The sequence below is a fragment of the Caenorhabditis remanei genome, chromosome V (assembly GCF_010183535.1).
Source record: "Caenorhabditis remanei strain PX506 chromosome V, whole genome shotgun sequence".
Classification (NCBI taxonomy): domain Eukaryota; kingdom Metazoa; phylum Nematoda; class Chromadorea; order Rhabditida; family Rhabditidae; genus Caenorhabditis; species Caenorhabditis remanei.
In genome coordinates this window covers 12,506,021-12,784,900 of record NC_071332.1, presented here as the reverse complement: position 1 = coordinate 12,784,900, position 278,880 = coordinate 12,506,021, and the positions used below count along the sequence as shown (strand labels likewise).

The following is a 278,880-nucleotide window of genomic DNA, read 5'->3' as shown; positions in this document are numbered from 1 at the left end:
TTATCTATTTCTCACGACCTATGAAAATGAAAACTAATATAATGGAATCAAAAATTCAAACAAATGTGCCTGAAAGTGTCGTTTCTTGTCACCCAAAGAGTCGAGTTGAGTCCATCAACAATGCGCCCCGTTTCAATTAAAAACAACAGAACTGAATATTTTAGTTGTTACATGATCATCATAATTCGATAAAGTTGAAATTTCAGAAAATGAAGTCAAAATCATAAACCTGATTCAAAGCATAAAGTCTCGAAACGATTGTCCATTCTTTCGCTTGTATTGCTTGTTGCCAAGCATTATTACAACGTTTCCAATGCTTTGCGGCACAACTTTTTGTTGGAATATAAATATGAATTTGGAAAGATGTTCTCAGAAAAAAGATGCCGAAAGACTGCCTCTTTTAAGTCATCCACCGAATGAGTGAGTTAGACGCGTTTAGGTCCTTCCGTTTTATTAGGAGAAGGTGTGGTCACCTATTTTATACTGTGATTTTATAACGAAAGGTATGAAAAAAGACAACAAGGAAAACAAACAGTAATGAAAAAAAAGTAGAAGAAGGATATAAAAGAGAAGGTTAATGGCGGTGGTTATGAGGGTAAAGATCATCGGAGCATCAACATAATAAAACTGATGATGAGGTGAGAGGACTGTGCTTCTGATCATTGAAAGGGGCTCATTTATGACTCTTTTTTACGGCGGAAGACTTGTTCGGGGAAATATTAATAACTATGAAAGTGATCCCTTGTAAAACTCTTATATTTCGCACTGACTGTCGCTTTCCGTTTTCTTGTTTTTATTGGAATCAGGGATGTAATGCTCGTTCGCATTTACGACAGACCGTATAATTAAGTTACTGTTTTTCCCCATCGCTCGAACCTTTCAAAAATTATGGATTACGGTATTTCTATAAGAAACAGAATAACAACAACACATCAAGCAAAAATATACGAAATGTTCTGACTCGACAGAAATGGAAAAAGTGGAATAAGAGGGAGCGACAGAAGGAAATATTGATGGGAAGAATGCAGGCTCGTTTGTTTACTTTTTTTTTCTACAGAAAAATTTTTCTACAGTATTTCGGTGAGAGAAAATGGAAATTTTGGGAGTTTGGAGGTGGTTTGGTAGATGGGGAAGCTGAATCGGGAACAGGTAACCTTTTTCATACGATGGTTGAGAATTCGCTGACACTTGGCACACATATACTATCAAGTGCGCTCAATTAAATGACGTTGTCAGAGTTTGTTAGTCGAAAAATGATTTTGAAAAAGAATCCACCAGAGGATAGCTCATTCAATGCTGAATGGTCTGTATTCTCAACCAAATATACAAAATAATCTAAAAAACTAGAAATACCTTCATTTCTGAAAATTCTAATTATATTTTGATGGATCTTGACTTCTTCTTCTCGTCCAATTGTCAGTCCCTCTCCCAGTGCAAAAAGAACAATTTTCTGTGCCATTGTCTTATTTCAATAGTACATCTTCTTCAATTTCTTTCCTACATCTTTGAATACGAATACATCAAAAATGTACACCAAAAACGAACCTATCTCGTTTTAATTTTGACCTACCCCTCCGTTTGATTGATGAGAAAACCCGATCAACCAACACGAAAAAACGAAGAAGAGACGAACGAAGAAACGGAAATTGAGGATATGGAAATGGATGTGACAAAGGGTTTGATTAATCGAAGATTTAAGGAAAAAAATGGAAATGAGCAAGAAAAGAAACGATGTAAAATATGGATGACAGGATGAGTTTGGTCCCTCTTTCTCTCAATCTAAATTGAGCAGATGTTCGAAATCTCAGATGAAAAAACATTTTTTTTTTCTAACAAAAGAGTATTCAAAAATTAAGGAAAAATTGAGGGAAGCAAGTGGTGATTCCAACGAGGAGGTCCATTTTTGTTGTTTAAACATGTGTGCAAATCAAGTGGGAAGTACCGGAAAAAAGAGTGACAGGTGTTACTTTCTACTTTTTTTTTGAGTCGGTTCGGTTGTTTTGAGAACTGTTGGAATATTTATTAAAGATTTTCGATCCGCAAAAGAGGAAATCATGGTTTTGGGACAACATTGTTTAATTGCATTGTTGATGTTTTTTGAAAAGTCCTAAAAGTTGGTATCCTCTGTTCGTTTTTCCATGTATATCAACTACCATGTTTTAAGAATTCAGACTAAACTTTCTTATTGAAAATTGGCATGTCCCTCCATGTTATTCCCGGTATTCTATAATAAGTTTCTCTCCATTCCTTTCGCATTTCGACAGAGCATTTACGACCGTTTTATTGGTTTCGTTCACGAAGAATTATATGAAGGAGAAAAAACACGGATACACTTTTGGTTTTTGACATTAACAAGAAAAATCATTCGAAAACCTCTATACGATATGACAAAAAGACAAATAAAGAAATGATTACTGACTTACGATCTGAGGAAATTACTGGAGGCCTTGACTGGTAGACTTGCTGAAACATGATAATAGGAACAGAAGTTAGGATGAAATAGACAGGGATATGTTAGTACACAGTCTCCCAGACTCCGAGTAAGAACTGCAAGAAAATTTTTGATCTACCCTCATGAAACGAAAAATTTGAGAAATTAGTAGGTCTACAAATTTATTTCTTTGATTTTTAGCGTAAAGCTCAAGGTTAGAAGTAAGAACATTTCAGTTTTAGAATTATTCTGAGAGCATTATCCACCCATTCAATCCAAAAAATCCTGGTTTCAGATATTATTTCAGGTCGAAATGGCAATTTTTCATTTTGATTTCGGAAAAATCTACGGGATCAGTTCATTTCTCAACATTATTCAACGAATGATAGCTCAAATCGTGCTCCTGAGATTTGTACACATTTCTGTAGGACGGTTTTTCAATTTGCTCATTAGTTTTCGAGAAATCGATCAAATTCCGAATTTTTTTCAATTTTTTGTTATTTTCTCGAAAACTAATGAGCAAATTGAAAAACCGTCCTACAGAAATGTGTAAAAATCTAAGGCGAACGTTTTGAGCTATCATTCGTTGGATAATGTTGAGAAATGAACTGATCCCGTAGATTTTTCCGAAATCAAAATGAAAAATAGCCTTTTCGACTTGAAAAAGTATCTGAAACCAGGATTTTTTGGATTGAATGGGTGGATAATGCTCTCAGAATAATTCTAAAACTGAAATGTTCTTACTTCTAACCTTGAGCTTTACGCTAAAAATCAAAGAAATAAATTTGTAGACCTACTAATTTCTCAAATTTTTCGTTTCATGAGGGTAGATCAAAAATTTTCTTGCAGTTCTTACTCGGAGTCTGGGAGACTGTGTAGTAAGAGAAAATACCCAGAGACAAACAGAATACATGTTAATATTGTCGTGATTTTCAAAACATTATTTTTTTTTAAAACTTGGTTCAAAGAGACGAAGCGATATCTTATTTGGAAATCGGGAATGTTGCAAAGCAGAAAAATACAGCGTTATCAAGAATTGGTGGAGAGAGTAGAAATAGTGAGTTTTAAAAATATTTGAAACAACAGCAATGTAAAAATTTTGAGTGAGAGTAGTGGAAGTTGGGACATTTACAGAATCGGTTGGGAGGGTATTGGGCGAAATTTGGTTTTTCGAATCTAGTAGTTTTACAGGAATGAAGAAGCAAAGTGAGGATTTGAGAACAAAATTTAAGAACCGAGAGGAAACATTGGTGGATCGAACCAATTTATAGCTAGAGTTTACAGGTAAATGAAAATGTAGGAAACAAAGAGTTGGGAAAAGAAAGAAGATTAGAATTTTAACAGGAAGGGGAATTTCATAGAATCTGGTTGATATGGTTCGGAAAACAAATATGTACAGAAACGATAATTAGACGAGCTTGTCGGAATGGAAAATATAATGCAGTTTATACGATCGATGACAGGCAATACTGGAGGCTGATCTATGCGGAAAATCAGATAAAAGAAGAAGTTGTACTGAAAAAATCAGGGGAATGCAAAGAAAAAAAGCAATTTGAAATCAACTAATTCAGGAGAGAAGGATGACATCAATGAAAATAAGACGTGCACAACGATAAGCTCAATTATTACGAACAAATCCATATCTGCTTCCACATTTATAAGTCGGGATTTTTTCTGAAATGAATTTCAATCTGTATTTAAAAAAACTTTTAACCAAAAGAAACAAGCTTATAGAAATTGTTTCCAGCTTCAAGAACTAATTTGATCTTTGTTAATTGAACATCACATAATCCTCAATTCCTTCTCTAGATCATAATTCAATATCTCCCTCATATTGTCTCACCTTCCTTCTTGTAACTTCTTTTTCTTCCTTGTTCTCTCCTTATTCCCACAGCATTGTACTCTCTTCTTTCCCGGCGGCGGTGTCCATTTTGTTCACGATAATGCTCTGGAATATACTTATTTTAGAAAAAGAAACTAGTTGAATCGCTCACTGTTTCGCTTCCATGGACCACGATGGTCAATGACACGGAAAGGGACTGGAGAATAAGAGCGGGAAGACGCTGGAAAATAGAAGTTATATTATATACTTTTCATAGGAGACCTAAAAATTTACCGTCAGTCTTAATGTGACGATTCGAGTGTCGATTACGGCGTTTCGAAGGAGGCGTACGTGGAGGAAGAATGATGCTTGGTTTCTTTTCAGGTAGTGGACTTGGCAAGAAGTGAGTTTTGTCTTCTTCTGGAGATGTTGGAACAATTGCAGACTTCTCTTGTGGGTTTAGTGGCAAGATTGAATTGAATTCTATGGTAGATCTCATCTCATCAATGTGGAAACTAACCGACATTGGAGTGCTTTCAGATTCAGATTGAGTTTCTCCTTCATCCGTCTTCGGATCCAGGATACTCTCAATCTTCACATTATTCACATGAACTTGCGGTGATGGTGTCTGCTCATCAGTGGTATCAGCTGCATCCTCGGCCATCATTATGTCTTCTCCTTCTTCTTCATCAACTGTTCCGTCTGACTCTTGCTCGATGTTTTCATCTCTTACGTTTTCCATTGAGTTGATTTCCATTGGAGGTTCCTGAGCACCCATCAAAGCATTGAAATGATAAGGGGATTTTTCTTTCAAAAGTTCAGCTAATTGAGTGATTCCAAGAGAAGTAGAAATATCGAATAATCCTGATACTGTTTTTCCATTCTCAATATAAACCAAGTGCTTTGATCCTTCAGTTGCCACGGTTTCCAAATCAACCAGAACTTTCTTTTCTTCAACAGTGTGGTCGGAAATATCTTTTTCAGCCATGTTTTCTGAAAGAGTGAATGTATAACTGGAAGAACATGGAACAGTAGGTAAATAATTTGAACTTGAATCTGTGATTTTCTCATTAGTACCAAACACATTCTACAGCAGAAGAAACAAGGAAGACTAATGCTCCAAATAAAAATATTACCTTCAATTTCTGCAGCATGCTCTTTCTCAGCTGGTTCCGAATCGATCACTTCCCCTGAAGATCATTTAGGATTGATCAGTCTCAAATGTTTCAACACAAACTTTTCGGAAGGGTTTGCTCTCCTTTTAAGACAAAACTTATCATATCATCCAATTCGAAGCTGTCGTCCAGTTTCTCAAAATCTGGAATATCATCATCTATTACGATTACTTCAGGAACATCTCCCAGAAGTTGCGAACGAGTATCACCGTATGCATAGATAACTTTCATTCTGAAAATAACATATTAGGAAATCAGAGTTCAGAGACATAGCGATGAGAAGAAATTATTTTACAAAACGAAAGAAAAAGAAAAAAGACAGATAAAAGAAAGCAAGTTTGCCTTTATTTTCAAAGTAATTCAAACAGATTTATGTTTCGACGGGACAAAAAAATAATAAAAGATGACGAAACATTCAACTTAAGATTTCGAAGAGACACCAAATATAAAAAATGTGTTGACAATTGAGGAGGAAGCTGGCAGTCTGAATGACAAATTAGAAGAGGGAAACGAAAGAACGACTAGTCTCATTATAATAGGTCATCCAATTTATTTTGTGAAAATGAGTCAGTTATGTTGTAAAACAAGCAAGGCAAATACGAATGATGTTTAGCTGATTTTCTGCTAAGGGATTATGTTTTGAGACATCGCGAGACAGGTACTACCAGGCACAATTAATGTCGCCCGAGCTCACCAAAGGGTTTGACTTCAAAAAGGATCAAGCTATATGCAAATGTTACACAGAGAAAGCAAATTGTAATCACATTCATGAATTTCCAGAAAAGATCTTGACCTGGAGAAGGATAAAAATCTCAGATTCTAACTGGGGAGAATACTGGAGACAAGTGAAAATGGGCGGAGACTTTCCTCTTGTTGTCTCTCTGTTCAGACCGATTTTTGAATCACTATTTGCTCCTGTCAGACTTGGTTCAAAGTTGTAAATCTTGATGGGAGATATAAATTTGTATTTTGATTTGTAATTTTGTTTTGTACTTGATATAAAAACAAAGAACTTTAGAAAATAGAAGAAATCAAGTGAGATTCTATTCCGACTGCTCAATGAATGTCATGAACTTAGATCCAATCTTAGGATGGTCCGCCCATTCTCTAAAAACTCTCAGAGAGGCGGTACCTCCCTCTCTTCTATTTTTAAACACTACAACTTTAGTCAAAAAGCCACAAAAAAGATAGAGTGTTACACTGATTATTATTTGCAAACTGAGTAGGTGACACGAAGAAGACGACAAAAAAAGTGTGCCTGTGAGGGGAGTGAATGTGTTCCCTGAATTCATACACACTTGGTCTCGCTGCTCGGCGAGAGGAAACGAAAAGGCAAGAAGACTGGAGAAAGAAGGAAAAGAAGAGAAAAGACGGGCGGCACAAGAACAATCTAATGTATCAAAAAAAATTATTGGACAGAAGAAAAAGGATGAAATTTGGGGAAAGTGTGAAAGAGAAATGGGGGGTAAGCAGTGAAAATGATAGAAAGGGATTTGGATATACATACAGTAATACATATAATTGGAACAAAAATAGAATCTGCTCCGTCTGTCAAAAGGATTAGTGAAATGGGAAAAACAGAAATGACGACATGAATGGACCGTTTTGAAATTTCAGATAGTTAAACAACGTTGGACACCTAGAAAAAACACATTGGTTTTAGCTTATACCTATATTCTTGATCAGATAGCTTGATGATCACAAAATCATTATAGGCTTTGCTGGAAGGTTCCTATGACTCAAGTATAAGGTAGAGCGTGATTGCGCGCTCTGACTCACGTTCGACTTGAGCAATAAAAAGGTTTTCAAACTTTCTAATGGAAAACTGAGGACACTAACAGAAATTCTGCACAGGAGCAGTTCTAATTGGCTGAAATAAGAATTGCAGTGAAATCAGAGAATGAGATGATTTTTGATCGTTCGCATGTTTTGTAGAATTCTGTAAGAGCCAATAAATGAAACGCAACTAATTGTTTTCTGAACACACTTAACAAAACTGTCCCCTCAAAATTGTTGCACAGAAAGGATTTCTTATCAAGTGAGCATGTGACAACGAAGAAATCCAATTTTTCCGTTTGCTCTCATAGTTCTACAGAAGATAAAATGTATTGTAACATCACACGAAATGGGAAAGATAGAGAGTTAACCTTTTGAAACATCTGGTTCGATGTGTATCACACATCTGATTAGTTTTCAATTTTTAAGATCTGCCTTAAGATATGAAAGCGAATGACCTCGAATAGCTAGACATATCCATATCAACACACTGCTACTGTGTATCTGACTGCTACTCTTGTGACTTAGTGCCATATGTTTTCTCTCCGAGGTTAGAGTATCTAGTCTGTTGTGCCGCACAAAACTTATGTTATATCCCAATTGACCTTTCAAAGCACGTGATTCCAATCCACTTTTATCCAACGAACAAAATGTATCTGTTCATACTAGTAACTTGATGCCTATCATAATTTCTGTTTGATGACATCATTAGCAGGTGGCGAGGATGTCTCTTCGATGTTGACCTCTCCATTCGGTAGCAGCAGACGGCAGAATTCAGTGTTACTTAGGTGTTACTTACACTGTTGCGCAACAAATGGTTGCTCGACATACTCACCAATCTGAGAACAGTCACATGAACAGAAATATATATATATATATAGATCAGAACGACTGGTCCCCTCAACTCTAGATTTCGCAATACTTCAAGAGAAGAGATGTTCGTCTAAAATTGTAAATATGTATGTGGGGGTGGACGAAGAGAACATTTACATAAAATAAAAATGTATACATGCAATCAATGTAAGGATATAAATGAGAATACGTTTTTTAATGAGCTCCGGATGTAGTTTTCAGATTTCCGAAAAAAAAACGAAATTGGAAGGGTTTTCGGATGAAATGAAAACAAAGATGGATAGGTGACAGATGGTTGGCTCAGGGCAGAGCTGAGCATCTTTTCTGTCGAAGATTTATTTTGTTTTGGACTCTGGGAAAATAAAGAAATCTTGAATAACGTTGTAAATGAACGAAACAAAACGAATTTTTGCAAAAAGAGGGAAAAATGTTGGACCAGCCAATACACGTTTCCCTGGACACAGAACACATTAACATATTGCAAACTGACATTTATTACACTACATAATATTGAAACGAAGCAAATACAAAAAGGGAAGAAAATAAATACAAAAAATAGAAGATTATATTCTGACTCCTATTGCAGTAAACTTGCAGAGACGGCTCAGAACATGATGACTGAAATATTTATAGTTATTATTGTTTTCCTTATAAGTTAGATCTGAATACCTTCTTCTGTCCATGTTTGACCGTCTCCAACACAAGAACCACGACGGGCGTTTCGACGAACGAGACGAGGGAAAGGCTCTGTTTCGTCAATAGATTTCTTCTTTTTATTTCCTTCTTTTTTCATTTTCTTCGCCACCGACTCATCTGTCTTCTTTTCTGTTTCGACTGTTGGACTGTCGTTTTCTTTGTTGATTCCTCTTTTTCTTTGCTTCAGATCTCTTTCAACCTCTTCTTTTGCCTTCAGAAGGTCTTCGAAATTTTTGATTCCTCGAAGTTCAACAAGTTTCTGAAGTTTTCGAAGCATCGGAAGACGAGGAGAGTCACGTGCCCGCTCTTCCGCATTCTGGTGTGCCGAGTTCGGGACGATGCCTGCAACCTCCAGTTTATGTTTCGTCACTTTGAACTTGATTCGGATAATTTCTGCGGTTTATTTTTAAATTTTGAGTGACGGAGAAATGTTTTTAAAACACGAAACTAACCGATATCCGTTGCTATGCGAGACGCTCGGCCGGAATCGTTGTTTGCCAACATTTTTACCTAAAGAAAAAGGGCGATAATTCAACGTAACATTGTTCCGGGATAAACTCGATTCACATTATTAGGATGGTTCTGTTTTAAACTGTTTTTGAGCCCTCTTTTTTTCTAAACCAGCGCTCGAAGAATAGAACAAACCAGTACTCTCGACAGAGCGCACCTGCCTATAGCAATGTTCCTAGTGTTCAATGGAAAAAGAGATGGAAGACGGAAAATTTTTTTTTTGTTTCTGCAACAAAACAGAAAAATAAGAGAGAAGAGGTCAATGGAACGTCGCGTTTATTGAGTAAAATAAAAGTTATTTGTTTTGTAATCAGAAAAAAGAAATGAAGGAGAGGAGAGTGCATCTGGGGGAACGACTCAAGAGTTGGGTCCTTTTTTGTTACATTCGAAATGAAAAAGAGAGGGAACAGATGTTCAAAAAAGAGAAAAGGTGGCCAGTTGAAATCATCGGATCACAAAAAATGAAATTGAGTTCAGAGACTCTTGAACAAGACAAGAGTATTATCAGAAAAAGGATATTCAGTAATTTGGTTAATTTTGAAAATTGATCAAAACTGTTGATATAGTATCAGCGAATCAAAAGCATTTGTCACACGTACTATTTTGTTTACATTACACAAAAACAGCGAGTCGGTTTGACCACTGTCCGTTTGTTTCCTTTTCTAATATCCAATTGTTTCTCAAATGTCATCGGCGTTTGCTAATTAATCATGTTTGCATATGTATATACCTCTCGAGAATTAATAGCAAACTGACAGAGAAACCGAAATGTTCATCTTAAATTGAAATACATTTGATTATTATTTCAGTCTCGCGCATTCAAATTCAGGAATCAATTCAATGCCTTTTTCTCCCTTATCCTCTTCATTTACTGAGTTCATAGCACCGGAAGATGGGATCGGAAAAGGAGAGTAACTGATATCAACGTCCGAAGCAGTTGTGGTGCCGGATGAAGTTTGCGAAAACGGCGAAACAGAAGCAGAAGGAAACTTTGATTCGGGGCTCGTCAACTGGTTGACGCCTAGTACCTCCAGGATATTGACGACATCATTCGATGTTTGGGAAGAAATCGGCATGCTCGGTTCTTGAGCAACATTCAAGTTGTAGATGGGGCTGTTTCCTGAAATATTTTTCATTTTGTTGTTGTTATTGTTAGAATGTATCCTCTCATTTAGGAATTATCTTTCCTCTATCTATTCAATTAATGTACATAATTAATCCATTAACCGTACCGTAATAATTCCATAGTTGATATTCGTGTCCGAGTACTGGAGCAAACAACGGCGCCAAAGGAAATGATGGTGCATAAAATGATAATGAGAACATTGATACATTGTATTCAATTGGGGCAATTGATGGAGAGGTCTATTAGAATAACTACGTAGTATTAGATTTTAAAACTGACAAACTTACAGTTTTGGGTTCATACAAATGCTGAAGATCCGGGCCAACCTCCGAGTGATGACTATTCGCTTGACCGACGATCAGAAGATTCTTGAGTTTATTGTTGTGACCAACCGGCTCGTTTCCCATTTGTGCATCATTCTTGCTCTTTTTTCCAATAGACGGAGGACGCAATGGTGATCCAAAGGGCTGAGATGGAGTTGGCCGAGCACCACTCTGCAGAGAAAAAGATCAACTAGTGTGCGTGAACATGTAATACCTTACCGAGGAGCATTGACTCGAAGACAGAGGTTCAGCATCAACCACCAATCAGGTTGGTCGGAGTTTCCATCTCTCTGCTGACCTCGCAAATCTACTGATTTTTGATACGCTACGATTGGTTAAGCTTGCGATTTCCTTATAACTAAAGCCTTCAATTAGTTTTAGGTTAATGAAAACCTTGTCTTCGTCTGAGAATTGTACGCGTTTTTAGCCTTCATGGTTTCATCTGAAATTTGGTTGCCGATATTCAAGAAACAAGCTTTTATTGTGGAAGTTGCTTTTTTTTTGAAAACTATGAAGGGGAAGAAAAACGGAGAAATAGAAGGAGGAATAGAAATTTACCGAGAAAAGGATTTCACTCAAAGTGATTTCAGGGGGATGGGAAGAAATGAAAAGGAAGTAGGAGGATGAGTTTTTAGAAGGAATTGTTTAAAGATTTTAATCTTCAGTTCATAACTCAGTTATTCTTGTTTTCACAGAAAGCAAGGTTATTCTAAAATTTTAACGTAGCACGTCTGAGGCTATCAAGAGTTGTGAATGTGCCCTTGTAAACTAAAACAAGTAGAGTCTATCCAGACACATTCAATCATACTTGAAACAAGAGACACAAATAGTGCGAAAGATGGGGATTTCGGGAAAAATTAGAATGAAAAAATAAAATAAAAGCAAAGATCTAATTATTTCAACTCATCCTTGTTTATTTGCGGCCATTTTTGCTCTTCTTCTTGTTCTTCTTCTTGCTTTTAGATTTGTGTTCACCGGGCACCACCTTGATGACTTCGATCTGAAACAATAATCAATCGTATACCATCAAATTAGAAAGAGTATTAAATTACCACTGTCCTCTTCCTCTTTGTATCCGCAATGAGCCACTTTCGTCTTTGCCGATCTTCCGGGATTTAACCGGAAATCGTTGGTGAAGGCCCTTTCATGGAATTGTTGAATTGCCTTTCTTTTTTGAGCTAATAACATTTGCTTGTATTCTGAAATTTGAAAACTCATCAAGTTTCAATACGTGAAATGACAATGTTCTTAGCTTCCCCTAAATAGACCATTCGTTTTCGTCATGAGTCACATCTTCCCCTCTCTCTTTTGAAACATGTTTACAAATTACTCACAGTCTCAATACTCATCTGCCCCTTTACCACCTTTAGGTAACAACATTTTTAGCGGATTAAATAGACGGTAGACGTCTATTAGCATGAGACTCTCCAACGTTTGGATGAGTTAATTCATAAACGTCTTTCGTGCTAGACGGAGTATTTGAGTGATTGATTTCGAATTAAATTTTGAAATTGTTTGAGAATGTGCGAGTGTTTGAGCTAAATGTTAATGTATGTACATAGTTATCATTCACACAATTATGTACTTTTCGAATGACGATGCTCTTTAAAAACAACTACATTGATCTACTAACACAATGAAATCAAAACTAACTGGTGGTTTCCTTCGCTGCCTTGTTCCTTGTCCATGGATTGTTAGCATGGACTTGAGACACGTTCCTCACTGCTTGGCCGTTGATCCATGTCTCAGCATCCGTTCCATAGTTTTCTGAAAACCCATAGACAGAAAATGAAACAACAAATAGAGAAGAACTCACTGATTGTTTCTTCCAAATCATCCATATCCACATTCAAATCTTTCATTACATCTTCATAATAACGAAGAGCTTGAGCCGATGAACCTTCGCTATCGGATTCTTCTTCTTCTACTTCCTCTTCATCTCCTTCTTCGTATTCCAACACCTCTTTTTTCACCTTTTTTGGGTCATAGGAAGCAGAGCAGTCATCCATATTGTACAGGAGTAGAATGTATACTGAGCACTCAGGGCGAACGATGGCGCCCACAGGGGCGGAGTCGAAATGAATGTGCATGGACGTATACGCGCAGTCGTTTTGTCTTTGTGGCAGGCACTCTTTCGAGTACAAAAAAGAATGCCAAGATGTGATACATATACAAAGATTTATTAGTATGCTATCGAGGAGAGAACAAAAACGGATCGAAATAGAAATTGCACTTTTTCGTTAAAGGAATTATTAGTTAGACATTCAGTCATAATGTTCTCTAAGAAGATTGCTTGAAAGCGAAGCAAGTGGTTCCGTCCTTCTCAGTTTCACAATACAATTCAGTGTTCACAATGTACGAGAATGTTCCCTTCGAGCAGATGACGTCAACACGTCCACCGATGGCATCGGCAGCTGCAGATTGAATCTGACGCTTGGCGACGGCGGTGCTTTCGTTGATGTTCTGAAAATTAATGGAGGTGGGTTTTGAAGTGAAATGGGGAAAGAAGGGAAGAAGAATGATGAGTTCGTATACATTGTGAATGATGAGTCTTTGCAGAAGTGTTTTTGCGGAATGAAATAAGAATCTTCTCATTAAAACTTACAGCGATAATGATGGCCTTCAAATCTTCGGAGTTGCATTTTGGATCGAAAACAGCTTCTTCATCTCTCTTCACACGAGCCACATATCCTTCGGTTTGATCTACACCAGTGTCTTCCATATCATTGATGATATTTCTCTTGTGTGGAGCCGCGTATCCTTGTGGTGGAGCAACAATTGGTTGTGGTGGAGCTGGTTGGCTAGCGAAGTATTGTGGCTGGGCTGCGAATGGAGCTGGAGCGGCGTAAGAAGATCCGAAGGAGGCTGGAGCTGCTGCTTGGTAGGATGGGAGTGCTGAAATTTAGATTTGTTTAAAAGATAAAAACTTGCGAAGATCTCACGTTGCTGGAGTGGTTGTTGTGGATATCCAGCGGCGAAAGTTGGTGCAGAGTATGCTCTAGCATATCCACCACCTCCACCTCCACATGGTGATGGTGGAGGTGGTGGTGGACAAGCAGGTGGAGCAGAACAACCACATGATGATCCTCCACCGAAGAAGAAGGCCTGGAATAACAGATTTGTTGAGAAAGAAAATGAGCTGGAATATGTTTAGTTGGGAAACAAGAGTAGGAGGAAGACTGTAGTTCGAAAATTTGCAGACTCCAATGAATAATCTTTTTTTTTTCGTTTTAAAAGTTCATTTTTTCAGAAGATCAAATTCTAAGTTTTGCTCGGTAAGCGAATCTTCAAGATGCTAAACAAAACAAGAAAAGTTGTAACAAACCTGAGATGTAGCAAAACCGATAGCTAATAGCAAAGCAGTTCTCATCATGACTCCTCTCGTTTTCTCAATGAATCCTAACCGAGGGAATGAATATATATGGCAATTTATAGCAGAGGTGTGTGAGGGATCCTCTCGGTATCATCACAACCGCCCGCCTTGTTGCGACGTTAAAACAGGTCTTTCGTTGTCCACAAGAAGGCATCAGATGGTAGAAAAAGAAGGAAGAAGAAGACGGGATATCTTGGATTTTTTGACCATTTATTGTAAAGAGGGTACAGAGATAGAAACATGCTAAACTTCTCCTCAATCGGGAGAAACATTTGCATGTCACACCTTGAGGGACACAAAACAGGGAATAGAACAAGGAACTACTACAATAGCTGGGATTCGATTCATTCGGTTTTCAATTAAAGGTCCAATTAAATTTATATTCCAATCGGAGACTTTTTGCATTCGAAACACTTCATTATCACTGTTTCCTCTCCCGATTAATCAAAAGAATCGAATAGATATTGTATTGCGTAAGGCTTTTTGCTGCGGTCTTGGGGGGAGATTGGATTGCGACAACGGGAAAAAGAATAACGAGATTTCATTCTGCGAAAACGCAATGCCATAAGCAGTTCGTCGGATGATGGCATTTGGACTTGGATCGAGGGAAAATGATCTTGAGAACTGTTGAATGGTCAAGAATCCAATGGCATCTGTCACCGAGGGAAGTGAAGAGAATCATCTGAATAAGTAAATGCGTTATGAGGATCTGCTGGAAAAATTTGGATCTGAATGCGACTAGCGGAGTCTTGAAGTACTACAACTTTTGTATTTTGTTATTTTTTCCATACTGAAGTTAGTACGACTTTTTGAAACCGATGGTTTTTTTTGGAATGAATCCACTCAAACGTTTTACCATCAAAGCTTTCTTTTCTCATGAAAAGTGTGAAGTTTGATGCCGATACATTCGATGTTACATTATTTTATCATTCGAAACGTCTGATAAAAGGGAAAAAAATTGAATTGATCCGGAAGGTGTTTTGCAACAATCCATCGTTTGCTTCTTTGCAGGGCTTTTTCGGAAGCAAACAGCTTTTTAAAAAGAAAAATAACTTTCTTACTCTAAACGAATCAAACCGTCCCATACACATTTGTTCAAAAGCTCAAGTGTACTTCATCCTTATTACCCACTAAAACAATACTGTTTAGTGTAATACTACTCTTTAGAAAGTTCATTAGGACCACTCTTCTGGAAAACATACACTCCCATTCCTTTTTTATCTCTTCCCATTTGCTTTTACCGAAAAAAGAAAGAGATGGAAAGTCGTTGAGGACACGACATCATACGACTTTATTCATTTTCGACTGCCATGTGCAATTTCGTAAAGGGGATAGCAATAAACCGAGAAAAGGCGAATGTGATTTTTTTCTTTTTCTTCGAGCCGAGACATGTAATTAAACGAATCAGATTTTGTTCTCTTCATTTTTGGTTGACGAGGCATGACGGAGGATCAAAGGGTAAAGGATTTATTTTCGAAAAAGGGATCAGGGGAAAACATCAAATATGGAGGAGAAAAGGAATATCTACTGTTTTTTCTGCTGGAATCTTCTGATTGGCATAAGAGCACGACGTTGAAACTGGCGGTTGTGGGCGGTACGGGCCTTGGCACGTTGACGGACTGAAATTCAAATCTTCATAGAAATCTACGATTGACAGTAACTCACAAGTTCCAGCAGAATTGTAGTCGACAGCGGATCCAGAGTATGTGGTAGCAGCTGGAGAGTAGCTTGGTTCAGATGCTACAACTTCACTGTCACTGGAAGTGTATCCAGAAGGAGCTGGTGGTGGAGGAGCAGAGTAAGATGGCTTCTGAGCATAATCAGTTGGTGGAGATGGGTATGATGGTTTGGTTGGGTATGTTGGAGCAGTTGGATACTTCTTTGGAACTGGATACGATGGAGTTGTTGGATATGTTTGTGGTGTTGGATAAGTTGGTGGTGGAGTCTGATAGCTGGGAGTTGTTGGGTAAGTATCCTCAGCAACTGGATATCCGCAATGGACGAGAATGACCAAGAGGGCAGAAGAGATGATGAGAGAACGCATTGCTAAGCAGTGGATGGTTTCTTCTGGGATCGTGTATCTCTTTTATAGCAGAAATTGTTCAACTTTGACCAAAATTACAGAGAAGAAATAGTATGAAATGGGAGGTCATCAAACTAAATTGGCTATTCTTTTGAACTTTATGTTGTAGTTTGGTACGTTTTGATGCAGCCGTTGTAATGTTTTCTCGTAACTTTCAATGGTTGCAACAGAGTATCGAAGTTCAAAGACTTCCTATGAGATGTTTTTTACTGCCAGACAGTTCTTTTTGATCAATCCAAATCAATATTTGCCATTGTTGTTTCAATTTTCCTCGTATTTGGTGCTCCAAATGGATTGTCGGATTAGTAGATACAATCTGAGGAGGTGAAGAAGGAATCGGATTAATTACTGGTGGGGAAAATGGAGGACGGACTGGAACTATAGGTAGTCTTCTCGGAGAAAATAACGATGTTCTTGGAAGTGTTTTGAATATTGAAATCCAGGTGATTTGGGATTATCATGAACTGCAAAGCATACTCAACTCTCTTCATTATTGATTAATTCCTCTGATAAAGTACCTGAGGAAATTCGGCGTATTCAAGGAACGTTGCTTTCAAATTGGGCCATATACAGCACCGTTCAAAGTATATTAAGTTTTGCTTTTTTCAGTTGAAAAGGTCCAACTTTGAGAGTGTATCATGGTAATACTGATTGTTTCATCAAGTAGATTTTCAATGGACCGTACAGATCAAAAGTAGATCTCCATTTTTGTGGTTGAACATTTTTTCGCACAAACACTCCCTAGAGAGCACTATTTTGCACTGAGATGGGTCAATTTGGAGGAGAAATTACTTTGACGAAATGTAACTTGATAGGAAGTGTCCATACAAAAAAGTTGTTAACTACAAAAATAGAGCTCTACTTTTGGTCTGTTTGATTCCATAAAAAGTTATTTTGTGGGACAGTTAGTTTTACTATGACACACTCTCAAAGTTGAGCGTTTTCAACTGAAAAAGGCAAAACTTAATATACTTTTGAGCTGTACTATAGCCCTCAAAATCGGCTTGGTAATTCACACAAGGCGGGCCACTATGCCTTTTGATGATACATCCCGTTTACTCCAGAGCGGTTAACCTCAGATGCATATATTATGTATGTTGGTAAGCTTTTGTTTTCTTTCTTCGACGATACTTGTGATCGTATTCAATAAATAAATAAATAAGCGTCAGTCTCCTAACTCGATTTCACACTGTGTTTTGTGCTATATCTTGTCAAAGGAATATCGAATTACCGTGAGACGACTTCTTGGAAAATCAAATGCAAAATTCTTGTCTTGATAAAATTTTTTCGTTTTTACTGAATGAAGATTTCATAACCATTTTTTTCCATTTTTATTAATATCATGTTGTTGTTATTAATTTCCCCGAGATTGGAATCCGGTACGATTTTGAGTCCCCTTCTGAGTTCGCAGCCGAGTTACCAGAATAAGTCCAGCATACTTGTTCAACAGGATTTTCTAGTCATCAATAAGATGTTAATCTCATTTAAACTCAAAAAAACCGTGTGAGAATCTTTCAACCAATAATTGCAGCAACTTGGTTAGGAAAAGCAAAATAAAAACTGTTAAAATATTGATTTTTAGAGTAGATATAGTATAAGTGACATAATGTGGAAAAACTAGAAATGTTTCGATATTCACTGTGACCTCTGGATGTTCTACTTTGAGAATATATAAGAACCATTTCCATTTCGTTTTTTTCTCATTTCGAAAATTTGTCAAATATAATATAGATGATCCTCTCACTGGAGTTCTTCGTTTTCCGGGTAACTGCTAATAAAGAACCAGGTCAGTGAGAATGGAACGAGAAAAATGATTAAGAAAATTATTTCTCTCAAAAAGCTTTTGTACTTTCTTTCGCTTGAGTTTTTTGAAACTTTTCTCCTTTAAGTTTTTTTGAAACTATCAATGTTTGAAAAGAAAACAAACTGCAAAATTGACTCCTCACCTGCCGGGATTGAGAAAATTGATTTTTTCGACAAATAAAAATTCTTATTCATTTCAGTTTCACAACTCACCGTGAAAGACATTTCTGCCATTCTGTCTTTATTCTTCTCTCTTTGTTTTCAACGGCACAATGAGAGTTTTTCTGACTTCGAAACAATTGCAAATCTATTAATAATTTAGATCAGCAGTTAACGAGTAGTTGATGGACCAGAAGTGGGATGGGTGAATTGATGAATCAAACTTGCAACACAAGTGGGAACGAACTGCGTCAAGACGAGCGATCAGGTAAATCTAACTGGCAGCAAGCCAAGGTCGAAAGGCCGAAGCAAGCAGGTCAGCCCATTGGCAGCAAGCCTAGGCCGGAAGGCCGAAGCAAGCAGGTCGATGTAATTGGCAGCAAGCCTAGGTCGGAAGGCCGAAGCAAGCAGGTCGATGTAATTGGCAGCAAGCCTAGGCCGGAAGGCCGAAGCAAGCAGGTCGATGTAATTGGCAGCAAGCCTAGGTCGAAAGGCCGAAGCAAGCAGGTCGATGTAATTGGCAGCAAGCCTAGGCCGGAAGGCCGAAGCAAGCAGGTCGATGTAATTGGCAGCAAGCCTAGGTCGAAAGGCCGAAGCAAGCAGGTCGATGTAATTGGCAGCAAGCCTAGGCCGGAAGGCCGAAGCAAGCAGGTCAGCCCATTGGCAGCAAGATTAGGCCGGAAGGCCGAAGCAAGCAGGTCGATGTAATTGGCAGCAAGCCTAGGTCGGAAGGCCGAAGCAAGCAGGTCGATGTAATTGGCAGCAAGCCTAGGCCGGAAGGCCGAAGCAAGCAGGTCAGCCCATTGGCAGCAAGCCTAGGCCGGAAGGCCGAAGCAAGCAGGTCGATGTAATTGGCAGCAAGCCTAGGTCGGAAGGCCGAAGCAAGCAGGTCGATGTAATTGGCAGCAAGCCTAGGCCGGAAGGCCGAAGCAAGCAGGTCAGCCCATTGGCAGCAAGCCTAGGCCGGAAGGCCGAAGCAAGCAGGTCGATGTAATTGGCAGCAAGCCTAGGCCGGAAGGCCGAAGCAAGCAGCTCGATGTAATTGGCAGCAAGCCTAGGTCGAAAGGCCGAAGCAAGCAGGTCAGCCCATTGGCAGCAAGCCTAGGCCGGAAGGCCGAAGCAAGCAGGTCGATGTAATTGGCAGCAAGCCTAGGTCGAAAGGCCGAAGCAAGCAGGTCGATGTAATTGGCAGCAAGCCTAGGCCGGAAGGCCGAAGCAAGCAGGTCAGCCCATTGGCAGCAAGCCTAGGCCGGAAGGCCGAAGCAAGCAGGTCGATGTAATTGGCAGCAAGCCTAGGCCGGAAGGCCGAAGCAAGCAGCTCGATGTAATTGGCAGCAAGCCTAGGCCGGAAGGCCGAAGCAAGCAGGTAAATCTAACTGGCAGCAAGCCAAGGTCGAAAGGCCGAAGCAAGCAGGTCAGCCCATTGGCAGCAAGCCTAGGCCGGAAGGCCGAAGCAAGCAGGTCGATGTAATTGGCAGCAAGCCTAGGCCGGAAGGCCGAAGCAAGCAGGTCAGCCCATTGGCAGCAAGCCTAGGCCGGAAGGCCGAAGCAAGCAGGTCGATGTAATTGGCAGCAAGCCTAGGCCGGAAGGCCGAAGCAAGCAGCTCGATGTAATTGGCAGCAAGCCTAGGCCGAAAGGCCGAAGCAAGCAGGTCGATGTAATTGGCAGCAAGCCTAGGTCGAAAGGCCGAAGCAAGCAGATCAGCCCATTGGCAGCAAGCCTAGGCCGGAAGGCCGAAGCAAGCAGGTCGATGTAATTGGCAGCAAGCCTAGGCCGGAAGGCCGAAGCAAGCAGCTCGATGTAATTGGCAGCAAGCCTAGGCCGGAAGGCCGAAGCAAGCAGGTCGATGTAATTGGCAGCAAGCCTAGGCCGGAAGGCCGAAGCAAGCAGGTCGATGTAATTGGCAGCAAGCCTAGGCCGAAAGGCCGAAGCAAGCAGGTCGATGTAATTGGCAGCAAGCCTAGGTCGAAAGGCCGAAGCAAGCAGATCAGCCCATTGGCAGCAAGCCTAGGCCGGAAGGCCGAAGCAAGCAGGTCGATGTAATTGGCAGCAAGCCTAGGCCGGAAGGCCGAAGCAAGCAGCTCGATGTAATTGGCAGCAAGCCTAGGTCGAAAGGCCGAAGCAAGCAGGTCGATGTAATTGACAGCAAGCCTAGGCCGGAAGGCCGAAGCAAGCAGGTCGATGTAATTGGCAGCAAGCCTAGGCCGAAAGGCCGAAGCAAGCAGGTCAGCCCATTGGCAGCAAGCCTAGGCCGGAAGGCCGAAGCAAGCAGGTCGATGTAATTGGCAGCAAGCCTAGGCCGGAAGGCCGAAGCAAGCAGGTCGATGTAATTGGCAGCAAGCCTAGGCCGGAAAGCCGAAGCAAGCAGGTCAGCCCATTGGCAGCAAGCCTAGGCCGGAAGGCCGAAGCAAGCAGCTCGATGTAATTGGCAGCAAGCCTAGGCCGAAAGGCCGAAGCAAGCAGGTCGATGTAATTGGCAGCAAGCCTAGGTCGAAAAGCCGAAGCAAGCAGGTCAGCCCATTGGCAGCAAGCCTAGGCCGGAAGGCCGAAGCAAGCAGGTCGATGTAATTGGCAGCAAGCCTAGGCCGGAAGGCCGAAGCAAGCAGGTCGATGTAATTGGCAGCAAGCCTAGGCCGGAAGGCCGAAGCAAGCAGGTCAGCCCATTGGCAGCAAGCCTAGGCCGGAAGGCCGAAGCAAGCAGCTCGATGTAATTGGCAGCAAGCCTAGGCCGAAAGGCCGAAGCAAGCAGGTCGATGTAATTGGCAGCAAGCCTAGGTCGAAAGGCCGAAGCAAGCAGGTCAGCCCATTGGCAGCAAGCCTAGGCCGGAAGGCCGAAGCAAGCAGGTCGATGTAATTGGCAGCAAGCCTAGGCCGGAAGGCCGAAGCAAGCAGCTCGATGTAATTGGCAGCAAGCCTAGGTCGAAAGGCCGAAGCAAGCAGATCAGCCCATTGGCAGCAAGCCTAGGCCGGAAGGCCGAAGCAAGCAGGTCGATGTAATTGGCAGCAAGCCTAGGCCGGAAGACCGAAGCAAGCAGCTCGATGTAATTGGCAGCAAGCCTAGGTCGAAAGGCCGAAGCAAGCAGGTCAGCCCATTGGCAGCAAGCCTAGGCCGGAAGGCCGAAGCAAGCAGGTCAGCCCATTGGCAGCAAGCCTAGGCCGGAAGGCCGAAGCAAGCAGCTCGATGTAATTGGCAGCAAGCCTAGGCCGAAAGGCCGAAGCAAGCAGGTCGATGTAATTGGCAGCAAGCCTAGGCCGGAAGGCCGAAGCAAGCAGCTCGATGTAATTGGCAGCAAGCCTAGGCCGAAAGGCCGAAGCAAGCAGGTCGATGTAATTGGCAGCAAGCCTAGGTCGAAAGGCCGAAGCAAGCAGGTCAGCCCATTGGCAGCAAGCCTAGGCCGGAAGGCCGAAGCAAGCAGGTCGATGTAATTGGCAGCAAGCCTAGGCCGGAAGGCCGAAGCAAGCAGGTCGATGTAATTGGCAGCAAGCCTAGGTCGAAAGGCCGAAGCAAGCAGGTCAGCCCATTGGCAGCAAGCCTAGGCCGGAAGGCCGAAGCAAGCAGCTCGATGTAATTGGCAGCAAGCCTAGGCCGGAAGGCCGAAGCAAGCAGCTCGATGTAATTGGCAGCAAGCCTAGGCCGGAATGGCCGAAGCAAGCAGCTCGATGTAATTGGCAGCAAGCCTAGGCCGAAAGGCCGAAGCAAGCAGGTCAGCCCATTGGCAGCAAGCCTAGGCCGGATGGCCGAAGCAAGCAGCTCGATGTAATTGGCAGCAAGCCAAACAATGACACACTAAAATTCTCAACAATCAAAACCAAACTCTCGAAGAATAAAATGAAGGGAATCGAAAATTTGAGAAAACAATCACCAATCGTAAGATTTGAGTGTATTTCTAATATGGGAATAAATTATTTTCAGGAAGTTTGTGTCCTTTTCCTCATTTGATTGTCAAGTTGCCAAAGATTTTCAAGGAGAAGAAAGAGTCGTTCCAGAACTTGCAGTTTCAATTCCACAAACTAAATAATTATTATTCTTGAATTACTAACTCTCTCTCACGTATTATAAAAAATTATCGAGCATTTCGAATTTTCTCGATGAAAAGATTTATTCGTCAAGACTTCATCAAATTGGCCGTATCATATTGGTCATTGAATGAGAATTTCAATTCGAAAAAATGCACAAATTATCTACTGCTTTTTCTGTTGGAATCTTCTGATCGGTTGAAGTGCACGACGTTGGAATTGACGGTTGTGGGCAGTACGGGCCTTTGCTCGTTTACGATCTGAAACAAATCATCTATAGTTGTATCGTAGTCATGGTTCTTACATTCAGAATTAGATGATGACTCCGTATCAACGGCATTGTCTTCTTCATTGAAGAAGCTAGATACGTCGGATGATGAAGATGTTGATGAAGCAGCGGCGGAATATGTTGGAGGGGATGGATAAGTTGGAGCAACTGGATACTTCTTTGGAACTGGATACGATGGTGGTGGAGTTGGATAACTTGGAGTTGTTGGATAACTGTTCTCGACAACTGGATATCCGCATTGGACGAGAATGACCAAGAGGGCAGAAGAGATGATGAATGAGCGCATTTTTGAAAAAATGATGATTTCTATTCCTTTTCACCGTTTCTTATATACTGCTTAGTTTCAACTTTGACCAGTTATTGAGTAGTAAAATGAAGAAATTGGTAGTAAAATTTATTGGCTAATTTGTTCTAGCATTGGAAGAAGGTAACCGCCCTTTACCTGCAAGGATAGCGAAATATAGAAGTATCAAAGATTGTGAACTACTTGTAGTCCAATGGACGTAGATCATTTCAACTTTAGACATGATCGAGGAAATGGAATAGTGAAAAAATTGATGTTTTCTCCGAGTGAGATCATGAGTGGATGGGAAAAATTGGAATATTTTGAATGCTTGTCACACAGCACCGTGTTTATTTTAAAGAATAAGAATCTACATCGACAAATTCTCCGAACGCGTTCAGCTGAATAACAGCAATCAAATCAGAATTTCCCACTGTTGTTTTTCTATAATTTTTTTATGTAGAGAGAGAGCAACCTCTTCACTCTTAAATTGTGTTGTTTCGTTTCTTTCAACCCTTTGTTCTTCGTCTGTTTCAAGTCTCCCCCATATGCATTATCCGTTGCTTTCCTCCAGATCTCTGAATGAAAGCAGAATTCTTGTAGATTTATGATTTCTTCTAGTTTTTCACGTAGAAAATTTCTTTTAGTTTTTCACGACAAATTGAATATGGATTTCTAAATATTTTGATTGGGATTGTGTAGTTAGAACTTTCCAGTAAAACTTTTCAGTTAATCTCTTCCGTAATTTCCATAAATATCTGACAACATCATTGTTTTTGAATGAGTCATAACTCGATTCCAAAGTAATCAGTTGAAAAACATAGAAATGTAGAGATGTTCTATGTCTTTTCATCACAAGAAACGTCGAATTTAGAAATCGAATGTTTTTATTTTCAATGCAATAAATGAATGTACTCGAAAAAATGCACAAATTATCTACTGCTTTTTCTGTTGGAATCTTCTGATTGGTTGAAGTGCACGACGTTGGAATTGGCGGTTGTGGGCGGTACGGGCCTTTGCTCGTTTACGGTCTGAAATAAAAATAATTTATATTTATTCAACTTTTCAAACTTACATTCAGAAGTTGGAGCATAAGTAGTGTATTCAGAATCCGAAGTAGCATCACTATCAGTGAATGAGCTGGATGAGTATGTGGATGGTGCTGGAGGGGCAGAGTAAGATGGCTTCTGAGCATAATCAGTTGGTGGAGATGGGTATGATGGTTTATTTGGGTATGTTGGAGCAGTTGGATACTTCTTTGGAACTGGATACGATGGTGGTGGAGTTGGATAACTTGGAGTTGTTGGATAACTGTTCTCGACAACTGGATATCCGCATTGGACAAGAATAACCAAGAGGGCAGAAGAGATGATGAGAGAACGCATTGCTGAGAAATGAGTGATTCCTACCGAGTCGGGGCACGCCTTTTATACTATTTTAGTTCAACTTTGAACATTTAAATTGAGAAGAAATATCGTAGTACTAGGGGCAATACCATTTGAAAACTTTAATGAGGTTCCCGCTACACATTCTTCCAGTATTATGTTGGTGATGTGACCGGTCTCTGTAGTTGGAACAGTCATGAATAGTAAATGTGTTTTGATCACTACGGTCACGTTCAAAGGTGTGTCCGATTTTGAGTTTGCAGAAGTTAGCAGTGGAAATTGGATTTTTGAACTATGTGATAGCCATGCATTTTTAGGGAATTCTGTTTCTCCTGTCTTTACAAACAGGAATTTTTTCTGACTAATGTTCATTGTGTAAAAGTTTCTCACTCTTGCAAACGGAAAACGTGCTTAACATTACTCGAATTCAAAGAGTTTTCAATTATTTCTGTTTTAGATTTCATGATACGCAAAGAACAAAGAAAAGTATACTATATGCGTAACCATAAACGACTCGATATTCGTCTAGACCATTATACTGATTCTTTGATCTTTTAAACGAGCTGGTTCCTCCAATGTTTAATACGTCCACCTGGGTAATCTGTTTGTGTTGTGGATTACAAGAAAAATGATATGATTCATTACTGAAAATACTATAATCATGTGATTTACGAAAAACAACATATTTATTAGACATGGGTTCTGTAAGATGTGCAAAATCTGAATTCCAGAGAGTGTAATGATTCGAAGAAAGTTAATTCCAGATGGAGCCATATAGAAAAAAGTATATATTGCAAATAATAATTCAATCCTTGAAATTCGCTTCGTCATCTCTTCTCTCCGAGCTTTTTGAGAAACTTGGGTAGGTGAAACAACTTGTTTTCTGCTCCCGAGTTCAGTGAAATTCTGGTGATTCAGATAAAATAGCCAAAATATAACTGAAGAAACATTTTATTCATAAAATACTATAGCGAAAAACAATTATCTATTGCTTTTTCTGTTGGAATCTTCTGATTGGCTGAAGTGCACGACGTTGGAACTGACGGTTGTGGGCAGTACGGGCCTTTGCTCGTTTATGGTCTGAAATTTTAAAAATTCATGTTTGAATTTTTTTTTCAATTTTTCAAACTGACATTCAGAAGTTGGAGCATAAGTAGTGTATTCAGAATCCGAAGTAGAATCACTATCAGTGAATGAGCTGGATGAGTATGTGGATGGTGCTGGAGGTGGTGGAGGAGCAGAGTAAGATGGCTTCTGAGCATAATCAGCTGGTGGAGATGGGTATGATGGTTTAGTTGGATAAGATGGAGCAACTGGATACTTCTTTGGAACTGGATACGATGGTGGTGGAGTTGGATAACTTGGAGTTGTTGGATAACTGTTCTCGACAACTGGATATCCGCATTGGACGAGAATGACCAAGAGGGCAGAAGAGATGATGAAAGAACGCATTGTTGAGAAATGAGTGATTTCTACCGAGTCAGGGCATTTCTTTTATACTATTTTTGAGAATGACTTCTGACCAGTGAAAACTGGAACTGGGTTGGGTACTACTATTTGGTCATTAGTTTGACATAGTTAAGAACAGTTTGATGGGTTTCTGCTAGGAAATAGTAATGACTATGCTAGTAGAAAATGTACATTGACTTCTTGGTTTCTGAGAAAAATAGAAAAATTATGTTCTACTAAAATTACATGTGATCACAGTTGGGAAACACGAAACAGAAAGAAACTAAATATTACAAAGTTTTTCCAGAAATGTATTCTTAACTGAGTGATGCATGGGAAACATTTAATTTTTCAAACCATACCTTGTTGATCTTTAATATCTGGTCTTATGGCTTCTGAGAATGATACAAAATGGACAACGACAGTTATCGCGTGCTATGTACAAACCAACAAAAGGCAAAAATTCATTCAGAGCAAAGAAAAAACATCAAAAGTTGGCAGTTTAGTGTTTGGCTTTCTTGTGGAATCGTCTAATTGGAGTCAAATGACGACGTTGTTTGAAACGACGGTTAACGACGGTACGGGCACGAGCACGAGCACGAGCCTTGGCCTTGGCACGGCGACGGTCTGAAATGATTGAAGTTGATGACTCATATTTGATTGTGAAATGAAAACTCACATCCAGACGAAGCTCCTCCTCCAGTGACAGATTCAGATGCAGATGGCGAGGAGACAGCAGAGTTGTAGGTTCCATAATTAAGAGAGTTTCCCCCAACGATTCCTCCAGAAGACATGGTTCCTCCGTATGTTGGGGAGGAGCCTCCATAATTGGAACTGGAGGAAGAAGAGCCAACAACTTGAGCATCAGTCGGTGGAGCAGGTGGAGCAGGGGCCGAATTGACAGTTATTGACTCATCATCAGAAGTGTATCCACTGGATACTTGACCTCCACCACCTACTGGTGGAGGTGGTGGAGGTGGAGCAACTGGCGATCGGTGTCCATAAGAGTGTTTCGTGGCATAAGATCCTGGAGCAGTTGGATAGGATTGTTTAGGGACTACATACGAATCCGGAGGAGTTGGATAACTATTCGGAGCAACTGGATATCCACATTGAATTCCAATGATCAAAAGGGCAGTGGGAAGAATGAAGAATTTCATGGTGGGAAATGATTGATGAGATGACAGAACTCATGCACTTTTATACCCGTTCCTGTCACCTCTGACCACTTGGAAAAAACCGGAAGACATTGGAAAAGGGGGAGGGTACTATTCAACAATTACTCTTTTCACACCTCGTTTTCTATGAAGGTACCGCCTTGAAACGACCTCCAGTTGTCAAAGCATGCAATTTGAAATTGGCAATTGAAGATGAATGAAACAAAAATTATAGAGGAGGGGGTACAGTTCAAAAAGTTATTGGTTGCAGAATGTTTGAAATTTTCAGGAAACAGTTGTATTAGAGCATCAAAGATTGAACCATCGAAAGTGAAATTTAACTTATGGATTGTTCTTCATAATGTGACTCCAGATTTCCTATTAATTTTTGCTCTGACCTAACAAAGGTCATTCTTAGGCAAAATTGAGTGAAACTAGACAATTTTTTTCTTGTTTCGGTGTAAAATTTCGTATTGTGAATCGATGAAGATTCCGAAATTATTAGACATCCCTCCACAGTTTTTTTTGCTCAGATTCAGTTAAAAACATTCAAAAAACTAGTCGACGTCGGATCAAATTTGTTTATTAGCCATATTATCCATCACAAGGAACTTATTATTTCGAACCGATTAGTCATTCAACGAAAAAAGTTGAAAGTTCTCGAAATTGAAAAGAGTGCACTTGAGAAAAAAAAAACCGATTGCAAGAACTTTTTTTCAGTTTTTCTCAAGAACGCAACAAACAGAACACACCATGTAGTAGAATTTCTTGATGTCGATGTGTATAGTCTGAACTGGAAAGAATTCGTTTTCATTTTACAGTTATTAAATATCAAGCCAAGATAACCTTAACTTTTGCGACGTTCGGAGCATACATTCCAGTTCTTCTTTGATTATTTTCCTATCTTTTAAAAGGAACAGTAAGAAATCGTGTGTGAAAACACAATAAAAACTAACGTTCCCTTTAGAAAATAGTGGTAATTTGAAGTCTTAAAGATAAAAATTGTACATTTTATACCATTTCTCTATCTTTCACATATGGTCCACGTTTCCAAGTTCCGATGAATATTGATCTCTGGTTCGATCAGTAGAACCTTTCGATCACTTCTTCTGCAAATTTTCCGAGATAAATCTGATTTTTGAAATGCCATTCACATTCCTTCACGTGTCCTCCACTTGAATAACTCTCTGTCCACTTATCGGAGACTTCCGGAGGTTGATCATCGGTTTCTAAACGAAATGACCTTAAACCATTCCCTCCACGTGTCCCCTAACCTTTTTCCCCACTTGTCGTTTGTATTTTGAGTTGTTTGTATACTTGTGAACATTTCAAAAGGACCTTGAAATATTTCATTTTTCAAAAAAAACTAATAGAAAGACTATGAATTGAGTGGGTCAAATCAAGAATGAGAATGAGAGAAAAAGTAGAGAGAGCTGTCGAGATGAGAAAAGAAGAAAGACATTGTACAGACAGAATGATGGCTGACTGGGACTTAAATGCGTAATTTAAGCCTTGGAAAGGTGCTTGCGGTATCCGCTTGAAGAAGATGCTGAGGTCTCAACGACTTGTTCAGTGGCTTGGGATCCGTACTCCTGAAATTATTTTGTTTAAAATTCAAACTACTATTTATTCTTACCTGAGTTTGAGCTGGTGCTGACTCAAAAGTTTGTTGTTGGACAGTCTCTTGTTGGACTGGAGCTTGCTCTTGGTATTGAGCTGGAGCAGCCACGGCAACTGGAGCAGAGATAACAGAGGTTTGTTGTTGTTGGTATTGTTGTTGTCCTCCGGAGATAACAGCAGATGGTCCCTGGTTGTATCCTCCTGATCCTCCTTGTCCTCCTCCAATAGATTGTGCGACTGCGCCTCCGTATCCGACGGATCCTCCTTGGGAAGCTCCAGCGTATCCTCCTTGTCCTCCTTGAGCTCCTCCAAATCCTCCAGCTCCTCCTTGTCCTGCTCCGGCGTATCCTCCGGATCCTCCTTGAGCTCCTCCGAATCCTCCTTGTCCAGCTCCAGCGTATCCTCCTTGGGAAGCACCTCCGAATCCTCCTTGTCCTCCTTGTCCAGCTCCGGCATATCCTCCTTGTCCTCCTTGGGATCCTCCGAACCCTCCGGCTCCTCCTTGTCCAGCTCCTGCATATCCTCCCTGGGAAGCTCCTCCGAATCCTCCTTGTCCAGCTCCAGCGTATCCTCCTTGTCCTCCTTGAGCTCCTCCGAATCCTCCAGCACCTCCTTGACCGGCTCCGGCGTATCCTCCGGATCCTCCTTGAGATCCTCCGAATCCTCCTTGTCCAGCTCCAGCGTATCCTCCGGATCCTCCTTGAGCTCCTCCGAATCCTCCCTGTCCGGCTCCGGCGTATCCTCCGAATCCTCCAGCTCCTCCTTGTCCAGCTCCAGCATATCCTCCTTGTCCTCCGAAGCCACCACCTCCGATAGCTGGTGCGGCTTGGTAGCCTCCTCCGGCTCCACCGGCTCCTCCGTAGCCTCCGACACCACCTCCGTATCCTCCAGACGAAGCGTATCCTCCGCCGATTGGAGCTGGTGGTGGTGGTGGGGGTGGTGGAGCATAAGCAGCTGGAGCAGCTGGAGCAACAGCGTAACCTCCGCCACCGCCACCTCCACCGCATCCTCCTCCACATGCTGGTGGTGGTGGAGCACATCCACCTCCACATCCGCCGCCACCGCCACCTCCTCCGAGACCGAGAAGGGAGAAGAGGAAAGCGTTAGAGCATCCGAAAAGAGCAAGAAGGACTACGGTCTTCATCATTGTGATGGAGGGAATTACTGAAATCAATCATACTAATCATGGCGAATGAAAAAGAGATATTGCAATACAAAATCAACACTAATTAGCTATGAGATGTCTCTGTAAAAGAGAGAAATTTAAACTTGAGAAGCTGAAACTGATGCCTTCCCTCTCAACATATCCATTCCTTATATACACTCTACTTTTTTTGAACCCACCTTTCAGATGATTTGTGTAAAACTGACATCGTCTTCTTCGTTTTTTTCCTCCCCGTCTGCTGCGGCCTTCATTCCGTATCCACTCCGATTTGTGGACATGATAAGTCTTCTTCCTTCTGCTTCTTCATAATGATCATTAACCTAAGCGTTGTTGCGTATTGAATAATGTGAATAGAGAAAAAGAACAGGATTACATCAACAGATCAACCCGAAAGAAATATTCTCTCTTTTTCTGTTACCAGGTGCCTTCTGCCTTGTTGCCCTCACTGCAAAAATCGTTCAACGTAACATGTTTTATCGACTGTTTATTGTACATGAATGCATAGAAAGGAGGTGTGTAAACCTGGAAAAAAGAAAAAATGTAACAGAAAAATGGTTGATGAAAGAAAAGATGATAAGAAGCAAAACGATTGGTTTTCAAAGAATATTCGACCTTCGAATCAACTTTATAAAGTGACATTTGCAGGTGCAAAAGGACAATTTTGTGTAGGAGAAGTAGGTGAGAAGAAAAGCCAACTAATTTATATTAATCTCCTCAATTTTTCACGGTTTCTACACTATATATTTAGCTTTAGTTTCAAATAGTATCGAAGATTTGAAGATTATAAAGTGAATCTCTATATATCACAGACGGCAAAATTATTCCTACTATTAACCCTTCCTTCCTGATATATTCTTCTCAATTTCCCAGAATGCGGAAGCTAATTAACCATTATTTTGTTTCCTTTTCTTTTTTTTTCCCAGTGATCATCCATCTTCAAAACAAAAACTGACCGCTATTACGCAATGCTTACATGATATTCGGAAGCCAATCAAGTGAAAGTTTTGCGGAAGAAATGAAAAGGGGGAGTAGGTTCTTTCGATGGTCAAGAACAAGACATAGATACTGACAGAGGAAGAAAACATGTCCTTGTAGAACTTATATTTTATGAATTTATTATTCTGAGAGCTTCTTCAACATTTTTTTATCATGAAAAATAGAATAATTTTTGTATTTTCCAGATTAGAACACTGGTAGACGAGAAGGAACATTCCAAATAATTCTTCAAGTCATCCTGACACTGACGTGAGTGGAAAATGCATTGCTTCCAGTGTAAACTTGTTTGTTTCTGCTCACCAATTCTAGAAAAAATAGTTTATCTATCTCTTGAGTTTACTTCTTAACTTACTGCTCAATGCATTCCGATAGTCCGATACAATGTACATCAACAGAAAACTGTCGATTGGGGGATATAGACTGAAGAAACTATAGATAATTCCAGACTGAATACTTATCTTCAAATTGAAAAATGGGGCAGATAACACTGGGACAATTGGCATATGGAACAAGACAGTTGGTACTGTAATCTGACAGACAAGAGTTTTGAAAAATTGCTTTTGAAGTCGTTGATGAGTCAATGAGAAGTGTTTCAACTTCTCAACCATCTGGAAATGCATTGATGTTCCACAAAACACCATGACGATGTATTGTGCGAGCTGAAATCAAAAATTGCATCGAGAGCTCATAGTGATACTTACCAGAATTGAAACAGTGCCACACCAGAATATCGCACTGCTTTTTCTCAATTGAATCTGACTGGGGTCCAGCTCACTTGGTTCCTGAAATTCAACTGTATTAAGTCTTCTTTCTGAGAACTTCAATTCACATAAGCCACAATAATCATTCCAGCAGTTTCCGTGATATTCATGTTATAGACGTTCAACATTTCTTCTCTGAAATTTAATGTATTAGAAAATCATTTATCTTCTTTTCTTTTCTCACTCACCTAGTATAATCCATCGAATATTCATCAAACTTTCCACAAAAAAAGCATAAAAATATCCAAAGCGCTCCAAAGAACAATGCGTAGCTCACCCATAATGCCATCTTCCATCCCTTGAATAACATTGTAGCCATGTCTTGGCTGAAAGTTTCAGATTTCATACAAACTGAACTTTCAGGGAACTTACTTGTTGAGAATGCAATACCGAAAGATAAACTGAACAGCCACAAATGAAATTAATGCAGCGTACAATCCAGCATATAAAGCCAATAGGAAAGTAACAATACCCTGCATTCCAGATATTTCTTTTGCCAGACTAAAATAAACGAATGCTCCATTGTAACTGTGCACAAACGGTCTCGCTAGCATCTCAACAACTGAAAATGATAATCCGAGACATGCGAAAATGATAATCATTCGTTTATAAGGTCCTTGAATCTGTTTCGTCATCCAGCCAGTCAAGTATATCAAAACCGAATTTCCACACATTGTCGTGAGAAATCCGAATTCTGCAATGTTTCGAGAGAAGTCTTGAATATACGGCATGGAGACCACACGAGAGTTGAATATGTGACAAATGAATATCTTATTGTTTTCTAGCCCTCTATCTATGTGCACCGGAAATTAGAATTGATGAAAGTGATGAAAACTTCTGTCTTTTTAGTTTTCAGAATCAGAAACATACGATAAACAGTCTAGACCGATCAAAAAACCAAAAGGGCAGTACATCAGGAAGACTCGGAAAACTGTTCTATGATGTTCTTACAGGTTTACGATAACGTTCTCTTCTGACAAGGTTTAATATGTATATGGTGATTAGAAGTACAGAACCGTTTAAAATTTAGTTTTGATATTGATTGGTCCGGATTACGTTGAATTTTCAGAGACGGTTCCGGGTATGTTTTTGCGGGATTTCACACAAAAATTCTGATCGGAATGTGTGCCGATTCGCAGGGAATCGTATCGAACTTTTTTTGAGGTCTCTCTTTTTTGAAAAAGTTATTTCGAGGTTTACGTATCGAACATCTTTTCACGGATATATTTTTGTTCAGGTTCCACAAAAATATTGATGTGACAGATCATTCTGATTAGCCTGAAGAATATCCGACTGATTGAACATTCCATCCTCGAATCCATCAATCCACCTGCAAAATAGCTCTTTTCTCGTTTTTTGTTTAGGGATCCTGCATTTCTGATCAATATCTCCGGATTACCATTTTTTCAGATCAACATGATTGAGATATCAGCCATGTTTTTTCTTCCAACCAAGACTGGAAGTCATTTGGAAATCCCAAACACGCAATAAGACGTACGTAGTGGATGAAGAAGATGAATTAGGATGAGTTTGTTTATATTTTCCAAGACTTTTTTCCAAACATCGTTCTCTATTTTTTCGTCTTTCTACCAACTCTCACAATGAATGACACAAATCCAATTGGCTCTCCGAGACTCGAACTCTTCCATTTCTTCTTCCTCTTCCTTCTTTTCCCCAGTTCGACCTACTTTTAGAATTAAATAACTTGAAGATGGATATGGGAGAGCTCATAAACTTTTGACCCTTCACAACTGCAATAACCTTCTTCTCGTTATTCTTCTTCTTCACTTTTTCTTTTGTCATTCAACTTTTTTCTTCTCAAGCGTGTATTCCCTCCTTTTGTGGAACACTACTCACTAGACATGAGAATTCTAATTGAATATTCAACGGGACACGGGACACTCTTGCTATTCACTTAAGATACGCACATATGGGCACACCTGATTAAGTTTTGGGAAGGAAAAAAGAGCAAAAAGTCGTTTTTTTTTGTGTTATGTCATTTTTGTTATTCCACTGAACAAGTTTTTTTTGAAAAGTGTCTTGCAAAATACAGTCATTTTTCTGAGTAAGAAAAAAAGCAGACTTTAAAGAGTTTGGAGTTGAGGGTGGCCAAAATGAACTAAAGTAACAATCGAAGCTTCCAAAAATTCTGAAATTTTTTTTCAAAATAGAAGAAATATGTGTAGCGATATTTCAGAATGCGTATCTTGCTTCCCTTTCCTTTACATCAACCGAATGGTTAGAATTTCAATTCTGATGTTTTCAAATTATTGGTGATCTGTATGACTGATTTACCGAAGTCGAGCAAAAGAACACCAGTTGCTGTAGCTAGGTTTGTTCTGAGGTAGTTTTTTAACTGTGAAGGTATGTAGATTTTAAAAAAAAATATTTTGTAAGACTCGAGTAAACTTACGAAACATTTCATGTCCGAACCGGACTAATTCGAATTTATTGATAATTTTTCTTTGTTGAAAGATTACTAGAAAATCTATCTCAAATTGTTCTTCTACCGATAAGATTTTTCATGCAACAGCTCCCCAGTATTTTAAGATAGCCTCTCTTACACCTCATCTCACTTCCATCGTGCAATCCCTGTAATCTGGCTTCCCAATCAAGTAAAAAGTACACTCTGTTCCCTTTTCAAAGCCTCCACTTGATTTATTTTTTCTCTTTTTTTAATTTCAAAGATGACATGAAAACAATCTTTCTTTCTCCCCTTTATTTCCGTTTCATTCGATTCTTCTTATTCTCTTTCTTATTACGTAAATTGTCTGTTTCTTCCACATCAACGCTCCTTTTCGGGATTAAAAAAGAAATACATTCAAGAGAAGAAACGAAGGTTTTGTTTTTGTGTAATAGGTGTGAAAAAGAAAAAAAAATTAAATGAAAGAATTAAAACTTGTTCGCTTCTTCTATCTTCTCTCTCGGTGAAATGTTGAGTCACAAAACGTTCCATTATTCATTTTTTGAGTCACACAGGGAAGTTTTTTTTATATCTAATTGTAGGTTGGGGATAGAGAAAAATGGAGGTCTAGATATGGAGAATGTCTTCAATCAAGACGAAAGTATAGTATTTGAATCTGAGATTCTTTTTAGCTCCGTGAAGTCTGAAAAAACAACAATTTCGAAAAGAATCAGAATGTCTAGACCAAAAATTACAGTGTGTGTTTGTTTCGAGAAAGTTGCGACATGGTGATGACAACATTTCACAAGTGAGAAGCTCAAAAAATGTTTCATGCTCTAAAAACCATGAGGTGTAAACAAGTTTTCAAACATTTTCTACTGGAAAAAAGCTCTCCGATATTATTTCTATGAAACATTTTCAAATTCAATGCTCCCGAATTTCAATTTTCTCTCATCTCACTCATCCGTTCCTGTCCGTCCAACTGTTCCCCCTCCTCCAGCATCCCTTTTTATATACTTTTTCCTTTGTCCTTCATCACATCAATCCCTCTTCCTTTTCCTACTCCCCCAACATCTTCTTCTTAGAAAATCGGTGCTCCGTGCAATTTGTTCTTTCTTCCCTTTCCTGACTTCTTCTTTTTTCTATTAATCTTGTGAGCATCTTGCTCTCAGAAAGCTCATGTAGAGTATCGTTGTTCCGGTGGCATTCAAATTGTTGTGTTCCGAGAGCAGATTGTTGGGAAACTATTCCGAGAAAGTGGTGTGATGGTGGGATAGAGCGAAGATTCGGTATTCTGTATGGGAAATTTTGAAATAAGAAGAAATAATAATAAGCAAGAAAGAAAAGAAAATTTTCAGATTTTCAGAAGATTCCGGAAAACTCCTTTTTGTGAATTTTTTTTTTGAAATTTGTAATTTTGAACACTCCAATTTTGTATTTTGCTCGTAAAATTCTCAGAACCTGTTTCAAAACACCACATGGTTTCAAAAAATTTGTTTTTGGGATAAATAATGAGCTTTTCTGCGAAAAAACCCCAAAATATATAAAAACATTTTTTCTCAGTCAGCAAGAAAGAAATCTCTATTTTTAGTCCCTTCTTATGCTCATCCAAATCAAATCATATTTTTCAAATGCGAAGCGAATATGTGTTCACTTGATTTTTGAGATCTGTTTAGATTCAGTCGGTAGATGTTCTGCTTACTCATTTTATGAATAGAGAAATGATGAACCGGAACCGGATGAATCAGAGTCAGAATACCTGACAACTTACTTTTTGAAACATGATGATATCCGAACAACCGGAAGCATGTCTGGATAAACAAAAGGCAACTTCTGGAACTACTCATCACGTTCTGCACTCCATTCATAATTCATCATACCTAAACCTTCGAAAGTCCCCTTGAGGCAATTCTCATGACCTACAACCTTATGCTCATCCATCCGTCTCAAAGAGAAAAAAGAGTCAAAAGTCATTTTGTTTCAAATGGAACATAAAATAGATTCAAGTCTTTTTCTATTTACTCTACATTTTTTCATCCATTTTCCCATTTTTCAATGAGCTAGATTGACTGAAGATTGTGCATCTTTTCTATGTACATCCCCACATTTAATTGTATTTTCAGACACTTTCTTTTCAATACACTACGAGGAGTCATCCAGAAAATACTTATTTATTTGGCAGTCCCCCACTCAAAAAGCACTTTTTCATTTTGCAGAAAATATTTTTTGAACTTTTCCATAAGTTCTCCTCCAGAAGCCAACTCACCCGATGTCCTTCACATGAGAATTAGATTTGTATTTTTTATTCGTTTTCCGCCCAAATATGTTTACCAATCGCATCTTCCTTCTTTTTATGTTTTCTCAGGTTTTTTCACACTTTTTTCGAAACTTCAAAGTACAAATGTGGGTGTCTCGTAGGTAGATAATAATATGTTTCACTTGAACATTGATCAGTCTCAATAAAAAACATATTCTAGTTTCCTATTTTGAGAAAAAATAATTGGAGCGGAAGAAAGTTTCAATGACTTTTTTGGGGAGAATTATGTCTAAAGATTGAAAAAAAGTCCATTTCGAATATTGGACTTTTTTGGAAAAGGTCGCATTCTTTTATTGAGATTCCATTCAGCCGGAAAGAATGTCTCTCGTCTTGAGAACTGATATAATGTCGTTGTACTAGAACTCTCTACTGAAAAATCTTACAGTTATAAGAGGACCGGGTTCAGAATTGAATTAATATACTTGAGGTCACACCGTGTAAATCTGTACTTTTCAAAAAATGCTTCTCATCTTCAGCACGATATCTCCGGGTTTTCTATTCTCGATCCATCCCTCGTGCTTCAATTTATCTAGATTCCTGAGAAGTCCCTTCCTCCAGACGACATGACCTCATCTCCATTTCTGTGCTATGCTCAATGATCCCAATAAAAATGAAAAGTTCATCGAACCCTTTCTCTCTTTCATTTCTTGTCGTGTTTAATTGCTCCTTGTCTTCACTTTTTCTCCTCGAGGACACCCTCTATTAGCTGGTCTTTGTCATTCACAAATTGCCAACTCTCTTCATCATAGTCACTTTGAATATGAACTGTGTTCTGCCCACATCCCGTTTCAGATATTGGTATTTTGGTGTTGACCTCTTAAATAGATGAGTTCTGTCCTGATTATTTAGCATACTAAACATCAGTTGAGAACATGTGATCCTTTAGATTCCTTACTGAATAATTCTCTGTCAGTAGTCGAATAAATTGAAATTTCGTCCGTAATTTCCGGAGAGTTCACTGAGCATCTAATGGATTATCTATTAGAAAGGAAACGAGAATTGAATATGTGTCCGTGAGACAAATATAAGGAAGCAGATGAACGGACGACTGAGAAAGATTCTGATTTCAATGTTGTTTTTTCTTGTGTGGGAGCGACTAAAATAGGTTAGTGTCGTATGTCGTTGGGGGGGGGGGGGGGGGCTCTGGACGGGCTAGTGAATAGTCTGAATAGGGCGACGTATATTTTTAGGCCGTACGTCCCGGTACCAAAGATCCGACTCGTTCATAAGCAAACGATATTATTTGATTTAAATTCACACGTTTGAGAATTTGAAACAAGTAGTAACATTTATAAAAATTCCACCATGCTCAAGATTAGAAGCAAATTTACCTCCAACTATTTTGTTTTATCTTGATTGTGTTTTCATTTGTCAAAATCAAAAATTAATACCACCTCCACCAGAAATTTTGTAAACTAATGACCCTAGTCCCCTTCGATTACTTGATTCGTTTCACTGTGTTTTCATGGCCTTCCAGAATCTACTTTTATCGTGAAACATTGATGTCATGTAAGTCTATCCTCCTCCTCCATCTCCGAAGGTGTCATTTGCAACAACTCTTTCTCTCTCTCTCTCTTCAAACTTTTTTCTAATGCATAAACTCAAAAATAAACAGAAGACAAAAGTCAAGTTAAAACTCACTTTTCTTTCTTTTTTCATTTCTTGTTCCCTTCAAATCTCTCATGTTTGTAATATGAGCTTGTCATCCTCTTGTTCCGTTTCTTTTCTGCTTTAGACTGAAGATTAGCCTAAGCTTCGGGTACTTGGGAACTCAAAACTCAGAACAAAAAACTTAGAAAAAGATGGTTTTGTCATAAAGATAAACTGACGAAAAACTGAACGCCTTCTTCTAATTTTTCACTTTTCATCCTCGTCACTAATCCGCTAGTTGTTCGATTTCCGGTACAGATTATCCAGATTTGGTGGGAGAAGAAATTTCATGTAGTGACTGAGCATATTATCATATTAATCTAGACAAAAATTTACATTAGCCATCCAGTTTTCGACTGAACTTTTTTCAGTTCTTTGTTTGAGTTAACATTCCAAAATTTACTTATTCCTGTTCCATCGCCATTTTTATCGTTTGAAAAATTACGAAGCCGTATTCAATATACATCATTTCTCAAGGTTTCATCTGAACTTGCATTGAAATGTTCTAGAATTCTTGTCTAGAAGCCTTACTAATAAATTTATGATTTTTCTGAAAAAATTGTCTGAAAATATTCTAGGAACATCAATGAGTTTTTCATAAACGTTCTGTTTTCCTCTGTTTTCAGTTTTAACTACGAATTATTTATGTGGGAAGCTATAATTTCAGCAGGAATATTGAGAATTTGAGCAAGACAGATGACTAGTTAATTTTCTGCAGAATCTGAGAATTTTAGATTTTATGAGCTGTACATGACACGTGTTTTTTCATGAATTTAAACTTCGAGCTCTCACTCTTCGACATTTTTTTGATCCCTCAAACTTCGCTCCGTTCTCAATACTCGTTCCACTTTTCCCGTTCCACTCATTTTTGTATTCTAAACATCTAAACCCCCTCCCACTAACAAACAAAACACGTAAGTCTCGCCTTGAAATGCCCTTCCAAATCAGTCTCTCATTGTGACAAAACGTCTACAATTCCGTCTCTATTTCAATATACTGTCTACCTCTACCCCCTCTGTGAATCCAAAAATTCAACAACTAAAGATGTAGGTGTTCCTGGTCATTTAGTCATCTCTCCTACTAAAATCTTCCCTTTTTTCTGACTAGACCATCAGCATGTCTGGAAGAGTTAGAGATAAGTTGAAGTGTAGGCTCAAATTATTCGTAAATTCTGTTCAAATTAAAGAGTTCTGGCAAATTAAATTGTGACTTATTATCCTTGACCTGTTCATTCAATTACCAGTCATAAAATGAACTCAAAAGTCTCTAAAATATATAATTGAATCCTAGAAGGAACACGTTCTTTCATGTTCCCGAGAGCACAAAAACACGCGGAGAACAAGGAAATTGGATGCATTTGTATTAGCCACTGGACACTCTTAAGAAGCAAACGAACAGCCTGAAAAAGAAAAGAAAATGGGAAAAGGAAGGGAAATGTGCACTCTGCATTTGGTTTTTATTCCGGTTCTTTTTGGAAATTTGCATGGGAAACGAGCGAAAAACATTCTGCAGTATTTGTGTTCGTGACTTTTAAAATATTTATTTCTTCTGGGACCGAATAAGTATCTTACAGTAATCTAGAAAACACGCTCCAGTATTTTCATCATCCCTAAGACAGTCACATTATAGCAGAACCAAATACACTTGTCATGTTCATTTTCCCCCTCTACTCCATCCCATTTATTCTCCGCAAAATGGACGCCTTGGCTACCCGGACATTTACATCAGAAGGACAAAACATACGTAGTACGTTTTTTTTTTCTTCTCGCCGACGATTTATATATGCAAGTGTCATTTACATTTTAGTTCCAGGAGAAAGTGTATTTTAAATTTTAAAGTACGAAGGAAGTTTCTGAAAAAACACGGTGATGAATGTATACGTGTTTTGAACTTTGCACATAGAGGGAGAGAGAAAGAGGTGAATTCAATTTCCAGCTAAAAGTCAAAACAATATATTTATTCTCGATGATTCTCCATCCCTGAATGTTCCGAGAACTAACTCATAACAGAGTGCATACCATTAGATGACTCGTTTTACCGAGAAAACGTGTCTTCTGAAATGAAGTGAAAGGGACCCTCGCGCGATTGTTGTTTTTATTTTTATTTTCATAGCCGGCGACGTCTCTCATTAAGCTTTCCTTTCTATTCTCCCCTTATTTCTCCTTATTTTACCCACAAAACACTACGTAGATATCTGAAATGAGGAGCTCGTGACTCTGAAAATGTCACGTAGAAGGAGAGGTGTGACCTAGGTAATTCTAGTCCCCATACTCCTTCTGTATAAAAATATCACATATAAACGAAATTCTAGATCACTTGACAGTGTTGTTCCAGTTATCAGCTGTATTCTCAAAACTCGACACGCCGTTTTCCAGTCAATTAATATTATGTGTAGTTTACTCAGATCTTAAACTCAATTATCTGCACCCACATTTTTTTCGGAAGAATGTATTTTTATGTTGGTTGATTAATTCAATTAACTAGTATTTAGAATGCTCCCTGGGTCCGGGTTCATATGAATCATAATGAATGGTCCCATCCCACAGTTTCTTGGAGAATTCACTTTCCCAAACTTCAAAAGAAACCAGCACCAATGACATCAGGAAATCATTACTTATGCAGAGTACATTCTTCTCGAAAGTACTAAAACCCAGCAATAATCCTACTGGAGAATTCTAGAACTTGAACAAAAAACTCATGTTTTTCTGCAGCTTCCTAGAGTTTTTTTTTCCTCTTCTGCAAAAACAGTCATTCTCTGTAATCCCATTTTCGTCAAGACGTCGAAGATTACTCCCACACGAAAATTCGAAAATTGTTTAGAGTCTGTCTCTTGTTTTACGTTTTTCTAGTTTTGTTTTTCTGTTTTTCGAAAACAAAAATTATCATTTAGGTGGAAAATATGTATTTCCGCTCCTGGTTTCTTGTATTTTTGGATATTTTTCTCTTTTTCCAAGGTTCCTACGATAGCGATCCACCGAAATCCTTTTGAAAGGTATCTATATTTTTGTGATGAATCATTTCTTTAGATTACGGTACTTGTAAAACCGTAAAAGATAAACTCTTGGAGTTCACAAAGATTCGAAACCATGTCACATTAGGTATCAACATGAAATCGTATCTAGTTTTTTGATCTAGTTCTCCCACTAAATGCCTTCACTAAATCTAAATCAGAGCACGTAGATCCTTGTTCTCCAAATAAAAAACCTTCATCCCACTCGGATTCAAGATTCCATTTCTCCTCTAAGCCCATCAATTATGTATTCCGAGTCTCGTTCACTCGGCGCAACGATAACAATGATGATGCAAGCGAAACGAAAATTTATTCGATGTTTGATTATTATTTTCGTTTTTTATGTTTTCTTTCCGCTACGGAATAAAATAACAAAGTTGGTTATTCATTTAGAATTGGAGGAAGTTTTTTATTTGAAGATCATACAGAGAATTCTCACCTGTCCCCGGTATAATGGGGGGCTCTTTGGCCAACTAATATGTGACCTAATCTAGCTGAGTGCGTTAAAAACAGAGAAAAAGTGGAGAACAATGTGCATTAGATGAGTCAGTTGGTGAGAGAGACAAACAGAGAATATTTGAGTTCTTGATTTCTTTTAAGATGTTTCTCCGCCACGTCATCTTGTCAGAGTGTAATCTTTTGAGCTTTCTGTCTCCAGCATTGTCATAGTTTCAGAAAGATGTTCTGAGAGAAGTATGAAATCATTATGACTTATTTTTGACACTCATCGCGAAATCCTTGAAAAGCTGAAAGCTGAAATTTAAAGTCAAAATCTTTATAAGAGGATTTCAAAGCCATTAAACACATTTGTCTGACCCATACAAGCGATCTCTATTCTCAGTGTGCCCTTTTGAATGAATCCATCTTTTCTCTTCTGGATTCTTGTTTTTTCGTACTTTCAATCCCACCTCTGTCCCTATCACTTCCTTATTTTTCTATATTTGTCTTGGTTTTCCTTTAATCTTTATTCTCCCAATTTTCCCGTACCCTTTCCCCAGCAGAATCTCGTGAGAGTGATACCCTTTTTCATAATTTCCCTCTGAAATCACCTGCTGATCCAAACGTGACAATTATCAAAACGAAATTATCCGTTTCCATGTTCCCACCACATTGACATCATCGTGTGATTTTCAGTTTAAAGGTTCTGACTAGTTGAGTTTCGGTTGGAATGAAGACGTTTTGTAAACGAAGAAATGTGTTATCTTACAGTTTTAGGCAGAAACTTATCTCAGTTCCCAAATGTCCCTAACTCATATAGGTCGTTTCAAGATTTGCAGTCTTCAGCGTACACCAAAAACACCAAAAAACGGAAATCGTCATTTCTCAAATTTGCCGAAAAAGTGTCGTTGTTCCCATGTCAACTGACAAATAGAAAAGAACTCATTGAAAGTCTCAAGTGGTTTTCCTAATGTGTGCTGTCCGCGTTTCGGACCATCGGTTTCAATTCGTTTTCGTCGTATTTCGGTTTCCTTGATCATGTTCTGGTTGACCCGAAAAATAACGAATTCTGACAAAAGGTCCCCTAATTATTTACTCTCCTTCATGACCTAATTTTCTCGTTTTTTCGTCTAAAATATATAAATAGCCCATTTTATATTGTTTTTTTCTCGTCACTTCTAAATTCCTTATTCACGATTTGTGATCAAGTAAAGTAACAGGAATTCCCACTCATTCGATGAAATATTCAAGAATATACAGGAAATGTACTGAGAAACTTTACTCGTTTTTTGTTGTTTCTAATTAGGTTGTAAGCAACTGAAAAGTAGAAAAAAGCACGTAGAATGAGAACAAAGGATAACTTTTTTGGAAGAAAGAAAACCACTAAAAACTAGTAAAAATTGCAGAATATTTGAGAGAGCGAGAGCAGAAAACATTACACTTCAGACTTCGGAATCGAAACACAAAGAGTTTCTTTTTTGGGAAAGTTGACATAGAAACAGAAGCACTTTTCAAATGTGTATGAAATATTAGCATACTCCGTGAGAATGAATCTTGAATTTTGATGTCGGAAACGAACTATTCCGTCGAACGAATATCGGCTTCTTTTTATGAAAATCTTGAGACGCGATTCAAGTTTTCCCATTTTCAATTGAACCGAAATCCAGATTTTCTGGTTCCAGGTAAGTTCCATAGATTTTTGATTTCCCCTTCAAAAATTAATTTTTATGTTTTGTTTTGATTGAAAGAACAAAAGTTAATCATATTTGAATCAAGTTCTTTCTTTTTTATTCTGTCTTTTTCATCCTGATTCCAACAACTTTTTAGTCAAATTTGATTGATGAATACCGTATTCTTTCAGCCACTTTCTCTCTAATTCTTTGATCTATTAAACATTGTGGAGTTCCTTAAACCACTAGTTTCTGTCTACCGAGTACACCTGTCCGTCATCAGTCCTAGACTCCGCCCCTTTCTTACTCCTAAGACCCCGCCCATTTTGCGATTTGCATACTCTTCTCTCCTCACTTCCCGTATTCTTTTTCTACCAACACCAACATCATCAATTTCTTCTTGCACACAAGAAAAGAGAACTTTTCTTCCTTGCCTCTCTATTCTTATTCTGAAGATGTGTGACGCAATTTAGAATAGAATAGACTGAAGAAGAAGTAGTGAGAGAAGAGTCTTTTCGCACACTCGTTAAGTTGATTACACCCAACAATTCTACTCCCCCACACACCTATCCCATTGTCTTTTTTGTGGAATAATTTGTATTCTTTGGACTCTCGATTAGAGGGACTGGGTTTACCGTTCAGAAGTTTCCTAGTTCAGCTTCCGAAAAGTTAGACCAGCCTCCCCTCTCTCTTGTCTGAACGTCGTCGTAAATTCTCTTTTTCATTTTCTATATCTTCAATACCTTCCGAATTTTCAGTTTGATGAGCTATTCCAATGAAAACCTGACGCTACAAGAGCTCCAAGAAGCAAATGCCCTCAAAGAAGCCGAAGAAATTTCCGAAATTCTGAGGATAAAGGTGAGTTATTTTGGAAGCAAGGAAATCTGAAAACCTAAAATTATATGTCTTAAGATATTGAGTTTCGATATTCAGAGAAGCCATTTTTGTGCTGTCTGGCGCGTCTTACCCGCTTTTTTCGAACGGATTTCCCTTATTAGCTCAGAGTCTTAATCATGTTTTCTCGAAATATGAGTAGGCGGATCTTGAAAATTGTTCAGTTTTTTCGAGGATAATTCATTCCGGAAAGAAGAGAACTCTTACTATTAGATGAAAACAACAAAGTGTTACGTGTCATTCGAGAGACGAGAATTCAGGAAAATTATAGAAATCGTGAATTTCTGATGAACTCAGAGTTCAGAAATGGAATTCGTAAAATATGAATGTGTTTCTCATTTGTAATCCCGGATTTCCGGAGTTTTCTAAACGGTTGAGTGACGTTTCGTGAAACTTTTTTTTGGACTGATTGGTCTAGATGAAGTCGTTCAGATTTCTAAGGGACAAATGGGTATCAGCCTGATTTCTCCGACCTCTGGAATTCAATTTGAGATTTTGATGTTCTTGAGAGAAAAAACAAGCCGTCTAGCCAAAATTAAATTCAGATCAGACCACAAGATATCCAACCTTGTTAATCCAATTTCCTGACCTCTTTCTTTCTGATTAAGAACTTTTTCTCAAAAACAAAAGAAAAAAGTAGATTTTTTTCTCTTTACCCAGTCGTCACGAATGAACAAAAAAACAGATTTTCATATTCCGTTACCGTAAATTGGCTTGATTTGATGTTATTTGAGTAGATTCTATCTGACGCAAGGGGATGGAGAGGTAGGCGGAGGAGGAAGAAGCGAGGACCGCCTATTATTTTCGGCAGCAGCAATTTTTTATTTATCGGATCATTTTTGTTTATTCTAGTCATACTCGTTTTCGCGTTCCCTATGATTCCAGTGGGAAATTATGAAGCGGAGATAACTGCTTCCACTGTGGTAAGTTTTGAGGAAATATAGGCGGTCCCGTTGAGTTTTACAGTATCAGACCTACTTTAAAAGTGCCTGAAAGTGTCAAAAATCCATCCAAATTTTTGAATAATCTCTCATTTTCAGATCGAAGTATGCATCTACGTGATAGTCTTCTTCATCGGTGGACCCCTAAACCTGATGGCCCTCTCAAAGTCTCTTCGTGCCTTCTCCAGAACACATAAAGCAAAAAGTCAAATACTCCTTCTTCGGATAACTCTGAATCTAGCAGATCTGATGACTCTATTCCTCTATGTACCTAAACAAATCATTTGGCTGATCACATATCAATGGTACGGTGGAGAATTCCTGTGCAGAGCGTGCGCTTTCTTCTCCACATTCTCATTTTATCTCAATTCATTTGTCATTGCTTGCATTGCAATTGACCGAGTATTCGGTGCGTACAACATCAGTTCACTCAACGCCCATCGAAAAGCATACATCAGATGTCGGAACCTATTGGGATGTGGATGGATTCTCGCATTTTTGTTGTCTCTTCCGCAGGCTGTGGTGTTCACGACGACGAGTCCATATGAGAAAATTGATTTCAAGTGAGTTATTTCTTGTCTAGTGTTGGCTGGATTCCTTCAAAAAATAATTAGTTTGGGAATCAGTAATATGGAATTATGTGGCTAATGAACTTATTTCAAATATATTCTAGTTCAAATGAACTTATTTCAAATATATTCTAGTTCAACATTCTTATTTTCAGGCAATGTGCGACAATCTTCATGATTTTCCTTCACGAGAAACGTATCGAATACCAAGACCCAATGACAACAGATGCTCGTCGTGAAGAGATAGACGCAGAGGCATCAACAATGGAACGATGGGAAAAGATGTATGCAATCAATCATTTTCTATTTGTCTTCTGGATTCCATGTATCGTTATTGTCGGAAGCTACATAGTAGTGTTACTCATTCTTCAAGGGCATCTCAAGCAAGGTTAGTTCTACTTTGAGAAACATAAATTGGCTAAATCAGCATAAGAATTTTCCAGACAAATCCTCCACGTCTTGCTTCAATTTTCGAGTAAAGTCATCTGATTTGACACTGGATGATACTCAATCAACTACAACGAGATCTCCAACTAGGTCAACATATTTACTCACTCAAGAAGAATCATTTGCACTTCGATCCTCTTCATCCTATGATTTTGAGTCTCATCAGTCTCATCCAACTCGTCAAGGATCGTTCAGATCAAGATGTTCAAATGGAGGAGGAACAAAGTTCGGAGCAATGGCAGTTACCACTATTCATAGAGCAAAACAACATGCAAAACGACAAGCTGCTCTCATCATTGTCGCCTATTTATGTATTTGGAGTCCTTATAATCTGTTCACTGTCCTCAATCTATTTGGAATGCCAATTATGGAAGAATTACGACATTTCTTGAGTTTTCTGAATGCTGCAATTTGTGTGAATACAGTAGTCAATCCGATTATTTATGGAGTCTTTGCGTTGCCTGGAAGGAAATAAGATCTACAAATTTCCAAGTCATCGTTATTCTGAAACACCTTTTTATACCATCTTCTTACCGGTTCAACTTCTTTTTCAGCCAAAATGTACTTATTTCGACATTTCTTATTCTTGTCTGAACTACATGTATTACTAATACGAGTCATCCTTTTTCTGAGCAAGGAGAATTCTATTTTATTATTAATTCTTCTTGCTAAATTAATTTTTTCAATTTAATCTCAATTTTCTTCCTGTCTTTTCCTCTTCATGGGTTCGCGTGCCATGTGATTGCCTCAATACTTCATGTTCTTTTTTTCTCAATGCAATAAAAAATTCAAATTCTTATTCTCTTCTTCAAAGGGACCTTGATGTATTGGAAATCAATCTGAAACTGATAAGAGTCTGTTATCAGTTATGACTGTATTGATGGGTTGAAAACTCCTTCACCGGCAACGTTTACAAAATAAATATACGTCACACTCTTTTTCAACAGTATTTTTCTCGATCTAGATGGATTTTTTAGTAGTTTTGACAATGAAAACTGATAGAATTAGTCAAGACGTCTCCAGCAGTCTATATAGAGATACCTACTTTTGTAGCGATACTCCAATTCAAACGCCCTCTAAAAAGTCGGGGAGCGCGATGGGGCGCGCTTGCATTATTTTTCAATTATATTTATTTTCCGAAGTTTATCTTTTTCAATGCAAAGCTCAAGTCAACAAATGACGTAAGATTATCATTTCATAACATTCGCGATTTATTTCTCTTCAAGTCAATACCAGAACGACTAGTTTTCATCAACAATCACAAATTTTACAGGCAAAACATGGGATGCTCGGCAACCACATTTATTCTGGTTGCTCTTTTCGGGTCAAGTTCATGGATGGGAACGAATAGTGTGTGGATGCAGTTACCGCTGTTAACTTCGGAACTTCCGGAACACTGGAATTTGCCAAGTTATTTAGCTGGAGTAGTGCAGGTGCGATTTTGATGATGAAAAAGTGATGTAAAAATGGAAAATCAATGAAAATATCCATGAAAAATTGGTATTTCAAAAAATCATATCGCATCAGAACCTTATTAGAATTGAAAATCGAACTACATGTACCGTTTTCTCTCTAAATTTTCCGAATTTCTAACATTTTATCGCAAAATATGAACAATTTTTCTTAATAAATAGTTTTAATTGGTCAAGTTGTAGATAAAATAAAATAATGTTGATTTTTCCAGATCGCGTGTATCGTTCCCCTCATCTACACAATTCTCCACAAAGGAGTAAAATCGTTCACAATCCCAACACCTCCTCTCATTATTGCTCTTTTATCACTTGCCTGTTGTTGCCAACTTGGACTCGCTTTCTTCTGGAACAACTATTCGGAAGTGTTCGGTGCTTCGAGATCATGGCCACTGTATTCTCTACTTTTCGGATTGGCAATTGTCAATGCAATGTCGAATGTGCTATTCATGCCATTCATGGCACAGTTCCATCCCGCTTATCTGAACGCCTATTTCGTTGGAATGGGATTGAGCTCACTGATGCCAAGTTTACTTTCATTGGCTCAAGGAACATCGAACTTCAAGTGTGATGATAATGGAGTAGCAGAGAGATTTCCACCGAATTTCTCTGTTTCAATCTTCTTCTTTATCATTTTCACGTTCACTTGTGTCGCTCTCATTGCCTTTATCATCCTCTATCGTTCCGGTGCACACAATCATTCGGCTAACTCGAACAGAAGAACAACAAAGGAACCAAACGAAGGAACTCCACTGAAGAAGAAGCTTGTGACGACATCAAGTGCTCCAGATGAAAATGACGATGATGAAACACCGATCGATATTCATGAAACAGGAGCACCGGCCATCGATGGGATTGTTTCAGAATTGGATGAAACGTATAGAGAGGTTTGTTGTGTCTAGACAATTGAAGAACACAAAAAACAACAGAAAAAGAGGAAGAGAGAAACGGCTAGACCAATTCAATTCTAAATTAGAATGATGTTCTTTGGAATCCTCAAAAAATCGTAAGAACTGGGGGACCAGAAAGCCAGACAATAATCTGAAAATACATGTTTTTTAATTTAGGCAAATACTCATTGACTACGGTACTCATTGCCTACGGTTACTCATTGACTACGCTGTCTAACATCGCCATCAAACATCTGCATTGAGAGTTGACCTTCAGGATATTAGTATCAGTTTCTAAATTGCGTACTCCTCATTGTTATTGCAAACTTTCATGAAACGTTCCTTGGGCTCGTGTAGGTATTCACCAATTACCAGTTCCAGAATCTCTGCTATAAAGTAAAAAAAAGGGAGTCAATGAGCCGAGCGTAGGCAATGAGCAAGAGTAGGCAATGAGCCAAGCGTAGTCAATGAGCTGACCGTAGGCAATGAGTATGAGTAGGCAATGAGACAGCGTAGTCAATGAGTAACCGTAGGCAATGAGTACCGTAGTCAATGAGTATTTGCCTTTAATTTAAAAGTTAATGAATGGCTTTCGTTATAAGAAATTTTCAGACTGATCGTATCGAATTCCGAGAAGCGTGGAATAGTGAGGTAAAACTTGAAGCCATATTTAATTCCAACTTTATTTCATTTTGTTCGAGTTTCTGTTATATAATCAATCAGCTTTTATAATTTTCAGTTCTGTATGCCAATATAGTAAAATCTATAATTTTTTGTTCTAGCGCTCCTCGATTTGCCACGATTCGAAACCACACTCGGTTGACTACATCACCGGCGTCAAATTCACATTTCTTCTCTTCACAACAGCTCTTGTCAATGCTCAAATGAATGGAATCATCACGAGTGTGCAGAGTTATGCGGCATTGCCATATTCACAGGTGAGCATTTTATTTGAAGTTCGGAAACAATATCTATATATTTCAGGCCACGTATCACTTCGCTGTGACTCTATCCAACGTAGTCTCTCCATTATCATCGTTTCTTCCATTCTTCGTCAGTGTCCGAAGTATTCCTGTGCTCGCCGTGCTCACCGCTTGCTCTTCAGCTGTGACAGCGTTCATTGTGTATTTAGCCGCGTTGTCTCCGAATTTGATATTCAATTCGGTTACTGCTGGAAGTGCACTTTCGGTGAGTGAATTGAAATTAGAACAAAAATTATGAGTTTGAGTGTTTCGTCATCTTTGCCTTTTTCAGATAGGAGGCTCGTTGGTAGCTGCTGGACTACATTCATATCTTCGAGTAGTCTTCGCTTCATTACTTCGAGAAGGACATCAGAGTGAATCAAGATTGTTCTGGTGTGGAGTCTTCATTCAGGTGTAGTACGAAACTGAGTTCGAGAATGTTATATTAACGATCAACTGATAATTTCCTATTAAGAGGCGTTGTCTGTAAGATGAGGATTCCTCTTGGCACAGTTGCAAAAAGTTGTTTCAACCCGAACTCTTTTCACAGCATACATACTCCTATGGTAGTGATTTACAAAAAATATGTCACCAGTTCCATATGACGTCATCATAGGAAAATATGCCCAATAATCGACTTTTCACCCAAAAATTCATAAAAATTTCAATTTTTTAGATGACATCGGGAAACTTTCGCAACATGTTAGAATTGTTTTTGGCTACCTCCACACAAATTTTCGGCACCCCAGGCAGCCCAGAAACCGTTCAGATAAATTTCATTTCCATGTTTTTTTCAACTTTTCTCAAAAAATCCCTCTAGAAATCCTCAAATTTCAATTCGTATTCGAATTCCCCGCAAAAAGTTCTACTAGGTCCAATAAAAATCATTAAAAAACAGGAGAACCTTTTTGAGATATTTCGATTTTTTCAAAAATCACATAAGGGTCCCCCCTTACGAAATTTTTTTTTTGGCAAAAAAATCTCAAAAAAAATTAGCTCCGAAAATAATTGGAATATTGATAAAACCCTTGGAATAAGTCACTCACAAAATATTAGATCTCAAAAATGTGTCTGAACGGATTCAGTTTTTTTTGTTCATCCAATTTTTTTCATTTTTTTCCGTTTTCATCAATAATTTGTACAGAAGTCCTTAAATTTCAAAGCATATTCCAACTCCTTGCAAAATTTAACATATGATTCACTTAAAATCATTAAAAAACAGGAGAACCTTTTTGAGATTTTTCCATTTATTTCGAAAATCACATAAGGGTCCCCCCTTATGAAAGAAAATTTTTATCGAAAAAATATTTAAACTCTTTTTTGATGCAAAAGCGTTGAAAACAATTATAAAATACCAAAAACTCTTTTTTAAATATTTTGAACGTTTTTGCATCAAAAAAGAGTTTAAATATTTTTTCGATAAAAATTTTCTTTCATAAGGGGGGACCCTTATGTGATTTTCGAAATAAATGGAAAAATCTCAAAAAGGTTCTCCTGTTTTTTAATGATTTTAAGTGAATCATATGTTAAATTTTGCAAGGAGTTGGAATATGCTTTGAAATTTAAGGACTTCTGTACAAATTATTGATGAAAACGGAAAAAAATGAAAAAAATTGGATGAACAAAAAAAACTGAATCCGTTCAGACACATTTTTGAGATCTAATATTTTGTGAGTGACTTATTCCAAGGGTTTTATCAATATTCCAATTATTTTCGGAGCTAATTTTTTTTGAGATTTTTTTGCCAAAAAAAAAATTTCGTAAGGGGGGACCCTTATGTGATTTTTGAAAAAATCGAAATATCTCAAAAAGGTTCTCCTGTTTTTTAATGATTTTTATTGGACCAAGTAGAACTTTTTGCGGGGAATTCGAATACGAATTGAAATTTGAGGATTTCTAGAGGGATTTTTTGAGAAAAGTTGAAAAAAACATGGAAATGAAATTTATCTGAACGGTTTCTGGGCTGCCTGGGGTGCCGAAAATTTGTGTGGAGGTAGCCAAAAACAATTCTAACATGTTGCGAAAGTTTCCCGATGTTATCTAAAAAATTGAAATTTTTATGAATTTTTGGGTGAAAAGTCGATTATTGGGCATATTTTCCTATGAAGACGTCATATGGAACTGGTGACATATTTTTTATAAATCACTACCATAGGGGTACATTTGTTGTAAAAAGCAGACTTGCAAGATTCCGGGCCGGCCCGCCGGCCCGGCCCGGCCCGGCCCGGTTTTGGCCCGGCCCGGCCCGGCCCGATCGGGCCGGATTTGAATTTTTGAACTTTTTTCACTACAATTTTTTGTCCAAAAATTTATTTTCTGAAAATTTTTCATATTTTTCCTCAAGTATATTTTTCAAAAACCTTCGAAGCCTACAAAAAATTGTTTTTAAAAAATATTTTTCAAAAAAAATCGGGAAATTTTCGAAAAAAAAATTTGAATTTTTTTCAGTACTGAACTTCCGGGCCGACCGGGCCGGGCCGGGCCGGGCCGGGCCGGGCCACGGGCCGGGCCGGGCCGGGCCCTGGAAATTTTCATTCCGGCCCGGCCCGGCCCGGCCCGGCCCGGCCCGTTGCAAGTCTGGTAAAAAGAGTTCGGATTGAAACATCTTTTTGCAACTGTGCCAAGGCCCAACACAAACATTCTCACTCTTACAGATAGTGCCTCTTAAAAAAACAGAAAATCGGAGGTTTTTTCCATTTCTCAGTTTCGTTAAATAAACCAAATATTCAATAGAAACCGTGAATATCCCACAGAAGTTCTAGACGATTGGTTTCGCACACATTCCCATGGAAATGATCAAGTTGATCTCCGAGTTTTCCTTGTTCCTCTCAATTTCTTATTCCAGATTGGTTCATTCGTTGGCTCAGCAGTCATGTTCCCTCTTGTCAACATTGCACATTTGTTCACTTCTGCTCCACAGTGCAGATCTATATCTACATAATTTTCATTCTTCTGTAAAATTAGAACAATCTAGTCACTGATTCTGTTTCGAATTCCTGTGTTGTATTATAATGATGTTGTAGGTTGTTGTTTCCTCTAGAGCTTCCATGTCTTCATTCTCAAGCCATGCCTCTTGTTTTTTTTCTGTGATTTCTTTTCTAATTTAATATCCAAAACTTTAATAATTGTTACCAGATGTACTATATCAAATTTCAAAAAACCTGTCACATATAAATTTATAATCCATAATCTGTTTTGTTGGCACTCGTCACCCCTTTTTTGCATCACATAGTTTCCTGTTTCCAAATTTTTAGTTCAATATATTTTCCTTTTTCTCTTATCAATACATTCGTAGGCAATACTTATCAATTTTCGATTAGTCTACGTCTTTCTATTCTTTTCTCTCTAATTTTGAAATTTCCTTCTCATTCGACACCTGAAAACTGAAAAAGTATGCAAATCTCACTGGTCACTTTTTGCCTCGTGGCAATATTCGGATCCAGTTCTTGGATCGGAACGAACAGTGTATGGATGGAATTGTCTCTTTTAACTGCAAAACTTCCCGAAGGATGGAATCTTCCCAGTTATCTCTCTGCCATTGTTCAGGTACAGTAACCCACGAGTTGTAAAATTTCTTTATCATTTTCTTACTTATTTTTTTAAGATCGCCTGTTTGGGTCCATTGATTTATTCAATTATTCATAAAGGAATCAAAGTGACGATACCTACAGTACCTCTGATTTTTGTATTCATGATATTGGCTTGTTGTTGTCAGTTAGGTGAGTTCTTTATAAGTTTTTCATTGAATCATTTGATTATTTATTTCCAGGACTCTGTTTCTTCTGGGATGACACCGGTTATATATTCGGAGTCATCCGTTCGTGGCCTCTCTATCTTCTTCTCTTCGGACTAGCCATCGTCGATGCCATCTCTAGTGTCCTATTTCTCCCCTTTATGGCTCAATTCCATCCGGCATTTCTGAATGCATACTTTGTGGGAATGGGACTTAGTGCATTGATTCCAAGTATATTTTCTCTGATTCAAGGAACTTCCAATTATTGGTGTGATGATAATAAGGAACCCCACTACTACCCTCCTCGATTCTCTGTCGCTGTGTTCTTCCTCATCAATTTCTTCTTCACTTGTGCCGCAGTGATTGCTTTTGTGATACTTTACAAGACAGGTGCACATAATCATTCGTACGTTAAATTATCTCAATTTATCTATCATTTCGATATTTAGTAACCAAGTAATACCAGAAGTCGTCAAAGAATCCGACGGAAGTGAGGCTGACCATGAGAACAGGTAACTGAGAAATATTGTTCGTCAAACGGAAAATTTTCAGTTTTCAGGAGTCAACGCCTTCTGTGGAGAGTGCATCTGGTGCCCGATTAGCATTTTTGTTGATTGCGACAGCATTGGTGAATGCTCAGATGAATGGAATAGTGACCAGTGTACAGAGTTATGCAACACTAGTGTATTCACAGGTATGGGCACTTTCCAATGCTCTCCGAATAAGTTTGAAATATTCTAGGACACTTACCACTACGCAGTGACCCTGTCCAATGTGGTATCTCCTCTTGCTTCTTATCTTCAATTCTTTGTGAAAATTCGGAGTATTCCTATCTTGGCTATTCTCACGCTTTGCTCCACTATATCAACTGGAATAATTGTCTATCTGGCTGCACTGTCACCGAATTGGATATTCGGATCACAGGCGGCGGGGACTGCAATTTCAGTAAGTTTCTCCATTTTCAGCCGCAGAAATCTGCAAGTTGATTTAGATAGCAAGTTCTTTGATAGCTGCAGGACTACATTCATATCTTCGTGTCATGTTTGCCGCATTACTCCGAGAAGGAAATCATAAAGAATCGAGATTATTCTGGTGTGGAGCTTTTATTCAGGTAAAATTAGGCTAGATCTTAATCAAAATCACTTCTCGGTTTTCTCTGTTTCAGATAGGTTCCTTCACTGGTTCAGCTATAATGTTCCCACTGGTCAATGTCTGGAAGCTGTTTCATTCTGCTCCATCTTGTCGTTAATTTCCCTTTCTCACTGGTCTTTTCCCCAATCGATTCTCATCCTTTCACCCTCATTTATTCCCTCATCTTCTACCTATTTAACCCCAATCAGTCTCACTTTCGTCGCTTAATTTATTGGATGATTGTAATGTTTTCCCTTATTTTTTTGTTCATTCCATCTCATTTTTCTATAGACATGTAAATAAGTCGACATGGAGGAAACACACCTTTTTTGGCGTTGCCCTCTGGCCTTGGGTTTCTTAGCAAGTTTTTGGTCATACCTATGGGAATCCTTCTTTGTTTCTCACATTTTTGGTATGGGAACCGGGTATTGGGTGCGTGGATTCTGCTGATATTCAGTGAATATGCTAGCATGAGGGTTCTAGAGAAAAGGATAAACGTGAAACGTTGCCAATATCCAAATAGGTAACTTTGATAATAAAGAGCAATCTAAGCTGGGCGTACAGGAAACCCCATTTATCATAAGTGAAATTCAAAGTTATTCAATATTTGTTGCAAGTTAAAGCGAATTTCAGAACAAACATCTCCGTCCAACCACTAACAGTCTCTCAATGTCATTTCTTGATTCAAGAATTCATTTAACTTTTAGAGATCACTTACCAACCAAACGATCTGATAATAAAGAACAATCAAAAAACTTGATATGTTTGCAGGTAAACCTCATATTCAGCTAACACCTTTCTTATAGTAAAACTGAAAACATTCTCTCCCCTTTGTCTTTTTTCATTCATTTGCGCGTGGAGGTCAAGCATCAAAGAAGCATAGAGGGGAGTGGAGGAATAAATGACGTTGACTAGTCATTTGAATCAACGATTCGGAGGGGCAATATTATATTAGAGATCATATCGGGTGGGCATCTTTGGGAATTGGGAAATTAGTTGGATGATCAAAACAAAAAATTTGTTTAAAAAAAGATAGCAGCTCCAAGTATGACAAAACTGGTCCAACTAGTATTGATAGTCTGTTATACAGCCTTCTAAATATCTTCTGTCAGGAAGTTATTGCCTCCGCTTCGCCGTTAGCTAGTTTTTCAACTGTAGATGCACATCCCATAAATTTGGTTAAATGTTTCGAGGAGGATTTCCACCAATTTTATTTATATATTTATTGAGTATGAGCTCAAGTATCGTGAAAAATAGAGAAATGAGCCTATGCATTGTTCCTAGTCTTCTGGGTGCAAAACAAAACGTTTGACATTTTGATTTCCATGAAACCCCGTCACTATTTATCCGGTTATACGAAACAGCAACCCATTGAGTATGTTGTTTTATGGACGAAAAAATCATAAATGTGTAGAAGACAGAATCAGATTCATATCCACCTCCCACTGTTTTCATTTTTTATCGCTTATTTGAATAAAGGACAAGGAACAACAAACACCGGTCATTTCTTACAAAAAAGAAGAAGATATGGATCATGTTATGCCCGGAAAGAGGGGGATTTCCTTCTCTATTTTTCAACGCAATGGCAAATGAAAGGAACAGGATTTTTTCAAGAAGCGGAAGGATTTTTTAGGTTGGAAGATTGAGGAAAAGAGGAGAAAAAGAGGGAGAAGAGGTGAACACGGCGACGAAAAATAGAAGATAACGGCAGGTTTTATTGGAGGAAAAAAAGAAGAAAACGAAAGAAAAATGAGAGGAGAGAGTTACGTAATGTTGGAGTGAAAAACTGCGTAAAAATGATTATATAACATACTTTCACTTATAACAGAACATATTACGTTATGGGAAAAAGGAGGAAAGAGATTGAAAGAACAGAATATTTTGAAACATTCCGGAAATATTATATAGAAGCTAAAACTAATAACATTTGAAATTTCTACTTCTAGAAGAATTCTATTGAAGGCTTTTTAGATTTGTATAACTTTACAATCCCACTCATTATTTCCATTTCGTCAAATACCACAGAAAGCAAATTACTTTCCTCATTACAAAAAACTATCTGAGGATCACACCTTCTTTACACACTGCTTTTTCTTATGCAATACATGATAAAAGTTGCATAAAATTTCATTGGGCCACTTTTCAGCTAACAGAAATTTTCGTGTCAAGTATTTCGAGTGCGGGTAGTTTATATTCCTAGATTTGATAATGTATTTGAACAAGTATGGTAATTGTGAAAACAAAAAGTCGCCGGACACAGAATGCCAATGGTCATTATTCATTCAAAGTTATAACGGATAGTCAGAATTCCTTGAATAGTCTCAAAGAATGATTTATGACTATATTGGTTCCAGCAGATGACGAATGAAATTGGTAGCTGCCATAAGACGATTCCGGAAAGTTGGCTCACAAAGAGGTTATGCGGTGGGGGAAATTTCAGAGCGTACAGATTCTTTCGGATATGCTTTCCGAAGTTCCAAATTTCTCTGCGAAACTACACTGAAAGTTCAATATTTTCATCCAGCAACTTGAAGTTTTCATAAGTTGTCACCTCTTGAGACAATAGCCTACACCCACTTTAACACCTTCCTTTCTTTTCATTTACAATATGTTTTTACACCTCCATTCAACAATTAAAAGTGTTTTACACTTGACTTGAAAACCTCTATCTCGAATTATTCCAACCCAAATGAGAAAACGAAGAAGCTGTGTACATAGTTTTTCAGTAGGAGAACAATTACCAAATTGTGGCCGCCAAAAACCGGTAAGGGTTATCTCCACCCTACCTTATCCAAAAAAGGAAGTGCCGCCTTTTCTTCTGAATGAAGAAGAAAGAAGAAGCTAAAGTCTAGGTGAATGGGCGGGGCTTATGTCTCTAGACACTCTCAATTCACTGTAATCTCTCGATAGATGAGCGTTACGCAAGGTTTGATGATCCGTTGGCACCATATATAAAGCCGATCGGTTTTCGATTTAAGGGTATTCAATTCAATTGGCTTCTTACTTCAAAGGAATTTTGATCCTTTCTTTTGTATTCTAGGTGGCCGGCTGGTTTTTATTAGTTTGTACTTTTAATTCTTCCATTTGCAAATAGCCGTATCCTGTAATAGTCTTCATTTTCTGATTTTATATAAACCTATCATTTCAACTTTCTCATTCAAAACCTTTCTCTTCTTTTTTGATCAGCCTCTTCTTTGATCACCTTCTTCTGCATCTGAGTTCTAAACTCTTTCTTATTTAATATTATTTCCAGAATGAAGTATCTCGTCTTTGTTGCTCTCTTCGGATGCTCTAACGCCTTCCTCTTCAGTCTTCTCGGAGGAGGAGGTGGCGGCGGTGGCTGCTGTGCCCCACCACCACCACCATGTGGAGGAGGATGCGGAGGAGGAGCTCCACCACCACCACCGTCCGGAGGATACGCCGTCGCCCCAGCCGCCTATGCTCCACCACCACCACCACCAGCACCAATCGGAGGAGGATACGCTCAATCCGGAGGATTCGGAGGAGCCGGTGGAGCTTACCAAGCCCCAGCCATCGGAGGAGGAGGCTCATACGCTGGAGCCGGACAAGGAGGATTCGGAGGAGCCCAACAAGGAGGATACGCCGGAGCTGGACAAGGAGGATTCGGAGGAGCTCAACAAGGAGGATACGCTGGAGCCGGACAGGGAGGATTCGGAGTAGCTCAGCAAGGAGGATACGCCGGAGCCCAACAAGGTGGATTCGGAGGAGCCCAACAAGGAGGATACGCCGGAGGAGCTCAACAAGGAGGAGCCGGAGGATACCAACAAGGACCAGCTATCGGAGGAGGAGCCGGAGGATACCAAGGAGGAGCCCCAGCCCAAGGAGGAGCCGGATACCAACAAGGACCAGCTCAAGGACCAATCGGAGGAGGAGCCGGATACCAAGGACCAGCCCCAGCTCAAGGAGGAGCCGGATACCAACAAGGAGCCGCCGCCGTCGTTTCTGAGGGACAACAAGGATACCAACAACAACAACAACAACAGCCAGCTCCAGCCGCTTCATACGGAGAGCAAGCCCCAGCTCAACCAGCTCCAGCTGCCTCTTACGGAGAGCAAGCCCCAGTCCAAACCCAACAAGAGACTGTCCAACAAACCTTCGAGTCTGCCCCAGCTCCAGCTCAACCAGCTGCTGAGTACGGAGCCCAACAGCCAGCTCAAACCGAGCAAGTTGTTGAGACTTCTGCTTCTGGATACAGAAACAAGTTCCACCTCAAGAAGGCCGCCAAGGCATAGATCTTATAATATCTAATTGATTTCTCAAATTGTTTTTTTTTGTCTTTTTCTGTATATTTCTCTCGTTGATGAGTCATATCTGGTCTTTCAATGAACTCTTTTGTTTTCTTGAATTTCTGTGTTTTTGTGGAATCATTTTAAAGAGAATGGTGGGAAGAATCTGAAAGAAGACGCTCGAAACATTGATCAAAATGTGGATCCGACATATAAAATTCCTTGTTACCCTATCCAATCAATTTTCAGATTTTTGAAGTGACTGACTACTATTTTTTCTTGAGATCTTAAACCTATCGTTGCGGAATGTTTTTCACCCACTAGCCGGAAGTATGCTTATTAGAGTACGCTTCTCTTTTTAGCTGTCACTTTTCACAACTAAAAATTTCGGATGCAGTTGTTAGTTCTTTTTTGACTAGGTTTGAATAAACACTCTCGAGAAAATCATTTCCTTTACTACTATAATAAAACAACATAAGAAGTTGTATAAATAACACATATTAATAAACAATTATGTATTCGTAAAAACTGTTTTCCGAGAATAAACTTCGAACAGTATTACTTCCCTTAATAATCATATATGATAAATTGAACTAATTGGTTCAATGAAAAGATAATTGGTCCTAATTCGATCTTTTGTCTCACTTTCTGAACTTTTCCCCAACATTCAGTCATTTGACAACAATGTCTCTTATCTATTTTTCTCTTATTTCCTTCTGTTTCATCACATGAACACCATTGTATTCTCTTTTCCTCTTTTCCTCTCTCTTTTCTATTTTAGTATGTCACGTATTTGTTACCTGCATTCATTGAAAAACAACACAAAACATTGGTCATGTTTTCCGCATTTCCATTTATAAAGAGTTTTTTCCTGGGACAAGCCAAAAGAGGGGAGAAATAAATAAATTTCCATTATAATAAGCACGATCTTTTCATCTCCTTTTTGTGACTGATCAAACAATGTTTGTTGGTCTCTCGTCTCGCTTTCTCTCTATCGGTCACAATTCTTTATCATTTTGTCATCTCCCCTGAAAATTGGTTTAAGTGCCCCGTTGTCTTCCAGTTTCTTTATCATTTCACTCATTTTCAGAGACAATGACCGTAGACTCAGTTCCTCTTAATACTGGAGCCAAACTTCCACTTTTTGGATTGGGAACATGGCAAGTGAAGGATGAGACCGAGTTGACTGTGGCTCTTCGTGCTGCTTTGGATGGTGGATATAGACTTATTGGTGAGTGAAATCAGTTTCCTTGATTGTCTTAACATTTTACACTAATATTTTTCTAAGAGTACTTTAGTGTTATCGGGTTGAGGTGGCAGTTCACCTACACTCCTAATAAATAACAAAACTTTTGATTGTTAGTTTTTGATTTATAGTCAGTGATATAATTTCTGTATAAATTCATTGTCGTATTACACTCACCGAGTCTCAATGTTTATTTTCAGACACTGCTCATCTCTACCAAAATGAGCACATCATCGGAGAAGTCCTCCATGAGTACATCTCATCTGGAAAGATCAAACGTGAAGAGCTCTTCATCACATCCAAACTTCCATTCGTTGCTCATGCTCCAGAAGATGTTGCAAACTGTGTGGAGAGCCAATTGAAGGCTCTGAAACTCGACTACATTGATCTCTATTTGATCCATTGCCCATGCCCATTCAAGCATCAAGAGGGTAACTTGTTGCCACTTTTGGAAGACGGAAAGTTGGTTTTCGACGAGAAGACCTCTCATATGGACACCTGGAAAGAGTTGGAAAAGCTGTACCACGCCAAGAAACTGAGAGTGAGTTCATCAACATTTCATTGTCCGACTGAAATTCATAAATTTGGTATTTCAGGCCCTTGGAGTATCCAACTTCAGTGCCAAACAACTTGAAGAGCTCTACAATCAGGCTGAAGTGAAACCCTCGAACATCCAAGTCGAGTGTCACATCTATTGGCCCCAAGAACATCTCCGCAGCGTTTGCAAAAAACTCGGAGTAACCTTTACTGCATACGCGCCACTTGGTTCTCCAGGCAGAAAAGCTGCTCGTCCGGACGGAGTTTGGCCAGAAGGTGACCCACTTCTCGAGCCTGTCGTCCAACAACTGGCAGCCAAGTATCACAAAACTGCTGCACAGATTCTGATCCGTCACCTGACTCAACATGGAATCTCCGCAATTCCAAAGAGTATCAGTCCAGATAGAATCATCGAGAACATTTCGACTTTTGACTTCAAATTGAGCGATGAGGATATGCATGCATTGGATACTGTTCCAACTAGAATCAGACTCTTCATTTTTGATTTGTAAGTTTCTTGAAAACATGGTACTCTTGTAAGACAAGCCTCGTGAAAATTCAAATTTCAATCCATCTCAATCCAAATAAATTACATTTCAGCGCCGTTGGACACCCACTGTTCCCACATGACGATGTTGATGAGACCACCACTCCAAAATCTGGATTCAAGCTCCACTAGATGCGATGTTTTCAAACTTTCCATGTATCATTTGTCTTTTATAATTTCTGATATTTAGAAATTTCACATAGATTAAACCTATACAACACTTTTCTATAAATATGTTTTTTGCGCATTTCCGTAAAATTTTATGGTTGAATGATGATCTGATCCTCGTGTTGAAAGATTTATGAACTAGTCAGGGAAGTGTTGGCAAAACAATAAAAAACAGTTGAAAGAGAGAAGAGAGGATCAGCAAATAATTGGACAACAGGTATATCCAACATCAAAAGATTCCGAAATGAGAGAGAAGGACCATCGACCTTGCCCAAACAAACGACAGATTTTTGATTGCATAATTGAGGTGGAAAGAAGAAGAAGGCACTTCCTTTGGTGTCCCTATCAGATTATGAACGGAGAGAGAACACATTCGGCACCTCATTTGTTTCTTTACGATAATCCTTTGATAATCTGCGTGTACGTTTTGTGGTAAATGAGGTGGGAACTTTATGACAACTTTCAAAGATGATCTATTACTTCCAATAATTTGTTTCTAACTAACAGCGAAGTTCATAAAGAGGATTCATCTGATCACGCTCAACCGGTGAAGCTTTGAAGAGGGATAAGAAAATCGAGTTTGAGATTTTCTTGTTTTGAAGTCTATTTCTATATCTCATTATACGAAAAAATGTCTTAACTATTCCTGCGGAAGTTGGCGACTTTAAATCGTTTGTTCAAGCACAATACTCCCATCGATTATCGTTTTTCAAAAATATAGAAGAGTCTTCGAATACTGTTGGCTTCCAATGACCATTCTTAACCAAAACAGTTGGCTATTACTTGGATCAGATAGCCATATCCATGCCATAAATCGCGGTAGAAATGATGGATCGTGTGAGTATTCAGACAGATAGCATCTTCGTTCGAAAACTAAAACAAAGTTAACAATGGAATTGTGGTTAGTATTGTACATATATGCTAAAATAACCGAACTGTAAAATTTTCAGCGATAAAACTGATGACTGCGATGGAGCATCGGGAAAATCGTGCCTGGACTGACGGAAGGCTTTTCTGCAAACGGGTCACGGAAAAAATCGAATATTGTGGTAAATCTAGATCAACAAACTTTCTCCTAATTTTATTGACAGTAATGCAGTAATTTACTTTTATCTACTATAATTAACTAGATTCTTCAAAGAAACCGGTAGAGTAATCTCAATAAAGACATCCTGTAATCCACGTCATCAAATAAATACAAAGCACTCCGCAATTCACCCAGGAGCAAACTTTTAAATTTCGCCTCTAGGAATCTGGAGGTCATGGGAAAGACACACAGTGAGAACACAGATCTCACTTATTACCAGAATGGATAACCATTCATAATCTATGCGTTAGTCGGTTCGAGGTGCCTCGTTCACACTCTACTGTGAGTTGTGCTCTCACTTTTATTTTTGTATTCGTTCTCTCCCGTTGATTTTGCTGCTTTTTGTTTCCCAGTGTTTCAAAACAAGTGCACTTTGTTCTTTTTTTTCGGTTCAAAATCGATTTTTAAACTCAATTTTTAACTATGGTTAGAAGTTTTCATTTTACCGTTCTGTTCCTTCTTGTTCAGTGCAACATCGTACCTACAACATTCATTTCGTTCTCCATTCTCATGGCTCCCAGTTCTCCTCCCGGTTAGTCCAATTTAATTAACTGGTGCAATCAGATTTTGATAGTCCATAAATCAGGAATCCAAATTTTATTCGTCCGAATAATAATGTGTAATACCACGAGAGAGAAAAGAACGTCTGTTGCGCGGGGCGGAGTGTGCTGATTACGCAACTTGAGCAGATATGATCGGAGGATAGAACGGCGGGATGCGCTGTAACACTGTTCATCTTTTTACCCATCTTTTTCTACCAACAACTACTCATCCTTTCTGTTGGTCCGACATAATTTTTTTGAAGTGGCTCTTCTTAACAAACGTGAATATTCTGGGGTGCCATCTGGTCCTAAACTGCAGAAAATGTGGTGATGTGACCGTACGTGATCGGGTCAAACGTCAGAATGTGATGACCGTTTGTTTAGTAAAGTAGGTCAAATTTCAGTGTCTTCTAGGAAAACATTACTTTGCTCTGATGATTATTCAACTAGACATGAATATCAACGTCTGTCTGATCTCACACTTCAAACCGAATTAGCGTCCCCACTCATTTCTGTAAACCTCATGTTTTGAATAAGTAGACATCCCCATCAACTCCCTAGCTACTAACCGTCTCTCCTTACCTTCTTCGCTCCCGTTGACTTCCGTAGCTCCCCCTAAGAAAGAGATTTCCCCCCTTCCCCTGGTCTCGAGTATCTCTTTTGAGAAGAAGATTACGGTGCTTTTATTGGTTGGAAATAATAGGAAGCAAGCAATGCTTTGCCTTCTTCTGAGCCAGAGCGTCTCTATTCCGGAAGACTTGTCAATCAAACATTTCAATTTTCGTTTCAACTTGCCTTCTTCTCCAAAACGTCTTCTTATTTCCTCTCCTTCTTTTGGGACTTCTTCTACTTTTCTCCCCTATTTCCTTCCGACGTTTTCTTATTGTGGTGCCATCCTGAAGCCATCAAAAAAAGGATTTTCAATATATAAAAGCAGAGGAGAGAAGGAAATGGTTTTGGGACATTTCATATGAAACTTGTCAATCAAACATTCCAAATATTGAAGATTCAGTGGGAGGAGAGAATCTTTTGTGGATTAGAAATAGAAGAAGAAGACGATGGTTCTCTCTTTTCTACACCTACACCACCAGAACTGGCCCTAAACTTTACAGCTCTTTTTCCTGGAGCATCTGGCGTCGCATTACAGTTTTATGGCTGGCTAGACGAGGAAGCAAAAGGTCAAGTCGGACGGTTGGGATGACTACGGTAGTCATTCGCTGGTTCTTCTGTTATGTTTACTTTTTCAAACTCTTTACTTTAACTCTAACAACAAACTTCGAGATGTAGGATATCCGCTTAACTAAAATATATCTTTTACTAGCCTACTATGAGATCCTGACTATACCTTTCCCGGGTCTTTAAACTTACAAAGAATTCTTTTCGGTAGCATCTGAGCTGCTACTGGTCTAAGCATCAAATTCAAAGTTTGTTTCAATCCTTTAATTTTCAAACCAGTTCAAGGTCCGAGTACACGAACTTATATCATGTCCTTCACCCGCATTCAAAATTTTTTTAAACTCAAAAACTGAGTTATTCCTAACTTCCTGTCATACCTGAAGTTTGCTCATTTTGTACCTAACTCTTGATAACAGTCCAATTTTGGTCATGTCATATTTCACGAGGTTCGAACATCACGTCAGGTTCAACGTTCAATCTATGAAATCTAGGTTTTCGAACTTCTAGTTCGGACCCTCTCACTGGATCTGTCCTTTTCGGGATTGAAGGGACTCCGACGTCCCTTATCATAATTGTTTTGGTATAGTATCTCAGATGATCCCCCCATCTTGACTCTAATCCAATGAACTTCTGTTCATTTTGACGTAATTTTCCATACCTTTCCCCCCATTGTCTCCCCATCCCGACAATCTTAATCCATCTAGCAGATGTTTCTTTTTCATACCATCATGACACAATCATATTCACACAATATCTATTTTCTTTTCACATTTCTTTCTTTCTCCACCCCTTGCCTCATTCTTCGCCTCAAACCGATCCATCAGTCATCTCCTATGATGATTTTTACGTAATAAGAAGAGCAGTTGGTGTGCTTTCTTCAATTCTACCCTCCGACTCTCCATCACTTTTCCAACCAAATCGATTATCAGTGCGGCTTCTCCTTCTTCTTCTTCTTCAACTATATGTCAATCAAAATCAAGGGGCATAGAGTATTGTGAAGCAGGAGAACGAGCACAAAAGTAAGTGAGCCGCCCATTTTCTTTTTCGAACGAACTGATACGTACGCATTATAACCTTTATATAACTTTCAACCTAACTTTTTTTTCGAAAAAAGTAGTTTCCCAGTTATTTGTACTGTATGGTTGGGGAGAGTGAGATCTCTATGTGATATCTGATCGCAAGCACAATTCTTCTCACCTACGGTGTATTTGTGTGTGCCAACACCAGACTCCGCCCCTTCTGGGTCCCGATGACTGGGCTGGCTCACCACCACCGGCTCACCACCGACGACTGCTCACTTGTCAACATCGCTCATTTATTTGATTTATCTGATTTTACAGCTTTGCTTAGTTTTCGAATGATTTACTGAGTTTTACCGCAACCTTTTTGAACTTTCCAAAAGTGCGAGGATGGTGTAAATTTGAAAAAAATCTTCTATTTTTCGGATATTTTTTGAACTTTAGTGATTACAACTAGAGTCTATTTCAATCTTTTCTAGAACTCTTCAAAATTTTCCAGATCGTAAGACTTTAGCTTCATTTTCTTTCTCTTCTGTAGACTGATTTACCGCACTCCCATCTCCTCTGAGCTAACTTCACGGACTCTTTGTCTCTCCGTGAAAACCCAAAAATTCCACAAAGTGTCCCTTTAATTTTCTTTGTTCTTCCTGCGAATTTCTATCCTGTGAATACATTATTCTTCTTTCTCTTCCTCTTGTAGACCTCTACTTTTCCCTCCCCCTTTTCCTCGTCTTCCCAGACAGATATGATCTATTTTATGGGCGGCTCTTTTTCACACCACCCATAATTAGAATAAGGTAGCGAAAAAGAACACTTTCCTTCCTTCCGCTCTGAATCTCCGCAACTTTTCCGAGATCAGTTTTTTACATCTTTTTTTATGTTTATACCTAGCATTTTGTGATTTATTGGCGGGCCATATGACACAGTGTTAACCTGATTCTTTTCTGGGGTGCCCTTTGTTTTATAGCCGGGTTGTATAACTATGGATAGTGTTGGTTTTTGTAAAATAAAGTCAAAAGTGAATCAATGTTTTGCCTCAGTAGGTTTACGGTTTATCCGAAAAAGTCAAAAGTTCTAAGTTGTAGCTTTTTCGAAATACTCCGATACTTCCAATACTAGGTTCCCAGATATTCGGAACAAGCTCCTCTTTCTCATTCCTTCCTTAGACGACCCAGATCACCTGTCCGTATTTGAAATATCATTAGTATGTTTCAAAAAAGTCGTTTTTTGACTGACTCCTACAGTCCAGTTTCATTCTCCTTAACGACCTCTGACCACCTGTTTTCTTCTCCTCCCACCTCCGAAGCATCTACAGTAACCACCTACCATTTTGACTCCCCTTCCTCACCTCAACCACTTTTTTACCGGAAACCCCAATCCTTCTAGACCTAAAACTCATGTTTCCAAAAAAATGAACATCCCCGTTGAAGTCTTCCCTTGTCCTTGTCGAAATCGATCTTCTTCATCTTTCTTGACTAAGTTGAGGACTCTTCTCTCTTTCCGGTATGGTGTTCGGAACTTGCGCCCTCTTCTCCTTCTTCTTCATCTCATCTCAAATTTTGGTGCCCGGCGAGTCAATTATCCACTTAGCCCCACCAATTATAGCATCTGTGATTTCTTCGAAAAAGAAGGAAGAGGAAAAGGTCCCGTCTCTCTTCTTCCAAATATACAACTAGTCGAGGAGAGATCCACTAATAGTATCAAATATCCAAGATGCTCTTTTCTTTTTTCGATGCTCTTCCTGGTTCTCTTGAAGTTTCATTTCTGAATCAAAAAGAGGCTCCTCCCACTCCTCAAATCCCTAATAGCCAAACGGTATCCCTTTGAAAACAGAACCCATGCTGTGTTGTTTTGTCTCATTTCGGACGTACCGAGCAGCTACAGAAGAGTGATATATCATGCCAGATTAGACCGAGGGTGGCTGTCTCCATTCAAAAGGGCCTTTGGAAATCGCGCATCTGCCGCCACCCAGAGCATTTCCAATGCAAATCAGCCACAGAAATAGAAGATGTTGATTCGATGCGACTCGACTTTTGAAGTAAATCGAGGTCTTTTAGATGGCAAATCGGAGGGAGCTCAGCAGTTTGAAATCGGCTAATCCAGGGTGAAGAAGGGGTTCAGAAAGTCCAGTTGAGTGTATTGAAAACCGAGTCGGTCAGCTGGTAAAGTAGTAAAATGGATATACTTCTGTCTAATCTAAAGTACTCAAATTGAATCTAGAGGTTTTACTGTGATTAGAAAAAGCTCTTGCTTAACTACCGCAATTCAAGAGACTGTAATGCATGGTTCTGCCATTTGAATCCTTAGCTCCAGCCGTCTGACCTATATACAACCGGTCCACTTTCTCCGTCAAAGGCGGAAACATCTCATAAACCAATTAAGCATCGTCTCGTTTACAACTTGACATAATGAGGTAAAATGGGCGGAGCACACCTGGCTGGCACATATACAACACAATTTCAACCTTCTCAATGAATTGAATCGTTTGCTTTTTTTCCATCGTCGTCTCTATTTCTTCGAGGTTTCCATAGACCTCATCAATCATTTGTATGACTTGTCCGGTGCAAGTCCACGCAATTCTCTCCTTCTTCTTCTTTCGCTTTTTTCCCTCTGTCCCTCACAACCGAAGAAGAAGAAACGTATCGATTCTGAATAGGGGGAAGCGCAAAACGCGCGGGCGCTCGCGTTTTTCAAATTTTGTTCCTTCAAAGTCTGTGCGCCGGCTGGTCGATGGTTGTGATGGTGGTTGCTGCTGGACACGGGTTACTGTAGTATGTATACAAGAGGGGATCCGTGAGAGGTACGGTATCGGAGGAAACAATAAGCACCGATAGCGATAAAAGAGCGGGAGCAAGAGGGGAAGACAAAAAGTTGCGAAGAGAAGCAGGCCGTATCGACAAAAAAACCACTGATAACTTTTTTAGTCGAAATGTTCGGCGCACGTAGCAAAAGCGCACCGTAAGCTTATCAGTTTGCGTCAACTTTTTTCGATTTTTCGTTGAGCAAAAATCTTCAATCTTTCACTTTTAGAGAATGAAGATAGGAGAACATGGATCAGATTCTGAGGAGATGGATCTGAATCTCTAGGATGGGATTCTGAATATTAGGACTACTGGGCCCCTTGATCTGATCTCAAAGCATACTGTATGGTTCTGTGTCAAGATCTTACAGGACTTCATATCAGCCAGAAGCCACAAGATTTTGACGATTCAGATTAATGGTCACGCTTAGAGTGTTCAATAGGTTGGATCCTCACCTAAGTGCTATTTCCGGAGAAGGTATTTATCGTCACGCCGTAGACTTTATTAATGATTGTTTCACTGTATCTTTAAATTCAGACTGGAAACTCTAAAAGTTTATCACGGATTACTGTAGATTTAAATTATCTAATTATCTGATTTCACTTCCCAAAAGCAAAGCTCCCGACATTTGTATTTTCTAATCCTAGACAATCCAACTGTAGTTCTGAGAGTTCTTGGTTCTGGGAAAGTACAGTCACGCTCTAGTCTCTCCCAGATGTCTAATCTCTTAACTGATCCCAGATTTATATAGATTACAGTGTAAGACAAAGAAAACTGACTCTGAAACTTTTGATCGCCTAGCTAACCCACTTGACACCTCTTCAATCCTCAGTCCTCATCTCTCTCTATGTGTATATCTTCCAATGAAGACGATCCTAATCTTAATCCCTTTAGAACAAAAGAAGGCGTTAATATAGTGCAGCTGGAGTATAAGTAGGATGAGGGAAAACTGTTGGATGTGGAAATTTTGGAAACTCATCGAAAAGCAGAGGAAAGTGCGTGGAAATATCGAAAACTTTTGTATTTTAATGTTGCCATTTCTCTGATATGCTATTGGGACACAGTCTCCTCTGATAAGAGAGAATGTGTCAAAAAATGACTGCTCTCTGACTTTTGGTACAACTTACTGCCCAATTTGAATTCATCGATTGTTTCAAAGTTTTCCCGGAAACTAGAAAACTAATCGATACCGTATGTACTCTTCTATTCTTATCAAACAAAAAAGTTGGAGGGAAACTAGTTTCGAAATGAAGTAATATCATTGCAACAACCCCTCCCAAAACACCAGAAAAAGAACAATTTGAAATTCATTAGATTCCCTAAAATTTGAATATACACATCTCTCTTTCTCTTTTTCTGTACTAGCTTTGATTTGTGCACCAAAATGAACAAAAGCAATTTATCTTCAAAGCGGAGACACACGCACACACAGTCATCATCATGTTGTAGAACTTGAATTCTTTCCCGCTCACCGCCCCGGTGTGTCCCTTCAACTGTTCATTGGAGAGCCTAGCCCATTTATTATTTTTCAAATCCGTCTCCGTTTTTTTGTCCCCGTCGTCCCGTCTCCCGTGGTCCATCCATCCCCGGACCCCCTCTATCCTTCTCTTTAAACTCCCATCTGTTTCATCGTGACACATCTCGAGAACTTTTTCGAATGATAAATGATAATTGATGTTTATTTTTTTATTTGCAGGAAAAAATGAGCGGCGACTCAAAAATTTGGGCACACGCATCGGCGGATACATGGGCGGCTCAAAGTGGAATTTCGACGTACGATCTGGATACATCGAGTATTAAACGAGAAAAGATCGAGTGTCATGAGGTTGGTCTTTTTTTGTAAATTTGTGTTTTTGGTGAGGTAGAAATCTTGAAAAAAACAGATATTCCGGTTTTGGGTTTCTGGTTCTTGAACACACTCGAACACTAGGTTCTTTAGATTTTGCTTAGTTTTAATTTAGAAATTTGAAACTTGGAGCATTTATTATCGGTTATTGTGAAATTTGGAAATTGTAAAGCGGTTTTTGAAATTCCTATAAATTTCAGGAAAAATTGTTACGAAACTTTTCATAGTTTCCAATTTAAATTGTATTCTAATTGAAAAAAAAAAAATTAAGGTAAAAAATTCATCTCAAGCTGTCAGTTTTGTTTTTTCTCGGAACAAGAAATTCTTGAGTTAGGGCCGAATAGATCGAAGATCTCAAAACTCCGAAGTCATAAATTAAGTGTCGATGACTCTTTGGAAAAATGGGGGAATATAAATTCAACGTCGGAAATCTTCCAAAATTGAATAAAAACCTCCGAAATAGAGGTGGAATAACTAGTTCCACCATAAAATCTCTTCTCATCTGTTTGTTGATATGATATGCGAGATTCCACACTATCATTATCGTCAACATCCTGATGATTTTCACACAAATCGGCCCTTTATCTTCTTCTTTTTCTTCATTTCTCTCCGAGAGGCCTCCTCCTATTTATCTCTTTCTAATCACATTAATCATGTGTTTCTTATCAAGAAAATGAATGGATTACAAGATTTGGAAATATGGAAAAGAGAAACGGAGAACCATCAGAATAGGTACAAAAATATTCTGAATTCTGGAGCAAGATGAGGTCAGACTGAAAATCACTCACGCCCTCCCTCGTTCCCTCCCTGGACCTTTTTTGCTAAAACACAAGAAGAAAAAAACGAGTGGAAAATGCAATGCATGTATTTTTTTGTCCTGGCCTTCGTCGTCGTCGTCGTCGGGGTCGACATCTTCTTTTTTCGTTTTCTACTACTTCATTTTCAACCTCCTTGCCTAGTCTACTGTAGCCTCACACGACGATGATTGGCGCAAGTGGGTGGAGCCAAGACCCCGAGGCAAACGCGCGCCCGTCCAACAACGTCGTGTCTCCCCAGGGCTAACAGGAGAGAGCGCGCGCCTCCGATCTGCCCCGGGTTGCCCCCCTTCCACTTGCCTTCTTCTTCTACACCAGACCCTCCACACTTCTTCAGGGCTCCGCCCAAAATTCACCCCACCCCGATCGGACAAGATTGACATACAACCGTTTTGAAGTGTGTGAGAAGTTGTCATTTTCGATATTCATCTGTCTGTCATATTATTTACGTTCCCCCCATCTTGTTGCCTCTTCTTGTCGGGGGGATCTCAATCACACAGACATCACGGAACACCATCATCAATTCGACACACTAATCAATCGATCAACAAGACGAGAAGGGGCGGGCGACAAGCTCTGACCACTGAATTGACTGACACGGACAAACGGACACAGCGTCGAGTTCGATCCCGACGACCATCGTTCATCTTATTCAGCCCGTGTCGGCAACGACAACGATGGCGCAGAGGGTACTTCTTCTTCTTCTTCTTCTACTCCTTCTTCTTCTTCTGACATTGACATGATACCAGAAGAGCGCCGCCATCTTTTTCCTCCTCTTCTCTATAATTTATCGTTGTGTTTGGTGCTATGGGCTCATTCTTGGTTTCCAATCGGCTGCCAAGCTCAGTCTTTCCCTTTTTCCCCGTTTTCCAAATTCAAATAGCTCGATTTTCAGTCTCTCGGCTCTAAAATCTAATGAAGTACGGTTAGTGCCTGCTCATATGATTATGCTTCTGCCCACCCTCATTCCACAAAACCGTGGACCCAATATCTACAGTCTCAACTAATTTTCAAGACTTTTCGGTTTCTTTTTTCAATGATCGAACAACTTTAAATAATAAATCTAGAAAGTTCTTTGACTGCAGGCTATTTTTGAGATAAGAATAAGTCGGGGAATTCCATTGAGCATTCCTACAGTTCTCTGAGTCTTTCATCCTAACCCCCGACCTATTCAAAAAACACTTTTAGACTAAAAACCACCGTCTCACTCTTAAATTGATTCGATTTCTGCAACAAGAAAAACCAGCAAAGTTTACGATCTTAACGACAGTATCACTTTGATTCTATTCCGAATCGTCACCCCAAAGATAAGAAACTTTCCTCTCCTCCCCCTTTCCACTAAACTCTTTTTTCCCAACAAAACCATAAAACCCATGAAAATGATTTGAATGGGTTCTAGAGCTTACTAGCTTCCGAAAACTAAAAAAAGAGACTTTTTATATCTAAAGGAACTAAAAAATACAACCGTTCCATTCTGATATGTCATCTTTCTTCGCTGCTGTCTACTCTGATGATCCAATCATTAATCAATCAATCAGTGGAGACTATTAGGGGTGGAGAAATAGAAAAATAAAGATAAAAGAGAAGCATTTCTCACCTGCAGAGACTTAGTTGTCTTCAGATGTTCCTCTTATCCATCGTTCGCATCTCCATCAATGGGGGCGAGAAGATTTATTTCGTCAAAAAATTGTCCTATCATAGTGACGGCATCTGGAACGACACAACGTCTTTTCTGGGTCTTTTGTCTTTCTTTTACTTTTTTCCAAGTTTTTCGGGCGGCCTCTTTTTTCAAAAAATGTCAGAATCTTAACCTTGACGAACCTATCTAATCCATTGTCAGAAGAAGAGATAAGTTAATCCATGCTTCTGAACTCAACATCAAAAAGATTATTTTCCTTCTACCTCTGGTTACTGTATCTTATCTTATCTTTCTTTCAGCAGTTCAACGATGGATATGGACCGCCACCCGGCTCGGCGAGCACCGATCCGGTCAGCTACGCAGCCGATCCAACTGCCTACTTCAATTTGTACACAAATATGGGCGCCGCGCCAACGACCACTCCGATGATGCACCATGAAATGGGAGAGGCCATGAAACGGGATAAAGAAGCCATCTATGCGTGCGTTTTATTTATGAGAAAAGTTGTCTTTCAAAAAAGAGTCTAAAAACTTCAAATTCCTCAAAACGTTCCAAAAAATCAATTAAATCAATTTACAGTCACCCACTCTACCCACTTCTAGTTGTTCTATTCGAGAAATGTGAGCTGGCGACATCAACACCACGTGAAACGGCACGTGACGGATCCACGTCATCTGACGTCTGCTCCAGCGCCTCTTTCAAAGATGATCTCAATGAATTTGTAAGACATGTAAGTTTTGATCTACAGTCAAAGAGAGAAAACGTACCTCTCTCAAAATAATAGATACTTGATAATAACAAATGAATATTTGCAGACTCAGGAGAATGCGGACAAGCAATACTATGTGCCGAATCCACAATTAGACCAAATTATGCTTCAATCGATTCAAATGCTTCGTTTTCATCTTCTGGAGCTTGAAAAGGTTAGTGAGAATGAAGAAGAGAAATGAAAGATGCAGCAGACAAAAGAGCACCCCAAAAACCATGAATAATGTCTGCGTCTCTGTTTTAAACATATTTTTTAGTCGATTTCACTTGTATACATGAACAGTTATCAGTCTTTATCAACTGTTCTCATTTGCACTTTTTCGAATTGGGCGCCGACTGGCACCGTATCAGTGCTAGGAGGGGAGCAGGAGAGAGGACATTGAAAGTGCACTTCTACGATAGGCAGTCAACACACATTTTTCTAGAATTTTTAACAGAAAAGTACAAGTTTTCTTTCATTTTATGTCTGGCCTAGAATTTTTAGTTTTAATGTTGGGAAAGTTAGGTCATTCGATATGAATTTAGGAGGGAAAACTATTTTGAAATCACATTTGGTAGGATCCAGTTGAAACATATTATAGGGATTCTACCGTACTGTCTAGTATAAATTTTTGAATGATGTCTTAGTTTTTATTTTGCATTTTTAAATTTTTTTATTATTTCAGGTTCACGAACTCTGTGATAACTTCTGCAACCGGTACGTGACGTGTCTGAAAGGCAAAATGCCCCTCGACATCGTCGGAGACGAACGAGCTTCCTCATCTCAACCACCAATGTCACCTGGAAGTATGGGTCATCATGGACATTCGTCGTCCCCATCAATGGCCGGTGGAGCGACTCCAATGCACTATCCACCACCGTATGAACCACAATCAGTACCACTGCCTGAGAACGTATTGGGCGGACATCCGTTGGAGGTGAGAAATAGATTGGGAGAGGGCTAAAGGGGGTGATGAGAAGTAACAACTGACACTTTTCGAGCAGAGAATCAAATAATTTAGTGGTATAGGTGCTCAGAAGATAAACGAAATGAGAAGATGATCAAGTGACGAGATAAATGTTTTGTGTCAGAAAAAATACTGATAGAAGAGATCTGAAAGTGTTCTGAATCCAATTGTCCTCTTGATTTCTCATTTAATTTCCGAATGTTTTGACTTTTGTGTGGATAAATATGGATAATAGGAGTCAATCTAGTAAAGTGCACGACACTCTTTCTCTTTACTCCTCACCCGATAGGATAGATAGATGCGGGTGTCAATAATTGGATTCTCTCTCTCCTTTCTAACCGATAATACACACACTCAGTTGACCACACATATTGCTCCTTTTCGTGCCTGTCTATTCGACCAAATATGTGTGAGTGGTGGGATTCGATAGTTTTGTGTCAAACAAGAAATGATTAGGCGGTAAATATGGGAGCGCACAGCAGGAGATAGGTGACTTTGGGTAAACGATATAGTGTCTGAATGAACACAAAACAGTTAGCTGTTCTAAATTGGGCGGCATGGCTTTCGAACAATAAGAAAGTACTTGACTCAATGGGGGTCTTTTCTGAAGGATAGCGGTAAAAAGAAGAAGAAGAAGACGTTTGGAACGTTGTGCGCGCGTTGGAATTTGCATAATTTGGTTTTTTGGGGACGTCTTTTCATGTCGACCGACAGAATGATCGTAGGGCTAAAATCTATACAGTTGGGGAGACTGAATCAAGAATTTGAGGGAACGAGAGGTCACAAGACAGTGTGAAATATTGCACCAACTAACTCTTAAAACCAAATATCCAATCAGTTATAGATGTTTCAGGGATCTTCAATGGCGTACGCGATGGCTGGAATGGCTGCAGCCGCCGCTTCCTCATCCTCCTCTTCATCTAATCAACCCGGGGATCACCCTTTAGTGAACGGCGGGACGCTCCACTCGACGGCTGGAGCCTCCCAGACGCTATTACCCATAGCCGTCAGTAGTCCATCAACATGTTCATCAGGTGGTCTAAGACAGGATTCGACACCCTTGTCAGGTGAAACACCACACGGACACGCCAACGGAAATTCGATGGATTCGATTTCGGAAGCTGGTAAGTTTTTTCGATTTTTGGACATGGGTTATGGTAGTATGAAGTTATGGGGATGGATCTGTCTCTGATAGTTCTCGAACCATAACTTCGATCGTCTTCAGAAATAATCCAATCCACGTGTCGACATACCTTTTGTCGCCCCGGCTAACAACCCTCTTGTATTCGGACCTTTTGTGATGCTATCCGCTCCTTGCTCTCTCTCTCCAAACTCATTTTCATCCATCTTCCTTTTATTTTTAACCCCTCTTCCCGTTTTTCCGTCCCTTTCTCCCCATATTTTCAACCAGATTCCCTCTTCTTGATGCATGGTATTAATTTATATTTCTACCACTCCAATCTCATCATCATCGTCTGAATAACACTTGTATGTGCATTCGCCTGCAACTGACACCTTTTCTAGTTTTGTGTGTGTGTGCCGCTACTGCTTTTAAATGTGTTATTATTCTCTTCCATCGCTTCGCAGGTCCGTTGCTTCACCACTCACAACCTCTTCTTCATCATCCACATCATTCCCATCAGGACTTCATACCTCTTCCTCAACAATCCCAAAATATCATCGAACAAAGTCTTCACTGTGCCGGTGTCTCGATGCTTGACGCTTCTCTTGTCCCTCCGTCGTCATCGTCATCTGAATATCATGGAGACATGATGTCCATGTATTCTCATGATCCTTCTGTTTATCATCAAGATATGGGTCCCTACGACTACGGTGACTACGGTACACCTGATGTCGTCATGATGAATTCGGAAGTCAAGAATGAGAATTCAGCGTCTTCTTCAAAGAATGGAGGGAAGAAGCAGCCGGGAACTCCTAACGGAGGCCGAGTTGGCAAGAGTCGAGGACGTGGAATCTTTCCGAAGACCGCGACGAATCGGCTCAGACAATGGTTGTTTCAAAATCTTACGGTAAGGAAAATGAGTAAAAAACTTTGGTTTTAAAAGAATAAGTGTTTTTTAATTGTTATATGTCGCACTGATTTTTTGAGTTTTTGAGTTTATCACGTCTGAAAATGTCTTTTTGAGTTTTTGTGTTTTTGTGATCTCTGAAATCTCTTCTCTTCACGTTTATCAATTTCCACTCTTTTCCTGCTTTTTCAGGAGAGAGCACAGACAGTTAGACACCCTGTTATCTCTCATCTCTCTCATCTCACCTCACTTTCTCTTATCTTTCTTTATCTCTTCATCCCAAAAGCATCACAAAAATTGGTCCGAATACAGGAGGGTCTTGATCCAATGATCCAGACACCTCATCATGAATTCCAGGTGACGAATTCTCAGTATGTGGATCAAACGAAGATGGTCGAGATTCAGTACTTTCCGATTCAGCGAACGGAAGTCAAAACGGAAAACGAAAAGTACCGAAAGTATTCTCGAAGGAGGCGATAACCAAATTTCGCGCGTGGCTATTTCAAAATTTGTCGGTAAGGTTAAGAAGAAAAGCAAAAAAAAGAAATGGAAAAAAGACGAGTTATCTACCATATTCATCTCTTTCCTCATGTTTTTTGTCATCAATTTCTCACCTCTTTCTTCATTTTTTGCCTCCTTCTTCACACTCCTCTCATTTTTCTCCATTCTACAGTAATCTAGATTTACAAAACTTGTTGGGGGGTCTCTCGAGTCTCTCGGAAGACAGGGACGTGAGCGTACAACACGAACCTCCAGGTCTTCCAACACAAACAGTGTAACATAATTTTTACAACTTGGTCAGAGGTCACTTTTGTGGTCCAAACAGATGATGAGATCTTCCCCGTGTGAGAAGGGACCAATTGATATCAACACCTTCAATAATCTAATTGTTTTTTCAGCATCCCTACCCATCCGAAGATCAAAAGAAGCAGTTGGCAAAAGAAACGGGTCTTACAATTCTTCAGGTCAATAACTGGTAAGTTCCGTTTTCGATGATTCTTTTGGGGACACTCAAAATGTTTATGTAATCTGCTCCTCCTGAGTAACTTGCCTATCAGATTTCCCCTTTTTTGTCGGTGACTTCACAAATCCACCGCATGCGCGATGGTAGGATAAATATACTGTAGAGACTGTTTGACCTAACAAAGTTGCGTCATTCGGGTCATTGATGAGGGGGTAGATTATCATGAACGGACCACATTTCGGGGATGTGCAAGGACCAACTTTTTCTGAGGGACCGGATCATTGTATTTAGTCTTGGAAAGCCGTTTTCTGGAAATCTGAAATATGAAATGTAGCTAGGAGTATGGGTTAGAGACTCAATTATTCCAATTCTGTAAGTACTGCCAGCGGTACTTCTCTATACCAAACAAAGTCCTGTTTTTGACACCTGTTTGATTTACGAGGTGTGAATCCAATGGGAGAATCAAAACAGTAGATTTGGAAACGGATAATGGTATCCATCTCCAATTATGACACACTCCATTGCACACACCCCTCCACAAACACACACATAGACTGTGATCGTTTAATGGGATGCGCATGGCACCAGATACATCGAGCAACACCCGGTAATTAGTGAAAAACGATAGTAGTGACTTTGACGATTCAGGAGAAGAGAAAGAAATTGGGGGTTTGTGTTGCAATTTTTGGACAGGGATAGGTTAGCTAAACTGTCTTTGTTTCGATATGATAGTAAAGGGTTTCGGAAATTATAGGATTTGAGAAGCTTTGTCTTCTGGGATTCGACACGTTAATAGTATTCGAGGGATTTTTGGAATTTGTTAAATGTAGTACGGTAACTTTAGTTCTGAAGTTTTTTGAGATTGTAGACCGTGCGTAGACTTTGAGCATCTGAAATATTAAAGAATCGACTATCCCTAAAAGTGCCTTCTCCAGTTTTCTCCAAGCTTCCACTCTCTTCTTCTACCATAACTGTACATGTCTTCCTGTTCGCATTCTTCCCATCCGTGGTCAGGTATCCGGAGACAGGGTGACTCGTCGATTCAGCCCTCATTATCCTATTCCGCCTTTTCCCCAATTCCGACTACGAACAACGCTCATTGAGTGGACATTTGACTGACATTTCGTGTCAAACTGACGAACGACCACCCCGCATCGAAACGAGCGAGTCCACCTTTTCTCTCTCCATTGCTCCTCCTTTTTTCTTTGATTCTCCTTTTTTGATGGTTTTGAGAAGAGAAACCACCGGGGGACCAACAGGCTTAAAAGGAAACAAGTGAGGTTTCGCCTCTAAGGATTAGAGGAAAAAGAAATGATGATAGTAGTTGATAAGGGGTGGAAAGAAGACGAGACGGAAAATGCCCGAAGGAGTTGGGAAGATGGATGGAACCGAGTAGAAGGATGGAGAGAAGGGAGGGCTAATGCATAACAAATGGTTGTTGTCTGGTTGCAAAAAAGATGCTTTAGTAGGGAGAGTAAGGATTCAATTAAAGTTTAAACAAGGTAAAAATATGGGAGTATTTTGGTAATGCTGGAAAACTTTTGATTAGTTGGGTTGGGGTCGGAAATAGTCAATCGAAGGGGTTCAACATCTGAAACTTGAAAGCTCTAGTTCTGAAATCGCGAACCTCCATTCCAATATGTCCCACAAGCTAGAGTCTTCTAGCTCTCTAGGAATCTTTAGATTTTCCACAAACTCCATATTTATCTGCGTGTTTTCCCATTCTATTGATAGACTTTTTGTTCTTCTCGTTCCGAAGAATTTTGAAATTCGAAAAACTGGCAACAGTTAGAGAAGGAGGAGGGGGTGAGATTCTGTGTCTGTTTCGTCTTCATCCTCATCTTCATCGTCCCTTGTCGATTACCGTATCCCCCCGTTTGCCTCTCTTCTTTTCCTTCTCTTCTTCTTCAAGGCGGCAATTCGAACAGAGCGGGTTGGGGTCCGGTAGAGTCAATGTAAGACGAAGAGATCGAAGAGAATTGGCTGGCAGAGCGACAGCCTTGGCAATGATGGATCGACGCAGCTGGCGACGTTGACAAGCCGAAGGCACCCCCACCCCGAAAGCAGTGGGAAATAGAGAAGGATACATTCGATGTAGATAGAGAAAAAGAGAGAAACGGGGGTCTCTGGAAAAGAAGAAGCGCTTCTTCATATTGAGGGGTCGATTTGTCAATTTGGTTGACGATGAAGGTGTCAATTTATGAGAAAAAGAGTGATTGCTTTTTTCGGGGTGGCGGTGGTTTTTCGGACGAGAGTGACTGACACATACTGAAGAAGAGATGATAGGGGAAAGGAATGAGAAGGACAAAGATTTATAGATGGACACTGAATTGATAAAGATTGTGACAAGGTACTAAGATTGATTGTGGGAATTTCTGGGGTGATGATTGGGGGAAAATAGGAGAGAAGGGGTTGAAAAATGGTTCAGAAGACGTATGAGGTGGTTTTGGAATCAGAATTAGATAAGCTCAATTCGGATTATCAGAATTTCGGCTAGAGCTATCATCCTCAAATTCTTTGGATTTTGAATGCGTTGACTTGGAAGACGTCTGATATATTTCCACAGTACCAGTACTACAATTGTCGAGAATGCGTAACCTAGATCCAGCTTAACTTCCAGCCTAGCTATGCTCAAACTCCTTCTACCGTACTTTATCCAGTCAATTACTTTCTCATGATTCCACCTGATAATCATCTTTAGTTTCAACGAAATAAACACACGCACCCACTAAACCTATAAACGTTATTTTATGCGCTCGTCAAATAGTTCGTTGCGTTTATATTACGAGTGTGACATTGGTCACTTAACTTTTTTATCCCCTCATTCCATCTTCAAGTAGTTGTGGTTAACGCGATTTATGGGATTTTCATGATCTTCTCGCTCAGAAAGAGAGAGAGACAAAAGTTATTTAGTTTCTGAGAAGGTTGCTATTTCTTTCTTTCCAACTGATTCTTATCTTTTTCTCTTCTGGCCACTTGCATTGGTTCAATTGTGACGCACATAAATTGTCACGATTTGACACTTTTAGTGGTTGTTTAGGTCCGATGAAGAGGGCGGACAGATGAAACTTGAGGAGGAAATCATTTGAGAAATAAAACAAAGGGATCTGTGACATATTATGACAATCGAACAAAAAAAACTCACACTACTCATAATTAATTTCCTTAATATTTCAGGTTTATCAATGCTCGTCGTCGAATCGTCCAACCGATGATCGATCAAAATAATCGTGCTGGACGAGCTCCACATATGAATGTTTGTAAGAATAGAAGGAGAAATCGAAGTGAGCAATCACCTGGACCAAGTCCCGATTCGGAATCTGATAGTGGAGCCAATTATTCACCGGATCCGTCTTCACTGGCAGCTGCCACGGCGATGCACTATCCAGGAGCCGAATTATATATGCAGAGGACGATGAATTATGGAGGATTCCAGCCATTCCCTAATCCGTGAGTTTTCAATTTTGATTTTTACTGTAGGGTTTAAAATTTTGGAAGAAACATTTTATGAAATTTCAGTATGCGTTTAGATCTATTAACAAAAAATCAATTATATTTCAAATACAGTTTGAATAAAAACGACAAGTTTCAGAGCAATGCAATTCATGAATCCAATGATGGGCTTCCCAGTTGCACCGGCAGTTGATGCATTATCTGCTCAACAATGGGTTGATCTCTCGGCTCCACACGAATAAAATCAAACGGATCTTCATATTTATTCGAATCAAAACCATCTTCCCAAGTGAAACAAAAGGTCTTTCTCCAGTTCTCTTCTCCATTGATTGCTCTCTTTTTCCTCCATTTCATTTCAAATGATCAGTTTCTTTTTGTTGTCTTTTCCCATGACTTTTTAATATTTTTCAATTCTCTCTCCTCCCTTCTCTAAATCAACTGATTCTCTCATTTGTTAATATTCTCTTTGTGACCAACAGGGTTAACACAACGTTCATTTCCACAACTCATCAAAAAATCCGTTTTCTGGGTTTATTGAGGACCAATAAAATGTGCTCATCATGTATAATGTCTTCTAGAATTGTATTTTTTCTTTTAATTGATTTCCAGTTCATATCAGAGTCCTCAACACAAATTATTCTCGGAATTCTCTCATCTCTCCTCCTCAAAAACCCTCATTTTCAGTCGAACTTATGATTTTTTAACAGTATTCTCTTTATTGTTTTTGATTTATTTCTATAAATTTGTCAAATTGTAAATTTCATATTTTCTCGCAGAACAAAAACTTCGGGATCTGATTATCTCATTGAACGAAAAACAAAAAGGAAACACATGTTTCGAAAGAAAAGTTTTGAAGGAAAAGAGAAATTTGGGTGTAATATTTTTTGAAGATTTGATTGCAATTATTCATATGAATTTATAAGAATCTGGGAACATTATTCTGGCACTCGAAAAATGATTTGTTTGGAAGGTTTTAGTAGAAACAAAAGCTTTGAAGGTGCAAATAAAAATTACAGGTTGTCAGGTCGTCTCAATTTTTGTATGAATTCGTGAACAAACCGATGAGATTTATAAAAGTAGTTTGAGTCAACAGGAAAATACAAAAATTGGAAAATAATTCAAGAAAGAAAGAAATAAAAAACGATGGTTTTTCAGAGTTTACTTGTCGAATCATATGATGTAACTCCTCTCGTTATTCGAACCATCAGACTGAATTCTTTATCTGAAGACGTCTCAAAACCATAGAGAAACACATGTTTTCTAACCAAACAAGTGAGATTTAGGAAAGAATTGTCATTAGAAAAGAACTGGAAAACGAGGGAACTGTGACTTTTCGAGTTCCAACAACGTGAAAAGTCAATATAAAAAGTTCTCTATTATCTCGTAACCATTTTTCTCCACACATGTTTGTATTATTTCTTCATTTTTTTCTAATTTTCCACGCCGAACTTAAAATAAAACAATATTTTTCAAATCAATGTATCAAATTCAAACAGATCAAAAGTGTTCTGACTAAAAGTGAATTCGTTGAGTTTCAGAAAGTTTCCTATGTAATTAGTTTCAGAAACTTATAATGTTCGCTTATGATGTTTCAATCTATCGAGAACAACTCAAAAGATTTCCTATTCTTCCGATTGCGATTTCCATGATTTTTATGGGATCAATTATGTTTGGTAAGTAGGTTTCGCGTGTTCTCAAACAGTGTTAGAATCTGAATTCAGGATTCTCATCTGATGATTCACACGAATTCGAATTGAAGTATTCAAGAGAGATTGAGAGATTCCCAAGAAGTTCGAGCACCGGAACCTCTTTGAATTGATTAAATAGTTTAGCGAAATCCAGTTTTGCAAAGTGTTCTGACTTCTGTTCAATAATGGAATCGAGATTGAAGGAACCTGAAACCAAGTTAGTTCAGCCTCTCTACAACTGGCATCATCTTGCAAACATATTCTCATTTGAGTTAAATCTTGAGTAATTGTGGTTCATCTAGAAACAAATCCATCAGAAACTAACAATTTCTCTCCCATTCAATATGTTTCGATTTCAGATCCTCCTGGAAATTAATCAACACAATTCTTATAATTCTTCTCATCTTCACTTTTTGGTTTCTTGTGCTTTGGGCATTTTTTATTTCTTGCGCTGTTTGAAACTGCCTCCAGACGTGGTCAAAGCTGATAAGTCTCCCACTGGTCAACAAGCAAATACAGCCACTCCTACGTCTAAAAAGTTCGACAGAAGTGCGAGTATGCCAGTTGTAGGAGTAAGAACTCTTTCGTTTTCATAAACAATTATTTTTTATTTCAGGAAAGATTCAGTGTTGAAGACGATGATGATTCAGATACTAAAAACCGTAAAAGACGTCTTCAGCATCTGAATCTAGACCCTGTGACACTGAATAAACTTCTCTTGCGCATGGAGAAAAAATGGATGTAGAGCACTTGTGAGAACAATTTATGAAAATTGGAGTTAGGTTGGTAAAAACTAAACAATATTAAAAGTAGATTATGATTCACATAGAAGATATATAATAGCGCGCTACTCAAAACTATTCACATAAATAACGATCACTTATGGATTCTTTTTTCTGGAACGGCGAGATTTTGACGTAGACTGCTTTTTCGGGCCCTTCAGAACTTCAGAGACTGTTGCTGAAATGTTTGTTACGGCCATTTTCTCCTCCAATTGCTCGATAATAACGTTTTGCTTCTTGAATTGAGCCATAACAATGCCACTTTGTGAGAGTTTGATGCAGTCAGAAAGAGTTAACTTTGAATCTTCGAGCTTTTCCAGATTAACAAAGTCACAATCATTTCCACGTTTTTTGTGTTCCTCCCATGGATCATCGTCCGGATCGAATTCAAGCTCTTTGAGGCAAAATGGGCAGATAGCCGAGATTCCTCCTGTCCACACGAAACCTGCTCGTGCAAGCTGAAAACGTGTGATTACGATCTGTTTATTACGAAAGAAAAAAACCGTTTTCGAAGTGCAAGTCGCCGTTTGATCATCGTCGTATTCGTAATTTTTGAAAGTGGCCAAACGATCTTTGAAGAATATGAACGGTGCCATTCCCGAGTTTTCCACCCTTTTCAGAGATCGAGCCATTACTCTGAAAACAGAAAATGTAAGTCGAAGCTTCAAACATGAAATAAAAAAAAATAACCGTCTACGGACTTGCAAAAAACACAGACAAAATCACAGACAGGATTTTGTGTTGAGAGGTTAAAATGTGTCAAAAATAAAATAGTGGTTACGGTAGAAAATTAAAGGCGCAAGGAATTAATCGATCGTTGGGTCTCGCATTTGACAGAGTTGAAGCGCGAATTTTTGCATTTTTCAGTCCGTCCGCGAAACTTCATTGTTTCTTCGATCTGTTCTCATAAATGAATCAGTTTTTCATTCATTCAGTTTATTTGTTGTCGCTTGCAACAGTTTTCTGGCTTCTTTCTCTGAGATGTTTGCTTCGTGCCTGTCTCTATTTATGATTATTTTGTCTTCCGACTAGTCGTAACTGTTGCTTCCTTTTCTCATCTTATCTATTATTTTTCAGGTTTCCCCAAAATGTCGAAGGCCAATGTCGGAATCAACGGGTTCGGAAGAATCGGACGACTCGTGCTTCGCGCCGCTGTCGAGAAAGATAATGTGCAAGTGGTCGCCGTCAACGACCCGTTCATCACCATCGACTACATGGTTTATCTTTTCAAATACGACTCAACTCACGGACAGTTCAAGGGAACCGTCTCGTTCGATGGCGACTTCTTGATCGTCCAGAAAGATGGAAAATCGTCGCACAAGATCAAGGTCTTCAACAGCAAAGACCCAGCTGAAATCGCTTGGGGATCTGTTAAGGCTGATTACGTCGTGGAGTCCACTGGAGTATTCACAACGAAGGAGAAAGCCTCGGCTCATTTGAAAGGAGGAGCCAAGAAGGTTATCATCTCCGCTCCATCCGCTGATGCCCCGATGTACGTCGTTGGAGTGAACCACGAGAAGTACGATGCTTCAAACGATCATGTCATCTCCAACGCTTCATGCACCACCAATTGTCTCGCACCATTGGCGAAGGTTATCAATGACAACTTTGGTAAGTTTTATAAAAATCGAAAGCTCATAATAGCTTTAATATTCTTATTGTTCAGGAATCATCGAAGGACTCATGACCACCGTCCACGCCGTCACAGCCACTCAAAAGACGGTTGATGGCCCATCTGGAAAGCTCTGGAGAGACGGACGTGGAGCTGGACAAAACATCATTCCAGCCGCAACTGGAGCCGCGAAGGCCGTCGGAAAGGTCATCCCAGAGTTGAATGGAAAGCTCACTGGAATGGCTTTCCGTGTTCCAACACCAGATGTTTCCGTTGTCGATTTGACTGTTCGTCTTGACAAACCAGCATCAATGGACGACATCAAGAAGGTAGTGAAAGCCGCCGCCGAGGGACCAATGAAGGGGATTCTCGCTTACACCGAGGATCAGGTAGTGTCGACTGACTTTGTCTCCGATCCACACTCTTCCATCTTCGATGCTGGAGCTTGCATTTCTCTCAACCCGAACTTTGTGAAGCTTGTCTCTTGGTATGTTTGAGGGTCAGAACACACTTGCACTGTTCTTGACAGTGTGTGCCTTCGAAGCCTTTTTGAAATCAACTTCGAAAGATATTTCGAAGAAAAAGTTTCGAAAGCACACACTGGTTCTTGACAATATATCAACTTTTTAATTCCAGGTACGACAACGAGTACGGCTACTCCAACCGCGTCGTCGATCTCATCGGATACATTGCTACCCGCGGATAAGCCCGAACCACCAACAACCCTAATGTACAATCTATGTAACATAACCCACGTTTTAATCTAGTCCACGCTTATTTATTGAATGAACCGTTTTTCTCCCCCGAGTTTCGTCTTGATTCAGAGTACTAATCCGTTTCCAGACAATGCTACTTTTCACAACTAGGACGCTGAAGTCTGATCGTCGTAAATCTTTATCAGTATTCATTCGTCTGTCTTCGACCTCGGCGCCACGTGGCAGCGAGGGGGACCGGTAGGAGGAAGGTCTGGGGATCGACCCCTCCCCCTTTTTTCTTTTTTTTGCATTTGGAAAACTGGTCATAAAATGTCAACTACAGTGTTTTCGAACTATTCCATCAAGTTATCTTCCGGTTCGAACTGTTTTCTACATTTTCTGAACATTTGGTAAGAAACTTTTTTTGAGAAAACTTTTTGTTCTCATGGTCTCATTCATGATGGAGACTCCTCTTTGACAATTCTTCAATTAATATTGTTTTTTTCGAGGACATGCCGGATAATCATACAGTGCCTTCTTCATATTGAAACAATGTCTGGTTCGAGAGTGAATGAGAAGAAAAATTTGGTTTACAAGCTTTCAAAATGAGTGGGTATACCATGATGAGATGAATGAGACCATGAGAACAATTTTCTCAATAAAGTTTCTTACCAAATGTTCAGAAAATCTAGAAAACAGTTCGAAACGGAAGATGACTTGATGGAATAGTTTGAAAACGGTGTAGTTGGCATACCCAAGTAGATTCCAAAAGCAAGATCCAATTTTCATTCCGAGAGAGCCAATTGGGAGTTTGAATAGAGATGAGACAAGCAAGAAGTATTTTTCGAATGAAATGGTTCCTCCTCCGAGTACAACTCCCATCAAGAACATCACACTTGGTAAGGTTGAATGGGAAGATTCAATGAATGAATTGATTGAAATCGGATCGGATATTGATAATGTTGAAATGGAACCAACTACGACTATAGTTCAAGATCTATGAGCAGAGATACGAAAGTATCTCTAGATACGAATGAATTGTCGAGTTTAAGTAAAACGAGAGATGATGGAGTTAGGACGGAAAAGACTCAAGACGGTGATGAGAGGAAGAAGTCGAAAGAGAAGAAATCGAAGAAAAGAATTCATCGAGTGAGAAGCCACAGAAGAAGACGACGTCGAAGTAGAATGTTTTTTGTTTGTTGTGTGTTCTCAATGAACAATTATTGTTTTAAAACTATTTTATACTTCAACTTTTAAAAACTAGAATATTTGAAATTTGGGGAAGAAATTGTTCAAGAAAGAATACAAATGATTGAGAATGTGTTGCTTATCACAGGAATTTGGGACTGGTTTGTGCTGGATGGGGGATTGGGGACAGAAGGGAAATCTCAAAATATTCAGATAGAACAGAAAACAATTGAATGCAAATTTTGGAATGTTGAGATCAAGAAATGATTGGCGAATTGGAAAAAAGTAATATGGCCGAGTGAATAAATCTATGTATACATTTGGGGAGACGAGTAAAATTGGAGAGAATTATGAACGTATATTAAAACTTGAGAAATAAAACATCAGAATAATCGTTACAGAGAAGATTTACTTCTTAGTGATTCTGTAGGTTTTTGGGGGCAGTGGAGGTGGTGGGGTGTTGACGAAAATCGAAGGAGACGTTGGGTCGTCGAAAGGGTCCGAAGATGATGTTGGACTGCTGCTGTTGCGTCGGCTGAAACAATAAGATAAATGAATTGAAAGTTGGAGGTGAAGGGTGAAGACGTGGAAGATCAGAATCTGATCAAATTTTATCAAAATTCGTTTCGATTTTGTACACCTCAACTTAGAATCGGTTCTCTGAATAGACAGTTCATTGATCACGTTTTATCAGTTCCGAATCGAATTAGAGATTTCTGTCTGTCTTTCCGTCAATTTTGTTCCCAAACTTACTTTGACTTTGGCGGCAGTGGTGGTGGCGCCCTGGATACGGCGGATCCTCTCGGTGGAGGAAGTGCTGGTGGGAGGGCAACGGACAATCGGACGGTTGGCGAATGGGATTCTTCGCTGAAAACTTATTCAAATCATTAAGAGAATTGGTCAATAGCAATTCTTACCGATCGAAGATAACTCTGAGTTGCTCTTGATTTTCTTTAGTGGCACCCGACGTGCTTGGAGATGACGCATCAGAAGAGGCTGATGGTCGTGGCGGAAGTGGTGGAGGCGCCACTTCGTAGACAACAGGGAATTGGAAGGCAGTTGAAGAGTTGTCTGAAGATTAGAAATTGTTTTTCATTTTGTTGAGAAAAGAGAAGATATTCTGATAGTGAATGAACTATACGAAAACCACCGATTCATTGATATGATAAAACTGGTTTCGTAGACTGGGAAAGTACAGAAAAAGAAAATTGGAAAGTAAAAATACTAACCTTTAGATGGAGTCAATGGAGACTTAGCCAATGGAGACATTGGCTGAGGCATACGTCTTGGATGAAGCTTTGGAGCCGGTCCAAGAGCTGAACTTGGAGTCGTTGAGGTACTCGTTGGGCTTGATGCTGTGCTCATAATAGTAGATGTCTTTGGTGCTGGAGGCATTGGAGCTTGAGTGGTTGGTGGCAAATGAACACTGTTGATTGGTTGATTGAATTGACGAGAACGTGGAAGAAGTGGTGGTGGTTGAAGAACAGCTGAACAGCAAGTCATATTTTTATATGAATGAGAATGCTTGATGTAGCTAGAAGGGGGATGATACTATTTCCCCCAGAAGGCGTGGGAGGTCAAAAGGACACAATGTGGGCGGGGCGTACTACTAGATGACGTGAAAGAAATTGGGGCGGACCTTTCGAATCTGGCGAAGGTGATGACGGTCGCGAGCTGCTTCCGTTTCGTTTGCGGAATAAAAAGTTCATGATTTTCGAGAGGACGTTTTGAATTTTCTTTCAAAAGTCGTCGAACACGGAAGGAGAATGAGAAAATAGAGAAGATGTGATGACCGAGGGGAACGGTCGAGACAACTGATTGCGTTCTCTCACTCTGGGTATCCACTACTTCAATCATAAGTGTTATCGTGTTTCTAATTTGTCTTTCTTTCTTTGTTGGAAAAAATATGATGGTGTTTACACTTTCTTTTCGAAATTTTGAGATACTTCCCCTCAAATAACTTTCCACGTGGCTAAGCATAGAGATGGTTCCCTGAAACTTACGAATTTTCTGATGAGTTCCTTTCCGATCATATCTGACATCAACCATAGCAAACTGACTCTCTTCCTGATTTTGTGACAAGCTTCTCTTCGTCTCGTGAGCTGTAACCGGGGTGCTTGGTACGGTATTCGATTGATGAGACATTCCGTGTGGAGCTGAATGGGAGTGTTGCGAGTGAAGATGAAGTCCGAGTGGATGGTTCGCAGAGTAGTGGTTTCCTGGTTTTGGTGGCTTGATTCCAGGTGATCGGAGTGTCGATGAGTTATGCTTTGGTTTCACTTCAGACGTTGGCGTTTCCAGTCCTTTTGGTTGGATCTCCAACGATTTGTTGTACAGATACTCCTCAAGATCCTCATTTGTATTAAATTCACTTTTTGGATCGATCGACTCGAAGAATTGCTGAAAATAAATAATTTGTAAATTGGTATTCAAGTCATTTTTCCCTCCCATGTTCTTATCAATTTCTTAATTATTGAAGTTCGTACTTTTTTAAAATACCACTTATCGGTAGGTGATTGTGGAGCTGTGCAGCAACAACAGAAACGAAAGGATAGCATGATGATCCGAAAAAGATCAGATAGTTAATTAGGAATAAGAAAAAAGTGTTTGAATGATGAAAAGGTCGCCGCGAAAGATACACGATTTATAGCGGGAAGTCAGAGAGAATGAATGGTTCTTAGAGAAGAAGCGGAGGGAACGGCGCTAGCGGAAGTCGTTGTCAGAGTGAGAAACGTGTCAGAAGAAGAGGATGTGTTTGTTTTTGAGGAATTTATGATTTGATATGCTATCTGATTGTATGCTGATTGTGTGATCAGTGAAAGAGAACATCATGGTCTAACATTCCAACTGTTTGTTTTTTGCAAACGATAAGCCGGTATGCATCATCTGCAAAATGCTAAAGAGCTAATCCTCTCTTCTCTAATCCGTAATTTGTATATTACATCTAAATATAATAACTTTGGCTTCTGGCCTCTATACCTCTCGAGATGTGCTACAAACAGATAAGGTGAATCTGAATGACTAATTTTAAGATGACGTGCTTCCTATGACATCGAAGAACCACAGAAGACGTTACAGTTTCTAAAACTACTGGAAATGAAAATCGTCGAAAAGGTGAGCGTATTCGTCTTCCACCGGAAGTGCTTTGTGTTAGTTCTTCTCTTATCAATGAAGAGAGAGAGAGGGAATGCGTATCTTCTCGTTGTATTTGCTTCTTCTTCCCTTCACCAGTTCATTCCAGACCACATAAGAGATACAAGGACGGTGGCGTCGGCGGCGCAAGAGAAGAAAAAACGGTAGGTGCGTAACAAGTCATATGATAATAAACGATGCGGCGGATATGATTGATTCGAATGATAGATCAAAGGGAAAGTCAGGGAGCGTGTCTTTCTTTCCGTCATCTTTGTTCTAATTTTCCGGAAGTTCAGTCTATTACAATTAAGTCTCACTTTCTGCAGATCATTCGACTACAAGAGAAAAGTGCAACTGATCGTATGAATGTTGCATATAAAACGCATGTCATGTTTTTCAATAAGATGCTAACAGGAAGCTTGATGATTGACTTTTTGCAAGTAATCTCTGTTAGCTTGACTTCCAGAAAAACAACTTTCTCAATTGATCTACGAAAATGAAATGCGTGTAGTCTGCACAACTTCCGGGTCTTGTGTGTTCAGCTATTAATCTGACTCATTTATGAATGAGAGGTCTCTACCAAAAAACAACACATACGGTAATAACTGATTTCATTTTTTGAGAAAAGTGTAATTTTACTCATCGGCAGCGACTTCACTACTACCCATCATTATCCCCCTTTTCATCTTTTTTTTCTTCTCATAAAAAGTGAGAGAATGTGTAGGTGGTGCCAAGTGGCACTCTCCCTCGGATGGGATAGCACAATTGTTCCACCGGAAGTGTATATGAGTGTGTGTGTGCTATACAATGATGAGATAAGAAAAGGACCACAATTGCCCAAGAGATAGAGATAGATAAAGGAGTACTAGCAGATGGAGTAATTTCAGCACAGCCAGCAGACACCACTGTGTAAATCATATGACTTTCGGTTGCAATTTAACGGAAGGAACATGACGAACTGCCTGCTGACAGGCGGACGACAATAACAAACGGTCCATTTGAAAGGGGTGAACTTTCTCAAAAAGAAAGATCGAACATCGCCCTGTTCGGTAAAGATCGAAGAAAAACTATGAGGTTTTCAGGTGAAAGATTCTACTGCAAAACGTGATGACGAGTAGACTCTATCCATCAAAACACAAAGTTCTTTCATTTTCATGACAGCTGCTCTTTGTGCTCGAAGTGTCTTTCCTCCTAAATTCTTTTTCACCGGAAGATGTTTCAGTTGTAATTCTATCATCACTTATCACAAGGCCTAAAAAGTTCAAAAACAAAAGGCGAAAGTTGAAAGACGGAGAACTGTCTATTTTTAGTAACTGTAGTGGTGAAAATAGAAAAGGAGACAAAAGAGACCGGAAATCAACTAACTATCAACACGAATACAGAACCAGAAACGATTCGATTTTGACACACTCTCAATGATTTATCACCCGCGAAGTCTGTGATCCATAGCAGCCAGCAGTTCAGTCAGATGATTATGATTACCCTGTATATTCAAACACATGACTTCTTGGTGGATTGAACGGAAGTGTTTAGGTTTTTAGCTGATCAGTGGATAGATGAATATCTTCGAATCATAGGGAATGGGAAGGTTATTTTTCACCAGATGACCCCTATTAAAATTGCGTCGTATAGTTATTGAAGGGATGTGTAAGATTGCATAATCCTTCTTACAGGACACCACCTGCTCACGTTGAAACAATAATCGTGGACCCGCGCATAATACTACCATTACGTCATGTATTCTTGTCAGGTGTGAACAGGAGACTATTGGATAAAAAGAACAGCGACTGTCAGACTTTTTGATTGACACATATTCAGTGTTCTACATAACAGACGGTGAGCAATTACTTTAGTTTTTTTTAATTGGATTACCTGCTGTTCGACTTAACCCGCCAGGAGGTCTTATTCTAATTGGTTGTGAGTTTAGGACCTTATTGCTAACTGAGAGGAGTCAATCTAGGTGTAGGGGCAATTCGGAAATCATTTTCCAAGTTTGGTTACTCAATGAACTTTCAGGTTTCAAACTGTATCATTTTGGAACTTGATCTATTCGACTTCCTGGTAAGCCGTCAGTGAACATACATTCTCATTTATTTGCAAATATTATCAAGTGTTCGCTTTCTCAATGTGTAAATACGACGCTTCTCCTACTTCAAGAAACACGAAATTCGTTTTGCAACTGTACAATTTGGCAAGTTGCCAGACAACTACTATTACACTACTACTACTACTAGTCTTTTTTCCTAACAGACCGATTAGAAGAAATAAAATAAACATACCCCAGTTTGTCTTGCGAGAAGCATTTCTCTCAAATATGGCAAGTATTAGAGTAGTGGCGAAATGTCAACACAAAAGCAGAAGAAAGAAGGAAATATGTGTGTGACACTGTATATATAGAACCAGCGGATAATATACGAAGAAATATGGGGTGAGAAGAAGGATATGAACGAGTGGGTGTTCTAATGACACGGACCTACACCGTTGACACCTATTTAAGAGGGTCCGACTCCACCCACTCAGAAGGTGACCAAGGTATTTTTACAACGGGAAGACATTTGTTAAATGACTGGAATGGGCCAGGAATGGGAAGAAGTTAGAGAGGAATGAAAGGGGGGAAAGAATTCAAAGTTCGTACCATTACTCGTCGAATCCATTTTGTTTCCGGTAGCTTCTTGAACATTCGTTTCTTATTCTGTTTCTTCGTTGGCAATGGTACAGGATTTGGAGTAATAGATGTAGATTCTACAATTGCACATGAGATTCGGTACGGTTCGCAAAAGATGATAACATCTTCAATGGTATCAGACTGAAACCTCATAGTTGGACGATTCGGGGAATTGAAGTGGAAACTCTTGAGGATTGGTTCTTCTTCTGGAGGATCCGATAGGTAGGGTGGGATAGGTGGATGTTCCATTGGGCTCTCGATAGTGCTCCTTCTTTCTCGAAATCACAAATGACTCATGTCTCTTCACCGGGGCCCCATTCATTCTCCCTCCCCTCCCTCACCCGCGCCCCGATGAATGGGGAGGCGGAGTTTCGAGAAGAAGAAGAAGCGAGGAGCGAGGAGCGAGGGAGACGAGAGTCAGAGGCTTCTCTTCTGTTGCAGTTGCAGCCTGCATCTATTGCTGTGTCCTCTTTCTATGTTCTCAATTAGCCCTAGAAGCTCGTCGATCGAGATGTTGTCCAAAAATTCCTCTAGTGTCCTCGTTCCATATGAATCTCGTGCGAGTCGGTGCCGGGAACCGAGTAGGAGCAAAAAAGAGCCGCGCGGAGAATTATCACTCTGAAGTCATAAAAGAGGCGCAGACGGAACGAGTAATCCGCGTGACTCATTTAGAGAAGAGTGTTTCATGTTTTGCTTGTTGCATGTCTTTTTCGAGAATTAGAGCGAGGCAGCAACATTTGGAGGATGAAGAAGAGGAGGAGGAGGCGGGGAAGAATGGAAAAAAGTAGAGAAAGAGTAAATTTAGAGATGATGTTTTATGGGGAAACGATTTATAAGAGTGCACATAGATTTGCAATACAAGTGCATTCAGATTTGAGTCAATCGAGACAGCACGTTTTGTCAAATGCAGTTTCATACGCACTACAAAACACAATTCAGATAATGCTGACAAAGGAGATGTATGGTGACGAAATGATTCAGAAGTTCTGGATATGAATATCCAGTTTGGAAGTAAAATAACTAGTTTTTCAGAAATGCTCCTTTATTCTCAATCCCAATAAGAATCATATTTTGAATCTGCGCGGACCATCAATATGTCTACACAGTCTCCCGTTTTCAAACTTCTCAATCTTCACTCGAACCAACAGCGCAAATCCAAGTTCGTACGATTTTGAAGAACGAAAACGTATGATCTCTATGAATAACCTGATCTCGATCAAGTATTCTTAATCTGGTAATCTAATACACGTCTGACGTTACTGAAAGTCAGAGAGCAACCGAACTGGAACCTTTACCAATCTGTCAGGGTTCGTCAGGGATGAATGGATTCCAAGTATCACTTGTCATTAGATTATTTTTGGTTCAAATCACAGTTTAGATTGATGTGCTGATCCAATAGAATTACTGAACTATATTCTCCGTCTTTTGAACTATCATAGAGTAAAATAAAAAACATATTCAATACTGGGAACACGATATCTTGCTCATTTCCTCGCCATTCTGATTAATTCGGTGAACCATCTCTATGAATAACATGATCCAGATTAAATGATGACTAAAGCCTTCAACGGATAGTTAGATACTGAATGAACCGGCCAACGATTACTAGAGCAACCATTTTCAGAATTACTGTCCAGCTTATCCAGCTGATTTTTGGTCGCTAGCAGTCGCATCTTATATTTGGGATTAATCTGTAGAGTGACACATCCGATTCGAATGTTTCTGTTATAATTTGCAATACCTCTTCGATTCCAGATCAATCTGTTTTGCTTCGAATCGAGAACTAGATGGAAGTTTGATTAAGGAAACTTTATCCAATGCAAGTGAATAACTTGATCTCAAGGATCACGTTCACCAAATTCCAATGCGTGATCTTTGCCACTTTTTGTTCGTTTTTATTCGGAACGTATCGAATAGCAAACTAGCCTCTCTCTTCTCTTATTTCTCTTCATCTCTTTGTAAATCCGTTATGTACTTTGTGACACTTTGTGCTAGATGAGCTTTCCCCATGTGCTCTATACACATATACTTCTTCTTCATTCATCTTTCAAGAAAAAAAGCTTCAGCTGTCGCATTCTTCTCATTTCGTGTGTCGGATGCAAGAGTGCAGGTGTCAGAACACTATGGGTCAAGGCACAAGACACGGATTGCGGGGAGATCTTGTACAAATTGAACTGAGGGGACGCTCCCAAATTAGTCATTTGCCTGTCTGTGAAGAAGAAATTCTCCCACAAATCTGTCAATCTCAGTTGGAAATTCTCAGAATCTGGGAATCCTTTTTTTTACAAATGATGAAGACCAATGGTTAGTGTTATTAGTTGTGAAGGGATGCAATAATTTCAGTGATATCATTAGGAAGGAAATCCATTTTCACACGTATCCGAGTACATATATTTTATTCTATATACATACGTGTACTTTTCTAGCTTTCCCATATATAGTCAATCATCACGACTCCAAAGAACTCGTGTTTCTGGCTCGACGACGACGAAAGCATGACAAAAAATTGGAGGAGAAAGAAAGAAATGCCAAAAATGGAATGATCGACCAAACGTCGTCACAGGCCGTAGCTATAATTCGGGTGTGTCGTGAGTCAAGGGAGCAAAGTTTAGATTCGTCTTTTCTGGTGTCTTAGGAGATATTCTAAAATTCTGAGCTATAGGAATCTAGGGGAGACATAATATTACTGTGTTTTCTATATCTGTCTGTACACATGCAATTCCAGATGTCCATCTATTCCCTACCAAAATCTTCATCCTTGCCAATAATCGTTTCATATTTGATGATCCGCCACGTGGCATTTGTCTCCTTTTAACACCTTTCACCTTTTTCGATGAACAGGAAGAAGTAGGTGGTAGTGTTGGTGTTGGTGCCTCGATGAGAGGCTGACGATCAGAATCTCGTCTGGAGAAAATGTAGGCGTGTCGAGCACGTTGTATCCGTCGACGCACACGTACTAGGAACATTACTGAAAATTTGAGGGACTAGTTGTGGAAACGAACGGAAGTTATTCAAGAAAAGTGCATAAGTTGTTAAAGAGAGAAAAGAGAAGTTCATTGAGCAAAAAGAAGCTCATAAGTGTTATTGTTGTTTTCATTTAGTTTTTTTGCTCATTGGCATTGTGCCAAGTATCGAAGCTATTGGTTATTGATCTACTCATCTCTGAACTTTATGAGCAATCACTGAGATATCCAGTAAACAAAAGAGTGATCTATGCTAATCCTTGCAAAAGAAAAATTTGGGGGAGAATAAATAATTTTTGGAGGAAAAGTGAATGGAAAGGGGCTAAGGGGGTCACCGACGAGGGCACGTGTTGTGGTCAGTGGGCAGAATATCTGGTCCATCAAAAAGTTATTATAGGGGTTCATTGGATGGAGAGAGTTGGGTGGGAGAGGGGACCAGATTGTCAGGAAGACAATAAATCAATCATAATTCTTAACCACACATTCCACAGCTAACCAGGAAAGAGAATATTCGGATACAAAGTAAAGATTTCTGAAAACTCAGAAGCTAAACACCAGATGTTCAGATTCTGGGAATTCAGATTTCCAGAAAATTCAGGTAAAGAAAATAAATGAAAATAAACAAGCATGGAGTTCAGGGATATTGAGAAAAGGTGAAAAGAGGACGGCTTTTATGAGAAGAGCTTTTCAATGAAAATGTGTTGACTCGACTGGGACATTTTAAATGGAAGAAAAAGGAAGGGAAAAAGTTCAAACTAGAAAATTCCAAACCATTATGTTCGCAGAGAGGATAACAACAATTTTCGAGAGAATTCAGAGCTAGATCCATTTGGAATCTTGTTAAATTTGAATGAGAAGGACGATTGTGCGGATTTGAAGCATTCGAGATGACATCATCAGAAGCAATGTATTACTCCATATCCAAAAAACTATACGAATAAATCTATTTTTGAAGGTTTTGCATATTCAACACCACTATCAGAAATCTATCTACGATTTTCCTGCCACCTTTGCGAAAAATTCGTGAAGGTGCCAGATAATAAAACCAGCGATAAGTACTGCTGGGTCCTCATCCTCTCTACTACTACTTTCCACCACCCACATCGCATAGCATTATGACAACCGCCTACGCAGAAAATGAATGAAAAATCTGGTCGAAACGAAATCCACTTTTAATAGGAGAAGGAGGAAAAATGGTTCTTTTTGTTTTTATTTTGTTCATTCTTCTTTGATTGATACCAGAAACAATCGGATTGAATGAAGGAGGAAGGTGTGGGTGTCTGGTCGAAAAGTTGGATCAAAAACATTGAGAGAAAAAAGAAAAGTGAAACATGATGTATGGAACTAAAAGTTGGAAACTTGAAGTCTCCAAAGCTGAAATTGTTTCAATACAGTCGCTTTAGTTCTCAACTTTCGTATCTCAATCTGTTATTTGTGGAAGATATTCCTTATCGAACCGACCCACAAAGGTTCATTCAAATGTAATAGTCCTAATGAATTTCCAATCTAACAAAAACAAGCTCCGTAAAAAAAGACCTGATTAGGTTAAAAGCTAACCGGATATTCTGTGTCTCGACGACGTCAATGACAAAGAGAGATAGGCGGTACGGAAGAGTGGTCCCAAAAAAAAAGAGAGAGAGAGAGGAACAAATGATACGCAATTATATATGTATGTGGGGGTGAATACACAAACAAAGAAGAAGTAAATGTCAGTGTTTGATGTCACCGAAAGACTACTAAATGGCTCTTTGTTTTATTTTTTCATTTGTTCGTTTGTGCTCTTTCCGTAATTGAAGAAAGGGGACAACTGTTACGGAAAATTGAGGTGTCAACAGCTACAGAAGGATGAGTTATGACTTGGCAGACTGTTGAACACAGGTCGGAAGAAATGGTCCATGGGAATGTAGTCGTTAGGAGGAATTTGAACGAATTGAATAGATCTCGGATTAGGGTGAGAAGGGGATAATCAAGAATCTGAATTCTAATCTTTCAGGATTCCAAAGTTTCGGATTTTCGGAAGAAGCGGTAATCGAGTATTTTGGATTCTCGTATCGACTCATTTACATTTCGAATTCGAAAACCTTTACAATTTCTGATTCAGAATTCAAATACATCAAAACAAGGAACCGACATAATTCAGTTACATGCAAAAAAAAACAATTTTTTGCAGCAGAAGCAGTGGCTAATCATATTTCAGTAGACATTTTTTGCTTATTTGGGAGCAGAATATATTCATGACTAATTCTGAATATTCCAACCATAACAACTTGGTCGAAATGTTATTCATGGCTAGTAATTATCGAGGAAGGAACTACGAAATAAGTGCTAGTTCTAGGAAAAAATAAAAGAAAAATTGCTGGCTATCTTTGTCTAAACGACCGTGTATAATCCGATCTTTCCGAGAATAGGAATGTCTTGTTTTCTTGGGTTTGCAATTCGTTTCGTCACATCCGCAACACTTGAATTGAACCTGAATCAATTCATGGAAATCTCGAGAATTTCAAGTAGAATTGAAGGTCAAAAATCGGAAGTAATCGTATGGATACGGTAGTTCCCAAGACACATTTTGAGACTTGTTTAGGGAAGACTTCAGGAGACCACTGGAAAAATACAAAGAGTGTTGAAAGGCGGAGAAAAGACAACAAAACTGACAAAGCGGTCAGCGGGGAGTTCGAGTGGGTCGGAGGGATGACTGGACATGGGCGGTACCCCCGAACTTGAGAAAAATCAAAAATTGAGAAAAAACGAACGAAATATTTCGAAAAATCAAGAAAATGACTCAATACAAGTGGAAGGTAGATACAAGAAAAATGAGTGAAGTGGGCGGGACTCCTCTGAATCTTATTCCTTCATTTACGTTTATCCAAGAAGTCTAAAAATAGGATTATTCATATTTCCTGAATCTAGCCTAAAAACTGAAAGTTGAGTCACCGTCTCTCTTTTCAAAATATCAACATCCAAGACGACAATGATTTGATTTTTCGGCAAGAGGTGTGAACGGCACCACCGGAAATAGAGGAAACGAAGGGAGGGGAGGGCGGACAGACCCCCCATGACACGAAGACAAAGTATCATTAAAAGAGAGGTGGTGCGTTTCGTGTTGGTTCTCAGACATTTGTCTTTCTTTGGGAAATTCAATTGACAAGGGAGTTGGAAGGGTGTGGAGCCGAAGGAGAGAAGCAAGTTGATATATTTGTGGAACAGGCGGAGGACAGTTGAATAGTGGAGGTCGCAGAAAAGTGTTATCTTTGGTTGAGAGCATACTGTCAATTACTAGGTGGATCTGTCTGTGTGTCTGTTTGTCCGATTTTAATTGTTACATTCATATATGCAAGAATCGTATATCGGTTAATCCGCACTTCAATAAACTCCTCATATCTGTAATAAACGTACCCGAATAGTTGGCTCCAAAGTCAATGAGTATCTCTCATTCTGGTAAATTTGAATTTCCCGAATAACATCTGAAATCTTTCGGCATTTCAAAAACGAGACCAGCTGCTTGAATTGTTTGCTGTCCGGGTCCTGCAAAAATGTTCATTATTGTTTTTTCCTCCTCTTCGTTAATGAGCAGATGTCATTCTTCTTCTTTCCGAAAGGAGAGAACGAACGGAAATGGAGAGGCACCTGTTCATTCTTCTCATTCTTCTCCACTTACCGACGACTTCATATCGTCCTTCTGTTTTGCATTGGCAGGTGATTTGTTGACGAATGTGCTGTTTCCTTGCTCCAAGAAATAAATATTTGAAAGGTAATGACCGAAGAATGGAATACAAGGGGGATTGATTGAGGAGAGACGCTTTTGCATTTCATTCCATCGACGTTCGCAAAGTGTATTGAATCGGTCGAAACATTTTTGTTTCTCACTGTCCAAACGCTGAAAACAATTGAGTCCGTTACAGTTTCTAATTTGTAGAATCGAGAGTAACACTCACCTCCCAACACCATTTCAGCCTGAAGACACACGACGAATTGAGTGCAGAATAGAAGGCGACGAGACCAGTGAAGTTATGCAGTTCCTCAAAAACAGACATCACTTCCAGTACTCGATTGAACATTGCCATTCGTTCTTCAAGAGACTCTGTTTCAACAATCGATCTGGATACCCAATAGGTCAGAAGTGTCGAGTGATCAGTCAGTTTCAGCAATTGTGGACTTTTTCTCCACTTTTCAGACTTCGTCCATGCTGCTTCAACGAGTTCGATGGGTTGAATAGCGCGATAGAGATCGAAGTGAAGGAGAGTCAGCTTAAAAATTAAATTTATTTCAGTTTTCAGATAATCAAACAGCTTCTGAACATTGGCGAAATCTGATAGTAAGAAGAACGTGATAATCTTAATCCTGTTCTCAATAGTACTCAAGTAGGCAATGACACCTGGAAACACGCACCTGTCTTCCGATTTCAAGTGGGTGAAGAGTGAGCAGATCATAGTGGTCGACGTCTCCCTTTTGAGCAGTATGCCAGAGAATCTACAAAAATAATAAAGTTACGAGGGAAAAATAAGGAGACTGCGAACCTCCGGACGTCTTGATGAATAATGATTACTCTCGTTCGGACTTTCATTCGTATACACCTGCCTATGACGTAATTGTTTCAGCAACGGACTGTGTTGTTGATCATCTCCAAACACGAATGCACTATTCACGTGTCCTTCGTCTCCGTTTTCTGTCGGCGGCTGCATGATTCCAGGTGGATTCTTGACACGCTTCTCGATGAGAGCCAAGATTGTCTTACAGAATTTCTTGTGTTGTTTTGTGAGTCCTTCTCTTGGATCACAGCATCTATTCAGAAACAATTCAAGAGCATCCAAAAGAACAGAATCACATTGGAAATCGTACCAATGTTGTTTCACCCATTGATTTATCACACTCAATACTCTCAATTGAATCGGCTGCTGAAATTCCTTTCGGAACTTTTGTTCGTAGAGTGGGTTGATTCCTGATGAAGTTGACATTGTTGAGAGACCGTGAGATTGCACTGTATCGAAACGACCAGCAAGTGGACCACCTCCTTGTTTTGGTTGTAACAATTTTTTGGGTGTTGGGATATTGAAACGTTCGAGAAGAAGACTGAAGAGATCATTTGGTGTACAGAAAGACCTGTATGAGATTAGGAATGTTTGTATGTATTTGCTGTCGGTATATCTGAAAAATGGACAGCATTTTTGGAAAATAAGAATTTTGAAAGGTAACTTACGAATGATAAGTCAATCTTTCGATGAGCTTCAATACAGTTCCACACTTGATGACCGGAATTCCACTGCTTGATGTATAATCCTCGAAAGAGATATTATCTTCTGTGTCAGGCTCCGAAAATCTGTATTGATCCGGTCCGGGGACAACCAATGGAATACGTTTCGCTTCCTCCTTCTCATAATTGTCCAGAATTCTATCGAGCACGCTTTTCGTTGTCACTTTCACCAAAACCGCCATCCATTGTCTCTTTTCTTCTGGATTTTTACAAACGAAATGATACGTTTTTGGAAGACTCGATTTGTCGCGTGACTCAATTTTGAAGCAGTTCGTGACTTCTGAATCCGGTATGTCGAAGACATCGATGGAGTGAACGGCTAAACGATCTTTGAACTTCAGAGAGTTTTTGTGACGTTTGCAAAGAATAATCATTTGATCGAGGACGTAAACAAATCTGAAATTCGATCGCTTATATATAAATTCAAAGATTAATCCAACCTCTCCGTCTTCCATCTTTTATTCTTTGTAATTTCACTGGAAAACTGTAGAGATGGTCTGATCATTCCCAAATCTCCGTCCTTTTCCAATTCATTACACGTTTTTCCGATTGGACTTCCAACAAATCCGTCAATCGACGACTGAATTTCATTTAGTCGTTTCACATTATAAATCTTTTCACTCTTTGCTTGTTGATCCAAAAACGACGCAATTCTTGACTTGAGCTCTGGTGGAATATCGGAGACAGAGCCAACGACACGCTCAAATGCAGCTCGACAATCGTTCAAATCCCGACGATCTTCTTCCGATGAACTCAGTTGATGCAGTCGCTGAAAAATTAGAACTAATTGAAAAGCAAATTAAGAGCCCACTCACATTAATGTACTCGTGATACTGATAGATGTGATAGATTGGAATGTGAAGTAATTGCGGAAGAACATATTGAACAGCTAATCGAAAACTTTGTCCATCCAATGAACTCGCACACAAATGTTCAGCAGTTTGAAACAATTGGGCGAATCGTTCACTCTCCAGCAGCGCCTTCACATTATCATTTATCACATAAGTGGCATGCCTTGATTCATTGATCTCTCCGTCTCTTCTGATATAGAATGTGTACGTATCGAACTCATACGCTTCTCCATATTCCCATATACCCATTCCGATACATTGAGTATCATTCAACTCGATGGCATCTTCTAGTGTTCGTTCAATTTTCAGAGCGAGATCATGAATTTCATGAAGATTTCCGAATAGATTCGCAACAATCATCTTATCACCTTCCGACGTGGCAATTGATTCGATACGCCTTCGAAATACATTGATTCGATTCAATTCTCGAATAAATCTCCTCTCATCTCGTAGAAAATCAACTGCAACTGATTCATATGTCTGCCTACTTGTTGAAGCCTTCTCTGAATGTTCCGTTTCCTCCGCCACGAATTCTTCGAACTCAGCCAGAAATCCGAAGCCACCGGGAGATTCCGCTTCTTCTTCATTCCTCAGCTTTGTTCGAAGTTCCATCAGAGCTCGATCAGCATTCAATGCCACATCTAGATTTGCCATTGTGATCTTTTGTTCGCTGTTTCGTATGTTCTTGACATAGTTTCCAGTGAGTCGAAGAACGTCTTCCGTTACACTGTCACAAATGTAGTAGATGAAAACAGCGATTCGTTCGATCTCTTTCTTCTCACGATCTTTTTTCTCTTTCTCGCGTGGTCCGAGAGTTTCCTTCAAAATCAAAGTATTACGAGGTGAATTTATAAGATCATTTCTGTATTCATACTTTGATTACAGCCGCTAAACGATGCTGACTCTCCAGAACCTTCTTCTCCAGTTTTTGAAATTTATGTTTTTGAAGTTGTTGGTGCATGTTATCCCATGCGTCCTGTAACTATTTCTCTATTTATCCCCTGAATCTTTATAGATTTATACTGACCTTGCAGATTGAGTCAAGTCCACGCCCGAACAGTCTCCCCGCCGTTTTGTCCACCTCGACGACACTCGTGGAACGTGCCTCGATAAGCTGAAGAGGGGATTATATTAGTGAAAAAGAATATGAATGGATTACAAGGTCAAAAGGTTAACCGTCCTTGAAAAAAGCCGGTTATTGGATAATCACAGATGAATAACTTGGACATCGAAAGAATACTGTACCTCAAAAACAATGCTTTGCAAGAAGAATCGTATATGTTCCACTGCATCGTTATCGATTGGTAGTCCAGGATGCACGACATTTAGAATCTAAATTTTCAAAAAAAATAAGCTTTCAAATATTTGCATCCATATGATTTTTAAAATACTTTCTGAGCATTTGTTTTCCATTTTTTGAAAATTTTAGTAACTTTAATTAACTTCAGTTTTTGCGTTGAGATGAAAGACAAAAACTTGCCTATAAACTTTTTGTTCATGAAATTTCATCAAATGAGAAGTATAAAATGGCCTAGTTTTTTTGCTCAGACTTCTGAATGATTAGATAACGGTTTCGAGGAAGTCTACATCATCTCTGTTTCTATTTTTTTGCAAGAAAGTTCTGCGGAAAGATGCAAGATAGTTCGGTATCGGCCAATATCTATCACCGTTTTTTTGATTTAATGATTCTGCAAACCTGATAAATTCTCTCATCGAAAATATAAACCCAATGTTTGCTGTGTGATATCGTTCTTCGACTGGTCAAAGAGACCGTATCCGATGATGCCGAGTGAAGTGATATGCTCATTATGCTGTTTTCATCTGCAAAGAAAAAATAAATAGTTTTGATCAATTTTTAAAGAATTTTGAAAAAGATTTCAAAACTTTGGAATTCTTGCTTTATTGCAGGCAATCATATAGGCAGATTATAGCAGAAAACGCGATGTACTGAGTTTTGAGAAAGACATAACTATATGAAACTTGAAGAAACAAAAATTGTCTATAAGACGAAACAGATAGAGAAAAAGAAGAGAAGAAGTATTGATGATGATGATGATTACACCCCGCAAAACGCATGGAACAACACACTGAAAGAGATAGAGAAGTAGAGAGTATGACACATAGAGAAAAAAGTGGACGACAAAATGATACGGCAGATGAGAACGGGAAGGGGTACCCGCGGGTGTTGGAGTTAGTGAAAAGTGTATAGTGAAGAAATATGGGAGAGACGGAGAGAAATGGACACCTCCTGTGGGCCCCAACGACGGCCTTGTTCTTTCGAACCAGTTTCAATCCCACATCGTACCCATCGTTAGTTTAACTTATCGATTTGAGGGTTGTCTGTGTGCGATCACCAAATCACTGATTTGATTTTTCGCATGAAGGTCGTTTTTCTTCTATTCGGATTTTTTTGGAAAAAAGAGAGAATGATTGCGGACAACCCATATAAAATCGACAGTGATGAGAATGAAGTATCTCAGAACGTTGGAATTGATATCGAACAGCCAAAAAGGGCGGTGACTTCTTCAATTTTTCAAAACTTTCGATCAAACGCAATTTGGCTCCGCCCAAATGAGAAGAAAAAATAACATATTTGAAGACACGCCTATTTCAGTTCATCTTATGTAATATTTAAAGCTGACTGCTTTTTGGGTTTTCAACCAAGTTTTCCTGGCTTTTGGGGGTAGTTACTGTATCCTATAAAACATTCGTTGTTTTCAGATTGCCAAATAATATAGCCCAATCAGGAATTGGATATGAGAATTCTCACGGGAAACAAGGAGATACACTGCTGAAAGTGTATGAAAATCTAGAATCCTGATGGGAGAGGATCTTTTTTGTTTTGAGATCCATCTTTTTTCCTCGCGTATTTTGAAAATCTGTTGATGGCCTGATCCAATCAAATTTAAAAGATTTCTCGATTGAAACTGGAAAAATGAGCTAGAAAGTTTTATCGGAGAGCAAACAACCACAAATAAAATGTTCAATTATGTTGGTCATGCAGCGAACAAACAAGGAGGGTGGCACGAACCTTTTTCCTTAAAGAGGGTGGTTATTGAGACGAGTGGAGGGGACAGTCATCTGTCAAGATTAATTTTACAACACCTAACTGTCGTTTTCAATGAAAATGCCGCCGAATAGCATGCTTTAGCTTCAAAACCAAGAAAAAGCTGGTTCAAATTTTTTGAATTAAAAAATCTAATGCAAAGTCGCTTGCCTGACAACGATATTTTCGGCGCGATGTGGGAAGTATTCAAATTTTACAATTTTTTTCCGGTTTCACGGTGAATTTCGAAAATGTTCATTTTCACAGACCCGTGTAATTAGAATCAGAAAAACTATCAAAACTTACCATTCGAAACACTTTCTCTGTTTGTCTCTTATCTTTCTCTTGTCGGTCAGAAAAAAGACGTTTTTAAACTTCGGACAAAACATGTTTAAATATAGAAAAAACTTTATTTCAAACAACCCGTATTTCAGATTAAATTTCAATAACATAACATTTAAATTAATTTTTCAGTTTTTATTGTTATTCCTATTCCTCACAGCCGACGACTCCTCATAAAACTTCTGATAATCACTTGTGAATTGATCAATTATGTCGAAAACTTTCTTTGGTTCCGGTTTATCAGATGATCTTTTTCCGCGTCGTTGTGCCTCGAACTCGTCATGTGCTCTTTTGAGTTCCAATAGTCTATCGGGTGGCAGAATTTGAGCAAGATATTCATCCATACTCTCCTTGACCATCTCTTCATTCGCCCCAGAGTCACGAGCAGAGACGATGAGTTGATGAAGAGTTTGCTGGAAAAAAGAACGAAATCTGGGAAACATTGTAAACAATTGGATCCTATTTTCTGTAAACTAAGACTTTCAAGAAATATAATAGACCGGAATTCACCGAAAAACATTGAAATTTGAATTTATATCATGAAAAACTGTATTCAAGATCTTTTAGAGTTGGTTTTTTAAACGGATTTCATTTTTCTGGAAGGCTTCTAATACAAATTGTAATGTGAAACAACTTTACCTGCTGATAATCTGTCAGGAACGTAGTCAACGGTGACATTTTACATGGTCCACTATTCACAGTCACCACTAAAAGTGCACTCAAGAAGTAAAAGACCAGCATTTTTCTTTAGTTACCCAAAAGAAAGCACTTGAAAAAAGAGGAACTTTTGGGATGGATGGGCACAAGAAGAGTGACCGATGAAAAGTGAAAGAGACAAACAAATCAAGAGAGGAGGGGCATGAGAAGAGCACTCCCAGCAGACAAACCGTTTTGTTTGGAGAGCAGCGAAATACACGAAACGAATCACATCATGTCCCATTTTGGACCTGGAATCTTATCTGAGATGAGAGAAAGAACCACAGGGAACACACACTTGACAAGGAGTAACACTTTTATGTGAACTTTAAATTTGGCATTCGAATTTACGATATTTGGGGAAATATAATAACACGAGAAACTAGTTTCGGTAGTCCTGCACACCGAGCCCAAGAAACAAGAGAAGGGAATAAAATAACAGGGTGCCATAGCGGCAAATATGACAAGAGAGGGAATCCGCTGTTTTGATTCTTTCCGAGAAATATTTGAGTTTGAGCTAAAACGGAATCGGAGCCAGAACAACGGTTCCAATAGATAATAAAAAAGTAAAACAGGTGAACATGGGAAACTTTAGAGGAAAAAAAAATAAGACTACGGGTGAAACAAATCTAAATGAGTATTACGATGAATGAGAAAGGGACAAACACGTTCTTCTGAATAATGTTTCACAGATAGGAGAAAAAAGAGGTAATTTGCGAAAGGAAGTACTAGAATTGTGAGGAGATGACTAGTTGGCGGTAGCGGTCCATTTGTACTTGGCGGCGCTCGAATCAGCCACCGGGGTTGGATTTACAATGGGAGCAGAAGAGGCATTGGTTGGTTTGTGATAATAGTAGCAGGAGGGGTTGTGGCAAGTAGCACCGAATCGGCATTCCTGTAAATCAGCAGAATCGTGGAAAGAGTTCAGGAAATTTCTAATTAGCTGCATAGTTAAATCTAGATGTAAAGTACCCACCTTCGGATGCTTGAAGTGACAAACTGGATTGCGGCAGCCACCAGCATACCGGCAAGGGATCATGTTTTGAAGTGGAGCAAACCTGTAAATATAAAATGTTTGAGGGAACCGAAAAATACGCTTTCTTACTCTGGTAAAGATCTTGTAGGAGCAGAGGTTGGTGGACTTAGTGACCCTTCCTTCTCTTTGGGTGAGACTTCATTGCTCGTCGTTGCTGTCTCATTCTCATCACTCTTTTCTTCTTTCTTCTCGGTCAGAATAGCCGTTGCAGGTTTTTTCTTGATTGAAGCAGCCAGCTTTTCAGCAAGCGATCCGAGAGTTCCACGGACAAGTGGTTTCGGCGGTTCTTCAGAAGGAGCAACAACGGTAGTCGTCGGTGGGATTCTATTGGAGGTCAGAGGATTTTTGAATTCAGGAGCAGATCCTGATCCAGGTTGATATCCTCCAGTGCCTTGATGGGTGAATGGACAGTGTTTTTTGGTGCAGAAACGATCAAAACGACATGGTGGATGAATGAAAAGACAACGGGTTCCGAAAGTACAATTTGGGAAGTTTTTGCACGGAGTTGATGGATGCATGAATTGACAGGATTCTCCTTTCGTGCACTTCGGCCAGAAAACGCAACGCTCTTTGGTATGATCTCTTGTTCCGCCCATCTGGTTCTGCTGTTCGTTCAAAACGCTCAATGGAGTTGGAATGTATGAGGGGATAGTGGATGGGTAGCCATCAGTGATGTGAATCGGATAAGCGGCTCCAGAAAGTTGATGAGTTGGTGGAACATCATCTTCCTCCATAAAGCTGTCTTTTCTAACAATTCCTCTTGCTTCAGCAACAAATGCATCGATTTCAGCTTCTTCGTCTTCCGATTCCGAATCTTCGCCAAGTCTGATTTGTCCATTCCATTTCTGCATTGTCGGTGAGTCATCTGTAGGAGTAGAATCTCGAGATTGAGCAACATCGAACTTTATTCTTTCATGCTTCGATTTCGGTTCTTCGGAAACTCCAGGAGTCTCGATTCTTCTCTTCAAAAGTCCTCTACGCATACTATCATCAACGACGACAATTCTGTCTTGAATTCTAGTCTTTTTGATAGCTTCTTTCCCACCGGACAGCTTCAATATCATTTGAGGACCGCCACTCTGTGGTTGATTTCCCAGCACAACAGCGTCATCGTCAATTGGTTCAATGACTCCTTTGTTAACTCTGCTCAATCTTTCACGGATGCTCTTTTTCGGTGATGAGGATGGCTTGCTTGATTTGGATGGAAGAGCTTCAACATCTGACATGTCGTCTTCGTCGTGAGCATCGTCACGAGATTCCTTTCTCGAAGATCCGTAACCAGCACTGACACTGGCTTCATTCATTGCACGGAGAAACATTGTACCACGGCGTTTGACGTTTGTACTGAAAAAATAATGAAAATAAGTTCACCACATGATAATTTTGAAACTTACTCTCCAGTCGGTCGAATATTTCTTTTGACTGTAACTTGTGATTGAAGTTTCTTTTCTGGACTGGCTGACTCTCGACGACCGTCAATAGCGCTGATCTTTTTACGCTCACCAGATCGTGCTCGTCTATTACGGGTATGTCTATCGTTACCGGGAACACGCTCATCATCTGAATAAGTGTTAGATCTGCTTCTAGTGCGGTGACGTTTCGTTCTTTGAGATTCCTTCCGTTTCTCTTCTCGACGTTTCTCTTCTTCAAGTCGCTTCTCACGGTCGCGTTCTCGCTGGCGTTCCTTCTCCCGCTCGCGTTCTTTTTCTTTTTGTCTGAAAAATAAACAATGTATCGAAGTAGCATAATCGTATTGTTCCTTACTGTTCTCTTTCACGCTCTTCTTTTTCTTTTCGCCGCTTCTCTTCTTGTTCTTTCGCTTCTTGTTCCTTCTGCTTTTCCTTTTCTTCATCTTTCTTACTAGTTTCTCCTTGTTTGCTGGACGCATTCTGGAGACGATCGAACAAATCGAAAAGCCTGAAAACAAAAATTTTAATTTCAGATCACCTGAAACGTAATGAAACTTACCAATCAACGAACTTCCCAGTACTTTTCCCTATGAACAGATTGAGGTCATCTTTCATTTGGACTTTCTCTTTCTTGTTTGCAATCATGACCATGATGTAATCGGGAAGCTCATCATCGACGTAGACGCCGAGTTCTTCCAGCTTCGCGCGAATCGCTGCCTGTAACTCCTTTCGGGTTGATTTACACATTTTCGGCTGAAATGAACCAACCTTCAGTTTTTTTGAGACTTCGGAGGTTCCGGTTCCAGTTTGAGAGCTCATTGTTAGACGATGTTTTCTGGAGGAAAACAAGGATTATATTGATAACCGAAATGAAGAATCTCCCAAGGAAGAACAAGTGAACAGAACGGAAAACAGGTTTCCCTTCGCGGATATCGAAAACAAAATCGATAAAAGAAATAGTTGATTATCGAGTTTTTGATTATTGTGAGCTTGAACAAAACTCATAAGGGACGCGAGTAATAAATATTGATAAACGGGCAACGGAGAATTACAACAAAACATAACTTTTCTTTTTCGAAATACTGCAAATAAAGTTTATCATAGGCTAAATCTTTTAAAAGATTCGTTTATGGGCAGAAATATTTTCGTGGAAGAGGATGTTTCGTATTTTTCAAGAACCACCAAAAAATAAAACCAATTATCTTCGCAAATCACGTGAAGCCGCCGGCACTGCCACCCGATTGCCAGCAACTGTTTGTCGTCAGATTTGATGTTTTAAGTGCAAACACCGCGACGGCGTATTGCAGACTTTTCCGAAAACTTTCGGATTTGGTTTCTGGCACATGTGACATGTCTGCTTCTGTGCTATAGATCAAGAAAAGTTCTATAGAAATATAGATTGGGAAGGAGGTGATAGCAAAATGCTCGAAAAGAACTGAAAACGGCATTAAATCACGGATAAAGATGAAGAAAGTAAACCCAAGTGTATCTTGAAAAGCGGTGCGAGCTTTACTTGCAAATTGACTTCACAATATTTTTTATTCGAAAAACTTTCGCAAAAAAATATTAGTTTATTAAATCTCCAACCTCAAATCATGTGATAGTGATGGTACTGTCCCGGAACTCTATCTCGACTTGGGATCATCGAAGCAGGATCATGAACAGAGGTAGTTGTATATGCCATTTGAATATGGGAATAAGAACGTATCTTGATGTAGATTTTTTTTCAAAACGTCAACAGGGTAATGTCCAGCTGAAAAACTTTCTCACTTTATCGGGAAAATAGACTGGATCATTCATTGCTTTAAAAAGCAAATAGTTGCTCAAAAGTTCTAGCAGACTGTTAAAAATCGCTGTCCTCCAGAATTAAAATTGACAACACCTCATCTTATTTTATTAGCTTCTTTAAAAAAAACAACAAACGTATTTTAACGTGACCGACCTCCGTGACATGTTCTCGATTAAATGTAAACCAGGGCGAGGTGAAACCAACTCTTCCTGTTATGGACCACATCAGCTTAGATCAGTTCTCGCTTTCAAAGAGCCTTCGGACCAACCTCCACCCTATCTTCTCCTCTACTCTTCTCCATTGTGCTCATCAGAGTAAGTTGACAACGTCATCTCCTAGAGACCGTCATGTGGTACGCTTTCAGACGTCACGCAAGACGCTAAAAGGAAGAAGAATGAAGCAGTAAGGATTGGTTCAGAAGGGGCAAGCGAAGAAAAGAACAGAAATGGTAAGTTTAGCATAGGGAATCGGAAAGCTTCCACCCTCAACTTCATTTTCTCCCCTCCGTTCACTCATCCCGTTTCAATCATGATAATATTGAGCAAGTCGCGCAAATAACTTAAATCTGATCTAATCACAAGACTCCTCCTATCATCACAGTTTCCCAGCATTTCGCTATGAAATAGTTTTCGGTTAGATTCTCTTCGTCCACTTCTCTTCACCCATTTCAGCAAATTACTTCGATAAATCCCGGTAATATCAGTTTTCTGACTATCAGAAAGCTCCCACACACCGCATTAATTCTCAACTTTCCTCACTCCATTTTCTCTAATTTCTTCAATTTTTGACTGCGCTAGCTCATTGCGTTGATCTCATTGCGTTGATGTGGCTCCATTGCATACCTCTCATGACTTTATTTAAGTTTAAAAGAAGCGAAATGCCTCGTCTTAAAGGTCATTCTAAGATTATGTTAAAATTACAAAAGCTCATGGTAGTTTCAGGTGTACAGGATATCTTTTTTTGAAATGGATAAATGAGCATTACGACAACGAAACCAGAAGTGAGAGGATAAAAGTAGAAAACATTCCTTACTTTTTCGAAAATTCTCGAAAATTTTTCTCTGACCAAGCCATGTTTTGTGTGATAGGTGATTGAAGCCGCAAGCAATCATCTCTTAAATGAGACATGTAATATTAAAAACTCAGAAGTTACAGCTGTTGTGGATATTTATTTTTTGAGTTTCTGCGTTGCGGAAAAAAAAGTAATGTATCTAAATAACATTGGATATCTGTTCTTTGTAGATGGAATGCATTAATTCACACCTGTTGAGTATGATTGACAAGAAATGACTCAATTCAATTTCAGCAATTTTCCTCTTTCTTGAAAACGTGGCCAAAATAAAATAATCGAATAAAAAGTGTGTCTCAACTAGTCACTAGCTTTGTTTTATCATGCTCCAATGATTTTCGATGAAGCTTTACAGGTTCGCTTCTATTTCGTCACTGGAATTGTTTGCATTTCCAATAATTCATTAGCTATTTATTTGTTAATTTTCAAATCTGGAAATGTTGGAACATATAGAAATTATATGCTCTATTTTCAGGTAAGTTTTTGGAATTGAGAAGTATACTCTAATGACTGAGAAGTTTTGAATTACGAAGCCCAATAAAACGGAAGGTTTCATTCAATAATCTTACCCTACTGAAAGCCAAACATTGTTCCAATTAAAAATTTGAACTGAATGAGTGTTATTCAGATTTTATGTTTTCTACAAGACGTTCATCTCACTTTACTGGTAGCACCGGTGACCTATTTCCCAGCTTTACTCGGAATTTCACACGGCCTTCTATCCAGAGTTCTTTCATTAAAAACACACTATCAGATTGTATGATTCACTCCTCTTTTCATTTGAATCTCCATTTTCCAGAACCTTATATTCACTCTTATCATTCTTCAAATCACTTCTCTCCTCTGCAGTTTCATCAAAAAACATCAAAGTGTTGCTGCAATCGATCAGAAAAGAATAATGGGATCGGCTCGGAAATACATCATAAAAGTTCTTCTTCATGTTCCTCCCTTTCTCGTTTCCGTGTCATTTGGATTTTCGAATTTAAGTAAAGAGGAAGAACTGAAGATAGCTAAACAACTATATCCTGATCTTGTTCCATTCATTTCCCTTCCGAATGCAGAACTATATTCAACTTCTTCTGTTTCTATACAAGTTACTCTCGTGGTTATGATTGTTACTTTTGTTTCATTTTGTTCTCTTTTTCTTTTCTATTATATTCAAATACTACAAATGCTTCATGGACATCGACAGTTTATGGCTGCGAAGACTTATTCGAAACATTTATCCGCAGTTTTGAGTTTAGTCGCTCAGGTAAATATCTTAATTCGTGAGTTTCGAAGGTAAATATTTAAAGTGTCAGTTCCTAATTTTCAATTACCAAACCATGTAGATTCACGAGTGTTTCATCAAGGTTTCACTGAAAAAGTTATATTTCCACAATTCGATTTCAGTTGATTGTACTTGCCATCTGGCTAGCGATACCTCTTGCATTTCTCCTCGGAGATGTCATTCTTCATATCGAAGGATATGAAGTTTACTGTAACATTTTAATTTGCTTATTCTCAACTCATTCTATAGTGAGTACTATTGTTATGGTCTTCACATTTCCAGCATTTCGACGAGTTATTTCATGTCGAGAGAAGTTAGTTAAAGTACAGAAATTTTCAAAATTCGTCTCTTTGCAGACCAATGTTCTCTCCAGCTACTACGATGGTTCAACCGAGAAAGACGTTGCGTAATTAAGTTTAGTAATCACGAATGTTTGCTCTTTCAAGAGTAGAATAAAGTTTTTTACTGAATTCAGATGTTCTGTTTCAAATAGGAAAGCCAAAAGTCAAAAGATCAAAATTGGCGAAATATAAGATTAATAATTGAATTGGCTAAAACCTTCGTCATGTTGTGATCACACATGAAACTTGGATCACACATGAAAATTTGGTCATTTTTCAGGGAGTTGAGGGAAATAAAAACTGGTTCAGAAGTGAACGAGCTGAATTCGATATGAAGAGAAAACCCTTCAGAAGGGGGAAGGTTTCTCAAAACATTTTGGGAATAATAGACAAAATAAAAACAGGATACGGTAAGATCTCTAATGGTGCTTCAAAAGTTTTGCAAAAGCTGTGAGTTCAAAATTTTCTTGAGTGCTCGAAACGTTGAAACTCATCGAGTTGCTATTTGGAGTACCTGGCTCCCGCTTTTTGTCCTGACGTTGATTTGATGCACTGGTTTAGAAATGAATAAATTCTGAATGCAAATTCGTAATACGTATACTTTTATTTCAATAGAACTCCCATTCCCTTTCAAAACTTTCTTCCACATTCCCATCATTCTTCCCTCCAATCCACATCATTCCCATCTCTTTTTCTCCTTTTCCATTCCTTTTTTCAGCCACCATTTCACATCTATCCATAATGGTTTCTCTTCTCTTATTTCCCCTTTTCTCTCTGTTTGTTCTTTTTTCCCTTTTCATCACTATGACTCACATATACACATCATTGGCTTCTTTTCCTTTCGTCTTCTCTTCTTTTCCAGAATGTCAGATGACGTCAAGCAGCAGCAAGCAACGACGACTACTGCTACGATGATCATGCACTCTTAGACGACTCTCTCGCTCGCCCGTTTCCGGGAATCTGAATCTGGCGGGGGCACTTATAGAAAATAATCGGAGAGCTTCTTTCTTTTCCTTTCGTTTGAAGGAATTCGGAGGTTCTTTTCTCTTTTTTAGCTAACGTGTATACCGGAAAATATTTTTGTTTTGATGTTGTCTAGGGCGAAAAAAAGAAGAAAAAGAGAAGAAAACGAAAGACTCAACACAACACAACATCGAAAATAAGTGGAGAAAATAAAAACAACTAAAAAAAGAAAAAGAGAGAACTCCGCCGGAAGTTTTGTCATCTGATAGAGAGTGCAATCAGCTGAAATTGGATTACCCGAATATTATAGGACGTCTGATATCAGTAAAAATAGAAGACGTCGTTCTCGAAGAATCTCTGAATGTGACACATTTTTGTTATTGTGTTCATTGATTCTAGAACTCGTTCTGGAATTCCGGGTGAAGTGATCAGCGACCAAACTTCATTGTTCTACTGAAGCATCAGAAAACTCCAAATATGAAATTCTATTAGTCAAAGTCATTAATTCTGCTATACTGATTTATGGGATTAAGTCAGATAGACAAGATTTGTATGACATATTTATCTCGTCATCAAAGATAAATATCAGTCATATCCGGATTAGATTAGAATGAGAGAAGCCTATATCATATGTAATTGTTGCTGTGATCCAGATCCAACTTTTCAAGATTTTCAAGATGACTAATGTTTTTCGAATATTGGAGGTGGAAGAGGCGTGAAAATGTCAGTCAAACCAAATTTGTTCTTTTCTAACCTCCCATTAATTGCTGAGGAGTCTCGATTACTTATGTGCTGAATTCACGTATCTAGTTCTCTATTTCCCTAATCCTATGTTAACTAAATGTTAACATTTTGCCATGCCGTGAAGTTCCTGTTCCTGGTTTATCAAGTGAGCACACACTTTTTGGAAGCTAACAGTTGCTGCGGAGGCTATCCATCAGAACGCGGGGTTGCCGACATTCTCCTCAGTTTTGATAAAAAAGAGATAGATGGCATCTGGGATGGCATCCATGTTCTAGATCTATCCCATCCCCAACATTCCTGTTTCTGATAGTTAATGATCTCATTGGCCAAAGGCGTTTTAAATTGTCACTTACTCTTTTTGATAGTAGCAATTAATTTATGTAAACGACTCTCCTCGTTCCATTAGAATGCTAATTTCCGGTTCCTAGTTCATTGAGTGAAGACGCGGAAGCTCTTTCTTACTAGATGATCTCTTGAGTTTAAGAGTCTCTAGACCTCTTATTACGTGTTTTGTATTAGTCCGAAACAAATAAATGATCTCATCGGTCAAGGAATTATAATTTGTCTCCAAGAGTCATTATTTCCACATCACTCCTCCTCCCCCATCCTCCACCTCCTTCTCTTTTAACTTCGCAACATTATTTGCTCGTCGTGATCAAATACCTTCAGCCAGTCTGCGTCTCTCTGACTTCCAATCAACTTCAATCCATTCTTTCTCTTCTTTCCCAACTTTCCCTCTTTTCTGCACTTTCAATGAATGACACACTTTCGCTCCTGAGACTCCCGTCTTCTTCTTCTTCTTCTTCTTTCCTCACTTGTTGCTTACTTGGCACTGTGCCAGCCTTCAACGTTTCTCTGTTTTTTTCGTTCTCCTTTCACTACTATTTTCTCCTCTTCTAGCCTGCGCACACACGCGTCATTTTTGCTCATTTTTGCTCCAAAAAGCAATTACACGAAATTGAAATCGGTCTCTCTTTCTCTTTCTTTTATTCCTTCATGTTGCTCACACACTCTCCATTTTCCACTTCTCCTCTTCTTTTTTTCCCCCGTTTACACCGATTCCCGAGCTCCAGAGTCATAGGAAATGCCGAGAGAGTATTGAAAGGGTAGAGAGTGTGAGACGCAGAAACTTCACTATTTCGAATATTCGTATAGCAAAGAAGCAGAGACGACACAAGAAGACCGCGCCCCTTGGTTCCCTAATCCCTCTCACTTCTAAATAGTCTCTCGAGGCGACTTGGCTCGCTGCCAGCCGACTGGCGCCGCGGATCGATGAGCTTGAGGGGCCCCTACCCCGCCCCTCTTTCCGCTCGAAACGCGCATTCGCTTCTCCGTCTGGCAGACAGCCAACTTCAGCTAGTATAGTCGATAAGAAGAATGCAGTTTTTCTCTCTTCTTACTTTCTTTTTCTTCTTTTCCCATTCAATGTTATGATGGCTAGGCCTAGCCTAACGCGTGGGTAGTATACGCGAATCGGACAGTGTTGGCGGGGTGGGCGCCCACAGTCTTCTGCAACCGAAAGGAACCGGTCCTTGTCTGTCATATCCATTTATCGTATACTATTTTCGCATTGTCTCTCATTTCTCCATCACCTACCCGATCGACCATCTCCGTCAGTCTCTCCCCTCGCGCACACCTCTCCGGCCATTTCACCTTTCCTTTCTCCCTTCTGTTTCAACTTTCATTTCAACACTTGGAATTCGTTTCCTTTCCATCTCTTTTTCTCTTCATTCATCTTATTACTTTTTCCAGGAAAACATCCAATGTTCTTCTAAAACCTCTGGGTTAAACCCTCGTTCGATTCGAGGGTGTGATGTCCAATGAATTCATGATCCACGTCACCGTCTTTCCTGACTTTGAATGCAATATTACATCCAACCATTGATCATAAAGGCATGTTTCAATAATTCGAATATTGTTTCTCATCTCTCAATATTTCAGAATCTTCCACCTGTTTCTGACTCCAAATTCTGAAGACAATCACCTGAATCTACAAGCTCTTCTTCCAACCAACACCCAATATCAAGAATCGAGCACCAATACCATCTGAACATCCATCGTAGTCTACCACCTGCTAGCGATTTTTTTCTTTTTTTCTCTTCACATATTTTTATTCTCACTCTCTCATTTAATCTCTTTCCTTTCTTTCATTTCCCCCCGTCTAGGCCTGTAACTTTTCTCTTTCAAACCTTCTCTCAATTCACCCCTGGGTTCCACGAAACATGTAGACAACCAAACACAATGAGTCTCATGCCCTGCTTGCAATCTGACTGGTCAAACGACAGCACCCTATGACTCTCATCACAAAACCTAAATGACTATCATTTTAGTCATTTTGTGTGATGTGATATGATGACTTACGGAGCCACGTGTCCATAGGGACATACTACTACGTCGTCTTTCCCTCACGAACCCCTTTCTTTCCTTCTTTTTTCAGCGCCACCCTTTTTCTTTTTTCTCAATTCGATGATACATTTGACATTGATGTAGACAACACTTTACAACTCTGAAATTCTGAAATTGTAAATCATTCTCTCTCCGTATGTGCACGGGTTTCACAACAAACAATATTTTCCACCATTTTTTATGTGTCACATATTTAATCAAACGAACTTTCTTGACTTATTCATTTATTCTGTATTCTCAATTATTCTCAAATATTCTCGATATTGTATCCATTCTATTTATGCAAATTGTATCATATACTCCACTTCTTTGTGCATACCGTACACTTTTTCATTATCCCTCAATCCCCTTACTCCCCCTATTTAATCCCCGACACGTGGAATTTGTATTGTTGGAAAGAGAATGATTCAGCTTCATTCCCAGATTTCCCTGATTTGTATGTCTCTTCTTTCGATTATGTACCCCCCCCCCTTTTCAGCCATGCTCACTTATTGACGTGGCACTCTTTCTCTCTATATTTAGGTCGCCCGTAGTGGGATCACAACAAAAAACCGCCAGCACTCCCACTGCCTTCTAGAAACTTTTCCATCTCTCCCCCGAGATATTCTGTCCATTTTCTGTCCATTTACAGCTTCCTTTGTATACTATCCATCTATTCCCCCATTCTACTGCGCGCCTGAAAATTGATAATAAAATATGCACAAGGAAAATTCTTCTATTCATTTCACCACAGATTACAAAACTTTTCTTTATAAACACTCCACCAACAAGTTGTCAGAGAACAGAATCCACACATTGACAGTACAATTGACCAGTTCTTCAGAATCACTTCTTCTTTTAGATATTGGTCGCTGATGAAGTAGAGGGAGAGGGAGCCTGAAAGAGAATTGCAAAATTGCAATCTAGGGAAAATATAAACTCACCGGCAAATGAGTACAAAGAGAATCCAATCATATTCGGGGTGATCACTCTATTCCATAATGCCAAGAAGATCATTGTCGAGGACACTCCAAGATGAACAAGGAAGACAAAATTGATGGTTTCACTGAAATAAGTCTAAAATGAGAAAAAGGAAATGCCCCCAGGCGGGATTGAACCGCCGACCTTCTGTTTACGAGACAGACGCTCTGCCACTGAGCTATACGGGCACGTTTCGGTGAAGAAAGAGAAATAATGTTTGAGTTCTCTAAACTGATGTATGTATGTATACAAAATGGTCGTATTGGTGCTAAATATGAGTTTTCTGCATTGTACAGTTTGGTACAGTGTTCTGGAGAAGCAAAAAGTTGTATTCCCCAATCATGCCCACGTCAGCAAAATCGCACCTTCGAGACTGTGTTCAATTAGCTGATCTACACCGGCTACACTCTCTGGATATATTATCCTATCTGCATCTTTTCTAAATTGTTTGTTAAAAATTAACTCGATTTCCAGTTGCGAAAAATTCTAGCTTTGGAAATGTTTCGGGTGACAAGGATCGTTTGCCAATTCCAATGTTCGCTAGTAGTGACAAAAGTGAGAATTAAAATATCTCTGAACTCACCTAACACTCTCATTCTCAATAGGTTCAAATTGAAGATATACATGAAACAGTATCAAAAGTTGAAGAATATTTAAAAACACTGACAATCTGAAATTCGGAAACTAATCCATCAGAATGCCTTTGAAAATTCCTTACTGAAACATATTATTTGAATCTCACAGTGGTTCTGATATACAAAAAGATGATGAACTGATTTATTGATAAGAATATAGAATGATTCCACGTGTCGATGATAAATTTGAATAATAATAATAATAATGAGTTTAGTAGTTTAATCCACACGTAAAAACGTTTCAATCCTTTGTTCGAGTTCCCTTTTGTCGTGTTTCAACGTCTTGATGGTTTGCCTGCAAGAATTAATGATATTTGTGCTTAAAGTTGTAGATAAAAATCAGAATAAAATGTACTATTTTTCTGTTCAACTTATATAAACTTACCTATAATCTCTAGAGTCAATTTCCAATTTTCTTGCCAGTAATTTCGTTTCTTCCCTCAATGCAGAAATCAAATGACTTTGATCTCCCAATAGTTTATTCATATCTTCAATATCATGATCATTCCTCGGTAATCTTGCTCTCAACTGTTGAACTTTTGCTTTCAATTCCGCATTTTCAGTCGTCATCGATGAACATCTAACCATAACTGCTGATTTCTCTTTTCTTGTTTCATTTATCTCTGTCATTACATCTTCATAAAGCCTCTCCAATTGCTTTTCTCTATGCTCTTTTACTTCCAATTCAGTCTTGATTTCAGCCAATTGAATTTGAGACTTTGAAAGATTTTTCTGAAGTTCTTCACACTTTTGATACATTTCTTTCTCCAATGAATCCAAATTTTCAGTCAATCTCTTTTTCTCCTCAATATGTCTTCTTCTTTCTTCTTCTATCTCAGTTCGAATGAAGTCGTTGTTCTTCTTTTGAGTCTCTATTTCAACTTCGAGTGAAGTTTGCTGTGTTTTCTGCTTTTCCAGTTTGTACGTCATCTGGAACATCATATAATTCAGTTCGAGACAATTAAGTCAGGAAATTCTTAGATATAGGGTAAATATGAATATCCATTAACTTCGGCTACTATTTTCAGATTGATTAATGTTTTATCAAATCCAAACCAACCTCTTTACATTTCATTCTCAACACTTCGACAGTTTCCAACTCATCGTCTTCTCTTGATTCTTCTCGTTTCTTTTTCGCTTTCTGGTCCGTTGCTTCTTCTTTTTCGTTCTGTTAATTGTTTATTTTATTTTCAGTTGAACCTATTTTGTTTGTATTCAAAACAAAACAAATTCGTTTCAATAAACATACTCTCAATGATTCAATTTCAGATTTCAATAAAATCTCCGATGTTTCCATTAGTTTGATTATTTCACTCTTTTTCTCGCTCTCTTCGGCTATTTTCAGACATTCCTCTCGAGATGCACGGTGAGAGGTTCATCGAATCGAGGCAGAGCGCACTTGCGCAACACGTGGGCGAGAGGGCGGCGCGAGAGAGACGCAGAGAAACGAGAGAAAAAAATTTTCAACTGAAAATTCAGTTTTTCGTCAATTACAGCTCAGAAAAAAATAATTCCGTTTTCTAGTGTTGCAATCCGTGTTGTTGGCGTAATTGTGAATATTTTGATTATAAAATGACTTGCGTTGGTGGAGTTTGCACAAAGTTATCACCGTTTTCCCATTTACTACTGAAAATTGAAAAAATAGCCAGTTTTTCACATTTTTCTCGAAAATGAAGTCTCGATGCAAACTCACGTTTGCAAGATGGATAGACCCAATCACTGTCGACATTTTAATCACAAAATTGTTCGATAATACTCAAAACTAATGGAGTTAATACATTTTTTGTGAACAGCTGACTGTAATCACAATTCCGAAAAACACCGATTTCTCATCGAAATCGGTGTTTTTCATAGTTCTTTTGGACTGAATAATCATAAAAGTAGTTTTGAAGTTGCTTTTCAGCAATTTTTGCTTGAAAATCTAGAAATTTGAAAAAAATTTTGGAAAAAATTTTTTTCAAAATTTTTTAAATTTTGACTTTTTATGATTTGTTAGTCATTAGTAGCTACTCAGAACCTTAAATTGGTCAATTTTCTTGCATTTCCTCAGAGTATTCCATTTTTAATCGAAATTCAATTATTGTAGGCTTGCAAATTTATGAATCGAGAAATGCGCCAATGATCGAGTAGTGCGCAAGCAGCTTTGCACTTTCGATGAACCTCTCACCGTGAGATGCTTCCATTTGTTGTTCGAATATTTCAATTACTTCTTGTTGTCGTTGTACAACTTCCATCAATTCTTCGAATGTCGGATTATCTTCTCCGAAACTCATCTGAAAGTGCCAGGTGCTGTGTGGAGCGAAACAAATTGAATCATCACAAAAAATTTGCATGCCACAACACAACACCCAGCAAAAATCGAAAACGCTATGTTACGCTGAAAAAAGAGACAAGAATCGACCAAATTCTGATAAAACAGTTCATCTTTTACTTATCACAAGAAAGGATTATCGGGAGACGAGAATGGGACGGTTTGATTAGAATTGTATCGGGTGCAATGGATAAGAAGTGTTTTGAAAAGGGGGATGGTGGCTCGGAAAGGAAAAGTGAATGACAACCAAATCGGGACAGGTGGAATTGACTACTTTCGTTTGCTCATAAATAATAAATACATTATTTAACAATTAAAATAAGAGAAAGGAAGCAAATATGCGAAGAGAAACGGCGATTATAAAATTATGTAGCGATAAAAAAGGAATTATTTTCCAGCGTGTTTGAGACCAGAAAGCAACGTCTTCAGACGGCTGAGATCTCTTCCGCTCTTCGATTTTTGCTGTTCGACCAGTTTGTTAACCGTTTCCCATTGAGCATCACCGTCTTGTTGCTTGGCGAAGAGCTCTTGATTGGCTTTTTCGTTCTTTCTGCAAAGTTAATTGATGAAATAATATCTTTAAAGTTTAAACACAAATACATCTCTTTTTGGCGAATTAAAACTTTTTCAGTTACGAAATGCGCTAATGAACCACAAAGGAGATGTTGTCGAAAATTGAACCGATATGTTTCCCTGATGAGATTTTGTAAGCGGTGCTAACTTCAAAGTACATATCTCACGAGATCTACGGAAGGTTGTGAAATACTAATGTGACTCATGATCACAGCAACCTTTATGAAGTTTATATCTATACACAACGGAAGTCAGAAAGAAAAATATCGAAGAAAGTGGAAATTTTGTATGAAATTTTTGAAAACTTACAGATTTTCATCATGCGACAATTGAAGAGTTTTCTCCCGTTGCTTGTACCACTCCTCGAGCTCTTTCTTTGCGTTGGCACGGAGTTCATCCTTCTTTTTCTCTTCGGCAGCATCTTTTTGAGCAAGAAGTTGTTCTTGTTGTGCTTTCCACAGCCGAATCTTTTCAGCTTCGATTCTGGGCACTGTTGAGAGAATTGGTGATGGACCTTTCGAGCTTCCACCGGATGCTGGTCCACCGTGATTTCCATTCAGAATTGGCACGACTGGTTCAACGATAACTGGAGCAGCGGCCACATTATCGTCCATAAGTCCATCCAAGTCGACTCCGGAATCTGTTGGATGCACAACTGGTGGTGGTTCATCGCCAGCAATCTAAAAATCGTTTTTACATTAAAAAATAGAAATTAATTCAAAACCCTACTTGAAGATCTCCAAAGTCGTCATCCAATGCCGGAGCGGCTGCTGGTGGTTCGGCAGCTACATCTGCAGCGCCAGCTGGCGGAGCTCCATCAAAATCAGCGAACAAATTCTGCTCGCGAGCTAAAAAATCCGCGACTGGATCCGACATTATTTGCAGTTTTTATTTTGTTTTAGAGTCTGAAAACGAGTAAAATTGTTCGACAGAAATACGTGTAAGAAAATCGATGAATTACAACGAAGAAACGGGTAATTGGAGAAAGAGGGAAAAGCAAGCTTTAGAGAATAAAAAGATGACAAATCAAACAAGTGGTCAAACGGGAAAAGCTTCCAAAAGGGTGCGTTGTTGAAGAGAGAGAACGAAATAAATGAGAGGACAGCTGGAGCCGCGACGCAGACACGCGACGCGCCCAATCCTTTTAGCGGTGGTTTGAAATAGAAAGTTTGCTTCCAATTTTCTAACTGCAGTTATAACTGGAAAATGAAGTTTTCGAAGATTTCGAGTGAAAAATGAGATGGAAAGTAATTAGAAAAATGAATTAATTGACAGAACATCTGATAATTACAGCAAAATATATAAAATTGATAAAGAAAAATGACAAATAATTTTTTCAGGATTACAAATGCTTTGTATGCAAAAAACTTTGATTTCAAGTTGTAAAGCAATTTGAAAATCTAATAAAGCAAACTGAATGCTATGCTATTAAAAATTGACTACTTGTATGCAAAAAACTTTGATTTCAAGTTGTAAAGCAATTTGAAAATCTAATGCTTTGTATGAAAAAAACTTTGATTTCAAGTTGTAAAGCAATTTGAAAATCTAATAAAGCAAACTGAATGCTATAGCATGCTATTAAAAATTGACTAGAATGAAAAAACCAAAACATAAATGGCGATCTGTGTTTAAATTCAAAATCAGAATATATCTTTTTCACATCCGAAATAAATTGACGCACCTGGACTTGACCTGACAAGCTGAAAACCTGATGAACAAATGAAATTTGCAGATATTCTTTCCAATTCTGGAATTCCCTCACACATTTCTCCAATCCCTTTCCATTCGCCCATCTGGCGAACTCCTCTATGAATCAATTGAAATCCAATTCCTCACACATCAGTAAGTCATAAACCATTGGCTACTACCTCCTTCATTTTCTCCTCTCAGATTTCTCCGTTCCCAGGTCAATAATCTTCTTCTTCAGTCTTCCTCTCCATCAGCGGCCTCTTTTCTGTATCCTTTGGTGCGCATAAATACTCAAAAGTGCCACTTACCTAATCGTATTACGCCACTCTCATAATCATCGTCTCCTCAATTCCCTCCCGAAGAGAAGACCGTAAATCTAAATGAGGCTTTCAACTAAAAGAATAGAAGAGGAGTTCAATCGAGAGAAAAAATAGTGTGATGATTTCAATTTGTTTTCCAATTAGCGTACGACCTTCTCGAATGTGATTGAGATTTGTCTGTGATCTCTTTTGATTGTATACTCTGTTGAGAGGAAAGATCTCTCAGAAACTAATTAGTTTTCGGACATACAAAACTTTGGAACTGGGAACGTAAGTCCTCATTTCTCGAGGTCTCGGATATAGTTATTCTTGAGGCGGATCCCGGTTATTTTTGTAGTTAGATCAAAGAGGATCTTCGAGGATTCAAACTAGGTTTGATGACTCAACTTGACTAGTTTTCTTTGTGGAATCAAAATAGGTTAATATATAGTGACTCATACTTTACTGATTCAAGAATTACCTATTTCTTTATTTCTTTTTTACATTCCAGATTCAGATGAACCCGAATCCGGTATATGGGCCACTTTTGACCCACAGTAAAAACTTCAATTTCAAAGCATTCGAACCATGAGTTCAGCTCCTCTTGACCCCCAACTGGAGTTCCGTTCTACGTTTAGCTTCTGCTCGTTTCTCCTGATGTTCTCCCCTTCCTTCACAACCACTATCCCATGTTATTAGAATGTTTTTATATCCTCCCATAAAACGGTACTTACTTCCCCTTTCATTTCTTTTTTCTCTTTTCCAAGATTTTCGGTTCCATCACCGGATGGTGGCGGCAAAAGCTCAAAAGCCCCCGTCCTTGGGTTTTTATGTGTCGCATTTGAGTTACAACAACCATTTCTCCACCCCGGCTAGAAGCTCCGAGAATATGTTTTCTGAGTGAATAGTTTGTGATTCGGAGAGAGGAAGACAACGAACATCGGGTGGGGTTTTTATATAAAAAGAGAGTGAAATGGGTGAGACGATGAAATGATGAAAGCGATGAATTGCGCGAAATACGATACTTTGGAACATATGGGCTCATCGGCGGAAGGAGAAAAAAGAAGTAGAGAAGATGAGGTTTTAAAACTCACTGATCCTTCTGTTTCCGCCCATTCGCTTCTGAATCCCGGAGAGTTTTATGACAAGAGACATACTTCTTTAACACTAGATTGCTCTTCTTATTCTCAGTCTCTTAGAAAATTGATGTGGATTTAAGCTCAGAAACAAAATATGCCAAGTTCAAATATAAATTCAAACCACACCTATTAGGTTTTCACATACATCAGCTATCTACAGACACCCTTGAGCCAACACTGGCGCCAACCTTGAATATCCATCCATCCAACTCCATCATCATCTTTCTTCCTTTTTTGGTGACGTGCCAATCATCTTATAACTGATTTATTGGATGAGTGTCCACACATATTCGGCCCCACCCAAAACAGACAAAAAACGTTGAAACCTAAGTCCTCCTTTCCTCTTTTCATTCCTTTTTAACCATCGACCATATTTCAAAAATTTTATGGGCTTCGTCGCCGCCTAACCCAGAAGTATTCAGTTTAACTAATATTACCGCTCTTCTTTTTCTATTTACCCTCCAATAAGGTCCTCCTGTCCCGTTTATATTATACAGTTCCGGTTAAGGATTAATATCCTCAGTTTTATTTTGCAACCGGTCACGGTCAAATGAATCATTGGATCCCTCTTTTATCACTTTCTTCATATTTTCTTCTTCGGGATTCTTCTGTTACAGTATGTTAACCATTCAGATTAACAAACCAATAAAGAGAAACTCATTTCGAAGTCAAACTGGTTTCTCAATCCATTTAATTTGTACTTTATTACTAATTAGTGATTCAAGTCAAACAATCGTATTTCTACAGTAATCTCTATTGTCTCTTTAATTATTTGCCCTTCTAATGACATCATCTAGCCCCTGTGTAACATACTTATTGCTACCAGAGGGGGCTCTCTGACGCAACTTTTTTTTTCTTGGGGTGACAGGTGAGAAGAATGGAATGAACATGTCAAAATGTGACATGTTTTTGCTTGTTTGAATACCATGAGTCTCCAATGTTTATGATTTACAATCCAATGAGCAGGTGGTCGGAACAAGACAGGGTTGATCCGTGGGAAGTATTGGTAACTGATGGTTACTGAAATAAGTATACTGATTTTGATATTTTAGAGTCTTACTGATAGGAGAGGTGAGTATGACTTTGGAGTTTAAGACCACCCGGCCTGATTAGATCTCTTTTCTTTTCTTCCAGTCAGACGACGGCGATAAGTGATTTTGACCGATTGAATTGGAAGATTCCAAACATCCTGGTGTAGATATTTTACTAGGAATCTAGAAGAGGTTAGAGATAATTGTTTCATAACACGATTCATTGTTCATAGTTCTTCCGATACTTGAAATCTTTGTAGATTCTTACTTCCCTTCTATCAGACTGAAACTCTGAATCTTGTTCCAACTGTTTAGAATAACTTTCAATTTAAATTTCCAATAACTTCGTATAGTTTTGATACGATTCAACACAAATGGTAAGTGGTATGATGATTTCCCTATTCCATCTGTCAATCAAACCTTTCCTATCAAAAAGTCACAAATATTTTTGCCATTTTTCACCATTTGGTAAACGGAGCATGTCCATCAAAATCTATCGTTATCTCCATTTTTTTTCGTTTTTTTCCCTCCATCATCACAAAAAACTGCTCTCAATTTCTCTAGACCCTCACGTTAACCCATTAAACCTACACTTGTTCATAAAACAATGTGCAACTACTGCATCATACCACTAGCCACGTATCAAAGAGGGACCGATAAGAATTGAAATAAAAAGAGGTGCTAAAAGGCAGAAGAGAGAAAAAGGCCCATTCGGTTACTTGTCACCTTCTGCTCCTTCTTCTTTACTTCTGATGATATAAAAAATGAACAGATGGCTTTCATGTCGTTGAAGATCTTATCTTTTACCCATGTTCGTCCGAGGTAAGAACACATGTCCCACTGTTAGCCAGAGGAGAACGTAAGTCGATTCAATCCTTTTGCAGCATCCTGAATTTTTGTTGTTTTCATTCTAACCTTTCGTTCAGTCAGTATATCTACATAGACAAACGGATTACGGTTGGTGTTTGAGCTTTATGTATGTTCTGCTTCACTTCAGCAGAATGTTCTTATGCCGGTCTGCTTGCCTTTTTCTCATTCTAGTCAGAAATATAATCGCATTTTTGCTCAGACTGTCATTTTCTCTTCATTCAACAAGTTCGAAAGTTGATCACACTTTTATCAAATCTAGGTCGTTTCTTCATTTATCGAAAACCCATTTCAACGAAACTCTTTTTCTAGCACAAAATTCTTCGTACTCAACCCTCTGTACCCATTTTCCCACACCTATCATGCAATCCGTTATTGCTACCCTTCTCACCCAATTAGCTGAATATCATGAATACATTTGAACCTAATCACACCTATGTGTTCATTCATTCAAACCGTCATCCCAGTAAATGTTTGTCATTTATTAGTACAAGTGCCCTTAAAGAGCCCTCACCTGTCCGCTGAGCATACATCAAAAGGCTCTTCATCAACCAGATGAGAGGGGGAGGGTCCACCCCTCAATCACTGTTGCATTCCCTGCTTACCGACCCCTACAAATTAATTATTCAGTTGCGCAACGAACTTTTTGTAGATGATGTTGTGTTCCTGTCACCGTAATACCATCTGCTCATTCTTCTCGCTTCTTCTCATTTCTCCTATTTCCTTTACATCCAATTTGGTCTCTCTTTCTTTATGCGCAACAAAGGCAATGTCATCATTCGGTTTTTAGTACTGAATGTTCGGTCAGATCGTGGTTAGAGATAGCTACAGTACCGCCGACATTTTACGACTTTTTCCTCTAATGAGGGCCATCTGGAAATGAAACGTCCGCCTCCTTTCTTCTTCTTTTTTGCATCTCTTCATATGTCACTTTCGTCCTCCATTCCGATGCTCCAAAACCCTTATCATCTGATGATAAGCGAGGCGGCGGCAGGTACCGGCCGGCACGAAAACTGGCAATGTCGACCACCTGCCAATATTCTGGATGCACTTTCCCGCAAATTCAGCGTATAAAGGTGGTCTCGTGAATGGTGATACATCAAGCATTTGCCTCGTTTTCTCATTTTTTATCAATTGTTTTAATGCATGTTGTAACTCCGCGGAAAGTGCTTCGGTAGTAGGATCGTTTGGATTTTGGTGTTCGTTCGACTTGCTGGATTTTGAAGTTTCAGAAGACGTTCAGAGGTTTGTCATTGAGATTTAGTCTAGTTGCTTATTCTGTATGTCTTGCCCCGAGAAATAGTCCAGACGACGATTCAATTTTGAGATTTTAATTTGTTTGGAAAAAGTTGGATCGTCCATTATTTTTTCAATGGACTGCTACCAGAGCAAGTACTTTTGTTTCTTTTTTAAAGAAGCTTTAGTAATTCTATCTAGGCGCTCAAGGGCACTTGAGTTAGAAAACTTGGAGCTCTTAGCCCAGTACTTCTTTTCCCGAAATAGAAGTTGTTCATCTTTTTTCCCTTTTTTAATTTTGAAGTTTTAATACAACAACTAAAGAATGAATTATCTTCCAATTAAAATACTCATGAAATTTTCTTCCATCCGAATGTTCAAAAATCCAAGTCGTTTTGTCTTGAATCAGGTTTCGAACATCTTCCAAATGTCATACCGTATTCGAGACATCGTCTCGTTAATCAACAGTGAAATGTGACAAGTGACAAGTGATATGGGGACGGACATTCGGTTCGTTTCCTCTCTCAAAACTATGAAACTTTTCTAAAATGCATTGTTGTCAATGTGCCAACGCACCACGGATTGATTATCCTTCTTCTTGGTCCCCCATTTTTCCCCGTTTTTGGAGTCTCGGTGACAAATTCTAGTAGGCCACGAACGACGTTTTCTTGCCGACGTCTTTTTTGTTTAGGGACACTTTCTTGTATTCCGCCAAGGTGACTGAATTTGTTATCTGTTTCCTTCTTTGCCTTCCCATCGTATTCATTCCGCTTCCCTGGTTACCGTATGGGGGCGACTAATCAGGCATGCAATTACAAGGTTAGCGCGGCGGTAAGTATCTTCAGATGCCATTATTGATACTTCACTTTTCAATCACAAGCTCTCGGGCGGCAGTGTCAGAATGTGTGTGCGCACACCCTTTGCAGACACACATACATACACACTTCACTGGACGGCGAAGACGGCTGGGACAGGGGACGGACGGACGGACGGGTGGGCCCGAATTATGAGTGACAAGCCTCGGACGTACACGGCCGAGTCGACGACAGCTAAAAGTCTAGATAAGAGAGTTAATAAGTTGAAGAGACGGAGACATCTTTCAAGTATGGGATCCTTTGGAGAGTGCGCGACGATGAGAGAGCGTCGGCCGGGTGAGGAGAAGAGACGTCGATTGGCGGCGACAGTTATATTAGCGTCGAGATGGATGAAGTGCTGACGGAGATTGACAGTCCGTAGTTGTCGTCGTCGTCGCGGGCCCCTGTCGAAAGACATCTCCTGAAAAGAACCACACCTCAGGAAGGATGAAGAAGACGCCTCCACATTCAGAAGAAGACGACGACGCAGTCAGAAGCATCAATGATGTTTTGAGAAGTCGGTTGATTTCCCAGAGGATCACTGAATATCTTTAATTAACGTTATTCTGGATATGAGGTGCTTCATTCTCTCGTATTTCCATGAATATAAATTCTGTGAATTCCAAAAATATTCAGCTAGAATGTATTTTGATGACTGCAGTAAAATGGGACTTCAGTTTGGGTGAAACTTCATCCAGAGACCAGGCTGTCTTGCCCCGACCTGGTCGCCAACTTTTCTATGAGTGATGGATCCCATAACTGGCCAAGCTGACATCTCTGTAGATTCTGTATCCGAAGCTTCCAGATCATCCGTTTAGATCTCAGTTTGACAGCTCTATATCGGATAACTGGCCTCCTCTTCTCCATCATTCAAATTTATCTTTGTGTGTCATTCAAAACTTTCAAGTACTTACCGATGCTCTTCTTTTCCTTCTTTTTCTTCTCCTCCTTTCTCCTTTTTCTTCTTTTTTCTGCCTTTTCTCATTCATTCTGAAACTCGAAAATGCCCAGTCGCTCATTTTGACGAGTGGAGAGAACCTCTCCGTGCCACCATCACCACCATCGGGGCCAGCAGATTGTCACTTTTTTGCTGTTTGGGGGGAGAAATGGGGTAGAAAGAGGGGTGAGTAGTGGTGACCTGTCTCGTTCAAATGATTGAAATGTAAATCTCCTTATGCTTTTTGTTTTGCGCCCCTCAATCACTTTTCGAAGAAGAAGCGGTGCTCTCTTGTGTCCGGTTGAAGTAGATTGACAAATTGACAAACGAGAGAAAGTTGAGATATCTAGAGGTCTCCCCTAGTATGACTTCTATTTTTGTTGGTCTCATCATGAATGTCAGAATCAGAACTATTTTCCCGTCAGGAATTCCCATATTTGAGGTTTTCCCTTGCTGTCAGAAACTATCACGCTGATCCAAATATATTATTATGTGTTCAAAATTGTATTCTACGAACCTAGAATTTCAAATTTGTAGCTATTTCTGTGTAACATCTTCTGGTGAATATTTGCAAACTCCGGCTCCTCAAAGTCAGTAAATCCAAGTGCTAAGTAAAAGTTTTCTCATTTATCCCTATACCTATTTTTGAAGGATTCAACTACAATCCCAAAACATAATCTCTCCCAGTCATCTCGATTCCCTTTCCATTTCATTTTCATACGGTTCCATTTTTCTCAAATCTTACTATGCCATCTTTCTTTTCATACCAACTAGTATATGAAAACAGTCATCTAATTTGTTCTTTTCTTCCACTAATTGACATTTCTTCTAGAAATTTGAAAAGAAAAAGACTACCAGACCAATTGGCACCTTCCTTATAGTCATTTTCAGTTTTTATTTGCAATGAAATTCATTTTTTAAATGATAAGCGGATTGTCGTTTGCTTGATTTTCACCCGGAGTAACAAACAAGTACGACGCCACTCAAACCAGCTGTTTTTGAAGGATTTCCAATCTCATGACGGCCTGCCAATTTCAGCGACTATTTAAGTACCGTCCCTGCTCACACTCAGTGACGTTTTTTCTTGTCTTGGCCAATTGTTTCAATATTCTTGTCATCTTCTCTCATCTGAAAATCATTTTATTTGACATGTTAATTGACATAATGTGAGTATTACCAATGTCTTATGAGTTCATCTTCCATCACAATCTTCCCACTTCCTGTTATTTGTACCACTTAAGTGTTGGATATCTGTGAACACGGGTGGTGGAAGAAGACAGGTGACAGACTATTAGACATAGACGATCAGTGAGAAAGGGGGCGGGGTTTATCGGAGGGGGTGTAAGGGATTGGAACACAGCATTTTAGGATAGTTTTCCAATTCTTTGGTTTTCTTTTTTTCTATTCCTTTTTAAAAATTTCTTGTTACTTTTCCTACTTGTTTCTGAGTTTTAACGTCTTCTCACTTCTCTTTTCTAATCCATTTCTTCTTTAATCGTCTTAATTTTCTTCTCCGGACCTCTCAAACCCTTTCCAATTTTCAGATAATGAATCTGAACGATATGCCTGATGACGTGCTCATCCGTCTCCTGAATACCGCTTCTCCAACGGACGTCACTCGGGCGAAACGTCTCAACAAAAGATTCAATCAAATTGTGGAAACATTCAATCTGGGTAAACCTCGTGTCAAGGAGTTCTGGTGAGTTGTTCTCACTGATTCTGACATCAAAATGAATCTGTCATTTTCAGTGTTGAGTCCCGTGTCTCTTCCGTTTTGCCTACTAAAATTGGACGTCTTCGACTGGGATCCACTCCGATGGCATCTAAACGAAGAATCGTCGTGACAATGAGAAGAGATAAGGGAGTGAAAAGAAGTGAAAGACTGGAAGATCCATCTTGCTCGAATTCAACTGAATCTGCTAATCTCTTCGTGCAGGAAAACTTGAGAAGAGTCGAGTTGCAAGAGAAAATTGCATTTGATGGACTCACTTTGGACGAGGACTTTTATAAGATGTTGACAGCGAAGAAGGATGCTTTGAGGTTAGTCTGATTGTTCAATTACAAATCTCTTTGAACAAAAAAAAAACAGAAATCGCTACGAATGGGAAATCTAGGCATAGAGGTCCACTACGAAGATAACAATCTTCTGTCCCTAGTATGATGAGTGTACCGGATGTGACACTTGATCCAATTATAATTGACATTTTATTTGGCTTGGAGCATTGGAAAATAATTAGGGAAACGTTATTTTTCCAAAACAACTCATAATTTTTGGGAAACCTTCAAATGATGGGCCACGACAAACTAATATTATAAGACTTTATTTAAGTTTGCCAACTGCAGAATAATCCCGTCCCAGTTTCACCCCTTCCCGAATCCTAAAATTCCAAAAGAGTAATACTGTAAATAGTGTCATAAGGTAGCGAAACTGTCATTTCATTTCTGCTTACCTCCCTCCCTTTCTCTCTCGTTTTCCTTCTTTTTCTCTTCTTTCTGTGGACAACCCAGACACACAGACACATACACATCAAAATGTCGAAAATGTCAAACAAGAGTGTGCCGTGAGAAGAAACTGACTGACTGAAATATATATATTTTTTGACTTTTTGACACGTGTCAACCCTTCTACTCTTTCTACAGACATGTCACCACAATCTCGTTATCCCTTTGTCATATCCGTCTTTCATGGACACAGTTCGCTGATTTGTTGTCTCGAATGACCGTCAAACATCTCTTCATTGATTTTTGCACATTCGATCCGTCGCTCATTTCTGACAAGGTAACCAGAAACTCACAGAAACGTTCTCAGTTTCCAACTCGATATTATTTCAGGTTTTGGCTTCGTTGCCTCATCTTGAGACACTCCAAATTCAGTCAAGATATCCATGTTTTTTGAATGAGTTAACTGATCAAACGCTGATTAATTGGGCTACAAACTCAACGGTTCCAAAGGTTATTCAGCTGAGAAATGGATGCGCAAGTAGGATTACTGTAGAAGGAATCAAGATGATGATTATGGTAAGTATACGGTATTTGGAATAAGCCAATATTGCCATCATTCATGTAGAACTTCTTGTCAAGGCTCACTACAATGAAATAACTTTGAATAACTTCCAGAGAGCCCTCTCGACTCCTCCTCAACCAGCTCCAAAAGTCGACTGGGACTTTGGACTGCTTCTTGAGCCAACCCAATCCGATTCTTCTCTTCTTTCACTCCTCCTTTGTCCTGGTATTGATGCCAAAGTCACCGATGACTTCCGTTCTCGTCGTATCATACTAACCCGTGATCAATTGGCTCTCCAGTTTTTCATTCCTTCCCCATTCCCAGTTGAACCCATTTCAGCTGCTGTCCCAGCCTAATTAATTAGCTCATATTTTCTTGATACATTCCTTATTTCTTGAAATTACTAACGATCAAATTTCCTTCGATTTGCACGGGTTTCCCGCCGTTACATTTCTGTTAATTTTATTGAATTCTTATACCAGATTTTGATATAATAAAATAGTTTTAATTATTCATTCACAATCAGAATTGTGTGGAAACATGATAGCAGAGAGTAACACGATACAGAAAATATGTTTTAATTTCTGAAAAAATAGAGATCCGATGACAACACGAAGCAGTTGGAAGTGTTCCACGAAACTGGTGCCAGATGTTCCTTCATTTGATAGAACCCGCGGGAATCGTCTTGCATAAACGCTTTCAGCTAATCAAATTCATTTCCATAAACATATTTTGCTCTTCGTTTCACATTTTCTGTCAGTTTTCCAAGATACTTCTTCGGATAGTCTGTTTCTCGTAACGGTCCAAACTTCAGTGTTTCATTCAGCCACTTCTCTCCCCAATTCCCAAGCGTTTGATCTCGATAATGTCTGGAAAAATCTTTTGACTCATGCCCGAGTAATAAACTTTCCTACCTAACCAAGCCCTCCTCTGGTGTCAATTTGTGCAAAGCGTATCCTTTTCCGGGGAAGAACTCAGTAACAGAATGAACCCACATGATGAAAACTTTCGAGGTGTCAATGATGCATTTAGCCGTGTGGCCAACTGGACCGATTGCAGAAGAATTACGAAATCGATGGGTGGGCATCCAGGCGTCAATCTGGAAACAGGAAACAGTGATGACAGGGTGATGACTGACTAGGGTGTGGTCTTCGTGTGGTCTCAGAGATGATAATTATGAGGGTTTAAATAATGAGCTTATCTTGGCTAGTATGAAGGGTTTTCAAAGGACGCAAACGCTTTGAAGAAGTTTTTTTCGTCTTCTACTCCCAGAAATTCTCAAGACAAGCCTTGAACTGTGTTACCTGCGAGTCTCCTTCATAAGTTTCGGGCATCAACTCGGTCTTCAGAACCCATTGTTGTCTGAACTGTATCCCTGCAATTGACTCGTTTCGTATCTCTCTGACATAATCCAAAATGGTTCCTGGATATTCTGTCATTAGAAGCCTTTCATCTAAATCTGCGAAAATAGTCCATTTTGATTCTCCTCTAGACCAAATCAAGCAGTCCTGAAAGCGAAAATGAAGAATTTAGAGAATTCTTCATTGAGGTTATTACCGCAATATTAACCATGTGCCAGTGGTTGTCAGTTCTCTGATCCCTTTCCAATAAATAATGAACTTCAACTTCTCCAGTTCTCACATAATCATTTATTACTTTCAAATCGTAGTTTGATGCATTGTGAATGTGAATGTAAAAGTGTTGGACACCCTAAATCAATTCTGTTAACTTTTCCGGGCCCCTGAAAAGTATTACCTGCAGTTTGAAATGTTCTATCATTTCTATAAAAAGAAGCCATTTTGCTTCTGAACCATAAAGTGTAGCAACGCACATTGACAACTCGTATTTGGGCTCTATAAGTGATGGCTCAGGAGAAATTATCCAATTTCCGATACTCACTTTTCAACATTCTGTCAACCAAAGGAAGTGGTACGAACTCTCCATTTGGAGTCACACTCAATCCAATTCGTTTCGTTCCCTCTCGTTTTGGACAACTCACAATATACTCTGGATATGTGAAACTTTCAAATGGATCACCGATATCGTTCTCATTTTTATCCAAGTATCTGCAGTATACTCGTAGTCTGAACACGTGTTTGAAATGAAACTGAATATGAAACGTCATTTGAACCAACCGAATCATCTTCCATGAAGTTGTAGTTACGGTTATTTCATGCTCGAATTCATATGCGTATAGTGTGCTGATATTCGGTGCATTTTGTAGCTGAAATGTGTTTTTTTTCAACTGATTCAAAAAGTTCTTCCATGCAATTTTTATCAAATTGGGAGAATCACGAACTCATGCTATGATTGTCCAATACATTCAAAGAACTCACCAAGTTTCCGGCAGTTTTCTTCAAATACCAATGGAATCTGTCTACTCCATCAATTTTATATTCAGCTGTTGGCTCAACAGTTGGCTCAACAGTTGTACCAACGACATCTATTTCAGAGAGAAGTTTATCAAGTTTCACATTATTCGAGTATTCATTTTTCGTAGAGAAGCAAGGATATTGAACTTTCGACGAAAAGGACGAATTATTCAATAGTATGTCGAATAAAAACAGAAACACTATGAAAACTGCACCCAGTTGGAAATATTTGTTCATCTGGGATCTGAAAGAATTTTATATTTGGAGAAATGAATAAGTATAAACTGCGATCAAAACTGTTATCATCTCAATGTGAAATTTTGACAACGTCAACGTTTTCTTGCTCAAAATATTTATTGGATGTAAGAAGAACAGGAAATAGACAAGCCTTTCCAGACCCTTTTATCAATAATGTATTTTGCTGTTAAAAATTGACATGAAATGTGCGGAAGTCTACAGCTAGAAATGGGTGCATTGACGATAAGACGAAGACGTAGTACAGTTCAAAATGTTTCATATTTTATCACTGTTGGCATACGAATGGAAAAGTACACAAACAGTTTATTGTTAGGAGGACAGAAAGAACGGAGTTAACAGTTATGGACCTATTCACAGGACAACAAAAAACGAACAACTATTTCTTGCTAGTAGTAAAAAGTTGTTTTTGTTTTTTTTTGCTACATCGTGAATAGGTCCATTAGAGGATAACAAAAACATTTTTTGAATTCAATCAGAAAACAATTGAATCAAAACTGACAAGTATTCAAACAGATTAAAACATCTGTGTTAAAACTCGGAAGACGGAGGAAGCATTATCAGTTCGTATTGAAAACAGACAACTAATCATGTCTTTCGATTGAATAATTGTGGTTAGTTTGATTTTTGACTCTTTTTACTTAAAAAAAATCGTTTATTTTTTCTGCCAGAAAATATTCGACTATTCTTAAACATGACAAAACATCCAAACCAAGCTCTCTAGAATGTGGATCAGTTCTTGAACATTATAAACTTTAGTAGAATAAAACCCTACCAAAATAAACTATCAACTATTTTTAGAAAGCCATTTCCTAGTTGAACGCAAAATGTGCCACGAAACTTTGGCATCCAGTATCATTCACATTTTTGCATTGTATTCTTATTTATTTCTACCGGACTGTTTAATTTCAAAATAACTCAAACAAGAGATCAATCAAATCTATTTCCATAAACATAATATGCTCTCCGATATACATTTTCTGTGAGATTAGTGAGATACTGTGATGGATAATCCGTCGTCCGCAGTGAACCAAATTTAAGTATTTCTTTCAGCCACTTCTCTCCCCAATTCCCAAGTGATTGATCTCGATAATGTCTGGAATAATTTACCCTTTTTCATAAAACAGTTTTAATTGTACCTGACTAATCCTTCTTCTGGTGCTACGCCTACTTCAACAAAGTTTCCATCTGGCGTAGGGAAAAACTCGACAACATAATGAATGAACATTTTGAATACTTTCGATGTATCAACTATACATTTTGCTGTGTGCCCAGTGGGACCAATCCCAGTTGAAGTGTGCCATCGATGAGTTGGCATCCACTCGTTTAGCTGAAACAGTATAGGTTAGCAAATTCTTTCTCTGTTTCCCTTCCCGATGACACTATTTTTAATCAGCTCGTCACCCACCTGATCTCTACCTTTGTACTTCTCTGGCATCAACTCTGTTTTTAAAACCCATTGCTGTCTGAACTGCAAACTTCCAACTTCTTCATCATCAATATCTCTGACATAATCCAAAATGGTTCCTGGATATTTTGTCATCAGAATCCTTTCATCTAAATCTGCGAAAATAGTCCATTTTGATTCTCCTCTAGACCAAATCAAGCAGTCCTGGAAAACCAGAAATCAAGAGGTAAGGGTATTCGCTGCTTGTATAGATACCGCAATATTAACCATGTGCCAATGATCATCAGCTCTGTGGTCTCTTTCCAGCAGATAATGAACTTCTAGTTCTCCGGTTCTCACGTATTCATTTATCACTTTCAAATCATAATTAGAGGCATTATGAATGTGTAGATAAAAGTGTTGGACCCCCTAAACTTCTGTATTTGAAAATTGTTTGATTTGAAGGATTCACCTGTAGTTTGTAGTGTTCAATCATTTCAATAAACATCAACCACTTCGGTTCATCTCCGTAGAGTGTTGCTATGCACATTGACAGCTCATATGTTGGCTCTGAAACTCAACTTTCTTTCCTCCTATAAACTATTCCCATAAATTACTTTTGAGCATTCTATTCACAATCGGGAGTGACTGATAGTCCCCATTCTTCTCGACACTCAATCCTATTTTTCTGGTTCCTTTTCTCTTTTTGCAGGTCACAATGTACTCTGGATACGTGAAACTTTCAAATGGTTTTCCTATTTCCATATCGTTTTCATCAATGTATCGACAGAACACTCGGTAACTGAAATCACAATAGAAACAAAGAAAACGCAATATTAAATTACCCGATAAAGTTCCAAGAAGTTACCGTTATAGTTATTTCATGTTCGAACTCGTAGGCATATAATGTGCTGACTTTGTCGGCGGTTTTCAGCTGAAAAATACAGAATGCAAATGATTTGTTTCCAGCACGTACCGAATTATTCAACTTCATAGAATACCATTCGAATCTATCCATTCCGTCAATTAGTCCACTTGTATTCATATTCTCATCACTTTGAGAATCCAGACGTCTTCCTGAGTTCAATTCAGAAAACTTGAATCTGTTGAAATACGATTTCTCACTATGAAACACATTCAGAATCAAGTGGAAAATACCAAATACAAGGAGGAATAGCAATAGAGCCCTTTTCATTTGAATCTGGAAAATGGGAAATATTATTATTTGATAATTCATAAATAGTGAACTCTTCTTTCAATGAGTCAAACATGATACGTGTTTGTTTGAGTGATAGTTTGCACAGCACTAAAATATGCAAACGTTTTTGATCAAGAAGTGTATTCTTATGATCAGCAACAAAAAACTTCGGGGAAAAATGAAAAGGAAACATTGAAAATTTGGAAAAAGTGAAGCTTGTCGCAACGAAATGAACGACACCACATGAATGTGCTCGAGTGAAAACTTTTAGACCACTTGAAACATCATGTTTTGGTTTTCGTGTTTTTTGTTTCCCAAACTGAGACGAATAAATCAAAACTGATCTTTAAAGAGGAAGAAAACGAATTTTTTGAAAACTGGATCAGTCTGTTTTATAGAATTATTACTCGGAAATTGTTTTTAAAATCAACAGAATAAGAAAATTTATTGAATCTACCGATAAACATATTTAATTCTTCTCTTCACATTTTTTGTCAATTTCCCGATTAATCTTTCTGGATAATTCGTATTACGGAATGGTCCAAATTTCAGTATTCCTTTCAGCCATTTTCTTCCCCAAGAGCCAAGGTTTTGATCTCGATAATGTCTGGAAACTTGACCTAAATCATATAATATTTAGGCAGTCTTACCGTATTATTCCCTCTTCTGGATTTACAACTTTTTGAATGTACGTTTTATTAAGTAACGGGAAGAATTGGGTCGGGCGATGAATAAACATCTTGAACACTTTCGATGAGTCAATTATACATTTAGCAGTATGACCTGGAGAGCCAATTCCAGATGAATTATGCCATCGATGAGTTGGCATCCAAGTATCTATCTGCAAATAGAGATCCGTACCTCAGATATCTATTCGAAACTCACTTGTTTCTCTCCTTCATACTTCTCGGGCATCAATTCAGTTTTCATAATCCACTGTTGTCTGAACTGAATACTAGCAACATCTTCATTCTTGACTTCTCTTACATAATCCAAAATAGTCCCCGTATAGTTTGTCATATAAATTCTTTCATCCAAATCAGCAAAGATTGTCCATTTCGATTCCAATCTAGACCAGATTAAACAGTCCTGGACAAACATGATCATGGGGTGTCAAAGAGACAGAACTTACCGCAATATTAACTTTTTGCCAACGATCGTCAGTCCTAGAATCTCTTTCAATCAGATAATGCACTTCGAGTTCTCCCGTCCGAACATAATCATTAATCACTCTTAAGTCGTAATTTGATGCATTAAAAATATGAACATAAAAGTGTTGGACGCCCTGAAGTCCCGTTAAAATCTGTTTTCATTAGTCAAAGATATCAATATTATACCTGCATCTTGAAATGTTCAATCATTTCAATAAACATCAGCCATTTTGGTTCAGATCCATATATTGCTGATATACACATTGATAGCTCGTATTTCGACTCTGGAACAAAACAATACAGTAAAAGAAATGTGTCTTTTTATATCACTCCACTTTTTAGCATTCTATCCACAATAGGAATTGGTTGAAATTCTCCATTCTTCTCAACACTTAATCCTATTTTACTGGTTCCTTTTCTCTTTTTGCAGGTCACAATATACTCTGGATACGTAAAACTTTCAAATGGTTCTCCTACTTCCATATCGTTTCTATCAACATATCGACAATAAACTCGATAACTGAAAGGAAAAACGTTCGTAGAACTTGATTCTTTCGAAGTTAATTACCCCAAACGTTTCCAAGAAGTTGTCGTCACTGTTATTTCGTGTTCGAATTCATAGGCATATAATGTGCTGATATTTGATGCAGTTTCTGGCTAAAATTAGAGATTCAATTCAGCGATGTTTTTTTGTTGATCAGTTACCTTCTTGATATTAAGATTCGAGTACATCTGTTGTCTATACCATTCGAACCGGTCAGTACCATTGATTAAATATGGAGAAGAAGGAGAAGTGGAAGAATTATATCGAAGCGTTGATTGTGATACATTGGAATAATCTACAAGACTCCTTGACACCTCCGCTCTCATATCTCCCGTTGAGAACAATTGGCCAGTATTCATTCTATCGAGTACTAGTAAAATAACAACTAGATATATAACAGCAATGTAGAAAGACTTTGTCATCGAGATCTATAATTTTTGACAATTACCAAACCTCTTTTTTTTAAATATAGTTTTTCATTTTATATTTTTTGTTGAAAGTAAAAGTAAAAAGAACGCGGAAAAGACAGAAACATTGAAAATCATGGCGACCGTACGACGCGCTTTTGTAACTCTCCGCTGCTTCCGTAAGAGTGGTTTGCAAAAATTTCATTTTTATTGCAGGTATGGATGGGCAAATCAGTTTGTATGCTGTGAACTGTGAACTCTAAATACAAATTTCATTGAAAACTAGTAAATTTATAACAAGAAGAAACACAACAAGTTAAAAAGTCAATCGACATTATCATATACATATTTAGCTCTTCTCTTCACATTTTCCGTCAGTTTTCCAATCAATTTCTCTGGATAATCAGTGTTTCTCAATGGACCGAACACAAGTGACTCTTTCAACCATATTTCACCCCAAGATCCAAGATTTTGATCTCGATAGTGTCTGAAAATTGAAAAATGAAGAAGACAATTCAACAAAAGCTTGTCCTCACCTGATGAGCCCATCTTTGGGTTCGACGTCTCTTTGAAAATAATCTCTTTGAAAAATGTTTCGATTTGGATTCGGGAAGAATTCAGTAACAGAATGAACCCACATGATGAACACTTTCGATGTATCCACAATACATTTAGAAGTGTGACCTGGATCCCCGATCCCAGTTGAATTGTGCCATCGATGTGTTGGCATCCATTCCATTATCTGAATAATGGATAAATGATAAAACAAGTTTATGATAGTCTAGGTCATGAAACTCTCTTACCTGGTCATCTCCTTCATAATTCTCGGGCATCAATTCCGTTTTCAGAATCCACTGCTGCCTGAACTGAATACTAGCAAGAGCTTCATTCTTAACTTCTCCAACATAATCTCGAATGGTTCCCGTGTAGTTTGTCATATAAATTTTCTCATCCAAATCTGCGAAAAGAGTCCATTTTGATTCTCCTCTAGACCGGATTAGACAATCCTGGGCAAAGAAAGAACTACAATTTTGTAAGATGAGTGTGATTTACTGCAATATGAACCATCTGCCAATGGTTATCTTCCCTTTCATCTCTTTCCAATAAATAATGAACTTCAACTTCTCCAGTTCTCACATAATCATTTATCACTTTCAAATCGTAATTTGATGCATTGTGAATATATGAATAGAAGTGCTGGACACCCTGGAAATGAATTGCTTTATAATGATTTAAGTAAACCGATCGGAATGTCACCTGTAGCTTGTAGTGTTCAATTAACTCTATAAACATCAACCATTTTGGTTCGATTCCATAGAGAGGTGTCAAACACATTGCCAGCTCATATTTTGGGTCTGAAACCTGGACATAAATGCACAATTTCTTCCAAACACTCACTTTTCAACATTCTATCAACAATCGGGAGTGGCTGAAAGTCCCTATTCTTCTCGACACTCAATCCTATTTTTCTGGTTCCTTTTCTCTTTTTGCAGGCCACAATATACTCTGGATACGTGAAACTTTCAAATGGTTCTCCTATTTCCATATCGTTTCCATCAACGTATCGACAGTAGACTCGATAACTGAAATTTCGGTTTGAACATGCATTTTCTCTCAAATCTCACCCCATCCGATCCCTCGATGTCGTGGTTATTATTATTTCATGTTCAAACTCATAAGCATACAAAGTGCTGATGTTTGATGTAATTTTTGGCTGAAACACACAGATTTTTAGTTTTTTTGTATTTTTTATTTTTTATGTTTTACAACCAAAACTTTTCACAGAAGTAAGTATAACTCACTTCATTCAACTCCATTTTGAAATACATCTGCTCTCTATACCAATCGAATCGATCTTTCCCGTTTATCGTATAAGTAGATGGAGAAGAGTCAGTAGAAGTCGGTTTTGTTTCATTCCGTGTTTCTCCAGTACCCAATAAAATTGAAGTTTCAAGAATGCCTGATTGAAATGATTGGCCAGTGTTTATCATATGAAGAACCAACGAAGTAACCACCAGGGATATGACAACGATTGCGAAGAAAGACTTGCTCATTGAATTCTGGAAGTAGTTGAGAAAACTATGTGGTTTGAAAATATCGAACAAGATACAGTCTGAAAAACACTCTTTAATAAAACAACTCGCATATAAATCGCCGGTTGTTCAAAGTATACAAAGAAAAGGACAGGAGGAGAAGCAATGATTCATAAAATGGTATATGACGCACCGTCGCAGGTTTTCTGCAAAACGCTTTCTGATGATCTGTCGTATTTTATCGATACCGGTGAACAAAATAAGGGAACTCTTCTTTTACGGAATACTCTAAAATTGAATATAGAGCTGTGTTGAAGCAAAGACGGAAGTAAGACGGAAGAGAACGAGAGACTTTTTCAGGTCCACTGGTAGCAAATAAGTAAAATGTTGGAATTTTTTATGCTCGAAGGGTAGTTATACCTTCAATACAACTAATCAACTTTGTCTTATTGCCGTCAATTTTATACTGTCAAAACAAGTTTCACTTCTATCTCACTCCCGTCTTTACTTCCGCACAGCTCTGATACTCACAATCAATAAAACATTCACCGCGTGTATTGTATAAATTAACAACAAAAAAGAAAACAAATAAACAATTCAATCAACATTATCATACACATATTTAGCTCTTCCCTTAACGTTTTCTGTCAGTTTTCCAATCAGTTTCTTTGAATAATACGTGTTTCTCAATTGGCCGAATTTGAGAATTCCTTTCAGCCACTTTTCTCCCCAATTTCCCAGTGATTGATCCCGATAATGTCTGAAAATTATACGTTTGATTACAAACTCGTTGTGTGAAGTCAGTACTCACCGGATAAGTCCTTGTTCTGGTTTCACACCTACTTCTACGTAACTTCCGTTCTGTTTTGGAAAGAATTGAATGACATTATGAATGAACATTTTGAACACTTTTGATGAGTCAATTATACATTTAGTAGTGTGGCCGGGAGAGCCAATTCCAGATGAATTATGCCATCGATGAGTTGGCATCCATTCGATTATCTGAGAATTTTTGACATGCTAATATCTGTTGAGACGGATGACAACTTAGAAATACTACTTGTTTTATTTCAAATTTTATCATTCAACAAGCTAGTACATCTCTCTCGTAAATCCATTTTGATTTCTACATAGCCTTTTACCTTTTCATCTCCCTCAAATGTCACCGGCATAAACTCGTGTTTTATAATCCATTGCTGCCTGAACTGCAGACTTCCTATACTCTCATCTCTAACGTTTCTGACAAAATTTCGTATTGTTCCAGTATAATTCGTCATTGAAATTCTTTCATCTAAATCTGCAAATATCGTCCATCTCGATTCTAATCTTGACCAAATGAGGCAGTCCTTCAAACAGAAAATTTATTTTTAAAAAGTATTTTAAACCTACCGCAACATTAACCATGTGCCAATGATTATCAGCTCTGCGGTCTCTTTCCAGCAGATAATGAACTTCTAGTTCTCCGGTTCTCACGTATTCATTTATCACTTTCAAATCATAATTAGAAGCATTGTGAATGTGTAGATAGAAGTGTTGAACACCCTAAACTTCTGTATTTGAAAATTATTTGGTTCGAAAAGATTCACCTGTAGTTTGTAGTGTTCAATCATTTCAATAAACATCAACCACTTCGGTTCATCTCCGTAGAGTGTTGCTATGCACATTGACAGCTCATATGTTGGCTCTGAAACTCAACTTTCTTTCCTCCTATTAAACTCTCCTCATAAATTACTTTTGAGCATTCTATTCACAATCGGGAGTGGCTGAAAGTACCCATTCTTCTCGACACTCAATCCTATTTTTCTGGTTCCTTTTCTCTTTTTGCAGGCCACAATGTACTCTGGATACGTGAAACTTTCAAATGGTTCTCCTATTTCCAAATCGTTTTCATCAACATATCGACAGTAAACTCGATATCTGGAAATAAGATGTGATAAATGTCTAAATACTTCAGTTTCTCACCCCATCCTATCCCTCGATGTCGTTGTTATTGTTATTTCATGTTCAAACTCATAGGCATATAAAGTGCTGATGTTTGATGCAATTTTTGGCTGAAGATGTTAGATTCAGTGAGTTAAGAATTAAGTAACCTGAAAAGAAATAAACAAAAAAAACAACTAACTTTGTGGATGTTCACATTTAAATACATCTGCCGTTTATACCATTCAAAGCGATCCATTCCATCAATTGTGTAAGAGAACAAAGGATACACAAATGGAGTGACAGGATAAGTTGATTCTGCCTCATCAGAGAAGTCTACAGTGATCTCAGAGTGCTTCACGAAATACTCTTCGGGTGAACTTTCAGAAAAGATAGTTTTATAAAATACTAATAACATCAATATAATATTTGAAACAACAATAATCAGCCAACGTTTCTTCATTTGAAGTTGAAATTGAAATCACACAGAAAACTTTTGATCAAGAAATGATTCTGTAAACTTTTCGAATAGAATCAGAAGATTGCTTGCAGTATTAATAGGCTCATTTAATCCTCTTCACATAGGCAAGTTTTGAGATACCCATCTCTTTCAGTTTTTCTCGAATAGAACACACTATCGAGTTTCAGGCGAGATCAGGAACATGAATTGCAAAAACCATGGGTGTGGTCAAGAAAAGAATGAATTATGGTGACGAGAGTGCAATTGCCGCTCACCAACCACGCTTCTATGTTCGAAAAACATCGAAAAATTAATTCTGTGCAAAAAAATAAAAGTCAATGAAACATATTTTTTATTTGCAGAAACTTCAAAAATACGATTTAAAAAACTGAGAAACTGAATGTCTCAATCCAAAAGATAAGCAGTACAACAGTTATTAATCAAAAATCAATCATCATATTTATTATCATACACATATTTAGCTCTTTTCTTCACATTTTCTGTCAGTTTTCCAATCAAATTCTCTGGATAATCCGTATTTCTCAATGGACCGTATTTGAAAGTTTCTTTCAGCCATTTTACTCCCCAATTTCCCAGTGATTGATCACGATAATGTCTGAAAACTATGAAGTCATATATGTAATATGGCAATAGAGCTCACCGGATGAGTCCTTCTTCTGGTTTTATACCTACTTCTCCGTAACTTCCGTTCTGTTTTGGAAAGAATTGAATGACATTATGAATGAACATATTGAACACTTTTGATGAATCAATAATGCATTTGACAGCGTGTCCTGGAGAACCGATTCCAGTTGAGTTATGCCATCGATGAGTTGGCATCCATTCGATTATCTGATGTAATACTCTTGAAATTATTATTATTCCTTTTCTCAAGCACTTTCTAACCTGCTTATCTCCTTGATATTTCTCCGGCATCAACTCAGTTTTCAGAATCCACTGTTGCCTGAATTGCAAACTTCCGATTGATTCATCCTTGACTTCTCTGACGTAATCCAATATACTTTCCGTGTAATTGGTCATTAAAATGCGTTCATCCAAATCTCCGAATATCGTCCATTTAGATTCCAGTCTCGACCAGATCAAACAGTCCTGAATTTACCAGAGTCAGTTCTTTTAGCTATTCTTTCAAAAGTACCGCTACATTGACCATATGCCAATGTTTATCTATTCGATAATCTCTTTCAATCAGATAATGAACTTCGAGTTCTCCCGTCCGAATGTAGTCGTTTATTACTTTCAAATCATAAGTTGATGTGTTATGAATATGAAGGTAGAAATGTTGCACACCCTGAAGTATATTTTAATTTTAATATACATAATTTCTTCTTTTTTTGGTTCTCACCTGAAGTTTGTAGTGTTCAATCATTTCAATAAACAATAACCATTTCGGTTCAGAGCCATGAATTGTTGCCACGCACATTGACAGTTCATACCTCGGATCTGTAATTATATTTCTACCTTTTGAGACTTTTGCACAAAAACTCAATTTTTAACATTCTATCCACAATGGGAAGTGGCTGAAATTCTCCATTCTTCTCCACACTCAATCCAATCTTTCTGGTTCCTAATTTCTTTTTGCAGGCAACAATATACTCTGGATACGTAAAACTTTCAAATGGTTCTCCTATTTCCATATCGTTTTCATCAACATATCGACAGTAGAGTCGATATCTGAAACTCTGGCTTGAATTTGTTTCTCTGCTATCAATTCTGACCCCATTCTATCTCTTGACGTTGTTGTCACTGCTATTTCGTGCTCGAATTCGTAAGCATACAAAGTGCTAATGTTGGTTGCAATTTTCGACTGAATAATAATACATACATACATACCTCGTTTATTTTCAGAATAACACATACCTCGTTTATTTTCATATCCCTGTACATCTGTTGTTTGTACCATTCGAATCGATCAGTCCTATCCATCAGGTAAGAATCAGAAGAAGAAGAAGAAAAAGCAGGAGTCGTTGAAGTTAATGGTCCATTCTCCACAGAGGTTCTATTCTGTTCCATTGGAATCCTCGATGAAAAAACTGGCGCATGAGGTGCTTTTTCAAACACTAAGAGCAACACAACGATATATGTGAGGATGATATAGAACCACTTGTTCATCGAGATCTGGAAACTTCAGACTAAAAAAAGAAACCTGGTTTTCGGGATCCATAATAAATCTTCTTGGAAATAGGAAACTGGTTTTTCACGTTCAATGGTTTGAATCGTGTTTTTTGGTCTTCATATCTTTTCTGGAAATGAAAAAGAAAAAAAAAATTTTGGATTTTTACAAGTCTGACTTACCAAACTGTTTTCATCTGGAATATATGGACGTGTGCTCTTCAAAGAATCCCAGAGAACATATTTGACACCAGAAATCGGTTTGTTTCGAACATATAGCTTTTTCTTGAATATTTCAATTCAATACATGGGAAAATATCACAACACAATGGAGGACGAGGCACAATGTGAGCATTGGAGATTGTCGCAATTTTTAAAAATTATGAAAAGATGTTTGAGTAAATTTTTGGGGAAACGAAAGATTTTGAAAAGTAACGTCTAGAATGCCCATCGAAATGCTCTGAATTTCATCAATTTTTTTTTGAAAATTGGATAATTTTAAATATAAGAAGCAGATGATTTGTATGATTACAACAGCCATTGTCTAAAGCAAGACAGTTACTGTAAACAACAAAAGGAATCTTCGAAGGTTTACTTATTAATAATAACAAATTTGTTGTACATGATCCCACACGGCCTTTATGATCTATTTTGGAAGAGACTGTAAAGAAATTATCGGTACAAAACTGAAGATATAGTTTGTCCAATAAAAAATGAATGCTCGCGTGTTCAATCCAGTGATCTTGATACCTGTGGAACCTTCTGATGTGCTCTTTATCTAAGTACCCTGATGAGTATTAATTATTTCAATCATGATTCTTGGTCATCTGCATTATACATGTTCTCCAAAACTTCCACCGGACTTTTTCATGCCACAAATAAATTCCCTTCTCGGAATAATCCCACTACTCAAAGAGAGCGTGACAAGACCACAAAAGTGGAATTCAAATCTAGAGAACCCATCTGACTGCTCAACCAACAATATCACCAACAAGAGACCATGGATCACCATCATATTTCTGTCACATGGCCACCAATGTCTCTAGTTGTTTTCTCTCATCATCACATACACACAAATTGTTTTGTCCTTCTCCTTTTCTCTCTCACTTTCGCACCCGTTCTCTCAAATACTGCGTCTCTGTCCTGTTTACTACTCTCGTTTTTCGTCTCCATTTTTAATCTCCGTCCGTTTTCCATCCCCCTTCTTCTTCAGTTTCGGTTAACCGAACATTTTTGGAATTGATTCACTAGAATAGGTCAATAAACAGAATGGTCACTGAGAAGCTTGCCACTGCTCCATCTGAAATGGTTGATTTCTTTCTTTTGTTTAGATTTCATTTTCCACATTTCAGTTCATTTTTTCTTTTTCGTTAAACGAAATTCATGTCTCTGTCACCTCTCACCAGTTCCTAATGTCTCTGATTTCCGCTCCATTCGAAACCATTGTGTTCTTTTCAAATGACGAGTCGGAACAAAAAATGTATTCTCTTTCGTTTTTCGAACGCACGCACATTTCGAATAGATTCTGTTAGATTTTGTTTAGAGAAAACTATTATTTTAGCTTTGAATTGAGACTATGTCAAAACACGATCCGTTCTTTTAACTTGGGTTACTGTATCTTGTAACTACTTTCCCTTTTTCTGTTTTTTCGAACACAGTTGTTTTTTTTCCATTTTCTCTTTCGAAAGTTTCGTGACTTTGAGATAAAAGGAGAGGTTTCAATTTTTCTCTCGATTGAACGAAAGTCACGGAAACTTTTTTACTACAAAGTCACACTTTTACACAATATTTTTTCTTTTACGTAGATAAAACGCAACCCCAGTTCAATTTCTGCCCATTGCTTACCACTGAGCTATGGAGGTGCTGGGATGCAGGACGAAAAAACAAATAAAGAAGACGACATATTTAGCTCTTCAGAATTGATAAAAATCACAGGGAACGAAGTAGATTATAAGAGACAAGATAGATCACAATTGCCTCCAAACCCACCGCCTGGCTGTCTCGCCTTCTATTTCTGCGTCTCTGTTTTGTTGCACTGCGTATTAATATATGTTCTCTGCTGGAAGGTGGCATCCATAGCTCAGTCGGTACAAGCATTCCCGAATAAGCTTAAGGGTTCGACTGCGGATGCTATCGTATTTTTTGCCACTTTTGTTTCTTTAATTTTTGGATTTTACAAATCCCAACTAATTGAAAAACTATGGATGAATCATTTTACCCAATTCTTGAAGTTTTGCTCGTAGTTGACTTCATGGTTAAATGACGTTTTGTGATTCTCCCATACTTTCTAGAGTATCGAGATCAATAAATGGGATATTGGGGAACATTGTAAACAAAACGCGAGCAAAAGGGGTAAATGTTCAAACTTTTAAAAAACCAAAGACTAATCGTCTAGTTTTAAAACAGTTTCGAGTAAGTTCTAGAGAACCATCTACACTTCTGACGTCAGAAAACAGTAACGTCAATCAGTTATTGCATAACAGCCAAACAGATCAATTTCCATTTCGACATTATTTCGATATTATACTGTTATGATTTGCTTTTTTAGAGTTTTTCTGTGAGCTGCATCATACATTTTTGCCATGTTTAGCCGAAATTCTTGTGAACTACGGAACTACGGTTCTCGTGGCAAAGCACTTCTAGAAATTTGTCGTTGCGCCTTTAAAAAGTTACTGTATTTCTCGCTTTTCCTTAACGAATAAATCAATTTTCAGTTTTAAAAATCTACGTTTCCAGTGAAGAAATATCATAATTTTCTGTCAATTTCGTAACGTGCAATAACACTTTCATATTCCCAATTTCTGTTATCATTGAATTGTCTCTCACTCTTTTCTTCATTGTCGTCACGATGTTCATTGTTGTCGCATACATTCTTCTATTTGTATTCTCTGTTTTCGTCTTATTCTGGCTCAATTATTGGTCTCTTATAAATTGATTAGTGTCTAATTTCCATATTCTTTCTATTTCAGGATGACTTCAATGCTCACATCAGTCACCGGATGTAAATTTTGCGACATCGTCAAGAATAAAAAGGAGCTGCAATTCAAAGAGAGAAACACGGTAAGAAACTGAAAAGTTTTTATTTATAAAGTTCAAAAATTAAACAATTTTCTTATTGGAAAACCCCATGAAATAAAACTTTTCCGAAATTTCAGTGCGTCGTCATCAATGATATCAAGCCGAAAGCTAAGCATCACTTCCTAGTTCTCAGCAAGCAACACATATCCAAACCGACGGATCTCACTGTTGCCGATGTTCCACTTCGTGAGTTTCCATAGATTTTATCCAAAGAATCTGGTCGAAAATACTGAAAAATTGCGAATATCGCCACATTGTCTCATAATTTTGGAAGCAAAAAATTCTGTGAAAATCAGTTACATTCTTTTTCACAAAATTATGGCAGACTATGATGTCTGACAAGTCAAGTTTGAGAACATTATTCTCGAAAAACGGCATTTTCTTGAAAGTACAACTCGTTGTGTCTAATTTGTGCTGAAAATTCAAAAATCGTTTGAATAATAGATTTTTAATTTTGAGAGTTCAATGTTCTGTTTTTAAGTGGAAGAAATGGAGCAAACGGGACGAGAATTGCTCCGTGAACAGCTGAAGAAGGCAGGTGAAGCTGACACTGTCGAGGACATGCTTCGGATTGGATTCCACCTGCCACCACTTCTTTCTGTTCATCATCTTCACATGCACATCATATATCCGATCAGTGATGTGAGTCATCAAAAGCCATTTGATTTCTTACGTAAAGAAGTAATTTATATAATCGAAGAAATAATAACATTTGTTGGAGAACGGTTATACATTCCCAATTTAGCTGAATGCTCTCAACACCCTTCTCACAAATATTTCGATAAAAATAGACTAAAAGGATTGAACTTTTTGCAATTATACAATTCGGAATAGTAATTAGATTTGTTTTCGAACAAAATCCCTTTCCTCATAGATCTACAGAGATTGAATTGCGTCATTAGACTTTCCTACACACTTTCACACAGTTCTGAATCAATATTCACACCAATTTCTGAATTTCAGATGGGACTGATATCTCGAAAACTGACGTTCCGCCCTGGAAAAGTGTTCAAACCTGCTCGTGAATTGATCGATCAATTGAAAGAAGACGCCGGTCTGCCAGATCCATTAGAGGGAAATCCAGCAAAGGATGATGTTCATGATAAGGTTCCAGCTCAAGCCATCTCATAATAATCATTCCATTTCTTCTGATGGCTTCTGATTTTTCGCTTCTTTTCCGGGTTATTCCGCACCTTTCCATTTTCACATGTACACTCATAGCCACACCTTATGTTGTTTTTAATTCTAGAGCTTTTTTCCACTCCTATTCTTCTTCTTACTTCGTGTTTCTCTTATTTCATACAAACTCATTTTCAGCATAACAATAATAAATACTTATTCCATCATTATTTTCTCCCATTTTCTAGAAACTTCAAGCAACTGCGCACTCAAATAGAATGTGATGCGTTCGAACTGTGGGTTGTTATAAACATAACACAAAAGTACAGTATTTCAGAATAGAGTGAGCATAAAAAATTGAGAAACTAACATATTTTTTCAAGAAAAACTAGGAACAAAATTATTATTTTTGTTGAAACGAAGAAGAATAACCGTCGAGAGAGCGTATTTGAATTGTAAAGGACCCAGGAACCATGACAACTGCGAAGAGTTTAGTTTAATATTCAAATAGATGCTAGAGAAGGAAGAAAGCAAATACATCAACATCTGTAATAGTTGTTTCAGCATGAAACCTGTAGAGCGATACCACTGATCTCTATTCTCGATGAACATAGATATGTTGTTTAAAACAGTTTCGCTGTAACATAGTTTCCACTACCAATAGTAATAATTTTATTATCAGAGCTTGTTTGAATCCATATCAAAACCTTGGTCTCCGGATATCTCTTTACTCTTCTAGAATTCTTTCAAAGGTTCTAGTCTAACTCAACACTAATATTGAACTAATGACCGAGTACAGTAAATGACTTTTGATTGCTGTAGAATTCTCGAGATTAGCTTCTCATTTGTAGCTTATTTTCTACCGCCCCGATGCTCTCCCTCACCGGTTTAATCCCGTCAAAACCTTTTAGTAAAATAAGAAAAACAAAAAAGACAGAACCCAAAAAAACAGCAAGTACAGAATGATATACTATATGATCCTTGACCATGGATCATTCCATTTCTTCTTCTTCGTCTCCTCATGGTTTTCCTAGAATCCGTGGCTTTTCACCTCGTCATCGACTCCTTTTTTCTCATTTCTTCCCCCCGTTTCTCATCCGATAAACCAGTCCGTTTGTGAAAAATTGTGAAGGAGGCGACCGCACGACACGAAATAATTGAAATTCAATTCATTCATTCCTATCCATCTCGGAGCCTTCGGAACAAGAAAACGACTCAAACCGCCTTCTTCTGTCTCTTCTTCGAGTCTATTCAAGCGATCACACTGCGACTCTCAATTCATATTCCTCTATCGTCGTGTCATTTACGCAATGTTTCTTTTTGTATTATTAAATTGATTAGTCATTCATCCTGAAGAAGATGTCTTCTTCTTCTTCTTTTCCTTCTTTCTTATTCCTCCTTCAGATGAGGGAGTACGGTAGTTCGTGGGCTCTGGCCAGGCCAATTAATTTCCACACCACAAAATCTACTTCTCTTCTTCTTTTTTCTTTCTTTTTCGATTTAGAATTTTGATTATATCGGAAGAGAAAATCTCATGAATGTCTCCATGCATTTGCTCTGAAAATGTGAGAATGAATAGGAAAAAAACAAACAAAATGATTCGTTTTTTAACCACTATCTGATTGCAGCTAATGAGGTCATTATTTAATTACAATTCATATCTGATCTGGGAAATTTTTATGAACAGAGCCGATTAAAACATTATGAGCATGACTGTTTTTGAGAAGAGTTCTTGGGGAGAAGGCATACTTGGTGGATCCTTCCTCCTTATGCTAGACTAGAATTTGGAACCAGACATATGGAATATGTTCATTTCTCATTGCTCAAGTTCGAGCTCGTGCATGCCGTAATTTCAATAACCTAGACTCTCAAATGATATTTATATGTAGAATAGTTCTTGGATAGTTGCTGGTACCGTGGTTTACACAGTACTTCTGACCATGAACTCGTGAATTTTAGGATGCTTGTAGTTGCTTAGAATATATTAAAACCTACAAATTCTCAATTCTAGATAGAAATCGGGAGCTCAGAAATATGTTAATCGAATTCATCTGTTTATGGATTTTCTTTTCAAAAAATCAACTCTGATTGTCATAAAGCTTCTGTAAATGTTTACATCAAAATTATTCAAGGCTTATGCTTTTTCCTTCCCCTTTCACGAGTCTCCTCGTTCTATTTCTGGTACCAAAGAAGCGGTTCTGCTGTTCTACCCCTCGAACTGTGAATATGGTTCTGAAATCAAAATAAACTACATTCCTGAATCCTTTCCCTGAAACCATTAGCTCCTACTGTCTTTTTCTTCTTCTTCAGTTTCCCTATGTTCCTTGTCCATCTCATCCTCAATAATCTTCCTTCAAAGTATGAACTCCCCCGTCTGAACTATTTCCCTTTTGATTAATTTGTTTACATTTTCAATATCTGACAGATCGTGAACCTTCATGATGATGTATTATTTGTTTTTCTTGAACTTTCTCCCCTCTTTCCATCTCCTAATATAACCTATATACATCATCAAAATAAGAAAGAGAAGACGAGAGTGGAAGTGAGAAATGAATCTGTTATAAATACGAATAGATTGTTGGCGTGGTCCCTTCTGAAAAACGGAACCTGCTCTCTGCTTCTCTGAAAAACGGCTGAAATCGAAACACGCAGACTTGTTTTCTCTTCTTCAGCCGCCGCCCCGTTTTCATTGAAATCGAGAGGATGTCATGATGCTTAGGGGCATATATTTTGGTCTCTATATTTACTCACACAACTCTTTTTTCATCAAGGTTATATGTGATAGACGTCTGAATTCGTAAAATCATTCCATCACAGTTCTTTGTATTCATTGAAAATGAGGCATTGAAAAAGTGCACACTTCTAGTAAATAAAGTAATTTGCTGCAAATAACTGGTATTTCTGGAAAATAAAGTTTGCACTCGATGTATCTTCTTAGGATTTGATTGTATTGTCCTAGTTCGCAAGTTCACCCCAATTTTTCTGTTTTCGTCTGAAATATTTCTTTGTTTACTCTCTAAACGAACTAATCACAAACATATCTTAGCGATCTTCCCATTTTATATACTTTTATTAATTGCGTAAAATATTCAATCCCCTTTACACAGATAATTCTAGAGATGAAACAGGCAGTAATACTAAACCTTAACCATTTCTTAATTGTTTTTGGAAAATGATTTGACTCATGTTTATCTGATTTTTTGCTTTTGAACAAAATATTCACCGATCCAAATCTATTAGAAAGGATCCATGATTAACTTTCAACAGAAACAATGCTTTCGAATAACCGAGAAACACAACTACTCAAAATAGTGTAGTTCCAGCCTCAGATGGTCAAGGGGCACAATCTTGATAAAATTTGAGATCCAGATAAATCGCCATACTGTAAATATAGTATCCCTGCTTCCAAAAATATCAAAGTTCATGGGATTTTCCCTTTTTAAAATTCTCACTTCTAAGTGGTTCTTCTTCCTTTTTGAAAAGTGAACACCCCAGAAGCAATCATCTTTCAAAAAGAAGAAGAAGTGCTCGACGTCAGAACGAGGAAATGCTTCAGATTTCGTTTCTTTTCTTCTTTTCCTCAGTGACCTCGTGTTCAATTTTTCTCCATAGCTATATTCATATTTCTGAAACTCTTCGCTTGCAATTAAAAAAGTGCAAAAAAGGTTTCCTGCTTCCGGGGTCGTTTCCCCCCTCATGCAACACTTTGTTATTTTTAGAGAAATTGAAAATGCCACACATTTGAAAAATAGAATATACGGAGAGTGTGTTGATTGTTTTTGTCCACCACCCCGTATATAGATGATGTCTGTTTTATTCTGAATTTCATTCTGAAGGTGACACCCACTTTCAACCAAAATATAGAATAGTACAACCCTCTATTTATTACAGTAAATCCAATTTTCCAGGCGCTCGCACCTTTGCAACGAGTGAGTTCTCTGAACGAAATCTTCTGAAAATCAATCAGTCTGGGAAATTTCATTTTCTTTTTGCAACTGAATTTTTTTTTCTCATCCTCATGTTCTCTGGTTTTTTTTTCAGAGAATGGTCGCGATCAATGCTTACTTTAAAAAAAGATGTTTATAATTTTTAGTTTTCTAAAGTGACAATTTATGAATGCACGCAGAAATCTGTAAAAGATTTTGATTTTGAAATCAAAAAGTTAAGTTTTCTACTGTGAGAAACATCTCTAGTGAATTTCCAGGAGGTTCCACAGTCAGTATTCCAGTACTAACTGCCACTGAAGTTTAATCTCTCCTCTGATTTCCCCCTTTTCTTTAGAAATAAAAAACCAATCAGATTTAGTTGTCCCCCATTTGATTTTTCCCTTCCGTACCCAAAAACACTCTAATCATAATTTTCCCGGAAATCAACCACATCGCACCTTTTTCGGTTCTCCTACGACGACGACGTCGATCTGAAAACTCAATCAATTTCACACTGACCAGGACGATTCGTGTTTTCTTTCAGTGACGCAGTTCCCAGAAATTCAAAACAATGAGAATGATTCTAGAACTCATGAGAGTTTTTGGACTCTTTGTTTGAAAACTTCGAGTAATTAAACTGAAAATTTTGAGTTGGAGAGATATATCTCTCCGATTCAAAATTATGGCTATTTGGAGAATTCAGAGTTTTTCCAGTTTAGCATATTTAAATCTTTGATATTGAAAACCTCTAAGATTGTTATCCTCTTGGTTTTGCAGTTTTAAATTTCTCAAAAACTTCAAGTCTTCCGAAGACATTTGGTTAGTTTTATGAGTTATTACTGCTAGTTGGAAGCTCTTTGAAGACACTTTGGATATATTTTACGACGTGTCAGGATGATCCGTCCAATAACGTGTTAACCTATGGAACCACCTAGTAATTTCTTCTCACTCTGCCCACACTGAAACTATTCTATGAACTTCTACATAGTTTCCCGTTTTAGATTTCCCAGACACATTAAGATAGGTAGTTGAAAGACTTTTATGTCAAATGATTTACCAGGAATACTCCGGATTACTTTTAATAATGAAAGTATTGATCTTCGTGTTATCTGGAATCTTATTCCGATTTCATGGCGTTATCATTCACAACATTTTCACTTAAGAAATGAAATTCCCACACTTTTTCAATCTAGTTATTCGAAGCTTTCGTTTGTTTTTTTCAAGTATTCTTGAAGTTTACTCATTTGCAAATCCTTTACCATTTGTGATCTAAGCAGACGATAGATTGTTTTTAAAATTTTCAGTTTTCTTTTCAACCAATTATTGTGTTCCAGTGATTCGTTACATCACGATAGTTGAAAAGGATGGGAAATTTCACATTCAAACTTTTCAGTTACCGAATTTCATACAACTCTGACATCTGATCGATCTCTCTCTCTGCCACTCTCCATTGTAATAACTTCTCACACTTTTCCAGATTAACAAAACCTCACAACTGCAATATTAAACCAAGTTGCCCTTTATCCACTCACTTTCTCCAGAAATTTCCAGTTATTTGCCCTCGTTTTCATAGTTTATTAAAACCTCTGGAGATACGTCTCCCCTATTTCTTCGAAAAAAGGTCACTTTGGATTCAACTCACTCTGGAATGACTAAAACTTCCTAGGAATGAGTGTGTCTTCTCTCCTCAATTTTTCATTATTTTTTCTCGTGTATCTTCCTTTTTTATTTCATTCAATTCATTCATTTAGTGCCGCTTTGCTCCCTCTTCAGACACATATTATAGCAATTAAAATTTCACGAAAAACTGACTTGGGTTGACTGATTAAAAAGTTTAAACAGTAGACAGCTAAACAATGAAAAAAGGGGTCAAATGATGTCTTCGAAATTGAATTAACCTCTTCTAAAATTCAAATTCGCGTGTGTGTTTTACTCAAAAAAAAGAAGAAGAAAAGGGGAGGGATTCAATGGAGAAAAGTCAAAAAGTCAATTTCATCCGCATAATATTTTTCATGTTGCACAGAAGCTATCTGAAGGGGAAAAGACATCCGACACTTGTTATGTATAGTCACCTTTAACCTACTCAATACTTCTCTTATTCTCTGATTAGTAAAGGTTCAGATTTGGGTCAAATTCGTTTAGTTGTCGTTTACGAGAGCAATGAGCAAGCAAAAAGAAAAAGAGAGGTTCTTTCGGTTATTAGACGGAAATTGAATGAATCGAACCACACCTAAAATGATTGATTCGTATAGATTTGTCTAGATCTTAGAAGCGAGATATAGAACACAAAACACCTATTATTCTTATGTCAGTCATTGAGCTCTGACTCCAAATTCTATATGTGTTCTGCTTCTATTCCTTCTTCTATTTTTGACTCTTTGGTTTTCTGATTTGGAGGTAAGTTCCGGAACTCTTTCTTTTAAAATGTTTTGTTCTATATCAGGAATATTTTCTTACTCGAGGACTATAAACGAATGTCAATTCAGAAACTGAAATTTTCTCAATTTGAGCCTATTCTCCCTGTTTTTCAGTTTTGCATCTTAAATAAGATATATGACGTTTTTGAGTCTTTCTGGAAATGCACTTTCACGGAAAATATTAGGCATTGAATAGTCGCCAAATTCAATTTCCAAAAAACAATATGTTTTGAGACTTGACCGTTTTGTGGGCGGAGCTTGTCATTAATTACTTTATTTTTCAGTAGAGAGCTCCTCAAGTGACACATTCGAAACGATTTTACACGCTATCATTGCATGTCGTGAGGTCAAAATCTTTCTTGTTCGGAAGTCAGTTTTTGAGTATTTCAGGCTAAGTACGTCCATGTGAGCAATAGGTTTACAAACTAGTGAATTTGCCTAGAAATTGGTTTTAGAACCCTGAGTGAAATCCGTACTTTGAGTTGTCTGATGGAGATGTTTGTTGAGGAGAGCGCAAATGTTGCAACTCAAATATTTCTAGAAGCCGAGATGAGTAAAATCAGTGGAGAGGAACAAGAACGTCATCATCTAAGGTTTCATACTTTTACAATGCACGATCAAAAGGGTTCTGTATTCAGGAACTTTCATTTTTAGAAGGTTTCAATCTAGAATTCCATAGGACAGGTTTTAGGACAACTCAGATACCCTCTCCCTTTCTGGAAAGATGTCCTGATTCAGTTACTCATCAGGTCAATTAATGCTAACAGCAATTAACCCAAAAGTACCATCTTCTACAGAATAGTTGACCACTTTGTCTCCTCTTTCTCTACTTCATATTCCTCATAGTACTCCGCCCATGTTCGTTCATTTTTTGGGCGACTCAGCAACCCCCCATCTCCGAGACCCATAATTGCCCTCATAACGTGTTCGTTCCTCCTTTTTTATCTGAATCTTCTCCTTTTTTCTCCTTCCTCTCACTTTTTGCTCTTCGTTCTTTCCTTCTGTTTCTCGAAGACTTCTTGCTGTTTTTTCTCCTTTTTTCTATCCCTTTTCCGTGTACCGGACACGATTAATCAGCAAAAAGAAGATTTCTTTTAGTAGGAGTTTTTTTCATTCCAAGTGTAGATTGTTCTTTCTGTTCTTTTTTTTTGTCCGTTGCCACTACAAAAAATATCCAGTTGTGACCTGCATGCTAGGCGACTAACGACATTTAGAAGTGGACAATTCAGTTTTTATGGAAAATAAGAAAAAGAACAGAAGCAAAGGAACAGTGTACTATCGCTGAGATGAGATCTGTTTCGTGGTGAAGCGAACTTTCGAATAAATTGTTTACAGTACTTTTTATCTTTTTTAATTTCCTGAGAGGGCGTATGTGGTTAATTGAAAGATATTTGTAAAAAATATATTAGCTGATCTTGTGAGATAATTCTGAGAACTTCAAAGTTCAGCTGACGAAAAACTGAACGGTCATGTGAGAAAGATTGATTTAGAACTTGGCTGACCTTGATTATCTTTTTTATCAAATCAGTTCCATATCACATGAATCTCAAGTTTTTGACAGTTACACTTTCTCTCTCGAACTTTCTATTTACTGTCTCCTTATTTTTTGAAAGTTCTAACTTCTAAAATAAAACCATTACGTAAATGAAGATAGGGGACCACCAGGAAGTGCACTGACGGATGAAAGTAAACGAAATGAATTATTGAAAGTCAGTTGGAAGGAAGAAGCTGCATAGAAGAGTTATTATTTCTGAAAATAAGGTTAGTGGGTAAAAAAGCATCGCTTATAAATCAAAGGTCATCGTTTTCTTGTTGAAGAGAAGTCTCTATGCCGACATGGAAGACAATGATGTTTTTGCACTCTGCAGAAACACAAATGATTTGATCTCATTTCGTTGTATTCCTCGACTGAACTCAAAATTTTTAATTTTCAAAAAACAGCTCAATCGGTCTACTAGTTCTCACTACTATCCCTCCTTCTTCTACTTCCTTATTCGAAATGTTTATTTTCTTATTCTCCTCATTTTTCTCTTCTTGTGGAATGCTTCTCATCAAATTGGGAGAATTCTCAGAACTCAAACTAATAATAAAACACAATATTATTTCAGTTATCCCAGATGCACTCCTGAGAAGAATCCAAAGATCTCAAGAACTCGTTGAAAATGTTGGACTTACTCTCTCGGGTAATGGTCACTGTGATGACAATGATGTGTTTTGTTGGTATTGTGACCAACTTCCTTTCTCTATACATCTACACCCGAAAGACATTCCGAAAGAAGAGCATCAACGTGTTGCTCTCCGCTCTTTCAGCCACTGATCTCAGTGTATGTCTTCTTGCGATTCCAGTATTCGCAAGTACTCAATTACAACAATGGATACCTCCAGAGGTCACTGCAATGATAATGGTTTATTTGTATCCAGTGACTATCATGTTCCAATCAATGTCCGTATGGCTGCTGGTATCTATCACAATTGATCGATACCTTGCTGTATGTCATCCATTCATGGTCAACACTTACTGTACCAAAAACCGAGCACTGGTTACTGTAGGAGTTGTGGTACTGTTCAGTTCGGCATATAATGCAGTTCGATTCTGGGAATACACAATCAATTTCGATGTAGCCCCAGAGAACAGAACTGTCGAACAAATGGTTAAACCGATGCTCCGATCGAATCCCTATTTTCTTCTTTGGTATCAGAATGTGGCGACGATGGTTTCGCAATTTGCATTTCCACTCGTCATGCTTTGTGTTCTGAATATTCAAGTAAGTTGACTCTTCTAAAGATGGGAAGAACTCTGAATTTTAATGCTTTCAGGTAGCCCGAACTATAATCGAAGCATCTGAGCAACGGCGAGAACTGGTTGCCAGTGTAAAACGGGAGCATTCAACTGCAAAAATGATGATTATGGTTGTTATAGGTAACCCACATGCGTTCTATCCATACCGCTAATTTTCATAAATTTTCAGTGTTCCTCGTCTGCTACATCTTCTCCTTCATCCTAAACATCACTGAAATTTATTACGAAGAAATATTCTCGAGTCCATTCGGATATTTCTTGAATGATATAAATAATGTATTAGTAGTTGTCAATTCGTCATGTGCATTCATTTTCTATTACAAATATTCTACAAGGTAACTTTCATCTATTGAAATTCAAAATATTTCAAATTTATATGTTCCAGATTCCGGAATCAAGCACGAACACTGCCAGGTATCCGGTGGTTCGCCAGTATGTCAAAATTCAATGTTTATGATACTGAAGTGACACCGAATCGTTCAATGACAACTAGATATAAAGGTAAGAATGCTCAAGATTCGAAATCAATCTCAATTCAATATTTACAGAATCGATAATCACAATAAGAGGGACATCATCTTCTCGTTTGAGTAGTTCACATAATTTGTTGTACAAGCCAAGTTATTCAAAAGCATGTGATATTTAGTACTCAATTGATCCTTTCTCTCATTTATTAATTTATATGTTCATTAAAATCTTTCTCATTATCGGTTGGCTGGAAACGATTGGGGTTTCGTAGAAAATGGAAGCGTGATATTACCTTGGTTGTAGTACTGTAGATGCAAACACCTTTCCACCAACAATTAATGAGAAACCTGTCAATTTTTAGTTACGAGTCAGAAAACACTTCATATCAATTCATATTCATTAATCGAACGACTTCAATACTGGTATTTTTTAAAGTATCTCATCTGATAAAGCCATGTCTGTTCTTTTAAAATAAACTTTCAATAAACCATGAATTAATATTTTCGAAACCAATTAAATAAGTTTTTGTGATCAGATTTTGGAAATGTCAAGCTTACACTTGACTAGGAAGCCATGAGGCAACGATTCCAAGTTATTCTGAAAGTTGCCAGCTCACACAGATCAGTCCACGAAAAGACAAGGAAACGAGGAAAATATTTTGATCTAGATAATCGAAAATCATCTGACACCGAGAGGGAACAAGACCTGTTGAAATGCTAATCTCGACGCGCGTCACAAATTCATGGATCCACACCAAAAAACGTGTGTATATTGCGCAGATCAGAGATATCTCTCATTCTCTTTTCACCCGATGATTCTTTCGCGAATTTCATCTCGAAATAAATGCAAGCCGCCATGTCGAGAAAGGAATCGTCAAGACATACATGATTGATACCCTCTCCAACTGATGATGCCTGCCATTGGAGAAAACGACGACACAGGAAGAAGCAGAAGCGAGTTTCATCTCGTCGTGGTGGTGAAAGGGCGGTCTTTTCTCTTACGTGATTCGTGTTGTGGATGAGTGTCTCGGATGCATTTTTCTTTTTCTGGATTCCCTCTATTTCCCTCTCTCTTATTGTGTCACCGCCGCACACAGTTTCTTCTTGTCGAGAAAGAGGACAACATACACTTCACCTAAAAAATGAAACACTCATTCACACTTGTGGTCACTGTTCTAATTTCTATTCTGATATTTGATGTAGAAGGATTCTTCTTTGGAGCAGCAGGCGGAGGTGGAGCTTGTGGTTGCTCACGAGCACCCGTATGTCCTCCTCCTCCACCACCTTCGGGATGCTCTGGAGGCGGCAGAGCTGTTGCTAGAGGAGCCAAGACTATGTCATTCGATCAGCCGATCCCCCAAAATACTCCACAGGCACCACGGGTTTATACAGTTCCCGATGAACTTGATTTGGTAGGTTGATTTTATTATTTCCATTGTTCCCTCGAGATGTTCTTTCCTAGAACTAGTTAGATTACATTACTAGCCAATTACTTTTTTATCCAATCCACTATCTCTATCACATCATTGCATAATCAGCCAGATTAATTGAACTTGTTTTCTTATCCCCACAGAGAGCTGCTGCATTCGGAGTTCCAATCCAGCCACAACCTCAATACTCAATCTTCGACGTTCTACATAATTTGGGTGAAAGTAGCGATAGTCCGGCACAGCAGTTGGTCGTCGCTGACGGAAGTACGAATACTGATTATTTCCCGAAAGAAAACGATGAGGATCTGACTGTTTCGGAGATGACGGGAAATAGTGATGTAGAATTATACAAGTCGAAAGAAATTCGTAGAGCGCCCGCTGAGCCAACTGTTCATGTCCATCGTGATGGTAATGTTGAAACTACAACAATTTCTTCAGATAATCTGAATGGTGCAGCTGAAGAAGACAACTTTGATAAAAACAAGTGTAGCAGTTCAGTTTTAAGAAAACTCATGCTTGAAGTAGGTTCTTCTCACCATTAGTTTAGCATCGGTATTTTTCAATTACAGCACATTACCGACAGCTCAGCCGAATCAAAAAGAAACATCAACATCGCCGCTGAAGGAAAATTCGGAGGAAACGTTGACGTTATCTGTTCCCGAGGGCACTTTTCCTATATTTTTACTTCAAATCTGTATTGCGAAACAACGAAAGGGCTTACAACCTGCATCGCCTTCCGACAATCCGATAAAGTTAGAAGGAGGAGATAATATTTCTTACTTTAATTCTTCCATTGTATATTTTAATAATTGTAATCAAATCGATGTCTTTTCAATAAAGAGCTTTATTGAAAAATAAACAACAGTAAAGGCGAAGGGCGTCGGGAAGTTCCGTTGACCGATCAGCAGCTTAGAGCTTCAGCTTGGTGCGTCTCCAGTGACGTCTCTTGGCGTTGTACTTCATCTGAAAATAAATGTAATGTTATTTTTAATGTTCAGAAAGAGTAAACTAGTTTAATATCATTACAAGGGGCAAGAAGTTGAACGGAATCTAATTTTTAATTTAACTTACGGTGTTTCCGGTCTTCATGCGGACCCACTGTGGCATTGGGCGATTTTGCTTCTGCTTCTTAGCGAGCTTGCGCTTGATGAACGACTTCTTCAAGGCAGACATTACCTGAAAAATGGGAACTATTTTTACTAAATTTTCAAGAAATGAGCGCAGATACGATGAAAATGGACGAAAACACTGAAAAAGCATGGAAATCGGATGAAGCGTCATTTTTCTTAAAATGTAACGAAAAAAGCGCAAAATTTCTCCAAGAAAACGATGAAAAATTGGCGAAAAAATTTTAGGATTGAGAAAAAACCGGCAAGAGGGGCAAAAGTAGAGAGGGGAAAACGGCTCTTCGTGGCGAGACCCGCGTATTCGCTGCGTACTTGGCTGAGTATTCAACGTTAATGCATGTGGCAGCCGCTGCCGACATTTTTTCTCGCGTATATCGCTTTTCTTTTCGTTTTTTTGTCGAATTTCTGTGAATTTTTCACAAATTTTGAAACTATTTCGTTAAAAAGGAATATTTTATTTTCTGTTTAATTATTAACTGGCTTTTCCTCGTGATTTTCCTTGAATTTTGATGAACTTATCGATTTTTCTTCGTTTTCAGGATGCAGATCTTCCTTCTTGGCCTTGACAACACTACGCACACGCTCGACGTGGACGCTTCCACCACCCTCTCCGCAATCAAGGTAAGTATCGTTCGATTGTTAATTTTTCAATATTTCGAAATCATCCAAACAAGACGTAATTTTCAGGGAGCAATCGGAGCCGGAGAAGAATTCTCCATCTCCTACGGATCCAAGATCCTCGACGAGGGACTCACTCTCGGAGAATGCCAAATTGATAACCTCTCCACCCTTTCCGTCAACGGAAGACTTCTTGGAGGTTCGTTTGTTTTACATCTCAAGATAACCACTAGCTTGAATTGGGGTGCTAATAAGCATAATGTCTTGTTTTCACCACTGGCTTGGTAACTTTATATGAAATGAAGCCATAAAGGTGTTCGGAGTGAACATGAAGTTACTATCCAGCTATTCCTGGTGGACCCTTGTAATATAATTCGATTGAACCACAAAAATAACTTTTTCAGGAAAGGTCCACGGATCCCTCGCTCGTGCCGGAAAGGTTCGTGCTCAGACCCCAAAGGTTGACAAGCAAGACAAGAAGAAGAAGAAGCGCGGACGTGCATTCCGTCGTATTCAATACACTCGTCGCTACGTCAACGTTGCCTCCGGACCAGGAAAGAAGCGTGGACCAAACTCCAACTCCTAAACATCAGCGTTGTTGTTTCTCTTTCCAATAAATTGTTAATTTTTTGAAAAGCGTGATCACACTGAAATAAAGCATCCGCGTTTATTCGCAAGATTCTAGTTACATTTTGTTGTTACATTACATGTCGGTCCTATTTTCGGTTTTAGAATGTCAGAAGAGCTGTTGCAAAAGTTCCTGACATCAATTGAAAGGGAAGACGGTATCACGGAAATTGGAAAGAAGAAAAAATGTAAAAGTGCAGCAAGGAGGGATAATGTGAAGAACATTCTGAATGCGGCTTCAAAAGGACAAGTGCAACTGTCGGCAGAGGAAAGCTACATTGTTCAGAAGCCTAGCACATCGAAAGGATCCGATTACATTGATGATCGGTTGGCATCACAAGGATTTTCTCTTATCGATCAAGCGCGTTCGTTCAAGCCAAAGGATCTTAAGAAAAGAAACTTGAAGTGAGTACTTTTCGTCTACAATGTTTAATAATTGTTACAATTTTAGATACATGAAATATCAAGAAGGCCGTCGCCTGGATTCAAAGAAAGGGCGAGTTCTCGTTGCGGCACACTTGAAAACAAAAACAGACTTGAAGAACCTTCGGAAAGAAAAGAAAAAAGTTATCGGTATGTTTTTTTCAAAGGTGCAAAACTACAGATGGTGAATAGATCCGAGACATGATGTTCGACATTTTGGTCATCCAACAGAGAACTGACTTTTATTATCCGCAGGATATTTCGACAAAATTTTTTTGATTTCTTCCGAACGTGTATCTAACCGTTCGAAATAAAATTTTAAAGATGTTTACCAAAGTAAGTTGGTTCCCTAGAAGACATCATCACTACATTTCCTTGATCCATTTTGCATCTGAATGAAACTTTCAGGAGTGAAAGAACCACGTCGTCTGCTTCCTGGTCAAAAGAAGAAGGAAAAGAACAAGAGTGTCTTCAGTGATGCAGATTTCGCTCAGGTCGCTCATGTCGCCAAGAGAATCAACTCAGTATCTGATCACTCATTCCTTTGAACGTTGTTACTTCTTAGTCCATTGTTAATTCTCATTGTTTTGTTTCACTTCGTTTTGCCCTTTTTCGTTATACATGTATGATTGAAATTATTAAAATGTTCTTGTTTTGCTTTTTCTCACATTTTGAGGTAGTGGTGGAAGCTGAGTACTGAACTATTAGACGACTCTGCGAGAAACGTCGAAAGAAGTTTGCCAACAATCGGATATGCGAGAAATTGAAATTATCAGAAAATCACGGGACTGGACGCATTACCAATTCAAATAGAATAACAAAGGTTTCGAAATTTTTCGTAATATGAAGAAAGTGTTTTGTTAGATATATCAACCTGGGAAATGTGCGAGGGAAAAATTTTATGCTCGAGAAGAACCAGAACGCTCTAGAACGGTCAAGAAACACTCCAAGTACTGTGTTATGTCGAAGCCATGAGCCGTGTGGCGAAAAAAACGATTGTTTACGCTTGAATCTCTGAAAGTTTGACTCTTTTAAACTGTTGAAGTTTTTATTTCCAGAAGGTAGTTGTTGTGTACAGTTGAATATTTTTGGATACCAACGTGCTCGTAACTTGTTCTTCTTTTCATAGTTCTCACTTTTCCTTTCATTGAACCTGTTGAATTCAGTACGAATGAGAAATGGAAACCGCACCGTAAGATGTTCACACCTACATTTTATCTCAATGCTCTTCAAAGATATTAATTTTTTATCGACTCATTGCAGTCCAACTTTTGAATCGAAGAGCCAAAAATAGTGATATTGCCATCATCTTTCCAACTATAAATAATGTGCTTTGGATATCATATGTGGTCATTTATCATTATGATATCAGTTTTAAGATTAAAATAACAACTCATAAAGATGCAGTTGGAAGAATATCTGAAATTATCTAAAATTTTTAGAGATTTCCGTGTCATCTGGTGTTTGACTGGTTCAGGGTTCGAGTTCGACTCTTCAAGTGAGACGAATGATTTTACAAGGAAGGTGAGAAAATCCCTGATATCCTTACAATATTCTTTTGATTTCTTATCATGTTTATCATTTCAAACCAAAGTACATACATTCTGTGGTAACCAGTTACCAATTAGTCGAGACTACAACAGCACAGGGTCTAGGGGTGAGTAGTGAAATCGTATGCGCTCCACTAGACATTGGCGGCAAATTCAAATTTTAATTTTTTTCAATTCGACCTTAAGCATTGCATTTTGATACGCAGCTTAATCGACCACTTCTTGAGCGGATTTATGTCCGTTTTTGCGCATTTTTGGCCAGTTTTTCGACTGTCTCGCATATTTTCAAGAACAATTCTTTTAAATAAATAATTAAAATTTTAAAATAAAAATTTATTTTGAATTTCGCGCTAAAATTTTAGCTGATTTCAGCGGAGCGCGTTTATTTTCACTACTCATCCCGAGACCCTGTGCAACAGTACAACCTTCTCTTCCCTACATGTGCAATAAACATCAAACCCGTTCAATCGGAAAAAAAGAAAGACCAAGTGAACAAATCTGATTTTTGCATACTTGTCAAAAATCGGGCCGGCCCGGCTCGGCCCGTCGGCCCGGCCCGGCCCGGCGGCCCGGATTCAAAAATGGGTACCCATTTTTACCAATTTTTTTTTGAAATTTTTCGAAAAAAAAACAGTAAAAATGCTTAAATTATCATTAAATATTCACATTTTGATTCAATTTTAAATGTTTATTCGAAAACTATACTTTTTTCAAAAATTTCAAAAAATTTCCAAAAAAAGTTCAAAAACTCAAAATGTTTTGAAAAAATGTTTCAAAACGGGCCGAGCGGGCCGGGCCGGGCCGAGATTTTTCCTGATTTTGGCCCGGCCCGTGACAAGTATGGATTTTTGAAGGTGGTCATCTCACTGGAAATGGAATTCGATAAGAGTCTCTTCCTCGAGAAAACAAATAAAACACTAATGGTATTTTTGGATTTTCTGTTGAAAATGCAGAAAGAAAATAACCTGAGTAATAAAGATATTCGAGATGACAATATGCAGAATATCAGAAGAGAGTTCACGAAGAGTGTGATTCCGTTTTTGGAGAAGATATCAAACAACTGATTTGTCTTGAGACGTATTAAGAGAGAATCTGAAATAAGAGAGAATCTGAAAATATAAGTTTAGTGAAAATACGAGAAAGCGGGAAGATTGTCTTGAAATAACAAGGTTCTGGATCTTCAAAAAAGCTCTAGAGATGCTGATTTCAATCCCCTTTACAAGGTTTGGGATCTTTGTCTAATTCGCAACATTAAGCAAATCTGAAATGAGGGATTAAAGTTTTTGTAAAATTCAAAATTCAGAAAAATACTACGACAATTCTGGTGACTCATATTAAGATGTTTAGTCTCATCAACTTAACTGTTTGTGGAACTTCAAGATCTTTTGATCTTGTTCGTCCAACGGTGTATGAGATAATGGAGTTGTTCACGCGTTGGAATTCAATACAAAAATCTAGACCAGTTAAATCAAAATAATTCGAAGAATACACATTTCAGATATTTCTGGTAGTTGCATTGGTAAGAAGTTTGCGATTCTAGAACATAAAACTGTATTATCCTGGATTTTCCGTCGTTTCGAAGTGCGTAGTGTTGTTGCATTGACCAGATGGACGTGCAGTTCTCGAACTGATACTACGCCCGTATGATGGAGTGAAAATGATTCTGAAGAATAGAAGACCGTTGTAGTTTATGGTTGTAAATAAAAACATAAATATTGACTGATAGAGATTGTGATAGAATCAAAGTGAAAGAAAGAAACAAACGATGTCAAAAGGTATCATCAGATGCTACATTCTGATTCTAACTGTAAAATGAGAGTATTGATAATAAATCTGAAAAGAAAGAAAGGATTACTACACCTCAATGTTGTACCCCTCCCCTTTCAACACTTTTTCATTTTCTTTTCGTTTTCTGCGAATGAATCAAATTCGCTGAAGAACTGTTACCTCTCTATCTCTATTATCATTTGTCTATGTCTGTTGATCAAGTGTTTTCTCTTCCTCGTGACAAATAGAAACAAATCTTCATATTTTCTTGTAGGTAAAAAATGTTTTTTTTTCTGATGATTCGACTTTCAACTGACCAATGTACCTAACAGGTTTCATGTTTTACAACTTACGGATACTCGTTCTCCTTTAATTTCGTATCTTTTTTAATGTCTCTTTTTCTAATTTTTTGTTGAATGGAAGAAACGATTAGTACACTTTTTCATTCTTCCATCTCATCACAACTTCCTTCTTTTCTCAATTTCAATTTTCAGTACAATGATAATCGTTCTCAGCATTGTTATCGGATATGCCGTCTATTTGTTTATTGTTAATTTACAACAGATTTTGGAATTATGGAGAATTAACAGAAAATGTGCACAGAATCTCAGTGTAAGTTGTTTCAATCTGACTATTTGAGTCTTGAACTTCTAGCTCTCTCCAGTCCTTTGTCATCATGAATTTTAATTTCAGATGGTAAATGGACCTCCATCTCTTCCATTGATCGGGTCAGCTCACTTATTCAAATGGCATCCATATGATTTCACATTCCAAATGGAGCATTGGGCTCAGAAATACATGTTCGGTCGTGCAAAATACGGGGAAATCGCTGCAAAAAACAACGAGGTCGATGGGATTATGCTCCTTTGGATTGGCCCAGTTCCAATCGTTTTTCTAGGAATTTCAGAGTGTATCAGAGTAAGTCTCGAAAACTCTGAAACTCAACAAATTGGTTTTTAATTTCAGCCAGTCCTCGAAAGTAACACAAATATCTCAAAACCAAGTCAATACGACAAAATGAGTGAATGGATTGGAACAGGACTGTTGACAAGTACTCATGAGAAATGGTTCCATAGAAGGAAGATGCTCACACCGACATTCCATTTCAGTATCATTCAAGACTACTTTCCAATCTTTGCTCGTCATGCAGATGTTCTTGTCGAAGCAGTCGAAGCTCATGTTGATGGAGACTTCTTTGATGGATTCCCATATTTTAAAAGATGCACTCTGGATATCATTTGTGGTTCGTTTTTAATTTTTAGAAGTGTATTTTTGAATTCAACTGACTCAATTAACAGTATTTAAAAAATTCTTTCGAACTTTCCAGAAACCGCGATGGGAATCCAAGTGAATGCCCAACTCGGCCACAACAATGAATACGTTCATGCTGTGAAAAGAATCTCAGAAGTCGTCTGGAATCATATGAAGTTTCCATGGCTTTGGATAAAACCGATTTGGTATTTGACTGGATTAGGATTCGAATTCGATCGAAATGTAAAACTGACGAATGATTTTGTGAGAAAGGTAACTTGTCTGAGTGTGATTCTTGTATTTTCTGATTAAATTTCCAGGTGATTCAAGAAAGAAAAGAATTGTTGAAAGAGGAGGATGAAGCAAGTCAGAGAAAGAGAAAAGCTTTCTTGGATCTTCTCCTGACAATTCAAAAAGAAAAAGGGACTCTTTCGGATGAAGATATTAGAGAAGAAGTCGACACTTTCATGTTCGAAGGGCATGATACAACTTCCAGTGGTATTGGATTCACTATTCTCTGGCTTGGATTCTACCCAGAATGCCAGAAAAAACTCCACAAAGAGTTGGATGAAGTCTTCGGGTTTGCTACAGATCAGACTCCAACAATGGATGATATCAAGAAATGCCATTATTTGGAGAAGTGCATCAAAGAATCATTGAGAATGTTTCCCTCCGTTCCTCTAATTGCACGTCGTCTATCTGAAGACGTCACGATTGGTGAGTAACCTTTATGACGTAGTGACCTGAATTCGAAGAAAGATTTTTATGTTTATTTACAAGTTCGAAGTTCTCTCAGTATGAGAAGGACAGGTGATTTCGTGATATTTCGGTGATCGACGGTCAGATAAGAAATGGCATACGGCATGCCCCTCCCACATTTCTACCTGCAGAAAACCAAATGTACATCTGAATTGAAAAAAGAGAGAGATTTGATTAGGTGATCTCGAGAGAATTGTATCTTTATTGGTCAGAAGAACCTTGATCGGGAAGAATTAAAAGTTGATCTCAGTGTTTGAGTGAATGAACTTTTCACATCAAGGGATTATACAAAAATGGTATGATAATCTTTTGTCAGTAAAACTGATCAGATCAAGAGAATCAAACGATCAAATGCATTTTTTTTAATTTCAGATCACCCCAGTGGCCAAAAGATAGTGCTTCCTGCTGGCCTTGCCGCTTGTATCTCCCCTATCGCAGCTGCCCGAGACCCCCGTGCTTATCCCGATCCAGATACATTCAACCCTGACAATTTCGATATTGATACAATCTCTGGAAGAGATCCATATGCATACATTCCATTCTCTGCCGGACCAAGAAATTGTATCGGCCAGAAGTTTGCAATTCTAGAAGAGAAAACAGTTTTGTCAAGATTTTTCCGAAAATATGAAGTGGAAAGTCTACAAACAGAAGAGAATCTTCGACCCATTCCAGAATTAATTCTGAGACCTTACAATGGAATTCGAATCAAAATTAAACGACGGGAAGCTGCTGATTATGTAGTTTTGTAATTCAATTGTTTCTTGTGCTAAACCTCAATTTCCATTTTGAATCATCTATTTCTTTCTTTAATTCTTTTAAAATTGTATGTCACACCAAAAATTCAATATTTCTCACTGAATGAACTACAGCGATGAATAAAAAATGAATGAATAAAACTTTCTTTTGTCTCCTTCTTTCTCAATGATTGATAACCGACCCGTTGTCTATTTTCTCGAACTGAAAAAAGGTGAAACCGACACCTTTTTGCATGGTTGAAATAGATGAGAAATATATTTAAAATTGAAGAGTGCGCAGATTGATAACCCGTTTTCAAGGCAGGTACTCACAACCCCTTATAAAGGTTACAACGTGAAGAAGCTGAAGAGGAAGAAGGAGAAAAGAGACTGGAACCCGTAAGCATATTCTCTTGAATGTTTGCCAATTTGACGTTGATCATTTTTAATTCTCTTTTTCCTTCTGAATCTCGAATCTTCACAGTTTTCAGACCACCCACTCTCCTTTGTTTCTTTGCTTATGTGAACTTGAGAACTTCATTTATTCTTTATTTTTTCTTATTCTTCTTACTTGACCTTTTATATTTTATATTCATCATCTCTTCTCCAGATGCATCGATTCCTCACAGCGTTCTCGCTTCTCCTCGTAGCTCTTCCACAAGCCGCAGCCTTTCTGTTTGGTGGAGGATGTTGTGGAGCTCCAGTGATGCAGTCCCCATGTTGTGGTGGAGGAGCAACAAGTTGGGCATATGCACCACCACAAGTTATTGGATATGAAAGAGTGAGTTATTGGCTGTGAATCGAAAAGTATATAAGATGAACGAAAAAATAGTAAAAGGAAGAGCGCCATCTAGTAAATATCAGATAACGATTTTTTCTGAAAACTGGTGTGCGTCTTGAACTGTGAACAAGCTTTGTCGCCCTGATGATCATTTCCCTCAACTTTTTTTCCAGATTCCACTCTACGCCAAGGTTCCAATGCCAGCACCACCAACATAGTAAGTTCATTATTTTTCCCCTTTTACACTTGTCGTACTCTGACAAAAACATCAATCTGACAATATCAACATTGATAACTCATGTGTGAATTCCGATCTAACCAATAATATAACCCTTTGTCCCCCATTTCAGTATGCGTTCAAGACCAATCCCACCACGAATTATCCAATCTGAACCGTGAGTTTTCGTTCTAATCTTCTGATCCTTTATGTTCCACTAATCCCAGTTACTATCCATCTGCACCACCACCACCTCCACCAACTCCACCAATGTATCAAACTCCTTATTATCCAACACAATCTGCTCCTCCAATGGATAACTTCGCTCATGGTCCAGCAACTCCTACAGTATCCTCCGTTTCAACTCCAATTCGATCAGTTATTCCACCTCCACAAGACAAATACGACGATGGAGATGTCATGTATCTGAAACTCAATCATGTTTTGTTCAACTAACCTCAATAATTTCAGAATAATTGAAACGGATGACAACAGAAAACGAAGAATGTCTTCTCTTCATAAGTTGTATGTTTCAGTTTTTGTAGCTAACGTATTCAACATTCTTCTTCTTTCTTTCTTCTGTTATACAATATCACATTACAACTTTTCTTTAAAACTAAACAAATATTCTTTCATTATTATCTCAATTTCTTTTTTTCAGCGTTCAACCCCCACCACAAGGCTACGTCTCACAACCCGCCGCCCCGCAGGTAACATATTTTTACACTACATATAAGGCATCGATAATCTCATCTCAATTGACATGTCGCATTTTCTTACACAAATGGTTTACAGGGATACCAGCAACAACCACAGCAACAATTCATCGGGCAGGTTGAACAAGGAGTCGAGGTCACTGTGAGTAAATATCAGTGGGGAATTTTAAGATTTATAACATGAAATATGAAAGTGATGAAAAACCACTCTGCAGAATGCTGGAATCTGAACCATGCGTAGAATCTGGTTGGATTTAATCATGATTATGATTTGCCAGTCCACATATAGCCAAAACGACAATTGTGCAATTTCAGCCAGACCAAATAAACTCTGGATATCAACCACTCCAACAACAGCAACAAGGACAATTCAATTCTGTTGCTGACAGCCAGATTCCATCCAACTACGGATCTCAATCCTCCTTCGGATCCCAACAATCCTTCGGATCCCAACAACCATCTTCATTCGGTTCCCAAGTTTCCGGAGCTGTTGAGAATGTAGCCAGCAACGCTGGTTTCGAAGCAGCCGGAATTGCTCCAAGTGCTCGTCGTCTTCGTAAATTCAAGAACTAGATGAGTGTAGTTTCCTGTTGTTAGTTCTTGTTTCTCCCTTGCTCAATCGGTATTTTTGTCTCAAAATGTTATATTGTGTACATATAATGAACATGTTTTTTGATACTCTCTGTTAGTATTTAGGTGTGTTGTCATCACGAATAAAATGTTCTTGAAATTACTTTCAAAAGACTAAAAATTCAATTTTCCACCCTCTACACCTACAGCTGAAACATACCTCCACCCTCACCTGCTCCTCTACATTCGACCAACCTTTTTTAAGAAATGTGACCTAGTCAAACATTTCATTATATCTGATGACGTCTCACCTTCCATCTCAATTTGTAATTCAGAAGGCTTTCTCGTAAATGACGTCTCCACAAGTGTTTCTCATCTTTATATATTTTTCCCTTCTCTTCCCATTACCTGTCTATATAAAGTTATTCAAATTCCAGGAAAAGAAGAATTCCCAGTATTGCGTGACTAGGTTTAAGTTTAGAAATGACACCGAAATGATGTATGTTTTTGAAAAAAAAAGTATCCCTTTGAAGTTGAAATTCTGTTCCCGGATTACTGTAATACCTTCGGTTTCTGTGATTTTTGATGATTCAAGGATCAAGTTGAAGCATCTTCTGTTGAGTACAAGCGTCATTGTTATGATGCAAAAAACAAAAGAAAAAAGAGATTACTATAGAAATCATGTGAACTTTGCTTTCAAAATGATAAAAATTTCAAAATCCGTTTCTTTCAAATCCGGTTGTATAAAAAGGGAAGAATTGAAATCGCAGTGAATAGATGTCGTTGTTTTTCTAAGATCAAATGGAATTTTTAGATTTTTGATTTTCGTTCATGACTTTTTGAACAACTGTTATACTAGGACACAGTGTTTTCTGAACGGAGCCATACTGCACGTGATGAGAACTAGTGGTATTATCCTGAAATGAGATTTTTCTCGATTCTTCGAAAAAAAACAATTTCCTATAAAGATTGCTTAGAAAGAGCTTTAGGAACAGCTCTACAGGGGCTTAACATCATTCGAATAGATTTCAATCTAGAAATGTGTTCATCATTTCATGTATTAGTCCTACTTGTTCAAGAAATGAAGGGGAAATGACCATACATACCAGCAAGTTAGAATTTTTACTTTTAAAATCTGATGATTCAAGCCTTTGCTCATATCAGATCAAACGGTCAGTTCATTGAACAGATCTATTATTTTCTGGAAAATTACTGATTATATATAGAAACTTGAAGTTATGACGAATTTTGTTTGAAAAAAAATCACCGTAATCCTCTCCCACGCCCTTTTAGACAACTTCCGTTTTTTCTTTGCTCGTTCAACCTTCTTTTGTTCTCATTGTTCGTTAGATGACTCCATGAACTTTACTTTTCAAAACCTCTCAAAATGATCATGACCAATCATCAACACCAATTCTAGGCTCATTTGTCAAAAAGTGAGACAAAAGTCATGGGTACACTCAACATTTCTCACTCACTCCAATTTCGAATTCCTTCATTTTTTCTTCCCATGAGCACCTGAGGTCACGCAACTTCGGACCCATTTATGCGCATAATTTACGTGTCGTTTCCGTCGATGTCAGTTTTCGAAAATGACTTCATATCTTTCAATTGCTCTCATAAATGTCTTCTTCTTCTTCCACTTTCTTCTTATATCTTCAAACACGATCTTCAATTGTCTTTCTGCAATTCTCCTGCATCTTCATCCAATTTTCATGTCATTGTTCCTTCCTCCAACTATTATTTAATTGTTTTCTGTGTCCGATGCACTTTCTTCCTTTTCGTTTCCTATTCTTTGGTTCTTTTCTATTTCTTTATTTTGAATTATTCCTTGTTTCCCAGTGTTCACATTTAGAGTTATGGTATCTGCATAACTACACCGCCCGTCTTCTTCTCTTCTCCTCCGTTGGCATTTCCACAAATACCACCCACTTCTAGTCGTAATCAATGGCTTCGCCGCCACAGACATCGGTAGTCAAGTGACGATTAGTTAAAAATTCGTGCGTCTCGTTTTCAAAACACGTCGGTGTCTGCATTCAGAAATTTGATGGATGAGCCATCATATACAGCTCCGCTAGCAGTACAGGGGCGGGGTCGAGTGTTCCGGACGAGCGGATAGAAGGATACTAATACTAGGATGTTAAGCCAGCTTTGGAGCAGTCATTCGTTCATTCGCCGATGTCGGCGACCTTTTCTCTTCATTTTGTAGCCAGAGATAGATATATCTGTCTAGGACATTACTTTTTATTTGAGCATGTCAGCTCCGTAGATCGGAACTTCCGGATAGCGGTTGTAGTGTTCATAAATATCTACGACCGGGGACCCATTCTTTAGTAACAGTTTACATAAAGAGGAGGTGATGGTGCTAATATGAAAACTTTCGTGTATCCAGTCTTGGTTACTATACACTTGCTTCAAAAGATTACAACAATTACCGGATTGTTATTTATTTGAACTAGTAACGAATTGCTAACCAACGTTGCACGAATCCCATCAAATTTTATAATCTTAATTCCACCACCTCTTCAAACCAGTACTCAGAAATGATCCTTTTCCATTCAATGTTCAAGAGAGTTCGAACTTGATCGACAGGGGGTCTAGGCTCTGACAGAGTCTCCTGAAATCAGACCTCAAGACGTCTGTTCGGAACGAAAGAAACCACATTAGCCAGCTTGATCTATCTAAGCAACAACCTACTTCGCGAACCAAAATCTAAACGTAACGAGTAACCATTGGATACATCCGTCAAATAGTCTAATGTGACTAAAGTTTACTTGACATGAACAACATGACGAATCGTTTCAAAAACTTTTGAAACTCTCCAAAAGATGTCCAGTTAGTCATCTCTCCCACTCAAAAGGAAACTAACTTTTGATTCGCCTGGTTGAATTTTAAAAGGTCAATGGGCCAAAAACTCGTTTTTCTTATTTCCTTATTACATATAAAAATGAAAACCAAACTTCCCGAAGTAATTCGATAATCGTGGAAAAATCTCGGGACTTCCAGAAACGACTTTCCGATTCATAGCTTTTTTTTCGCAAAACTAGCTTATCTGATTTCGTGTCCAATTCTTCAATGAATACTCAGAAAAAACAGAAGAATCGTTACGCGAAGCCTAAAATTAGGTCTCGTTTTCTACCCAATCACTAGTTGTTCTTTTTCTTCTTGACTGGCGTCATCTTCTCTCTTTTTGGGCATATCTTCCGATATCTCACTCCCACGATGACAACTCTCACATCACTTTTTTGGTGTCCGGGTGGGTATATATCAATTGCCTTTTTGGATATGTGTTATGGGGTTGTGCTGTTGAATGTCACAAGGGAACCTTCTACAACCCTTATGCATTTCAACTCGAGCTCTGTTTTTTGTGGAATAGTTAGTAGTGTTGTGTCTGGGAAGCGAGGAAGATAAAAGAAGGAGGAGGAGATCGTGAACTTTTTTGAGAGTATAAATACATAGTTAGTTCCTTAAAGGAAATGGGGTTGACTAGAAAAAAGAAGAGACTAGTGGGAGGTTCAAGTTGGAAATTTTCAAGGAGTGGACTTTCGTGGAGGTGTGGCAGAAATCTGATAGTAGCAATAAGATAGTTTTTATTTAGATCAGAGCTTCAATTCTGAGTACTTTCAGGGTTCAGTCATACTATCAGCTAGTTATTTATCACTATCCGTCATATTTTTATAAGAAAATTCTAGTTTTCCTGAATATTGAAGTGAAGTTTACCTATTCGCCCTTGTATTTATTCATGACCTAGTTCACCCTCTCAGAGCAACGGTCACCTTCTTCTTCTCCTTCTCAACCCATATCCTCATAGACGTTTCTTCAGAAATTCCCGTTTATAGCAGGTACAGTAGTGATCACTTCCTCGTTTTACATCTCATTCTATCATCATTCCCATCATCATCATCTAACGCTTTTCCATCTCATCATGCTCTCCGAATCTCATTAGTGAATGCAAATAAGGGGGTCTCTCACTCCATTTTTTCTTCCATTTGTTTATGTATACTCCAGTCAGTCACTATTTAGTGTTCAAATAGTTTTTTGTCTCTGAACCTCATTTCATGTCAATGTTCCAGACGATGCGGCTCTTCATCTTGCTTTCGTGTCTTCTCGCGTGGGTCCTCGCAGCGCCGTACATCGATCAAGAGGATGCGCTCCGCGTTTGTAAGTTTTCAGATTCTTGGTCCCTGTGGTTGATTAAGTGTATTTTGTTTCAGTGAACGCGTATCTAGAGCAATTCGGACCCGGAGCCGAAAAGGTTTACTATGTTGCCGAGGATGATCATGGGTGAGTTGGAGACGAGATTGAAGGGTCGGGAATACGGTAGGGATAGAAACCGGGAACAACTAGGAAATTTCTTCGAAGGGGTAGCTATATCTCTAGCAGCTCAATGTTCCAAGGACAGATAGACATGACTGTTCCGAACTTCTAGTTCATCATAAACAACATTGAGACACTATCTCTGACGCTATCGAGAAGGCTTGAAACATCAAAGCTCATTATGCTGTGCTCCAGTCTACTGACTCATTACCATACTCCTTTCTGATCAACAACTTGAACTCTGATTCAATATAATATCCCATTACAGTTTCAGATCAATGAAACGTGGTCTTGGTCCTCGTCCTCTTCGTTTCGGATAACCGCTGCAACATCTTCTTTCACTCTTCCTGTCTCTCTCTCTTTTCCCTTTATTTCATGTCGCACTTCAATTGCTGTTCCATCTTGACCCCCATTCCCTTAAATCCCTTTAAAATCTATCCTCTCCCTTTTTGAAGAATCTCTGAAAACGCTGCAGAAACACTGTTAACATGACACTCTCTTTTTCCGTTTCTCTTTCCCCCCTTTGTGTTGAATACAAGAAATAAAAAGCTTCCAGTTTCCCTCTTCTTCATTTATTTTGAGATTTGGAACATCCGAAAACGAGAAATCGAATCAAATTTTAATGATTATTGTTGGTTTCTGTTCCTTTTTTGTTTTCTTCGAGAATGATTTGGTTGGAGTAAAAAAGGAAAAAAGAAAGAGTAAACAAGTATTCATCAGACAAATGGTAGACAACAATAATATCTTTTACGAGAGAGATGAGACGACTATTCCCAGATTCCCTGAGTCGATTAGATTAATGCCACCCACCTATTCTTACAGCTCTTTTTGAGGAATTGGCATTTGGAACAAGAAATGAATCAAGTTCTGAAATGTTACCTCTTCTAAGAATCAACATCCAGACGTGTGTATTCGAAGGTTTTTAGGAGAAGAAAACACAACCTATTGGATGGGAAGGAGGGGTAATACGAGTAGTACTTTGGTTCCATGCCCAGTCTCTTCCCGGATAAAAAAACTTGTCTACCAGAAGATGATGTCAGTGCACTTTTCTGTTTTTTACTCTGACACGAACGTCGAATCACGGGTTGTACATGATGAAACGAACATTTACGTAGAAGAGATCAACACAGGTAAACTACAGAATAACCACAAAAATACACATTCGAAATCCATAATTCAGGGAGTTGTATTCTCTGTAAACACATCTTTGAATGTTCTAGTTTTCCAACCATAGTGAACTGTTTGAGGGCAAGATAAATATACTTTAATAGAAGTTATTTGCGATTACAAGACCGTGATATGAGCTGAAACCTTTCTACTTTTTTCATGAATTCACGGAACATTCTGGAAATGAAACGGATACTTCCAACCTCGCATTGGAACTATTCAGTTTTTACAGGTTGCAAGTCGAAAAGCTACATGTTTCTTGTCTTTTTTTTTCAAAAGAAGAAGACATCCGTTCAACCCCCTCCTAGTTGAATCAGTTGAAACAAAAAAGCACACATCTCAAAAGAATTCAATCTTCTTTCTCGTCACGATTAAACATTTCATTTTAAACCCTCACATCATAGATGAAACTCTGAGATAATTTAGAAAAAGAGGGCGTTTTGTAGAGCAAAGTCCGATGAAATAAATATGTTTGATGTTCGAGAAGCAAACAAATAAATTCAAAGTTCGTAGAGTGTTGTTCTATTGCGGTTCAACATTTTTCCGTTTGAATAAAGTTTTTTGTAACTTGAAAACAGATTTTTTCAGAATTAGCACACGAACTTTTTAAAACACATTTACGACTTTCTCCGATGAAACCTAGTTTCCAATTTGAAGTTATACTCGATATCTATGAGGTTAGTGACTCTGTCTATTATGTTCTCTGAATCAAATGAAAAAAAAAACCAATTTCGTATAAATATAGACTCTCGAAATGCCAATTCTGGAAGAAAGAAAACATTGTGTGGAAAATTAGTTCGGTCTATTGTTCCAGTGTAGGTCAAGCTGACAATTCGAGAGGACATGAATTTTTGATGACATTTCAAAAATAGAAAATAGAATGAAAAAAAAGTTTTTTTTATCCAAAAAACCGAAATTTGGTGTTTTATTAAATCTTTTATGTTTCTTTTTGGGTTTGCAGACTTGGTTATAATTCAGGTAAGGAGCATGGAGTTTTTGCAATTTTGCCACCATTCAAAAAGGGTTAGAAATCAAGGAAATATCAAGTTTCATTGTTGGAAGAAGTTCAATGGTCATAAAATACTGAAACTAGATGGAAGGTGAATTGGAAAACTAGCACAAACTCTAAACATGTTTCGTAACTACACAAAATAAGAAAATCAAACACAAATGCTCTATTAAAAAATAAATGAAGTTAGCAATATCAGAACGATGATCAAAATCTGGATTAGATACAGATACAGTTTTTATCAAATAAGCTGGTACAATGCAGTAAACCATTATCTTGAAATTTGCATCGTCTCAAAATTTCTAAATCAAAAATAATCAGAAAGCTTTAGCAGAATCAATGATTTTTAGAAGAATAACAGGATGATTCTTCAAAAAGAATGAAACGAAATCTTTCAGGTTACCGAGATTAGATCCTACAATCTCAACAATGATCATCAAAATCGTATGGGCAAATCTCCAATAACTGTTTACACATACGAAAGTGGAATCTGTAATCTGCGACCGTCCAAATTTATATGAGCACTTCCTCTGACTAGTTTATAAAACCTGGGTAAGAAGACTGGTTCTCGAACATGGTTCTCAACCCGGGCTCCAGAATTACCATATTATGAATGTTGTCATTATTGTTTTCTAGTCTTCACCCATCAGACAAACCCCCACACTCCGAACGGAAGTGGTGGATTCAAAGTAGGTATCCGGTTACCCCTTCCGAAGAAATGCATACTGAATTATTCTGTTGGTCCACTTGATCCAGAAACAAAAACAGGCTAAAAAAGGTTTTATTCTCTTTTAGTCTGACACAACACTCGGAACAACACTTCGAATTCTGAACTCAGAACCACTTTGACAAAATGAGATGATTGCAAAGACAATCTACGTCATTGTGACAACTGAAAACGATTAAGAGACAATGTCTCGCTCAAGCCAACAGGCCATGTTACACATGTACCAAGTTGATCCGTTTCGGCTGATATTTTGATATGATAGTACCCTAGGAATTCTAAGAATTTTATACCATACCAGATTAGGCTCCGCCCCCTTTGACCTACCGAAACGATCGATTGAAGTTGAAAAATGCAATTTTTTATTATGAAAGATAGGATCAAAATTCTTTCAGAAATGAATTGCCAGCCTCATTTTGTGCAATTTATAAGATAAACTATTTTTTCTAGCTCTCCTGCGTCATATAGAAAAAATCACTTTTTTGAAAAAATTGACAATTTTTTCATGTTTTTTGGATTTTTCGGCTGGTCGAAGTACTGTGGTCCAAAGCAAAGTTATGATGATTAGATAGATATTTGTGTTGGCTATTCAAAAATATAAACATCTTCCCCAGATTTTAGTGGCTAGCTGAGTTATGATCAAAAAAGCGCCGTGATTTGAGACATTTTAACGTACCCCCCTCCATGGTAAAAAATGGCTGTGTGATAAAAATCAAAAATATTTTAGATTCGAGTTATTCAGAGCTGAAATGGTATTCACACAACTTTTCAGACAATTCTGGCCATGTTTCATTGAGTTGCAGACACCTCCTCCATTTTTTCGAGTCAAAAAGTTTGAGCTCTCGTAGCTTTCCAGATCATGACTCAAAATTCATGAAACTTCGAGAAAACACTGGAATATACTTCGAAAACACAAATAATTTAAAAAATGTCAGTTTCCGTCGTTTTGTTAAACTTTCGTTTCATTTCATAACTGATAGCTTCATGGGTCAACGATAGTGAGATATTTTGCGCATAAAAAACCAGAATTCTTTTTTGTATTTGATTTTCAGCTAATTATTTGTGTTTTCGAAGTATATTCCAGTGTTTTCTCGAAGTTTCATGAATTTTGAGTCATGATCTGGAAAGCTACGAGAGCTCAAACTTTTTGACTCGAAAAAATGGAGGAGGTGTCTGCAACTCAATGAAACATGGCCAGAATTGTCTGAAAAGTTGTGTGAATACCATTTCAGCTCTGAATAACTCGAATCTAAAATATTTTTGATTTTTATCACACAGCCATTTTTTACCATGGAGGGGGGTACGTTAAAATGTCTCAAATCACGGCGCTTTTTTGATCATAACTCAGCTAGCCACTAAAATCTGGGGAAGATGTTTATATTTTTGAATAGCCAACACAAATATCTATCTAATCATCATAACTTTGCTTCGGACCACAGTACTTCGACCAGCCGAAAAATCCAAAAAACATGAAAAAATTGTCAATTTTTTCAAAAAAGTGATTTTTTCTATATGACGCAGGAGAGCTAGAAAAAATAGTTTATCTTATAAATTGCACAAAATGAGGCTGGCAATTCATTTCTGAAAGAATTTTGATCCTATCTTTCATTAAAAAAAATTGCATTTTTCAACTTCAATCGATCGTTTCGGTAGGTCAAAGGGGGCGGAGCCTAATCTGGTATGGTATAAAATTCTTAGAATTCCTTGGGTGCTATCATATCAAAATATCAGCCGAAACGGATCAACTTGGTACATGTGTAACATGGCCTGTTGGCCTATGCTCGAGCCAGTCAGAGATTGTCTCTTAAAACGGTCAGAAGGCACATGTTATTTGTCAAATTCTACCAATTCTGTTTTCTCTCTTTGCTATTCGACTTGTGAAATTCTGTTCCTTATAAGTTATAACAAAGTTCTGTGTTTTTCGTTGTCTCGAATCACCAAGAATCATTGAATTTCAATGATTTCAGATTTCAGCCGAGAGACCCCACTCACAAGTGTTCAAGAAAGACACGTCATCCCGGAGTCTTGTCCGCCTCCTCGCACACACCAACACGATCTGCTATTCTTCTATTGTCCTCATGATTAATCACATCTTCAGATTCCACTTCAACGGTTTCCGACACCTGCTGGAAGAGAATCTAGAAGAAGAAAGAAAGAATCATCTTCTATCTTCTCCATTCCAACATCATCATCATCATACTTCTTCTCTTCCAATCCTTCTATCCGACGACGTGAAATGTCACGTTGGCCGTAGAAGCAGCAGCAGAAGGCGTATTGTGTGTGTGTGCGTTGCTTACTGACGACGCCCATCAGGCCCCGCCCCTTTCCCGGAGACACCTCCGGCTCCCGACGATTTGCATGCCATTCTGCTGGTCGATGGTGGCCACCACAACTCGACGATCTGGGTCCCACACAATGTCGTGGGTCACCCCAATTCTATTACTGATTGCTTTTTCGACAGTCGCACATTCAATGTGTAAGTTTGATTTTTGGGAATTTCAGAGACTTCAGAACTCCCGGAGTGTCTATTCGCCTAGATTTCAAGAGTTTGAGGATTTGAGTTTCACATTGAAAAAACTTAAGACTGTCGTATGTAAAACAAGTCTTGTTCCTAACGTAGCAAGACACCTTCAGCCATTGCAAGGATAGATCTTCTTAAACTTGTTGAAAAGTGATTTAAAACCGTATTCGTGTCGTGGCTAATCTCAGCCAACTTTTCATCTTCAAGATATAAACACCAATTTCCGATTACTCCAGAATTACCTATTCTCACTTCCATTATTATGTGCAGACCTAAATCAATCCAATTATTCCACATAACTACGAAAATAATCACTAATAATACTATAATCACTCTCGCCGAGAACGAAGGAGCCGAGATCATTCAAAAACAATCTTTGAAAGTGACGAATTGATTGAGTTATATTGAAATAGGTGAACAAGCAAAGAACTAACTACATTTAGGCACACAAAATACGAAACTCTCGAAAAAATGACTTCAAAATCTTGCAGTCAAAAACACAGTTTAAACTTCTGAATTTCAGCAATTCCACTCCGTGAGGTAATTCTTCAATGGTCCGACGTGGCTGCTCCAGAAATGCTCTCAAGTGGTTATCAACGGTCATCTAGATCTTTTAACATGGGTCCCGACGTCGTGTAAGTGTGAGGGTGGTCCCCTGTCAGTTTCAGATTCTCTTGTTTTTTTTTAAATTTTAAATGCGTTCGTGTGGATTTGGTAGGGATGTTAAAAATGCGTTTTACGGTAACCTTCGCCTTTTTCATTTTCGCCGACGGCGATATTTGCCGCTTCAATTTCAGGCGAAGGCGGCCTTCGCCTTTTTCATTTCCGGCGAAGGCCGCCTTCGCCTGATTTTAAAACGTAAATTTTTGACGCGTTTCATTTCCCAGTGGTAAAAAATGCTATTTTTTTCTAATTTTGTGTAGAAATTAATTTCAAAAAGCGTAAAAAATGCGTAAAAAATGCTTGCCAAAAAATGAAAAGCGGTAATGAAAACCTGCGAGAAAAAAACTAAACAGGCGAAAATCGCCTGTCTTGGAAATGAATACGGTATTTTTCGCCTTATTGGGAAATGAAGCAGGCGCAGCGTGAAGGCGAAGGCCGCCCGCAACATCCCTAGGATTTGGTTCTTTTGGGCAATTGTCGAAAAAGGGGTTTCTGATGAGAACTTGAGAGATTTGAAAAAAAGGATATGAAAATGTTAAAAGTGATAAAATAATCCTACGTGCCGGATCTAGATTGAGATTCAAATACTCAGATTCCAGGAACTATTCCTTTATAAAAAAAACTTCCTTCTTTTCAAAGATAACCTTCCTCATCTTTGATATCCCAATTTCTGAATGGACCACTAATCGAGTCGAGTTCTCTGAATATCTACTCTCATGCCACCAAACTTGTTCTAGAAATGGCGTGTTTTCGTTTCCAAGTTAGGTATGAACTCAAATATTCGTGTCTTCGTGCAGTCATCGGTACGTAAAAATAACCAATTATATACGAATATTTGATGTTGTAGCCATCGAAAGACGAAGTTGAAATCTGGTTGTATGCGTCACTTTTCTCTCTTAAGATATAGTTCTGAATCTGGATGAAACGCATGAGTGATTCTGAAGTTGAGAGGAACAATGAGAAGAGAAACTGATTGAATCATATCCTGATATTTTCAGACACGAGAAACCTCGACCTCTTCGATTCGGATGATGATGTTGGCACGTGGCACACGATGGGATGAGAGGCTTTAATTAAATAAGAGAACAGTTACATCAAATAAAGTGATTGCTCATTCGGTTTTTATGTGTTTCTTGTTTATACTTTCTGTCGGCTTCAGATTCAGATTCAGATTCAGATTGAGAGGGTGGCTGACCTACCCCACTAGAGTTTTCATTAGAGTCCGCAGGCCCTTGTAAAGAAAGATATTGAAGTTTTGCAATAATTTTATGGGTTTATAAAAGATTCATAAACCTTTTGAAAGAGAATCGGATCACGCGTGGCGGGCAGTTTGGGAAGAGATGTTATTGAGGGTGGAAGAAGGAGAGAAGAGGGGCTTCTGGTTGCAAAATGTACTCAATGTGACGTGAGAGTTAACCTCCATCATCATCTTCTATTGAATATGATGATGTTTCGGCCAAACATTTGGGTTCTGCAGTTGCGGGTAAACAAATTTCGAGTTCTGACCCGTTTTTCAAAGTTCATATTGACATACACTCGGAGTATGCAGAAAAAAGTAGCTCATGTTGGGAATGAAAAGGGAAAAACGAGTGCAGAAATTGTAGTTTCTGGAAAAAGGAGGGAACGAATCCAGTACAAAATAGGTGTGGGTCACGGAGAATTTCTATTGGTTTTAATGAAAAGCTTTTTCAGCGGATGAATATTGCAGAAAAAGAAAAAATTAAGAACAATATATGAGTATCTTTATATTCGTTAATTGAGTTCTATTAGCGTGCAAATGGATTTCATATCACAAAAACTGTACTTTTAACTGCAATGTCAATTAATAACATATTGATAAAACATCCTACAAATGAGAGAACTGATGCGAGAAATTCTTCACCAATCGATTCTTCTGCGAACTCGTAATATCGGCAGAAACCCTTTGAATCGTCTTCGGATCGAGTAGTTTCCTCTGAAGACGACTTCTGATATCTTGTGAACTCGTTGATTCCACTTCATATTTCTTCTTTCGTTTTGTTTTTGATTCATAGTCTTTCATTATCTTCTTACTGTATTCTTCTGCTTCTTTCAGTCGTTTTCTCTCATTTCTCTCGTTATCGTTATGACGGTCTTCTGGGTTTACAGGGACTCCTTCGGCATCCCGATCGACGATTTTCCCGTGAAGAGGACATCTGGAATTGAGAATGTTTCAAATTTATTCGGGCAACAATTAGTAGAAAAGCGAACGCACCTATGAAGATCTTTCCTGCGACATAAGTATCCATTCCGCAACTTCGCACGACATTCTTTGTCAATTTTCGGGGCTTCTCCAACAAATGTGAACTGTCGTTGAGTGTAAATCGTTTGATGAACTGTTCCAGATACAGTGCTGAAAGTTAAAGGAAATGAAATAGAATACATGTTGTTTGAATTTGTTTCTTCATAATTGACGATAGAAACTTAAAGTAAGCTTATCACAAAAAACTTGATTCGAACAGATAATACCTCTCATCGGCAGACCTCCAGAATCGATGACAATCAGCGTTGTTCTTCGGCACTTCCACGTTTTTCCTCTCTTCTCCCCAGTATTTCAGATCTAATCCAAACGGTACACTTTTCAATTTCGGCTCTTCCTTAATTTTCTTTTCTTTTTTCTTCTCAACTTTTTGAATTTCAGAAACGTCTTCATCATCCTCATCAATCTTTTCTGCATATTGTAACATCAAAATGTCATCGATCGAAATTTCGACATCAATAAAATCGTCATCAAATCTTCCTTTTTCTTTCTTCTGTTTTATCGATTTCGCTTTATTTTTGTCTTCTTTTATCCGTATTTCGTCTGCTTTCAATACCAGTTGTTTGATGGAATCTCGATAATTTATAATCTTCTGAGCCAGAGATTCGCCCGGTTCTTTTAAAGGAATTAGTCGTTTTGCAATTCTGCAAAAATGAATATGACACGTGACTATTTGGTTTACAAGATGCCTACTTTCTGAGCGTTTGCACTCGATGAATCAGCAACAATTTTGCACCGAGAAATGTCTCGACGATAGCATCGTTCTCTGGGGAAACTTTGATTATTGGTGCTAAGTCCGAAATGACAATTTCAAATGATTTGGTAGAAGTAGATGATGTTGATGGTATTTCAGAAGGCAATAATGCACTGGGTTCATCAGAATCCGTGAACGATGGAACCAGCATCTGCATGGTGGTTTCTAGTTCCATTTTGAGTCGTTCCACGTCTTCTTTGATCTCGTTGAATTTCGATTTGTACAAAGATAGTGTCTGAAAGAATAAACATTGATGATGATATCATTTTGAACTGAATTGAGATCAAACGTCACTTCCTTTTGTTGAAATTTGATTTTTGAACGAAGTCTTGGATTTTGTAAGGATTTCTGTGCTTCGGTAACAATGTTCAGCTTCTCTGGTTTTTCACAAATGTAAAAGAAATTCAACTCACCCTTTCAATAATCATAGCCTTTCTTTCTTCCATCAAATCCTTCCTCCTTCTTTCTTCTTCGATTTTCTTGTTCAAATTATCGTAGTCTACAAATTTCGTTTTCTTCAGAGTCACCACCAAACACTTCATTCTGCAATCACTCTGCCAGTATTTTTCTTCCCATTTCTTGACAACAAGAATTGCTTCGGCTTTCAATTTATTTGAATCCTCTTTCGAACCGGGAAGTGGATTTCGAATCGGATTCGTCTCGACCATTAGCTCTAGGAATTCCTGAATTTTTGGATAATTTATCGACTTTCAAAAACATTTTCTTACCGTGGGGTCGTCAAGTATTGTGTTTCTGAAGAGACGAGAACTCATGAAGAAGTCGCTGATGAGTTGAAGAACAATGTATCGATCTGCACATCCGGATCTCTAAATACAACAGTTGAAATTTGTGTTTTTTTCTGTATATTACACTCGAAGTTTCCATGAGAACTTCAGAAAACATCTCCGTAAGCTCCTCATCTTTTTTCCCAATTTCTAACTTCAAATTTTGATACGGCACTGACTCGAAGTCTAGCTTCCCGTCGTCTGTCAACTGTAAATTATTTCGTAGTTCAAATTGTCGAAGCTTTCCTCACTTCTCTTAAAACCCGGTTCAAGTTCTTTCGTATCCCTGATTTATAAACATCTTCTGTTTGCATGTTCTGAAATTTATACAATTTAATGTAAGGTCAAAATGGCCATAAACGCGAATTAATATACATAATCTTATTAAAGGCACACGATAAAAGATTAACAGGTGGTCCTGAAGCGAATAACTACGATCGAACGCTATTTTTAATTTTTCTGTTTTCTGCTTCTCACAACAGTTTTCTCACAACAATGGGAGCCATGTCGAATCTTTTAAAAATTTGTTTAACATTTTTTCGTAGAACTTGCGAAAAAAAAAAGACACTGACGGCGGTTATTCAGGTGCTGAAGTATGAAAATGCAAACACGCTCCACCGCTCAATGTTTCGACGATGAAAATTCGAACGGAAAGGCCGCGAGGCTTACTCTCTTTCTCGCGGGTGCTGGTGGTGGTTGCGCGTGCCCCTCGTGATAAAATTGGGATGACCGCGGAGAGCATCTTCTGCTTCCCACCGATATCTTCTGCTTCATTTTCCCTAGTTGTCTCTTTTCCCATTGAAAATCTGCTCCGTGTGTTTTTTGCCGTCGTTTCGAATAATAGGTGTGTTTTGTCACGTGTGCGTGCACCCCAGTTTTCTTTTGCATCTATTTCCATTCTACTACTCTCTGCGCTCATTTTCCGACATCACGATGGACGAGATTAACTTTATTTTCTTGCTCTTCAGTTGCCATGTCTACAAATACAAAAGCAGACAGAAATCATCATATGACCACTCGCCGGCAACGAGCTCAGCTCTTTTTCTACTTCTCAATTTTCGTCCTCCATCGTATTGTTTTGTTTCGTTTTTTTGAGTGTGTATATGTGTGAACGCAAAAGAAGGGCGCCATGCACATCACGTGACAAAGCGGGACGGCTGCACTCATCGAGGTGTCCTTCCATCGATTTTACCGTCTGTTGCTTACAATAACATCGCGCCTTTTTTCTAAATTCTTAGTCGATTCCATCTGGATATTTTTTATTCTTCAATCTCGGGCCGGTTTTCTTTTTCCTGCTCTGTATCTTTTCTTTGTTTGTAATGGATGTAGTTCTCTCTTTCAAAGGACGGCATTCGTCAATTTCGAAATCCTTAGTATTCAGTGCAAGAACTCATGTTTTTTTTCTTCGAAAATCAATTTTTCATGTTTTCGATAACAATTATTCCGTCTGCTCTCGTGGCCTAACTTTTCATCTTTCACATTCTTCAAAATTGTAAACAAACTAAGGTTCCCTTATCAAACTAAGTAATTTCGAAACGATATTGTGTCCGTCCGACCGTCATTTATTTTCATGACGAAAAATGGAAAATGAAAAGAAAAATCAGTCGTTTTATCAGATCTCTATGGTTTTCGATTACCCAGTTTATCATTTTAAAAGATAGTTGCTTGTCAAGTCACAACGGTTTAGTTCTGATAGTTTTTCCATCCCTTCTTTCATTACTTTCTCCATTTATTAGTTTTACTCTGATCCTGTGGCCGAACTTTCGCAGTTCTTACATTCCCCCGAAGCGGAAATAAACGAAGGGGTCGTTATCAAGATACCCTCAAAAATTTGTGTCTAATGAAACTTTGTCATGACAAAAGTAGAAAAATAAAAAAATCTGTTATTTCCGTCGTCATATCTCTCCCTTTTCTTTTCTTTTTCACCCATTTTCTCTTTTTTTTCGGAGTGTTCATGTGATATGAATTTCCGCTCTTTTCTTCTTACCCATAAATCTTGTTTTATTCTCTTCAACTCTACTCTCTTGACAACATAAAATTCACATTTTTCAGAACTAGGGCCTGATCGATCGTCCCATCGTCAACTTTCGGTTGTGTGAGAGAGCGTGAGAGTGTGTGCGAGAGAAACGATATTTTGGCCTAATTTCTTACTGGAAAATCCCTAATTGCTCCCAGAAGGAGAGCTGTGACCGCCATTTTTGTGTGCGTGAGTGTGAGAGACTGACCTGGAATATACTGCCGATTTTTGCGAAATTCGATCGCCGGTGAGTTTTTATCAAACATATGATCATTTAAATGAAGAATTTTCAGAAACCGACAAAACAGCAATGGAAGTTCTCGCTCAAGCAAAGCTTCAATTCGCTCAAAATGACCGCATCGACGTCAACCTTTTGGATCAAGTTGTCCGAATTATGAACCAGATGAGCGGGAAAGAACAAGCCGAGGCCAACCAAATCCTCATGGCACTCAAGGAAGACCGTGATTCATGGACCAAGGTCGACGCAATTCTTCAATACTCGGCTCTCAACGAATCCAAGTATTTCGCTCTTCAAATTTTGGAGGCTGTCATCCAACATAAGTGGAAGTCGTTGCCACAAGTTCAACGAGATGGAATCAAGTCTTACATCGTTTCGAAAATGCTTGAACTGTCAGCTGAACAATCGATTATGGAGCAGAATCAGTTGCTTCTCCATAAGATGAACCTGGTGTTGGTTCAAATTGTCAAACAAGATTGGCCAAAGCAATGGCCGACGTTCATCACTGATATCGTTGAATCGTCGAAGACAAACGAGACTGTTTGCATTAACAATATGAATATTTTGAGCTTGTTAAGGTTAGTTTTCACTTCAAAACATATGTTAAGAATGCGTCTTTGTTTGATATCAATAAAATTTGCATTTTTCAGCGAGGAAGTATTCGACTTCGGTTCCCAGAACTTGACCCAAGCCAAGGAGCAACATCTCAAACAACAATTTTGTGGACAGTTCCAAGAAGTATTTACTTTGTGTGTCAACATTCTCGAGAAGTGCCCATCGAATTCGATGGTTCAAGCAACTCTCAAAACATTGCAACGCTTCTTGACCTGGATTCCTGTTGGATACGTTTTTGAAACGGACATCACTGAATTGCTGTCAGCGAACTTCCTCTCGTTGGAGGTTTATCGTGTCATCACTCTTCAATGTCTCACAGAGATCTCTCAAATTCAAGTTGAAACCAATGATCCAAGCTACAATGAGAAACTTGTCAAAATGTTCTGCATTACGATGAAGCATATAAGTTCTGTTCTTTCCGTCGATCTTGATTTGGCCGCTGTCTACAAGGACGCTTCCGATCAAGACCAGAAGTTCATCAGCAGCTTGGCTCAATTCCTTGTTGCTTTCATCAAAGAACATGTTCATTTGATCGAAGTTACTGAAGAAGTGATACCCGAAAACAAAAGAATTGTTCGTGAGGCTCATGACTTTGCAATTCAAATTCTTTTGAAAATCACAATGATCGAGGAAATGGAAGTTTTCAAAGTTTGCCTTGATTGCTGGTGCTGGCTCACTGCTGAACTTTATCGTATCTCACCATTCATTCAACCAAGTTCCCTCTACGGAATGATGTCCACTAACCGCGAGCATCCACGACGTCGTCTCTATCGCGAGTATTTGTCAGCTCTCCGTACAACAATGATCTCCAGAATGGCGAAGCCGGAAGAAGTGTTGATTGTTGAAAATGATCAAGGAGAAGTTGTCCGTGAGATGGTTAAGGACACAGATTCCATTGCCTTGTACCGAAACATGCGTGAAACTCTTGTCTATTTGACCCATCTTGACAACAAGGATACTGAAATGAAGATGACTGAAAAACTCGCATCACAAGTAAACGGAGGAGAGTTTTCTTGGAAGAATCTCAATCGACTGTGCTGGGCAGTTGGTTCAATTTCTGGGACGATGATTGAGGAGGATGAGAAGAGATTCTTGGTTCTTGTCATTCGTGACTTATTGGGTTTGTGTGAGCAGAAGCGTGGAAAAGATAACAAAGCAGTGATTGCATCGAATATAATGTACGTTGTGGGACAATATCCACGATTCCTCCGAGCTCACTGGAAATTTTTGAAGACGGTAAGAATTGGGGTAAAAACATTCAAGCTAACTCATAGTTGCAGGTCATCAACAAATTGTTCGAGTTCATGCATGAAACCCACGAAGGAGTTCAGGATATGGCTTGTGATACCTTTATCAAAATCGCCATTAAGTGCAAGAGACACTTTGTGATCGTTCAACCAGCTGAAAACAAACCATTCGTTGAAGAAATGCTCGAGAATTTGACTGGAATCATTTGTGATTTGTCTCATCCACAAGTGCACGTCTTCTATGAAGCCGTTGGACACATCATTTCTGCTCAGATAGACGGAAGCCTTCAAGAAGCACTCATCATGCAACTCATGGAGATTCCAAACCGAACTTGGAACGATATCATCGCATCCGCTTCGACCAATGACAGCGTTCTTGAAGAACATGAGATGGTGAAATCAGTTCTCAACATTCTCAAGACCAATGTTGCCGCTTGCAAATCCATTGGATCCGCTTTTGTGACTCAGCTTGGAAACATTTACAGTGATTTATTGTCCGTTTACAAGTAAGATAATTGACACGAGTTTATTTTTTCTGGAAACAAATGAAAATTGCAGAATTCTCTCCGAAAAAGTGTCCCGTGCAGTAACAACAGCCGGAGAAGATGCACTGAAGAATCCTCTAGTGAAGACGATGCGCGCAGTGAAACGAGAGATTCTGATTCTTCTCTCCACATTTATATCGAAGAATGGAGATGCTAAACTCATTCTGGAGAGCATTGTTCCACCACTTTTCGATGCTGTTCTCTTCGATTATCAAAAGAATGTGCCACAAGCAAGAGAACCGAAAGTTCTTTCATTGCTCAGCATCCTTGTCACTCAACTTGGTGTAAGTTTAGCAAATCTCATTTTTCTTTAAAAAAAATTGAAAGTGAAACTTCTTTGGAAAAACAAGTTAATCATAAAATCTTTCAGTCTCTCCTGTGCCCACAAGTCCCCAACATTCTTGGAGCCGTCTTCCAATGCAGCATCGACATGATCAACAAAGATATGGAAGCTTTCCCAGAACATCGAACCAACTTCTTCGAATTAGTTCTATCGTTGGTTCAAGAGTGTTTCCCAGTCTTCATGGGAATGCCACAAGAAGATCTCTCAACTGTCATTGACGCTGTCGTCTGGGCTTTCCAACACACGATGCGTAATGTTGCAGAAATCGGTGAGTTTATTCACAAGAAAGAAAAAATATGAGAACAAATACAAAGAGTTATTGGTTATTATTGTTCAACGGCTTATAGTTGATAACACCCGCATGGCTGTCCTGTCCACCAATCGCTGCTAGATGAGTTCTGTAGACCTCACAAGCTTTCTTGAAGTTAGAAGTTTCTTCTTCAACGGTAAAATCGGTTACGAATTGAGAAGATCTGGAAATGTCTTGATATTATAATCGAGTTAATGTAAGATATATAGTTACCTAATATTTGAGTCGTACTCCTTGTCTCCAAGTTGCTTCATTTGCCAGTGAGCAGCATTTTTCATCTGACCGAATTCGCTAGGAGTAAACTTGTAATCAGGGCAGGAGAACACTTCTCCAGCTATCAGTTTTCTTGGGAACTCTGGCTCGGAACAGCTCCATCTTCCGAGGCCAACTCCCTTTGTCAGCCCCATGTTGACAGATGAGACCATTGCATTTGCAGTCTGCCAACGACCGGTGATATAGACCACGGTTTCTTTAAATATTTCGCTCGTATATGCAACGAAATCTAAGAAGAAATTCTCTCTGTCGATAGTAGTTTGTCTTTTCTGAGCTTCTTTGATAGCACTTTCCATTGCACCGCCGGTTAGTTCTACGAAGTCAAATCCAGCGTTCTGAAATTAATCGGATTATAAGAAAAAAGCATTATTATCACTTGCCTCAATAAGCTGGCAAACTTTGATAATGTCTTCACGAGACATTCCGCATTCTTGGAAATCTCTGGAATTCAGTTTTACTCCTACGAGGAATCCAGTGCTCTCTGGAACCACTCCGCGAACAGCTTTGTACGTGTCGAGAAGCAAACGAGTGCGGTTTTCAATCGAGCCACCATACTTGTCGTTTCGCTGATTCTCAGGAACAAGGAACTGGTTAAAAATCATTCCATGAGCAGAATGCATTTCCATTCCATCGAATCCACTTTCATAAAGAACTGAGGCAGCGTGAGCGAATCTTTTGAAAATATTTTCCTCGATTTCTTCAACGGAAAACTCCAATGGATTCTTCGCACTTTCTACGAGGGTGTGGTTCTGTCCGAGTTCATTTGTATAATTTTCTCTTGCCAGTTTTCCAACATGATTAGTTTGAGCAATAGCCAGCGCACCTGTAGCTTTCATAACTTGTGCCTGTTTGGCGAAAAGTTTCCGGGATTCTTCATTAGTATTTTCCAATGTCACAAGTCCTTGACCAGCTTCACCAACGTATTTTGGATCAACACCCAAGTTTCCAGTGAGAATTATCCCATATCCTCCCTGGCCCCAGTGACTGTATAGATTGATGATTTCTTCTGTGGGCAGACCAAGTGTCTCAAGATTATGTTGTTTCCAGTTGTACATTTTCTCAGAAAGAGGACTCTGAAATTCAAAATTTTAGTACCGTGAGTTCACTGGGAGCAGGTTCAAAGTGCATCTTGTTAAATAAATACGACTCACCTTCATTATTCTATTGTTCGCCTTCTTTCCATGACGGAAAATAAGTGGCTCACCGAGCACGGCAGTGTCTACAGCTGCAGTTGAAATTCGACTGAATGACATTCTTGAAATGGTTAGATACAGGCTGGAATTCATGAATATATATAGGCACGAAGAACGAGATCGAAATGTTTGCGTAAGAGAGCAATGAGACGAGAAAAGATAGATAGCGAGAAGAGAAATAGAGAAAAAGAAGAAGATAGTGCAGGAGGTCAATCGAAACAGACGATAGCAGTCACAAATGTGGTTTCTTCAATTGTAGGTTGTAGCCATTTTTCTCCTAGATTCTGCCACTGATGTGTTCGATAAGATAGATTTACTGAGACTTTCGAATTAGATGTGTTGCGAAATCAGTTTTATTATCATAATGAGCACGTTCTACAATTTAGCGAGAATTTAGGAATGAATTGGTGTATATTTAATAACTTCAGCGAAGGTATCTGGTTTCCCATCAGTTGCAACGAACTTCATGTATTCTCCTGCCTTTTCGGCAAAGTTTTTGGCTTCTTTTTCATCTGTGAAATCCGGTAGCCCGTCGGTTGGTCTGGAATTACAAATGTGACAAATTTTTGGACTTCGCTTTTTATTCTACCTAACAACGTCATTTATCGAACGTCCAGCCATAGTTTTAATCTGGAAGTGAGCTGCGTGTTTGGAAGTAAAGTAGTCTGCTGGGGAGAACTTATTATCGAGTGTGGCATGAGCAACTCCACTAAGCAGTTTTCGTGGTAAATCTGAAAGGGGAAAAGTGAAAAACTTTAAGTCATATAAAAAAGTAGTGTGAAATTAAATATTGAATATACTAACCCGGTTCGGCAGCAGCAGCTCTTGCAAAACCGATTCCTTGAGTGATGTTCAGCTTGACAGCGTTGACCATTCCCGAAGCAGTCTGCCATCCTCCGGTGATGTAAACGACAGTCTTGCGGAATGATTTAGCAACGGTTTCGATAAATTCCAAGAAATAATTTTCACGAGCGATAGTGCTTGCTCTCTGTTGAGCTTCTTGCACACATTGTTCCATCTGCCCACCAGTGAGTTCAACGAAGTCATACCCCCCTTCTTCAAGAATCTCACAGAGACGACTGACTTCATCATTAGAGAAATTATTCTGGAAGTCTGCTGAGTTGAGTTTCAATCCAACCAGAAACCCTCCAGCTGCCGGAACCTCTTTACGAATTGCATTCAATAAGTCAATGTGGAATTGGGTTCTCTTTACAAGACTGTCACCTCCATATTCGTCAGTTCTCTTGTTATTGTTGCCGAGGAATTGACAAAATAGATTTCCAAAAGCCGTGTTAACTTCAATTCCATCAAATCCACAGTTAGAGAGCAGTTTAGCAGCATAGACAACTCTATCAATCAGTTCCGTCTTCACAACACTTTTTGGAGCATTCAGAATGTCATCTGCACCGTCACTGATGATGTGCTTACGGCCGCTTCCATCCGTATAACTGTTAAACGCCCATGCTCCTGGCTGAAATTACAGAAAAACAATTTTACGACTTTAAGAATTTCTTAAATCTTACATGATTAAGTTGAGCAATAGCCAACGCGTGATTGGCTTTCATAGCTCTCGCCATCTTTGCGTACCAATCTCTCATCACTGGACTGTCGTTTTCTTTCGACACGATTCCTTGTCCAGCTTCGTATGGATGTTTCGGGTCGATCACTAGATTTCCAGTGAAAATTATTCCAAACCCACCGAATCCCCACTTCTCGTAAAGATGGACGAGACCAGCATTCGGCACACCACGCTTGCTCTCGTGAGGATCTTCCCAGTTGTAAATTTTCTCAGACATGGGAGATTTCATTAAACGGTTTAAAGCAACACGGCCATTACGGAAATGAATGTGTTCGGTGAGCACTTTAGTGTCAACACATTCAGCATCATACCGTTGGTTTGGCATTGTTCGAACTTCAATCGATTGCAAATTTGGTTCTGTAAACTAAATAAAAGTTAGAAACTGGGAATCGGAAGCTGTTATAAGTATAAAGTTTGTAACTTCGGGGCACACAAGTTGGCTTTTATAAAGAATAGCCTTGCGTACGGACGCCAAAGTCATCATTTCGTCGCTGGGTGGGTAAACAACTCTCTACAACACACAAATGTACTTTGAAGGCCCTCCTGTGTCAACTGGCGTGTTTTTGCGAGAAGAAAATAGATGAGAAAAGAGAGACATATTGAAGGAATCAAAAAGTAACTGTCCCAAGGACATCGCTCTGATCATCTAGACCAATGATGACAAAAATTGTAGGAAACCTAGAATATATGTTGTGTCACATCCTACGAACAAGCAATGTCTACTGTCTTAATGTCATCGTTAGATCTTTGAAAAGTGACACATTTGAAATGCATTAACTACCAGAACTATATGGTCATTCGTCACTTGCCCTACTTGTCATTAGGTATTCAGAAGTGAACTTTTTGCTCCATTTCCATCATTAAACGATAGGTTGAACACAGAAATATTGAGCGAAACCGCGACGATAATCTACATTATCTCGCCCCAACTTCCCGGAGCAGTAAAAAGACTAACGAATAACAATGAAATTCGTAAATTTAAACTCTACTGTGTACAGTCGCAAAAACATGTCAGTGAAGAAAGAATGTCACTCTTGGAAAATTGAATTCCTTCTTCGTCGAAAGTGAAAGTACCTAATAGACTTACCGCATCAGAAACAAAACAAAAGAAGACAAATTGAAGTATCAAAATACCGCTACTAGTTTTTTACTTCCAATCAAAAAAATCTATTCCAGGTCTCGACATCCTCAAGGAGTTGTTGGCTCGTGTTTCGGAACAAGATGAGAAGATTTCACAGCCATTCTATCAACGCTACTATATCGATCTTCTGAAGCACGTGTTGGCTGTCGCTTGCGATAGTTCTCAGGTTCACGTTGCTGGTGCGTTGTATCTTCAGTATAAACATCGTCCAATTTTAATTTTCCAGGATTGACCTACTATGCGGAAGTGTTGTGCGCTTTGTTCCGAGCTCCAGAGTTTTCGATCAAGGTCCCACTGAATCCGGAGAATCCGTCTCAGCCAAACATTGAGTACATATACGAGCACATCGGCGGAAACTTCCAGACTCATTTTGATAACATGAATCAGTAAGTTTTTCAACCGTAAACCGACTTTGAGAACTTCTTTCTTAATATCATACTGTTTTTTTCCAGAGACCAAATTCGTATCATCATCAAGGGATTCTTCTCATTCAACACTGAAATCGCCAGTATGCGCAACCATCTTCGTGATTTCTTGATTCAAATCAAAGAGCACAACGGAGAGGACACATCTGATTTGTATCTGGAAGAGCGCGAGGCTGAGATTCAACAGGCACAGCAGCGTAAGCGTGCCGTGCCCGGAATCCTCAAGCCTGATGAGGTCGATGATGAGGAGATGCGCTAAATGAGATTGTGCCTCTTGTTAATTTTTCTTCAGCACACCTAACTCATACCATATCGTGTTCTTCTATTATCTACTTGGTCCCTTTTCCTTCCTATTATTGATATTGCTTATTATTGTTCAATTTTTTCTTCTCATTATTTTTGTTTTCGCTTCAGAAGAGCATCTTGTTAAAATCGGTCAAAGACCCTCGCTTCATGTGTTCTTCTGTTTTGAAAACGATTCCATTCCCAACCCGCGATCCCGAGTAATTAAACCTCCCTTTTTTCTTTCTCATCCATCTCCAACCCCACCTCTTCTTAATCTCAATGAGTTGGTCAATCCCGGTTTGAGGATGCAACCTTCTCTTCTTCCCTACCAGTTACTGTGTAGCCCCAAATCATCCGGATCTCGGCACTCTTTTTCCTATCTACTTTGATAACTGGAATCGTTTCGAACCTACCCTCTCCCCTTACCATAATTTAACTTCTTTCCTGTATTGATCCCCTTTCTTCGTTTATTCTGTGACCGATATTGAAATCGATGTTTCTATATAAGAACTTAACTAAAAACTCTATTTCTCTTCTCATAGAGTCACTACGAACTCCCATCACCTCTCCTCTTGTTGTTCATTTCTATTTTATCATACATTTTTATTTTACCCCACTCCTTTTGCAGCAAGAAAATACAATTCTCTATGAACAATGCTTGGAAAAGTAGTACAAAAGAAAGTATAGATTCACAAGATTGTGCAGCATTTCGATTTTGACACTTCACGATGATACGAATCAACTGTGTCGATGGAGACACGTGGCATCAGATCATTCGAAGACGGTTGGGTTATGACCACTTTTGGGGGCCGGCGAGTATCCTAGAGATTCAAAAAATGTTTTAACTGGATTGATTGAGAGCATATTACCTTCGGATCTGCTGGTTTAGTCATGTCCTGCATTCAGAACATGTGGAGAAGTGGGGGATGAAAGTAACTGAAATTCAGAAAAACATCGAAAGATTCCAAACACAACGAAACAAGAAAAAGAAGAAGGCGAAAAGCACTTGAAAAAACGTGGAGTCTGGAGAAGAAAACGGAAGAAAAAGGGAAAGAAAAGAGAACGAAGAGTTGAGAGTAATTATGAGGAATGTGAGAAAACTGTCACTTGTGCATGATAGAGGATCAAAACAACCGTCGGAATATTTCAGACGGAATTCTGGAGTGGTTCGAGTAGGAAGAAGGAGAGAGAGAGAGAATTGGAAGGAGGAGGAACGTTGAAACAGAAGACGAGAAGTATCGGAAGAGTTCCGAGTTTTCGTATCCAGATCACAGAAAATTGACGGACTAGAAGTTGAAAATATGGTCCTCTAAATAATGCTTCTGGAATTAAAAAATGAAATGAGATCAAGCAATAATTCAGAATTCAGTTAGAAAAGGATATTGAGAAATGATAATCAATTTTCAGAAAACGAAAGGAATGAATAACTAAACGGAACTGGATCTCTATCTTTCTCACGTTTCCTATTTTCATCATGTCTGGAAAATATTGGAACAGGAAATTCCCAAATTTTCAAAAAAGTTGGCTTTCGGTTTACTATATTCTGAAGAGAAATTGAAAACACTTTCGATTCGATACACGAAATAAGGCTAATTAAGTGTCTCTTCTGCAAACAATTTTCTCTTTTTATAGTTCTCTTAATAATGCTAATTTATGAGATGAAGAGAGGGGTGAAGACATTGAGAGAAATTTAGTAAAAGTACAAATGGATCGAGAATTCAAAGTATTGGAGCAGATGGAGAGAAATATGAATGAATAATGGAGAAACTGGTGAAATTTCATATCATATCAGTGGCAAATTCACTTTAGAAATGCAACTTTTTTTCCAAATCGAAACCATAAGTGGATAATGGTGTTCTAATCGTACAAAGAGCAATGAATACGGTTATGGACTAAACAGAAAGCACAGATGCATGCCATTTTTATTGTTCGACTATTTACTTCCTCGATACAGTATTCCTAAGAGAACACATTTCCAAGAAAGATACAAAGATACAGTCAAATACATTAACAAGGAAGTCTGTTGGAAACTATGAGACAACTGATTTCCCAGAAATCTGAACAAAACTATCAGAGAGAGCGAGAACTGCGGATCCAACATATCCGGTTGTCGTGTAAACATCAAACAGAAATGAAAAAGGAGGAGTTTGAGAAAGTACAACTTTCGAAAAAGACATCAATCCGTTTCCCCCGTTTTCCTAAATTTGTACTTGTCTCTTTTTCTCGTTTTTCAGTGATTCAACACTGAAGACTCAAGAGCCTTTTTCGTCGTAAAGCTCAAGAAAATTATAGTGTGAAAAAGAAGGGAAGAATGGGGGAGAAGTATGCTGTTTTGGAAGAGAAGTGACGTTTCTTTCTTGTTCCGTACGATTTAGAGCTGAGATAAGTTAGATATTCGGCAAAGATGGAAGGGTCCATTGAATGAATGGACGAAAGGGACGGAGCAGCAGCCTTTTAGGCAACATGGCAGAAGAAGACCGTCAAATTGAATTAGTAGGGTCAATTGGAGAGACCTAATGTCGTCGAGAAGAAGAAGAAGATGCTTTGTTGGGCATACTAAGAGATGTATTGACTCATTTTGAACATCTTGAATGGAGGAATGATGGGAAAGTTTTATGGAGAGTCGACTTCTTAGTATAATTGCAGAAGTAAATCTGTAATGTTTCTTCCAAAAATAGTAAAATCGTGGCTAAAAAGAGCTGGAATACATAATTCAATGGAGAGAAATTGGTTACTGAAAACTAATTCAGATTTCTTTGGCCTTATCAAGAGAAAGAAATCAGCTGCAGACTGGATTCAATTATAGATAAATGTCAGAGAAATGCCGAAGGTTTTTAATCAAAATTCTAGAAAAAAGACTCAAAGCGAAATAGAGATAGTAGAAAAAGAAGGAAAGTAAATCACAGTTGTTAGGAATGTCTACAATTGAGACCTTTTCAAGTTCTGATCAATTTCATATCTACTAGAAAACTGGATGTTTGGTCTTGTCTGAAATTAAAAGTGCACTAGACCCAATTAGACCAATCGGAGTGTTTTGATTATTCTAAAGACCCTGAGAAGCCTCACATTTGATGATTATTCTATTTTAATACTGATGATCTCTTTTGCATAAATCCAGTAGAGGCAGCACAGAAATAGAAGATTGAGTCTAGCTTTTTTAGGTAAAAGTAATTGGAAATGTTTCCAAATTTGGAAGAATCCGAAATCTCAAAACTGGAACTGCTGGACACCGGCGTGAGGAGATCGGAGGGACGGAAAATAGGAGAATAACAGTTTTTTTTTTCAAAGAAAGAAACCATTTCCACATGAATTCATCTGGATCTCATTTTCGTTTTTCTTCTTCATCCACACCACACCAAAAAGAGAAAAAGGAAAAAGAGAGAACGAAGAAAGAATGAATATTTCATGTTTGAGTGATAAGTGTCGAATTTTTGAAATGTTGATGATGTCCCGGATGAGAGAGAAAAAAGAGAAAATATATATTCAGAATGAATAGTTTTTTTCTTTTCTTTGTTTTTCTCTCCTACTTCATACACATAAAAATGGAAAAAAATAGAAGACGATGAATAGGAAACGAAGAAAAAAGAAGAAATGAAAACAACTGCCGCCCTAGAGATTCTCGATATTCTGAAATCATCTCTTTCAAATTTAGAATAATAAACGAAAAATACGAGTGCTCATCCTTTTTTTGGGACCAACAGCTGACTGGTCCAAGATCGAAAAAGGTGTCACGTGGCACGTAGCACAGAAGAAGAAGAAGAGAATAAGCACGTCATAAAACACATACTAAAAAGTTTAGTCGGTTTTCACTTGTTATGGAAATTTGATATCGTAGCCTACTCTGCTGCTCCTCTAGGTTTTCTGAAGTGAATAACATCAGAATCTGAAAAAGAAACGGAAATGCATATAGAACATATTTGAGTTTTAGACATAAGATGTCCTTCTTCGTTTTTCCAGAAATGAAGAGGCGAAGAGCTTTGAGAAAAAAGAAAAGTTGTGAATGCCCACTTCGTGCTCCCGTCCTCTCTGCGTCTCCACACTCTTCATACTCTCTCGGTTCCACCCAACGACTTCAGGCATTTGATCATTTCGAATGTGTCTGACCAATCTGATTAAAGTGTCTTTTGCACCCCCGAAAGCTACTTTTTGGCGTTTCTCATAACATCCTTTTCCATCTTTTCTTCATCCTAATTTTCAGATGAAAGAAGAAGAAGAAGAAGAAGAAGAAGAAGAAGAAGAAGAAGAAGAAGAAGAAGAAGGAAGAAGATGACGAAAACTAAATGAAGGCGTTGGCTGTGTGCCAACAAAACACTCAACGTGTCAACTTGGATTATTCTTGTTTTCTTGATTTTTTTGCGGCTAGTGAAATAAAAATGCATAAGAGAGAACGAAAATATGAGGATCTCGAGTTTTTAGGCTAGAATGAATCATTCAACTGTGGCTTTAATGAATTCAAGTCAATGATGGAATTAGGAGAATTTCAAAGTTTGATCCATTGAAACAGAAAGTGGGAAGTTCCAATAACTATTTACAGTATGGAGAAAAACTTTGGCTTTCATCCAACGTTTGAGTGACTAGTGAAACAAAGTCTGTTTAAAAAAAAACTTTTGAATACAGTGAACTTTAGGAGAATGGTAAACAGTTAGAAAAGTGAGAAACAGCTGATCACATCTTCCAGATATTCAATGTTTGAAAAAAGTGTTTCTGAGTTTCTGAGAGTACTCGGTTCAGTTTCTTCAGGCAGGGTGGTGGAACTTCTTCGAACTGGTTCGCACCTTGGACGGAATCTCTTGAATTCTTTTATCAAAGAACTGTAACTTGCGGTCGCACACTGCTGGTTTTTCAAATGTTATTCCGTTCTTCAGATAAACTGGAATTCCTGTTGCTTCTTCATTCTATTTTGTACAAAAATGAACAAGACACTTTGAAAAGAGGTACTTGAAGGCATTTGTTGCACTAAGAGTTAATAACAAAACGGTTCCTAAATGTTATATGAAATGAACAATTTTATACACCTGAACCCAGAATTCTGACCTGCTTTTTCGAAATGCTAAACATTTTTATTTAATTTGAACTTCGCGCGTAAAATTTTACCACAGGGCCGAGAAATACCGATCGGAAAGTCCGGCTCAGTTGCGTGTACTCCTCTCGGATAAGACGCGATTATTTTATTCAATCCTTTTTTTTGAATAAAATTGACCATAAACTCAAAGTGCTTGAAGTTCTTTTGCTCTGAAAATATCTTTTAGCTTTACGATTGATTATTCTTATTTTATCGTGCGTTAATTAAGATTTCTGCACTTGCATCATCATAAATATTGCAGAGAACGCCATGTCCATCCCAGACAAGTTCTTCGGACGCTATCAACTTGACAAAAGCGAGAACTTCGATGAATTCCTCTCGTCGAAGGGTGTCAACTGGTTCGTGAGACAAATGATCAAGCTGGCGGGATTAACAAAAGTGATTTCACAAAATCAAGAAGTCGGAAAGTGAGTTTATGTTGGGAATATACGCGTTCAGGATTCCTGCAGGAGGAAATATTGATTGTTACGAGCTACCGAAAAAACTGTCAGTGTGAGAACCGCCATACTTTTTGAAATGTGAACACAAGCGAATGGGAAAATAGTTGAATGTCAAATATAGGTGTTTTGAAAGCAGGGAGAGTGACTGACTTCCCTACTCATAGCTCTTTCCGAAATAATAACTTTTTGATTGTCAGGTACAACATGGAGAATCTCACATCGAAAAAGAACACCAACTACCAAGGATGGGAGCTTGGAAAGACGTTCGAAGCACCTGGATTGGACGGAAATCAACATCAGGTTCGTAATTGAGATTATTATGAAACCAACAAAAGTTTAGTAATTGCCGAAACAATTGTAACTATACAGTGCTCCACATAATGATACGATCAGCACTCAAAAGTTCGAGAACATCAAATTTTTCGAAATTTTCAAAAATTGTGAAATGTACAAATACCATATCCAGTAAGTCCATAAAAGTAAGGGGTATCAAAATTTTGAGAAATTGGAGCCATACGAGAAAAATCGAATTTTGTGAAAATCGCTGTTTTTCAATTCCACATAATGATACGATCAGCTGACAGAAGTTGACTGAAACCGTCCAAACTTATGTAAAAGTAATCTTTCAGTCGATTTTCAGATCAAACAAGCATTCTAAAACTCAAATTCTGTGAAAATTTCAAGCTCGTCCATTTTTAATGATCAGGTGTCAAACTTGAATTGGTAATGCATTAAATGACAGAATTGCCAGTTTTGAGCTCATGAAAATGATTTTTTTCCTGAAACACTTAGAAATTGAGATAAACAGTGAAGTTTTACTCATCTGACATCAAGTTTCTACTTCTCTCGCGTTTTTAAAGAAAGTGAGAACTGATTTCAGGATGGCCAGTTAACACCAGTGAGGGGAAGAAGGTGGCGTTTGGGTTCTTGCGGGCCTTTAACTCGAATTTTATGTTTGACCTCTTGATGAAACTGACCAAGAATGAAACTTTAATCATTTATTTACAAGTTATTTAATTCGGGAAGACTAGAGATTTCACCCAAACGATTTGGACAAATTTGAAATTTATCCGGACACTACGAGATTTTGTTTCGAGTGATTTTTGAAGTTTCAAAAGAAAACTAGGCGTTTCTAAAAGATTTCCATCTCCGGAAATCGATCGCAAGCGGTCTAAATCCGTATCTTTCTCTGCCAATATGGATGACTCTGCTGTTTTTACGTTGGATAACGGTCTGTTTGACCCGTCTATTCTTTTGGACCTCAAGTCGAAGAACCCGGATTCACCCAGTGAACTCCTCGTAGTGATCAAGTGTATGGCGAGCGCGCTAACCGAGATCCACAAACAGAATTTGTCGCTGCTCTCGCAGAACAAAGTGTTGAATGATAAAATTGTCAAGTTGGAGAATATTATGGGCAACCTTGTTGAGAAAGTCCAGTCACCCTCTACCATCAACAAGGTTGATGAGAAATCGTATGCCAGTATTCTGGCTAAATCTATTCAAGCTCCAGCCACTCAAGTGGCTCTCATTAAGGCGGCTCAATTGGCAAACTCCTTGGAGGAACGCAAGCATTCTGTTATTATCAAAAACTCCAAATTATTGAATGACCCGAATACCGATATGGACACGTGTTCAGCACTGACTGAAGCTTGCAATGTCACCTCTGCATCTTCGGTTTTTCGTCTGGCCCAAAAAACAGGGCCTCCGCTTTTAAAGCTGTCATGGAGCTCGGCGGCGGACGCAAACAAGGTCCTGGCAACCTTCGAAAAACGCAAGGCGGAGGTAACATTCTGCAAAAATGCCTCCATTCGACCGGATCTGTCAAAGCCGGAATTGATCAAGTATCGGAATGCTTGGAAGAAAGCCATCGAACTGAACAATCAGGAAAAGCAAAGAATTTACACCGTTCGAAATCTGGAAGTTGTCAAGATAACCTACAAAAAAGATCAGGTGCCATGGGCTTGGGAAATCAGAGAGCAAAAGGCAAGCCCTGCTCATTAGCTTATGCCAACTGCTTCGCTATCTCCAATAAAATATCCTATCTGAATTATCTTGCTTCTTTCTATTCATTTGACGTCATTGCACTCACAGAAACCAAACTGAACGATACCTTTCCCGATGCTATTTTGTCCCTTGACAACATGTTCACCGTTTTCCGCAAGGATAGAACACGACATGGTGGTGGCGTGGCCCTACTTATATCAAAATCTGTGAGATGCTCTCTTATTACTATTCCAGAAGCCTTAAGTGCTGTCGAAATTATTGCTGTGGATGTATTTATCAATGGGAAGTCAACCCGTATTATATCATGTTATCACGCCAATCATAGTTCTGATATCGGTCCAATCATTGAAGCGCTGGAGTTCTTATTGTCTACCCACAAACAGACTATTATCACTGGTGACTTTAATATGCCACACATAGATTGGTCGAGTATGACGGCATCGGACAGCAAGTGCAATGAGTTTTTAAGCTTTGTACTTCGGAATGGATTATGTCAACACGTCCACTCTCCCACCCGCCTCAATCCAGACCATATACTTGATTTATTGCTGACTAATACTCCGAGTGTACGTGAAGTGGTGGTAGGGGAATTATTCAGCGATCACAAGTTGATAAGAGCAACCCTGAATTTATCGCTAAAGAAACTACCCAATCATAAAACATTGCTTAATTTCCGGAAAGCGGATTATGATAGTATCAACTTTGTACTGAGCAATATGAACTGGAACTCTATATTTCGGGAACTATCGGTCGAGGAGATGTACAGTCAATTACTGGAGGTCACCACTAACCTTATCAATACTTATGTACCCACTGTCACCCGAAATGTCTTACGGAAGAAGTATCCTGCTGAAGTTAGACGGTTACAAAAGTTGAAGCTATATATATGGAGGAATGAGGGTAACTCTGAACGTTACAAGGCCATTAGTGCTTTATTGAAAAAATCCCTCACTGATTATGATACATCGGAACTTGAGAAAAAGCTTACTACTGGTTCATCCAAAACCTTCTTCAGATTTATGAAAGACCACATGAAACCATTTCATGAGGTCGGTATCATCAAGAACAATGGTGAAATTATCTGTGATGACATAACCAAAGCGGAGCTGTTTGCTGACAAGTTTTCGGAAGTGTTTACGCATGATGATGGAAATGTTCCATTCTTCAAACCAAGGTTCAACTCTATTATCGATGGCTACGAATTCGAACCGTATATAGTGGAAGCTGTGTTGGCAAAGCTCAAGCCCAGACATAATCGAACTCCGGACCAGATCCCTGCTATATTTTTGAAGAAAGTTGCCACCGCCATTGCGCTCCCACTTACATTAATTTACAACAAATCACTGGCAACGGGCAACATACCTCATATCTGGAAAAAAGCCATTGTTGTACCGCTGCATAAAAAAGGCCTCAGATCTGACTGCAATAACTACAGGCCAATTGCCCTTACGTCCAGTGTATGTAAAACTATGGAAACTATTCTGAGAAGAGTGTTAGTCCAACACCTGAATGTCAACAGTTTATTGAATGGGAGTCAATACGGTTTCCGTGCTAACCGCAGTTGCGAGTCTCAACTTATACATTATCAAGGCACTCTGTTACATGATCTGGAAAATCACAAAGCCAACTATGCCATCTACATTGATTTCAGCAAAGCGTTTGACAAAGTTCCGCACAACAAATTATTGACCAAACTGGAAGGATATGGTGTTCACGGCAACCTCCTGCGCTGGTTATCTATGTTTCTAACCAATCGTATTCAGGTGATTTCTCTAAATGGGACTTATTCCAAACCTATGGATGTAATTAGTGGAGTTCCTCAAGGCTCCGTCCTTGGGCCTCTTCTCTTCCTTTTATACATCAACGATATCAGTGACAACGTGGATTCTAATTTATTAATGTTCGCGGATGATTTAAAACTCTTCTCACCTCATGCCAACCTATTACGAGATGATTTAAACACTATATCAGAATGGTGCTCTAAGTGGCAAATGACAGTTGCGCCTAACAAATGTGAAGTCATAGAGTTCAGATTCTCTTCTCGCAACCTGAAACTCAGAACTTCCCCCGATTTTCAAATCTCAGGTTTGAAACTCCCTTTTGTCAGGCATATTCGAGATCTAGGAATATTCTTTTCGGACGACCTGTCATTTACACATCATGTCAATATTATTTTAAGGAGATCTCAATTCAGAGTGAATATGCTTTTCAATATTCTCAAGAATTCGACTATGGAAGTGTTTATTAGATGTTATATTATATATATTCGACCTATCTTGGAGTATGGATGTACCATTTTCTCGCCCTATCTCAAACTTCACATTCGGAAGATTGAATCTATTCAGAAGTCATTTGTTCATCGAATTTTCAAAAAGTTTGGAATAGAATATACATCCTATTTCAACGCTCTGGATATATGTGGACTGGACTCTCTGGAGCTCAGAAGATTAGTTTTCGATTTGGTATTCATATATAAATCAATTATCAGCAGAGAGATCTATTGTGCAAATGCCTTATTTACATTTATTCCATCTGTTAAATCTCTAAGAAGACACCCATTTTATTTGCGTTGTAATATCAAAAATAGTAACAAATCCAGCTCCCAGTTCTTGACCAACCGTACTTTAAACTGTTGGAACTCTCTACCCGTTTCTTCTTTCCCGGTTAAATCCTCCTCCCGTTCGTTTAAAACTAACTTGAAACATGTTGATTTGTCTAAGTATCTAACTCTTTCTCCCCTCAACTATTAATGTTTCTACTTGTCTCCCCGCTCCCTCTCTCGTTTTTGGCCTATTCACGAGGTAGCAAAAAAAGGGCAAAACTATTTTTCTCTTTTTTACTACTTCCAAAGGGAAAAATAGTTTTTTACCACCTAATTTTGCGTCCTCCAGAATCGGCCCATCAAATATTTATTTATCTTTTTGAATCCACTTCGGTTGTATCAGTGGCTCCTTGCCCTTCATATCGAATTAAAATAAATAAATAAATTTTTGACTGTTAAAAGTTTGTTTAAAAAATGGAAAGTTGTCCTCTAACTGTCCTGCCTCATAAACAGTCAATCATCCAGGGATTCTTCGGGCGTTATTTTAATTAAGTGTGTGAACGAATGAATGTTCAATTACTTGTTCCCCAAACATTCCACTCACCTTTTTTGCCTAAATAAATGATTAAAGTTTTATTCTTGGTCAGTTTCATCAAGAGGTCAAACATAAAATTCGAGTTAAAGGCCCGCAAGAACCCAAACGCCACCTTCTTCCCCTCACTGGTGTTAACTGGCCATCCTGAAATCAGTTCTCACTTTCTTTAAAAACGCGAGAGAAGTAGAAACTTGATGTCAGATGTGTAAAAAATCACTGTCTATCTGAATTTCTAAGTGTTTTAGGAAAAAAATCATTTTCATGACCTCAAAACTGGCAATTCTGTCATTTAATGCATTACCAATTCAAGTTTGACACCTGCTCATTAAAAAATGGACGAGCTTGAAATTTTCACAGAATTTGAGTTTTAGAATGCTTGTTTGATCTGAAAATCGACTGAAAGATTACTTTTACATAAGTTTGGACGGTTTCAGTCAACTTCTGTCAGCTGATCGTATCATTATGTGGAATTGAAAAACAGCGATTTTCACAAAATTCGATTTTTCTCGTATGGCTCCAATTTCTCAAAATTTTGAAACTCCTTACTTTTATGGACTTACTGGATATGGTATTTGTACATTTTACGATTTTTGAAAATTTCGAAAAATTTGATGTTCTCGAACTTTTGAGTGCTGATCGTATCATTATGTGGAGCAGTGTAGAATCAAAGCACTTAATGTTTAAACCTTGATCTGCGATACATTAGAGTTGAAAAAGTAAGACCGGGAGGAATTCGGTTTATTCTTACAACCTTTTTTGCGGAACTGTTAAATCTTCCCATTTCATAGCTTCTTGCATGAAAGCTGTTGAATGTTCATGACAACTGGTTCCAGAATAATAGTCTGGTGCCGGAGATGATAAAAAATAACTACCATCGTGATATATATTTACCTACTTCCTGATTGAATATTCTAAATACCTTTTTTCAGATCACGTTCGACTTCAAAGATGAAGTTCTTTCGGAGCATCACATTCGTCTCAACGAGCCTGAGACAAGCGCAGAAACGTACTTCTACACAATCGACGACCAGAATCAATTGGTGATGAAAATGGAGAACAACGGAATCGTCTGCCGTCGTTGGTTCAAAAAAGTCGAGCAGAAGTGATCTGAGCTCTCTTGTTTCTTGAAAAATGTTATAGTTATTGTTCCAAGTTAATTTTCTGTGTTGTATTTATTGTGCCTTTCTAAACAAGTTTGTTTGCATAATCTTTTATTTCGCGATGAACATTTTTACAGCTTCCAATCCTTTAAATGATGTCATCGAAACGAAGGCTCCAAATGTTTACCGCAACAAGAACTTATAAACTTTGCACTAACAACTTGGCATAGTGCCAGCCACCTTGAAGATGCTAGCTGACAGACAGGCGGTGCGGAGATACGCGCACTTTTTGCGCCCGGTCAACTGCGGTTACACTCGGGCTGAAGATTCGAAGCCCACATTCTGTTTACACTAAAAAATAGGGAAAGCACAGGAAGAAACAAGTTTGAAAAGTAGTAATTGTCACTGATTCCGAGGTAAAACATAGATTTTTCAGTATCTTCAAGCAGTGAAGCCGTTTGAAGTCATTCAAAATTCGTCAGAAAGAATACAGTAGTAAGGAGATTAAGCAGAAGTGAATCTACCGCATCTATTGGTTCATAAATATTCTTCTTTCCACAATTTCTGAACGTTTTGAATAGCAGGAACATTCATACCAATTCCAAGAAGTGACACCCGTTTCCAACACTCCATGAAATATCAAAACGTCAATGATCCCTCCTTCCGATTGGCATCTCTTCGTTTCTCTTTTTCGATTAGTTCTCTTTTGTGTGTGTATCTGGAGACACCAAGTGGCCCTGTGTGTTGCAAAAAGAAAGTCCAAGACAGCCTTCTGGCGGCTTACAACTTCTTCTTTCTCCCCTCTCCACCACCAGCCATTAATCTGCGAAAGGTTGGATTGAGGCCGCCTGCTCGCGCCTGTCACCTCCATAAATAATTGTGCTATCTGCTCGATCTTCTTCTTCTTCACCTTCTGCTTCTTCTGCTTCATCTTCTTCACGCTGACTCATCTCATCCACCTTCATTCAGGTTGATCCTGGAATGAGAGAGAGTGAGATGGGACACGTGTAACTGATTGAAATTGAATGAGCTTCTCTTATTGTGACACTTTTTGATAAAAGTGATTGATGGCGGTTTGAAGAGGAAGACGTTTCAAAACATGTGTGTGGCCAAAGAGAAGATTCTTTGATCTTATGTCAAAGAGAAACTCGGTGTTCGGAGGGGGAGAAGAGTTGTAAAATGATGATAGATCTTATGAAACCCGCGGAGCATACCGAGGACATGTGATTAGTCTAGATCTTCTCCATGTTTCAGACAAAAGTAGAATTCTAGTGATAAAATCATTCGAATAAACTTGAACTTTCGGGGCGAGGTGGTCAACATTAGATCTATCTAGAGAATGTTGACTATTTCTATTTTTCTTCATCTCCTCAATCCTCACAATTTTTCCAGATTCAGTGGAACCAAGCTATAGAATCCTAGTGTTTCCAGAAGGATAAAAATACAGAAAAGGTCTTCAGGATCCATTTTTTGGTTTCTCAGATCTAGATACTTTTGAATATTTTTCATTGCAAAGACTCTTCAAACTATTTGACCAGGCTCCGGTTAAAGTTCCTCGAATTAGAATAATCCTACTTATCTTTAGGATTTAACAAGCTGTACCCCTACAGTACCCCTAAAGATTATCGTACTCCTCAGTATTCATTTCAGTTATAAAGACGCTTTTTCCGTTTCTCCCACTACGATCTGCGCCACCCGTTCGAAACTCATAAAAGCACATCACCTGTTATTCGGCCCTTTTTAGCATTTCAAAGATAAAATATGTAGAGCTTTTATTACTTTGTCCTTATTAGGCCTCAACTTGCCCTTAAGACAATGACGCGGGATTTTAGATATTGATTACAAATGGAACCTACCATAACTAGAAAAAAAACACGATGGAAAGCAGCATCTCAAACTAGGGATATGTTGATGCATCTAGCTCCAAAAATGTAAAAAGTGTTTCTGAAACTGGAAACCACGAAACCCCTATCATCGATTGTCCCAACTTCCAAATGGTTCCATCTGCAACATTCGTTGGACCCCCTATCTCATTTTTTATCACCCTTCGGCCTCTCGACCATCTGTGTGAAGCTCTAAAAGTTTTACGATAGGGCTCGCGCTCTCTCACATTTCAAAAGAGGCCACAAAAACGGCTTTTTCTCATTTTCTTCGACCATTCAGCCCCGTTTCCGATCATAAACTGATCGCCTCTTTTTGAGAAATGTGACCCATTTGACCCCTTCTTTTGTGTTTATACTTTTGGTAGAAGACGAAGAAGACATTAGAAGAACAAAGTGGGGGCACCCTCCCCAACCCCAACAATAACAACAAATCCAACGTGTTTGTGGATGCACTTTACAACACGTGGCATCACAACTTAGATGATGAAGTGGCGGCACGGAGCCTCTCGGCTAAACGAACCGTTTTTTTCTTCATCCATTTTCCGTGCTCCAAGTGCTCAAAGCTTGAATGTTACACAGATGAGAAGGCGCGACTCAACTTGATTAATGTTTTCTATATCATTTTGATCATCTCCTAGCACTTCATAGCACCATACTCACAGGTGGGAAGAAGATGCAGCTGTGATGAGGTTAAACAAGTACTGGATTCTAGATGAAGAAGACGACAGCTGCGTACTTTTTTCCGTGTCCAAATCGAGTGTATAGTCGCTATACGATTTAGAAAAAAGAGCAGTGCAGCTGCGATTGGTACCAGACAAATGGAGGAGAAAAAAGGTTCGAATGAAGTGAAATTTCGAAAGAGGCAGGTGTTCATGGTACCATCTACTTGTACTTTTCAGAGTTCAAATGTTCATAAGAGAAAGGATCGAGAAAGGGTAAGAAGAGAAAGTGAAGTAGACATTGAAATTGAGTTTAAAAGGATTACAAACTGACTGACAGAAAAAAGTGTCTAGAGAAACACTGTATCAGACTAAGCATTCAAACTATGACGCAGTGAGATGAGTACCTTGAAACGCAGAAAATCGTATATTTCTGAATCTATTTTAAGACTCAAGGTTGTAAAGTTCGATCCGTGAGCAATCGTGTCCGACACTTATCCTCTGGCGTGCAGCCAGTTTTTTTTGCCAAGACTTTTATCATGAGCAATCTTGCTCCAAATCTCAAATATCTTTTCATATATCCAGGAATGTGGATGCTAGAAGTGTATTAAGATTTACAACCGTCTCGAACGAGCCTAGTTAAAAATTCATTTATCTTATGCGTCTAGTCTAGACAGAAAAGTTTCATCGAGGTCAATTCAGACGGTAGTGCAAAAGTAATTCAATTAGACATGCTTCAAAATTTCAATGTAACAGGTGCCTATTCGGACTGAATATACTGATGTACTTCTTCGAAAAGAAGAATCCTAAACTTCAAAAAAGATATATCGATATAAAATATTTCAGGGGTACTTATGAATGAAAGAAAGACAGAGCCTATTATGTAAGTCGCCGAGCGGATAACTATGTTCCGATTCTAGTTCATGACAAACCCAGATCATTAATTCCAAATATATGCAATACCTAAAAGTTGCAGTAGAATTCTTCAATTAATCGAAATGTATTCAAGCCCAACTCATGACAGACTCCAATCCCATTTCTAATGATCCATATCTTAAACTCATTCCAAGTTTGTTCTGGGACAATTACTCCACACTCAGAAGTGATTTTTGATGCATTCTGTTTCCTGTTTGCTTCATTTTTGTATATCCAGAGCATAATGTTTATAAACATTTATCAAAAAACCATTGCTCGTCTAAACCGATTCTCAACACCTTCATAATCAAACCATAGTTTTTGTTTTGTTTCTGAAAATAAACATTCTCTGGATTTCTGCCGTTGAGACTTCCGGAGCCATTTTCACCCGTCTGCCATCCATCAACAACATGGAACACAACACATTTCCGAAATGTGAGAAGCCCTCCTGGTCAAGATGATGAGTTGTGTGTTTGTGACAAAGAAATGTCAATCAACCATTTTTCATTCCCTCTCTGATCTTGATTGATCCTTTTTCTGTTCAAAAACCTTTCCTCTTTGATATCGAAAACTCTTTCTTCGCGGAGAGCAACATTTAGAAGACACACGTCTGGCGGGTAGAGTTGACCTTACGACGGGGTCCTGTATAAACGCATAAATCTTTTTCTCCGTATCTCGAAGGTTCTCAGATGTGTGAGAAGAAGAAGCAGAGAAGAAGACTCCACTCTCTCATCGATTACTCATTAGGGGGCGTGGCTTCAGATCGAAGGGGGCTTCTCCAGCTGGTAGCTCCTCCCCTTTTTCGCCACGACGCCTCAGACCAGAACAGGGAGGATCAGTGTAAGAGACCTCCTCATTTGCTCTCGTGGACTAATTTGGTCTTTTCCTCTACTCCGTTCTTATCACAAATGACCTGAGTCTCTTTTTCTAAGATGGAACCTTTTCTAATGGTTCTTCTCCTATCAGACTCAAACATTAGTCTCCTCTTCGAGTATTTCTCTCTCGACATTCGACCCCGTTAACCCCCACTATCATCTCTCGTTTTCATATATTACACACTCTTGATAGTCCTCTTTGAAGAGAAAGAAGAAGAAGAAGAGGAGGAGTCCTTGTTGCATCGCTCCAACAAAAAAGTGAGAGATGAGAAGAACTTGGAGCATGTTCTTCTCCTACTTCTGTTGTCTTCTACGTTTTCGTGTGTTTCAAATTTCGGCCAATTTCCTCTTTTCTCACTACTAGATCACTGCCAATTTCAAAAATTTTTCAGTAAATTCCAGCTATTTAGGTTACGGTACACAACTATAAAACACAACTTCCATCTCTTTGTTTTTCAGTTTCCCTTTTCTCTTCTCTTCTTTCTTCTTCTTCTTCTTCCCTTTTTCTTCTTCTAAAATCTTACTAAAATACCTTCAGAGTGGTGTGCTCCTCTCTCACTAACATCTCGCTTCTATTACCATCAAGTTAGTGATATAGTATTGGAATCCGTAACTACAGACGTCACACCATGAGGTTGCTGCTCATCTCGGCAGCCCTTCTTCTGTGCTCCGTCCCAACGTGGGCCTTCTCTCTGTCATCGTTCTTTGGTAGCAATGCTCCACAGGTAAGAAACCTCTTAGTCTTTATCTGAGCCTCAAATCTGAAACTCTCTATTCCAGAAGCCATACCTTCACCCGAACTCTCCACCAGAGCGGGAACCAAGTCATCGTATGAAGAGACAGGCATATCAGGTGTACGTTGACGGAGACGTTTCGGTTACTGTGGACAAATCTGGACAAAAGGAAACTGGCAACTGGGGACAATGGGTTCCAGAGAACGAGTGTTCTCGTAGTTGTGGCGGAGGAGTTCAACTCGAGAAGAGACAGTGCAGGTTAGTTGGAAACGTGGGTCGCTACGAATTTGGAAGAGTAGGGAAAGAATGGGAAGAAACTAGATTTTTAATTTTAGGGTGATTCGGGTCTGATATTCTAACATGTTTATTATCTCTGAGCTCTTATTTGGGTCTGATCTTACCTCATTGTGTTTCTCAATCCTATTTCCCTATGTTTTCTGGTTAGACTAGACTTCGATACTTCTCTCCTTAATAGAAAGCAAGGTCAGAAAGCAGTACTGCAAGTGCCCTAACTTTCGTCTTTGTGTCTCTTGCAAACTGAACGGAATATGACCTTTCTATGTTCTCTGATAGCTAGACTTTTTACTCGCTCTTAAGTTTTTTTTCACTCTGCTTTCGTTCAGAAATCGTATGATTTTTGTCTCTTCTCATTCGTTTAGATTCTATTTTTCATTCGAATTGCACATTTGAATTTCTGTTCGAGAAATCAAATTCTCTAGACCTGAACCCACCAATCGACAATATTCCTATCTTTCTCTACATTTCAAATTCTCAAATCCTCTCATTTCCAGCGGTGATTGCACTGGCGCTTCTGTCCGTTACATCTCGTGTAACTTGGAGCCATGTGAGGACGGAACTGACTTCCGCGCCGAGCAATGTTCTAAGTTCAACGATGAGGCTCTCGATGGAAACTATCACAAATGGAGTCCATACAAGGGAAAGAACAAGTGAGTCCGACTGCTCCATAAGATCTATTGCATCCATGTCTTCAGGTGTGAATTGGTTTGCAAACCAGAATCCGGAAACTTTTACTACAAATGGGCTGATAAGGTTGTCGATGGAACCAAGTGTGATTCCAAGAGCAACGATATCTGTGTTGATGGAGAATGTCTTCCAGTTGGATGTGATGGAAAGCTCGGATCATGTTAGTTCAATATCTGAAACTTCAATATCTCACTCTTTATATTTTCAGCCCTCAAGTTCGACAAGTGCGGAAAGTGTGATGGAGATGGCTCCACCTGCAAAACCATTGAAGGACGTTTCGACGAACGCAACCTCTCTCCAGGATACCATGATATTATCAAACTTCCAGAGGGAGCCACCAACATCAAGATCTCTGAAGCCAGAAAGAGTACCAACAACTTGGCTCTCAAGAATGGATCCGATCATTTCTATCTCAATGGAAACGGATTGATTCAAGTCGAGAAGGAGGTTGAAGTCGGAGGAACCATCTTCGTCTACGATGATGCTGAACCAGAGACTCTCAGTGCTCAAGGACCACTCTCAGAAGAGCTCACTGTTGCTCTTCTCTTCAGAAAGGGAAGCCGTGACACCGCCATCAAGTACGAATTCTCTATTCCACTCGAAGAGGAAGTCGACTACATGTACAAGTTTGATTCCTGGACTCCATGCTCTGTCACCTGCGGAAAGGGAGTTCAAACTCGTAACCTCTACTGTGTCGACGGAAAGAACAAAGGACGTGTCGAAGATGGACTCTGCGAAGAGAACAACGCCACCAAGCCAGAATTCGAAAAGAGTTGTGAAACTGTTGACTGTGCTGCCGAATGGTTCACCGGAGACTGGGAATCGTGCTCAGCCACCTGTGGAGATCAAGGACAACAATACCGTGTTGTTTACTGTCATCAAGTGTATGCCAATGGACGTCGTGTTACTGTAGATGATGGAAACTGCACTGTTGAGAGACCACCAGTGAAACAGACTTGCAATCGGTGAGTAAGGGAATCATAAACAACATTTTGTTTATTTCTCCTATCCATTACCAGATGGCTCTCTCTGACTCCATTTCTTCTCTAGTTAGAGCACAAAGTATAAACTAATAAACAAATTCTTTGCAGATTCGCGTGCCCAGAGTGGCAAGCAGGACCATGGTCGGCTTGCTCAGAGAAGTGTGGAGATGCCTTCCAATACAGATCAGTCACTTGCCGTAGTGAGAAAGAAGGAGAAGAGGGAAAACTCTTGGCTGCTGATGCTTGTCCAACCGATGAGAAGGAGAAGTTCGACACCGAGCGTACTTGCAACTTGGGACCATGTGAGGGACTTACATTTGTCACTGGAGACTGGAACTTGGTACGAAATAACTATTCAGGAAGAAGGTTTAATGAGTTATTTTCAGTGTACCCGTTGTAACGATACCGAGGAGACTCGTGATGTTACCTGCAAGGATTCTCAAGGAAGAGCCTATCCACTCGAGAAGTGTTTGGTAGATAACTCCACTGAATTGCCAACTGACACAAGGTGAGTTGAACACAGATGTATAAGATTCCATTCAAACTTTCCAGATCGTGTGCCACTCAACCACCATGTGTTTATGAATGGACTGTCAGTGAATGGAGCAAATGCACAACCACATGTGGACACGGACACAAGACTCGTCGTGTCATCTGTGCTATCCATCAAAACGGAGGACTCGAAGTCGTTGATGAGGGACACTGCCAAGCTGAGAAGCCAGAAGGCAAGACCAACTGTACCAACGAGGAGAAATGTACTGGAACATGGTACTCATCTTCCTGGTCCGAGTGTACTGCTGAGTGTGGAGGAGGAACTCAAGATCGTGTTGCTGTCTGCTTGAACTATGACAAGAAGCCAGTTCCAGAATGGTGCGATGAATCTGTCAAGCCTTCTGAGCAACAAGAATGCAACGTCGATGCTTGCCCAACATGCGGAGACTCTGAATTCGGATGCTGCCCAGACAACACCACTTTTGCTACTGGAGAGTTCAACTTTGGATGCTCAAACTGCTCAGAAACTGAATTCGGATGCTGTGCTGACAACGTTACCCTCGCTACTGGACCAAACTCTAAGGGATGTGAGGAGTTCGTTGAGTCTCCACTCAATCTCGAAGCTGATGTTGCTGCTGCTGACGACGAAGCCTCCGGAGATGCTCCAGAAAGCCTCTGCAGTGTCACCAACGAGAACGGAGATGCCGCTGATGTTGAGTGTGCCACCATTGCTCCAATCACTGCTCTTCTTGATGATGTCTTCGGAAACGATACTGATGCTTCCAATGAGACTCTTCATTGCTCCAAATCTGAATTCGGATGTTGTCCAGATTGGTTTACTTCTGCTTCTGGAAAGAACAATGAGGGATGCCCATCTTTCACTCTTGGAGGATGTAACGAGACCCAGTTCGGATGTTGCCACGATGAAGTCACTCTTGCTCGTGGGGCCAACCTCGAAGGATGCGGAGAACCATCATGTGCCGCTTCCCTCTACGGATGCTGTAAGGATCGTAAGACCATTGCCTTCGGACCACACTATTCTGGCTGCGAGAGATCATCCTTCCCATGTGAACTCAGTGACTTCGGATGCTGCCCAGATGGTGAAACTGCTGCTCTTGGAAAGAATGGAACTGGATGCGGTGAGAACTGCTTGACCACCAAGTTTGGATGCTGCCCAGATGGAAAGACGACCGCCAAGGGATCCCATAACGAAGGATGCGGATGTGAGTTCGCCCAATACGGATGCTGTCCAGATGGAAAGTCAGTTGCCAAGGGAGCCGGATTCTACGGATGCCCAGAAAGCTGTGCTCAGAGCCAATTCGGATGTTGCCCAGACGGAAAGACTCGTGCTCGTGGAGAGAACAAAGAAGGATGCCCATGCCAATACACTCGCTACGGATGTTGCCCAGATGGTGAGACCACTGCCTTGGGACCAAGAAATGATGGATGTGATAACTGTCGGTATGCTAAGCACGGATGTTGCCCAGATGGAGAGACGAAGGCTCTTGGACCAGAAGGAGCTGGATGCCCAGCCACCACCACCCCACCATTCCTTATGGGAGGAACTGTTGCCCCACACAAGATTGTTGCTTGTAATCAAACACAAGAAAGTGGAACAGTTTGCGGATCTGGATATAAACTCGTAAGTTTAAGATCAACAAGAACACAAAACAAGAACTCAAATCAATATTTGCAGGCTTGGCACTACGATACCACCGAAGGACGTTGCAACCAATTCTGGTACGGAGGATGTGGAGGAAACGAGAACAACTTCGCCACTCAGGAGATGTGTGAGACCATCTGCGTCGAGCCACCAAGCAAGGGAAGATGCTACTTGCCACGTGTTGATGGACCACTTCGTTGTGACCAACTTCAGCCAAGATACTACTACGATCACTCCAAGAAGCACTGCGTTGCCTTCTGGTGGAGAGGATGTCTCGGAAACGCCAACAACTTCAACTCTTTCGAGGAATGCTCCATGTTCTGTAAGGATGTCGGGCCATACGATGAGCCAACAACCGCTGCTCCACCACCACCACAGAACATTCAACAGCGTCCACAACAACAACAACAACAACAACAGTATGCTCCAACTCCAGAAGCCCAACAGATTGATATTGTCTCTGATGACCAATCCCAACAACAACCACAACAGCAACAACCAGCTCCACCACAACAACCACGTCAATCCATGGAAGATATCTGCAGATCTCGTCAAGATGCCGGACCATGCGAGACCTACTCCGATCAATGGTTCTACAACGCTTTCAGCCAACAGTGCGAGACCTTCACCTACGGAGGATGCGGAGGAAATCTCAACCGTTTCCGTACCAAGGATGAATGTGAGCAACGTTGTTTCTTCGTTCACGGAGGACAGCCATCATCCCGTCAATCCGAAGCTCAACAACCAGCTCAACAAGCCGCTTCTAACATCGTATCTCCACCACAACAGTCTTCCAGCCCAGTTGTCATTCCATGTAAGTTCATCTTAAGTTTAAAGGAATGTTTTGTTTCTTTGTTTCTATTTTATGGTTCGCAGATATTCAAAATTATAAGTTCATAAGTTCATGCATGTAGCATCCCTATTCCATTTCAGCCAACAACAAACAACGTGAAGTTTGTCATTTGAATGTCGATCAAGGACGTTGTAAGGGAGCATTCGATTCCTGGTATTATGAAGTTGCTACCGGATCATGCGTCACTTTCAAGTACACTGGATGTGGAGGAAATGCCAATAGATTCGCCAGCAAGGATCAATGCGAGTCGCTTTGTGTGAAACCAGCTGCCGAAGCTGAATCTGGAAGTGGTATGATGATTATTTTGCTTTCTGTTTATTTGATGAGCATCCACTTTTATTAGTTTCTGGGAATGAGCATTAGAATTTTGGTTAGGAAGATCACTATCTTTATTTTGACCATGTCTTTCTTTAGGTTTAGGTTTTTTAGAAATCGATAAGCGTAACTTTATTATTTTGTTGATATGATATTCTTGGGTATTCAGGCAGGTTCCACACCGTGATCAATCCCAATATTTCATTTTTCAGATGGACCAGCCGGTTCCAACTCAGTTTGCGACGAATCCAAGGACACCGGACCATGTACCAACTTCGCCACCAAATGGTACTACAACCAAGCTGACGGAACTTGCAACAGATTCCACTACGGAGGATGTCAAGGAACCAACAACAGATTCGACAACGAACAACAATGCAAGGCTGCCTGCCAGAACCACAAGGATGCTTGTACCCTTCCAAAGGTTCAAGGACCATGTTCTGGAAAGCATTCTTACTATTTCTTCAACTCTGCCAGCCAACAATGCGAGACTTTCGTCTACGGAGGATGTCTTGGAAACACCAACAGATTTGCTACCATTGAAGAGTGTCAAGCTCGGTGCCCACGTAAGTAGAGACACCACTCCCCTATTATATTATTCCCCCCAATTCTGCATCCTAATCTAATTCCATTATTTGCTACAAACAACTTCTTCCCGTACACTCTCTTCATCACTTTTGCATCCATCTGTATCGCTTTCCCCGGGGCGTTGTGCTTTTACACTGCCTTATAGTATTTATATTTTTTCCAATTTCCCCCCTTTCCCTCCAATTTCCCCTTGCTTTTCCCCATTTTCCATTGTTTTCCTTTCCAGTTTTCTTCACGAATAAACAAAGTTAATAAATTAAAGTCTATTATGAATATTGCATGTAAGTGTGATAAGTTTGAGATTTCAGTGAAGAGTGCATCCCATCTTTCCTATCTCCGATCCTAACCTTTGCATGAAATTAACCGTGTGTCTGAGTGTGTAATTCCAGAAGGAAGCGGATTGCCAACCACTACAACTACTACAGAACTTCCACGTTTGTCTCTTCTTCAGGAGGATCCACAACCAGACCCATCGTTATTGTTGAAGTAGGTTGCATGGGTGTAGTGGTTGTGGTTTTAGTTATTAGAGGTATTAGATTTGATACGAATGTGTTCAGGGTCATAAACTGAAGAGCCTTTTTGAAAAGGAGAAATAAGAAATTTTCCCAAAACAGATCCAGATTACCACTACCGTTCTATTGAGATTATTAAGAGCAATAGTAGTGTTTTGCTAGTGCGTCAGTTGAACTAGTTAGTAAGAAAAGAGGGAAATGACGCTGTATACCAACAAAAATGAAAATCAACGGATCCTAACCTGTTAAAGTTGATAAAGCCCTTGTCTTCTAAAATATGGATCTATGGGATCAAGTATCGATATTCAAAGAGTTCCCTGTAATGCTGCTTGAGGTTTATTTTCACCAAGAAATCGGAAAACGTACTGTACACAACAATAACTCATCAGACAAGCGTTCGCCCACAGCCGTCGTCGTGATGCTCCATTCGCCCGTTCAGTTTCTGCTCGTCATCATCATGCTGATTCAAACGTTGAAAGAATCGACTGTTATGCTGTTCAGGATCCAGGATCTTGCGCGTAAGACTCACACTCATCTTCTGATATTTTACATAATTAATTGTTTTAGTGACTATCGTCTTGTCTGGTACTATTCCGCAACTTCCAATTCTTGTCGTCAGTTCTACTATGGAGGATGTGCTGGAAACACCAATCGATTCGATAACAAAGAGAAATGTGAAACTACGTGTGTCGCCAAGATTGAAGATCGAGTTGAAGAAAGAGTTGAGAGTGTCTCCGAAGCATCGAAGTCCCTGGAAGAAGTTAGATGGACTGATCCAAAAGCTGATTCTCATTTCGGATACCATGACAGTGAACCAGAAGTTTCCCAGATTGAAGATGACGCTGAATATGTGATAGTCGACACTGGAGCACTCCCTGAATTGTGCATGCTTCCAGAACAAAGAGGATCTTGTTATGACAACATTTTGAGATGGAAGTAAGTTTATTAAACAGAAAACCTAAAAAAGAAAAAAAAAACAAGACAAAATTTCAGATACGATTCGGAAAGATCTCAATGTGTTTCATTCATGTACTCTGGCTGTAATCCAAATGCAAACCACTTCACCAGTTCGGTTAGTTTCTTATTTTGTATCTTTTCGTACTACGGGGGACTTGGTTTCCAATTTGATCTTTTCTTTTTTGACGTTCAATTTGAGCACAGCTGGTTCACTTTTCCGCCTATTCCGTTCCTCGATTCTAGCTGCTTCATTATCATCAGTCGTCTCTTGAGCTACTGTTTCTTCACTTAAAAATAACAAGTTATTAGGAATTTGGAATAGAAAAAGTCAAAAACTCACAACTTTTGAAGTCTGACATGATTTGTAAGAAGTCGATGACGTTCTGCGGTGTCTTCTCTATTTCGGAGATTTTTCTGAAGAATTCAAGATTTGAATTAATTTGAATGCTAGAGTAAGACTCACCGCTGTTATAGCATTTTTGTGCATGCATCTTCCCACACACACAAAAATTGCAACCACTGAAAGTGCGACGACACAAATACAAATAATTTGAATACGTCTACGAATCTGAAATAATATTGGGCATAACATTTATAGACTGTTCTAAAGTTTGAATTCTCTTACTCCTTTTTTAACTTTTGCTCGATGTTCCGCAGCTTTCTCAATGTGTTTTTTCTTACTCGGATCTAGTTCACAATGGGGAAACGGTTCGATAAGAGGTCCATGTTTCTTGCATTGTTCACATCTTCTCCCAGCAAATTTATCAGGACAATTGCAAGCTAGTGTCCGGTTTTTGAAATCTGTGAGAAAAGTAATTTTAGGTTTTATCAACACCAAAAAATATTCACACCTGGAGACCCATAAACGCAAATGATCTTATCACAATAGTCTCCCTCGAATCCATCATTACAAATACATCTTCCATTTCTCAAGAATCCTTCGATACATCTACTTGTATACTGACATTCACTTCCAAAGTAGGAACCAACACACTCGCAACGATCTTTCTTCCATTCTCCTTTGTTTCCGCACTGAAAATTTTCAGATTCTTTTGAGTTCTTGATTTAGTTTTATTGGCCGACCTTTTCGGCTGGTTGGTAATCACACATCTCTCCTTTCCATCCTGATTCACAGATACATGGTTCATTGAATAAAAGACTCTCCGGGTCGAAACGAAATCCGACGGAGAGTCCTTTCACTGAAAGTTAGAAGTTGAGACCGCGGGTTCCTTTTCTAAACAAACTGATATTCTACCGAATTCTGTAACTTACCACACTCGAAATGTTCACAGTGATCTCCGGTTTGCCCCTTGATACAATGACATATTCCTCCCGCATAAATCCCTCCGTTACGGCATTGCGCTCTAGGACCATCCAATGCTACGTTATCCAGAATACTCCGTTTTTGTAGAATCCTATGAACATCATTCAATACACTTTCATCTAGATCGTCGGCCGTTGCAGACGTTAAAAATAGAAATAAAGATAAAAGTAGTAATCGTAAACAGTACATATCGCTAGTAGGTTGAAAAGGTATCATATCAATTGATTAGTGTATCATGAAGAGAAAGAGAGATGAAAACAGTTTATTGTGGAGAAAGAGAAGAAGAAGAGATGAGAAGTAGATGACGTAAATGACTAATCAGAGATCAATATCACAAATTAGCTCTTGGCCTTATTTTCTGTGAAGACAGTCGCGGGACTCGGATTCGAATTCGATCTGCATGTTGATAGTTCCGATATTGAAGAAGGTTTTTGGATTCTCTCCGGAGGAAACGAAAGATTTTGGAATGTTGAAAGTGACTCTTCTCTGGCAAGGTTTGATTCCATCGTCACAGTCGTGGTAGATATTTAGTTTTGGATCGATGGTCATCACTTCAGAAGTGTGTCCGGTAAGAAGGAATTGACCGAGAGAGTCGGTGGTTCCTTCAGCAAGAAGGTCATCAAGATCTGGTCCTGGAATTTTTGATGGTTTAGTTTAGTTGTGAGATTCCGTAACGTCTGGTCATATTCTAGTAGAATCATTATTCCATTAGACTCACCAGTATCATCATCATAAAGCTTGACTTTCGTATTGGCCAGTGGCTTATCTCCACACATCAGAACTCCCTTTACTCCAGCCGATTGAGTGAAAACGGCTTCCGAAGCTGCGAAAAGCAGGAAAATCGAAGAAATGCAGAGTAGTTGAGACATGATGTTTCAGTCAAAACTGACCAAAATGTGTCTGGAGAGAAACTCTTATAAACTGACCTCGAATGATACGTGTGAGAGAAAAAGAAAAGAAATTGAATTGACTAAACAAAGAGAGAAAAGAACTGGTTTTCTCTCACTGCCAACATAAAAATGGATGGAAATAGATAATGGGAAGAAGATAAAACGGAAGTATGTAGTGACTCACTGTAAATGGATGAGAAGAGCTTCTCTTTCCATTATATACCCGAAGATTCACCTGATTCTTGTGAGAAACTGTTGTGTACCTTTCGCTGACTAACACTCATTTTTTCATTGAAAGTAAACAACAAGACTGTCGAAGGATTCATTTTGAGGCTAACTGGAAAACAGAGAGATGAAAAAATGAAAAATACGGAAACTACATGAATCAGATACCCGAATATATGAACAAAACGTTTGAATTCAATTTAAACTTTTCCATCATCGGCACTTTTCGCTGGAATATTATATTTCATTCGATAGGCTTCCAACTCGGCCTTTCTCTGATCGGATCGCACACTTTGTCTCTCATCCATTTCCCTTTGAGCTGTCATTCTTTTCTCATTCCATTTCTGAGCTTTCGCTTTCTTGTGAATTCTGTTGTATTCTTTGCATTTGCAACAACAATAACACAAGCAGGCAATCAGAATTACGGCGATGATACCAGCACATATAGCGATGACGATGGCTGCAGCTGATGTGCTTACCCAACAGACATTGTACTTGACGTTCTTGATGTTACAATCTGGGTAGTACCAGTCGAATGGCATGCATTTCTTGGTTTTTCCTCCGCACCAGAAGCAGTTCTGAAATTATTTTAGAGGCTTTGGACTAGGTTTCCAATCAGTCTTTCTAGGCCTCACAACTGAACAAACTCGAATTCGAATGGAATAATTCAAAATCGTACTTTTCAAAACAATGAGTCATTTTACTACCTTGTTTTTCACTCCAATCTAGTTGGTCTCATCTCGGTCTACCTCATTCTTCTTTCAAATTTCATCCCAAAACTCCGATACTTACCGATCCTTTTCCAACACAAGTCTCACACGTATTCAAGTCGTTCGAACCAATTCTACAGTACTCTTGTTTCTCGGACCACGTCATATTATCCGCGCAGACAGAGATGAGAATAGTAGAGAATAGGAATAGAAGAAGTCGTTGGATCGTCATTTTTCTGAAAATTAGAGATTTCTGAAAATCGATAAAAGGTTTGTATCGATGTACTTGAGCAAGTCGTTTCGGGAAAAAAGTAAAGAGAAGTAAGTAAAAGTAAAGTAACAAACGAAACGAGAAAACGAAGAAGACAAACGAAGATATTGTTTGTCTAGTGAGTGCCAATGAGGTAGCGACAAAAATAAAGTTGAGAAAGTGTGGAACTACATGGACTTTCTATACATAAACTGAAGAATGTGATTGTCCAGATGTCCCGGAAAACTTAAAACATGACCTAGGCAAAAAGGTGTTTCAGCATTTTTTGCTAGAGGTAACCAGTAGAAAATTATGAGTTTTTACTATAAAAAAGAAGAAAAATAGGAAGTGAGCTCGTTTTCAAACGTTTTGCAATTGTTATCCGTCACGAGCAATCCACATTCGTTTATTCAGCTTTTTGTAGTTTTTCCTCTCTTCTCTCGACTCACTTCATGAAAATATTATTACCAAAAGTGGAGGTGGGAATAGTTGAAGAGGAGGGATGAAAATTGAAATTCGATACTTCGTCATCTACATAAAACCCAAAATTCTTGTTTCAGGAAACCTGCGAACGAGCTTGTGGAAAATGGAGAAATGTGGCGGTGTGCGATATGCCAGTTGAACGAGGAGAATGTCAGTTGGCAGTTCCACGGTATGGTTTCCGGTATATTTACACAGAAAATGTTTTCTCTTTTTGTTCAAAAAACACATGAAAGGAAACTGTTATGGGAAACTGCACATTGATATTCTAGAAGTTTTGGAATGAAACAAAAACTGAAAAATACAAATATAAATAGATACAGATGTGCATACATTAGTAGAGACAATAATACATATGGGGGATTATGAATCATGTGAAAATGTGTGACTGTGGGAGTGATTGGAAAGTTCAGCAGGAAACCGAATATAATGTCACGTTAGAAAGATGGAAACACTTCTTCTTTCACACATGTGCAGTTTTGAAAGTTTCATCCAATCCACCTTCAAAAATTCCCGAGAGCTTAAAATAAAGTTAGAAACAGTAGCAAAGCGTTCAAAAATGAAGTTTGGTTTCGCAAGAATGCCACTCTTTTCGCGTTCAAACATCTCGGTTCAACACTAATATTTACTCTTGTAGTCTCTAGCAAGTATCTACACATAACATCACTTTTTATATTTCAATTCCTTTTGAAAATCCTTGTTCCAGATGGTACCACGACTCGAAGACTTCTCAATGCAAGATGATGATGTGGACTGGATGCGGAGGAAATGGAAACTCGTTCTCTTCGAAAGCGGACTGTGAATCCCTCTGTAGAGTCGAAACTTCTTGGACCAACACTTCTGACTTCTGCTCTTTGGAACGATCCGCCGGACCATGCACCGATTCGATCTCAATGTGGTATTATGATTCAAAGGATGATGACTGCAAACCATTCACTTATGGAGGATGTCGTGGAAACCAGAACCGATTCGTTAGCAAGGATCAGTGTCAACAGAGTTGCAAGGAAACCAAGATCGAGGAAGTCTGTACCCTCCGTCCAGAACCGGGACCGTGTCGGATGGCAATGGAGAAATGGTTCTACGATCCAGTGACCCAATCATGCCACGTGTTCCATTATGGTGGATGTGAAGGAAATGCAAACAAGTTCGACTCGGAATTGGATTGTTTCCGACAGTGTTCGAGTGTGAAAGTTGAAGCCGGAGAGGAGAGAATGGGACAATTGACTTCTGCTTCTACTCCTGTCATCTACATTGTGGATAAGGCACCTCTCTTCGTTGGAATGACTGTGAGTTAACTTCTTTTATCTGGATTCATATTTAGTTATTTATTTCCAATCTCGACTAAATTCTTTTTTCAGTTCCGCATTCGATGCAATGGCTACGGAGTAACCCCAATCACCTGGTACAAGAACGGAGGACTTCTTCAATTTGGATCAAGAATCACTGAAGAGAATGATGATACCTTGGAAATCGTGGACTCCTTGACTTCAGATGCAGGAATCTATTCGTGCATCGCTGGACAGGAAAGCCAAATGAGTGACGGAGTGGAGGTTGTGATCAAGAGAGCCAATGGAGTAATCCAAACTCCTCCCCCAATGCTGACTCCATCTCCAAATTTTTCAATGGGAACTCCTCCAACTCTTCCACCAACCACAACTCGTCCATCCACCACCGTCGCACCAAGAATCCCTCCTCCAAGATACACCACTGTCTCCGTTTCGGATGCCTACTCTCGTCGTCCAACTACCAAAGCTTGTGTTGATGTCGGAAACACGAGTACCTGTGATCTGATTGTCAAGAATGGATTGTGCGAGAAGAAACGTTATGGAACATTCTGCTGCCACACTTGCACCAAGGTCCATAACTTCAAATTCTGATTTCGAAATGTGTTTTCTCTGAATCCATTCCCCCCTGTTACATTCATAATATCTCCATTTGTGAGATCTCTTCTTTTCTGTCTCTACTTTTCTGTCTAATGATTCTATTTTTCCTTATACATTTTCTTTTCATTTTCTCCTCCTCCTCCCATCTCTTTATAATCTCGTTCCAGAAATAAATTCATCATCATCTCTCATATTTTCAACAAAACCAATTGAAAACAATCCACTTATAGAAATGCATCCAGGTGTGAACAAACATCTACTTAATTACTCTCTTCCCGTTCTCAAAATGGCATTTCCTTGACGATGACTTCACGTCTTCCATTCAGAATCACTTTAATTCTGATTCTACTGATTTCAAATTCCCCCACTGCTCAGAGAAACCGTCGCAAACAAAAGTTTGTCAGACTTCCCAGTGGATTCACATTTCCAGCAGATGCAGCAAGTAACTTTCAGAGGGATTCCTATATTCCAGCTACAGTAAGAATTATGATAATAAGATTGATTAGAGATACTGAAATTAAAGTTTGCTCCCCCATCTGAAAAAATTCTTCAAGCTCCACCACGATATGTGACAGGAGATCATGAACCTTCTGGTGGTATGTTATATTTTATGTTTCTTATTTGTGCCGGTTGTCTATGCCTCGAAATTTTTCAGGCGGCTCTTCTTCCCAGAACTCAGATAGCCACGGAATTAATTATGCAGAATATAAAAAAGCAATGCAGGAAAATTACCCTGCTCCAGCCGCCCCAGTTTCAGAAGGAACATCACATAATTATCAAGCATCACCTCCCCCTGTAGCAGCCACAGCACCTACAATCCCTCCGGTTACTGTAGTTGAGTCGCCTGGAATGCCGCCTGATCAGGCAACTACAATAGCCCCCGGACCAGCAACCACTGCTGCAACTATGGGATTGAGAAAAGAGAAGTGAGATATTTCCGTATTCCTCTTGAAATGATCATTTTCAGCATTGGCGGAATCGCTCAAAACTTGAATAATCGGTACAGCAGTCTATCCCCGGAAAACCAACAAGCTCAACGTGGTCACACGTATACTGCTTTAGGCGGAGGACAGTTTTATCAAAGTCTTCTTGGAGGGGTAAGATCCAAAAGTTTTCAAAAAAAACTTTTATTTTCTAGAAAGGCGGATTCTCTCCTCTCTCTTTCTTTCTCAACGGAGGTTTGGGTGGTTCTGGAGGACACAATAACGGCTTCTTCGTCCCTGTGCCAGTAGTGATTCCGCCTCCACCTCCGCCACCTCCGGGTCCAAAATGTTTCACAAATCCATCTGGATTCCTTTGTTGTAATGTGACATTGGAGAAAACTATGGAAGAAGCTTACATAGCTGCGAAGGCTGAAGGAGCTTCTGCTTGTAATGTACAGAAAATGGCAACGGCTGTGCAAGCGGTAAGACTGAATTGAGTGACACTTTCTCAAGTTATTTCTCCTTGCAGCAAGCTGAGAAAAAGTTCGGAACAACATTCGAATCCGTGGCTGCTCATGGAGATTTCGTCGCCAAAATCAATTTCGCCGGAGACTTGAATTGCAAAATTGAAATCGACGGGAAGTTCATAATGGCCTATGCTACTCCTCTAGATGAACAGGAAGTCAATATTGTTGATGCAAGTTCATTCTTCTCAGGATCAGCTGATCAAGATCTGGAAGGTGTCAATGGAACCAAACCGACCTACATTGTCTATGGACCTATAAAGTAGCGATTCGATCTTAATTTCCTTTGTCTATGAATAGTTGATTAAAAATAATTGTTTACCAGAAATCACAAGAAATTTCAGAATATCATAGAAAACGGTAGTATAGGAGATTAGTTGGAATGGGAGAAATTAGAAAAAAGGTCAGTTATGAAGTTGTTGGCGGGATTTTTAAGAGAAGGAAATTGGGATCATTTCACATATATACAATTTACAAAATGATTAGAAGAAAACCGCTCCATCTGAATTCACTGGAAAGAAAACGGAGAGGATAACCTATAATTTACACATAATTGAAAGAAAAATGAAATTCAGAGGAAGAACGGATTCAGAAATTGTTCACTTAGGATGTACAAACAACACTCCGGATGCGTAGGAGACTGATGAGTCGGATGGAGAACGCACCTGTAAATATATTGAAGTTGTATCATTTTGAGAACTGGAATTTCATTTTGTACCTTGTTGGATTGTGTATAATGCAAGAACTTGAACTCATGAGTATGGTTGTTACTCAATCGAAAATGTTCCGCTGCCTGCAGCATAATCAATATGGGATTCCGACCGCAAATTGTATTTTGAGTCTTTTTGAGGTAGTCATTAAAAACCGTTGGATTCAATGTTTCTATAGCAGCCATTCCTTGTTTGTCCATATTTGTAATCTGTTCAAAAATTGGCAAGTTGCTATTTCGATCAAACGGCGAGAAGCTGAAACGATCTCCCCAGTGACAGAAGTCTGATGAAATGACGAAAAGATTCTTCGGGTCTTCCATATAATGGGCAAATATATTTCCATAAGTTTGTTGTCTGGAACCAGGTAGAGATCCGACAAGTACTGGAACGATGGTATAGCGACGCGTGGGACCCATGACTTTGGCGATGAATGGGAGTTGCATTTCAATACTGTGCTCTGATTCCTCATCACGGCGATCCATGAGGTCGAAGTGACGCGTCGCACGAAGATCTTCGGTGACTATAAAGGTTTCACGTTTGCACATCTATCAAAGATCTCATTTACCTTTTTGATCAACAATCAAATCTCCAAGAGGGGTACGATACTTGCTGCAGGTGGTGATAGCACACCCATTTAAAGCTACAACGTGGGAAGGTCCAAGTATGAATACACGTTCGCTGAAATACAATTAGTGGATGACACCACGAATATCTCATAAACTTACACTGCAGAAGGCACGATTTGCTTGAATGCGTGAGCAGCTGTTTCTCCACAATAAGAATATCCAGCATGTCTGAAAAAATTATTCAGTTTCAAGTTAATCGTATCATAAATCTCACGGAGAAATCAATGCACGGGCAGTTCCGAATCTTTCACCGGCGCTATCGAGCCATTTTGTGAGTTGACGATCGAGATCACGCTGATTTCCGCTGTACCACGATCCGGCATGTGAGGCTGATCTTACGTGCTCACCGAATCCATTTATTGACATATTTATAGCTTCAGTTGGTCTAAAATATGCATGGAATTTGAGATGAATGCAGAATGAAACATCAAAAATTTCAGACTCAAAATTAGAAACCTTTTCAAGAAGCTCTTGCTACGCGAAAGTATATTTCTACAGTTTAATACTCATAATCATGTCAAGTATTTGCAGAGTTGGCTCATTAACTTTCAGATTTAGTTCCGGAATAAATCTATTGTTTATTAACTCATTTTTCCATGCTTGAGAAAAAACCCAATTCCGTTGAACTTCGAATGCTTTTTGTTAAAATATGCATTTCTAGCAGCCATCTCGTTATATGATCAAGATTTTCTGTTTAATACGTTGACTACTGATCGAGAAACAACTTTTCGTTTATTGCATACTCAGAACAACCATCACGTATAACGATAAAATTTTTCCCAAAAAGTGAATACTTACAAAATAAATGTTAGATATCTTGCAAAAAGAAGACCAAATGTCCTGAGAAACAGAGCCAAAGAACTTTGAAATACCTGCAAGAACAGGGAGATTTTTTTTGATTTCCAAGTCTTGGCTTTTTCATTTCAATTGACTGTGATTGTGTTCTTTGCATTTTTGGAAATTACAAAATGAATTAAAAATGAAAGGCGATTGAAGAAAAGAACGTACAAGTTTCAAAAGTTTTTTTTAAATGTTGCCACTGAAAAGTATACATAAGTTTTTTCTCTTCATATTCTGTACGGATGATTTGATAAAAAAGAAATCAAGAATCAAACTATAAAAGGAACAAACACAAAACTTGTTCGCCATTGCCATTCGATATCGCCGGTTGAAATTGAAAATTGAGGCAAATTATGACAACAGTAATTCGGTTGTATTACATTGTTGCAATGACAATTCACTATAAGCTGACATTTTTCCCCAGAGGAAAAACTGAAAGTATTAATGTACCCGTAGAATAAAGGCTTGAAAAGAGAAGACTGTCACACAGGCTGACTGATTCGCTTCTGACGTGTCACGACGAGGTGGATGATGTTGTTGAAGAGGAGGACCACGCTGATCTTGTGCTGGTCGCCGTCGTCGTGTCGGACCGCCGCGAGTAGTCTTCGATCCACCAATTACCTGAAAACAGAAATGACTACGAACATTTATGAAAAAAAGAAAGAACTGATACAAACGAAACTACTCTTTTTTCTTCGTTTTCACTAATTCCTCGAAGAAACGAATAGCGTTGGAAGGCGGCGAAAAATGAGAGTATTGTGGGAGGAGATGGAAGAAAAAGAACGAAAATGGGAGGAAAGGAAAATAGAACGGAAAAATGGGATTCAGCAGACACTGAAAAAAGAGGGCCACTGTTTCAGTCTTTTTCGCACTTGAATAGGGGAAGAAGAGCTTTGGGGAGGAGTTCTGACGTGGATAGGAGGAGAAACTCGAAGCAAGATTTCAAGATGGCAAAGAGTTTGGATGATATATTACGGATACACTCATTTATATGAACTTATTACAGAAACTTTTCGTGTTATTGAACTATTCACAGAACTCCGCAGTACCAGATTGAACAACTATTTCAGAGATTCAACTTTTTACCTACACTATTCCAAAAAGCTTCATTTCCGCTTTGAAGTTGGAATTTTTCATTTTCTATCAGATGAGTAAATATTTACTTCGTATCAGTTTTTTTTCTTCCTCCTCGTTCGTTCTCTTGTTTACACCTTGGCAAGGTAGACCAATATTACGTTTCTTTCTTATAGCTTTTCCAGTCTTTAGCCGTTTTCATCTTCTTTGAGAACGAAAAGATCAGAAAATGGAATGTCCTTTGTCCGATCATTGGGACCATTCCAATGTCCTATTCCGACGTCATCCAGCAGCCCTTTTCCTTTTTTCTTTTCTATTTTCCTATCGTTGAAGAGAAAAAGACACTCGCTTTTGCCACTCACATTCACTCACAGACACACACTTGCATTGCGAAGGAAGAAAATGTATGGGCACGCAATAAGACCAGATCTTTGATTCATTTTATCTCGTCAAAAAATGTTGGTAGTTGGATCGAAATAAATAGGAAGTGGCTGAATACCATCGTGGTTTATTAGGCATTAGGCACTTTTTTGTTCAAATAGAAGAAAAGACTTGTAATAAAGTGATTTTGTCCGCGACAGATTGATATGATTGGATAAAACGTGACAAAATGGATCGAAGAGGGATCTAACATCTTAGGACGGGTCACGGGCAAGTACTACACGAGAAATCGAACATGAGCGTCGAGGCAGCAAAGAGAGACACTCAGCTGACTGCCTTGGTCTGTCCTCCGCTCATTCTCCTCACCAAAACGCTCTCACTCTCATTCCTCGTTTTCACCCCGCTCTCCGCCCCGGTTCGTCAATGTCCTCCCGTCGATCCATGTTTGTTCGGTACAATAGTCAGAGGGGATCATAAAATTACAATGATAGCATGAAAGGGTAGGATAGTTATTATTAGTGGTATGATTAGGTGGACATAGAGATAAATAATACAAGTAAAATACATGTTATAATACAGGAACTACTGAGTTAGTTGGAAGATTATGATCGCAATTCATTGATCCATTCTTCGAATAGCCGTGAGCACAAACTTCGCCGACATTGCACGCAGACTTCACGATTGCAAGATCTGCACAGAGAAAGGACGAATGGTTTTCCTGGAAAAAATGATAACTCTCTCATTTAAAAGATATTGGAAACTACAGTACTGTTTTTAGAACGAGACTGTCGTACAGGAGGTCTCATTGAGCATTGATGACATCCAAGACCTTGCACTTCTTCATTGAACGAAATTCTATGTCGGAAAATTGCACCTCTGGAAAAAGAGTTATGTTGAGAAATCTCTAGATCAAAAGTTATATTTAGAGAGGAAAGGAACAGCCGTCAAAACTGTTTCCGGATCAGAGAGCTCGCAAGCACGGAAATACGAGAGTGAACAGTTCCGTAGATTTCTGAAGCTTTTGTCAATATGAACTCTATGATTCGCTGGAGTTATTCTGACGAGTTCGAGCCGATCCAAACATATTAATAAAATAATTATATACCCATGAAGAATAGAATCAGCAACACGTTTCACATTTTCGCTGTCCTTATCGTTGCTTTTCCGTTGTAACTTCAGCAGAAACTTATGAAACTCAGCAATGTTAATGGGATCAGACAGCACTGCGAGACAACTGAACATCTGGAAGCATGACAAATTTTTTGAAAGTTTATTCTCAGTATCCCCTACTGCTTCAACTGCAGCATCTGCCAGCGTAGGGTCGTGCTCATATTCGGCGTTTAGCGAAAAGCATAATTGATAGAATAAGTGAAACACTTCGGATGGCTCTTGAGTATTCGGCCTGTACTCTCTTAAAAAGTCAATGCAATTGTGTTTCAGATTGGTCATCAAGTATTTGTCACATAGTCTCAGCAAAGTACAGACATTTCGTTCTGGAAATAATATAAATAATAATTCTTCAGAAGTGACAAGATATTTTGAACACACCATCTATCGCATCCGGGTAGAGACCAAGTGAATTCGGAGAGATTGCAGTTATCAATGTTAGAATGTCTTTCGAGGACTCGTCTAGGATTTTTAACTGCCTGACGGCGCCTTCGATAAAAAACGAGTTTCCCATCAGTATGCGGAAGTAATCAGAATTTCTTGAGAAGATCGACGAGTCTACGTAATACTGTTTATCGCCAACACATATTGGCCAGTTTCGGAGCTTGCTCGTGGATTCGAAGTCAACCTATAAACGAATAAATGTGATGTTTTTCATTGCTTTTTCAATTTACGTAATCGGATCTATCTATAAATGTTTCGTGGCTTGTTGTCGGCTGCATGAGAATGACGTTGACTGGGAAATTGCTGTTTACTCCGAACCGGGAAAAAGATGCCCCTTGAACCTGAATTTTTCAAAATAGCTTTTCATACAAAATAATTTATTTTCGGAAATTACCTTTGAATGCGTTCTCATCGTGTCAGTAGAGGTTAATTGGTGAATAAAACAGTTGTTGGAAAAAGAACAACGCGTTGGAGACTTCCGCTACCGTAGTTTTCGAAAGAAACATTGCTAAAAAGTTTTGTTGGTCTCGCAGCGATATTAAATGGTTTTTTTGCAATCAGCTTTGGACATTTTCCAGCTTTATTGTTAACTAATCCGTAGACACATATTTTTTAATATATTTCAGTTAGTTTTGTTCAACTTTCTAAATCACATTTTGTTTGGCTAACCCATTAAAACACACGGCATTTCTCGTTCTCTACAGCGAGCGGTTAAAGGCGCATTCATTTATATACGCGGCGGGTCTCGCAGCGAGAGCGCTCGATGAACCAATTTTTCCTTCGTTTGCGCGGTTTTCAGGTCCTTTTAAAGCATTTTCAATGGTCTTTCTGCATATTTCCTTTTCCTCTCTTTTCACATAATGTTCTGTTAGGTTTAACACTCTCAAAATACACCAAAAAGTATTTTCTTAAGTTTTTCAATGGCTTTTAGGGCACACATATTCCAAGATGTCGGGAAAATATGTCTGTAGAAGAATTTGAAACTCAGTCTTTTTTCTGTTTCGATCACTTTTTGTGTTATTCAACTTTTAACGTTATATGTTATGTTATTTTTTCAAAGGACGATATGTTAATTCCTCGTTCTCGAAATGCGGTGTTAAAGTTATCGATTGCTAACTCGATGCAAAATATACAGTCGTTCACCAGTGTGCACATTAAAGATGATAATTCTTATCAAGCCATCCACGTTTCTCTTTCTTTCTACTATTCCATTTTTGTGCAGAGTCAGCGTTGAAAGTTGCGAGAATATTGAAAATTACGTGGCTGTGGTCTCCTTTCTTTTTTCTCTGTTTCATGACATCACGAAATGCAGACAACGAGGACTATCGGGAAAATAGTGCGTTGACGGTGGAAACTAGGCGAAGATAACACGTTGCGCGTTGAGAGAGAAAACACGACGCGAGACAATGCTTTTTGGGTGAGACGCAGGTGGTTCAGAGAAACCGCGCCTCTGTCCGCTCACAGCCAGCCCCATCAAGCCTCTTCGGGCATCGCCGCATAGACCTACTCACATCATTTTGCCCCAATTTCCATTCCGTCAAGTATTTCGCAACTTTTCCTAATTGCTCCTCCTTCATATACACAGTTTTACAGAAGCCCTCTTCTTCTACTTGGTTTACCACATCAGATAACTGGGAGATCCAGTTGTGCATGTTCTTGTGCCCACACAAACTCGCGCAAATTTGCAATTTTATGATCGACAACCCTCAAGAAGGTGAGCGTTTAAAACGTGTAACCGCGTTCCCAAAACTGTTCTCAATATGTGGCTAGCACGGTTATTATTACCAGTTGTGATCTTGCTGTAGTTCAAAATTTGTGCTCTTTGTCTGACGTGTCCAGTCAGTTTGCTTCTAGTTAACTGCCACAATTCGTCACCATTCTCTAGTGAGTACAACATGAATCAGATTGCAGTTAACACGAAATGGTTGTTTTTGTATCAAACGTATAGAAAATCATAACAAAACCAGTTTGCGCCCCAGTTATGCAGATCTCCGTTCTGGGAGGAATACTAAAGATTCCACTTCACTGATTAGTATTAATCATCAGTAGTTTAGTGAGCAACTTATAACAACCCAAGGGGAATTTCGTCACAGTTCAGTTAACGTTATCAGGCAAACATCAGCTGATCAGTCGTGTCTTCTAATGACAGGTTAGACATAAAAAATATCTAAGGCCGGAAAACGAAACGCATCAAAAACAATCAATAAATTGTGTGGGAATGTGAAAACTAGGTTTCCAAAACGCTTCGGAAAAAAGTATGTTTGAAACGTGTCTTCAGTAGTCGAATTTTGTCAGATTAACGTTCCACGTTGACGCTTCCATTCGCGCCTCGAAAATCGTGTGTTCGTTTTTTTCTACGCGCTTTTTTCCTGCCATAAACCCGCCGATTCGAGTCGGTGGACACATAATCGGTTTGCAAAGAGTATCAACAATCGACCGTTTCTTTTTTTCAGGGAGGTTGTCCAGAAAGAGAAAGAAACTGAAGATTTGCGAATCAATAGCGTCGTTATCTCTCGACGCAAGTGAATCCAAGATCGACTACAACGGTGTATGCGATTCTCAAAATCCACATATCAACCGGACTCGTGATATCCACCATTTGTAAGTATCTGTGGAAGACACATATATAATTACATCCTGAGTCAGTAATTTTCAGAAGACGGTCTAAACAGAAACATTCAAGATGGCTCTCAACGTGAACCGCGCCGTCGCCGACCCGTTCTATCGCTACAAGATGCCAAAATTGTCGGCTAAAGTCGAAGGCAAAGGAAACGGAATCAAGACTGTCATCACAAATATGTTTGATATCGCGAAGGCTCTCGAGCGTCCACCCATGTGTAAGTTCATCTGCGATTGTTTTCCGAGAAGAATATAGTTTTTTAGACCCAACCAAGTACTTCGGATGTGAACTTGGAGCTCAAACCAATTTCGATGCTAAAAACGAGCGCTACATTGTCAATGGAGAACATGATGCGAACAAGCTCCAGGATATTCTTGATGGATTCATTAAGAAGTTTGTCTTGTGCAAGTCGTGTGAGAATCCAGAAACTCAATTGGTATTTTTTATGATCGTTTTCATGTTACTCCAATTTCGGTTTTCAGTTCGTTCGCAAAAGCTGCATCAAAAGCAAATGCAAGGCTTGCGGATGCTCATTCGACATTGATCTCAAGCACAAGCTGTCCACATACATCATGAAGAACCCACCAAAGATTGATGTCGATTTTTGTAAGTAAACGGAATCGGTTCGATTGCCTCGAATTTGAACAAGGCATTTACATTTTTAATCTCATTTGTTCTCTTGTTTGCATGATCGTCGTGAATTTTAAACATGCAAATATATTGTTTTCAGCCAAAGCAGAAGAGAAGAATGGAAAGAAGACATCGGGAGCTGACGCAGCAACAGTCAACGACATAAGCCACAACAATAGCGACAAGGGCAGTTCGAATGATGACGACGACGACGACTGGGAACCAGAACCAGTTGAGCCGAATGGCATGCTGTCGGCCGGAATGGGAAAGCTCGTGCTGGACAAGGATCTTGAGAAGAGCGAGGAGCAACGTCTCGACATGCTTCACAACTTCTTCGTGAAAGCCAAAGATGAAGGTATTAGATTTGAGAATTTTCAAAATGTGAGATTTTTTGAATTTCGCAATATGTTTCATTCCAGGTCGTATTTCCGATGCTAAAGGACAGAATGGTTTGCGTGATGAGGCGGAGAGACTCGAGTTGAAGCAAAAGGCATCGCTTCTTCTTGCCAATGTTCTCTTCGATGAAAAAGTGGTTGCTGATAAGCAAATTTCTGCCCACCGTAACCTTTTGCTTCGTTTCGTTATGAACGATAAGAAGGCTCAACGTTATTTGTTGGGAGGAATCGAGCAAGTTATTCATAAGCATAACGACGAGCTGCTTTCAAAATCGGCTCACATAATCAAGTCGTTGTACGATTCGGATATATGCGAGGAAGAAGTTCTGTTGGCTTGGGGAGAGAAACCATCGAGCAAATATGTTGCCAAGTCCTTTGCCAAAAAAATCATCGAAAACGCTATGCCAGTGCTCACATGGCTCAAGGAAGCGGAAGAGGAGACCGAAGATGAATCCGACGACGAGATCGCGGTAAGAAATATCATATAAGTTTAGTTTTCATTCATAATTATTCCAGTTCGGAGGCGAAGTCAAGGAGAGTGAGTTCCTTCGACAACAAAGAGAACAGGCAGCGAAAGAAGAACAACAAAAAGCTGCCAGTGCCGCCAAGGTATCGAATGGAGCTGCAGCTCCGGCTGATGATGACGAAGATTTGGATATCGATGATATTTAATTATTCAGATGTTTTTTTCCAACTTGGGCTTCTATTAAAAACTTTTTATTCTCCCTTTTCAACGTATTTAAAAGAACCCTTCTATTGCTTCTTGTCTTTAACAAGCATCAACTGTTTCCTGTCTTCTTCGCGGTCCTCTACACCTTCGCTGTTTCCCTTCCACCTATACAATTCATTTATTCATGAAACCCTTTTTGTAATCAATAAATTTATCGACGAATCCTGTAGTTCATGCAAGAAAGATTGTTGAAGCAATTGATTGAATATTGCGGGACAGAAAATTAACGAGCACAGTTCTGGCTTTAGATGGGTACTCGACGGGTTCGTCGAAAAGATGGAGAATTTACTCTATTCTACCGTAAAGTTAGCCCGTTTTCGAATCACCATCCAGCAGAGTTCGACTGCGGCGAGTCGATTAATTTCGAAGAGACCAAACATTTTTCATGTTCAGAACAGTATTATATGTATGTTTAAGCTGGTGAATATGAATAAAAGTTAACTGACTCAGGTACAACAAGGCATCATTACTCGAAGATCGTCAATTGATGAAATCAGTTTTGGAGGCTGATAATCCGAGAGCAATGAAGTCAATGTGTTCGAAAGGAGCTCTCAATGGATGGAGTGATTCAGTGTAAGGGGCATATGTTAGAACCAGACTTGTCACGGGCCGGGCCGGGCCAAAATCAGGAAAAATCTCGGCCCGGCCCGGCCCGTGGCCCGGCCCGGCCCGCTCGGCCCGTTTTGAAACATTTTTTCAAAACATTTTTTGTTTTTCAACTTTTTTTTGAAAATTTTTGGAAATTTTTTGAAATTTTTTGAAAAAAGTATAGTTTTCGAATGAACATTTAAAATTGAATCAAAATGTGAATATGTATGATAATTTAAGCATTTTTACTTTTTTTTCGAAAAATTTCAAAAAAAAATTGGTAAAAATGGGTACCCATTTTTGAATCCGGGCCGACCGGGCCGGGCCGGGCCAAGAGAAATTTCGGCCCGGCCCGGCCCGGTCAAGAAAAATCTCGGCCCGGCCCGATTTTTGACAAGTCTGGTTAGAACAAACTGATATACACACTTTTCAAAATGGTTTCGTAGTATTCCAAAAATAGGCATAGTAAAGGTTTTGAAGTTCGAAATTAAATAATTGATTTTGCCGAAATCTTATGGCGAAAACATAGGAATGCGAGTCAAATTCCAATTACTTAAGCTCAATTAATTTACTATCTTTCAGATGGAACGAACACAAAGAAAATGTAATGTACATCGGAAGTTGTGCAAAATATCGCGCTTCTCAACATCTTCGATACGCGTTGTTTCTTACGACTGGAAGTAAACTCGTTGAATGTGCTCCGTTTGATAATATTTGGGGAATTGGTAAGATATACTATCAGTGTATCAAGCGGCTCACATGTGGTCATAATACATGTCTTCTCCTTATATTTCGGCAGTTTCCAAATTAAATTCTGATCTCCAAGCGTTCTTCTCTTCCTTTAACCTCCATTTCATCGTCTTGTTCTAAACAAAACTTGCAGAAATCATTTGAAACTCTCATATGATTTGGTGGTCCTGTGGTTGAAGAGGAGAACGATTGGAATCCATTTTTTGTACAGGAATAGATTTGAAGGAGGCTGTTTCAAACGAATCGGTGTCGATGAAATCTGGAATGAACCTTTTGGGAAAGATTTTGGATCGAGTTAGGGAGGAGTTATGGGAAGATAAGGAGTATCAGTAAGTGGAGGAATCGAAGAATTAGATATATTGAAACTTATATTAGAAAGACGTTCTGTTGTTCGAGTTTTTTTCATACTTGTCAAATGAGGGGCCGGCCCCCGGGCCCGGCCCGGCCCGGCCCCTAAAAAGCCCGGCCCGGCCCGGCCCCTGGGGCCGGGCCGGGCCGGGCCTGAAAAGCTTCGGCCCGGGCCCGGCCCCTCAGGCCCCTCTTTTCAGGGATATGGGATTTTTGAGAAAATTTTTCAAATTTTTCCCAAAAATTCAATTTTTCCTCAGGAAAAATTTCCCAATTTACTCGTTTTTTATACTTTTTTCACGATGATTTAGTATATTTTTCGAAAGATTGACTGAATTTTTCAGCGAGACGCCTCCGGCAATAAAAAACTCTGAGGTCAAATCTGATTTTTTTCCCAGAATAATCTGTGTGTTTTCGTGAGTTCATTTCCATATCGAAAGAATATAAAAATTCGGTCGAAACCCCGCAGAGATCAAGCGGCGAAACAGTTTGGGCATTTCTGTAGCCGTGGAAGAAAACAATAAAAAAATGGCGAAAGTAATTATGTTATAAAACTTGAAAAAAATTCTTTGAAAATTTTCTTTCGATATGAAAATGAATTCAGACACACATACATTATTCTATGAAAAAGTCAAAGTTGAACTTAGTCCATCTTTACTCAAATTCGAAAAAAAAATTTGAAAAAAAATTGAAAAAAAAAATTCCCTCCAAAAGACGGGCCTGAGGGGCCGGGCCGGGCCGGCCATGGCCGGGCCGGGCTTGGGCCGGGCCGGGCCGGGCCTGAAGTTTTGAAAAAAAAGCCCGGCCCGGCCCGGCCCGGCCCGGCCCTTGACAAGTATGGTTTTTTTCTGAATCACGGGTTGTTGGTATATTTCCCAAATATCTAATAGAGTGTCGTTTTCACTGCAATTGTATTTTACAGGGATGAAAGAAAAGAAGTGGAGAGACGACTGAATCAAGACAAGGATTATCTGATGAAAGCAATGAAACATATCGATTTGATATATAAAGATAGGGCCACAAAAAGATATTTGTAAGTAATTAAAAAAAAGAATATTGAAAACTGAAAAATCGATTCACTTCTTTCAGAATGTCAAAAGGACATATGTCATCAGACGATCAGTCATATCTTACCACTTCTGTTCGATCACTTTTCCCTGAATGGGCACTTCCTCCTCCGATTGAAAAAGACGAACCGATTCGGCCGTCACCTCCACAAATCATCAATTTCCCGAGGTATGTACTGCAAGCACAATTATTTTACAATTTAAAACTCGGTGCGAATCGAATTAGTAACTGCCCGAAATTTCCAGTAATGCGTCAGTATTCGAATAAATATAAAAAGTTGAAAGCTACCGGCTGATACCCAATTAATTTTTCAGAACTCCACCGATTCGTTCAACTCGATCAATTACTCCACCTCCTAAAGAGAGTCGATTATTCGGGAGACTGTCCGTTGGAGATACGAGAAGACGTGAAAGCAGAAGCTCATCTCGATTTACTTGGGAAAGAAGTATGAGTAGGAGTAGAAGTAGAAGCAGAAGTAGAAGACGTCAAAACAGAAAAAGGAGCAGAAGTCGATCGAAAAGTTACGAGAGAGATCGAAAGAGGAGACGACGTGACAGCAGAAGTAAAAGTAGATCGAAATCACCAAAGGATCGTAAGAGATCCGAAGAAAAAGAAGAACGGAAGCATCGAAAAAAGAAGAAGTCTCATAAGAAGAGAGATCGTTCCAGAAGTCGTTCAAGATCTCGAAGATCAGAATCAAAAGAAGAACGACGAAGAATTCGGAAAGAGCGAAAAAGGGCGAAAAAGGAAAAGAAAGAAAGAAGACGTAAACGGAGAACATCTTCGACATCCTCCTCGTAAACTCTTCAAAATATAAAGTTTGATACTAATTTTAATTTCGATCTCAAATATTAAAAAGTACAAATTCGTTTCGTTTCAAGCTTTAATTATCATCTGGTATTTTACGTTTTTATTTAATTCATCAGAAACGTAATGATAAAATTGATAATATTTTAGCAGTCTTTAAATACAAATGTTATAATTACAACCTGTCGGACAACATCTTTGTTGAGGTGTCGTGTGACAATCCGAGTCTTCATCACACCAACTGACCGGTTCAGAGACAATACATCGGAAGTTTAGATGGGTGACTGGCGGGCATTCACGACGTGTCGGTGCACAACATTCACGGTAACGAATCATATCGATGCATCGCTGAAAACTTAGAGCATGCAAGAGCATGTATCTCATTTTCCATAACTTACTAATTGGCCGTCACCGCACTGGTAGTTAGCGGTACAGTACATATAATGAGCGGAGCATTGTTGCATTTGCATTTGAATAAGAGAATATTGACGTGGTTGAGAGATAGGTTTGGCTGGAATTATAGGTAAGAAAGCTGAAAATTAAGGGTGTGATCTGAAAAGGACTAGTTTAGAGATGAACAATTCGAGTGTTCTTTCGGATTAACGGACTACTGTATTCAATGAAGCCAATCTATCCTTCTGCGCTACAAATCTTTGCCAGCACTCTGACTTTCCTAAACTACAGTAACCAAAATCTGACCTCGAATTTCTCGTTCCACGTGTAGATCCACGTCATCATAGAATTTACATTCTGGCTTATAGATTTGTAGCCGTTGAAAATAGAGACACCAATCGATGTGAGTATTAGGGAATGTATAGGTTGACGTCTTCTGAATACAAGTCAAGAATATCATAGCAATAAGAGAAAATGAGAAGCTCTTCATGATGATTGAGTTGATTTGAATGAATGTGGAAGTGAATCAAATCAAAAGTGTTTTATGTAGTGGTAGGCGGAAATGTATGTATCTTTTTCTTGAGCACCTCGTAAAGCACGGGGTAGTTACCGAAGACAAGATAAGGGATCAAGAGGGGAGAAATAAGGGGAAAAGTTGCCACTTTATGAATACAAAAAACGAGAGAAAAAGAAAGATGCAAATTGAAAACAAACAGTGGCACCTACTCGAAAAGAAGAGAAAAAAGGAGGAAGAGGGAAACAAGTGCATGTGAAATAAAATGTTTTACAAAAGAAGAAAACCTGTGGAATAGATGAAAAGAATTGAATGAAAAAGGGCAGAAGGTCAAATATGGACAGGTGACATGTCAATATTCAAATATTTGAGGTCAACTTTGGCTCTCCGCGATTTTCGATTTTTGAAGTGCACAAGACACAGATCGGAAATGGAACGATGGCAGAAATATTCATTGCTTCTTCGATAGGTTTTTTATTCAAAAATTTCGAATACTTGGAAATAAACCATGTTTCAACTAAGAAATCTTTATTGCAAATCACTTTTTGTTTAAGAATACAAAAAAAAACAAATTCTCAATTCACCGAGTTTCTCATAACTTCTCTGTGAAAAGAAAACCAGATTACCAAATAGAATTAACCAAAATACGAAGAGTTTCAAACTTTGAAATCATGTTCCATGACCGGTAGCATTTGTTCGGTGACTTGTTTAACTGCCCATTGAAGAAAAAGGAGTACACCGGACAGACTGAAGCAAATGAAATAATCGAGACCTTCCATTAGTGAATGTGATGTTTGGAGGAAGAATAATGGCACATAGAGCACTCCGAATAGGGCAGTCAGACCGTTTATGAGCTAAAAATGAGGTTAGAGATGAGAACATTCCCAGTATGAAATACTTACCACACTCAGCAGATATCCATGTAGCACCACTTCATACGTCGATCCTATTTTTCGTTTGGCAAGGCAGAAGAGAGAAAAAAGAAGAGCTGATACGGAGCAAGACACGTGGATCCAGAAGAGAATACGCACGATCACACTGTCTCCTTCGATTTTTACACGGTACAGAACTCTTAAATTTGTTTTCTTATTTTGTAGCTTTTTGTGAGATTTTTTGATACTTCTTAGATTTCAATCAGATTGAGAGGGTTTTATAGATAAATTTATTCAAAAAAGTGAAAATAAATAGTCTGGATAATCTAGATTTCCCATAAGAAGTTGTACAACGAGAGTTTTTCGGACAGAACGTATGGTTTTCAGAAGACTGTTTAATTTCAGTCAGTACCAAAAAAAGATTAACTGAACATCTTTCGTAAGATCGTTTCAAAATAAAACTTACGCCAATAAAGCGGAAAGAACTGTCTGAAGAATTGCCATAATTACTGTCGATGCATAGAGAGAAAAAGAGCACATGTAGGTGCTCGGCGGTTTTTGAACAACAATCGAATTGGCTGCCATCATTGTTTTCCTTTTTTTAGTTAATTCCTCAGCAGCAAGTCATTTCTTCAACTAGATTTCTGATGCTCCCGTTTAGTTCTGAAGTCATTCGATTATTGTACTTGTAGGCGTGGAGTGATTCATAGAGATACGAAATAGAAGAACAAGTATAATTTATGTTTAGTGGGTAAAGGAAAGAAGGAAATGAGAAATATTGGGAATGAAGAAGGCTTTTTTTGGGTTAATGTAAATAAACATAAGACCGAAGATGAAAGATTTTTTTGGAAATGTTATGAGAAGCTGGTGGGAAATCGAAAACAACAGAGTAATAAGTAAAGTAGTAGGAAGGAATGAATTTGGAAATTACAGAGAATTTTGTAGTCAATATTGAAAATAAGAAAGCCACAATGTTCAAACACTTGCAAAACATCAAATTATAAAGTAAAGGAATCAGAAATTTCATGTTGCCAAGAAACCAAACGAATCTTTGGACCTTCCGTGTCCTACGTTTGAATATTTTAGAATATTTTAGGACACCTAACTTTTCAGATAAATGGATATCTCTGTGATACTGTTCCATCTTTCAAGGTCTCCCCAAGGTTTTCCTTTATTCTATATAAAGGATGAGCGGAAAGAGTCTTGTAGGCAACGTGGGTTACGGTAGAGGAACATCTTCTCAACTACAAAACATCAAAAACACTGATTTCAACAGCATTATTCGAAACTAATATAACAGAGAAATAGGTTTAGATGTAGATCAAAAGAAGGGTTCTGGGATAGGGATACACTTGAAGAAAGTCTCTGTCCGCCACTTGAATGCACTTCAGAAGGACGCCTTCTGGTAGGTATTCGAGCCGGAAGTAGACAAGATAAGAGTTCGAAAGGAAGCAAAAAGAGAGGTAATTTCAGAAAAAGAAAGAGTTCTCGAACAATGTGCAGGTGTATGTGCTCAATGCGAAATACGGCTTGGTGTGTCTGTGTGTTTGTGGGTATGTGAGAGTATGTAAGTACGTGTGCTCCGCTCATCATGTCTTCTCCTTCTCTTCCTACTTCTTCTTCTGTCTTCTTCTACTTCTACTTCTACTCCGTGAGGCTACCCGACGACGACGACTACTCGACTCTAATTGGCCCTAAACGCAAGTAAATTTTTAGGCAATGTATGTTTGTGTATGTGTGTGTGTTGAGCTGAGAAGGGAGAAATGGAAAGGAGCAGTGCCGAAAGATTCCGAAAAGATTCCACCTCTTCTCTCCGATCACCTCTTCTTTTTCTTCGTTCGCCACTTTTCCTGACGGGGCGGACGACGGAAGACAGAAAAAAACATAAGTCACCTATATCGTATTCTGACAATCCTCTTGCTCGGCTACAAATCTTGTAAATCGACGCCTACATGAGTAGGAGGGGCAATTAGAAGAAAAAAGAAAGATGTCAGAGTTTTTCGATCTTTCTCCAGATGAGATCGGTAATGAGGGGGTTCGCAGAAACGAATCAGATCACATAAGGACAGGAGTCGTGCAAAAATAGAAATATCTAGTTTTCTGATTCGCAGAGAAGTTTCGTTTTCAATAAGTCTTTTAGGAAGGGTGGGAAAAGATTATAGCTACCACTTGATCGTCAGTCCTGTGTACCACCCAATAAAGATAGTTTCGACAGGTTTTATTCTGCGTTAGCAGATAAGCTTTCAGAACTAAACTTCAGAAAATCAAATTTTCTAATAAATCAGATCAATCTAGATGCTAACTGAATGACTATGTCATCGCTACTGTTAAGATTATGAAGCATAGCAACAGTTTATGTTCCCCTTCTATGGAAATCTGAAAAATTAAGACACAAAACTGAAAAGAGAAGCAGACGGATCAAAATCTTTGATTATCAAATCTTCCATAAATAGAGTGTAACATTTGAAAATATGAGATATAAAAAGTGCAAGTGCTCTAAATCTCTTAAGGTGACACTGAGAGATAACAAGAGAATTCAAACTTCTAAAATCAATGAAAAATATAGAGAGAGAGAAATGAGTGCATCGAGTGTAAATAGCCCTATGAAGTATAAAATAAGGACAAGAAGAATAATGAGCAACGGAAACTAGGCATCTGAATTCTGACGAATCTGAAGTAGAAAAAGAAGGAGGCGGAGAATGAAGAAGAAGATGATGCATCTGGTATTGAAGAGACATGAGAAATATAAAAAAGGGGAATATGGAGCGGAAGGAATAATACAAATTGAAGGAAAAGGAAAATGAAGAAGATGTTGTGTGAGCTCCGAATTATTTCGATATCAAAAATTTATGAATTGTGTGAGTCTATGCGTCGGCGAGAAAAAGGAAGAGACTGAATAAGATGGTTGGTTTGGCTGAATGAACAGAAGAAAAAAAAGAAAAAAGATATAGAGAATGGAGAAAAAACAGGAAGAATATATATGAATTTACTGAAATTATTATCTGTCGGGAAAGGGGCGGAGCCAGCTGAGGCGGATGGGGGATTGTCAGGACGTATTCGGATGAGATCTGGCGGCTTTTGAGAAGAGAAAAGAGGGAGAAACGAATACGTGTGTAGAGGATTAAGAGGGTATATAAATAAGAATAAGGGGTGTTGTCATGAGGAACGAACGGCTACTTATCAGGCGGAAAAGGATAAAAGGTTTTCATATCAGAGAGAAGAGCATAAGAGCACCACATCTTTCATGTGGTAGACAACTGGGAGATTTGAACCGGATTTAGTTTAGTTTCAGGGGACGGAGTAAAAGTTTGAAAATAGTCAACCTCGATTCTGGTGATTTCGAAATCAGAGAATTTAGAAACTTTATCGGGATATTTGATAATTCTTATTCAGAGAAAAAATGCTAGAAATTTTTGCCAAAAATTAAACTGTGGTTTCCTTTATAGGACCAAGGTTTCCATTTGGCAGAAAAAGGTCATTCTGCATGAACTTCTGTGATTTGAACTTCCACGACATTTCGGTTCCGGTTGTGTGAAGTATGCTGAGCATTTGTCCCAACTTTTTTTACTATCTCATTTTCCTTGCAATTTCAAAAGCATGATTTCATTCCTTCTTTTGCAGAAAATCCTTCTTCCAAAACATTTTTTTTTAACTATACAACCTTGTTGATAGACTGAGTGAGCTCTTGGCTCTAAATACAAATCACTGAAAAGGATCCATTCATTTTTATTATTATTCAAGACCACCCGTTTCGTCCTCAGTAGATTCCTCCACTTTTATACACATTTCTTTTTTCGGTGTGATCCGTGCCCCTCGGCTCTCAGAGCCCACGAGAGCACACACACTGAAAAACAGCCGATTGTGGTCGCCAGCCTGCCGAGGAGGACATAATGAATTGAGGTGTGAGAAAAACGTCAATATGAATAAGGAAAGGGAGAATAAGCGGGGATGATGGAGATAAGGGATCCTCGGGTCACTAATATTGAGGTATACTTTGACAATGATGTTCAATACAAGTACAAACGGATTGATTGGGGATGGGATAGAGAAAAAGAGCAGGGGAAACAATGTGATGAAGTTCTGAAAGTCTCATGGTGATGGATGCATTCGTTGTCGAGGCGAAACGGGGACGGACATGAGGATCCGAGAGACAGTCAATGACCAGTGTCCATCTGAAAATGGGCAAAGCGAGCTAATTTTCACCTGTTGAAAGAGTGACTTACACATCGAGTGGGCACGTTGGAGGGCATGATAGACCACGATCAGGTAGGCGGAAACTTCTGAAAACAATAGAGAATGGTGTGATATAGTCAAAGCATACTGATTTGGAAATACAACTTTCAGTAGTTGCTCTCTAACCGAAGAGACACTCACTTCTTGATATCCTCCACGGATTTTCTAAAATGTGGCTGAGCTCCCAATGTCAAACATTCCCAAATAAAAACTCCAAACATCCAAACATCATTCTCCGGCCTATGCGGTGGAATCTTTTCAGCACAACATAAAATCTCTGGTGGCATGTAGGCGACAATCGGTGTTGCGTACTCCAATCCACTCGGCGCCTCTCCGAAATCTCCCAATTTTACTTCACACTTTTTGAGATCTGGTTCAGAGATAAGAACATTTCGAGTAAGAATTCTTCCATGAGTGAGTTCTTGTCCGAATTCATCTAATCTACTGTGAATGTATTTCAGAGCTTGCGAGACTTGATATAGGATGGAGAGCATGTCTTTCAGTTGGATTGGACTCCGATCAGAATCTTCCTTCTCCTAAAAACGCAATTGGCTCTGATTTGGTAGTCTTGTCTAGTACATATTTTATTTTAGACTGAAAACGTACCCTGATTTTGTAGATGAAGTAGTCAGCTAGAGTTCCCCCTGGCAGCCACTCCAAAGCTATCATCGGACGGAAGACTACAACAAAATTGGGTTATCAAACATCGCATCTTTTGACGTTTTTCACACTTTTGAAAAGAAAATCCCAAAAAAGAAGAAGAGACAACTAACCCGTAAAAGAGAGCTGTGAAACTGCGAGAAGTCGAATTAAATTAGGATGATCAAGTTTCGAGAGTCGAAGTGCATCTTCTAAAAGACTGATCGACTTGGTCACAATAGGAAAACTGATCTGAAATTCAATTTGAATAAAAGATGAAAGAGAAAAAAGAAGAAGGTTCACCTTGACCGCAGTTGTAACTTTTGCATTGAATCTATTTCTAGTTTTTGGGAAGACTCCGCCACGAAAAATGAATCCATCTGCTGTTTGACCTATTTGATAGTCGTCTACTTCTATACTTTCCTCGTCAATAAGAAAGTTTTTGAGCTCTAAAATGTAGTTATTCTTACTATATTTATCTTTTCGATCAACTACCTCTTTCTAATTGTTTCAGTCTCTTTTGATACGGATACATGCTGTCGGACATTGGCTGACACATCTTTTTTGATTCTGAAATAATTGTATTCTCTATAATTTTTGTACAACTTCCACTAACTTTTACAAAAGAAAAATATAACAATCAAATAAAGTCCAGACATTGCAATTACGGTAGCATACGGAGTCATATAGGATGCAGAGCAGTTGTCATTTAGAACACTTGGAGGTTGAGTGTGATCCATATTTCATTAGATTAACTTTTTTAATATCGAGAGATTGTGACCTTTGTGTAAATGTACATGACTGACTTCTTCAGAACAGGTTATTGATTTTCGGAAGTCTTCGGCGAAGAAGAAGAAATAATAAGATAGAAATGAAATCGTGTAGACGCAGAATGTTGAACATTTTCTATTCTGAAGAAATATGAAGAGATGGAAGACTGTCTGGGTTGATCTGAATTATAAACAGTATATCTGAAAGGAACGGTTTTGAAAAAGTAATTAATAAAATTTTGAATACGAAAATTCTACAAAATAGTTTAAAAGTAGTCGGAAAACTCCGGAAAATGTGACATATTCTGGCATTTTTAAAGATTTCGGTTAAATATAACATTTCAAACACAGCTGCTCTCAGATTAAAGCAACCAGAAAACACAAGTTTGACTATTTGATTTCTACATATATTCTTCAAAACTCTCCTCGAGTTATCATCCCTTCACTCTCGAATACAGAATGACAAATTACTGTGAATGTATCTCAGACACAATTGTTTTGTTCTATCAATCTATCTTATTTTCTTTTTCCTTTCGACGAAACAAACATTTTATTAGTCGACTCCCAACGGACACCATCCTTAAAAAGAAGGCGTGGTATATTCTATATGTATTCTCCTCGAAAAAGTTCGCAAATGTTTTGTTTCGCTCTTTTTCCTATTCTTTTTCTACCGGACTGAAAGAATTCATCACCCAAGAGAATTATGAAGTCAATCCATCTCTCTCACTCTCTTTGTCTCTCTTTCCTCTGGTTGGCGTCTCCTTCTAACTAATAAGTCATTTCGAGCATACACTAATTCAATAACTTCCGACATCTTTAATTTTAAAATAAGAAACTCTTTTCCCCTTTTCCTGTCGTTTCATAACATCATCAGGGCTACTACGTTTCTAGAGAGTAAACATTTTGCTTAGATCACGGAATCAGACGTTTCCGAGTATGACTTGGTTTATATGTAGTTGTAGTCACGGACACTCGAAAGGTGATTTCTTCAAACTTTTGAGGGTTAGGAACGAGAATTCTGACCGTCTGAAATCTGATTCGTCTGACCCGAGTACCATCATTTACTTTTCCAGATGACACGTGTTTTGGCGTATTTTGACCGCCGGACTGAAATGGTTGGTATCCTTCAAACTCACATGAAGTTTTTTGTGAACTGTTGAAAAACTTATGATAACACTCTTTAGAAAACCTCAACTCGATTCCTTCTTCTCTACTCTTTATATCTGTTTTCCCTGTTTCTATGTGCTCGTCGATTGAAATTGAATACGGACATGATGTAGAAAGAACTTGTACCTGCCCTACTACTAGATATCAGTTTTCACTAAATGTCCGAAACTCTTGTCACATTGTAACACCTGTCTTCTAACGGGATATGTCGTTTAGAACAACATAAATCTTGTCGAAATTTTTAGATTTTGATATTTCCTTGGCTTGAATCGGACTAATATTCGTGTGCATGGACATTTAGAAACATGTAATAATTATGAATTCAGTGGTAAACGGAATTCAGAAGAAGCGTGGAGAGAAGGAGAGACGGCATAATCTACTAATGGATGTGTGATTTTAAACATGCTCTTCTTTTTTCTCCGTTTCCCACCACCTTCTCCTTCTTCTCGCCCTTCTCTTGCCCTTCCAATACATTTTCGATACATATTTCAGATTTTACATGTATCACATTTAGATAAAGAAGTTTCACTCTTCTTTCTCCCTTTCTTCCTCAAATAAACGAATTCGTGTGGGACCGAAATTCGAAAATCAAAGCGTGGCGCAATCGAATTATGGTAGTGTGTGTGTGCTGCACGGCGACTTTCTTCTTTCTTCTGAATCCGTGCCGCTCACTTTTTTGTTCGTGTCTCAACATACCCCGGCTTTTCTCTTTTTTTGCTTCCTTTTTTGAGAAGTTGGTCTTTTTAAAGAAACTCCTTTTTTTGTGTGACAAGTAGTGAGTTCAAAATGTTCACATTTTTTGTTTATTCCAATTCCTTTGAGATTTTGATTTTCAAGGGTAATCTACATTTCGTCCATCATCTATTGCCATATAAAATTGAGATTTTTAGGAGAGTGGGTGGAATCTTTCCCAATAAAAATGACCATTTTGGTTCGAACAACAAGTTTTTGAGAAATTTTAGGTTTTGATTTCGGACAGCTTCTAGAATTCCGTTTGCTTCAGTTTGGCTTCATTTGTAAATGAAGCTAGCTGGTGTTTCTGGTTAGATTCTGAACTCCTTCTCGAGGAATTGAATTCGAATATTCTAGTACTACAGTAGAACTTTTTACTTCCAACTGGATCGATCAGGATTTAAGTCTAATGTTCTTTCCAAACTTTTCTCAAATTTCCAAATATATTTTCCGACTGAAAATATTTTGCAATGAAACCGTGGAGCCTAACCGCAAGATTCCATTTCTGAACAAAACAAAAACTTTGTTATCTATAATTTTCAACTGTCTAGCTCAGTAGTCAGGCCAAAAAGATACATTCTAAACAAAAACAAGCCAATTATCTCAAATCCCAAACGAAAATATATTCACCTGCTGATTTTCAACTTTACTACTTTCTCGTCCCCTCTTCTTTTCATTCTCACCTACTATTCCACCTCTTCAGTATCAAATTTCCGTCTCTTTCATCCCTATTTCCATCTATTATTTTTCAAAAAGATCCAAACTTTTCGACTGTTCCCTTTTGAGGGTCATCTGTCCAACTAATCCATTGTTTATAGAAAAGGTTGAGAAGAAGCGGGGTGTCGGAAAATGTAACAAACACACAAACTCAAAACGGAATACAACAAACTGGAGGGCAAAAGGAGAGCTCCTTTTTGCGTCGTCTTCTCGACTTGAGCTCACTAATAATTGAGCAAGAGAAGAAGAAGAAGCGCACGCACATCACACTCTCTGTCTTCATTCTTCTCACCTTTTCTGTTGTTTTCTTGACTCCCCACTCTGTTTTAACACTGTTGTTGTTTATTGTTGTCCTATGATTTTGAAAAGTGAGATGATGTTGATTTGAAACTGAATCAAAAGGTACTGAAGGGTTCCTGCTGTGAGGTACATGGTAGACAGTTTTCAAAATCGAAAATTATTAGTAAATGTTACAGGACAAATTGAGAGAAGCACGTTTAAAAAAATAGTAGGTTTGTTGATGCTGTTTCTAACCGGATTCCAAAGTTCTTGGGCTAAATGTTGATCTACTGCGTTTTCTGAAGCTTACTATATTCAAAGGTTCATTCTATTCAAGTTGAGTTCCAGATAGTCCTTTCTGTAATGGAACTAGATAAATTTGTTTCTAAAACATTTCAAAAATGTATTTTTGTCTTGGTTTCTGAAGTCTTCATTGGCAACTCCCCCAACCAGAATGCGTGTCAAAGTATCAAATTTCAACTATGGCGATTTCAAATTAGTTTTTTAAATGTTGCATTCTCGTTGGTTTCACAAAATGAGAGAATCTCATTTTTGCAAATTTCATGAAGCTATGTTTTCACTGCACTATCAATAAGATAATAGTTGTTTCGGAACTCTGAAATTTCTCCGAACACCTTTGAAAGCAATTCTTACAGTTTTGTTTCTCACAGATCCCCAGTCAAAGAAACCATTCCAATTAGCACTTTCAATATATTTTGTAGCCTTACTATTTCCTATGTTTATATATTCTCACTATCTTCTTTCTCCCAGATATATCCATCCATCGCAAGACCTCCTGCTTGTTTGAGCAAACAAAAAAAGAAAGAAATCCGTCCAATTTCTTACGAGAGTTTACTTTTTCTCAGTTCTCTTCTGCTTTTTTTTACCAACAAACATCAGCAGTTTTTTCGGAGTGAGATTTATCGTTTATTTGCCCTAATTAGATTTGACACCTGGCATTCTTGAAGTATTCTGAAAGTTTGAATGGAGAAACAGGTGATATCAAGATATTGGTTTCGATCGACCAGTCGTCATTGCTTCACGTTTGCATATTTTGCGAGTTCCAGTGATAAATATATAGTGAACTGAAGTCTTAGCCTTTTTTCACAAGTTTAGATAAACCATAGTCCGTAGTTCGAGTGTGAATATGAAAAGTCAGAGTCTTGGCTCCCGTCCTTTGTTCAAAATATTATTTTTGATTTTACAAACGGTTGAAACGACGTCAATGAGTTTATAATAATATACTTTGACGCATTGCTGAAATTCTCCCAGTCTCAAAAAATGCACTTTTAGAAGTAAAGAGCATCCACCCCAAAATTTTCCAGTTGTTTGTGTCCGTCATATTATTTTAATCCAATTTCCTCTCTTCCTTTTTTCATTTTTCCCTTCAAAGTCACATTTCATTTTCCCAATTTATTTCAGTTCCGGTTGGATCAAATGTATCCCTGAAGTAGTGTTTGAAAGAGGATCCGTGAAAACATCATCAACTGAAACATGTCACGAATGGACAGTTATAGTGCATCAATTCGTGAGGAACAGAAAGCAATTCTCAACGGTCTTTTAGGTATTCTTTTTGCGGACGGTTAGTCTTAGTGTTAGGATAGTTTCAATCCATAATAGTGCTTTGTGCATGTATGTGTGGATAACATTGATAGTATAGTTTGTGAGTGAGCTGAATCGTTGATAACTTCATATTTGAATACTCATTTGTCTACTTTCCAGGAATAATCTACGACAATTATGACACTACTAGGAAAATTCAACAAACAGTCGATGGAATTTATCGGTAAGTTTTCCCGTTTTCAGGCAGGATACAGTGAATTCTACTCAAATTATCCAAGTTGGATTCTAGTTTACCAATTTTTCGATGAGATTCAGATAAAATCTCGATTTAGAAAATCTTACAGGATAAAAAAACTATATCTGAAAAGTTGCCTATTTTGACTTCAAAAAAGCTCTCTTTGCATCAAATCAACGACAATTTCCAGAATGGTTGTTGCCCTACTGCTCATCGTGATTGCTCTCATCATCATCGCCATATTTCTCGTCTGCTTCTTTCACTGCCGTCGCGCCAACGAAGAGAGGTCTCCGTTGCACTCGAACCGTAAAAGTCATCCCATCGAAATCTGATCAAATCTTCTTTCATTATTTTGCATAGAACTGTTATGGGTCGCTGTTTTATTTTTGTGTAATAATAAATCTCTTTCATGACAATTGTGTGGATCTGGTTACTTTGAGAAGTTGTCCAATTTTTCTGTATAATTGGAAAGTAGATAAGTTTTCTCAGATCTGATGAACACACACACCAAAACTCTCAAAACTACTTATCGAAGAGTTTACTTCTGAAAGAAAGAAGGACACTCCAACCTTATTTTTTCATGAATTAACTTGAAGATGTTCACTTATGAATGTTTCGCCTGCTCTTTGATTATTATCATTCCCTTCACACTGGTACATTTACCTTCGCACTTCACAGAGGAAAAGAAACAGAGAAACAACGAAACTCCGCAGTGCGTCGCAGCGCCTGTTGTCTATTTGGCAAGTTCCTCATAAACAACCATGTTTACGCCACAATTTGTTCCCTTCTTTGGGCGTTTTCCATTTTAAAGTTCTGAAATTTATTCACTTTTTGGAAGGGTACCGTAGTTTTTGGAATTTGATTAAAGACGCATGGCAGATTTTTTGTTTGTGTCCTGTGCGGAACGCGTCCGTGTACTCCTCGTGGACGACTCTTTTTCAATTGCAATTTTAGAGTTGTTTGTATCGTTTTTATCGCGGATTTTGGCTGTTATCCATGTTAAAAAGTCTGTCATTATTTATAGCGACTTTCTTTTTAGTTACTCGCAGCCGCGTTTATCTTTTCTTGCGACCTATATTCGTTTCGCAAAGCGTTTCTCCTTTTCTTCCTTACTGATTCTGCTTGTTTTCCTCACAAAACAACCGAATATGCTACCCTCTTGGTATGTAAACAACTCGTTTTGTGTGAAATTTCCAAAAAACATCCAAATTTAATTAAGGATGGTCGTCCTGGTAACCAGATCCCTCCTCCCCACCTTGTTTTTCGCTTCTAGAGCTCCGTTCGCTGTCACCACCACTGCTTCTCGTGTTCAAAGGTTTCTTATTTTCTTCGCTTACAAAGTTTTTTCGTGCATTTTCTCCAAATATGTATTTTCTTTTTAGAGGGTTTGCAACAATGGCCGCTGAAGCATTCAAAAAGCACGAAGTCGTTCCAGACGTGCTCGCGTCGAATCCACCATCGAAAGTCGTTTCGGTAAAGTTCAATTCGGGAGTCGAGGTAAATATATTTTATAGAAAGACTTTGAATTTACTGTTCCATTTCTAAAATCAAGGAACGAGATCGTGATAGATAAAATACGACTGTTACTATTAAAAAAAGCGAGAAGATCTTTCCATATTTCACTAAACTACTGTCAACTTCCTGAGCGCTTTTATCGTTAATTGTTATATGAATTTTTCCAGGCTAATCTCGGAAACGTGCTCACCCCAACCCTGGTAAAGGACGCACCGGAAGTGAAGTGGGATGCTGAACCAGGAGCACTATACACTCTCATCAAAACCGACCCAGATGCTCCATCCCGCAAAGAGCCAACCTACCGCGAGTGGCATCACTGGCTTGTTGTCAATATTCCTGGAAACGACATCTCAAAGGGAGACACTCTTTCCGAGTACGTCGGTGCAGGACCACCACCAAATACCGGTCTTCATCGTTACGTCTACCTCATCTACAAGCAATCCGGACGCATCGAGGACGCCGAGCACGGTCATTTGACGAACACTTCTGGAGACAAACGAGGAGGATGGAAGGCTGCTGCCTTCGTCGAGAAACATGGATTGGGAACTCCAGTATTCGGAAATCTCTTCCAAGCCGAATACGATGACTACGTTCCAATCCTCTACAAGCAACTCGGAGCCTAAATTCTTTCTAAATTTTTGCTTGATCATTGGAAGATGTTGTAATTTATACAGATGTATCACTTTTTTTTCGATTTTTTGTATCAAAAAATTTAAAATCAGTAAATATTTAGTTTCATCAATTGAACGGACGGTATCTCTTCTTCTTCTTTTCCATCTAAACAATTCATTCAGATGAAAACGCCGACGACTTCTAACCTTGTTTAGTTATCATCTTCTCCGTCCTCCAATCATCGTTACTGATTACCAGGACCGCCATCAAATTGACCACTTCTTCTCTTCTCGTCTCAATTTATTTTTCTTCTTCGTCTTCTCCGTCAACGTCTTCTTCGTCTTCTTCTCATTCTTCTTTTCCATCTTTTTCTGATTTCCAATTTCTGTCTTCTCGCAGGTTATCATGTTAACCCCTTCCACTGTTTACAACACCATTCTCCTTTTCTTTTTTCTTTTCCGATTTGATTCTTGCCCCCAGAATTTTCCAAAAATTTACTCTTTTTCCTCGTCTAACAAACTTCTTTTACATTCGATTTATTCGTACCCACTTGACTTTTGAAACCTTGATTTTAATTGATTTGTACCCTAAGTGGAGTACGAAGACATAAAAAATCTAGTTTTTTGACGTAGCCAGAATAACTGTCGCGCCTGCGACGCGTTTCCAGACAGCTTAGCTCAATTTATGGAAACTGAAAATATCTTTAACTTTGAAATCTTCGAGTTTTTAGGTAATTGCTGCAACAGAGAATGCTTCGAAGGATTCTTCTTTCAACTATACTAATTGTGTTAGTAGCCAGCGTTCTACGCAAGAAGAAGCCGTGTATCAATGGAACTCCAGAAGGTTTGTTGACTGTCGGAGAAGGGAAAGAACGGAGAGAACTGTGAACTTTAGACGGCAAACCGGATAGTTTTTATTTCTTTTTGCGCAGTTCTTCTTGATTGTCTAATAGTTTTTTGAAGAATTATTTGCAACTGATCATTTTCAAAAATTGGAACAGACTCGCTATCTGGTTTTCAATTAGTTGTTGACTGAAGTTGATGTTCTGATTGATTTCTGAATCTAGACTATAAATTGAACATCGAAATGATTGCCCAAGTCGGATGATAAGAACGTATATATTCTCCGAAGTACAATAATCTAACATCTATTGTTGCGGGAATTTCGATTGGAAACCTCTGATATTGAAGCTTCCAAGGTATAGAAAATGAGATTTGATTCTTTTGGAAAACAATTTCAGCCAATATATTCATTTCATCGCTACAAGAACCGTTATTTCCGACTGTAGATTCCTCACTAGATGATTTGTAAAATCTGTTCAATTGATCTTTGATTTGTTTCTTGGTTTTCGATCAAACCCAAACTAAAAACTATGTACTTTGATCTATTTCAGTATTCAACTAAAATCTCAGATGCAGATTTAGATTGCCCATGATGTCAACTTTCTATCCATATTAGTTTCTTTTTCAAATGTTTCCAAATTCCTTCTCTGATAGTCACAGAAGTAGACTGGCCCCTTAACCCGTCTACATTCATTTCCATACATAAATTTTACCCTTCTATTCAGAAATGTTATTCTCGAACCCATCATTTCTTTGTTGTTGTTTTCTGACATAAGCTTTAATTACAGAGTTCGTTCCGTTTCCGGAATGAACGTAATCGCATTTGTGCCTATCTATTTTTTCTTTGAGACTCACTTTACAATGATAATAGGAAATAGATGCATGTGCTCAGGTGCTCACTAATAACAGGAACTGATTCTCGGTTGGAAGAAATAGAGCAAAAAAATATTCCAGGTGACCGTTGTTTCTGTGTCGAAGGATGGACTGGAACACTTTGCCATCGAAAAATGATGTGTGCCGGTTTCGAACGTCTTCAGAATGGAAGTTGCATTGAGTGTCAACTCGGATGGGCGGGCGCTGATTGTGATATAATTGACTGTCACGGGAATGGAATGCCGAACTATGATTTGACTGAGTGTACTTGTACTGTTCCATATTCTGGAAAGTATTGTGAGATTGCTGATACCAAGGATATCTACAAATGGTACAACAACTTCACTTCAAGTATTGGACCAATCGGAATTCTCACAATCATTCCATTGGCTCTGATTTATATGTGTAAGTTTCGAGATCCATAACCTCCCAATCAATTGAAATTTCAGGTTGTGAGCACTTTGCCAAGAAGCGTCAACTCCGTCGTGTTGAGCAACATTTGAATGGAGTATACATCACCAGTGGCAGGAAAGCTGTAGATAAAGAACTTGTTAAAGGACTTCTCGAAGCTTCTGACGATGAGAAATCACTGAAATCAGTGAAAACTAACAACGAAGAAAAGGAGGAAAAGGATAAAGATGGAGGTCAGAATGGCGAATAACACGCAAAAAATCACCCGTTCAGTTTCTATTCAATTTTAGAAGAAGTCATAAAAATGAGAAATTCAGCGACGACCAGTGAGAAGAAGGCTCTGCTTGCTGATCCAGCTGATTTGTGATTCTCCGTTTTTTCAATCAATCGATAGTGAGTGTGATGACTTCTTCTGTGGTGGTTTCAACTAATTTGATCTTATTGTTTTCTTATTTTTCCACTTTGTTTTTTAAATGTTCCTTTTTAATAAAATTGGTTTTTGCTGAAAAGAAGTTTCTTGAAACTCTTCCGAAAATCCAGAACATTTCGTTCAATCCAAAGAACAGAAACTCTATTTCACGTCATCACTTGATTTGATGTGATGGAGGAAGTTTGCAGAATAGAAAAAATCATGCCAGTCACTTTTCCAAAAAATGAAACTTCTCTCCGTCAGAGACGAGCTGTCATGAACACTCACTTAAACGTCAAAAGGACACAAAAAAGCGGCAAAAGATGCAGAGAAAGAAAAGAGCTCCATTTGGTTCTCCCTCATCCGCAGTTGTGAATATTCATGTCAGATTGAACTCGTATAATAAACTTTCGGTCCGAGAGGAGAGGAAACACATACATACACAATACTCCCCAGAGCTTTTTCAATGGTGCGATGGACACTTCGCGGGCGGGAATCGAGGAGATTCTCCTTCTGTGTGGAGGCAATTCAGAATCCGATTCGAGAATCATGGGAAGTGTTCAGTTAATTCGTTGTGGCAATGCCTTTCGTCTATGATCGTTTACGTCAGTTTCGATTTCCTCCTCATTCAGAGAGTCATTACGGTTTCGTAATGTCTTTCAATGCTATTCTCCTTTACTCCTTTTCCTCACTTACACTTTTTTCCAGTACTTTATAAATTACATTGACTCATTCTTCCTGTGTTCAACAGAGACTGTTTTCTGAATGTGTTGGTGGTCATTTCTGTTCGGTATCCTTCTTCTTGCTCATTTGTTTCCCAATGATTCATTATGTTCACTGTTTCCGGAATTCAAACGCTTCCTAATTATTGGTGTAATTTGGTGAAATTCAAGTCGACTTGCAACCCGTTAGAATGTCAAATCACATCAGATATCGTGTTTTGAATTCTGAACTGTATTCATCGTTTCGTTTGTGTTAAAATTATTTTAAAGTTAGTCCTTCCCAAAGATTCATGACTTACACACTTACTCACAGTTGTCTGAAAAAAAAACTTTGGTACTTTCTGAAAACAGTATAGTATTTCCGCCTTATCGTAGAACTGTTGACAACAACAATACCCACTGACCTACAACAAAATCGTTCTGAAGAAACCCCTCCACGAAATTGACCCTCTCTAGATTCCTCAACGTCTCCATCCACCTTACAACGAAACAAAAAAAAACCAATTCCCACGAAGAGACCGCCCGTGATTGTGAACCGTGACCTATGTCCTTCTCGTTTTTTCATCAATTCCGTCTCAATTTCTTCTTTGCTTTTTCTTTTTTTTCTTTTTCCGAGAAGTGACCAGTTTCCGGTGACGAACTCGTTTTCGCATCCTCCTTCCAGTGGCCTCTCCTCACTCATTTCCATCTATCTATCCTCATTTTCCTCCTTTCTCCCGCCTAGTTTTTTGCTGTCGTGGTGGTCTTCTGAAAATGTCTTTGTTTTCTTCGTTCGCAATTTTCTTTCATAGAGAAAGCAAAAAAATGAAAAGAATGATGACGACCCCCCTGCTGGTTCACAGCAAAAAGGTTTTTGCATAGGGATGGTGTCAATTTTCAAATATTCCTCCTGTTGATCTCAATGACTCTCCGGATTTTTTGTGTGGAGGAGAGCTGTGAGGTCTAGGCTTGCTTATTTCAGATATTGTAGTAAGGCTTCAGTTCTACAAAAGTTACTGTGTGAGTTTGCAAATGAAAAACACTTGTTATTTACAAAAGACACGATATTGTTCCAGAGTTTCAAGATAACGTTTTTATTTTTCTCGTGGTGTTTCGGATTGAAAATTTCAGAAATTGCGTTCTTTTGAGTTTTTTTCCGGATGAGTCGAGGTGTGTGTAAATTCTAGTTTCTCAAACCATATCTCCATAAATATCCTCTCACTTCTCCTCAAATTTCTCTCAGATCTTCTCGCAATTTCTTCCTAAACAAGTCTCAATTCATTGCTCATTGACAATTCCCGAATTCTAAATGCCACTATTAATATTTTCTTACTCTCCAAATTAGGTCATCCGGAGGTCCGACCTTTTCACAAGAATTGAGCTGACACATCTGCGAGGACACCCCCTTTTTATCCGTTTATTATCTCTTCTTTCTCTCCTTCTCCAAGAATAGAAATCTCCAAAAAAGCGAGATAAAGAAAAGACACCTCGTTCGAAATGCACTAGCTATGTGCATTTGAAAAGAGATTATTTAAAGTTTGGAGAGTGTTTTAGACATAGAAATAACAGAGAGACAAACACTGCAAGTGAGATGGAGAGTAAGTAAGTGTACTGCTCGGCGCCAAATTAATTAGATGACGACAAAAAAAGAGCGCTTTTTCTTTTCCGGAGATTTCGCCGATGTCGTCGTCGTCGTTGTTGAAAAAAGTCCGAGAGTGTGAAAAAGAAGAAGAAGAAGCTGGTGTGGTAAACAAGGGAGGATAGAAAAAAACTAGGTTGTGCTCGTTTATGGACTAGGTTCTCGACTTATTCAAAGCTTCCGAGTCGTCTTTTGAGCTGGTAACACAATGGATTGAACACCAGAAAACGGAGAAGAGAAAAAAGTTTTTGGAGAGAAAAAACTATATTTTTCTCATGATATTATATCTCCTTGTTCTCAAGTTTCTTCTCTTTCTACCTCAGGTTTCCTTTTTTCCTACATGGACTCTGTCCGAAAACCTAAAGATATGAATGAGCCGATATCCGAACAGATTTCCTCAGATTCGATTAAGACTATATCTATTTTTATAAATGCTCGGATGTCTATCTTTATGCCCGGATATCCTAATGCCTGCATTCCTCGATTCATTTCCCCCTTCCAGTCCGTATTTCTACATGACCTATCTGCGGGGAACCTTAAAAACAAAAAACTAAAAAACCAAAAAGCGCGAACTTCACCAGAACCTAAACGATTATAATAAGTGTACATGTCGTTGTACTTCCTCAATTTCCTTTTCGCCCCAAAAGAGGAAACATCGCACATTTTCTATTTTTCTTCTCTTCTTTTCTCGTTTTTGTAGTTTTCAGACACGATTTCTTTGCTTCTGATCGAGATGATCACGATGCCACGTCACAGTCTGTGTTTTTGTAGTGAATGAACCTTTTTTGTATAGAATAACTCATTTGGAAGAGATGTTTGAGATAAATTTTTGGTAAATTGGAACCAGATCTGCTGAAAGTGACATACCAGTGTCTCCTTTGTATGGAGTTCTTCAAAAATCTTTTCAAAATGAAATGTAATTTTATAGAAGGTTTTAACTATGAACAAACTCAAAACGTCATCCAAAAGTAAGTTTCTGAAGTCTTGAGTAATGTCTGAAGTTCTTTAAGCTACTTTCCCAAAGTTCCATTAGCAGACCGAGGAGGTCCTTGGCTTTTGAAAACTTTCTGATTTCTCACACTTATGCTTTCTTTCGGAACTTTTTACAAATCTCAAAACCAATTCAACATTTTTAATACAATTGAAAGCTTTTTGAACGAGGAAACTGATATTAATCTTATTGCCTTTTTGAGCCAGATTGAGAGATTAGGACTTCCAAAAATCAGTTTTCGTCAGTTTTCTTCTTTGGTTTTTAGAAGATTCCAATCAGAAACTAAAAAAAGCATTTTTAACTCCCAGATTCGAATTTTTCATATGTCAGGTTCTCTTATATTCCATGACTAAATAATCTCCAATTTTTCATCTCTCTCACCAACATTTCTGAACCCTTCCAAATCTAAACCACCACTGTTCGGTCAATCCTATCACCGGACATCTTCTTCTTTTACTCCTTTTTCTTCCTCCATTTCACCCCGCCCATTCATTTTTTTGTCTTCTTCAGGCTCTCAATTAAATTCCCGACTCTCTCCGTTTTCTTTTTTTCTTCTTGCTTCGGGGGAGAAGCCATGCCGCTTCATTTGTTTCTTTCGAATTCTCACTGAATAATTCACAATGTTGTTCGAACATTTCTTCCCTTTTTTCCCTTTTCTCCATTTCTCTTCACCCCGCGGAAAATTCCAGGAAAATTTCTTCTTTTTGCTCCATATCTGTAGCAGTTTACCGGCCGGCTCATCTAGCTTTCCCCGCTTTTCAAAATTTTGTAATTTGAAAGAGTTTCGAGTTTCCCAGACCAGCATGACTATCTAGCAGACTACTTGGTCCAATAAGCTCTAATGTTCACAGCTAACAGATCTCAAAATTGAAAAATTGTGTCGTTGTTAGAGATATTTTCCATTATCATAACCCTTATTCTCTGTTGATTACGGTAACACATATCAATTCATCCGTTGTTTTTGAATACTTTTTTATGATCTTCATTCTATATCGGGCCATTTCTCAAGTTTTTTCTCTCAGCTATCAATTATGTCTCTATCCGACAAAATCGTCACGATTGGCGTGAAAGCCTTCAGCTAATCAATCAATCGTCTTCTTTTTCTTCTCCCCCAGGTCATCAGATGTCGCATTTCTTCTTCTTCTTCTCTCCACCGACACCGTCTACCAATGTCAAAACCTCACACATAATAAATCTGACATGCAGGCAATAAATTACCGCAGAATCCCCTCTAAATCTTATATTCGACTTTTGATATCAACATTTTATGTATCCGAATGTTAATTGGGTCGAGAGATAATCCCCTCTTTCGAAACCACTTCCTGACGCTTTCGCTTTCGAACGGAAGGAGGAGGGTTCTTCTGAACACGTATTCTGATACATTCTGATAACAGGCGTGCCATTTCAAACGTCTTCTTCTACATCTCCTTCTTCTTCTTTCAATTTCCTTCTCCTTATTCTCCCTATCCCCCATTTCTAGTCAATCTCGTACGACTGATTCGTTTCGCCTTTAATCTGATTAGTCTCACTGGCACTAACTCCATCTGACAACATAAGAGATGTTTCAAAAAACTTTACTTTTTCGGTGGTAATTGATACTTCCTTGAAGTTTCCTTGCTTTGGTATTCAATAAAGGTTTCGTTCTTGTGGAAAATTTGAAGTGATTTTTGAAAGATCTTTAGAATAATCTTTTGAATGTCTCCAGCCCGTTTTTGAGAATACATTTCTGGAAATTTCATTTTGATCATTGAAAGTTGAGGCATATCAGTGGTTTATAAGCATTCAGCTTTGGTTAGTTTCAGAAGACAGTTCCGATGGAAAAATTAAACATGCTGTCCTAAAAGTTTTTCTGAGAAAAAGAGCTTCAGAAGTCATGTACAAACTTTTCAAAATTCAGTATAACTTATACAATTATTTATTTTCTTACCACTACTCACCAAAACATACATCCGCTTCCCATACTGTTTTCCAATTTATACTTTTGTGTACAATAACTTGTCTTCTTTTTCTCTTCTTCTTCTCCTCTTTTTTGTTGATATGAGTGTACGCAAGGCGGCCGACCGAAACTGTTAAAAGCGCAAAAACTCGGCGTCTGTGCGGTGTTGGCCATTGTGCAAACAACATCGATTGATTCTCACTCCTCTTCCACGCTTAACAATTTCTGGATTTCGAAACAATTTCTCTTTTTTTCACCTTCCGACTGTTCGATCTTACTTTCTCTTTCTGAACGTCTCGGTGGTTTCTGAGAAGCTTCAGAGACTTAGCTCGATGTCGGTTCGGAAGGCAGAAATTGTGAGAACTGTATTTTCCTATCGGAAGTTCTGTCGTAGTCTCTTTTAATCAGAACCTTGAAAATGCATTATAGTATGAGTAAGCTTGTTGTAGAAGATACAGATAAAAATATACAAATTCCAAAAATCGTAGTCTCTGAATTTCAAAATGACTATCCTTTGTTCCTCAGTTCTCAAATCCAAATTCCTCCCAATTCCTCAGTTCTCAAATACAGTCCGGACTGCCCCCAATTACCTCAATTGACCAGCCACTTCAGAATCCTCTCCTTCATTTTTTCTTTTTCTACACATTCATTCCTCACAAATAATTATTGTCTGTCATCGTCATGTTGTCCTCCTGTAGGTTACTTCTTCTCCATTTCTCGTCCTCTCGTTTTCCCCTTTTTTCCTATTTTCCCCTTTACGTGGGGGCATGAAAAATGGATGCATGTCAAAAAAAAGTATGCATGTGCCTCCCGACGCAATGACTTATTACCCCCGTACCCGGCTGTCAGTTTGCGTGCCATTCTCTATTGAATATATATCTTCACTTGATTCGCATTAGCTTCTTTCCTTATCCATCATCTATGAATTTTTCAATTTTCAGCAGAATTCCGCTTCTCTCGATATGCCATGATGCCACGTTGGACTGTTCTCAACCATATTGCCATTGTCTTTTTCCTGTTGTTACCTATTGCCACGTGGCAGAATCATCTAGAGGTGAGTTTTCAGATTGTAAAATAATTCAAATCTCAAAATATTCACTTTGTATACAAATGTTTGAGTAGACACACCGGAAATAAAAGCAAAGAAAAAAGAAGAAGTACAAAAAATAAGAATCAGAATATGAAAGATAGACGGGAGGTCTTCATCCTAATATCTTGGCATATCACGGACCATGGCCAGAGTTTCGTCAATTTTCGAGAGGAACTTATCTTTCGGGCGGGAAGTTAGTTGCACGAAATTGGATCCGATGATTCTGGAGTCCTGGCTGCGGACGTATGGGTGGGATTGGTAGAGATATGGAGACAGTGGAGAGCTGGAATGAAATATTGTTTTGGAGTGTTGAAAGAGTTTTAGAAACTGATTCAGAGTTGAAGCTCCTAGAGTTCTTATCAATAAGTATGAACTACCTGGCGAAATCCTTGTAGTCGATCAAAGTGGTTGTGTTGTTCTTCTCATATTCTTCATCTGCACGAGTTTTGTAGCTGCTCAATGGCTAAAAAACGAAACATTTCAGAACTGTAAAAAACTTTTCATGGAGAAGAAACACTTACTGCTCTATAACTAGACAACGACGAATACAAGTTCTTCTTCGGCTCTCCAGTGTACTCTTCATACTCTTCCTTATCATATGAAGCTAACTCTCTATCCAAATCCTTCTTCCTTCTCTCTCGTTCAGCTTCATAAGTTGCTGCAAAGTATTCTGACGAAGACTTTGGTTCGTAGACTTGGAAACTGCGGTAGTTTGTAGACTGAAACATCATTTGCTAGAATTTGTTCACTTAATTTTTCACTCACCGCTGGATTTTTGATTCCCAGCTCTTGATAGAGATTCTCAAGAGGCATCTTCTCGAAGAAGTGCTCTCTGTCGTACTTTTCGTCAAGAGCATGCTTTCCGAACTCACGTTCAGCTCTTAAAATACTTGTGGCAGAGAGTCCGTGATCACGAACAAGTTGTTCCTTGTCCTGAAACTTCGGGGTTTTAGTTTAAAATAAAGGATTAAAAAAGGCATGATACTATTGGGCAACTTTGAGAGAGTGAGTTGACTCACTCTAGAATTCAGTGTCAGATTCTAGAGTTATAAGATTTGAAAATTTCCGTATCAACTCAAAACCAATCGAAGTTTTAAAAAAACTAACTCTTGGCTTCAGACGATTCGTCGGATGGAAAATGTTCCTGACGTAGCTTTCGTAACTTTTTGTATGTGCTCCACCAGGAATAACGTCTCGGTCAAAGTCTGACGAGCGGTCTCTTCCAGGCCCCGGCTTTCGGTTTCTCCATCCAAGATATTCAGACATCTGGAACTTACAGGGTTGAGTTGGTGAACGAGTAGGATATGCAAATGCGCTCTGTTGAACTGACATCAGCCTATAATAGAGTTCTTGAGCAGTCCGAAGATGATCAATTCAACGGAGCGCATTTGCATAGAAAAGGAATTAGAAGAAAATGTGAAAATGTGGATAAGGTTTGGGCGTGTTTCAGACGGAACCCAAGATAAACGTGATATGTTCAATAAAATAATGTCCTCAGCTAAGTGATCTGAACGCAGAAAAGATTCCTCTGCTGAAATTGAAAAATAAAAATGAGAAAACTTCAAGGAATTTCATTAAAAATGATAAAAGAATCCTGGTCAGTAACACTGACAACAAATCAACAAAACGTTTTTCGAGTGGAGAAGAAGAAAGTGAGAGTGAAGGAAACGAAAGAAGAGCAGTTTCTTCAGTTGTATTACACAATCCTAACTTCTCACTGACTTCTCGAAAAGAAAATAGTGGGGTAACCAGAAGAGACGCAGACATTCGAGATGTGCCATTACATCATGGCATCGTGTGCTTTCGGAGCGAAGAAGCAGGATGCGGGATGAAGGATATTGGCAAAAAAAATAAAAAATCAGAGATAGAAACAAAACATGTGACATCTAGATAAACTTGAATCGAAAAAGAACCATCTGATGGAAAAGTTAATTTCTCTTATAATTTCAGATAAACGACTGGGAGTTGATCGGAAGTCGGACATATTCTTGGAAAGGAAATGAAGTTTTGAGATGTAAACATTGGGATAAAGTAGCCATCAGATGGCATTTATCAACATGTTCCGCATATGGAGATTGTAGTGGAGGAACTAATGTAGATTACGCCACAAAGGCTCAAAACTGGACAGAAATGCCAGTTTGGAGGAATGCATTCACTTACGTACAGGTTCCAGGACAGTTGAATGTGAGTTGAACGGGCTGAAATCCTGTAAAAACCGTTTAAATTCCAGAAAACACAACAGTTGCGTCTTGGTCTTACTGGTTACGACAGTAGGAAGACTCAAGTGGAAGCCTTCGCCCCGTTGAAAATTGATGTAGATTGGAGATGGCAGATTACTAGAGATGGATGCAATAATTTTGTTGTCAGGTAAGACAAAAATACAAACAATAAATTCTTGATAATTTTAATACTCTCCTTTTGTTCAGAATGTCTGCTATGAGCATGATCAACGAAAAGATGCGTCCAAAACTGGAAAGATTCTGCCGTCTGTTTGACAAGGATCACTTTGTAGACTGTACCAATCTGTAGTTCTCTAGACTCCTTTTTTTGCTTTTTCCCCAAGGGTGCTCATTCATACTTCTTATCCAAAACATGTCAAACTGTGATTCACTTTGCCTTTTCCTTCCCCATCAATCCCCTCTTCCAAACCATTTCCGTTGCTTTATCTTCTGTATATACGAATTCTCAAACTGTCACTGGTACCACTTATAACAATTATCATCCCAACTCCCCAACAATGCATGAATCGACTTCTTCTGTTTTATTAAAACATTTATTGATTAAAAATCAATTGCAAATCAGATCAAATAAAAAGTTTAGAGATCATTGAGTTTCAAATAACCCGTAGTTTCAATGAGAAAGAAAGTTTCAGAGATCTCCTTTTCGATGTGTTCCATTCAAAAGTGGTTGATAGATGGTTTCGACTGTACTCAATGCTCTATTCTTGGCAACAAGAGGGGCACATGATGATGATCTTTTCTTTTCTTGAACTGGCATTGAGGTTCGTCGAGATGAAGCCGTGCTGAGTTTCGTTGTATGAACCAGTGAACCGGTGATGGAGTCTGGAAACAGAGAAATTGTGGGGGAATAGATAGAACAGATGGGATGACAGTTCGATTCAGGTTGTGACATGCAAACACGCTCAAATAATAATCAGTGAATCTTAATAGTTGTTTGTAAACTATTCCTTCTGTATACGACTTGCAATCAAGTGAGACTTGCACTTTATCAAACAGCTGTGAGTCAGGGAAGTTCAAAGTGCAGATTCGCATGGCTTTTCTTATTCAGTGTTTTGCAGAACAATGCTCGACTGTCTTGCCGTAATATATCAACTTTTTGACTCTTATTTTATTTTTGTCCTTGAACTCTCTGATTAGTATCAGAGCGTGATTGCATTTCTCAACGTTTCAATACTTCAAGCTTTGGGTGTGATTGGAAAGAAAGTGTGCTCGACGAGCGATTTCACATTTCACAGAAATCAGTAGGTATAGAAAAAGAGTAAATCACAAGAGGGAGTAAAGTGAATGAGTTGGAAAGGAAAAGGTTCAAGGGAAAAAGTGTTTGGGTGAGTTAGTGAAAATGCAAAAAACTGCAAAAAGAATGCAGTGCAAAGCGTGTTGTAGTAGATCACGGCCCGGCGTTTTGTGCAAGTGTTAGGGGGTTTCAGTGCTATAAAATGGGGGCGAACCGTTTCGTGATCCAGAATATCGCCAGTGTCGAATAACGGTGAATAAGGTGGAAAGATTCTCGTGAAGTGTAATCACTCGGCCTGAATTGGATATCAAAGAATCCAGTTACAATCAGAAAAATATGAACAAAGGATGTGAAAACTAGCACAGCGGGGGGTTAGGTGATGAGAACTCAAAATTCAAATCGTGACGAAAACAATCAATTCGGGTGAGATAATGTCACACAGAAACCTACTGATATGTTCGTGTGATGTGTGGTAGACAATATACCCTTATCCTAGTCTTGAGAATGATGTTCCCTTCGGTTTGTAGAGGTACGAATTCTTATGGAGCACTAAGAGAATTGTGGTAGAAGCGATAGTACTTTTAAGACTTTTCTTCTTGAACTTACCGATTTTTCTGTTGATTTTCTTGCGTGTTAGTTTAAGAAGACGCAGTCTGAAGTGTTTGGATCCGAGGCAGAAGAGAATGAAGTTAGAAGCTTTTCCGCAGATAACAAGTGTGCTGAAAAACAAGAATTAGTTTTTCAAAGTTTGCAGATAAATGTTGGATCAAGATCAAGAATCAACGATACCTAGATATCATTGTCAGGTCATACAATTCCTCGTGGGTAGCATACATGACTAGATGCACGAGTGCAGATGGTCCATTGGTCAATGTGAACATAGTAACAATAAACGTTACAGTCAATGTCACTCGATGTTCCGTTTTCTGCATGTGAACGTCATTTTGACGCCTACAAATATAAATTACTTAAAGATTAAACTGAAATTTGATCTACCTGTCCGCATTGAAATCCTTTCCAATCGACAAATGCTTCTGACGTTTTCGTAAAGCCCAAAGCAGTGTCAAGTTCAGGAACAAAAGAAGGATGATCGGCAGGATTATCATCAGAAAAATATGAGCCAGTTTGCACATGGCGATGAAGCTCTGATATCGATCAGAGAACGGATTCGGGCGGTGACCAAACCATTTTCTGAAAAGAGTGAATTGTTTGTTTTATGGGAAAAGAGTCTTCATATTTCAAAGATGGGTCTTTAAATGTATTTTCATTTTGTGTGTTCTCTGAATGAATTCGATGACCCTTATTGTTTTTTCAAGGCTATAATTTCAGGCGCCTGATGATTCCAGACAGTTCATTATCACAACATTGGAATGCCCGGATATCTTTATGTCCAAAACACAACTAGATCAAGCCATAACCCTTCCGACTAGTGACTCAATAACCTAGAAAATTCGTATGCGCATTCTAATCTCTATTACAATAACCCAGTCACTTGCTCTTAAATGTTCCTGGTTTCAAACGTTAGTCATTTCTGAATTTGAAAGTCAAAAGAAGCTTTCTCTCTTTCCTTTTCTCTCATGTTTTTGACACCCGGCACCGCTCCAAATTTCCTAAATGTTGTTTATTTGGCGTGAAGTGGCAGTGCTGGGTTTTCATCAGATGCAAAAATGTTAAATGACTCATACTTACTCGGCATTTACTGGTAGACACCTTGAATAGAGTTGAGTTTCTCTACAGTAAGATCGAACCAGACAGAAGTATTCAAAGTGCTGATAACACGTCAGAAGACCGCATGTGAATACGATGACTGTGGTGACAAGAGGAAGTTTCCACCTGAAAAGGGAAGAAGAACTTTTAGATGTACTTCTGACGAGTAGACGTACCATCTCCATGTGGCACGTGCGTACAACGGATTCTGAATACCTAGAAGTCGGTCAGCACAGACTGCAATCACGCACCAATGAGCCACCGAAGAACACCAGTTGGCTAAGGATATCAAGTGAACCTGAAATGAAAATGATCTTTGTCATTTCACTTTTTGAGAGAATTTCATTAGAAATTGTTTATCGAATTCAAAAGAAACTTTGTTTCTTATTTTTGCAAAATGAAGAGAAAAAATGATGTGGTACGTTCTCAGGAAGGTTTAATGTGACAAAATCCGTAATTCGAAAGTTTCTTAAATTTAGAGCCTATGTTGTAGTCTGATCTGTGAACTACCATTCCCTCATTTCCAAGAAATCTGATCCTCCCTTTATTCCATTCATTTCAAGTATTCATAACCTACCTTTGAGTGCAAGTAAAACCACCGAAAGTACCAATTAAATGTGAAAAACGAGTAGTTCGCCAGTATATTCGGGAAAAGAAGAAACAGAAAGATGATATCAGCAAACGCCAGAACTGCTAGAAATGAGTTCGCTCGACTTCGCATACTTCGATTCAATAGAACTGTTAAATTGAGTACATTTCCTAGAATTCCGAATATTGCAAGTGCCGGGTAGAAGTATCTGAAAATGTTAATAGATTCAAGTATTTCACAGATGCACTGTATCATTCTAGTGTGGATTATTTCAGGGTACGCCTGATCAAAACCATGTGGCTTGCCAAGTGTCGTTTTGAAATTTCTCAATCGTAAGTCAGAGAGGGATCAAAACGTCAGAGAAAAACACTTCCGGTTTAAAACTGACGTTCATGAATAAGACTTGCAATAAGCCTATTTTGATGAAATTTGAATGAAACCAGGATGGGCCTCTATAGAAAAGTTTTCAGGTGGCCTCCCTGTCAGACCGGAAATAGATATTTTATTTTGAAAAAGAAACAAACCTCTGTAAATTGTACTCCAAAGTTGTACCCGACATCCGTTGTTGTTCGTCTGTTAGACATAGATGCGAGAAATTTGCTGACATTTCTGAAAGAATCGAGTTTCAGATGGAATTTCAGAATTTTGAATGTTCAGAATTCACGACAAAAAAAAAGGAACGAACACGAAAAAAGGAATTTTGAGTCGAGAGGAGACGAGGGAAAGTTCGATTGTTTGTCTTCTGGGGTGTCTGAAAGTGGGCGTTCCTCCCCTGTGAAGGTGGTCAGTGAACCATAATTAAAGAATTCGAATTCCGTTTTTTGAATGGATAAAAACACGTGAGTAACAGGGAAGGAGAAGCGGGTCCAGGAAAAGCGGAGTGCACTTTTTGAAATAAGAAAAGATTTCAAGGTCAGATAAAGGAAACAGAATTCAGCAGCCTAAACAAAAATAATAGAGCTGAGTGACCGGAGTGTCACATAACATGCTGCCAGGCACCAACCAAAATGTTATCATGTGTCTTATCAATTGAATTTATAAAGCTGATTACCACAATAATCGCATTCATTTTCTCTCCTTGCCGCTCCAATCGAGAGAAACAGGTTCTTGATTTCTCGAAATGTTTGGCTCTTTCTGAATTCAAACAAGAAACAAGAAACACTGGTTGGTAAAGAACTAATCTCCAAAGAGCAAAGAAGAAGAAGACGTAAGTTGAGTTATGAGCTTTCGAAGTGACAAAGTAGTGCATATTCACAAGTAAAAGCTTATGGAAACTCTTAGGTACTGGAGACCCATGGTTTTGTTTATTCAGGAGGAGAAGAGAGGAGGTGGACCCTCAGAAATCAGACAAACTGAGTCATAGAACCTTCAGGATTAGGCTCAATGATCTTAGGCAAACCTTTCGTTTTTTTTTTAAATGAGAAGTAATCTCAAGAACAAAAATGTAAAGCTTGTTCTTGATCTAAACCTCTTTTTGTAAGGTATCAGTCCAGCTAAGCTTTCTGGCAAGTTAGAATCACTCACGCTTGAAAATTATTCGAAATGAAACAGCAGAAGAACATTCTGGCCTACAGAACGTTGACTGTTCTGTTCAGCTAGTTTCCATACACGATCAAAACCGTCAGTAAGAAAAATTCTTTCGAATGATTTCACGACGAACTGATTTCATAAGAAATCAAAAAATTCTGATATAGATTTCTCCGATTTGAACCCCAAAAGCCGGTCTTATTATTATTTACGCAATTTCCCTGAAAAGGATGTTCCCTAATCCGAGCTTTTCATATTTATTTTTTCCAAAGTTCCCATGAAGACCGAGAAGGAACGAATCATTAGTTTCTATCAACTATTCTATTCAGGAAGTATATTTCTGAACTTTTTTTTTCATAAAAGACGATTAATTGAATAGGAGGAAGAGAGTCAACTTGCAATTTTCAGTCATTTGTGGTGTATAGTAGAAGATATGAAACTTTGAGCTGAATGAACGAAAATTAGATCCAAAAAAAACTACGGGAAGTTAAAGTTAACCCTTGTACGTCTGAATTCAGAATTTCATAGTTTAGAGAAGATTGATAGGTTTGGAGGAAAAAGTCGAAGTACGTCAAACTTCTAATTCCCACGGATCTATGAAAAAGTGAGAACTGAAAGACTGGGAAAGTAGATAATAGTGGGATTATGAACTTTCAGTTTTGAATTTATTCATGATTCAGATGAATGCGAAGATCAAATAATCTAAAAACGTTCACTAATGAAATTCATGAAAAAATCGAGAGAGGAAAGACATAATGAGGTGTTTCTTTTTTTCAGAAAATATGACGTCTCTGGTCACTTTTTGTTTCCTGTTTTGGACTACGGTATTATTATCTGACCAGACTAAAATTGTCTAAATTAAAAGTAGTCACAGCTGTTTTTGACTTTCTTTTTATAAACTGAGCTATTATGTGGAGGCATCAGAAGGTTAGAAGATCTAGATGCTCCGTCTAATGGACCAAAAAAAGGGGAAGCGTAAAATGGAAGAAGAGGAAAGTGTTTCGAACTTTTTTCCAACTATGCACAAATGTATGAATTATTGAAAGGCAAAACGAAATGGTGGCAAAATGTTTGACCTAGAAAGAAGCAGAAAACTCGTGTCAGAAGTATGGAATTGGGCACTTAGAGGGACCTCCTATATTCGGAAATAGATATATAAGACATGTCTGTGAGTAAAACTTATTATGTATTGCCTTTTTTCGCTTTTTACTAGGAATTATCCAAAAAAGGAGTAGATCCAAGATGATGTTGATATATAAGACCTTGTGGCTTGAACAAACTCGGCTATAACCTGATCAACTCAATGAAGTGAAAGGAGGTAAACATGTACCCGAAACTCTGATCCCTCTTCTAGGCTAGAAATTGGGAGAAAAATCTGAAAATGGGACAATACTCAAGTGATGAGGATGCTGGAATGCGTCAAACGGGAGCGAGGGACGAAGGCCCTCGGAAGTGGTGTCGGAACACAAAAACACGCGTGTTCCGTTGTGAATAAAAGTTGAGAATTGAAGAAAAGAAGAGAAAAAGAAGAAGAAGAACAGAGTTGGTTGGATTAAAAATAAATACAAGTTGGGGTGTCTAATTATAGTTTTTTTCTTGTCTCAAGTAATTACTTTTCGTTGAAACTTGAGCAGAATTGTTGCAAACTAGTGTTGAACAGTCTTTCAGAAATTTTAGGTCTCTACTCGTTTTTGAAACCAACGAAAAATAAAGCACATGATCTGACCAATTACAAAAAGTAAATCGCAAGATATGTGCCCAGACAACGAGTTTAATCACAGGACATCAGAGATAATGAGTCAAAACTAGTGTACCGTAAAACTTCTTGAGATCTTCTGAGCAGCCAACCAATGAGACGGATCAAGAAAACATGTTTTGTAGAATTTGGGTGCATAGAATATCAGAATCAAGGTTTTATTCAGTGAACGGGTAACTAACATGTTTTTAGAGAATATGAAATCAGTTTCGGTGAGTTTCAGCCAAGAGTCAAGTTTTCAACTGCGGATTATTCATTTATGAAAACGGAGAGAAAGTCAGAAATGTTTGATTCTGTGAACGTGACATCAAAACGTATATAATCTTGGATTCTCAAAACGTATCATGCTGACATCTTTACATCCGGTACAAAGCCGTATTCTTGGTCTTTCTAGTCTTTTTTATCTTGAATATGTCAAAGAGGGCTCCTAAGCGTTCTTCGGAGAAAAAAACTCGACACATCTGAAGAGTCTAACCTTTTTGAATTGCATTGTCGGATTTTGATTGAGTTTCAACTCGAAAAGAAAACCGAAAAAAGAGAAAGGATAGAGGGCGTTAGTTTATCAAAAATAAAGAAGATCCGGGTTCATGTACAAAATTACATTTCTTGATTTCTGTCGGTTGGCTTTTAAAGTTTCAATTTTTGGAGAAAGAATGCTAATAGGGTTATCAAAAGTGGTTTAACTGAACAACTGATAATGAAATAAATAGAGAAACGTAGACAGTTTCTTATCAGTTTCAATTCTTCTAATTGACCCAAGTGAAAATATATACGTGGATCTAGAATTCAATCTGAAAATCTCTACTTCTCATCTGTTTGAAACCAAGCTGAAACTGATAAGTTCCAAAAAAAACTGTTTCCGAAACAGGTTGGCATTCGAATTCGTCACTATTATTTGGATCTTGACCCTGGATCCAACAAAAAGTGAATCAAAAAATAACAAGAGAATTCGAAAATCAAAGAGCTCTATTTCTCTCTTCTTCCCACCCAGATTGTCAATGAATAAATGAAGTTTTGTCAGCTTTCAAATCGAATTATCATTTAGAAACGACCTTGAAAATTTAGAAACCTCTTTGCAAAATTATGGGCGTGGTCCAGTGGTGCTTCAGTCCAAAAAGAGACCCTTGAGGGGTGAGAAGAAAATCGAGTAATCAAATTTTGGCTGGAAAAATTGTGGGAATAAAAAGAGAGAAGATGGGAACAAAAGAGAGGAGATAAGGATAGAGGATTCCTATTTAGAAAAGCGACAAACGATTCGATTATGCATGCGCACCCAATTCCACCATTTTACTCTAATTGCCCCCGTTTTTCTTTTTTATTTTCACACGATTTCTGGTCCGTTTTTCGGAAGAAAAAACTGAAGAATTCAGAAGACGAGCTTCTTCCAAGGAATTCGGTTCCTTGAGAAATGAAATTGAAGAAAGAATTTCTCGTTGGAAGAATCCTCGTGTCTTATTTTTCGAGACAGGAAATTAGAAGAAGGGACGACGACGGAGGAGATCACCGATGAGAAGGAAGGAATCAAAAGACGTGGAATCAGAATTTGGAAAGGAGAAAGAGTTGAGGGAGATTCAGATGGGGAAGATCAGGAAGATTCAGGTTTAGAAATCCAAGTAGAAGTGCACGTAAAAAGGTTGAAGAACAGATGAAATAGGATGGAAATAGAGAATGAGCTGATTTCGAATTCAGATAGAAAAGGAAATAAAAAGATTCAAGAAGTAAAAAGAAGAGAAAGACTACACTATTTTTCAGAGTTTGATTCTTATGGTCGAAAAATGTTTTGTCTGAATGGTGTTTCAGACAGACTTTGTTAAAAATACGGAACGTTTTGTGAAAATCACGAAAACATATTATCGTGGTATATAATTAATGAGGTTATGTTTCTTATCAAAAAGCAGTCCGAATTTATCCTGTTAAATAGCGTTTTCGAAAAATTCATGTTTTTTTCACTAGCCTTCGAAATTCTCGGAAATAAAAGAAAGTAACTTTGACCGTTTTGAAAAAACCTTCATTCGTTTATCTAAAAATCTGACTCAAACGCTTCTGAGTAGGAATGGATCAAATTATAACTGCATCATTCCCAGCTCAAATTTCCAGAATTCAAGTTTTCAAGAACAGGAATGAACTGTCCAAAACATAAAGTTCTGTGTAAACTCTGCAGGATCAACGGAACACTAAAGTTACAACAAGAACTACAGAAAATACAGGTTCACTGAATATTTGAAATCATTTGCAGGGCTATAGAAGTACTCCATCGTATTCAAAAACTGACACACCAGAAATGAATGTTTATGAGAAAACGAAACGGAGGCCCAAAAAGTAAGGACCTAACAAAAACATTGTGCGGAAACAACGTCAAGAAACAAAGGACAAACTGGCACAAAAAGCTTGACGATGAAAAAGTTTTGAAGGAGAGAAAGGAAAAGAGAGAAATTGAGGGAGGAGAGGGAGGGTCCGAAAAGGAAAGGTGTTGCAGAAAGTATGATGGATCATAAATCGGAAATGGGTTCATGCAAGTTTGAGTCTGAATTTTACAGTAGACAATGAAAATGGATGACGTTTCGAATCAAGTCGGGCTGTCCAGAACCCAATTGGGTCTGATCACTTGAACATAGACTAGTCGGATTGGGTCCCCTACCTTGCATTTATTTTGTATTAGGAAATAGAGAGAAAAGAGCAAAAGATTTGCAAGATAGACAGGTCGATGTGATGTGTTTATGATCTATGATTCATTGGAACAAAAAAGAGAAAAAGTTTACTCTTGGGAATGAGAGAAACATTGGCATTTATCGCTTTGAGGTGCCTTTGTTCCGAAGATTTCAAACGACATTTATCATCTCCGGTGTCACAATAAAATGAACAAACAGTCACTTTCCATGATACTTTGTAATAACAAGGAAACAGAGGTGTCTGACTGAGTAGTAGCCAAAAAATAAATTGGCTTTATATGTCCCGAGTTATTTATTTTTCGCGCAAATTGTGTTTGTAACTTGAACAACAAGCTACCAACTTCTTTAAATAACCTCTCTCGATAACACCATTTAGAGGTTGGAAAAGTTCGTGTGAACTAGAAAGGAGAGACATCGGGAACAGGAAGTCTTTGAAAATATTGAAAAATGACATTTCAGATAATTATGGGGATTATCAGACAGAAATTAAAATGAGAATGTGACATGAGTCTTCTGTCAGATTATGAGTTCTGAAAACCAACACAAGCAGTTCTTCGCTAAAAATGAGTCAATCTTACAATTAATAAACTCTCCAAGCATAGCATCCATCGGATCCGAAAGTCAGATCAGAATTTTTAAACATTCACGTCTACACTACCTATCTGGCTTTCCTTCAGCCCGGATAATTGGGCACGATGTAAGGATCAGTCTTGATTGTAGCACCTTATCGAAATCCAACGAGCTTCTGTAGAGATTTCCATTCATGAACACTTCAAGGTCAGGCTTCTCTAGAAAACAATGCTGTTGGAAAAGAAGGAGTAGCACTTCAGAAGAATGGCCCGTATTTCTAAAAAAAAACCTCATCCCACCCGAAAAAAAATCTTTTAGGAGTTTATCTCTTCCTCCTCCTCATTTTCTTCTTCATCATCATCCTTTTTCTCTTTTTCTCACTTCCAAACAACCTGACATTTATCTGTTTTCAACATCATGGTCACACGACGAAGAGAGAGAAAGGGTCTGCCTCTGGAATTGGTTTTAATTCAGAAGGTCCACAGAGCCGAAGGAAAAACATTGTTGATACAAGCTGTTTCTACCAAACGTGGACATCAGGCCCAAAACCAACAATTTCCACGAGAGAACCTTTTCTCAATAGAAGAGAGAAAAGCGTCCAGAAGTTGTTTCGATAGAGGGGGAGACCCCTATTCTGACCCTGTGCTCTCACAAGAAATTGAAATGTGTTTACGTGGAAAATAGGAATGAAGAATAGACGGAGAAGGAGAAGAAGAAGATGCTTTTCTCATTACCCGTATGTGTGCGGAAGTTGAGCAAGAAATCATCGTCGTCACATTTCGAGAACTTTGTAGAAAATACAAAAAGGAGAAAAAAAACGAAACATCAAAAAGGAGAATTCAGGATAGGACACACAATGAGATTTCGTTGGAATGTGATCTAAAAGAAGAAAAAGAACATTGATAATTGGAACAGAAGGAGCATCACATTCAAAGTTTATGGTCTCAAAAGACGAAGAAGAACATCTGTCTTCTTTTTTACGTCTCAACTTTTTCGTATATTTATTCAGAGTGAACATCGAAAGTTGTAAAAAAGAAAGAGTTCAAGAGGGTGTGAGACTCAAAACAAAGTCGTGGGCAAGATCTGCACAGATCTTAAGGAATACAGAAGCTAAATTTTTCAGAGATTCAAAGACACCGAAGTCACTATTTTTTATGCTTCGCCTTAACTTTTATTGGTGAATTTGGATAAGGTTTATTCAGTAGAACCACGGGATAAACCAGCGTCTGTAAGGAAGAGCCTTCCAGAAATATTCGTGACAAATAAAAGATCTTGTCCTTCGAGTTCATGTTATGAATAATATTACTCCACTATGACCTGGATCAACAATTCTCAATAACAACCTACCGACAACTTTAACAGCTCAACAATTACAAAACAGTCCTAGCGAGCATCGAGGGAGCTAAGATTCCTCAAAAATCAAGGCCGAGAGCTTTAAAATCTATATCTAACAAAGATTAAGAATCCAAGATAACATATTAAGCTATGAGACTCTTCAAACATCAACAGACGGAACATCAAAAGTATACAGAATGGTAGTCTCTGTTTGTATGCTCATCCTAAATAAAATATCTATCCCAAGAATCTCGGATTCCGAGTTTGTTTAAATAAAACTTTTGAAAGAAAACACTCAAGAATCCAGTAGTCTGCTCGAAAGAATTTGTAGATCATCGAGTGGTTCGGTGACGTGGAATGAGAGTTCGGAGACCACAAGAATTCATTTTTAACACAAATTCGAAAAAGCTAACAACAAGCTATATACGATTGGAATCTTGTGTTTGTGTGGGTGTTTATTAATATACAAAACTTTGAACTGGTGGTCAGTTTTTAGTGGTTCGAGAGGAGGTCCTCGATATAATAATGGTGGTTGAGCTTTGGTTTAGTAGTAGCAACACTTCTAAAATAGACAAGAATGGACACTGAGCCAGAAATAGTTTCATTTATGGCTGGAATGCAAGTAGAACACCGGAACAGAGAACTAATAAAAAATAGGTTGGATCAGTAATTGATGGACAGATTTCCACTTTTCCGACAAATACTTTACGCTAAGAAATATAGTAATTGTCAAGAATAAGAAGAGCCTATGAAATTAAAAATTTCTGAGAAAGCGCAAACCAAAAACACATATCTTTTTATGCTCCCGTTCGAGCAACCAATATGCAGATAATATTTACACAGAATCAATTGTTGTCGGAATAAACAAAGAGTGCAATAAATCTTGAAGAGGATGTCTAGAATCTCAAGTTTGCATTTTCTCTGTTTGAGAAGAAGAATTCTGAAGAATTTTTTGAAATAATAGAGCCAATGAGCAAATTAACACAACAAATGGAATAAAACAATGACAAGAGTTCAAACATGATTTTTTTGATGAGCAAACATGTATTCAATCTTGATTTATTCTATATCTGAAAACAAGGGAATGACTGTTTGCAGAGACCCGAAGATCCCAAAAAAAATATTTTGGAATTCATCTTTCGAGTATTGTTATGACGTTTCAAGAAATATCTTAAACTTTAAAAACTTTCGTGAAAAATAGTTTTCAATTTTGAAGTTCTCTCAGAAAACCAATCCTCGAACAGTAAAAATAGATTGTTCGAAAACAAAAAATAGAGGAAAGCTGCTCGAAAAAGGGAAAAGAGTTCACATTTTTCCAGATCACTAACCTCTATAATTACTAGTTTTAAGTCACGTCACTTCCGGGTCTCCTTTCTTCTGACCTATATCATTCGTAATTTTGACCCGTTCTTTCGAGTCAGAAAACAATAAAAATGGATATAATAATGAATTGGTTCAAACGGGAGAGATAGATCAAAAGTGTATATTTTTTCTCCATTTACAATTCGAAAAAAGAGAAAAAAAAGTCTGTCAAATTTAGAAGGTTTTGTTACTTTACTCTATACATTTGTAATGAGAAGAGTATCCGAAAAACACACAGATTTTTAAAAGTTTTGCAAAAATAGAGAAAAAGGGATTGGGAAAAGAAAAAGTAGTAAAGAAAAGCAAATAGCCGACAGGCAAGGCGACGGAAGATTTCTGAAAATTAGTTTCATCATCATCATCATTTTTGTCACATCATAATCAGAAAACTGAAGACGTGAGGGATTGAAGAAAAGCGGAAGAAGATGTACCTAACATATCCATTTTGTTTTT

The 278,880-nt window shown here is 38.6% G+C and overlaps 71 protein-coding genes across 71 annotated transcripts; 30 read left to right on the top strand and 41 right to left on the bottom strand.

Moving 5' to 3' along the window:
* Positions 1-4,408: 4,408 nt before the first annotated feature.
* GCK72_019425 (uncharacterized protein) lies at positions 4,409-5,659 on the bottom strand (the record flags this gene model as incomplete). Its single annotated transcript, XM_003115357.2, has 4 exons — positions 4,409-4,494; positions 4,548-5,246; positions 5,390-5,443; positions 5,491-5,659. 4 exons carry the CDS (start codon positions 5,657-5,659, stop codon positions 4,409-4,411), a joined length of 1,008 nt encoding a protein of 335 aa, XP_003115405.2.
* A 3,052-nt stretch (positions 5,660-8,711) lies between these two features.
* GCK72_019424 (uncharacterized protein) lies at positions 8,712-9,256 on the bottom strand (the record flags this gene model as incomplete). The annotated part of the gene is made up of 2 exons (XM_053733016.1): positions 8,712-9,145; positions 9,205-9,256. 2 exons carry the CDS (start codon positions 9,254-9,256, stop codon positions 8,712-8,714), a joined length of 486 nt encoding a protein of 161 aa, XP_053581929.1.
* An 806-nt stretch (positions 9,257-10,062) lies between these two features.
* On the bottom strand, positions 10,063-10,940 carry GCK72_019423 (uncharacterized protein; the record flags this gene model as incomplete). The annotated part of the gene is made up of 4 exons (XM_053733015.1): positions 10,063-10,382; positions 10,495-10,627; positions 10,676-10,882; positions 10,926-10,940. 4 exons carry the CDS (start codon positions 10,938-10,940, stop codon positions 10,063-10,065), a joined length of 675 nt encoding a protein of 224 aa, XP_053581928.1.
* Positions 10,941-11,682: 742 nt separating this feature from the next.
* GCK72_019422 (uncharacterized protein) lies at positions 11,683-12,720 on the bottom strand (the record flags this gene model as incomplete). The annotated part of the gene is made up of 4 exons (XM_053733014.1): positions 11,683-11,711; positions 11,764-11,910; positions 12,365-12,478; positions 12,528-12,720. 4 exons carry the CDS (start codon positions 12,718-12,720, stop codon positions 11,683-11,685), a joined length of 483 nt encoding a protein of 160 aa, XP_053581927.1.
* Positions 12,721-12,991: 271 nt separating this feature from the next.
* On the bottom strand, positions 12,992-14,084 carry GCK72_019421 (uncharacterized protein; the record flags this gene model as incomplete). Its single annotated transcript, XM_003115778.2, has 4 exons — positions 12,992-13,174; positions 13,317-13,606; positions 13,654-13,816; positions 14,037-14,084. The coding sequence occupies 4 exons, from the start codon at positions 14,082-14,084 to the stop codon at positions 12,992-12,994; spliced, it is 684 nt and encodes a 227-aa protein (XP_003115826.2).
* Positions 14,085-15,608: 1,524 nt separating this feature from the next.
* On the bottom strand, positions 15,609-16,128 carry GCK72_019420 (uncharacterized protein; the record flags this gene model as incomplete). Its single annotated transcript, XM_003115318.2, has 2 exons — positions 15,609-15,703; positions 15,750-16,128. The coding sequence occupies 2 exons, from the start codon at positions 16,126-16,128 to the stop codon at positions 15,609-15,611; spliced, it is 474 nt and encodes a 157-aa protein (XP_003115366.2).
* A 6,184-nt stretch (positions 16,129-22,312) lies between these two features.
* Positions 22,313-22,722, bottom strand: GCK72_019419 (uncharacterized protein; the record flags this gene model as incomplete). The annotated part of the gene is made up of 2 exons (XM_003115716.2): positions 22,313-22,407; positions 22,452-22,722. 2 exons carry the CDS (start codon positions 22,720-22,722, stop codon positions 22,313-22,315), a joined length of 366 nt encoding a protein of 121 aa, XP_003115764.2.
* Positions 22,723-23,655: 933 nt separating this feature from the next.
* On the bottom strand, positions 23,656-24,104 carry GCK72_019418 (uncharacterized protein; the record flags this gene model as incomplete). Its single annotated transcript, XM_003115420.1, has 2 exons — positions 23,656-23,750; positions 23,795-24,104. The coding sequence occupies 2 exons, from the start codon at positions 24,102-24,104 to the stop codon at positions 23,656-23,658; spliced, it is 405 nt and encodes a 134-aa protein (XP_003115468.1).
* Positions 24,105-25,089: 985 nt separating this feature from the next.
* Positions 25,090-25,556, bottom strand: GCK72_019417 (uncharacterized protein; the record flags this gene model as incomplete). Its single annotated transcript, XM_003115235.2, has 2 exons — positions 25,090-25,184; positions 25,238-25,556. The coding sequence occupies 2 exons, from the start codon at positions 25,554-25,556 to the stop codon at positions 25,090-25,092; spliced, it is 414 nt and encodes a 137-aa protein (XP_003115283.2).
* Positions 25,557-26,055: 499 nt separating this feature from the next.
* On the bottom strand, positions 26,056-26,713 carry GCK72_019416 (uncharacterized protein; the record flags this gene model as incomplete). Its single annotated transcript, XM_003115371.2, has 2 exons — positions 26,056-26,180; positions 26,233-26,713. The coding sequence occupies 2 exons, from the start codon at positions 26,711-26,713 to the stop codon at positions 26,056-26,058; spliced, it is 606 nt and encodes a 201-aa protein (XP_003115419.2).
* Positions 26,714-28,215: 1,502 nt separating this feature from the next.
* GCK72_019415 (uncharacterized protein) lies at positions 28,216-29,773 on the bottom strand (the record flags this gene model as incomplete). The annotated part of the gene is made up of 3 exons (XM_003115727.2): positions 28,216-28,302; positions 28,347-29,494; positions 29,698-29,773. 3 exons carry the CDS (start codon positions 29,771-29,773, stop codon positions 28,216-28,218), a joined length of 1,311 nt encoding a protein of 436 aa, XP_003115775.2.
* A 946-nt stretch (positions 29,774-30,719) lies between these two features.
* GCK72_019414 (uncharacterized protein) lies at positions 30,720-31,983 on the bottom strand (the record flags this gene model as incomplete). Its single annotated transcript, XM_003115821.2, has 6 exons — positions 30,720-30,796; positions 30,844-31,150; positions 31,193-31,273; positions 31,321-31,387; positions 31,441-31,578; positions 31,625-31,983. 6 exons carry the CDS (start codon positions 31,981-31,983, stop codon positions 30,720-30,722), a joined length of 1,029 nt encoding a protein of 342 aa, XP_003115869.1.
* Positions 31,984-43,503: 11,520 nt separating this feature from the next.
* On the top strand, positions 43,504-46,067 carry GCK72_019413 (uncharacterized protein; the record flags this gene model as incomplete). The annotated part of the gene is made up of 4 exons (XM_003115311.2): positions 43,504-43,599; positions 44,676-45,139; positions 45,301-45,533; positions 45,589-46,067. The coding sequence occupies 4 exons, from the start codon at positions 43,504-43,506 to the stop codon at positions 46,065-46,067; spliced, it is 1,272 nt and encodes a 423-aa protein (XP_003115359.2).
* Positions 46,068-46,872: 805 nt separating this feature from the next.
* Positions 46,873-49,331, top strand: GCK72_019412 (uncharacterized protein; the record flags this gene model as incomplete). The annotated part of the gene is made up of 5 exons (XM_053733013.1): positions 46,873-47,025; positions 47,277-47,948; positions 48,734-48,889; positions 48,936-49,139; positions 49,206-49,331. 5 exons carry the CDS (start codon positions 46,873-46,875, stop codon positions 49,329-49,331), a joined length of 1,311 nt encoding a protein of 436 aa, XP_053581926.1.
* Positions 49,332-52,306: 2,975 nt separating this feature from the next.
* GCK72_019411 (uncharacterized protein) lies at positions 52,307-53,895 on the top strand (the record flags this gene model as incomplete). The annotated part of the gene is made up of 7 exons (XM_053733012.1): positions 52,307-52,459; positions 52,518-52,632; positions 52,683-53,052; positions 53,199-53,340; positions 53,388-53,591; positions 53,638-53,757; positions 53,812-53,895. 7 exons carry the CDS (start codon positions 52,307-52,309, stop codon positions 53,893-53,895), a joined length of 1,188 nt encoding a protein of 395 aa, XP_053581925.1.
* Positions 53,896-57,031: 3,136 nt separating this feature from the next.
* GCK72_019410 (uncharacterized protein) lies at positions 57,032-58,030 on the top strand (the record flags this gene model as incomplete). The annotated part of the gene is made up of 1 exon (XM_003115158.2): positions 57,032-58,030. One exon carries the CDS (start codon positions 57,032-57,034, stop codon positions 58,028-58,030), a length of 999 nt encoding a protein of 332 aa, XP_003115206.2.
* Positions 58,031-59,119: 1,089 nt separating this feature from the next.
* On the top strand, positions 59,120-60,486 carry GCK72_019409 (uncharacterized protein; the record flags this gene model as incomplete). The annotated part of the gene is made up of 4 exons (XM_003115636.2): positions 59,120-59,255; positions 59,471-59,811; positions 59,867-60,315; positions 60,408-60,486. The coding sequence occupies 4 exons, from the start codon at positions 59,120-59,122 to the stop codon at positions 60,484-60,486; spliced, it is 1,005 nt and encodes a 334-aa protein (XP_003115684.1).
* Positions 60,487-68,849: 8,363 nt separating this feature from the next.
* On the top strand, positions 68,850-79,851 carry GCK72_019407 (uncharacterized protein; the record flags this gene model as incomplete). The annotated part of the gene is made up of 12 exons (XM_053733010.1): positions 68,850-68,972; positions 70,465-70,497; positions 71,747-71,928; positions 72,027-72,177; positions 72,263-72,370; positions 72,881-73,132; positions 74,016-74,286; positions 74,750-75,205; positions 75,550-75,707; positions 76,092-76,168; positions 79,334-79,606; positions 79,749-79,851. The coding sequence occupies 12 exons, from the start codon at positions 68,850-68,852 to the stop codon at positions 79,849-79,851; spliced, it is 2,187 nt and encodes a 728-aa protein (XP_053581923.1).
* On the bottom strand, positions 74,099-74,311 carry GCK72_019408 (uncharacterized protein; the record flags this gene model as incomplete). Its single annotated transcript, XM_053733011.1, has 1 exon — positions 74,099-74,311. The coding sequence occupies one exon, from the start codon at positions 74,309-74,311 to the stop codon at positions 74,099-74,101; it is 213 nt and encodes a 70-aa protein (XP_053581924.1).
* A 2,326-nt stretch (positions 79,852-82,177) lies between the features above and the next one.
* On the bottom strand, positions 82,178-82,711 carry GCK72_019406 (uncharacterized protein; the record flags this gene model as incomplete). Its single annotated transcript, XM_003115234.2, has 2 exons — positions 82,178-82,537; positions 82,583-82,711. 2 exons carry the CDS (start codon positions 82,709-82,711, stop codon positions 82,178-82,180), a joined length of 489 nt encoding a protein of 162 aa, XP_003115282.2.
* A 456-nt stretch (positions 82,712-83,167) lies between these two features.
* GCK72_019405 (uncharacterized protein) lies at positions 83,168-84,397 on the top strand (the record flags this gene model as incomplete). The annotated part of the gene is made up of 3 exons (XM_053733009.1): positions 83,168-83,690; positions 83,746-84,178; positions 84,328-84,397. 3 exons carry the CDS (start codon positions 83,168-83,170, stop codon positions 84,395-84,397), a joined length of 1,026 nt encoding a protein of 341 aa, XP_053581922.1.
* Positions 84,398-85,982: 1,585 nt separating this feature from the next.
* On the bottom strand, positions 85,983-91,620 carry GCK72_019404 (uncharacterized protein; the record flags this gene model as incomplete). Its single annotated transcript, XM_053733008.1, has 6 exons — positions 85,983-86,109; positions 86,328-86,441; positions 86,492-86,645; positions 86,804-87,061; positions 87,578-87,974; positions 91,342-91,620. 6 exons carry the CDS (start codon positions 91,618-91,620, stop codon positions 85,983-85,985), a joined length of 1,329 nt encoding a protein of 442 aa, XP_053581921.1.
* A 5,956-nt stretch (positions 91,621-97,576) lies between these two features.
* On the bottom strand, positions 97,577-102,240 carry GCK72_019403 (uncharacterized protein; the record flags this gene model as incomplete). The annotated part of the gene is made up of 13 exons (XM_053733007.1): positions 97,577-97,597; positions 97,728-97,856; positions 97,990-98,208; positions 98,267-98,578; positions 98,721-98,801; positions 98,849-99,476; positions 99,529-99,978; positions 100,023-100,351; positions 100,398-101,252; positions 101,308-101,409; positions 101,461-101,547; positions 101,679-101,765; positions 102,130-102,240. 13 exons carry the CDS (start codon positions 102,238-102,240, stop codon positions 97,577-97,579), a joined length of 3,411 nt encoding a protein of 1,136 aa, XP_053581920.1.
* Positions 102,241-103,949: 1,709 nt separating this feature from the next.
* GCK72_019402 (uncharacterized protein) lies at positions 103,950-104,562 on the bottom strand (the record flags this gene model as incomplete). The annotated part of the gene is made up of 2 exons (XM_003115844.2): positions 103,950-104,234; positions 104,461-104,562. The coding sequence occupies 2 exons, from the start codon at positions 104,560-104,562 to the stop codon at positions 103,950-103,952; spliced, it is 387 nt and encodes a 128-aa protein (XP_003115892.2).
* A 703-nt stretch (positions 104,563-105,265) lies between these two features.
* Positions 105,266-107,781, bottom strand: GCK72_019401 (uncharacterized protein; the record flags this gene model as incomplete). The annotated part of the gene is made up of 7 exons (XM_003115229.2): positions 105,266-105,412; positions 105,494-105,575; positions 105,623-106,897; positions 106,948-107,268; positions 107,318-107,470; positions 107,522-107,679; positions 107,731-107,781. The coding sequence occupies 7 exons, from the start codon at positions 107,779-107,781 to the stop codon at positions 105,266-105,268; spliced, it is 2,187 nt and encodes a 728-aa protein (XP_003115277.2).
* Positions 107,782-110,990: 3,209 nt separating this feature from the next.
* GCK72_019400 (uncharacterized protein) lies at positions 110,991-111,499 on the top strand (the record flags this gene model as incomplete). Its single annotated transcript, XM_053733006.1, has 3 exons — positions 110,991-111,071; positions 111,212-111,337; positions 111,446-111,499. The coding sequence occupies 3 exons, from the start codon at positions 110,991-110,993 to the stop codon at positions 111,497-111,499; spliced, it is 261 nt and encodes an 86-aa protein (XP_053581919.1).
* A 4,768-nt stretch (positions 111,500-116,267) lies between these two features.
* Positions 116,268-118,435, bottom strand: GCK72_019399 (uncharacterized protein; the record flags this gene model as incomplete). The annotated part of the gene is made up of 5 exons (XM_053733005.1): positions 116,268-116,419; positions 116,467-116,588; positions 117,524-118,068; positions 118,199-118,306; positions 118,388-118,435. 5 exons carry the CDS (start codon positions 118,433-118,435, stop codon positions 116,268-116,270), a joined length of 975 nt encoding a protein of 324 aa, XP_053581918.1.
* An 876-nt stretch (positions 118,436-119,311) lies between these two features.
* Positions 119,312-120,941, top strand: GCK72_019397 (uncharacterized protein; the record flags this gene model as incomplete). The annotated part of the gene is made up of 3 exons (XM_053733004.1): positions 119,312-119,424; positions 119,848-120,006; positions 120,758-120,941. 3 exons carry the CDS (start codon positions 119,312-119,314, stop codon positions 120,939-120,941), a joined length of 456 nt encoding a protein of 151 aa, XP_053581917.1.
* On the bottom strand, positions 119,837-120,898 carry GCK72_019398 (uncharacterized protein; the record flags this gene model as incomplete). Its single annotated transcript, XM_003115368.2, has 3 exons — positions 119,837-119,999; positions 120,332-120,702; positions 120,752-120,898. The coding sequence occupies 3 exons, from the start codon at positions 120,896-120,898 to the stop codon at positions 119,837-119,839; spliced, it is 681 nt and encodes a 226-aa protein (XP_003115416.2).
* A 6,531-nt stretch (positions 120,942-127,472) lies between the features above and the next one.
* On the bottom strand, positions 127,473-128,122 carry GCK72_019396 (uncharacterized protein; the record flags this gene model as incomplete). Its single annotated transcript, XM_053733003.1, has 2 exons — positions 127,473-127,686; positions 128,052-128,122. The coding sequence occupies 2 exons, from the start codon at positions 128,120-128,122 to the stop codon at positions 127,473-127,475; spliced, it is 285 nt and encodes a 94-aa protein (XP_053581916.1).
* Positions 128,123-129,621: 1,499 nt separating this feature from the next.
* GCK72_019395 (uncharacterized protein) lies at positions 129,622-131,434 on the top strand (the record flags this gene model as incomplete). The annotated part of the gene is made up of 5 exons (XM_003115588.2): positions 129,622-129,773; positions 129,824-130,114; positions 130,715-130,853; positions 130,907-131,092; positions 131,192-131,434. 5 exons carry the CDS (start codon positions 129,622-129,624, stop codon positions 131,432-131,434), a joined length of 1,011 nt encoding a protein of 336 aa, XP_003115636.2.
* Positions 131,435-131,781: 347 nt separating this feature from the next.
* GCK72_019394 (uncharacterized protein) lies at positions 131,782-138,344 on the bottom strand (the record flags this gene model as incomplete). Its single annotated transcript, XM_003115738.2, has 23 exons — positions 131,782-131,947; positions 131,993-132,177; positions 132,383-132,586; positions 132,636-132,788; positions 132,834-132,931; positions 132,978-133,162; positions 133,214-133,302; positions 133,415-133,694; positions 134,845-135,035; positions 135,114-135,317; positions 135,369-135,521; positions 135,565-135,662; positions 135,710-135,894; positions 135,938-136,026; positions 136,069-136,169; positions 136,824-136,897; positions 136,941-137,131; positions 137,176-137,379; positions 137,423-137,575; positions 137,628-137,725; positions 137,777-137,961; positions 138,010-138,098; positions 138,147-138,344. 23 exons carry the CDS (start codon positions 138,342-138,344, stop codon positions 131,782-131,784), a joined length of 3,573 nt encoding a protein of 1,190 aa, XP_003115786.2.
* Positions 138,345-138,716: 372 nt separating this feature from the next.
* Positions 138,717-140,446, bottom strand: GCK72_019393 (uncharacterized protein; the record flags this gene model as incomplete). Its single annotated transcript, XM_053733002.1, has 8 exons — positions 138,717-138,879; positions 138,929-139,134; positions 139,196-139,399; positions 139,446-139,598; positions 139,650-139,747; positions 139,791-139,975; positions 140,018-140,106; positions 140,195-140,446. The coding sequence occupies 8 exons, from the start codon at positions 140,444-140,446 to the stop codon at positions 138,717-138,719; spliced, it is 1,350 nt and encodes a 449-aa protein (XP_053581915.1).
* A 576-nt stretch (positions 140,447-141,022) lies between these two features.
* Positions 141,023-142,808, bottom strand: GCK72_019392 (uncharacterized protein; the record flags this gene model as incomplete). Its single annotated transcript, XM_003115713.2, has 8 exons — positions 141,023-141,185; positions 141,237-141,427; positions 141,568-141,771; positions 141,815-141,967; positions 142,012-142,109; positions 142,158-142,342; positions 142,388-142,476; positions 142,548-142,808. 8 exons carry the CDS (start codon positions 142,806-142,808, stop codon positions 141,023-141,025), a joined length of 1,344 nt encoding a protein of 447 aa, XP_003115761.2.
* Positions 142,809-143,252: 444 nt separating this feature from the next.
* On the bottom strand, positions 143,253-144,935 carry GCK72_019391 (uncharacterized protein; the record flags this gene model as incomplete). The annotated part of the gene is made up of 8 exons (XM_053733001.1): positions 143,253-143,421; positions 143,467-143,657; positions 143,712-143,915; positions 143,962-144,114; positions 144,169-144,266; positions 144,370-144,497; positions 144,542-144,630; positions 144,684-144,935. The coding sequence occupies 8 exons, from the start codon at positions 144,933-144,935 to the stop codon at positions 143,253-143,255; spliced, it is 1,284 nt and encodes a 427-aa protein (XP_053581914.1).
* Positions 144,936-147,905: 2,970 nt separating this feature from the next.
* GCK72_019390 (uncharacterized protein) lies at positions 147,906-149,144 on the top strand (the record flags this gene model as incomplete). The annotated part of the gene is made up of 4 exons (XM_003115162.2): positions 147,906-147,995; positions 148,091-148,199; positions 148,495-148,655; positions 148,977-149,144. The coding sequence occupies 4 exons, from the start codon at positions 147,906-147,908 to the stop codon at positions 149,142-149,144; spliced, it is 528 nt and encodes a 175-aa protein (XP_003115210.2).
* An 8,493-nt stretch (positions 149,145-157,637) lies between these two features.
* GCK72_019389 (uncharacterized protein) lies at positions 157,638-158,921 on the top strand (the record flags this gene model as incomplete). The annotated part of the gene is made up of 5 exons (XM_003115430.2): positions 157,638-158,240; positions 158,293-158,395; positions 158,445-158,610; positions 158,661-158,776; positions 158,824-158,921. 5 exons carry the CDS (start codon positions 157,638-157,640, stop codon positions 158,919-158,921), a joined length of 1,086 nt encoding a protein of 361 aa, XP_003115478.2.
* Positions 158,922-159,884: 963 nt separating this feature from the next.
* Positions 159,885-160,942, top strand: GCK72_019388 (uncharacterized protein; the record flags this gene model as incomplete). Its single annotated transcript, XM_003115722.2, has 3 exons — positions 159,885-160,154; positions 160,316-160,693; positions 160,742-160,942. 3 exons carry the CDS (start codon positions 159,885-159,887, stop codon positions 160,940-160,942), a joined length of 849 nt encoding a protein of 282 aa, XP_003115770.1.
* Positions 160,943-161,839: 897 nt separating this feature from the next.
* GCK72_019387 (uncharacterized protein) lies at positions 161,840-162,503 on the top strand (the record flags this gene model as incomplete). Its single annotated transcript, XM_003115362.1, has 3 exons — positions 161,840-161,920; positions 161,987-162,116; positions 162,322-162,503. The coding sequence occupies 3 exons, from the start codon at positions 161,840-161,842 to the stop codon at positions 162,501-162,503; spliced, it is 393 nt and encodes a 130-aa protein (XP_003115410.1).
* Positions 162,504-162,650: 147 nt separating this feature from the next.
* On the top strand, positions 162,651-163,515 carry GCK72_019386 (uncharacterized protein; the record flags this gene model as incomplete). The annotated part of the gene is made up of 3 exons (XM_003115587.2): positions 162,651-162,949; positions 162,996-163,117; positions 163,376-163,515. 3 exons carry the CDS (start codon positions 162,651-162,653, stop codon positions 163,513-163,515), a joined length of 561 nt encoding a protein of 186 aa, XP_003115635.2.
* A 3,267-nt stretch (positions 163,516-166,782) lies between these two features.
* On the top strand, positions 166,783-169,043 carry GCK72_019385 (uncharacterized protein; the record flags this gene model as incomplete). The annotated part of the gene is made up of 6 exons (XM_003115744.2): positions 166,783-166,896; positions 166,978-167,202; positions 167,251-167,527; positions 167,612-167,808; positions 167,856-168,252; positions 168,667-169,043. The coding sequence occupies 6 exons, from the start codon at positions 166,783-166,785 to the stop codon at positions 169,041-169,043; spliced, it is 1,587 nt and encodes a 528-aa protein (XP_003115792.2).
* A 595-nt stretch (positions 169,044-169,638) lies between these two features.
* Positions 169,639-171,315, top strand: GCK72_019384 (uncharacterized protein; the record flags this gene model as incomplete). The annotated part of the gene is made up of 8 exons (XM_053733000.1): positions 169,639-169,809; positions 169,983-170,026; positions 170,160-170,204; positions 170,254-170,448; positions 170,498-170,551; positions 170,688-170,736; positions 170,822-170,884; positions 171,058-171,315. The coding sequence occupies 8 exons, from the start codon at positions 169,639-169,641 to the stop codon at positions 171,313-171,315; spliced, it is 879 nt and encodes a 292-aa protein (XP_053581913.1).
* A 4,073-nt stretch (positions 171,316-175,388) lies between these two features.
* GCK72_019383 (uncharacterized protein) lies at positions 175,389-175,949 on the top strand (the record flags this gene model as incomplete). The annotated part of the gene is made up of 3 exons (XM_053732999.1): positions 175,389-175,473; positions 175,527-175,596; positions 175,898-175,949. The coding sequence occupies 3 exons, from the start codon at positions 175,389-175,391 to the stop codon at positions 175,947-175,949; spliced, it is 207 nt and encodes a 68-aa protein (XP_053581912.1).
* A 4,938-nt stretch (positions 175,950-180,887) lies between these two features.
* GCK72_019382 (uncharacterized protein) lies at positions 180,888-181,689 on the top strand (the record flags this gene model as incomplete). Its single annotated transcript, XM_053732998.1, has 2 exons — positions 180,888-181,005; positions 181,574-181,689. 2 exons carry the CDS (start codon positions 180,888-180,890, stop codon positions 181,687-181,689), a joined length of 234 nt encoding a protein of 77 aa, XP_053581911.1.
* A 1,870-nt stretch (positions 181,690-183,559) lies between these two features.
* Positions 183,560-185,844, bottom strand: GCK72_019381 (uncharacterized protein; the record flags this gene model as incomplete). Its single annotated transcript, XM_053732997.1, has 8 exons — positions 183,560-183,887; positions 183,947-184,084; positions 184,201-184,635; positions 184,685-184,980; positions 185,159-185,428; positions 185,474-185,572; positions 185,616-185,738; positions 185,782-185,844. 8 exons carry the CDS (start codon positions 185,842-185,844, stop codon positions 183,560-183,562), a joined length of 1,752 nt encoding a protein of 583 aa, XP_053581910.1.
* Positions 185,845-187,857: 2,013 nt separating this feature from the next.
* Positions 187,858-190,835, top strand: GCK72_019380 (uncharacterized protein; the record flags this gene model as incomplete). The annotated part of the gene is made up of 5 exons (XM_003115600.2): positions 187,858-188,363; positions 188,436-189,636; positions 189,681-190,153; positions 190,206-190,476; positions 190,563-190,835. The coding sequence occupies 5 exons, from the start codon at positions 187,858-187,860 to the stop codon at positions 190,833-190,835; spliced, it is 2,724 nt and encodes a 907-aa protein (XP_003115648.2).
* Positions 190,836-190,851: 16 nt separating this feature from the next.
* GCK72_019379 (uncharacterized protein) lies at positions 190,852-192,371 on the bottom strand (the record flags this gene model as incomplete). The annotated part of the gene is made up of 4 exons (XM_053732996.1): positions 190,852-191,008; positions 191,059-191,453; positions 191,517-192,191; positions 192,270-192,371. 4 exons carry the CDS (start codon positions 192,369-192,371, stop codon positions 190,852-190,854), a joined length of 1,329 nt encoding a protein of 442 aa, XP_053581909.1.
* Positions 192,372-192,704: 333 nt separating this feature from the next.
* On the bottom strand, positions 192,705-194,215 carry GCK72_019378 (uncharacterized protein; the record flags this gene model as incomplete). The annotated part of the gene is made up of 4 exons (XM_003115569.2): positions 192,705-192,852; positions 192,901-193,042; positions 193,116-193,782; positions 193,835-194,215. The coding sequence occupies 4 exons, from the start codon at positions 194,213-194,215 to the stop codon at positions 192,705-192,707; spliced, it is 1,338 nt and encodes a 445-aa protein (XP_003115617.2).
* A 465-nt stretch (positions 194,216-194,680) lies between these two features.
* Positions 194,681-195,715, top strand: GCK72_019377 (uncharacterized protein; the record flags this gene model as incomplete). The annotated part of the gene is made up of 4 exons (XM_003115697.2): positions 194,681-194,714; positions 195,067-195,210; positions 195,258-195,417; positions 195,484-195,715. 4 exons carry the CDS (start codon positions 194,681-194,683, stop codon positions 195,713-195,715), a joined length of 570 nt encoding a protein of 189 aa, XP_003115745.1.
* Positions 195,716-201,073: 5,358 nt separating this feature from the next.
* GCK72_019376 (uncharacterized protein) lies at positions 201,074-201,576 on the top strand (the record flags this gene model as incomplete). The annotated part of the gene is made up of 2 exons (XM_003115256.2): positions 201,074-201,231; positions 201,462-201,576. 2 exons carry the CDS (start codon positions 201,074-201,076, stop codon positions 201,574-201,576), a joined length of 273 nt encoding a protein of 90 aa, XP_003115304.2.
* A 5,740-nt stretch (positions 201,577-207,316) lies between these two features.
* Positions 207,317-208,470, bottom strand: GCK72_019375 (uncharacterized protein; the record flags this gene model as incomplete). Its single annotated transcript, XM_053732995.1, has 2 exons — positions 207,317-207,528; positions 208,371-208,470. The coding sequence occupies 2 exons, from the start codon at positions 208,468-208,470 to the stop codon at positions 207,317-207,319; spliced, it is 312 nt and encodes a 103-aa protein (XP_053581908.1).
* Positions 208,471-212,459: 3,989 nt separating this feature from the next.
* Positions 212,460-212,684, bottom strand: GCK72_019374 (uncharacterized protein; the record flags this gene model as incomplete). Its single annotated transcript, XM_053732994.1, has 1 exon — positions 212,460-212,684. One exon carries the CDS (start codon positions 212,682-212,684, stop codon positions 212,460-212,462), a length of 225 nt encoding a protein of 74 aa, XP_053581907.1.
* Positions 212,685-213,342: 658 nt separating this feature from the next.
* Positions 213,343-215,205, bottom strand: GCK72_019373 (uncharacterized protein; the record flags this gene model as incomplete). The annotated part of the gene is made up of 3 exons (XM_053732993.1): positions 213,343-213,705; positions 213,778-214,039; positions 215,108-215,205. The coding sequence occupies 3 exons, from the start codon at positions 215,203-215,205 to the stop codon at positions 213,343-213,345; spliced, it is 723 nt and encodes a 240-aa protein (XP_053581906.1).
* Positions 215,206-220,042: 4,837 nt separating this feature from the next.
* Positions 220,043-221,431, bottom strand: GCK72_019372 (uncharacterized protein; the record flags this gene model as incomplete). Its single annotated transcript, XM_003115531.2, has 7 exons — positions 220,043-220,205; positions 220,259-220,332; positions 220,382-220,486; positions 220,544-220,719; positions 220,770-220,950; positions 221,002-221,117; positions 221,191-221,431. 7 exons carry the CDS (start codon positions 221,429-221,431, stop codon positions 220,043-220,045), a joined length of 1,056 nt encoding a protein of 351 aa, XP_003115579.2.
* A 162-nt stretch (positions 221,432-221,593) lies between these two features.
* On the bottom strand, positions 221,594-222,111 carry GCK72_019371 (uncharacterized protein; the record flags this gene model as incomplete). The annotated part of the gene is made up of 2 exons (XM_003115765.2): positions 221,594-221,874; positions 221,961-222,111. 2 exons carry the CDS (start codon positions 222,109-222,111, stop codon positions 221,594-221,596), a joined length of 432 nt encoding a protein of 143 aa, XP_003115813.1.
* A 446-nt stretch (positions 222,112-222,557) lies between these two features.
* GCK72_019370 (uncharacterized protein) lies at positions 222,558-223,299 on the bottom strand (the record flags this gene model as incomplete). The annotated part of the gene is made up of 2 exons (XM_003115830.2): positions 222,558-222,935; positions 223,150-223,299. The coding sequence occupies 2 exons, from the start codon at positions 223,297-223,299 to the stop codon at positions 222,558-222,560; spliced, it is 528 nt and encodes a 175-aa protein (XP_003115878.1).
* Positions 223,300-223,769: 470 nt separating this feature from the next.
* GCK72_019369 (uncharacterized protein) lies at positions 223,770-225,674 on the top strand (the record flags this gene model as incomplete). Its single annotated transcript, XM_053732992.1, has 4 exons — positions 223,770-223,796; positions 223,878-223,969; positions 224,504-225,083; positions 225,156-225,674. The coding sequence occupies 4 exons, from the start codon at positions 223,770-223,772 to the stop codon at positions 225,672-225,674; spliced, it is 1,218 nt and encodes a 405-aa protein (XP_053581905.1).
* Positions 225,675-225,983: 309 nt separating this feature from the next.
* GCK72_019368 (uncharacterized protein) lies at positions 225,984-226,610 on the top strand (the record flags this gene model as incomplete). Its single annotated transcript, XM_003115336.2, has 3 exons — positions 225,984-226,157; positions 226,204-226,276; positions 226,336-226,610. The coding sequence occupies 3 exons, from the start codon at positions 225,984-225,986 to the stop codon at positions 226,608-226,610; spliced, it is 522 nt and encodes a 173-aa protein (XP_003115384.2).
* Positions 226,611-227,004: 394 nt separating this feature from the next.
* GCK72_019367 (uncharacterized protein) lies at positions 227,005-227,393 on the top strand (the record flags this gene model as incomplete). Its single annotated transcript, XM_053732991.1, has 2 exons — positions 227,005-227,085; positions 227,133-227,393. The coding sequence occupies 2 exons, from the start codon at positions 227,005-227,007 to the stop codon at positions 227,391-227,393; spliced, it is 342 nt and encodes a 113-aa protein (XP_053581904.1).
* A 333-nt stretch (positions 227,394-227,726) lies between these two features.
* Positions 227,727-232,781, bottom strand: GCK72_019366 (uncharacterized protein; the record flags this gene model as incomplete). Its single annotated transcript, XM_053732990.1, has 13 exons — positions 227,727-227,792; positions 227,846-228,357; positions 228,403-228,515; positions 228,563-228,631; positions 228,678-228,848; positions 229,262-229,335; positions 229,754-229,924; positions 231,336-231,448; positions 231,528-231,634; positions 231,864-232,251; positions 232,307-232,553; positions 232,600-232,710; positions 232,764-232,781. 13 exons carry the CDS (start codon positions 232,779-232,781, stop codon positions 227,727-227,729), a joined length of 2,160 nt encoding a protein of 719 aa, XP_053581903.1.
* A 2,271-nt stretch (positions 232,782-235,052) lies between these two features.
* Positions 235,053-236,686, top strand: GCK72_019365 (uncharacterized protein; the record flags this gene model as incomplete). The annotated part of the gene is made up of 6 exons (XM_003115589.2): positions 235,053-235,206; positions 235,253-235,425; positions 235,472-235,595; positions 235,720-235,974; positions 236,039-236,484; positions 236,531-236,686. 6 exons carry the CDS (start codon positions 235,053-235,055, stop codon positions 236,684-236,686), a joined length of 1,308 nt encoding a protein of 435 aa, XP_003115637.1.
* A 3,775-nt stretch (positions 236,687-240,461) lies between these two features.
* GCK72_019364 (uncharacterized protein) lies at positions 240,462-241,188 on the bottom strand (the record flags this gene model as incomplete). The annotated part of the gene is made up of 3 exons (XM_003115242.2): positions 240,462-240,653; positions 240,704-240,816; positions 241,005-241,188. The coding sequence occupies 3 exons, from the start codon at positions 241,186-241,188 to the stop codon at positions 240,462-240,464; spliced, it is 489 nt and encodes a 162-aa protein (XP_003115290.1).
* A 680-nt stretch (positions 241,189-241,868) lies between these two features.
* On the bottom strand, positions 241,869-242,672 carry GCK72_019363 (uncharacterized protein; the record flags this gene model as incomplete). The annotated part of the gene is made up of 3 exons (XM_003115528.2): positions 241,869-242,066; positions 242,115-242,283; positions 242,551-242,672. The coding sequence occupies 3 exons, from the start codon at positions 242,670-242,672 to the stop codon at positions 241,869-241,871; spliced, it is 489 nt and encodes a 162-aa protein (XP_003115576.1).
* Positions 242,673-246,060: 3,388 nt separating this feature from the next.
* Positions 246,061-247,696, bottom strand: GCK72_019362 (uncharacterized protein; the record flags this gene model as incomplete). The annotated part of the gene is made up of 8 exons (XM_003115417.2): positions 246,061-246,256; positions 246,308-246,364; positions 246,459-246,853; positions 246,924-246,997; positions 247,091-247,208; positions 247,260-247,405; positions 247,452-247,526; positions 247,573-247,696. The coding sequence occupies 8 exons, from the start codon at positions 247,694-247,696 to the stop codon at positions 246,061-246,063; spliced, it is 1,185 nt and encodes a 394-aa protein (XP_003115465.2).
* Positions 247,697-252,115: 4,419 nt separating this feature from the next.
* GCK72_019361 (uncharacterized protein) lies at positions 252,116-252,751 on the top strand (the record flags this gene model as incomplete). The annotated part of the gene is made up of 3 exons (XM_053732989.1): positions 252,116-252,203; positions 252,344-252,407; positions 252,610-252,751. The coding sequence occupies 3 exons, from the start codon at positions 252,116-252,118 to the stop codon at positions 252,749-252,751; spliced, it is 294 nt and encodes a 97-aa protein (XP_053581902.1).
* An 888-nt stretch (positions 252,752-253,639) lies between these two features.
* On the top strand, positions 253,640-254,557 carry GCK72_019360 (uncharacterized protein; the record flags this gene model as incomplete). Its single annotated transcript, XM_003115255.2, has 3 exons — positions 253,640-253,734; positions 253,802-253,916; positions 254,102-254,557. 3 exons carry the CDS (start codon positions 253,640-253,642, stop codon positions 254,555-254,557), a joined length of 666 nt encoding a protein of 221 aa, XP_003115303.2.
* GCK72_019359 (uncharacterized protein) lies at positions 254,285-254,584 on the bottom strand (the record flags this gene model as incomplete). Its single annotated transcript, XM_053732988.1, has 1 exon — positions 254,285-254,584. The coding sequence occupies one exon, from the start codon at positions 254,582-254,584 to the stop codon at positions 254,285-254,287; it is 300 nt and encodes a 99-aa protein (XP_053581901.1).
* Positions 254,585-255,295: 711 nt separating this feature from the next.
* Positions 255,296-257,039, top strand: GCK72_019358 (uncharacterized protein; the record flags this gene model as incomplete). Its single annotated transcript, XM_003115187.2, has 4 exons — positions 255,296-255,389; positions 256,343-256,666; positions 256,711-256,905; positions 256,963-257,039. 4 exons carry the CDS (start codon positions 255,296-255,298, stop codon positions 257,037-257,039), a joined length of 690 nt encoding a protein of 229 aa, XP_003115235.2.
* A 6,516-nt stretch (positions 257,040-263,555) lies between these two features.
* On the bottom strand, positions 263,556-264,704 carry GCK72_019357 (uncharacterized protein; the record flags this gene model as incomplete). Its single annotated transcript, XM_003115728.2, has 5 exons — positions 263,556-263,721; positions 263,816-263,901; positions 263,960-264,157; positions 264,204-264,371; positions 264,546-264,704. The coding sequence occupies 5 exons, from the start codon at positions 264,702-264,704 to the stop codon at positions 263,556-263,558; spliced, it is 777 nt and encodes a 258-aa protein (XP_003115776.2).
* A 44-nt stretch (positions 264,705-264,748) lies between these two features.
* GCK72_019356 (uncharacterized protein) lies at positions 264,749-265,967 on the top strand (the record flags this gene model as incomplete). The annotated part of the gene is made up of 4 exons (XM_003115732.2): positions 264,749-264,871; positions 265,389-265,622; positions 265,669-265,805; positions 265,865-265,967. 4 exons carry the CDS (start codon positions 264,749-264,751, stop codon positions 265,965-265,967), a joined length of 597 nt encoding a protein of 198 aa, XP_003115780.2.
* A 339-nt stretch (positions 265,968-266,306) lies between these two features.
* GCK72_019355 (uncharacterized protein) lies at positions 266,307-269,815 on the bottom strand (the record flags this gene model as incomplete). The annotated part of the gene is made up of 8 exons (XM_003115672.2): positions 266,307-266,500; positions 267,519-267,631; positions 267,702-267,863; positions 267,909-268,103; positions 268,602-268,745; positions 268,796-268,917; positions 269,197-269,416; positions 269,733-269,815. 8 exons carry the CDS (start codon positions 269,813-269,815, stop codon positions 266,307-266,309), a joined length of 1,233 nt encoding a protein of 410 aa, XP_003115720.1.
* Between the last annotated feature and the right edge of the window lie 9,065 nt (positions 269,816-278,880).